This window comes from Dermacentor andersoni, chromosome 5 (genome assembly GCF_023375885.2).
Source record: "Dermacentor andersoni chromosome 5, qqDerAnde1_hic_scaffold, whole genome shotgun sequence".
In the NCBI taxonomy this organism is placed as follows: domain Eukaryota; kingdom Metazoa; phylum Arthropoda; class Arachnida; order Ixodida; family Ixodidae; genus Dermacentor; species Dermacentor andersoni.
The window spans coordinates 1,066,134-1,334,533 of record NC_092818.1 but is presented as its reverse complement, the minus strand read 5'-3'; the positions used below and the strand labels follow the sequence as shown (position 1 = coordinate 1,334,533).

The 268,400-nt window shown below is 46.1% G+C and overlaps 3 protein-coding genes and 2 long non-coding RNA genes across 7 annotated transcripts; 1 reads left to right on the top strand and 4 right to left on the bottom strand.

The window, feature by feature from the left end:
* Nucleotides 1–78,354: 78,354 nt before the first annotated feature.
* Nucleotides 78,355–83,296, bottom strand: LOC129384510 (uncharacterized). Its single transcript, XM_055070046.2, has 2 exons — nt 82,769–83,296; nt 78,355–78,753 (listed from the first exon to the last, which is right to left on the bottom strand). Exons 1-2 carry the CDS (start codon nt 83,160–83,162, stop codon nt 78,737–78,739), a joined length of 411 nt encoding a protein of 136 aa, XP_054926021.1. The 5' UTR covers nt 83,163–83,296; the 3' UTR covers nt 78,355–78,736.
* Nucleotides 83,297–87,262: 3,966 nt separating this feature from the next.
* Nucleotides 87,263–94,126, bottom strand: LOC129384571 (uncharacterized). The gene is made up of 2 exons (XR_008612273.2): nt 93,169–94,126; nt 87,263–89,370 (listed from the first exon to the last, which is right to left on the bottom strand). It is a non-coding gene; the product is annotated as an uncharacterized lncRNA (long non-coding RNA).
* Nucleotides 94,127–103,785: 9,659 nt separating this feature from the next.
* LOC140218438 (NADH dehydrogenase [ubiquinone] 1 alpha subcomplex assembly factor 8-like) lies at nt 103,786–268,061 on the top strand. Of its 2 annotated transcripts, none has more exons than XM_072288141.1 (3): nt 103,786–104,094; nt 128,164–128,262; nt 240,531–240,734. In XM_072288141.1, exons 1-3 carry the CDS (start codon nt 104,023–104,025, stop codon nt 240,585–240,587), a joined length of 228 nt encoding a protein of 75 aa, XP_072144242.1. In that variant the 5' UTR covers nt 103,786–104,022; the 3' UTR covers nt 240,588–240,734. The 2 variants fall into 2 exon arrangements, 1 of the variants encoding a protein (XP_072144242.1); XR_011894688.1 differs by lacking the exon at nt 240,531–240,734 and adding an exon at nt 267,977–268,061 and having other exon boundaries at nt 103,799–104,094.
* Nucleotides 170,710–241,164, bottom strand: LOC140218439 (uncharacterized). Of its 2 annotated transcripts, none has more exons than XR_011894690.1 (5): nt 240,829–241,164; nt 235,955–236,044; nt 233,204–233,319; nt 225,698–225,972; nt 170,710–170,845 (listed from the first exon to the last, which is right to left on the bottom strand). It is a non-coding gene; the product is annotated as an uncharacterized lncRNA (long non-coding RNA). The 2 variants fall into 2 exon arrangements; XR_011894689.1 differs by having other exon boundaries at nt 235,955–236,011; nt 240,829–241,163.
* LOC140218376 (uncharacterized) lies at nt 221,251–223,669 on the bottom strand. Its single transcript, XM_072288102.1, has 2 exons — nt 223,563–223,669; nt 221,251–222,880 (listed from the first exon to the last, which is right to left on the bottom strand). The coding sequence occupies exons 1-2, from the start codon at nt 223,667–223,669 to the stop codon at nt 221,959–221,961; spliced, it is 1,029 nt and encodes a 342-aa protein (XP_072144203.1). The 3' UTR covers nt 221,251–221,958.
* Nucleotides 268,062–268,400: the final 339 nt, after the last annotated feature.

Below are 268,400 nucleotides of genomic sequence, written 5' to 3'. Positions count from 1 at the left end.
TTAGTAAAGGCAGTCGTTTTTATAGTAACTTGTTTGCCCAGTGTAGAAGCCGCTGCAGGGTGTCAGGATCTCATACACATCTTCAGCTTTGCAGGCGACACAGCATCTGGCACATAGTTTGCCACAGGCCATGTATTCGGAGCAAGTTGAGTTCACTCACTAGCAAAGGGAGAACCAAGCTTGTCGGATATGAAGTAAACCGCCCGTATACTCAGTGGTCTTCTTCATTTCGTGTGACATATGTGGTTATAGCGACCCTTGTTTTAAGCACTTCTTGTCCAGCAGCGGTCATTTGCTTTTGAAACACTCAGGATAGCTTTCAGCAAGCTGGACAAGAATAACACTGAAAAACCAGCAGATGTTAATTCTCGCACTTATCATGCGAAGCTTCTTACAGTATGATGAGGGCGTAAATAAATGAGGGTGTTCCTCAAGGCCTTGTAGCACATGTCACGAGTTTGGAGCAAGATGACGTATAGCTCTTTTTTGATCGCATGCTATAGGTTTAGTAGGTGTGGCCATGGTTGCAGTGTAGTGCAAGGTCAAGAAAACAGATATCTATGACCAGCACCCTGGTAAAGGAGACTCTGGGAAAACTAGTGGGAAGCCTGTTGAACATCTGGTTGACCCACTTGCTGGCTCCATCAGGCAAAGTATGATAAAGAGAAGGAAGTCATCAACACATCAGAAGGTTTTTACATATAAACACTGTGCTAAGGTCATAACATGCCAACAAGTCTTGGTGCGCAGGCTATGCACGACCAACTACATATGCCTTCTGTTCGCACATTGCTTATTGTAACTAACAAGGATGGAGTGGACAAAAAAAGAACAGCAGCTCCATTAATTTGGTTTCACTGGTATCAACAGTGTTTTGTAAGTGTACATTGCCATACTCCCTAATGCCTTCTTGGGTGACATCAGCAAAGACCAGCTTGAGGCAAGGGGTAATAGACGTCTTTACAAGCTAAAAATGCATGAATGCATGGAGAGCACATTGTGTCCAAAAAGTAGGCACTTCACAGGGGCACTGGAGAAGGAACGGGTTATTAACAGTGGGCAAAGACAAGCTACTAAACACCCAACACTGTTGCCATGTAACGACCTCTGAAACAATCCCTCTTAAAGAGGAAATCATCTTTGTGTATCCATAAAGAGCGCAGATGGGCAAAGCCCCTTCAGTAATGCTGCCAGCTTCAAAAGCCTATTTTGCACATCCTGAATGCTTCCTTCTTAAGACTTTGCTGGGTGCAAGCATTCTACTGTCCAAAAGCTGTCATTGAGAGCACTGTTGGTTTGGTGGCAATAAAGTTCAGAAGCAATTGCAACAAACCTCCCTTCCTAGTTGGCCTGGATGCTCACGGTGCTTATGAAGCAGCACCATGAGGCAAGCAAGGTGAATGGATGCCTCCAAGCCCTTGTTCGTTTATCACACTGTTCTGTTAGTAACAACCATGAGACTTGAAACCAACAAGCTGAAGCTCAGCACTCGCATGGTTACTGCGGAGGATTCATAAAAAGCACAAAAACAGAGAACTCAAGGGAAAGGATAAAGCACCATTTAACACTTAGTATTGCTACAGCCCACCCCCTTCTTTTATTTTGTCTGGTCGTGCTACATCTTTTTACTATATATAGGCATGAACTTAGGTGATGTTCCCAATCAGTGTCCAATATTTATATACACTATGTGCTGGTTCAATGATGTTCAAAACACTGCAATGGAAGCTTCAAGTAGAAAAGGTGCCTGGAAGAAAGAAAAAAAGCTGTGCTGCAACCATCTTGGCAACATCTTGTCCCCTTAATAAAAGTTGTGCTTTCATATCAACTTGAGCCCTCCAGTTTAGAGTAAAGTACCAGTGCGCATATGAACAATGAATCAATTCTCAAAGAGCATATGCAGTCCAGGGGCAAGAATCCGCATTGTGCTCCTGCATTGAAGGTGAATAACACGTACCATAATGGTGAATGTGCTTTAGTAAACTTCATTGCAATATTAATTTGTAATGTACAAAGAATTGTCAATGAAGCTTACCACGAGCACAGATGCACTTGCAAATTATGTCACAATTGAAAGTAATGAGCACAGTGTAAACCTATGTGCCCTTTCCATTCTTAGTATGCTTTACTGCACGATGCTTATTTACACCCCTGTATTGCGGTGTAGCAAGCTACAAAAGAAACGTTGCATAATTAGGCTTTTTACGATTATCTTTCTCGCAATACACTATTATTTCGCAGTGAAGCCTAAGCAATGTACTGCAGTGAAGCATACTAAAAGTGAAAAGGGGCCACTGTCACTGGACATAATAAGACTTCTTCAATTATACACTTGCGCAGCCGCCGCCTCTCAGGTCACCTAAGTGGACATACTATGCTGGCTGATAGCGGCCCCCTCCCACTTTTAGTATGCTTCACCGCGTAACTAAAATGTACTGCGAAAATGTACTGCGGCGAAGAAGCCGTACATTTGTATTGAGTGAATAAACAAGTGGTTTTTACAACAGCAAGAACTAAACGCGCACCATGCGTCAGTCTACCACACGGAAGAGCGTCGCAATATACGGTAGCTAATTCACACAGGCCGTGTAGCCTACTTATCAGTTGTAAAGGGTATTATGGGTAATTCAAAATTTCAGACACACATATGTGTTTATGTTTACGTTCGCACTCCTTGCGTAATAAGACTCCCAGAACTTCCACAATAGAAAGTAATTTACAACACACAAACGCAAAGAACACTATATGTCTCGTTTTCAACTCGGCCGTCATGCAAATGACATATAGCGCGGAAAAACGTGAACATGCTGTGTGTTAGCGTCGTAAACTTCATACTAGGCAAGGAGCTAGCACACCACAATCCCGCGACAGCCGTTAATGAGACCAAGACGGGAGCACATGTCTGTGAACGTGCAAACCCTAAGCCACTCTGCTCCTCCGCCACCCCCGCTGCACGGCTGCATCAATCGTTTCAAGCACAGCACACCAAACACACATTCAGCGCTGAACAATGGGCGGTCGACGCAGTTGCATTTACATGACTTGCAGCGAGCAGCACATCCCTCGATGTCCGTTAAGCAAAGTCGGACACGGCGACGCCACATCGCGGTTCGCAGAACTTCGCTGCCGAGGCGCTAGGCCACTTCGATATGGTGGCTAGATAACTTCGATATTTCAATTGTCACGACCGCCGGGTTCTCAAGAAAGCACGGGTCACACAACGCAGATTCTGTAGTGCCAGAGCTCATCGAGGCCAAAGCCGCATTGCCGCACCGCCACTACTCACGGCTTTCCGCCAAGTAACACAGAACCTACAACCAACACACAAGCAACGCACGCACGATTACATGAGCAATGTTGAACAACGCGCGGTCCAGAGAACGATCACGCCGAGGACGAACATGCCACGGCGTCGCTCGGCGCCAGCATCGCGCCTTCTCAAAAATCCCTAAATGATGCTGTCCCTAGGCACCTAGGATCAGGTCACGTGAGGGATTTTTGTACGACAAATAGACGCACGCGGTGCCTAGGTACAGCATCGTTTAGGGGTTTTTGAGAAGGCGCGATGCTGGCGCCGAGCGACGCCGTGGCGTGTTCGTCCTCGGCCTGATCGTTTTCTGGACAGCGCGTTGTTCAACATTGCTCATGTGATTGCACGTGCGTTGCTTGTGTGTTGGTTGTAGGTTCTGTGTTACTTGGCGGAAAGCCGTGAGTAGTGGCGGTGCGGCAGTGCGGCTTTGGCCTCGGTGAGCTCTGGCAGTACAGAATCTGCGTTGTGTGACCCGCGCTTTCTTGAGAACCCGGCGGTGGTGACAATTGAAATATCGAAGTGGCCTAGCGCCTCGGCAGCGAAGTTCTGCGAACCGCGATGTGGCGTCGCCGTGTCCGACCCTACGTAACGGACATCGAGGGATGTGTTGCTCGCTGCAAGTCATGTAAATGCAACTGCGTCGACCGCCCACTGTTCAGCGCTGAATGTGTGTTTGGTGTGCTGTGCTTGAAACGAGTGGTGCAGCCGTGCAGCGGTGGTGGCGGAGGAGCAGAGTGGCTTAGGGTTTGCGCGTTCACAGACATGTGCTCCCGTCTTGGTCTCATTAGCGGCTGTCGCGGGATTGTGGTGTGCTAGCTCCTTGCCTAGTATGAAGTTTACGACGCTAACACACAGCATGTTCACGTTTTTCCGCGCTATATGTCATTTGCATGACGGCCGAGTTGAAAACGAGACATATGTCTGTGTTCTTTGCGTTTGTGTGTTGTAAATTACTTTCTATTGTGGAAGTTCTGGGATTCTTATTACGCAAGGAGTGCGAACGTAAACATAAACACATATGTGTGTATGAAATTTTGAATTACCCATAATAGCCTTTACGACTGATAAGTGGGCTACACGGCCTGTGTGAATCAGCTACCGTATGTTGCGACGCTCTTCCGTGTGGTAGACTGATGCATGGTGCGCATTTATTTGTGTACTGTTGTAAAAACCATTTGTTTATTCACTCAATAAAAATGTGCGGCTTCTTCGCCGCAGTAGATTTTAGTTACGCGGTGAAGCATACTAAAAGTGGGAGGGGGCCGCTATCAGCCAGCATAGTATGTCCACTTAGGCGACCTGAGAGGCGGCGGGTGCGCGAGTGTATAATTAAATAACTCTTATTATGTCCAGTGACAGTGGCCCCTTTTAACATTTAGTATGTTTCACCGCAGTACATTGCTTAGGCTTCACCGCGAAATATTAGTGTATTGCGAGAAAGATACTCGTAAAAAGCCTAATTATGCAACGTTTCTTTTGTAGCTTGCTACACCGCAATACAGGGGTGTAATAAGCATCGTGCAGTAAAGCATACCAAGAGTGGAAAGGGCACATAGGTTTACACTGTGCTCATTATATTCAATTGTGACATATTTTACAAGTGCATCTGTGCTCGTGGTAAGCTTCATTGACAATTCTTTGTACATTACAAATTCATATTGCAGGGAAGCTTACTAAAGCACATTCGCCCTTATGGTATGTGTTATTCACCTTCAATGCAGGAGCACAATGCGGATTCTTGCCCCTGCTTTTGGCTGGACTGCACATGCTCTTTGAGAATTGATTCATTGTTCATAAGTGCACTGGTACCTTACTCTAAAGTGGAGGGCTCAAGTTGATATGAAAGCACATATTTTATTAAGGGGACAAGATGACATGACGTCCAAATACTTAAGCTTGAAAGATATGGCATCAGGGGCCTTCCTCTTCAGTTACTGACATCTTACCTTAGAAATCGACAGCAATATGTGTCTATAAACACTAGCATACCATCTACACGAAAAGTACAAGCAGGTGTCCCTCAGGGAAGTATCCTTAGCCCATTTCTGCTTAAAATCTACATAAACGACATAGTTCTTATCCACCCAGAAGCAAAATTCATAAACTACGCAGATGATACGAGTGTTTTTTTATCAAACAACTCTTATACAGGCCTCATCGGTGCAGCGAACAACCTATTAACTCATCTCTCAAAATGGAGCCAGGACAACTTTTTAAAAGTAAACTCAAATAAAACACAAGCAGTCATCTTTAAAACAAGGGGTACATGTACTCCATTGACCCACAACATATTTTACAACTATGAGAAAATAGAGGTTGTTGACACGGTAAAAGTACTTGGCGTATATTTTACCGACACATTGCAATGGGACGCTCACGTGGATTTCGTACTCCAGAAACTGAGCCGCATAACAGGTATACTACATCGAAATCGCTACCTTTTACCAGCGTCAGCTAAATTGATCATTTATAATGCACTGTTTGCCTCGCATGTAAATTATTGCCATCTTGTATGGGGCACGACATCATCTTACAATCACTCTAATATACTATTGATGCAAAAAAAATAATACGCGCTATCGCAAATGTGCCATACAACTCGCACACTGAGAGTCTTTTCGCCAAGTGCAACATAACAAAAACTCATCATCTCTAAAACAAACCCTCCTACGCACCTACTACTTTCAGGTAAAAAATAGAAGCAACATAATAACAAATATAGCAAACTTAAAAGAGAATACACCCACATATGAGGCGCGCAGCCATAAAAAATGGCTCATACCCTTCTCGAGGACAAACTACGGCCATCAAATAGTCGCAAATACCCTGCCACGGCTACTAGATTCTTATGTAGAAACCGGCACTGACATCCATGCCTTGACACCATCGGAGTTCATCTGTCTGGTGAAAACTACGATTTAAATCGCCATGGTTCCGTAAAACCACTTGTACTCAATGAAAGAAATGTAATTTATTTCATGTAACCCACTGTTCTTTATGTTTTAGATTTCTGAAAGTGTTCTTTGCCACGGGTCTGCCAATATGTAAAGGGGGCCAGGGACCACTCAAGCTGCCAATAAGCAGCTTTTACCTTGGCCCCCTCCATTTGCTTGTAAATGGGCACAAATAAAATGAAATGAAATGAAAGATGTTGCGAAGGTGGTTGCAGCACAGCTTCTTTTTTTGCTTCCAGGCACCTTTTCTACTTGAAGATTCCATTGCAGTGTTTCGAGCCTCTTTGAACCAGCACATAGTGTATATGAAAATTGGACACTGATTGGGAACATCACCTAAGTTCATGCCTGTGTATAGATGTATATATGTATATGTATATATGTATATGTATAGATGTAGCACGACCAGACAAAATAAGAGAAGGGGGTGGGCTGTAGCAATACTAAGTCTTAAATGGTGCTTTATCCTTTCCCTTGAGTTGTCTGTTTTTGTGCTTTTTATGGATCTTCTGCAGTAACCAAGCGAGTGCCGAACTTGAGCTTGTTGGTTTCAAGTTTCGTGGTTGTTACTAACAGAACAGTGGGATAAACGAACAAGGGCTTGAAGGCATCCGTTCACCTTGCTTGCCTCATGGTGCTGCTTCATAAGCACCGTGAGCATCCAGGCCAACTAGGAAGGGAGGTTTGTTGCAATCGCTTATGAACTGTATTGCCACCAAACCAACAGTGCTCTCAATGACAGCTTTTGGACAGTAGATTGCTTGCAGCCAGCAAAGTTGTAATAAGGAAGCATTCAGGATGTGCAAAGTCGGCTTTTGAAGCTGGCAGAATTACTGAAGGGGCTTTGCCCATCTGCCCTCTTTATGGATGCACAAAGATGTTTTCCTCTTTAAGAGGGTTTGTTTCAGAGGGCGTTACATGGCAACAGTGTTGGGTCTTTAGTAGCTTGTCTTTGCCTACTGTTAATAATCTGTTCCTTCTCCAGTGCCCTTGTGAAGTGCCTACTTTTTGGACACAATGTGCTCTCCATGCATGCATGCATTTTTAGCTTGTAAAGACGTCTATTACCCCTTGCCTCAAGCTGGTCCTTGCTGATGTCACCCAAGAAGGCATTAGGGAGTATGGCAATGTACACTTACAAAACACTGTTGATACCAGTGAAACCAAATTAATGGAGCTGCTGTTCTTTTTTTGTCCACTCCATCCTTGTTAGTTACAATAAGCAATGTGCGAACAGAAGGCATATGTAGTTGGTCGTGCATAGCCTGCGCACCAAGACTTGTTGGCATGTTATGACCTTAGCACAGTGTTTATATGTAAAAACCTTCTGATGTGTTGATGACTTCCTTCTCTTTATCATACTTTGCCTGATGGAGCCAGCAAGTGGGTCAACCAGATGTTCAACAGGCTTCCCACTAGTTTTCCCAGAGTCTCCTTTACCAGGGTGCTGGTCATAGATATCTGTTTTCTTGACCTTGCACTACACTGCAACCATGGCCACACCTACTAAACCTATAGCATGCGATCAAAAAAGAGCTATACGTCATCTTGCTCCAAACTTGTGACATGTGCTACAAGGCCTTGAGGAACACCCTCATTTATTTACGCCCTCATCATACTGTAAGAAGCTTCGCATGATAAGTGCGAGAATTAACATCTGCTGGTTTTTCAGTGTTATTCTTGTCCAGCTTGCTGAAAGCTATCCTGAGTGTTTCAAAAGCAAATGACCGCTGCTGGACAAGAAGTGCTTAAAACAAGGGTCGCTATAACCACATATGTCACACGAAATGAAGAAGACCACTGAGTATACGGGCGGTTTACTTCATATCCGACAAGCTTGGTTCTCCCTTTGCTAGTGAGTGAACTCAACTTGCTCCGAATACATGGCCTGTGGCAAACTATGTGCCAGATGCTGTGTCGCCTGCAAAGCTGAAGATGTGTATGAGATCCTGACACCCTGCAGCGGCTTCTACACTGGGCAAACAAGTTACTATAAAAACGACTGCCTTTACTAATATGCTAATAACATAAAAATGGGCAGAAATTTGGCCATTCATTGGACCCAACTGCAGGTGCAAGCCACTTTTCCACCAGACGTGTGTTGTTCACAGAAACTGGAGCTGTACAAATGCAGATAAAAATAATGTTTGAAAGTAGTAGAGTTGAACTATATTCTGCACAAGCAGTGCTATCTGCAGCGCTGGTACCTTATAGCCACCATTCATGGCTGCACCACCATGCAAAGGCACTATTCTTGAATTATTAACTTCTATTATATTTATGGTGGCCATATATTGCAATTGCATATCATCCACATTGTGTGCAATATGGTTAAATGTCAATTATGATAGCCATTCCTAATCTGAAATGCAACAAAAGAGCAAATATAGGCAACAAATTGCAATTCAAAGAGACAAAAGACAACCAGTGCACAGGATAAATGACAGACCTCCTTTTATTGAAAACGAAATGTGACGTGTGTCATGCCATCAGCAGTGGGTAGCAATCTTTCAAGCTTGGGTGACAGATGCAAAACTTAGCAAAATACTACAATCATGCTGTAAAACGGCCTTGGACATAAAAAACCGACATCATATTGTACAGAATGAAAGGGCAAGACTGCATCTAAGAACAGTCTATGGCACCACATACTTGAAGTTGTGTAAAAAATGTTGACATGCCCTACCCATAAAGAAAAAGCAACAAACACAGAAAACACGCCTTAAAATGCAATGTGCAGAGTCTGAAACCAAGAAAAAACGACCCGGAAAAGGTTTAGCTAAGTCTTTCAAAGATTAAAATTTTCAAACTGTATCATCACTTCTTAATGACACAGCTGAAAAGGAAGGAAGGAAAGCCCAATAGCAGGGCTGCAGAAAATGTCACCGAATAAATATAGTTTGCTTAACAACGATACCTGTGGTTTAGTTGTGGTCTGTGTATAAACTAATTGTGTATAAACTTTTCTTGTTTAGAATGGTTTAGCGGATAGGGAAGAAATTACCATAAGAGCACCAGGTGTATGCATAGTCTACGCACAAAAAGCCACTGCTTCCTTACTTTTTTTTTCTCTACTACTATTCATGAGTGTTTAAGTGCCTTAATAGCACTGCTAACATCTTACTGCAAAACACAAAATTGGGCAAGTTGTGGCATAAAGAAAATTGCAGTTTCACTCACAATGTGAAACAATGATGCAGTAGCTGGTGAAATATGCACAGGAAGCTTACTTCATGCAGTGTTTGTTGAAGTGAACACTTGCCAATGCAAGTCGGTAATCTGCTTAAAAAAGTAAAATAAGTAAGAGTTGTATTTATTTGTGGGAGTTGTGCCTCACAGTGTTGAAGTGGAAAGACTCGGCTTTTCTTCCTCCTCTTTCATATCCGCACTTAGCCACTGATCTACACCAAAACAACCCTTTAGCTTCCTATTGCTGAATTCGTTTTGGTTTTCTCAAATCTATATTTGGGCTATCCATTGCTAGGTCTCGCACTTTGCTTGAAGAAAACAAGACACCAACAGCTCCATCCAGTAAATCTGAGAAGCCAAGCACTAGAAGAAGATTAATGATGCAGATGCACCCAATCATTGTCATCACATGCAAGAAGAAAATTTAACATAGGACTGCCTTCGCAAGTGGGAAGGTGATGTGTAAGAACTTGAAGGTGTGGATGCCAGCTCTATATACAGTACGCAGACATGGAGCAGGTGTTAGCCAATCATGGCACCTGTTGGCTAGATCACGCTCTCCGGGATCAGTATTCACCACGACTGTACGTTCAGCTGAGTGACTGAAATGTAGAATTGTGGACTGCCACCCTTTTGATCGTATGTTTGAATCCTCGCAGCACAATGAGAACTTTATTTGCAATATTCTGGCAAGAAATTCGGGAATTCTAGTGACAACACCAGTAGACATCAGAACAACCAGGGGAGTTAGACCATAGCAGCGATTGCTGTAAAAAAGAAGAGTGGCACAAGCACAAGAATTGAGATGGGCACACTACATGCCTTTGTTCTGGTAGTGGTCCAATACTTTAGTGCTACAGTTAATGATCTCCACTGTCACTGGACATAATAAGAGTTATTTAATTATACAATCGCGCACCCGCCGCCTCTCAGGTCGCCTAAGTGGACATACTATGCTGGCTGATAGCGGCCCCTTCCCACTTTTAGTATGCTTCACCGCGTAACTAAGCTGTATGGCGGCGAAGAAGCCGTACATTTGTAGTGAGTGAATAAACAAATGGTTTTTACAACAGTACAGAAATAAACGCGCACCATGCATCATTCTACCACACGAAAGAGCGTCGCAACATATGGTAACTGATTCACACAGGCCGTGTAGCCCACTTATCCGTCGTAAAGGGTATTATGGGTAATTCAAAATTTCATACACACATATGTGTTTATGTTTACGTTCGCACTCCTTGCGTAATAAGACTCCCAGAACTTCCACAATAGAAAGTAATTTACAACACACAAACGCAAAGAACACAGACATATGTCTCGTTTTCAACTCGGCCGTCATGCAAATGACATATAGCGCGGAAAAACGTGAACATGCTGTGTGTTAGCGTCGTAAACTTCATATTAGGCAAGGAGCTAGCACACCACAATCCCGCGACAGCCGCTAATGAGACCAAGACGGGAGCACATGTCTGTGAACGCGCAAACCCTAAGCCACTCTGCTCCTCCGCCACCACCGCTGCACAGCTGCACCACTCGTTTCAAGCACAGCACACCAAACACATATTCAGCGCTGAACAGTGGGCGGTCGACGCAGTTGCATTTACATGACATGCAGCGAGCAGCACATCCCTCGATGTCCGTTACGTAGGGTCGGACACGGCGACGCCACATCGCGGTTCGCAGAACTTCGCTGCCGAGGCGCTAGGCCGATATTTCAATTGTCACCACCGCCGGGTTCTCAAGGAAGCGCGGGTCACACAACGCAGATTCTGTAGTGCCAGAGCTCACCGAGGCCAAAGCCGCACTACCGCACCGTCACTACTCACGACTTTCCGCAAAGTAACATTGAACCTGCAGCCAACACGCAAGCACCGCACGCACGATCACATCAGCAATGTTGAACAACGCGCGGTCCAGAGAACGATCAGGCCGAGGACGAACACGCCACGGCGTCGCTCGGCGCCTGCATCGCGCCTTCTCAAAAATCCCTAAACGATGCTGTCCTGAGGCACCTAGGATCAGGTCACGTGAGGGATTTTTGTACGACAAATAGACGCACGCCAGTTTCCGTCCTCCAAGCTGAGCTCGGAGGGTGATCGAGCCAGCCGGAGCCGCTCGAGGAGCCAGGCGAGAGACCCAGCCAGGGACAGCTCCTTCCCACTACTGCAGCCTCCGCCCACGAGGGAGCAGCAGCAACACAAGGGACAACAACAACAGATTAAGAAGAGCCAAGACAACGCTAAGGTTAGCTGGGGGCCACCCAAAACACCACCTCCGCACTCGGGGAAAGATAATAATAATGGAGAGGAACTTAAAAATCTTAGAAAGGAAAACGAAGCATATCGCAAATGGATAGAACAGCTAGAAAGACTGTTGGAGGAGCTAATTAAAGCCCTGCAGGATCAAAGGACCGGTAGTCCCCCTAGACCGCTGACTCCACCACAACAACAACCACAGGAAGCAGAACCTTTCGAAGACCAAATGAGAAAATTTATGATGTTTATGCAAGAGAAAACAAATGCAATAGAACACAATATGGCAATAATGGATCAGGAGATCCGAAACCAACGCAAACAACAAATCTCACAACCAGCTAAAGACAAATTCAACCTAAGAAGACAGGGCCTTGAAAACTACAACGCGTCTAACACTGAGGACTATTCATGGCCAGACACGAAGCAATAGAAATTTGGCAATGGAATTGCAGGGGCTATCGCAAAAAACAAGGGCAACTCCTACAATACTTAAACGCACATCTCGCACCACCAGATATCATAGCACTACAGGAGAAAGGGAAAACCACACCAACGCTAAAAGGCTACACTTGCTATAAAAAAGAACGCACAGCAATACTAATCAGTAAATCCCTCACCGCCATAGCACACGACAGCATAGCCGACACAGACATAGACCACGGTATTGTCGAAATCATTCCAAAAAAGAAAAGAAAAGACAACAGTGTCTTTGTCATAAATCTCTATGGTCCTCCGAGCCAAAAAGAGGCGGACCTCCGCAAACTTCTTGCAGGAGCGAGCAAATTAGCCAAAACAAACCCCCTAGTGATTGTAGGAGATTTCAACGCCGAAGATCTGACCTGGGGTTACAAAAAATCAGACAAGAAATGCATACAAGTTAAGGAAGCAGCAGAAATGTACGGCTGCACCCTCATAACAGGTGACAGTACGCCAACCAGACTAGGTAACAGCATAAGTTCCGACACATGCCTCGACCTGACATACATCCGGGGAACAGACAAGGCGGTATGGGAAAACCTGCTGGAGAATTTGGGCAGCGATCACTACATCCTAAAAACGCAATTGGCAACCGGAAGAATAAAACGCAAAATTGGCACCACCAAGGTGACAGATTGGAATGCCTCCAGGAAGGAATTCAAAAATATAGAGGGAAACATGGAGTCCTTAGAAGGCTGGGGAAACAAGCTCAGGGAGGTGCTCGACAAGTACACCAAAGAAATAGAAAGAACAGAGGAAACACCTGAGGTGGACTCGTGACTACTCAAGCTATGGGAGGCAAGACACGGGCTCACTAAAAGATGGGAAAAACAAAGGCTAAACAGGAAGCTCAAAAAGAAAATCGCGGAGATAACCAAGGAGGCGGAGGAGTATGCGGCTCAGCTGACTAGGCAAAACTGGCAACAGTTTAGCAAGTCCCTAAACGGAACCCTTAGCACGGCAAAAACATGGCACATACTCAAGTCGCTCCTGGACCCAACAAAAACAATATCTGAAAACAATAAGGCCATACACCGCCTGGTACACCAATTCGAGGGACCGGACTCCGAACTGCTAGAGCAGGTCATAGTCAAATGTTTCGGACATGACAACCTGGCGGCCTACACACAACAATACAAAGGGAAAGAAAACGAGCTGCTGGACAGGCCAATCACAAAAGAAGAGGTGTACGCGGCCATAAGAAGCGTAAAAAAGAATACAGCAGCGGGCGCGGACAAAATCAGAAATTCAGTTATTCGAAACCTAGGGGACGAACTGGTGGAACAACTCACCACCTTCCTCAACCAACACTGGGCTGCAGAAACGGTACCAGAGGAATGGAAACACGCCGAGATTGTAATGATCCCCAAACCAGGCAGAAAGCTACAGGTAACAAACTTAAGACCAATCTCCCTCACATCGTGCTTAGGAAAATTATATGAGAGGATAGTAACAAAAAGACTACAGCATTATATGGAGGAAAACGAGCTTTCCGATGCAAGCTTTCGACACAGGATGTCCTTCTTGAAATTAGGATGGATAGTTGGGCGTGTTGGTTAAGCATGATCTGAAGTGAAGGCGCTAAAATGACGGAGGACAAAGAAGAAACACACACACAGGGAGCCCTGTGTGTGTGTGTGTGTTTCTTTTTTGTCCTCCGTCATTTTAGCGCCTTCACTTCAGATCATTCTCCAAATTAAACATGAGGTTCTCAGCAACATACCATACAACGGAGAACACGTTTTAATGGCACTAGACATAAAAGGAGCTTTTGACAATGTCAGCCACGCGGCAATCCTGGAAGGCCTTAACAGCGTAGACTGCGGGAAGAAAGTACACGGATACGTCAAAGCCTTCGTCTCCAATAGAACAGCAACAATAGGTTTGGGAGAGATCCGATCGCAAAAATTCCCCACACCAAACAAGGGGGCACCCCAAGGTTCAGTAATTTCCCCGATACTCTTTAACATCGCAATGATTGGCCTAGAGAATAAACTAAGCAACATCGAAGGCATACAACACGCCATGTATGCAGATGGCATCACCATCTGGGACACTAAAGGCTCGCTGTGCCAAAAAGAAAGCTATCTGCAAGAAGCAGCCACTTGCGTGGAAGAATACGTCGGGGAAAGAGGCCTTGAGTGCTCAACGGAGAAATCCGAGCTTCTGAGAATTACACGGGGCAATAAAAGCAAAAAAAACCTTAACATGCGGCTAAAGGGGCAGCCGATACCGGAAAGCCAACAAGATCCTTGGAATGTGGGTGCAATCCAACCGGCGCTGCACCCACACGCTGAAAACACTCAAGCAGTCAACAACCCAAATAGCACGCATGATCACGCGGGTGTCACAAAAGAGATATGGGATGAAAGAAGGAGACACACTTAAGCTGGTTGGCAACCTGGTGGTCAGCAGGGTCGCATACTAACTCCCGTACTTCAACTGCACCAAACAGGAAATACAAGAAGCGGACAGCGTTTTACGCAAAGCGTACAAAACAGCACTTCACCTGCCGAACAATACATCGACAGACAAACTAATGGCACTTGGTTTAGGCAACACCTTCGAAGAACTAAAAGAAGCCTAAAGTATCGCACAGCTCATGAGACTCCAGCAAAGAATCAAAGAAACCCAAAGAACGGAGGGGATTCCTGATGAATATCGGAAAACATACACTGTTAGCCCCCTACCCAAAAACATGGACCCAAACCTCCACACGGCGCGAAGGGACGCAAGGGCGAAATACGTCGAAAAGTACCTGGCCACAAAAAACACAACAGTATGCACAGATGCTGCAGTATACGCCAAGCAAAGAGGCACATAGTAAAGACAGCTGCGATAGTAATAAGCCAGGACTACAAAGAGATCTGCAGCGCGTCACTGAAGGACTGCTCGGTAACGGAAGTTGAGGAAATAGCCGTAGCTCTAGCGGTAGTGGAAGGCTACCGATCCGAAAGGCCTTTAACAATACTCACCGACTCGCAAGCTACGTGTCGGAATTGCATGAACGGCAGAATAGGACGCAGAGCGCTTCACACCCTCCGCTCCTGCAGGGCTAACAACAAAATCAGGCATACAATTTTCTGGGTACCGGGACACGCTGGAATAGAAGGGAACCTAAGGGCGGACAAGGCAGCTCGAGAGCACACAAACCGAGCGGCCACAAGCACCGACCCTGAGGAACCCATACCAGTCAACCCAAGCTACTCAGACATTCTGACTTACTATAAGGGGGTCCGAATCAAATACCCTCCACCCCACAACAGTCTAAATCAGCATAAAGCAACCTCTTGGAGGAGGCTGCAAACAGGAACATACCCAAATCTAAACACACTAAGCAAGATGTTTCTCACCCAGTATAGAGACATTTGCCTCTGGTGCGGCGCGAAGCCCACCTTATATCACATTACATGGGGATGCGTTCACAATCAACAATTCCTTCAAATAAAAGACCCGAGTGCGAAGGAGTGGGAGAGGGTGCTCTCCAGCAGCGACCCGAAAGTCCAGCATGGACTAGTAAGGCACGCTCACCGAGTAGCCACCCTCAGTGGTGCCCTGGAATAGGGGCGTCGACCCTGTGCAGATGGGGAAGACGACCGTGAAGACGGCCGACCACATCTGCCACCGCTAATTTCTAACCAATTAGAGCAAATAAAGTTTTTCCTCCTCGTCCTCATCCGTCAGGAAGTCGCACACCAGCTCTCTCTGGCGAATAGCGTACCCGAGCCGTCGACAACCTTGGCTCCTTCGCTTCGTCACATCATTGAGACGCAAGTTGCCGCGGCGTTACCATCTGCCCCTTCTCCGCAGCCTGCAGCTGGACCACTAACTTACGCTGACGTTGTCGCCCGGCCTTACGCTCCTCCGGCTCCTGATGCCTACCGGACCACCGGAACCTTCCATGTGCCGCCGCCACCTTCGCGTCAATTGCCGTCCCTTACTCGGCCGCTGGAACCCCTGTTGTCAACCCGTGGCGTACACCTGATAACCGGCCAATATGCTATTACTGCCATTTTCCAGGCCACGTAGCACGATTCTGCCGCCGTCGCTGCCACAGTTTACATGACGGTGGGGGCGCCTCAAGCTACAGGCCTGCTCGACTTCCGCGCCAGGACCCACCTAACCTTCCTCCGGACTCGTCCTGCAGTCGCCACCCCTTCGAGTCACGCCGGTCGCCTTCCCCACGTCGCCGATCCATTTCCCCGATGATTCGCCGACCCAGCCCAGCCCGAGAGGAAAACTAACAATCGCAGTTCCAGAGGCAAGAACTGTGTTTACGTCGAACATTTCAAGGCCTCATTCTGCCCCGGCGAACGAAATTGAACTGTCCGTAGACGGCGTCACCGTACACGCACTTATCGACACCGGAGCCGCCGTTTCTATTATTAGTCAAAAGCTTTGCCGCAATTTGAACAAAGTGACCATTCCCCTTACCTCTCTTTCTCTGCGTACGGCAACTTCGCATCGCATTCAGCCTTCAGCGTCGTGCACAGCTCGGGTCGTCATTGAAAGCGTTATGTATGTTATCGAATTTGTCGTCCTTCCTCGTTCCTCGCACGACGTTATCCTTGGTTGGAATTTCCTATCTGTCAATCAAGCTCTTATCGACTGCGCTCGTGCCGAACTTACGTTATCAGTACCGCCTTGACCCTGACGACCATTATTCTCCTAAAGTTGTTGCTGCGTCTGACATCAATATCGAACCTTTCTCCGCCGCTCCGGTCCCTGTGTTATGTAACTCTGCTGCGAACTCATCTGTTCTGTTTACGCCGTCGGCCACTTGTGCGCGCCGCCGGAACTTTCTGCTTCCGCTTGCTGTCGTCACTTTTTGCGAAAGTTCTGCTGCCCTTTACGTGTGCAATCTGTCCGCCTGCCCATCTTCCCTACACCGTGGCGAGTGCCTGGGTACCTCTGAACCTTTCGATTGCGTTCTCTCGGCCACCATGTTTGGTGATACGGAATCACTTCCGATTTGTGCCGTCACTCCTCCCGCCGCGACCGATGCCCCTGTAGACGTCTTCCCTCGTGCCGTCGACGCAGAACTCACACCTGCGCAGCACACAGAAATCATCAAGCTCCTCCAACGTTTTCGTGCCTCATTTGACATTGACCAGCCATCCTTGGGTCGAGCGTCCGCAGTCGTTCACCCTATCGACACCGGTCAACAAATACCATTGCGCCAGCGTCCATATCGTGTGTCGGCTGCTGAACGCCGTATCATCGACCAGCACGTTGACGACATGCTGGAGCGTGGCATCATCCAGCCCTCTAACAGTCCATGGGCATCTCCGGTTGTCCTCGTTAAAAAAGAAGATGGCTCCATTCGGTTCTGCGTCGACTATCGCCGCCTTAACAGAATAACACGCAAAGATGTCTATCCTCTGCCGCGCATCGACGATGCCTTGGACAGTCTGCAGGGAGCGGAATTCTTTTCCTCGCTGGATCTGCGATGCGGGTACTGGCAAGTGCCAATGGCCGAGGCCGATCGCCAAAAGACAGCCTTTGTAACACCTGATGAGCTATATGAATTTACCGTCGTGCCGTTCGGCCTCTGCAACGCGCCTGCCACTTTCGAGCGAATGATGGACACCGTTCTTCGAGGGCTGAAGTGGAAAACGTGCCTCTGCTACATGATTTTGGCTTCTAGCGCGAAGTGAAACTCGGACACAGAAAGGAGCAGACAGGACGAGCGCTAACTCTCAACTAAATTTTTATTAAAACGAAGAACATATATATAGGTGATTGCAAAAACCTTGATTGCAGGTGCATTAACATTAGACTAAAAGAACACAAACATTCACTAAACAACCCCAATGCATCACATTTAGCGGCACATTGTTTCGATTGTGGTTGCAAACCTTTCTTTGAAGACACGAAAATTCTTTCTAGACACAGATGCCAAACCACGCGGGAAATTATCGAGGCATTCCACTTAAAAAGATTAGGAGACACTTGCGTCAGTCATGCTTCGTTGTCTCCGTTAGATTGCGAATTTCAGTACCTTCGCAATACGTGTACTAATCTGAAGTAATTTTTGTTCTTTGACTTCGATACCCCCTGATATGTTAAACTGATGCCTTTTACCTTCTCATGTTCTTTTGCTACGGTTTTTGCAATCACCTATATATATGTTCTTCGTTTTAATAAAAATTTAGTTGCGAGTTAGCGCTCGTCCTGCCTGCTCCTTTCTGTGTCCGTGTTTCACTTCGCGTTAGAAGCCAAAATCATGTTACCGTACCAACTCGCCCAACTGTCTATCCTTTTGCGTGCCTCTGTTATTTAGATGACATTGTGGTTTTTTCCACCGACTTTGCGTCGTACCTCAGCCGCCTTGAGCAGGTCCTTGCGTGCCTCTCCACTGCACGCCTGCAACTAAATCTGAAGAAATGCCACTTCGGCGCTCGCACGCTTACTATTCTTGACCACGTAGTTTCAAAGGATGGTATCCTCCCGGACCCCATGAAACTTAGCGCCGTATCCGAGTTTCCTAAACCAACCACCATGAAAGAGCTTCGCAGCTTCATCGGCCTTTGCTCATATTTCCGACGCTTCGTCCGTAACTTTGCCTCTATCATCGCCCCCTTGACGCAGCTTCTCACCGGAAGTTCTGACCTGTCAGCCTGGACCCCGGCGTGCGATGACGAATTCCAAGAACTGCGACGCGCTCTCACCTCTCCTCCAGTACGGCGACACTTCGATCCCTCTGCTCCAACTGAGATCCATACAGACGCTAGCGGTGTCGGGCTCGACGCTGTTCTTGCACAACGCAAGGACGGCTTCGAAGAGTACGTCGTCGCGTATGCCAGCCGCACCCTTACCAAAGCCGAGGCGAACTACTCGGTTACTGAGGATGAATGTCTGGCCATCATTGTGCTATAGGAAAATTTCGTCCTTATGTGTACGGGCGTCCATTTGACATCGTGACCGACCATCATGCCCTATGCTGGTTATCTTCACTAAAAGATCCAACTGGTCGGCTCGCCCGTTGGGCATTGCGCCTACAAGATTACGACATCCGCGTTGTTTATCGCTCAGGCCGAAAGCATTCGGACGCAGACGCTCTATCCCGGTCACCCCTGCCCTCTGGTCCTGTCCAGTCGTCTATTTCCACCTGCGGTGCCTTCGCCCTCAATATTTCCGACATGCCATCAGAGCAGCGCAAGGACCCATGGATCTCTTCGCTTGTTGACTTCCTGTCTAGACAGTCGCCAGCGCCGATCACTCGGACTCTCCATCGTCAAGCCGCGCACTTCATCATCATCATCATCATCATCATCATCATCATTTATTATTCCCTTAAAGGCCCCATGTGGGGTATTACATAAGGGGCAGGCAAAAAAATAATACAAACATCGAAGGCATAGATGTACATGTACAAAGCAAAAAAAGGCAACAACTGAAAAGACACTAAAAAGAACAGGTTTTTGCATAATTAGTTGCAAATATAGGTGGTTAGTAAATCTCGAAATTTCGAAGGGTTTCGCTCTACAACAATGGATTCCGGGAGCGAGTTCCATTGTTCTATTGCAGAGGGAAAAAAGGTTTTGTTAAAAGCGTTTGTAGAACCATGAAGGCGTTGGATACATAAAGAATTGAATAGACGATGTGATGAGCGAATGGGTGGAAGTAAAAGTGAGGAACGAAGTTTAGGAAAGTAATACTACAATTTATGGAATAGGCAGAGTTGCGAAATTATGCGTCTTGATGCTAAAAGGGGTAGACCCATAGATAACTTTAAGTTAGTAACGCTGATAGTGTTGTCATAATTCGATAAGATAAAGCGGGAGGCACGATTTTGAGTAGCTTCTAAAGTGTCAATCAAGTACTTTTGATGTGAATTCCAAATTGTAGACGCGTATTCTAATTTGGTACGGATGAAAATTTCATATGCTAGTTTACGAATCGACGGAGGAGAGAACGATAGGGATCTTTTAATGTAGGTAAGGGATCTTGAAGCATCGGCTGTTATTTGTTGAATGCGGTTCGACCAATTTAGTTTGTTAGTGATGATAACGCCAAGGTAGCGGTAACTGTCGGCCTCAGATAAATTCACAGAGCCAAAGAGTATGGAAATTTGGATGTAGAGCGTTTACGTGATACATGCATTAACTTGCATTTGGAGACATTTAGTTCCATCATCCAGCGTGAGCACCACTTGTCAATAGAATTTAGGTCATTTTGCAGAATGGATTGGTCAGTGTTAGTAGTGACACGACGGTAAATAACGCAGTCATCGGCGAACAGGCGTATTGTGGATGATATGTCTGTTGGGAGGTCGTTAATGTATATTAGAAAAAGGAGTGGGCCGAGGACAGATCCCTGTGGCACACCGGATATTACTTTGGTAGTATCTGAACGCGACCGCAACACAGGTGAACTGGAGGCGATCTGTCAGGAAGCAAATGATCCATGATAGGATTAGTGGGCCGAGGTGAAGGCATGAAAGTTTGGACACTAGTCGGAGATGAGGAACGCGATCGAAAGCCTTTGAAAAATCTAAGTAAATTACGTCAGTCTGAAATGAAGAATCTAAGTTTAGGTGGAGATCTGTGGTGAATTCAAAAAGTTGTGTTTCGCATGACAAGCCTGGACGAAAGCCATGTTGTTTGCTAAAGAAAAAAAGAATTTCTGTCGAGGTGGGACGCTATTTGGGAATAAATGACGTGTTCTAAAAGTTTACAGGCAATACATGTAAGTGAGATCGGGTGATAGTTGGATGGGTCGGAGCGCTTACCAGATTTAAAAACGGGGGTTACTTTGCTTAGTTTCCAGTCTTTGGGAATAGTACCCTCGCTTATAGACTGGGTAAAAATGATTTGTAATATCTGGCTAGAAATGACGTTAGTGCCTTTTAGTATCTTCATCGGTATGTTGTCAGGTCCGGGGGAGCTAGATATTTTAAGTTTATTGATTAGGCTTGCGATACCTTCAGCAGTTACACCAATGGGAGGCATTTCAGTGCCGCAAAATCTTGGTAAAACAGGAATGTTGGTGGAAGATTCACAAGTGAAGACGGAAGAGAAGTATGAATTGAAGACGTCAGAACGCTTTTCAACTGGAACATGGGACCCATTAGGATTAGTTATGGTAATGTTATGCGACTGATTTCTAGTTGGTGCGAGTATTTTCCAAAATTTTTTCGGGTTTACACGGATGATATTGAGAAGATCCTGGTGATAAAAATTTTTCTTAGAAAGCTTCAGAAGGCTGTTGTACTCGCGCAGGCAGGTGAAATACTTCTTCCATTTAGGGGCAGAACCACATTTTTTTTGCCACTCTGAAAAGGCGCTTTTTCTTCTGTGCTAGTTTTTTAGTTGGTTTGTGTACCAAGGCTTTCCCGTGACACCACGAATGCACACAAGGAGTACGTGATTATTGATTAAGCTGAGTAGATTATGCTTCTACAACAGCCAGTTTGCATCAACAGACCTTCTGAAGGCAGTTTCCTTGAGGTATTCAAAAAAAGAATGTTCAGTTGACTGTTAATTATGGAAAAGTCAGCTTTTTTGTAGTCCCGAATTAGTTTTATTCAACGCTGTTTGACTGGAACTGGAATTTCCAAATTGAAAAGGACAATACTGTGATCACTCAGCCCATTGACACATGCTATAGACTGAATAACTTGCTGTACCGCCGCAACTACAATTCGAGCGGCCGCAAGTGGTTGCTTGTTATACCCCGAAATCTCCGCTTCGAGATCTGCGCCACGTTCCACGACGACCCACAATGCTGCCACGCTGGTGTATTAAAGACGTACTCTCGCCTCCAGTTTCGGTACTACTGGCGCGGTATGTACCGTTTGGTTCGCCAGTATGTCCGGTGATGCCTCATATGCCAACGACGAAAGACGCCAACTCAACATGCCTCCGGCCCCTTGCAACCCTTACCATGCCCCGCGCGCGCGTTCGACCGCGTCGGCATTGACTTATACGGTCCGCTTCCCAACACTCCAATCGGCAACCGCTGGGTTATTGTTGCTATCGACCACCTTACGCGGTACGCTGAAACTTCAGCCCTTGCATCTGCCACAGCAAAAGACGTCACCAGTTTTATCCTTCAACACCTGATTTTACGCCATGGAGCACCTCGAGAATTACTGAGCGACCGTGGTCGCGTATTCCTCTCCGACGTCATTTCAGCATTGCTAAAGGAGTGTCGCATCATTCACCGCACTACCACGGCATATCATCCTCAAACTAATGGAATGACAGAACGGTTCAACCGCACCCTTGGCGACATGTTGTCCATGTATATTTCATCTGACCACTCGAATTGTGATCGCATTCTGCCTTTCGTCACCTACGCTTACAATACCGCCACGCAAATCATCACTGGGTTCTCCCCTCTTTTTCTCCTGTACGGACACGAACCTTCATGTACTATGGACACGATTTTACCTTACCGGCCGGATGCTTCGGGGTGGACGACTGTTTCTAGAGCGGCTGCTTACGCCGAAGAATGTCGCCAGCTCGCTCGTTCGTTCACATCCCAGGACCAGTGGCGCCAAAAGCATCGCCACGATTCATCCACTACGGCTACATGCTTTGCTCCTGGCTCGCCGGTCTGGTTGTGGGTGCCCTCTACCCCTCCAGGCCTTTCCTCCAAGCTGCTCTCCAAGTACCACGGTCCTTATCGGGCACTGAAACAAACAACCGCAGTCAACTACATTATCGAGCCAATGGAAGCACCTTCCGACCAGCGTCGTCGCGGCCAGGAAATTGTCCACGTCTCCCGGCTTAAGCAGTGCCATGACCCCCCTGTGTTCTCCTACCCTTAGGTCGCCAGGATGGCTCCTCTTTCGGCGGGGAGTGATTGTACTGAAGGCACGGGGCAGTGGGCATAGTGCTTGTGAAAGTGAAGACGACGAGAATTGCTGGCTTCCCCGTTTCGCCATAGACCGACCTGTTTAAGCCTACCGCTACACCCTAGAACTATAGTGCTGCTAGGCAAACACCCCCGTTGTAGAACAATTAAACCTAGCTAAATTAAAGAGTCAGAGGTGAACTCACTCAAGCACACGTACGTAAAAAGCATTTATTTCTCGAAGAAAAAGTCTCTAATGTCCTTCTGCTTCTTTTTCTTTGTCAGGTCACTTAGCAGACTCGCGTCGGCGGTGGCAGCTGCACTGCCGCCAGTGTTGCCAGGTTTGGCTATATATAGCCAAATTGGGCTACAGAAAAAAAATTTTGGCGTCGACCTGGGCGACCTGGCTACGTGGCTATATTTGGGCTACTGAAAATCTGCGACTGGGCTTTGTTTGGGCTATAAGTGGCGCCCAAATCTACGCTCCAGAGGTGGCTCTCATCGAGTAGAAACAAATCTCGAAGGCTATGTTTAGCTGGCTGAGCCGGCAGCGTGGCGGAGCGTGTGTGCGTGCCCGAAATGGTCCCCGTCCCCTCAGTGCGCCCTCCTCTGAGCCGATGGTTCTGATCTTTGATGCACTTAAAATTTACACCGCACTTCACCATGCTAACATTTGCGCCAGCAACATCGTCTCATTTTATCCCGGTCAGCGGGAATTGGAATGAGCCTGGGAGTAGAGGGTGTTTCACAGTACACTATACTAACATGGCTATGCTCAGAAACGGTGGACAATAAAATAGGGTCGGGTGATCATGGCGCCGGCATGAAAGAAGGGAAGCACTGGTAGATGACACGCTCCAGTGTGTTCATGGCCAAGGCTTCTGGTTGAAGTAACACGCTGGGCACAGCTTTTGACCTACTCCACGTTTCTCACGGTAAGCTCTACTGCAGTTTTCCTTTACGTGCGAGATAAACTTTAACGCAGTAGAGCTAAGGGCCCCATGCTGCAGAAAATCCGGTGTCGGTGCCGTTAACCGTATCAGAAAAATGATCCCGAACCACGCAGGTCTTTCGGTTGGCGCATAGGCGTTACTGAACTAATTCAATTTCTCAAAGTAAAATGCGTCAGAAAATTTGTAAACTACGACTTACACACAACCTGCCGAGGTGATAGCGTCAGATTGTAATCTGAATATACGAGAAAACGTATTTTTTTAGGCAGAAACACGAACGCAAACCCCTTTTTCATTTGCCGTTTCAAGCCTGTCTCAGTGGGAGCGGCGCGCCCCGCTCGGTTCCTTGCAACACCATCCAGACGGCACTCGCATCCTCGGTAGGGGTGGCGCTCTCCGTGCGTTGGGAATGAAAAAGAAGAACCAGAATGCTCGCCTTTGCGCATAGCGTTTGCCGCCAGCGTTTGCAGATAAACATTATATTTACGTAAGCTGCAGCTGCCGGGAAGCGTGAGAAGCAGTCAGGGATTTTTTGTATGCTATTGCGTTCCACTGTTAAAGGCGAAGCTTAAAGGGACTGAGAACCGATTTTCATGGCACCTACATTTTGTAACGCAATAGAAAGCTTACCAGTCAGAGTAACTAATCATGACGTGGTAACGCGGAAAACGCGGTAGAACATTTTTATCAGAATTTTTCGATCTGCAGTGAGGATGTAGTAATTCACTGGAAGCATGCTGAAAGCGGTGATAGGTGAGCACGATAGCGACGTTGGCATGAGAACTGTGAAAATGTATCATTTTGTCTATCAAGTCGACGTTCCTGCGATTCATGTTTTCTAAATTGTTAAAGTATTCTTGCGATAGTAGCCACGTGTTTTCTTGGTTTTCTGTCCAAGTGCTTTGGTATTTAGATAGTCTAAACGAAACCAATCGGATCGAAAACGAAAAGGACAATTTTACACGTGATACGTAGTTCAACGTGTTGCCGTAGTCATGTGTGGGCTTTTGATTTCCGAAGCGTAGAATAAAGATCAAGTGTCGAATAATATAGCAGCTGTAATTTTAAGCAATAATTATATTGCATTTAATAACAACCGACTTACGTACAGTAGTCTCATCGACTACATCCGAAGTACCAAGGTTTACCTACAGGCCTCGCCACTTACTGGCTTTTGAGACTTTCTTTGCCCATTTAAAATTATAAACGCTACTTCAATCGCGAATATGGTGCTGCATTCTATCACTATAAATCATGGTCAGTTAATTTCCATCAACATCTCGAAACACATTCTGGTGAGTTATCAGCCCCTTTAAGCGTAAGCGTCCTCCAAGTTTTTTGTTCGTGCCTACAATCCAGATTCATTTTGATAGGTTCGCTCTCTGCAGCAATTCGCTGGAACTTGAGTTTCCGGCCCGAACCAAAAAGTGTTCTGTGTGCAAGGATAATATTGTCATGTTATTTATCTTTATCGGGCGACCACTTCTCACCACCTAACAGATGTTATCGCAGAGCGCAGGACGCGCCTGCATGTAAAAGAAGTTTCTCGAATGTTATCGATGGTTCCAACCGCTGTCTATAATCTGATCGCATGTGTTCGCGAAGTGAATAATGTAGAACTTAGTAGAAGGCACGAGGGTCCCAGCAATTACTCTGGAACATTCGATGACGGATGTATAAAAGCCGACGCGCTTGACCGGCAGATCGTCGATCAATGTCGTCTCCAACAGCTGGCCCCGGAGCACGGACTTCTACATGAGAAGAGCAAAAAGATTGTGGCCAAGACAACCACAATGGCAGCCCCAGTGTCACCTGTCGTACTTCAACAACCGAGAGAGCCCCCTGCCTTCCCTGGAGCTACGGAAATCTGGCTCGAAACCTTCGAAAGGGTCTCGACCTTTAACAACTGGAGATCTGAGGATAAGCTACGACATGTGTATTTCTCCTTGGAACATGCCGCGAGGACGTGGTTCGAGAACCGGGAGTCCACCATTGGAACATGGGACCTGTTCCGCAGTAACTCCTGAGGACGTTCACGAGCGTTGCCCGAAAAGAAAGGGCCGAAGTTCGGCTGGAAACCCGAGGCCAACTACCCAATGAGACCATCGCCATCTTCACAGAAGAGATGACCCGTCTTTTCCGGCACGCCGACCCGGAAATGTCCGAAGAGAAAAGTGTACGTTTCTTGATGTGAGGCGTAAAGCAAGAGCTTTTCGCCGGACTAATCCGAAACCCACCGAAGACCGGAGCTGAGTTCCTGACAGAGGCTACGACGATTGAGAAAACTTTAGAAATGCGCACTGGGCAATATAACCACCAAGTGCTCACGCCTCAGTGCGCCATCCAAGCGCTGGGCTCCGTTGATCTCCAAGAGACCATCAGGCGATCATGGATAAGGAAGTTCATTAGTAGTTACAAATTGGTACCGGTTAGTTAAAAATTTACTAATCCAATTCGTAGTCCTGTCAATTCGAAGTTTACTGTCGTTTGTGTATCTGACCAAGCCGATGTCCCCTGGCCTGGGTGGGCCCTGGCGCTCCATCTAGTGGTGGCCTTTGAAAATAGCAGTGAGGCACCAGTGGTTGCATCAGGATCTAGGCTCATGAAGATAGACAGCAACGTGCACAGGGCCAGGAGTTTGGTCGCCTGGTACTCTTCACAGTTGTGGAGAACACTATAGTTTTTGCGAGTTTTAGCCCCTACCTTGGGTACCAGTCTGTGCTGTGCACTGAGTGTATATATATATATATATATATAGGTTGTGCAGGATTGCTCGTTGGCAGCATGTGATCATGCGGCAGCTGACGGGCCTTCAATGCGTTTCGCCCTGGTAGTGCGGTCGTCTTTATGGTTCTAGCGCGCCGCTGGCATTGCCCAAAAACAGGATGTATCGGCATGGTGCAGGATTCCAGAATTGCTCCAATCTATTTCCACTCCATTCCTTCAGAGTTGTGCTTTATGTGATTCCAGTCCTTTTAACTCGTCGGAATTCTGACAGTTGGACCATTCCCACTCTTTGAGTGGTGGAACTAATCTACTCCAATCCTCCAATTACAGTAAATAAAACGCTTCCTGTATAATTACTTACTACTTGCGCCCCAATGCAGCGATAGCGTAGAGGTAGCGCATCCGCCTCACGTGCGAAAGGACTGTGGTTCAAATCCAGGTGCCACTCAATTTTCCACGGGATAAAAAAGATCCACATGTTGACACAGTTGTATAAACAGGCCTGGTGGCCTGACCCCGGTGACCAGAACCGGTAATGCAGTCCCTCACCAGAGCAGGATTGGCCACCTTGGTGCAGTACTTGGCCACAACCTCATATATGAATAGAACAATCAAACCCCGGCCCTCACTCCCCAGCAGCTGCGAAGCAACTGACCACGGCGGCGGTCAGACCTGTGACGCAGCAGAGGGTGCTAAGAATCCCTGGGTACAGATAGGCCGCCATTGGAATCTGAACCTGGCAACGTTTAACGCTAGAACGTTTTCTAGTGAGGTGAGTCTAGAAGTGCTATTGGAGGAATTAGCGGCCAGTAAATGCGATATAATATGGCTCAGTGAGAGGAGGACAAAAGAAGCATATACAGTGCTAACACGCGGGCACGTCCTGGGCTGCCGGGGCTTCGCGGAGAGACGAGAACTAGGAGTCGGATTCCTGATTAACAAAGATACAGCTGGTAACATACAGGAATTGTATAGCATTAACGAGAGGGTGGCAGGTCTTGTGAAACTTAATAAGAGGTACAAATTGAAGGCCGTACAGGTCTAGCCGCCTCCATCCAGTCATGATGACCACCAAGTCGAAAGCTTCTATGAAGACGTGGAATCGGCGATGGGTAAAGTCAAAACAAAATACACTATAGTGATGGGCGACTTCAATGCCAGGGTAGGCAAGAAGCAGGCTGGAGACAAGTTAGTGGGGGAATATGGCATAGGCTCTAGGAATAGCAGCGGAGAGTTACTAGTAGAGTTTGCAGGACGTAATAATTTGCGGACAATGCATACCTTGTTCCGCAAGCGGGATAACCGAAAGCGGACATGGAGGAGCCCGAATGGCGAGACTAGAAATGAAATAGACCTCGTACCCTGCGCTAATCCTGGCATCATACAAGATATGGACGTGCTCGGCAAGGTTCGCTGCATTTACCATAGGATGGTAAGATCACGAATTAGCCTAGACTTGAGTAGGGAATGGAAAAAACTGGTACATAAGAAGCCGATCAATGAGTTAGCGGTAAGAGGGAAAATGGAAGAATTTCGGATCAAGCTACAGGAGAGGTATTCGGCTTTAACTCGCGAAGAGAACCTTAGTGTTGAAGCAATGAACAAAAATCGTACGGGCATCATTAAGGAGTGTGCAATAGAAGTTGGTCGTAACTTTGTTAGACAGGATACCGGTAAGCTATCGCAGGAGACGAAAGATCTAATTAAGAAACCAACCCTTATACATAGCTTTCATTGATTACGAGAAAGGGCTTGATTCAGTCAAAACCTCAGCAGTCATGCAGGTATTATGGAATCGGGGTGTAGACGAGCCATGTGTAAAAATACTGAAAGATATCTACGGCGGCACCACAGCCACCGTAGTCCTCCATAAAGAAAGCAACAAAATCCCAATAAGAAAGGCGTCAGGCAGGAAGATACGAACTCTCCAATGCTATTCACAGCGTGTTTACAGGAGGTATTCAGAGACCTGGCTTGGGAAGAATTGGGGATAAGAGTTAATGGAGAATACCTTAGTAACTTTGATTCGCTAATGATATTCCCTTGCTTAGTAACTCAGGGGACCAATTCCAATGCATCTTCACTGACCTGGAGAGGCAAAGCAGAATGGTGGGTCTGAAAACTAATCTGCAAAAAACTAAAGTAATGTTTAACAGTCTCGGAAGAGAACAGCAGTTTACGATAGGTAGCGAGGCACTGGAAGTGGTAAGGGAATTTATCTACTTAGGGCAGGTAGTGAGCGCGGATCCGGATCATGAGGCTGAAATAATCAGACGACTAAGAATGCTGGGGTGCGTTTGGCAGGCATTCTCTCATCATGAACACCAGGTTGCCATTATCCATCTAGAGAAAAGTATATAAGTGGTGTGTCTTACCAGTACTCACCTACGGGGCAAAAACCTGGAGGCTTACGAAAAGGGTTCTACTTAAACTGAGGACGACACAACAAGCTATGGAAAGAAGAATGATGGGTGTAATGTTAAAGGGATAAGATGAGAGCAAATTGGGTGAGGGAACAAACACGAGTTAATGATATCTTAGTTGAAATCAAGAAAAATGAGCATGGGCAGGGCATGTAATGAGGAGGGAAGATAACCGATGGTCATTAAGGGTTATGGACTTGATTCCGAGAGAGGGGAAGCGTAGCAGGGGGCGGCAGAAAGTTAGGTGGGCGGATGAGATTAAGAAGTTTGCAGGGACAACATGGGCACAATTAGCACATGACCGGGGTAGTTGCTGTTTATACAAGCATATTGCAAATGCGGCTTGCTTTAAGCACCCCTTTTTATGTCTAAAAAAAGCAGAAATAAACATCCAGTATTCTTTTTTAACTTTTACTTAGCTTATCATATATCTCAGTGTTAACATACAGGTTAACATACAGTATTTACAGGTGAGGTTACAGAAAGCAGTAATAATTGACAGTCAACACTCCTTGGATGGTGAAAAACATGGGAATCCGGTCATTTTATTTTTGACAACCTTTTTTGGCATAGCAGACTAAGCAAATGGTGATGTAGCAACACTGTAAAGACTGAGTAAGATGGATGTGTAATGTCTTGATGACTTCTCTTTCTGTTTTTGATTTTGCCTTCGAAAGGAAGTTATTCTCTTCCAGATAAGGGAGGCAGCTTTTGCATCTGCAACAGAACATCGGTGGATGTTGTGTGAAGCACTTTTTCCATGCTCTTTCACTACCTGAGCAAGGTAACTTTCTTGGGGCTTCATCACACAATTTCTACAGTCAACTTCCATTAATTCTACCCTCACGAGACTGACGGGTCGAATTAAGATGCCAAGACCTGCTGAAACACCGTTGATTCATTTGGCAATATGTGCGTGAGTAACACGCCTCTGAAACAAACGTGCATCAACTTTCTATTTGTCCAAAGTATACAACTAAAGTAGAAATGACTTAACTCCAAACCAAAGTAGAAACCCACGCCTACCTGATTTTTTAGAATGGCATCCGATTTTCTAAGGTCAGCTTCGCCGTATTACAGCCTTGTTATGCGGTAAAGCATATGAATGCTACAACCACGGTTTTAGTTTCGCAATCGATTGCACAGCTAGGCAATTTACGGCTCAATGTCCTTTGAAAACAAGAAGTGTTCGTTAGAATGAGATACATACCACAATCGGACATTGTCAGCTACCGTTACTGCTTGAAAATCTTTCTCAGGCGTATCAAAAATAGGCATTTCAGAGAGGAGATGGCATTTGTTTAACGCTTTCACTGTCCCCTAAGCTCTGCTGAGACAGACGCTACCACTAAAAGGGGTCGTTACTGAGGTCTGGTCAAGTTCGCATTATCCGGCTAATGCCAGTTTTAGGATCGAAATAATGATTGTTTAGGCCCATAGAAATGCATGGGTGCCGTCCAGGACCTTCGGCCAGGATCGATTTAGCTGAAAATTTAAATTAACTTGAGTCAGATTATTGGAAGTTTACTGTATAACCTTTTCTGTTCTAGAAAAACTTGCCATTTTAATATGTAGTTTTTTTCTATAAGTGGGGCAGTGGTGCTAAATTTAGCATTTGTTCAAGTCATCCATTGTTCCAAGGACGAGTTACAAAGTATGGGCACACTTTGAAACTTGAAACGTTTGCACATATGAAGGCAGGACACGTTAGTAGCTGTCCAATTAACATAAGTTGGCTGTATTGTCTGCATTATAGCATGGGGTTGCTTTTTTGAAATGTCATTCTGTCAAATAAAGTTGCATGTGTTTCAAATAAATTGCTTAACTATTGCTTGTGTGTGTGGGGATGCGCGACTCTCGCGCGTCCCCTGATGTTTTTCCCGCATAGCGCATCCCCTGTTATGCTGTTTTCCCGCACGGCTCGCGTGGCCTGGCGCCCGCGGCGTGGTACAAGCGCGGTGCGAGAGATGGCGCGACTGTCGCGGCGGGGTTACTCGGGCGCCGAAAGGGAAGGCGCTTGGCCTCTTGGGGGGGAGACAGCAAGCAGCACGGACGTGCCGTGCCGCGGGTGGAGCGACCCTCTTTCCCGGCGGGTCGGCGCGCGGCGGAGGACGTCTCCCGCGAGCGCGCGGCGACCGATGCATCTGCGAGACCGCCTCGCGTGGCCGCCTTGGAACGCGCCACGATTCGCATGACTATACACGCGAACGACCAGGCGTTGGGATCCAGCATGGAGCGAACATATTCGCTCGCGAGGACGCGGTGAGTCGGACTTCTAGATTTGTCGCGCGCCTATCGGCATGTTTTGGGGATATGAACTCGGCTAGCAGGCATTGATCCATGAAAGGTGCAATAAATGCCCTTGTGATTGTTTGCACTACTGTGTACTGTCGTTCCTTTGTCCCAAGAGTACGGAGGAGAACCCCGTATCTCCCACATGTGCTAATTGCGCTTTTGAAAGTACAGTGAGCGACTGCAGATTGAAATTCACACGGCTTCACTTTATCATGCCAGGAAGCATTGTTTGGCTTGACAAAGGAGCCTTAACTCCTTCCATGCATACACTTTTTTTGTATAAACACATCAAATAAAAGAGAATGACCTCATGTATTTTAAAGCCTGGCAGTGTTAGACAGAGTGCAGTACAAATACAATTTGCTGTTAAGAGGGAGCTTTAGCTCGGGTCCAACTCCGACACAGCCTATTCAAATACATGTAAAACGCAAAAGCGTTTTTTCTGAGACAACCCCTGGACCGATTTTCATGAAAGTTGTTGCATTTGAGAGAGAAAGTTAAATTATAGTGGCTGTTGGAAGTGGAATTACGATTTAGGGCCTGAATTTTGTTAAAGAGATTTTCAAATATTCGACCGTGTGAAAAAAATAGAAGCACGAAGTTTACAAATTCATAGGTCTGCATCAAGAACAGATATCGCGCTTCTGTAAATGGCATCCATTAGACCATTCAAAGCGGACAAATTCGATATGCCATTTTACATCTTATGTGAATTTGTTTCGTTGGTTACAAGGGTCCTGCAAAAGTTGTGTTTCCATATTACTAAATTTGTTTATATTCATGTGTAACATATAAATTTTGTCCACTTTAGATGTACTATTAGATGCAATTCACAGAATTGTATTATCCTTCTTTGTTGAGTTAGGGTTGTAAACTTGATAGTTTCGTTTTGGAAAATTTTCGATTATTGCCAATATTTAATAAAAAAATTGACGACCTAAATCGAAAATTCGAAACCAGCATTCACTAGAATTTAAGCTTTCCTTTTAAATGCAACAAACCTCGTCAAATTCGGTGCAGTGGTTGCCGAGAAAAATCAATTCTCCTTTTACATGTATTTAGATAGGAGCACCCGATCTAAAGCTTCCTCTTACTTAAAAGGAAGCTTTAGCTCGGGTGCTCCTATCTAAATACATGTAAAAGGAGAATTCGTTTTTCTCGGCAACCACTGCACTAAATTTGACGGCATTTGCTGCATTTAAAAGAAAAGCTTAAAATCTAGTGACTGTTGGTTTCGAATTTTCGATTTAGGTCGTCAAATTTTTATAAAAATTTGGCAAAAATTGCAAATTTTCAGAAAACGAAACTATCAAGTTTACAACTCCGTAACTCAGGAAGAAAAAAATGATATCGCAATTCTGTGAATTGTACCTGATAGCACATCTAAAGCGGACAAAATTGATATGTTACACATGAACCTCAAAAAATGGAGTAATGTGTAATTACAACTTTTGCAGAACCTTCGTAAACAAAGTAACAAATTCACGTAAGATGTAAAATGACATATCAAATTTGTCCGCTTTGAATGGTCTAATGGATGCCGTTTACAGAATCGCGATATCTGTTCTTGATGCAGAGCTATTAGCTTGTAAACTTCGTGCTTCTATTTTTTTCAAACGTCTGAATTTTTGAAAATCCTTTTAGCAAACTTCGAGCCCTAAATCAAAATTCCGCTTCCAACAGTCACTAGAATTTAACTTTCTCTCTCACATGCAACAAATTTCATTAAAATCGGTCTAGGGGTTATCTCAGAAAAACGTTTTTGCGTTTTTACATGTATTTGAATAGGCCGCGCCGGAGTTGGGCCCGAGCTAAAGCTTCCTCTTAAGTATTGCTGCTAAAACCTCATGTTTGTGTATAGTATGCACATTCAGTGCTTGCTATGCCGTGGTAGAGCCCTGAAACAGCTTTCACCACGCTGCTTGCTATAGCATTGCTGTGTTCTGCAACCTGAGGGCAAAACTATAAATATCTAGGTGTTCAGCGCAATTGAGAGCTATTTCCATATTTTTGATGCACTCCTGGCCAGGGACTTTTCGTCCTGTAGGCAAAATAGATGGCCGCCTCAGACGCTGTTTTCGAAAGAGTGCAGCGTACCTCGAAAGCTTCCTCACAATGCTTCACCAGCAGCTTTTGCCAGCGAGAGTGGAGGGTGCCACAATAATTTGACTTTACATGGTGCAGCACAATACCCTAAAATGCTGCTGCTTCTGGCTTCCATTTACTACGACATGCTGGCGCACCTCAACATGGAGCAACCTGAATTCTGAATTCTTCTACCAACATGGTGTGGTGTGGCTATCTATGATCACTGTATAAAACCGGGGCAAACAGCGTTTCTAAAAAGGACAAAAGCTGGTATAACTAATGAATGACCTGCAGTCATCCGAAATGTGTAAAATCGCAAGGATTGGTCAAGCACAAACGCTACAGAGTTTAAGTAGTCCTGGCACAATTTTTTTCCTATGCGTGTGTAGCTGTCATTCAGTTAATTACACTACGAAACTTCAAATTCCTTCTATGCGCAACAAATATATCCTTAACGCAAACATTTAAACATGTGCCAAAGGCAGTGTGGCCCCATAATCTGGTGACAACATTGCATAGTAGGTCAAAACAAATGATGCATGCTGCAGTTGTTCATGAGTAAGCCATGCCATTATTAGGTCATTGAAAACTGAGCATGTTAGGACCGCTATGCAGCACAACATTGGTCTTTCCTTTCTGTCTTAGTGCACACTGTAGATTGGGTGCATGTTGAAAACCTCAGGCGATTAAAGTTAAGCCGGAGTCCGCAACTATGGCATGCCTCGTTATCGTATCGTGGTTGTGACTTATAGAACACTAGAATTAAATTAATTTTAATTTAGATGTTTGAGAAGAGTCAAAAGAAAATTTACTTAGTGAAGCAAGTCTTAGCACACATTAAAAATCGCTCAAAGCACACGCAGCTTTCAGTGGCATGGTGTGGTCATGAAAGCTGCCATGTGGAACCAGATTAATATAAAAAAATTCAGTCCAAAAGTTTAATGTCAGTGCTCCTTTACATGTAAGCATGAGGGACACATATTTAAAGGCATCATCTAAATCTTGTGTAAGTATTTATGGTTGAATGTCAAATGGCCCTACATCTAAGGAAGTTATAGGGTTTTATGATAACAGGAAGCCACAAGATTTTTGTTGTGCACTCTTCCTATATAGGAAGAGTGTACAATATAGGGCAACAACAAAATAGTTGGGCCTAGTGAAGAATTCATTCAAGACCCTAGCCAACTTGGCAGGTTCACTATTACTAGAGATAATGAAGGCCAAGCATATTGAAATGCATGCCCTAACCTCATTAGCATCGCATCACTTATTTCAAATAACTTTCAGTTTGTCATTTTGCCAGATTAAAAGTTCTCGAAAACCTGCTTGGCTGGTTTCAAGAACATTTCGAGAACGGTTTGGTTTCATTCGAGTGCAGCATTGTCAGTCTTTAGTGAAGTAGACCTATCTTTACTGATATGAAATTAAGTAGATCAAAGGAGATGCTGTCAAAGTGCAGGTGACAGAGTGTTAGGAGTGGGCATTCCTGGGTGATGTTGCCAAGAAGGGAGTTGTGAGCTGAATGCACACAGCAGCTATAGCCTATGAAAACCAGCACATTACTAATTTTTTACATACCGCAGGGCTTGCACTAATGCTGGTCATAGTCTACTATAATTTCCACCATATATGGCCCTTGTCATCACAAGTTATTTTTATTGTCCTACAATATATTCCCTCTGTGTACAATCAACACACAACAGCCAAGGACAACAGAAACAGTACGATTGGAAACTGCAGAATTCTCCATCTGCGGACTTCGCTAGCTGATTGCCCTATAAGACGTTTTGTGAGCTGGCATTGATTTCTATATCTCAACTCATCTGCAAGCGTACAAAATAGGCTTTGGGATACTTTTGCCACAAGAAGAGAGACTACAATGACTATTGTCAGTGACATATGGCACATACCCATGACGAGGCATCGGCTAGAATTCCCCCATGAATACACCATCAAATAGCTTTATATTGACACGTGTACTTATCTTTATCGGGTGACCACGTTTCGCCACCTAACAAATGTAATCGCACAGCGCGGGATGCGCCTGCATGTATCCGAAGTTTCTGGAAAGTTATCGATACTTCTACCCGGCTATCTGTTGTCGCCGAACGTTGTGTTATCTGATTTCATCGTGTGACGCGAATGGTGTAGAACTTTGTGGAAGGTACGCGGGTCCGAACGATTAGTCTAGAACATTCGACGACTGCTGTATAAAAGCCGACGCGCTTGACTCGCTGATCAGATTTCCGACGATCGCCGACCGTGTTCGCCGCTATCGTTGTGCTATAAGTGTAGTCTGTTTTTGTGGGCACAGGTTCGCCCAATAAAAGCTAGTTTTGTATTCCACCGTATTGCTGCTTTTCTTCACCGTCACTACCACGTGACATCTGGTGGAGGTGCTTGTGCGTTCATGTACCGAACGCCCCCGCAAAGCCGCGATTCAAGCCCGAAGCCCGAGGACAGAACCAACATCGCCCAAGACCAGCGTGCTAGCCGCAGACTGCAAGGACTGCCCCCAGAGCACGGACTTCTACCTGAGACGACAAAGAAGATCGTGGTCAAGACAACCCCAATGGCTGCCCCAGCGTCCCCCGTTATCCTACAACAACCTCGGCACCCACCAACCTTCCATGGAGCAGCGACTGAAGACCCGGAATCATGGCTGGAGACCTACGAACGAATCGCAACATTCAACAACTGGGACTCCGACGACAAGCTGCGGCATGTCTACTTCGCCTTAGAAGACACCGCCAGAACTTGGTTTGAGAACAGGGAATCGACCTTGACAACGTGGGACCTGTTCCGTAGCGGCTTCCTACGCACCTTTACAAGTGTCGTGCGCAAGGAAAGGGCTGAAGCTATGCTGGACGCCCGAGTGCAGCTACCAAACGAGAACGTTGCCATCTTCACGGAAGAAATGAGCCGTTTGTTCCGCCACGCCGACCCGGATATGGCCGAGGAGAAGAAAGTCCGCCTACTGATGCGTGGTGTAAAGGAGGAACTTTTCGCCGGGATGGTAAGAAGCCCACCGAAGACCGTCGAAGAGTTTCTTCGTGAAGCGACGAACATTGAGAAGACACTCGAGATCCGAAATGGGCAATTCGGTCGCCGCACGAACTCTACAAACTACGCCGGGGTTCAATCACTGGCTACCGACGATCTACGCGAGACTATCAGAGCAGTCGTACGAGAGGAGCTTCAGAAGATCTTCTCGTCGTCGCAGCCTCAAGTGGCCTCGATCGCTGCCATCGTCAAAGATGAGGTTCAGCGGCCGCTTGGAGTTCCGCAGGTGCAACCTCAATTACCGGAACCCCAGCCCGAAGCGATGACCTACGCCGCCGTCGTACGCAGTCAAGGTCCTCCTCCACGACCGCGCCAGCGCCCTGTAACGCCGCAATTCCGTCGTCCACCACCGCCGCCGCCAGCACGCCCACCCGTCGCCCAGCGCAGCTATGCGAGGAAGACGGACATTTGGCGAGCCCCCGACCACCGCCCGCTCTGCTACCACTGCGGCGAAGCCGGCCATGTATACCGCCGATGCCCATACCGCAACCTGGGATTGCGAGGGTTCGCCGTCGATGCGCCGCGCCCTCGGGAAGGTGAACGCCCTCGTGACATCGCCGACTACCTCGCCGCTACTCAGTGGAGCCCTCGACGACCGTCCCGTTCGCCGTCACCAGGCCGCTACCTGTCGCCGCAGCGCCGACCATACACTGGCCCAGCCCGGGGCCGGTCAGCGAGCCCATATCCGGAAAACTAAAAGCAGCAACCGATGGAGGTGCAGTTGCTGTTGGTCGAACTGACGAAGATCCTCCGCCGCCGACGAAGACGACGAAGAGACCATCTCGACGACATAATAACGACACGCCGCCGTCCCGACGAAGTCAGGAAGCCAAGACTACACCGACGAAAGACGACTTGACGACGCCACGTTCCAGCTTCAGTTCAACACGACGCAGCCGTGATCCGACGCCAAGACCCAACTGCAACGCAAGACAAAGAACCACCGACCTCGACGTGCTTCTAGACGGCCACGCAGGCACCGCCTTAGTCGACACAGGCGCCGATTACTCAGTCATGAGTGGACACATCGCCGTCCAGTTGAAGAAGGTTAAGACTGCATGGGAAGGCCCTCAAACTCGGACCGCTGGAGGACACCTGATTACGCCGACAGGAATGTGCACGGCAAGAAATACCATCCTCGACCGGACTTACCTTGTCACCTTCGTTATCCTCCAACAGTGTTCACGAGACGTCATTCTCGGCATGGACTTCCTCAACCAACACGGCGAAGTCATCGACCTGAAGTCGAAGTCAATAACTCTGTCGGAAGATCATGCGATACCGCCGAACAACCTGCTCGTGAACAAGAACTTCTCACCAGTCCGCGCCAGCTACCTTCTTGTTGTACCGTCAGCGCTGCGTCCAGAAATACTACACGCCCTACACGACGATCCAACCGCTGGGCACCTCGGGTTCTCTCGGACGCTGTCGCGAATACAGGAAAGGTATTACTGGCCGCGTCTGACCGCCGACGTCGCCCGTTACGTCAAGAGATGCCGAGACTGTCAACGACGCAAGACACCACCGACAAGGCCAGCAGGATTACTACAGCCGATCGAACCTCCTCGCCGACCATTCCAGCAGATTGGGATGGATTTGTTGGGGCCGTTTCCGATGTCAAGATCCGGGAATAAGTGGATCGTCGTGGCGAAGGACTATCTCACCCGATTTGCTGAAACTAAAGCTCTACCAAAAGGCAGCGCAGCCGAAGTGGCGAAATTTTTCGTCGAGAACATCCTGCTGCGACATGGTGCTCCAGAAGTCCTCATCACCGACAGAGGAACGGCTTTTACAGCAGAGCTCACCCAGGCCATTCTGCAGTACAGCCAGACAAGCCACAGGAGGACAACTGCCTACCATCCGCAGACGAATGGTCTCACGGAGCGCCTGAACAAGACCCTCGCCGACATGCTAGCAATGTACGTGGACGTCGAGCACAAGACGTGGGACGCGGTCCTGCCGTATGTAACCTTCGCTTATAACACGGCAGTGCAAGAAACAACACAGATCAAGCCGTTTAAGCTGGTTTACGGCAGGAACCCGACGACGACGCTCGACGCCATACTGCCCCACGTCACTGACGAAGAGAATGTTGACGTCGCTAGCTATCTCCAGCGCGCCGAAGAAGCCCGACAGCTCGCCCGCCTGCGGATCAAGAACCAACAAACGACCGACAGCCGACACTACAACCTCCGACGACGCTTCGTCGAGTACCAGCCCGGCGACCGTGTTTGGGTTTGGACACCGATACGCCGACGAGGACTGAGTGAGAAACTATTGCGCCGCTATTTCGGACCCTACAAGGTCATTTGACGTATTGGCGCGCTGGACTATGAGGTCGTGCCAGACGGAATTTCGCATTCACAGCGGCGCCGCGCACGATCTGAAGTGGTCCACGTGGTGCGTCTGAAACCCTTTTACGGACGCTGACGAACTTCCTTATTTTGTTGTTTTCTTCGCTACGGGTGTTTTTCCTCATTTCGTTTGTATGCAGCATCGGGTCGATGCTTTTTTTAAGAGGGGGGTATTGACACCTGTACTTATCTTTATCGGGCGACCACGTTTCGCCACCTAACAAATGTAATCGCACAGCGCGCGACGCGCCTGCATGTATCCGAAGTTTCTGGAAAGTTATCGATACTTCTACCCGGCTATCTGTTGTCGCCGAACGTTGTGTTATCTGATTTCATCGTGTGACGCGAATGGTGTAGAACTTTGTGGAAGGTACGCGGGTCCGAACGATTAGTCTGGAACATTCGACGACTGCTATAAAAAGCCGACGCGCTTGACTCGCTGATCAGATTTCCGACGATAGCCGACCGTGTTCGCCGCTATCGTTGTGCTATAAGTGTAGCCTGTTTTTGTGGGCACAGGTTCGCCCAATAAAAGGTAGTTTTGTATTCCACCGTATTGCTGCTTTTCTTCACCGTCACTACCACGTGACAATATTCCCACTAACTTGATAGTACATAATACTGATATGTAACAAAAATAAACAACAAAGTAACTGGAAAACGAAGACGTCTACTACGATTGAGCCACAAGGGCAAAGATGGAAACATTTGTGTTAATTGTATGAAAAAAATGTGCCTAAGATGTCATCTTCCCAGCAGCAATATGATTTTGCACAAACTAGCATTACTCTTCAGGCACACCCCAGGCTGCTCACACCATTTTCTACACGATTTGAAGACCAACAGGCAAAAGGGGTAGCTGTCAAATCTTTTTTTAGGCTGAATACCATCAGCATAAAAGAAGAAAGCTAATATATTCCATATTCTCACATGAAACACAGCAATATTGTTACAAGCCATTTTCACACATTAATGAAGGCGTCAGCAATGTGATGAAGACAATTGAAGAAGCACTCATGTTCTTATTTCCATTGCAATACAAACCTACACTTGGTCATATTGTCACGTGGTGGGGACGTTAAGAACACAGTAGCAATACTGTGAAAGGCAAAACTAGATTTTATTGGGTGAACCTGTGCCCACAAAACAGGCTACACTTATAGCACAACGAAAGCGGCGAACACAGTCGGCGATCGTCGGAAATCTGATCAGCGAGGAAAGCGCGTCGGCTTTTATACAGCAGTCGTCGAACGTTCCAGACTAATCGTTCGGACCCGCGTGCCTTCCACAATGTTCTACACCATTCGCGTCACGCGATGAAATCAGATAACACAACGTTCGGCGACAACAGACAGCCGGGTAGAAGCATCGACAACTTTCCAGAAACTTCGGATGCATGCAGGCGCGTCCCGCGCTGTGCGATTACATTTGTTAGGTGGCGAAACGTGGTCGCCCGATAAAGATAAGTACAGGTGTCAATACCCCCCTCTTAAAAAGCATCGACCCGATGCTGCATACAAACGAAAGTAATAAAGAAAAACACCCGTAGCAAAGAAAACAATAAAATAAGGAAGTTCGTCAGCGTCCGTAAAAGGGTTTGAGACGCACCACGTGGACCACTTCAGATCGTGCGCGGCGCCGCTGTGAATGCGAAATTCCGTCTGGCACGACCTCATAGTCCAGTGCGCCAATACGTCGAATGACCTTGTAGGGTCCGAAATAGCGGCGCAATAGTTTCTCACTCAGACCTCGTCGGCGTATCGGTGTCCAAACCCAAACACGGTCGCCGGGCTGGTACTCGACGAAGCGTCGTCGGAGGTTGTAGTGTCGGCTGCCGGTCCTCTGTTGGTTCCTGATCCGTAGGCGGGCGAGCTGTCGGGCTTCTTCGGCACGCTGCAGATAGCTAGCGACGTCAACATTCTCTTCGTCAGTGACGTGGGGCAGCATGGCGTCGAGCGTCGTTGTCGGGTTCCTGCCGTAAACCAGCTTAAACGGCGTGATCTGTGTTGTTTCTTGCACTGCCGTGTTGTAAGCGAAGGTTACATACGGCAGGACCGCGTCCCACGTCTTGTGCTCGACGTCGACGTACATTGCTAGCATGTCGGCGAGGGTCTTGTTCAGGCGCTCCGTGAGACCATTCGTCTGCGGATGGTAGGCAGTTGTCCTCCTGTGACTTGTCTGGCTGTACTGCAGAATGGCTTGGGTGAGCTCTGCTGTAAAAGCCGTTCCTTTGTCGGTGATGAGGACTTCTGGAGCACCATGTAGCAGCAGGATGTTCTCGACAAAAAATTTCGCCACTTCGGCTGCGCTGCCTTTTGGTAGAGCTTTAGTTTCAGCAAAGCGGGTGAGATAGTCCGTCGCCACGACGATCCACTTATTCCCGGATGTTGACATCGGAAACGGCCCCAACAAATCCATCCCAATCTGCTGGAATGGTCGGCGACAACAGACAGCCGGGTAGAAGCATCGATAACTTTCCAGAAACTTCGGATACATGCAGGCGCGTCCCGCGCTGTGCGATTACATTTGTTAGGTGGCGAAACGTGGTCGCCCGATAAAGATAAGTACAGGTGTCAATACAACGGAAGAAATGAGCCGTTTGTTCCGCCACGCCGACCCGGATATGGCCGAGGAGAAGAAAGTCCGCTTACTGATGCGTGGTGTAAAGGAGGAACTTTTCGCCGGGATGGTAAGAAGCCCACCAAAGACCGTCGAAGAGTTTCTTCGTGAGGCGACGAACATTGAGAAGACACTCGAGATCCGGAACCGGCAATTCGATCGCCGCACGAACTATACAAACTACGCCGGGGTTCAATCACTGGCCACCGACGACCTACGCGAGACTATCCGTGCTGTCGTGCGGGAGGAGCTACAAAAGCTGTTCGCATCATCACAGCCTCAAGTGGCTTCGATTGCCGACGCCGTGCGTGAGGAGCTCCAACAACAACTTGGAGTAGCCCCTGAATCGCCGCAGCCTGAGCCGCAAGCGATGACCTACGCCGCCGTCGCGCGCCGTCAAGGTCCCCCTCCGCGGCCGCGCCAGGGCCCTGTCACGCCGCAGTTCCGTCGTCCGCCGCCGCCGTACCCAGCACCTCCACCAGATGTGACGTGGTGGTGACGTTAAGAACACAGTAGCAATACTGTGAAAGGCAAAACTAGATTTTATTGGGTGAACCTGTGCCCACAAAACAGGCTACACTTATAGCACAACGAAAGCGGCGAACACAGGCGGCGATCGTCGGAAATCTGATCAGCGAGGCAAGCGCGTCGGCTTTTATACAGCAGTCGTCGAATGTTCCAGACTAATCGTTCGGACCCGCGTGCCTTCCACAATGTTCTACACCATTCGCGTCACGCGATGAAATCAGATAACACAACGTTCGGCGACAACAGACAGCCGGGTAGAAGCATCGATAACTTTCCAGAAACTTCGGATGCATGCAGGCGGGTCCCGCGCTGTGCGATTACATTTGTTAGGTGGCGAAACGTGGTCGCCCGATAAAGATAAGTACAGGTGTCAATATGAAGGTGCATGTGCCAAATTCAACCGTGTACTGTTATGAGGCACATGGAACAGACGTTCCAAGGAAGGGAAATATTTGTAATGCACTTACTGTTGGTGTCTAAAGAATTTGGCCAGTCAGAAGGGCAATGTGCTAAATACAACAAAACTCTACAGGCCAGGCCACTATGCAACGCTTTTGCCAAACTATCCAAAACTTCAATGTGTGCAAGTCCACAATGACCAGGAAAAGAAGTAAGCAAATTTCTTTAAGATGGAATGAACAAGAAATGTTGCGACAATTAAGAAATGAATTTTTGTTCGTTGTAGTGGCATACGGATTGACAGTCGGTGGGCACAATTTGAACTTGAACTCATGGCAGTGCTGCAGGGGCAAATACCACACTCATACTTCCGAGAAGCGTCGGTTACAATGCTGAGTTGGAAGGGAAACTTTGCAAATACTTCAGAAGTTCAAGCATCTGACCAGTAAGTAGTTGAGCATGACTAGGGGAAATATAATCAATTTCACAAATAGCACCATTCCAATAGAACTGGCACACTGCATTGATTTCTCAGGTGACAACTATATTTCTAAAAGCCTCTGTGCGAGTTAATACAACCTGAGGCAGCTTAAATAAATAGGTCGCATGACATCGAAAAATACAGCGGCGAGTGTAACTCTTAAATTTGCTATCTCGCGAACATGAGCGAAAACTTCAATTTGAAAAGGTTTGCTCGAAAGGAAATCTCACGACCGTAACCCTACTGCCCATCGCCAGTTGTGTGAATAAAAAAAAGAACATCTGCACGATGAATAGACCCTTCGTCGATATTTGAAGCAGATCGTTAGTGGATATCAAGAAATGTGCACTGGATAAGAGCGAGACATGTAGGCGACTGCCTGACGGAAGTAAGGCTCGCAGGATAAGTTTTCTCTATCTACACCGATAATGCAGCACGTATTGTGCAAATAAATCGCCCGTAATGCGCAGCAATTACCGCACTCGATTGAAGTCGCCATCGCAGCGACGCGCCATTTGTTTCAGGACCACGAAAAACAAGGTATTCACCTAAGTACAGCGGCGGTTTACCTGTCGGCAAGCGCTTAAGTCGCACATGACGAAAGCAAATGTCACGAGTCCAAGCCCACGATTGCTCAAGTCAAACTGCGCTCATACGAATATCGCGCGCGTTATAAAGCTTTCGACACGCACAAAAGCGCGCGCAGAACGTCTTGCGTACTGTACCTTTCGCAATGCAACGGAAATAAGAGTAGCGGTGGCGTTGTGAACTAAAGTATGCGACCGAGGGTGGCGCTGGCAAAATCAAAACTAATATCATCATCATTATGTAGTGAGCAATATGGCTGATATGGCCGCTACGGTAGCGGCTGGTAGGGTTCGTTGCGCTGCTCATTCGCTGGTTTTGGGCGCTTTGCTACCGCTTTCGGAGCGGTGTTCGTGTGTACGATACTATAAAATGACTACCGATGCCTTTATTATATGGCCAGGTGATCGAGAGGCCTCAACTGGCAAGAAAACACGTCAGACAAGTAAACTTTCATTGTTTATTGTCAATCGTGAATGAAGCAGTACATGCCCACAATTTTCGTCCAGGTCGGGTGGAGCTAATGCTGTCAGTCACTGCGTTTACAACACAGATAGCAATCTTTTTAACGGAATTGAAAGCTGAAATCGAGCGAAGTTTTCTCATCGTGTTTGGCGTACCGCTAAAGCAACGGCAACGATATTGTGCTGGGCTACACTCGTACTTGTGTTGCGTACAGTGCTGTTTGACGTGTGTCATACTATACGTATGTTGTCTGCATTCGACGATTTCACCTAGATTAAAAAAAAAAAGAAACATAAGAAGTCCTCGTCAAAGATGTACTGCCAGTAAGGTAAGCTCAAGCTGCAATATTACATTGTTTTCATAACATATTGGCGATAGGCACGAAGTGTAGAACGAAAAAGAAACATTATGCTAAATTTTAGATCACATATTGTGTGTTCTGGATATTTCTGCTGCACATTTAGTGTTCAGGCGCAGCAGTAAAGGCTTTGACACAAGTGGAGTACTCTTAGGAAGGCGAGGAACGTTACGGAGACGACAGCGCTTACAAGGTCCTCTGCAAATATTGTGTATAAACAAGGACACTAAATAAACATATAAGTATGCCCAATTAATGCTCACAGATCCTTGTAAAATGCAATTTATGATTTCATGTTGAAGAAACATCTCGGTTTGCATGTTCAAACAATACAGAAAGGTTACCAGGAGATGAACACTTCAGTTGAGTAACAGAGGTGAGCAAGGGAAGCATCAGCCTGCAGCCAACGTTTCAACAATCAAACATATTTGTGAGGGCCGTAACGGAGATAAGTTCCCATGCTGAGGCTTCCCTTGCTCGTCCACTGTTGATTGGATGAATGTTAAGCCAAACTTCAAGTATATTTCATGAACTTTTTTGTGAACACACTGTCGTCAGGTATGTCATCTGCTGTTTGAAGAGAAAGAAAATTCGATTTTATTGGTTTGTAATGTTTGAGAAGTGTGGAGTAGGCCAGCTGTGTGAAGTTGCCTGTTCTAGCCATCTCTTAGGGTGTAGGGCTAGCCTAGTTACTGATTTGATTCAAACTCTACATGAGCCTTTTGTAGTTAACAAATCAAAACTGCAATATCCAGATCTAATTCTAATCCTATCACTTACCATCTGTACAATGTTCCCTTAGATTTCATGTCCTATAAATATGTTGGTGTACACGTTACAAATAATTTAAGTTGCCCCAGTATGGAGTGTCATTAACAATGCTATTCAGCTGCTCGGGTACTTACAGTGCAACTTTTCCAAACACTGTCTACTTTAAAACTACACCTTTACAAGATGCTAATACGCTGAAAACTTGAATATGCATCTGCAGTATGGGATCCCAGTCACGTTAGTCTTGTTACTTCACTTGAACTAGTACAAACTTCCTCTGCTCGTTTCATTTTTTCTAATTATTACCATACAGCGAGTATAACCTTAATGAAACTAACCAGCACTTATTCCCCTAGCTAATCGCTGCAGTCGTCATGTTTCGCTATTTCATAAAGTTTTCCATCATACCACACTTCACGACGACTTCACACCGCGGCTTCAAGTACATTTCAAACTGCATCGATCATCGCAGTATCGCAGGGATTGATTCTTGCTACACGAAGTCTTTCTTTCAATCTTTCATCCCCCGCACATCTCTGGAATGGAACCACCTTCCCTCAAATATTGTAGCCATCACCGATAACAAACTAGAGGTTGGATTGCGCAACATTTTTACGAGACACACAGAAGAGACACACACCACAGAGCGCTACTTGCAACTATCGTTTTATTCCCTTGTCAGTGGAATAAATACAGGAAGATACTCAGGGGGGAGGGCGGTAGGGACCAAAAATTTAGTTTTGACGAACATTGCCATCTACCAATGCCAAGCCGGCTTTGTCACGTGATCGTTTTTGATGCACTCGACATCACACAAAAAAGACCAGGATACGAAATTTAAGATTAGCGCTTGAGGAAATCTAATTCCTGTGCACTAAGGGATACTGAAGGCGTGCTCACGCACATACTTCCCAAACGCGCAATCCCAGCGGCTTCGATTATCTCCCTTGTGATTTGGCTGACATCTTTGCTCACAATCTTACAACTCTGAAAGAGTGGCCGACATCCGCAATCCCTACAATGTATCCCAAGATGTCCGGTGACTGTCCTTGAAACGTTATAATCATGTTCCTTTAATCTTTCGTTTAAACATCGTCCAGTCTGTCCGATGTACTTTCTGCCGCACTGAAGTGGAATGGAATATACCACTCCCTCAGTGCAGTCGACGAACTTCTTTCTGTGTTGTGTTTCACAGCCTCGTTTCTGTGTGGCACCTGGGTTAACCTTTGCACAAATGCTCAGCAATTTATCTGGTGCGGAAAACACCACTTTTACCTCGCATCTTTTACCAATTTTCTTTACTCGGTGCGCGATCGAATGAATGTATGGCATCACCACTATTTTATCTCGTGTGCTTGGATCGCTAGGCTCCTTCCCAGATAACGGTGCACTGGTTCCGATGTTAAGCCAAACTTCAAGTATATTTCATGAGCTTTTTTGTGAACACACTGTCCTCAGGTATGTCATCTGCTGTCATCATCTGCTAGGAAATCGGAACCAGTGCACCGTTATCTGGGAAGGAGCCTAGCGATCCAAGCACACGAGATAAAATAGTGGTGATGCCATACATTCATTCGATCGCGCACCGAGTAAAGAAAATTGGTAAAATATGCGAGGTAAAAGTGGTGTTTTCCGCACCAGATAAATTGCTGAGCATTTGTGCAAAGGTTAACCCAGGTGCCACACAGAAACGAGGCTGTGAAACACAACACAGAAAGAAGTTCGTCGACTGCACTGAGGGAGTGGTATATTCCATTCCACTTCAGTGCGGCAGAAAGTACATCGGACAGACTGGACGATGTTTAAACGAAAGATTAAAGGAACATGATTATAACGTTTCAAGGACAGTCACCGGACATCTTGGGATACATTGTAGGGATTGCGGATGTCGGCCACTCTTTCAGAGTTGTAAGATTGTGAGCAAAGATGTCAGCCAAATCACAAGGGAGATAATCGAAGCCGCTGGGATTGCGCGTTTGGGAAGTATGTGCGTGAGCACGCCTTCAGTATCCCTTAGTGCACAGGAATTAGATTTCCTCAAGCGCTAATCTTAAATTTCGTATCCTGGTCTTTTTTGTGTGATGTCGAGTGCATCAAAAACGATCACGTGACAAAGCCGGCTTGGCATTGGTAGATGGCAATGTTCGTCAAAACTAAATTTTTGGTCCCTACCGCCCTCCCCCCTGAGTATCTTCCTGTATTTATTCCACTGACAAGGGAATAAAACGATAGTTGCAAGTAGCGCTCTGTGGTGTGTGTATCTTCTGTGTGTCTCGTAAAAATGTTGCGTAATCCAACCTCTAAATTGCGTACCAACACGCCCAGTCGTCAACCTTGGCGATAACAAACGTTTTTTGCAAAACATTAGCTAACATTGTATAATCAGGAGAATGATTGTATTTCCAGAACTCACTGCTATTGTTCCTTTGTTTTACTCTACTGCTTTGTACCCACTCCCCTCTTTAATGCATATGGCCCTGAGTGTACTTTAAATAAAAATAGAATAATAACGTGAAGAGTGACTGCCAGAGTTTCCGTGAACATGAAGCATCATTTTCTCAAAATTGCACTGAGCAGTTTTGAAGGCTTTAAAATTATTTGCAGTTTCATGTAACAAATTAAAGCTATGAGGGAGCATGTGATACTTGGTGGTAATGCCCGTCAATCTGATTTGCAAATAGCAGATGACAGAGTTTGTGCATTACCGAGTAGGTGCTTGCTACATGACGAGAAAAGAAGCAAGCTGGGACTCAACTTGTAACTTCTCCAATTTTCATAAGACGCCCTTAAAATCAAGCAAGCTTGTATGTCAAATTTTAGCATTCCCACTCGGTACGATACAAAACTGTAGACTGCTGCTTTCCTGATAGCGCTGACAGCCCTCTATCTGGTAAACTTGCAAACATTTCATGGTGAGGCACGTAGTTCAAGAGGACCTGTTGTCATTATGGTGACCGTTGAGCTTCTCATGGCTTGGCGTGGGTAGCTTGCGAACTAATAATCTCTCTTTCGTCGTTCCTGAAAAGAGAAATCATGAAGTCATGACAAACATGCAAGCAAAGAATGGTGAAACAAAAGTTTGTCCAATTAATGAGCAAATCACAGTTCTAGTTGAAGTGTTCAGAAACATACCTTGTGAGGATTCTGGCTCTGTGGTGACACATTCACGGTTGACTTGTACGTCCAGCGACAATAGAGTCCAAAGGGGTGACCAAATATGAGCAGCATTTGGAGGCTGGAGGCAAAAGAAGAAAGCCTCAATTACTATAGTGGAGGCATGGGTGAGTATGTGATTCATGTATGGCTAAGAGCAGTGCACAAAACGCTCCATGAAAGAAACACACACACACACACACACACACAGACACACACACACACACACACAATACTGTTTCGAGTGTGCATTTCTTTCAATGGTGTCCTTGTGCAGGCTGTGCTTAGTGAGACCTCGATTAATTTTTTTTGCCAGCTACTAGGTAATAAACACAGTAATTTTATTATGTATCAAATGATATTAATCAAACTGTATCACCGGAAATACACTTGCACGAATGTGCTGTTAATTTATCGCAGTGTATCATTCATGCAGACACAGCCAAAACTATTTTTGATACTGCACTCCGTGCTAGGAATTTTAGCAACGTGTCAAAATAGCATCAGCCTTGTTTGAATTGCCTTTGAAGAGCAAAAACTTTACTGTGATTTTTCACTTTAAAAATAAATTTCACTACAGGAATCTGTTTTATCCGCCTCGCCACCGAAGAAGTTTAAAGTGCGAAGCTGTGTTTTTTTACTCACCGGTGCACACACCCAGAGGCTGCAAGGTTAATCCGTTTCTTGAGTTGTTTCCAGACAGACTGCTCGGTTCCAGCGACGAGTTTTCACGCTAGCTAGTAAATTTTTTTCAAGCAACCCGTCATTGCGCGGCCAGAGGCGGCAGATCACCGACGACGGAAGCCGTGTATGGCTTACGCCAGTAAAACGCGGCAGCTGATAAAATTCACCGTCTTTAAACACGTTCGCCTGGTAGTGGCTATTGAATGCCGGACGCACAAACTGGCTGAGATGTTATTGTTGTCTAATTAAAACGAACCTGCGTGATGCTGCACAAAAAAACCAACCACCCAGTTCGCAAATAAAGCCGCCGTACAATTTGAATCGATAAACGGCACGGACTGCAATCGATACCAGTGGGCTGCTGCTTATCACACGTCAGTGAGATCTCAAAACCTTTATTCAAGTAATAAAACACAGGTTTTAATAACATAAATTTAATAAATACAATGGTGTGTTTATTTTGCAAAACATTGCACGTTAAATATGTTTGACAGTAATTATATGTACATTTATAGCGCATTTATGTACATTATAGTGCATTATATGTACATTTATAGTGCTAGGGCCGCGTTAAGCGCCCCTAGCAGGAAAAATACAAATTAAAGTATGCGACTAAATTACAGTAGCTCCACTTGCGCGCTTATGCTAGAACGTGCCGCAGTTGACTTTTCGCCCTCTGTGGCGATCGCTGGAACTTGAGAGTGTGCGTGGCCTGCCCATACTACAGTGTACTAGAATAGGCAGTGGAACGACCGCGCTCCTTGGGCGACTATCGCGGCGGCGCTGTGATCGGCGACTACGGGGAGGCGCGCGTCGAAGCCTATGCGGCATGTGGACTCTAAAGGCTACTTCCGCAACTTCTTTCATTCATTCGCACCCAGGACACGCCCGTTAAGCGAAACGAATTTGCTAGCGTTTGAAATTTACTCTTTCTCTATTTTGGCCAAAATCGCGATGCAAAGAGGCTTGCTTGCACCGATTGCAAATGATGGTACACGCCGTGCGCAGTGTTTACTGGTATGAATAGATGAGACGAAATAAATAAAATAACTGCAACAGATAATGATTATCTTCAAAGTCTTATTGCACACTTCCGTGGCATGAGGATGCCAAGAATTCACATACTATTAGAATGCGCAACACAAATACACAAAATGTTCCAGGTCAAGACAATGCAGAAGTTACTAACATACACAAACATACAGTGATATTAGAAATACATTAAGAGGTTTTCCATGGTATGACAAAATTGAGAACTTAATACAAAAATGCACAATAGAAATAAACATGTTTAGCAATGTCATGGTTAATAAGTACAAATATATAAAAAGCGACACCCACTGAAGTATTTAAAGAAATTCACAATACAGATAAGCAACTGTGCTGTACACGCAATACAAAGGTTAATTAAACTGCAGCTATCATTCAGGAATGCCAGCATACCAGTCAAATTAATGGTTTAATATGCAATCAATTCAGCCTTCTTAACTTCAAGTGCTTAGATGACTTCCGCTTGGAGGTGCTGGCTTTGTTCAGCCCCTTTACAAAAAAGTGGAGCCTGGTTGTGACATAAAAGCCGACAACACGGGGTGTCAAGCAATCTGCATGTGCTTTGCAACCAATACTCAAGGGCCTGGCAGAATGAATCATCTTCAGGATATCCATTACACTCTCACTGTGCACCTTATTAGTAGAGAAACAACTAGTGAAAACATCCTCTAGGCGTGTAATAAATGTAAAAAGTTCAACTGAAGGGTACAACAAACCACCCTGATGTTTGAACTGCACAAATGCAGAAGCAGCCAACAAGCGCCATTGCTCAGTTGACAGGAAAAGGCGGGCAATGCAATCAGGACATTTGTTCGGTAGCACGCACTTTTTTGCCACATAGCCTGAAATGTAATATATTAACCTTGACTCGCTTCTCTTCACATGATACACATGTTCATCAGTTTCTGCTGGCAAAGATGTAGTCAGAACCTCTGTATTTTCATCTGTGTACAACTTCACTGTTTACAAAAACTTTCCCTTAGTGGTACCCTCTCCTCTGTCGGTTGCCTCAAGAAGAGAGTTGATCACATCATCCTCCACATTGCTGCCCGTGATGCTTCGTGCCAAGTTGTAAAAAGAAAGACAATGAACAGTCAGTAGAACCTGCTGCAGCGTTGGATGACTGTTGCAGCCCGATGAAAGTCTCACTATACCGAAAAAGTTCTCAACTTTTTTTTAAAATTTTAATCCCACTTTTTTGTTCAAGTAGTCAAGAAGCTCGAGCGTACTTGTCAGTGTTACCCTTAGTCCTTCTGCAGTTGAGTCACTGAGAAAATGCCTCTTGTCAGTGTGACGCTCCCATGTGTTCAGAAATTCAAGCATATCTTGGATCTTTTGTACACTGTTAGAATTGGGTGCTAGAGCTTCTGCTGGATACCTAGAAGTCATTACAGCAATCAGCGACTTCATTCTTGAAAAGAATTTTGCGGTAGCTTCTATGCTGCCACAGCTTCTCTCCAGTTGTGTCTGATAAAGAAAGAATGCTTGCAGAGGTCCCTGTCCAAAGAGCTGAAAAGCATAACTCACTCTCATTTTTTCAAAGTTGTTCGGTGCAACATGAACACTTGATATACCAGGCATTGCCCTCAATGCAAGTGCACTGTTGTCAAGTGTGAGGGCTTCCTTAACAAACTGTATGGACACCTGTCCATCCGTTGTCTTGAAAGTCGTGCCTAGAAGCCGGTTGCGAATATTCTTGACAAGATGAGGGAAGTCAGAAAAAAAAAATAAAGGAACCGGCTACTGTCACGCAGTAGCCGGTTCCTTCCAAATATTTGCACGCAACGCACGGTATGCCATCCTTGGTCGTTCTACCAAGGCAATTTATGCTGAAAGCGGCTTTCCACTTGTTTTCTACTTGGTAACGCAAGAGGTCTGTAAGAATGCTCATCAAAAGGACCTCGTCGTTGGCAGCAGCACCCTTACACAGATACATCTCATTGGCTTGTTGCAAAGCATTTATTGCATCCTGCACTGTTGTCAGCGATGACTCTGCCACCAGCTTCCCACGCAAAAATGTCTTCACACGAAAACCACCAGAGCTATCCTCTGTGCAAAATACGGCCCTTTCAACTCTCACTTCACCTGTGACGGCGTTAAAGGTGCACGAAGTGAAACGAATTCCTTCCGCGTCATGCATCTCATGCAGAACCCAGCGCTTATTAGGCAGGGTTACATTCTTAAGCGCAGCGACAGTCACGACAGAATTTACATCACTTTCGTGCTCGTTCACACAAAATGTCTCACAAACATCGGTAGGCTCGTCTACAGTCTGACGCTCTGCAGCACTCGAGAACAGTACCTTTTTAGCTGATCTGTTGATCTCTTCAGCCTTGCGTTTTCTCTCGTTCCTTCTCGGCACCACGCGCTTGCTCAAATACGCCGGGGCATTTGGTAAGATTGTTGGCACTGCGTCTGACGAAAGCGTAGGCTTTCCTCGCGGTAGACGAACTTCTTCGCCGTTGATTACGTGCACATAGTCCCTGACAACACAGTGGGGCTCAAAGTGTCGATCGCAAACTGCACAATCCTCCGTAAGTTGTTTATCCGCTCTGTGCAAGTTCCGCTGCCATAGGCTCCGTCGTTCAGGGTCCGCAGGTGCCTTGAAAAGCGAGGGCTTCTTTGTACCGTCCGCTCGACTGTATCCAGTGCTACATCCAGGGGCGTAGCAATGGTTCAAACGTTGCTTACCCATTGCTGAAGCAAGGAGTCACCGTTCACACACGAACTGTGTCGAAAAACGTGCACTAAATGAAGAAGCACGTAGCCGAAATAGCGTGCCTACGCCAAACCTCGCGCACGTGTTGTCTAAAGCCCCTCCATCCACGCGCCACCGCCGCTTTCTTAAGTAGCGACAACCGCCTTTTCCCCTCACACGAAATCCGGTTCCGGCATTTCCGCTTCCGGCATTTCCGGTTCCGGCATGTCCGGTTTTAAGATTTCTGGTTCCGGCGTTTACGCTTCCTGGAGTTGCGCTGCGAGAATTTCCACTGTGACTGCAGACGATGGTGAGACGCCCGTGCTTAGCAACCGGTGCTAATTTGAGTAGCTCGCTCTAGCCATTCCACCAAGCGTCATTCGTGTGCATCTACGTGCTTGTTTGCGTACGCTGCGCCCGCACGCTTTGCCTGTCGTCCCCTTTCTCTGACAAAGTGCGGAGAGCCATGGGCTGGGGCACAACACACGAACACAATTCGCCGTACACATCTGCTCGCGTCACAACACTAACACAATTCGCGTACACCTTTGCACGCGTTACAACACGCGCGCACGCACCAATTCACTGCACACCTCCACTCATATCGCACAAGAAAAGCACACTTGTTTTCACCATGTCACTGAATGCCCTCCACGCAAATTTGAACTTGTTATATTTCATAGCTTCACGTCATTGCAGTTCTTCACGCAGTGCACGCACTTGGGACGTTCGTTACCTTCGATCTGCCGTACGAGACAAGTTCAACCTCAGAATCAACAGCATAAACTCTATGCGTCTGCCGTACAAATTGGCGTCGCGAACTCCTTCACTAAAGTCCCTCCATACGTGCTGGCTGGAGGGGATGTATGCTTCAAAACAAGAATAATTCAAAGGGGACAAGCTGTTGTATTCCGCTGAAGTAGTAGTTTGCGGTCGCTGTTTTCCAAATGCACGAAAAACGGGAGCGGTCTCCAAGCACCCAGGCACTACATTCCACTGTACGTTGTCTCTCGTGGCACAACTTGTCGCAGGTTGACGCGAAGCAGCGAACACGACCAGATCGCCGATTACAGTAGGCGGTGGTTCTTGGATGGAATCGCATTAACAGTTTCAACCGCAGCTGGTGCAATTAAAGCCTCTCCGTAGACGCGAAAGTAAACAACGCTAAAAAAACATAGGGTCACTTCCACTCGGAACAGGAAGCTGAAGCTACATAAGTTCCGCTTGACGCCGGAAGCTGAGGGGGTGAGTGGGAGAGGAGCGTGGAGGAGGAGGGCAGGTTGGCGGTACTTAACCTGGTCGGCGGTGACGCGTGGATGTAGGGGCTTTAGTGTTGTCAAGGGGAATAGCGTAGTCGACGACTGCAGCGCCGCCGCTACGTTCGCCACCTGCTGTGACAGCTCTGTCAAGGCGCAGTCCTGGTGGTGGCTTCACTGCCCCATTCTAGTACACTGTACCGATACGACGGCAATGGCTAACCTACGTTCGAGAGTAGCTCTTTCAAAAAAGGAAAAACAGGCAACAAAGTGAGGTCACATCCTGCAAAAAAAGAGTTTTCTCCTTTCTCATGTTCTCTCAGCTCACGCATGCGCAGCGACCACGGAGCCCTTGGGGGAGCGCGCCCAATCCTTCGCGGCATGGAGGAAGGCACGGAGGAAGGAAACTAAGGAAAGGCCCTACCCCCTCCGCGCGCTAGGAGAAAAGTGTGGCGGAAATGACGTAGTAGGTTCTCATTTTTTTGCTGCTTTCTTATTTTTTTTTGTTGTATGGCCACGCCTTTTGGGCCACAATGGCGGCGTTGTTATGGTTTTGAGCGCTCACACGTGTTGCTCTGGTAGGTTTCGGGCCGTGGCAAAGGCGCTGAGTGGGCGGGTTTGCGTTAGTCACCGTGTCTTGTTGCGCTGTGTTACCTGCACCGTGCTCTGCCAGATGTTGCGCGAGCGCGCGACCCCACGCGCAGCGCGGCGTGGTTTCGCGAAAGATGTAAACAAGAGAGGAGGGTGGCACAAAAGGCGGGGCATCGCCATGAGCAACGCCAAATTCCGGCTTCACTTTTGCTTCACAAAGAGTGACGTCAGGGCCTCTCCTTAGTTTCCTTCCTCCGTGGAGGAAGGAAACTGAGGAGAGGCCCCACCCCATGCAGGAAGGAAACTCAGGAGACGCCCTGACGTCACTCTTTGTGAAGCTAAAGTGAAGCCGGAAGTTGGCGTTACTCATGGCGTTGCTCCGCCTCTCGGGCCAGCTTTCCTTTCTTGTTTACCTTTCCCGCGAAACCACTCCACGCTGCGCGCAACCGGGCTGCTCGGACGCGCGCGCTCCGCAGCAATACTAAATAAAATCATGTAATCGCGATGTCTCATTGCATTACCGTTGCCGAAGTCATGTTGAAAGAAGTTTATTATGAACTTCGCAAATTGGGCCGTGAATTCGGATCGGCTGCTTTTACCGGCATTTATGAAAATAAACATGTGTAATGAAGCAGACGCGCCCCTGCGTATGTGCCGTCTGAAGAGGAAGACGAAGGGCCGTGCCGTGATCGCCGAAACTATGGATCATTTTTTTATTGAGCGTCGTAGGTTCAAAGTGCATAGAAAACGACTTCTAGAAGGTCCCTTCCGCCAACTTGGATTAGCCATCACGCTACCTATCATTCTATCTCTGGGGGCGTCGGCACTAGGACACTGTAATAGGAACGTATGTGATGCCATATATAATTTTTTAATGGAAACAAGGAGACTTCCATGCTAATTTTACTGTTTTATTTTCCAAAACAAGAAACCAAAAAAAATCTATTAACTTCTAATTTTAAGAAACTATAGCATGAAAATTATTATTAACGATTAGAATTAATTTAATATCACATTTTCAGTAAAGAAAAAATCCTATTTAGGCATTTATTCTTTTTGAACCCACTGCCCCATTCATGGCCAATCCCTCGTAGTGGGTTGTGCTATATCTACAGGCTCCAAACCAAACCAAGCGAGCGAGCCCCGTGCTACGGACAGCCCTTGCAGTGCTTTGATTGATCTAGCGTTCCACACCGTTGTGAACGACAATAAACCTCATCGCATTTGGTGGAGGTTGCTGAGATCCTTCGCCTCGTCCTGGAGCTCCGCACTCGAACCCTGCCAACAAGATCGCCCAGCACAATGCCTGATCCCGCCACCTCGTTGCCTGCACCCCCTGCTGCCACTGTCATCTGCGCCGGCGTCCCTCGTCAACGCGACCCACCCATTTTCAGCGGGACCGCCGAACACGACGTGGAATACTGGCTGTCATCGTACGAACGTGTAAGTGCCCATAACAGATGGGATGACCAGTCCAAGCTGACCCACGTGCCTTTCTACCTAGCCGACGTAGCCAAACTTTGGTTTTTCAACCACGAATCAGACTTTACGAGCTGGTCCGCGTTTAAGACTCTGTTTGCTGAAGTCTTTGATCGCCCAGCTGTGCGTAAGCTACGCGCTGAACAGCGTTTAAGCCAGCGCGCACAGCAGCCTGGAGAGACATTCGCCAGCTACATCGAGGATGTTCTCGATTTGTGCAAGCTGGTAAATCCCAGCATGTCAGAGGATGACAAGATTAAACACATCCTCAAGGGCATCGAGGACAGCGCATTCCAGATGTTGCTGGCCAAAAGCCCAACTAGCGTATCAGTCCTCATTAACCTCTGCCAGAGCTTTGACGAGCTGCGCCGCCAACGTTCCATCGCCCGCCAGAACATTCAGCACGCCGATTCCGTCTCGAGCATCGCGGTTTCTACCGAAACAACCAACTCGATTTTATTCGTGAAGAGGTGGCCAGGCAGCTCTCGCTGCTCCCTCACAGCGACGCACCTACGGCAGCTTTGCCTCCAACGCTGCAGCAAGCCATCCCAACTGAGATATCTGAAGCGCTTCCTGCAGCTCCTACAACACCACTACCCAATCCTGTGAGTGTGCCGCTGGCCCATACCAACTTTGCCATTCACCCTACGTCGCTACCGCTCACTTATGCAGCCGTGGTTGCGCGGCCACCTGCATAGACAGCTTCCTTTTCATCGCCCATGCATCCGGCTTCATTTCCAGTTGCCCGACCGTCACCACAGTTTTTGCGTCCCACCGAGACGTGGCGCACTCAAGACAACGGGCCTATCTGCTTCGCCTGCGGCATTGCTGGTCATGTAGCGCGCTTCTGTCGCCGCCGCGCCCCAACTGAGCGTACCAGCTTTGACACGCCCAGCTACGCGCCATAATACGCCGCCCCACCTCCATTTTCACCGCGACGTCTCGGCACTGATCGCCGGTCGGAAACTCGGCGCTCTCCTTCCCCTCGTCGGCGTTCGATTTCGCTCCTGCGTCGTCGAGTTCCCACTGAAGAGGGAAACTGACTGCTGCAGTTCCTGAGGCAAGAACTGCGAATACATCGACGTTCTCAAGACCTCAATCTTCGCCGCAAAATGTTATTAGCGTTTTTGTAGAGGGAGTACCCGCAGTCGCGCTAGTCGATACCGGAGCAGCCGTTTCCGCCATTCACGAGAGCCTTTGCCGCAAGCTACGAAAAGTGACTACAGTTCGCTCTGGCCTGGTGCTCGCCACTGCCAGCACGCAGCGAATTCACCCTTCAGCTGTATGCATGGCCCGTGTCGTCATAAACGACGTTCTGTACATTATCGAGTGTTTCGTGCTACCATCTTGCTCTCACGACCTCATCCTTGGTTGGGATTTCCTGTCACGCCATCATGCTGTCATTGACTGTTCGCGTGCAGAAGTGTCGCTTTTACCGCTATGTGAATCACTGCCGACCAGCTCTCCTCACTTTGCCGACAAACTCACTGTTGATGCCGACACAACCATACCTCCTGAGTCATCGATGGCTGTTGTCTTGTCGTCTGATGCCACATCTGACGCCACTGTGGTGTTCACGCTGTCCCATGTGTTTGCTCAACGCAAGGGCATTGTTCTTCCGTTTGCCGTGCTTACTGTAACATCTGGGTCAACTGTGATGCTGGTCACCAACTACTACCAGTACCCGATCAGCCTACTGCGTGGAGAGACCGTAGGATACTTCCAGGCGGTCGACTACGTCGACGACCTCGATGTTCGTACCGACACCCTCCGTCATGTTAACGCCATCGCTTCGGTGTCCGGCTTATCACCTTCAGTGGTTTTTGACAACGCCATCTACCCTGCTCTTTCCCCACCTCATCGCCGCCAACTTCTCGCTCTCCTTCACCAGTTTGTCAACTCCTTCGACTGTAATCAGACGTCACTGGGCCGTGCCACCGGTGTTTCTCACACCATCGAAACCGGTTCCCACTCCCCCTTGCGACAGCGCCCGTATCGTGTCTCCGCTGAAGAGCGCTGACTCATCACGGAGCAAGTGGACGACATGCTCAAACGTAGAGTCATCCGTCCCTCTCAAAGTCCTTGGTCTTCACCTGTCGTATTGGTGGGAAAAAAAGATGGCTCCATCCGCTTTTGTGTCGACTACAGACGCCTAAACAAGATAACGAGAAAAGACATTTATCCACTGCCTCGAATCGATGACGCTCTCGATTGTTTACAAGGCGCAGAATACTTCAGTTCCTTGGATCTGCGCTCCGGGTACTGGCAAGTTCCAATGGCCGAGCCTGACCGTCCGAAAACCGCATTCGTTACACCCGATGGCCTCTACGAGTTTAACGTCATGCCCTTCGGGTTGTGCAACGCACCTGCTACTTTTGAGCGTATGATCGACACCATCCTTCGCGGTCACAAATGGAAGACCTGTTTATGTTATCTAGACGACATCGTCGTTTTCTCAACCGATTTTCCGACACACCTCGCTCGCCTGCATGACATTCTGACTTGTCTCGCATCTGCCGGCCTACAGCTTAACTTCAAGAAGTGCCGTTTTGCTGCAAGAAAACTAACCATATTGGGTCACGTTATCTCAAAAGACGGCGTCCACCCGGACCCAGACAAGCTCCGCGCCGTTGCCGACTTTCCAACGCCCACGTCTATCAAAACCCTCAGAAGTTTTATTGGATTATGTTCCTATTTTCGTCGCTTCGTACGCAATTTCGCATCCATCATGGTACCTTTGACAAGTTTACTTTCCGCCAGTAACGGCATAGCAGCGTGGTCACCTGAATGTGATGCAGCGTTTCGGCAGTTACGCCACTTGTTGACCTCACCACCGATTCTTCGCCACTACGACCCTGATGCTCCCACGGAAGTCCATACTGACGCCAGCGGAGTTGGCCTTGGCGCGGTCTTAGCTCAACGGAAAGCTGGCTATGATGTATACGTCGTCGCTTATGCGAGCCGTACTCTAAAGAAAGCAGAATTAAATTACTTCGTCACAGAAAAGGAGTGTCTAGCGATCATCTGGGCTTTAAGCAAGTTTCGCCCATACCTTTACGGCCGTTCTTTCGCCGTTGTTACTGACCACCATGCCCTTTGTTGGCTTTCTTCCTTGAAAGACCCGACTGGACGCTTGGGACGCTGGGCGCTTCGCTTGCAAGAGTACGACATCCGCGTCATGTACTGCTAAGGTCGCAAGCACTCCGACGCTGATGCGCTCTTTCGCTCTCCACTGACGCCTGATTTGGCGTCTTTGTCAGCTTCCTCGTCCAACCTGTCACCGTTCACCATCACTGACATGCTCACAGAGCAGCGCAAGGATCCAACCCCTGCAAAGTTACTTGACCACCTTGCCGCTCCGTCTGACGTCCCTTCGACACGAGCACTGCGTCACCAATCAACCCACTTTTCCGTGCGGGACAGCATTCTATATCGTCGCAACTACATGCCCGACGGACGCAAATGGCTCCTCGCTATACCTCGTCATATGCGCTCTGACGTCTGCACGTCTTTTCACTCTGATCCCCTAAGCGCCCATGCCGGCGTCCTCAAAACTTACACAAGGTTGCGTCAGCGTTATTATTGGAGAGGCATGTACAACTTTGTGCAACTTTGTAGAGCTTTGTGTTCATTCAGTCTTGCACTACATGCCAACAAGGCAAGACACCTACACAGCGTTTCACAGGACCGTTGCAGCCGCTACCATGGCCGTCTCGTCCGTTCGACCGCGTCGGCATCGACCTCTACGGCCCGTTTCCATGCAGCGGGCGTGGAAATCGGTGGATTATTGTCGGCGTAGATCACCTTACTCGCACGCTGAGACTGCAGCTCTGCCAGCAGCGACCGCCCGTGACGTTGGTTTTTTCATTCTTCGCAATTTTGTTCTTCGCCACGGTGCTCCCCGAGAATTACTGAGTGATAGGGGCCGTGTCTTCCTGTCGGAGGGTATCCAAGCCCTTCTCGCTGAGTGCAGGATAATTCATCGCAAATCGACCGCGTACCATCCCCAGACCAACGGTCTGACCGAGCGCTTCAATCGCACACTTGGCGACATGTTGCGGATGTATATTTCATCCGACCACTCCAACTGGGACACCGTACTTCCCTTTGTTACTTTCGCGTACAACACCGCGACGCAAGCGACCACCGGCTTTCCCCCCTTTTTCCTTGTGTATGGCCGTGAGCCTTCATGCCCTTTGGACACCATACTGCCGTACCAACCTGACGCTACAGAGTATACTTCGCTTTCCGAAGTCGCCAAATATGCTGAAGATTGCCGTCAGCTGGCACGTACCCTGACTAGTGAGACTCAAGAACGTCAAAAGACAAGACATGACCGTGATCATCAACCACCGCACAACTTTGCTCCTGGTTCGCTTGTGTGGCTTTGGATACCAGCCCACATTCCTGGCCTTTCTTCCAAACTCCTGGCCCGTTATCACGGTCCGTACCGCATCATCGAGGCCACTTCACCGGTAAACTACATCGTCGAGCCGCTCACCGTGTCACCAGACCTGCGTCGTCATGGGCGCGAGACAGTATATGTCAACCGCCTGAAACCGTATCTTTTCCGCGCCCTGAGTCGCCAGGATGGCTACGCTTCGCTCCCGGGGCATTTAATGAAGCAGACGCGCCCCTGCGTATGTGCCGTCTGAAGAGGAAGACGAAGGGCCTTGCCGTGATCGCGAGCGAGCCCCGTGCTGCGGACAGCCCTTGCAGTGCTTTGATTAATCTAGCGTCCCACACCGTTGTGAACGACAATAAACCTCATCGCACATGCTTTATCAGGCCAGCCAAATGAGCTATTCTCGTCAACCGCGGGTACCGGCCGCTGCTCAGTTCTTGCGCGAAAAAAGGTCACCTTTATCGCTGGCTTCTATTTGCTTTTCTCTGCTTGGACTTCCTGTGGCGCTCGGACGATCTTGCGAGCTAGACGTCTGGCGACACGAAAAAAAAATGTACGCATTCTCACTGCACTGCAAGAACGCACTGGAGACACGTACGTACGACACACCGACCCATTTGCGATCCATTTGGAGTTTATGAGCACAAACACATTCTCGCTTGAGGAATCGTCATGCTTTATTCAACAAAGTTCAGGTGGCCGCGCATCACTACTACAGCGCGCCGGCGAAGAGGCAAAAATGTCATATCTGACTTCGCGTTTAAATTGATTGACTGTGGCCTGAGGTGCGTTCTTACCACGGTAAGTGAAGCATCACTAACCAAAGTTTTTCGGTAGCCGGCGCAAGGTGCAGAACAGTACGCGCGCAGAACCGGGCGACGTGCTACCATGGAACAGCGGTTTGATGTGTACGCAGGCGTAGGTTCTGTGGAGCCTTGCCAACTCTTGCAGCGCATCCGCTAACCTTCACTTCCTTGCACTTCTCGCGCGCACAGATAAGATACGCCTGCGGTAGGGAGGATTCGTTCCTCAAGTCAAAGCAGGCTCTTCTTTCCCATCTTCCAGGATGAAGCGTCGGCTGGCAGGCGGACGGTGCCGAGGGCAGCAAAATGCACGTATTCGGCGTAATGCTCTATCAGCACGTGTATTGAGGTACACCTGTGCAGGTGTGCATGAACCTCGAACGCGCTCTGCTTAAAATACTTCGTGCTGTCGCGAGTACTGCGAGGAACAAGCACCAGTTAAGCAAGGTGTGTTTTAATATGCACAAAAGCAAGTTGCTACTAAACACAAACTATGTATTCATAACGTACGTCTACGTGCCGCAAATGCGCCATATGCGCTGTCAAAAGCAGAAATCACTGACCTGCAAGGCGTTCATTGTACAGATTCTGAAACGCATCGGCTTCGGCCTTCGATGGCACGTCAGCATGATTCCGCCAAAAGAGCAATATTTCCCGCGGATATTCCTTCTTGCGTTGCGATTGCCGTGGCACGGTACATTGCGTACAGCTTTGCGTGCGCGTTCATTTCACGAACTTTAGTTTCTCCTACCCCACCTGGCCACAGCAACATATCCGGGAGAGCACGGTGCAGATAACGCAGTGCAACAAAACACAGAGACCTATGCAAACCTGCCCGCACGGCGCTTTTGCCACGGTACGAAACCTACGCAGCAAGACGTCTGAGCGCACAGAACCAAAACAAAGCCACGATTGTGGCCCGAAAGGCGTGGCCGCTACAACAAAGAAATAAAAAATGACAAAAAAGAGGAGAACCTACTACGTCATTACCTCCACACGTTTCTCATATCTCCTAGGCAAAGACTGGTGCAACGCGCGGCTCCCTAGACGATCCCACACAGAATCGACTCCTGCAACGCACGGAATTGACGTCACTAAATTACAGCGTCACATGCATGCGTATTTTCGGTTTTTCGAAGGCGCGTGGTTTGATTCCTTGTTCGCACGTGACATTCAGTACGCATCCCTTCAGCCGCGCTTTCGGGTCGTGCTTTTCTGCTGCCGCTGGTGCTGGTCCCAAGGCTGGTTCTGCTGCATCCACGTAAGCCTTTAACATCATCCTTTTATATGTGCGAAAGCTGCTTTGCAGGGTTATTTTATATTTGCTAGCGTTATTTATATCTATTCTAATAAGTATTTTGATGGTATTTTGATTGTGTTTGTCGCGTATTTGCCGAGCTTGCTGTCCTTGTTCTCGACCGCTTGCTTTGTTCAACCCTAGCGCGGATTTCTCGGATTCAACATATATAGTGCTGACTAGAAGGTAGCTTTCTTTCGTTTGTGAAAAAGCTCAGATTTATTTTCTCGCAGCCATTTTTTTTCTTCTAGGTATCATTTTAGATTGCACTGCTTGCAACTTGACAGGTGTTTTGGTTGCCGGCGACTCGATGGTGAAATACACGGACCAGTATTTCCCATCGCGTCGTAGTTTGTCAGTCAGTGTTGCCGCGCGTAGAGGAGTAATAATTGAGCACTTGCTGTCAATGACAAGCTAGCTGGTTTGGATGTTGTCATTGTGCACGTTGGCACTAATAACACTGTTGACAGTGTCAGCGTGTGCAAGGACAAGTATCGCCAGCTCACTCAGGGGATCATTGAAAGAAATCCTATGGTGCATGTAGCTTTTTCTGACATTCTTCCTCGGGGGCAGAATCAGTACAGCTCATGGGAAGCTCAGTCCTCTTGGTTGCATGACTTGAATGATAACTACATAAAGATTAACACTGCCCTGATGCAGTACTGCCACGAATGCGGCTACCCATTCCTGGGTGGTCTCGTTGACAACTGGCCCAGTTACCTGAGCAGAGATGATGTCCACCAGAGCGGCTTTGGTAACAAGGTGCTGGCAGACTTCCTGTACCAGGGGGCCTGCACCCTGTCCATCCATCTGGAGAGAAGCCGCATCCAGCAGTCCTACAAGGAGACCCAGGCACCTTCATGGACCAGTTGGACTCGGCAGGACAGCATCCCTGCCATCTCCGAGGCTGACTTTCCCCCGCTTGGTTTGCATATTTTCATTTATTCTCAAGCAGCAAGTGGACCTTCTACAGCACCAGCTCCTGTCTGGAAAGCCAGCACTGCTCTTTTGCAGAGGCACGGCACCAACCAGCCTACCAGAACCATTCAAGGTGCTGGATTTTCACTTGTTGGCGGTGTCCGTGTCCGTTGAAAGGGAAGCAAGGCTTGGTTCACCTGGGACAGCCTGCCTTCCCCCATTTTCCATGGCACGAGTGTACCAAATAGGGGAAAAGCCGAGGGGAGGTCTGCTGAGCCATTGATCCCTGGTCGAGGTGCAAGCACCACTTGTGTCAGGAAAACTAGGAAAGCCACACAAAAGCATGAGAGTGCTCCTGTTGTGTGCGAGAGGCCAGTGCTCGAGAAGCAGCTGTGCCAGAGGCTGTCTTCCACCGTGGCGACAGGCAGTGGAAACTGGTAGTATCGAGGAGCGGCGGAAGGCTGCAGCACTGCACAAGCAAGAATGGAGCTGTGACCCGGCTGCAGACAGGGGAAGCAAAGCTCTTGCTGTGACAGCTGCCAAGTTCTTGAAGTTCGCTTCACCTTTGAGAGCATTTGTAAGCCAGAAAGAGACATGCATTGACAGTATAAAGTCTGAGTCTGCTCCTTCTGCTGTCTCGGGTAGCAAGCTTGAAGGACAAGCCGGAGCCTCTTATGACGCCATTTGCGATAGTTTGGCAAAGTGCAGCATGTGGCTAAAAGGCAGAATAAACACTGCTTGGTAGTTGCTATGACTGAGTGCAGACCTGTCATAAATGGTGTTCCAAATGAGGTCATTGTCTGCAAATGCTGTAGGTCAGAAACAATGCAAGATGGAGGGCAGATGACGAGCAATCCTGGCACAGAGGCTGGTGACCTTAACAAAGCTGCGTGCATTGCTCCCACGCGATGTAGGTGTTGTGAGGCTGCCCTGACATCCAGCTGCAGGCCTGCCAGCCCTGATTCCCAGGCTGTTTGTGAAGGAGCTGGTGCTAACACAACCAGAGTTCCTAACACTGTCACTTTATTGCATGGTGGAGGCATCAAAGTTTATTTAAATGCAATATTTGATAATTTTATTTCTTTTAGGCAAAGCTTTGATGAAGGGTGCAGGGAGGGCAAGCACATAGTCACATTAAATAGGTCTCACAGAAGTCCATTTGCAACAGAACCTAGAGTTTGAGTATGTTAGGATTTCATATAGCTGTGTTCATAGTCGTGCTATAAAACCAAGAGCCACAGAAAAGCGACCCAGGCAAGCATACAATGGTACTGGTTGTGAAATGGTAGTTTCAGTAAGCCTGTGCAAATCACCTACTCTTCACTACAAAATAACCAAGCTGCAAAATAAGCATAATCACGCCACGAAGTATTATGACTTGTATCGTCAAAGCAGGCTTCTGAACGATGCAGAGAAGGTAGAATTCTTTGATTTTGCCAAATGTAATATTGGCCCAAAGTATTTTAAAAATTTGGTCGAACAGAAAACGGGCAAGAAATTAACTGCAAAAGATGTTAACAATTACAAGCAAAGGTTTTCTATTCCTATTCGCAACGAGCAGGCTCGCGGAGAAATGGTTTTAGAAAAAATAGACACCTTGTTAGCAAATAATCCAAACTGGGTCATTCACTATGAAAAGAATCAAAGTAATAACCTGCAATTTGGGCTACTTCAGACAACGCACATGCGTGAGCTTTTAGAAAAGTATCCAGATATTTTATTTATTGACGGAACATATAAACAGTGAAGGCTATATCTTGTACTCTATATTGGTTAAAGATGGTGGAGGTCGTGGGAGACCTATGTGTTATGCCTTTTTGCGAAATGAAACAACTGAAATTGTGCAGGCTATGTTCACCAAGTTTGCAGAGTTTAACCCGTTGATTGTGTCTGCTTGCAGAGTAGTCATTATAGATAAAGACATGAACGAGCTGCGCATCTTGACCAAGATTCTTCCTAATTCTGAAATTTTGTTGTGTACATGGCATGTGCTGCAATGCTTTCAGCAAAAAGTCAATGAAGAAGCTAGACTACAGCGTGATCAGTTACTTCCTCTCTTAAAGAGAAATTGTTTATTCCTTCACTGTGCAGGGCTACTTAGACAGGCTTGCTGAGCTCGAAGCTATGGCGTCTAAAGACTTCATTTCTTATTACATGCAGAACTGGGGCACTCCTGTAAAGAAGTGTGGGTACATGCATATCGGCAGAAAGTTCCTACATTTGGTAATAACACGGATAATCGCATTGATTGTCACAATCAAATAATTAAAAGTTATTTCACTTCAAGCATGCATTTGGTTGAAGCCATAGAAGCATTAGTAAGTTATATCGAGAAGGATTTCTTATCTCTAAAATTTTCTAAGTTTAAGGAAATGAAACTGAACCTAAATGTAAATGATGTCAGTGAGCCATTTCAACTAGACTTGGCCCGTAATTGCACTTCTGAGACCACAAGTAAAGTACGTGAGCAGTATAAACGGCTTAAAGAAGGAGGTTATCTGGTTACTTCCACTGCTAATTCTCATGTAGTGGCTTCAGCAAGTTCTGAGCACAGTGATTCATCATGCCTGACGCGTTGCATGTCTGCTTTTTATAATCAGTACAGTTTGCCTTGTGCACACATTATAGCAGCTCGCCATTTTGCCCAGCAAGACCTTTTTGACAAAGCATGCATACCGGACAGGTGGTGTAAAGATCATTTCCTGAGTGACAGCTGCATGACCTCAAGTGCCACACCAGTGGTGATAAGTAGCATTCAGCTGTTGCCATCTGTGAAGCTCGACACTGCTCAAGAAAAGTATTCTTACACCTACAAGAGGCTTTGTGAAATGTCCAAGACTGTGGCTAATGTATTATCTAATTGTGGTGAGAAGGAGCTAATGGAAAAACTTGCATCATGCGAGGCATTCTTCAGAAACTTAACCACCTTTCCTAGTAATCGAATTACACTTAGCTTACAAGGTACACCAGCTTCATTACTCCAAATGACTGCTACAAGCAGTTGCAGGCATTCGAATAGTACAAAACTTGTACCTTTGGTAAAAGCAAGAACAGGACGGCCAAAGAAAGTCAAAGCTGTTAAGCGCAAGTTTTTGCCATCGCAAAAGCAAATGGTAAGCCTTGCAATGGTGACAGCAGACATGTTAAATGTCTGCAAACGCTACTCTCTTTCAGATGCCGATTTAAATGCTTTAGTACAGGGCACCTCAATATCAGACGGCGTGATTAACGTAGCACAATACTTGATTCATGAAAAGTTTCCTCACTGGGATGGCTTTCAAGATGTGCTACTTGGCCATTGTTTACTATTTACTAAAGTAGAGAGCCCTTTTATTCAAAGCTTGCATGTCCGAAATCCCGATCACTGGCTTACGGTAACCAATGTTGACGCTGGTGAAAACACAGTCTTTGTATATGACTCAATTGACCAAGGTACCCCGTCTGATGCCATCAGGCAAATCTGTCACATGCTAAAATTGCAGTCACCAACGCTGACCATTTGCACTACAGGAGCACAAAACCAGTGCAACACGCTTGACTGTGGCTTGTTTGCAATTGCAAATATGTATTATTTAGCATCAGATAGGAGACCAGAAAATTTAAACCTTAGTCAGAGTATGCTGCACAGACATTTGCTGAAACGCATACAAAAAGGCAACATGGAAGATTTTCCACTCACAAGCTCCCCCCACTATTCGTGTGCAGCCAAAAGATTGTATTTATGAGTTGCATTGTGTATGCAGGCAACCGCTGTATGGCAGAAAAGTACTGGACATTCCTTGTGCATATTGTTCAAAAACCTTTCACAGGGCATGCCTTCGCCTTTTACCAGATGATATGGATAAAAAATTGTGTGCTCTAACTCACATTTGGCTAGTGGCAAGGAAAAAATCCACGCTTGTAGTACATAGAATTTTTCTCTTTGTACAGCTTTAGACAAACCTGACTATAACAAACCAGCATACAGTGAATTATCCTGTATATTGCACACACAAAACTTCCTGACTGATACTCATGCAAAAAACTCACTTGTAACACAGGCATTTCTTTCCGTACTTTTTTTTAAGTTGTGCCTAAATGTTAGAATACTCGGAAACATACCAGCAGTGTACTTCAAGCAAGCTCCTATTGAGTCTCTATTTTGAGTGACTGGCAAGCTCTTTAAGGCTAAAGTAAAGATTGCTGTCTACTATGCGTGGTTTTGTTTACAAAAATGCAGGTAACTCTGACTTAATTTTTCCACTGAGCACAACAAATTCGTGTAGGACAAACACAATACAAAAGTTTGTTTCCTTTCGTTATAGGCGCGTTTGGATTTAAAGAATTACCTGATGTAATGAGCCTATTTTTAGCGCATAGGCCAGTTTGTTATAATCGGGTTTCAGCGTATCTACAAGCTACCAGTAAACACTGACACAAACCGGTGATGTGAAACTTTTATTGTTCCAGAGCCCCGTTAGCTATAGGCCTGTATGCCTCAATGCTGTTAAGAGGTTTATTTGTTCATTATCAATGCACTAACTTAGATCCATTGGTAGCTGTGCAACTGCTTTATGGTTGCCTGCGGCATCGAGATTGCTAAGGCCCAACCACAAGGAACAAGTTTCCAACATATTTTTGGCCGGCTATTTGGTTTGACGTGGGCACAATTCAGCATCTAGGGCATCAACCCCAGCATCTCATCGTTCTTGACGATGGCAGCTGGCGTCAACAATCCGTCAGGAACGTGTTTCTTGTGGTTGAAGCTTTAATGTGGGCAGGTTCACTTTGTATTATTCAATTTGAAAACCTGATTAATCTGTTTCTAAGTAGTAGCAAGTATTTTGTATATTCAAGTGTGTTACAAAATTTGCTTGCCATCGGTCTGGTACTGCTTTAGCAACCGAAATCTGTACTGACATTGCCCCATTACCTTCCCGTTGCCGCAAGTCTCTCGACGGAGCCTGACCGCTACAGAGCGCGTTCTCGGGAGGCGGATAGAGAAAACTCTTGCCATGAAGCTGCGCTAAGCAGCTTCATGCAAGACGGGCACTTGTGCCCGCGGACCAACAGGCTAAGAAAATGTTCAACAGCGGCACTCAGGTTGTCACAGTGAGATGACCATCTCAGAGTGCAAGTTTCAGATTCTTTTTCATCCTTTGTATTTCACCTGCGTTTTTCCCCTCTCTTGTACAGGTCCACTAGATGTACCAGCTGCATGCATTCACACTACTATCAAGTCATCAGGAGCGTCTCTACCTCTATCTAAATATTACACTATTGTCTAAGATGGAAAATCAGACTTATATTTTGCTGTAATGGTTCTGCCAATAAAAGACTGACTATACATATTTATTTTCTTGCAAAGCTGGCATTGTGTATGTAACAGGCCAGTGTAGCATATAAGCTATAACTTTTTTTTTACTTTTTTGCAGATGCATAACACTCACCTGCTATGAAACCAACTTGCACTACATAGTTCATACGAAACACAGAAGATTGTGCACCACCTTGAGTGCCTTGGCATTTTTATTTAGGAGTATTTTGTATCAGCTATGCAGCACAACTTGGCTTCCATCTTCAAGAACAAACTAGCCTACACACAAGTTTATTTTTGCACTAACTACATTAAGTATGTGCCACTTAAGTCCTAGGCGAGTCTTTTTAAGTACTCCTTCATCAGGTGCTTGTCTCTGTCAAAATTGAGGCAAGGTATATGTGATGCCCAAATATGGGGACAAAGGTTCGTGTACTCAAAAGGTTCTGACGGTTCTCTTAGGCGGAGCTTCCGAGAACCCAATTGAGGACAAAGCCGTTCTTTTCGGTCACACACACAAACATTTAATGGAACAAAAAAGGCTTAAAAGAAATAGAAGAAAATAGAAAACATAAAAGAAACACTCAAATAGACATCATCGCAGAAAGAAACACACTTTGGGCTAGTATGGAGCTAACTAGTGCGCGAGTCCGGGCCTGCCACGACGGCAGGGACACAAACAGTCTCGACGCGGCGACGCGGCGACAAGCTGACGAGAGGAGTGGCGCCGGTCTCACCAAAGGTCTTGGTGTAAGTTGACTGACCGGGCGACCGGAGCTGGCCAGCTCTGGCTTGGAGAGGTAAAGCAGGCGGCTTGGTGGCACGAGCACACGGCGGCGGCGTTCGGGCCGGGCAGCTGGGTGTAGAACTCAGGCCCGTAGCCCGACTGCTCGTGTCCTGCCCACGGGCACAGAAGCTCGAACGCCGACCTCGGGCAGCTGGCGGCACGCTAGGGTAGACGAGCGACGCACAGGAACGGGCTGGCAGGAGGCTCCGGTCGGGTGAAGTCCTGGTGACTCGGGTCCGGAACCCGACGGCCCGTCTTCAACTTCCGGTCCGGCGGTTGACCTCCTCCTCGCGTCGCTTCCTGGAACTCTCCCGGCGTCTCCCCGGCGTCTCCACTGCGTCTCCTCCTTCTGCCAACGCGTCTCTCTGGCCGATTAGGCATTCTCCGATTGGCTGCCTGACGCCCCGTGGTATTTCCTAATTGGTTGGCTCTTCTTCTTTTAGTTGCTTTTCTTGCGCCGCGCGTTCACGTGCGGGACGCTCTTCGGCGTTGTCGTTTTTCACCTTCCAGCACGGAATTTGCCTCGGCGCGCGCACTCCTTGTCGTCTGCTCCTGACCGTCCCGATCACCGCATCATGTCGCGCACCACACATCACAGTATAGCTTTGTCTACAATTTTTATTGGTCATGAACTCAAATGAACAGAGACGACAGCATTAAAAAATTCATGCTAAAGGGCAGCACTCTATAACAAACCAACACTCAAGTCCAGATTACACTGTTTTGCAATGAACTCGCTTGAAAAGCACAACACACATTTACTGTTCGATTGTCTTTCACTGTTGCATGAGTGATGAAGTATTGGGCCCCTGTACCTAATGTGAGCATACTTTAAAGAATTGTAACACAGTTCAGTCATCCAGATCACATTTTTGCATGCACTATACGTCCTTTTCTTTTTTTTCTAGAACATTTTCTGGGTATCCCATAGACATTTCGCTGCAAGACTTGTGCATATTACATGGATGTTCAGTGAACGTCTAGAAAAGGGCATTTTGAATGTTACCTGAAAACACCCTCAATAGTAATTCAAAGTTATTCTTATTTTGTTTGACTGAAAGAATACAGCACATTTTATGGTGTATGACAGTGTAGTCCATCTAAATGTTACTTTAATGTAGCAGAGAAATCTGTATGCTCATTAAAAGAGCTATATAAAGGTAGCCTGCTTCACTACATAAAATGGGTATGAAAAGGTGACATATCTGAGGGATAAAAATAATTCCAAATTCACAACAATTGGTAAAACTTGGTGTAGAGCACCCACTTAAAGCACCTAAATAAACCTTTTCATGCTTTGTTCACCATACTGACTTCCTCTACACTATAACGCTGTTGAGCATGCAACAATTTTCAATTAAATAAGTAGCAACATGAAAGCTCATTTGTATTATTAAATATCTATATAATACTTGCTACTGGACATATCGATTTTATCTGCAGCATGACGTATAATATCCTATATATTGACAAGGAATAGATGATACTAGAAATTATCAGTTATCATATATAATATGCAAGACAGTTAACTGATAATCTATAAGAGTACCAAAATCGGTGCTAGAGGAAAGGAGGGCAGTAATATGCAGCAGAGGATTGGGAGGTGTAATTCGAGATAGCATAATTCACTGGCCTAGAATGGAGTCATCCAATGCAAGGCAAGGATATGACTGAAGCTTTCAATCCAGAAGCAGACATAAATTGGTTAATGAAGTTAATGATGGCCATGTATGCACCTTGGAAAACATGGGAGCTTGAATATAAAAACTAAATGTACCCAGCAGCGCAGATTGGATTCAGATTGTACTTAGGCACAGAGGATGGCCTGTCTCTCCTGCCAGATGGTGTCCGGCTTGTCTCCCCTCACAGCCACTAGTTGTGGACGGTAGTGGCAACTGATACAACCAATGCATGCAATAATGCAGAACATAATTTAGGTAATTTTTGAAACATGGAAGACTTTTGTCTACCAAAGCAGGTAACAAAAGTGGTACTCATATTTTTGAGTCTGCGAAGAATTAGTGTGCATGTAAATTGTTTTCATATTGGATCCTAGCTGTGCTTCAAACCACAGTGTGCCACATGGCTCTGTTCTGGCCCCCTTGCTGTTCATCATTAGTCCTGCATGGAGGCTTCAAGACATCACAAGCATTGAGTTCTTTATTTATGCTGATGACATGACGATTTGATCAACGTATGGGAATCTTGATATGCAATTTGACAGCTGCAAAATGCTCTTGACATACTCACTGAATATGCAGAGACTGTTGGTCCGGCCCCCAACTATATATAAGAAAGTCCTGCTACATTCATGTTACTAACAATTAAGATAAGGAAAAGTAAGGTCAGTCTTCAAAACTGACTTTGAGGTAGGAATCAACCCATCAGTTATGCTAGGAATGAATGAGCTACCTCTCCTTAGCCTTGGAATTCATCTTTCTGGTTCAGGCTCAAACTAGCCTAAGCCAGTCTGGAAGTCATCGACCTTGACTTTGGACTTAGTATACGGAATTCAACCAAGTGCTTGTAGAGCTCACACTGAGGTGACACACCAACTTGCAAGTTTTTTAAAATTTCACCGTGTATCACCTATCAAGCACAGTTTCGTTGACCGAGTGCTCAGCAGTGGGCTATACTAGATTTCACCATCTGAGAAGTGAGGGCAATAATGGTACTGAATCATGTCTTATCTCAATCCAAATGCTTAAATTGCATGCCCAGCTTAGCACAATTATGGAACTTGTCATTCTGTGCAAGCATGTAAGACAGCTACGATAACTGATCTCTCTATTAGTTGCAGCTCTCTCTTCTCATTTATACAGAGATCCTCCCATGATAATGACATTTTCTGACCTCCTGCTGTATGGCACTGTACTTATATTAGCACTAATACAAGAATAATGTTTAGGAGAAGTAATTATGCAGTTATTTCTTACGTGAGATATCAGGATGCCTAGAGGACACTGTGCGATTTACCCAGGCTATGATTTTCAGGGCAACATAGGATGGATCGCTGTCATCATCCCATTTACAGCATTAAAAATTATTTTTCTTTTATATGCACACACCTGTCCATTTGACACGAAGAAAAGGCTTATTGCAAGACTGTGAGACACTAATTATGCATGCTATCAGATCCTGCCACACTAAATCATCTAGGAAAGTTGGCGAAGATTCTAGACAGCATTGAAGAGAAGAAAAATTGAGGCCTGGAAACTACGGGCAGGCTAATGTGTACTTCTGTGCTCTCATTTATTACTATGAGGATACTCGAGGTTCATATGTGATGGCTTTGTGATGAGAAAAGAAAGAAGTTACGCAAGGATGTCAGCTGCAATGAGATGTGCTTTATTAGAAAGTATAGGCTGCATTAGTACCTGCGTGGATAAACCAGCATGTTTCCTGAACAAGTGAAGCTATTTTAGCCTACAAAAGCTGCCTTGAGGCTACTTGTTTTTCTTCAATTGTTGGCAAAAGGCATCTTGCTCTCTTAAAACAATTTTCACAGGAAAGTGTTGCATACTTATAAGATGCACATAATATCTAAGGCAATATGTAAAGCTTTATTTCGATAGCTAGTAAAGCCTTGGCCACCACTAATGTCTATGCTGTGTACTGATGTGGCAGCACCATGCTTACACATTTAGACATCTTTTGCAGTCAAGCATGCAGGAATGCAGACAATTTTGAAAACCTGTCTCACGTACTGATGTTTAAAATGTGTCAGTTTCCATCGTCTCCATGCTGGGTGATCACACGAGAGATCAACAAGGGTAAAAAAATTTATATTTTAGATTCGATAGAATATTTTATATTTTATACGCATATCACTCAGTAGCATGAAAGTGAACATGACTTCTATGCCAAATGAATATTTAGGAAGAAAAAGAAATTGGGAAATTCCTCAGTGTGGAGGCACCTATATCTTGCACAAGGCATTCTCGAAATTCGCAACAATGTGAAACACAATATATTACAGCTACAAAAAATATATTTTTGTTTGTAAAACATAGACATAAAGAAGGGCCAGCTAGCCGTGCAAAACGGAAGTGTTTTAGTATAACTGCTTAATTTGCTACAATTTTCAAAAGTTGCTATATCTACGATTTTTTATCAACTAAACCAATCCATGGAGCGTTTTGAAATTTGGCAGGCTGTGAGACCTTAATCTACTAAACAAATGTGCACAATGTTGTTGTTGTATCACAATTTATCAGTTTTACAATTCACTTCAAATTTGAAGTATTGATGAAAATGAATGCAATATAAAAATCAAAATAAAGAAAGAACATCATAAATTAAAGACAAGTTGCATTATTTTGTTTGTAAGGACAATATAGGTGGTAGAAATGAGAGCTTCGCCAGAACACAGCAGTGTGCTAAGAAAAAGGGACATCGGGTTAAAAATAACATGCACATGGCTCTGACTTGCCTAAACTTGACCATGATTGCGATAGAAAGGCAGTTTTGGCCTTATGGTTAATACATATACATAAAAGTGCGTTCATTACAATAATTATTTGTTTTAATGGGAATAAAGAAGCGTCAACATAACCTTTACATGGCTCTTTTATTTAACAGCATATGTGCGCAGCTTATGGCGTAGATAATTTTTAACTAAGGTTTGTATTTCTTTGTTTGCTACAGAATTCATGGTTAACTCTCTGTGAACGTACACAGGTAACAGAATGTACGGCAGGTGAATGCCTCCAAAAATGTCGCACTGGCCATGATATAAACGTCATCATATAACCTAAGATGCGGTGGTGGGAGTGGCAATGGTACTGGTTAGGGCAGTGTTAGCTGGCACATAATTCCAGCTGTCGGGTGCCTAAAACTGCCGAAACTACCTTTTTTTCAGTAGCAATCATGGTCAAGTTGAGGCAAGTCAGAGCCTTATGCATATTCTTTTTATGCCGATGTCCCTTTTTTGTCTGATTATGTCTGATGTTTAATAGTACAAGAGCCTGGAATGACTAAAGAAAGCCATGGATGTTGCATGATATATTTAACACTTAAAAATGGATTGCTATAGATAATAAATATTGGCTGTATACAAGCTTAAAATTACGAGCTGTATAGGAGTGTAAAATATATCTACTGTTAAATTTACAAGCCTATACGTGATGTTTGTCTTTACTAAAATGCACGCGGAGATGAGAAGATAAAGCATTTGAACTGGTGTGGTCTTTTACCAAGCACTCTGGGCCTTTCCATAGCTCTTACGCACAATGGTTTGGAAGCTGGCACTCCATGTGCACTGCAGCATTGCAGCGTAAGCCTTCAACTGGAGGCAATGCTATGATTTAAGACTTTCAAGACACTGTATATATCCAGCATACCTACATCACTGAGAAAAGTACCTCACAGTTTTGTTATTGAAAAGTAGATTGTTGCCAAGGAAAAGGGCTTTACTGAAAGGTAAACAGGTGCACATTATATCGCACTTCCTGTCACAGCCTATGCAAGGCTGATAGTATTTGCCAAATAAATAAATAAAAACAAAAATATAATGTAATAATAAATTGCTGTTATGCTGTTTTATGGATAACCTATTATATAGACATGTTTTATGGCTAGACTACCTGTTCTCCATAAAGACATGGAGAACAGGTGGACCCTCCAAACTTGTTGCATGTTGATGACTCACTGCTCATCAGAACGTAAGAATGTGTACATGCCATCCGTTTTTATTCTCCACATTCCAAATTCCAGCCACCTTGCTTGTCTTTCCATTGGGATCAGGCTGCACTAAGTGTAAAAAGGTAAAAACAAAAAAGCAAAATCTGATTGCCAAACAAAACATGCGTCCATGTTTGTATGCTGCTAACTAGACTTGGTATACCTGATCCCGTTACCTTGTGACGAGGTGTAACACGAGAGTGCAGAAGCATCACCATCCATTCACTTCGTCTCGACTGCCTTAATATTTGGCCAGTTACTGCCATTCATGTGGATGTAACCCCATGCTCAATCACACACTTATGCTTTCCCATCATTGTAACAAATTGACACATTAAGAGATAGCATGACATACTTACAGGTGGAACAGTAGCATGACATATTATGAACATGACACATTAAGGCATAATATAAACAGCTGCAAAGACCCACTAATGGTATTTTACTGGGACAATGTTAGTTTATTACTTTGAATGTGATAGCATTGTAGGTGAACTTCAACCGCTTTGAAGGATCTAGCAGAAAATGTAGCCTGATCCCAAAGGCAGTGCAGTCTAACACATCATCTCAAAACTCAAAATACCAGCTGTCAAGAGGGAAGCATGCGAGAAACTGGCACGTTTTGCACGCACCAGATGTTTCAAAGAGTGACTTTGGCACAAGAGAAGTATATGTGCAATTATGGGTTAACGGTTATTGGGCCGCTTTGCTAGAAGACGGATTCAATCCCACCAACAGTCACACACTGCTTTATAGCCTTATGGATGTACTTCACCCACTTTGGAGGTGGGTTGAGTGTGTACGATTGTGTCACAGTGTGCATGAAATCACAAGTTTGTGAGAGGTACAAGTTATAGGAATGTCACTTTGATAAATGAGTATGTGCAAGATTACACATGCATAGAAATGTCACAATCATCACAACCTATTGCATACTTAGACAGTTAGCAGTGCTATGTTTTAGTCTAGTTTTTTCTAAATTTACTTATGCTCAATGGCTGGAGAAACATTAGCACATGCAAAGAATCCTCGAAACAGAATTCTGTGACACTCTGCACATGACCTATGTGGTTAGGCACGGGGGAAAGGGGGTGGGTCAAGTGCATAGTTTCACCGCAGCATGATAGGATGTTTAGTGAGGCAGTCAACGAATAAATTTTTGCGCTACGTGTATGTTTAGTGTGCTCTACCAACTCTGAAATGCCAAGGAAAGAAGTGTGTAGTAACTTTCACATGATTATTTACATTTCTTTCTTGGTGCAGAGAAAAGGCACTTTAAGCCATACGGGTTCACTTTATGTGGAAGCCTTAGAGTACCTAGAACACCTACTCGTGACCTGAAGCATCCAAACAACAGGGTGATATGAATTTCAATGTGGCAAAGCATGCTGTGTAAGTCTTAGTCTTTATTGGTTAGCTTAGCCTGCAGCGAAATAATAAAAAGACATACATTTATAGTAGCTTAATCACGAAATGCTTAAGTTGTGCATGTTTACGTGTTTTCTCCACACCACATTAAATTTGTAGCTTTTCCTCTAGATGTTTAATACAAATGAGCTTTCACTTTGCTACTTAAGTAATTGAAAATTGTTGCATGCTCAACAGTGTTATAGTGTAGTGGAGGTCAGTATGTGAACAAAGCATGGAAAGGTTTATTTAGGTGAGTGCTCTACACCAAGTTTTACCAATTGTGAACTTGAAATTATTTTTATCCCTCAGATATGTCACCTTTTCATACCCGTTTCATGTAGTGAAGCAGGTTACCTTTATATAGCTCTTTTAATCAGCACGGATTTCTCTGCTACATTAAAGTAACATTTAGATGGGCTACACTGTCGTACACCATAAAAATGTGCTGTATTCTTTCAGTCAAACAAACTAAGAATAACTTTGAATTAATATTGAGGCTGTTTTCAGGTAACATTCAAAATGCCCTTTTCTAGACGTTCACTGAACATCCATGTAATACACACAAGTCTTGCAGCTAAATGTCTATGGGATACCCAGAAAATGTTCGAGAAAAAAAATGTATGCATAGTGCATGCAAAAATGTAATCTGGATGACTGAATTGTGTTACAATTCTTTAAAGTATGCTCAGATTAGGCACAGGGGCCCAATACTTGATCACCCATGCAACAGTGAAAGACAATCGAACAGTAAATGTGTGTTGTGCTTTTCAAGTGGGTTCATTGCAAAACAGTGTAATCTGGACTTGAGTGTTGGGTTGTTATAGAGTGCTGCCCTTTAGCATGAATTTTTTATATGCTGTCTCTGTTCATTTGTGTTCATGACCAATAAAAATTGGACAAAGCTATACCTTGCCTCAATTTTGACACTGACAAGCACCTGATCAAGGAGGAGTATTTAAAAAGACTCGCCTAGGAATTAATTGGCACATACTTAACGTAGTTAGTGCAAAAAGAAACTTGTGTGTAGGCTAGTTTGTTCTTGAACATGGAAGCCAAGTTGTGCTGCATAGCTGATGCAAAATACTCCTAAATAAGAATGCGAAGGCACTCAACATCGTGCACAATCATCTTCTGTGTCTCATATTAACTATGCAGTGCAAGTTGGTTTCATAGCAGGTGAGTTATGCATCTGCAAAAAAAAGTTATAGCTTATACGCTGCACTGGCCTGTTACATACACAATGCCAGCTTTGCAAGAAAATAAATATGTGTAATCAATCTTTTATTGGCAGAACCATTACAGCAAAATATACAAGTCTGATTTTCTATCTTAGACATTAGTGTAATATTAAGATAGAGGTACAGACGCGCCTGATGACTTGATGGTAGTGTGAATGCATGCAGCTGGTACATCAGTGGACCTGTACAAGAGGGAAAAAAACACAGGTGAAGTACAAAGGATGAGAAAGAATCTGCAACTTGCACTCTGAGATTAACATGTCACTGCGATAATACATTAGATAATACATTAGCCACAGCCTTGGACATTTCACAAAGCCTCTTGTAGTTGTAAGAATACTTTTCTTGAGCAGTGTCGAGCTTCACAGATGGCAGCGGCTGAATGCTGCTTGTCACCACTGGTGTGGCACTTGAGACCATGCAGCTGTCACTCAGGAAATGATCTTTACACCACCTGTCCGGTATGCATGCTTTGTCAAAAAGCACACATGCAACGCGTCAGGCATGATGAAACACTGTGCTCGGAACTTGCTGAAGCCACTACATAAGAATTAGCAATGGAAGTAACCAGATAACCTACTTCTTTAAACCGTTCATACTGCTCAACTACTTTACTTGTGGCCTCAGAAGTGCAATTACGGGCCAAGTCTAGTGAAATGGCTCACTGACATCATTTACATTTTGGTTCAGCTTCATTTCCTTAAACTTGGAAAATTTTAGAGATAAGGAATCCTTCTCGATATAACTTACTAATGCTTCTATGGCTTGAACCAAATGCATGCTTGAAGTGAGATAACTTTTAATCTTTTGATTGTGACACTCAATGCGATTATTCGTGTTATTACCAAATGTAGGAAGTTTCTGCCGATATGCATGTACCCACATTTCTTTACAGGAGTGCCAGTTCTGCATGCAATAAGAAATAAAATCTTTAGACGCCATAGCTTCGAGCTCAGCAAGCCTGTCTAAGTAGTCCTGCACAGTGAAGGAACAAACAATTTTTTTTAACAGAGGGAGTAACTGATCGCGCTGCAGTCTAGCTTTCTCATTAACTTTTTGCTGAAAGCATTGCAGCACATGCCATGTACACAACAAAATTTCAGAATTAGGAAGAATCTTGGTCAAAATGCGTAGCTCGTTCATGTCTTTATCTATCATGACTACTCTGCAAGCAGATACAATAAACGGGTTTAACTCTGCAAACTTGGCAAACATAGCCTGCACAATTTCAGTCGTTTCATTTTGCAAAAAGGCATAACACACAGGTCTCCCACGACCTCCACCATCTTCAACCAATATAGAGTACAAGATATAGCCTTCAATGTTTACTTTATATGGTCCATCAATAACTAAAATCTCTGGGTACTTTTCCAAAATCTCACGCATGTGCGTTGTCTGAAGTAGCACAAATTGCAGGTTATTACTTTGATTCTTTTCATAGTGAATGACCCAATTTGGATTATTTGCTAACAAGGTGTCTATTTTTCCTAAAACCATTTCTCCGTGAGCCTGCTCGTTGCGAATAGGAATAGAAAACCTTTGCTTGTAATTGTTAACATCTTTTGTAGTTAATTTCTTGCCCGTTTTCTGTTCGACCAAATTTTTAAAATACTTTGGGCCAATATTACATTTGGCAAAATCAAAGAATTCTACCTTCTCTGCATCGTTTAGAAGCCTGCTTTGAGGATACAAGTCATAATACTTCGTGGCGTGATTATGCTTAGCTTGCAGCTTGGTTATTTTGTAGTGAAGAGTAGGTGATTTGCACAGGCTTACTGAAACTGCCATTTCAAAACCAGTACTATTGTATGCTTGCCTGGGTCGCTTTCCTGTGCCTCTTGGTTTTATAGCACGACCATGAACACAGCTATATGAAATCCTAATATACTCAAACTCTTTAGATTCTGTTGCAAACGGACTTCTATGAGACCTATTTATTGTGATTATGTGCTTGCCCTCCCTGCACCATTCATCAAAGCTTTGCCTAAAAGAAATAAAATTATCAAATGTTGCATTTAAATAAACTTTGCTGCCTCGACCATGCAATAAAGTGACAGTGTTAGGAACTCTGGTTGTGTTAGCACCAGCTCCTTCGCAAACAGCCTGGGCATCAGAGCTAGCAGGCCTGCAGCTGGATGTCAAAGCAGCCTCACAACACCTACGTCGCGTGGGAGCAATCATCATCATCATCAGCCTGATTACGCCCACTGCAGGGCAAAGGCCTCTCCCATACTTCTCCAACTACCCCGGTCATGTACTAATCGTGGCCATGTTGACCCTCCAAACTTCCTAATCTCATCTGCCCACCTAACTTTCTGTCGCCCCCTGCTACGCTTCCCTTCCCTCGGAATCCAGTCCGTAACCCTTAATGACCATCGGTTATCTTCCCTCCTCATTACATGTCCTGCCCATGCCCATTTCTTTTTCTTGATTTCAACTAAGATGTCATTAACGCGCGTTTGTTCCCTCACCCAATCTGCTCTTTTCTTATCCCTTAACGTTACACCTATCATTTTTCTTTCCATAGCTCGTTGCGTCGTCCTCAATTTAAGTAGAACCCTTTTCGTAAGCCTCCAGGTTTCTGCCCCGTACGTGAGTACTGGTAAGACACAGCTGTTATACACTTTTCTCTTGAGGGATAATGGCAACCTGCTGTTCATGATCTGCGAATGCCTGCCAAACGCACCCCAGCCCATTCTTATTCTTCTGATTATTTCACTCTCATGATCTGGATCAGCAGTCACTACCTGTCCTAAGTAGATGTAGTCTCTTACCACTTCCAGTGCCTCGCTACCTATCGTAAACTGCTGTTCCCTTCCGAGACTGTTAAACATTACTTTAGTTTTCTGCAGATTCATTTTTAGTCCCACCCTTCTGCTCTGCCTCTCCAGATCAGTGAGCATGCATTGCAGTTGGTCCCCTGAGTTACTAAGCAAGGCAATATCATCAGCGAAGCGCAAGTTACTAAGGTATTCTCCATTTACTCTTATCCCCAATTCTTCCCAATCCAGGTCTCTGAATACCTCCTGTAAACACGCTGTGAATAGCATTGGAGAGATCGTATCTCCCTGCCTGACGCCTTTCTTTATTGGGATTTTGTTGCTTTCTTTATGGAGGAGTACAGTGGCTGTGGAACCGCTATAGATATCTTTCAGGATTTTTACATACGGCTCGTCTACACCCTGATTCCGCAATGCCTCCATGACTGCTGAGGTTTCGACTGAATCAAACGCTTTCTCGTAATCAATGAAAGCTATATATAATGGTTGGTTATATTCCGCACATTTCTCTATCACCTGATTGATAGTGTGAATATGATCTATTGTTGAGTAGCCTTTACGGAATCCTGCCTGGTCCTTTGGTTGACGGAAGTCTAAGGTGTTCCGGATTCTATTTGCAATTACCTTAGTAAATACTTTGTAGGCAACGGACAGTAAGCTGATCGGTCTATAATTTTTCAAGTCTTTGGCGTCGCCTTTCTTATGGATTAGGATTATGTTAGCGTTCTTCCAAGATTCCGGTACGCTCGAGGTCTTGAGGCATTGCGTATAGAGGCTGGCCAGTTTTTCTAGAACAATCTGCCCACCATCCTTCAGCAAATCTGCTGTTACCTGATCCTCACCAGCTGCCTTCCCCCTTTGTATAGCTCCCAAGGCTTTCTTTACTTCTTCCGGCGTTACTTCTGGGATATCGAATTCCTCTAGATTATTCTCTCTTCCATTATCATCGTGGGTGCCACTCGTACTGTATAAATCTCTATAGAACTCCTCAGCCACTTGAACTATCTCATCCATATTAGTAATGATATTGCCGGCTTTGTCTCTTAGCGCATACATCTGATTCTTGCCAATTCCTAGTTTCTTCTTCACTGCTTTTAGGCTTCCTCCGTTCCTGAGAGCTTGTTCAATTCTATCCATGTTATACTTCCTTATGTCAGCTGTCTTACGCTTGTTGATTAACTTCGAAAGTTCTGCCAGTTCTATTCTAGCTGTAGGGTTAGCGGCTTTCATACATTGGCGTTTCTTGATCAGATCTTTCAATGCACGCAGCTTTGTCAAGGTCACCAGCCTCTGTGCCAGGATTTCTCGTCATCTGCCCTCCATGTTGCATTGTTTCTGACCTACAGCATTTGCAGACAATGACCTCATTTGGAACACCATTTATGACAGGTCTGCACTCAGTCATAGCAACTACCAAGCAGTCTTTATTCTGCCTGCTAGCCACATGCTGCACCTTGCCAAAACTATCACAAATGGCGTCATGAGGGGCACCGGCTTGTCCTTCAAGCTTGCTACCAGAGACAGCAGAAAGAGCAGACTCAGACTTTATACTGTCAATGCATGTCTGTTTCTGCCTTACAACTGCTCTCAAAGGTGAAGCGAACTTCAAGAACATGGCAGCTGTCACAGCAAGAACTTTGCCTTTCCTGTCTGCAGCCAGGTCACAGCTCCATTCTTGCTTGTGCAGTGCTGCAGCCTTCCGCCTCCTCCTCGATACTACCAGTTTCCACTCCCTGTCGTCACAGTGGGAGACAGCCTCTGGCACAGCTGCTTCTTGAGCACTGGCCTCTCCTTCCCCCACAGGTGAGCACACAACAGGAGCACTCTCATGCTTTTGTGTGGCTCTCCTAGTTTTCCAAACACAAGTGGTGCTTGCACCTCGACCAGGGATCATTGGCTCAGCAGACCTCCCCTCGGCTTTTCTCCTACTTGGTACACTTGTGCCATGGAAAGTGGGGGAAGGCAGGCTGTCCCAGGTGAACCAAGCCTTGTTTCCCTTGCAACGGACACGGACACTGCCAACAAGTGAAAAGGCTGGTTGGTGCCGTGCCTCTGCAAGGGAGCAGTGCTGGCTTTCCAGACAGGAGCTGGTGCTGTGGAAGGTCCACTTGCTGCTTGCGAAGAAATTAAAATATGCAAACCAAGCGGGGGAAAGTCAGCCTCGGAGATGGCAGGGATGCTGTCCTGCCGAGTCCAACTGGTCCATGAAGGTGCCTGGGTCTCCTTGTAGGACTGCTGGATGCGGCTTCTCTCCAGATGGATGGACAGGGTGCAGGCCCCCTGGTACAGGAAGTCTGCCAGCACCTTGTTACCAAAGCCGCTCTGGTGGACATCATCTCTGCTCAGGTAACTGGGCCAGTTGTCAACGAGACCACCCAGGAATGGGTAGCCGCATTCGTGGCAGTACTGCATCAGGGCAGTGTTAATCTTTATGTAGTTATCATTCAAGTCATGCAACCAAGAGGACTGAGCTTCCCATGAGCTGTACTGATTCTGCCCCCGAGGAAGAATGTCAGAAAAAGCTACATGCACCATAGGATTTCTTTCAATGATCCCCTGAGTGAGCTGGCGATACTTGTCCTTGCACACGCTGACACTGTCAACAGTGTTATTAGTGCCAACGTGCACAATGACAACATCCAAACCAGCTAGCTTGTCATTGACAGCAAGTGCTCAATTATTACTCCTCTACGCGCGGCAACACTGACTGACAAACTACGACGCGATGGGAAATACTGGTCCGTGTATTTCACCATCGAGTCGCCGGCAACCAAAACACCTGTCAAGTTGCAAGCAGTGCAATCTAAAATGACACCTAGAAGAAAAAAAATGGCTGCGAGAAAATAAATCTGAGCTTTTTCACAAACGAAAGGAGGCTACCTCCTAGTCAGCACTATATATACGTTGAATCCGAGAAATCCGCGCTAGGGTTGAACAAAGCAAGCGGTCGCGAACAAGGACAGCAAGATCGGGAAATACGCGACAAACAATCAAAATACCATCAAAATACTTATTAGAATAGATATAAATAACGCTAGCAAATATTATAAAATAACCCTGCAAAGCAGCTTTCGCGTATATAAAAGGATGATGTCAAAGGCTTGCGAGGATGCAGCAGAACCAGGCCTTGGGTCCAGCACCAGCGGCAGCAGAAAAGCATGACCCGCAAGCGCGGCTGACGGGATGCGTACTGAATGTCACGTGCGAACAAGCAATCAAACCACGCGCCCTCGTAAAGACGGAAATACGCGTGCATGTGACGTTGACATTTAGTGACGTCACTTCCGTGCGTTGCAGGAGTCGATTCTGTGTGGAGTCGTCTGGGGAGCACGGCGTTGCACCAGTCTTTGCCTTTTTTATTTCTTTGTCGTAGCGGCCACGTGGCCACGCCTTTCGGGCCACAATGGCGGCTTTGTTTTAGTTCTGTGCGCTCACACGTGTTGCTCCGTAGGTTTCGTACCGTGGCAAAGGCGCCGTGCGGGCAGGTTCGCGTTGGTCTCCGTGTTTCGTTGCGCTGCGTTAACTGGACCGTGCTCTCCCGGATTTTGCTGTGGCCAGGTGGAACACGAGGAACTAAAGTTCGTGAAATGAACACGCATGCAACGCTGTACGCAATGTACCGCACCACGGCAATGGCAACGGACGAAGTAATATCCGCGGGAAATATTGCCCTCTTTGGCGGAATCATGCTAACGTGCTAACGATTGTTTAGTATTGCTGCGGAGCGCACGCGTCCAAGCACCACGGTTGCGCGCAGCGCGGCGTGGTTTTGCGAGAAATGTAAACAAGAGAGGAGAGCTGGCCCGATAGGCGGAGCAACGCCATGAGCAACGCCAACTTCCGGCTTCACTTTAGCTTCACGAAGAGTGACGTCAGGGCCTCTCCTGAGTTTCCTTCCTCCGTGTTCGTAGCTAAGTACTCTTTTGTCTTTTTATTAGCTGATGTTCTTGAATTGTTTTCTTTTGCATGGAGCAGGAGCGCAAATTTTGAATTCGTGGTAAGAGTGGTAAACGTACCGGCTCTGTCTAGGTCTGGCGGTTTCCCTCGTTAGGCCTAGGTGCTAGGCGGGACCTATTTGATAGACTTATTTAACTATCTCAGCTAGCTCTTCGAAGTGATTTGGCGGACTTCCTCGTTGAGCCTAAGGACGTAGGCCTAGCGATGAAACCAAAGAAAGGGAAAGCCGCGGGGGACGCGGAGCAAGTGCAGTGCGACGAGTGCCTGCGCTGGTGCTCCCTCGACGAGACCAGTTTCCAGAGCTTAGCAGACGTGGAGGGGTCTAACTTTACGTGCAGGCTGTGCGAGGGGGTCAGTGAAGCAGTCCAAAAACTGGAAGGAAATTGGACAGCCAAGTTCGAAGAGCTGAAAGCAGACCTGAGGGAGGAGCGGGACAAGCGGGTAGCACTGCAGGCGAAAGTCGCCGAGTTGGTCAAGGTGGAAGCGGTCCAGGCCGCGCAATTAGTAAGAACCGTGGCCGAGTTTGGAGAAGAGAGGGAAAGGAGAGCAGAACTGCATAGGCGGCTCGATGCGCTTGAGACGCGGGCAGCGGAAAATGATGGGTCGGAACACCAAGCCGGTGGCAAAAGCACAGAAAGTAGGGTAGACCCTACAGGCGAAGTGGGAGGCAGGGAGCCAGAGCAAGCGGTAGTCGGCTCACCGCCGGTGAATCGGCATAGTTATAGTGAAGCAGCGCAACACGCCCCGAGTGAGGCGACGCTGCAGCCACAGGGGCGCCAGCGAGCGCGAGGAGAGGAGGGGAACAAGCTAACCCCAAGGAATGAGCTCATAGCCAATGATAAGAGGCAGCATAGCCTGGAAGATAGGAGGGAGGGAAAGAATGCCCTAGTACTTATCGGTGGTGATTCAAATATGAGGAGGTGCAAAAGAGCTATAATGGAGCGTGCAAAGGGTGATAAGCGGGTAGCAGTCGGGACGTCCCAGGCAGGACAATGGACGCAGTACTGAGAGAAACAAATTTCCGAGAATGTTGCAGAGCGCAATTTGGTAGTGGTAGCGGCGGGGCTAAATGATGTCTTGAATGATAAAGCCGTAAAAGTAGTGGAAAGATTAGCGGAGGGAGTTGACGATTTAAGGGCGATAGCACAGCAAGTCCAGATCGTGGTATGCACAGTGCCGGAGGTGCAAGGAAGGAACGGAGAAATTGCCAAGGACGTTGTGGCTGTTAATCGTGAGATAAGAAAGCTAAGCCTGGAGAAAGGATTTGAAGTGGCAGACATAAACAGAGAAGTGCATAGAGCAGGCTTTGGCGGAGGCTTTACACGAGGTGGCATCCACTTTAATGGAAGACTAGGAGCCGAGATCGGCTGGCGCCTGGCAGGTCGGGCAGTAGCTTTTTTAGGGGGTCCACTGCGCCTCAGGGCGTAGGGGTAGGTAGAAACAGTGTAGAAAGTGCAACAATAGAGGCTGACGCCAATAAAATGGCCACTAGGAGGTGCAGGAAGAAAACTACAAAGAAATTTAACACCAGGATCAGGTGCATAAACATGCAAGGCGGTAGAAAGAGAGCGAGCTGGTTAGAAATAGAACAGCAGTTAAAGGACGAAGTAGGTGTATACACGCTATGCGAAACAAATCTCAGCGATCTAGAAGACCCACCGTTTATTGAAGGCTACGTCTGGGAAGGGAGCAATAGAACAACTGAGAGGAAGGGAGGAGGAGTAGGTATGCTCATACACCAACCCATTGGACCACAAATCTCCAGTGAACGTCCAAAGGACGTCCTACAAAGGATATTTTGATATCCGTCGGACATCCCTAGAAGTCCCGATGATGTACTACGGATGTCCATAGGATCGTCCGACGCAAGAGAATTGCACATCCCACGAACGTCCATCGTACATCAAAATCAAATATCCGGACGTCCGCAGGACCTTTGAAGATAATCCCATTGGAGCACCAGCGTCCTACAGATGTCCAGCGGAGATCAAAAACGGGACATTCGGACGTCCCTGGGATTGACGTTCATAGAAACGTCCCCCGAACGTCATAATGGGATATTCGGACGTCCAAGAGATGTCTAAATACGGATTATTCTTATTGCATAACCCCGAGCACATCCTAAGGACATTTTTGTCAGGATATAGGACGCTTCTGGGACATTTTACCAATCGTCCTAAGGACGTTTGTGGGACATTTGGTTGGGGATTGAGGATATCCACAGGGCGTCCATATTGATTATAAATTACCATAATTGGGACGTTCCTCAGTATGGACCCTACAGTGCAGCAAGCCTGCTGCAATTTACATACCATTAACAAAGTAAGCTGGTTTTGTGATGACTTGTGGGCAATGATGAAAAGGAACTGCACAGCTCTTGAAGATCCATCCCAGCAGTCCAATAAGGCGACCAAATATTTTCGTCATGCAAAAGCTGAAGTACCAGTAGACAAGCCAGGAATGCAGCCCACCACATCTCAAAGCACGTTAAATGAAGACTGCAGTGCAACTAAGCATTGTGCACATGGTTCCCTGCTACGCTAAGCAAATACATTACATACAACTTGATAAAAATGCATTAATTCACAACATATAGACATGCAACCTATACTTTTTTGTGCTAACAGGGACGAAGCTACAGAACGAAGTTCTGCAGACTGCTGAATCGTTTGACAATCTCATCAAAAATACAGCATTTATTTCAATAAAACAGTTGCAGGAAGATCACTCGTTGAACTCTAAAATGCACTCAGCAGTTTTCAGTAAAACCCAGGAATGCAAACAAATAAAAGTCGATAATTTCTTCATACAAGCTCAGCTATTGGAGTTATTTATACCGCACCATGGTTAGTAAAAGTGTACATTAATCAAACTCTTTACAAATGCACTTTGGGTCGCAAGAAAATTTCAGAATTCGCAGTGGGCCCACTATGGAACTTATCACGAGGCTTGCAGTGGGCTCACTTCCGTGGTAGCAGGCACATCAATGCAATATTTGCTGAAAAGTTTAGATATGTTAACCCCTTTAAGTTGCCACAGCCTTTCCCTAGGCCATATTCAGTAGTTACATACACGAACACGAGTTATGCTAAATTAAGATGTCACAACTACATTAGGCATTAACAAAATTACTCGAGGCTAGTTCGGTGGTCATATATAGACAAACAGCTGCTGTATAATCATCCATTTACACTCTAAAAATAGTTGCACCCTTCGGGGTGTATATTTGCCACAGAACAATAATTGTCATCCGTCTTGCCCACATTTCCTTTCTTTAACGCTGCAAGCCTGGTACTTCCATGTCACGAATGGCATGCGCATTATCAGCATGACAGAGCATTCTCGACAGGAAAGTAACGAGCGCAGGGTTTTCAAGAAAAGAAACACAAGCAAGACAGATGACGATTATCGTTCTGTGGCAAAATTACACCCCAAAGGGTGCAACTGTTCTTAGAGTGTAGAGCAAATGCACTGTGCATCCATAACAAGTTCTGGCAAAGGTCACCAGAGCAAACATCGACACTTTCGTGTGTAGTGATAAGACCATTTCAGTTGAGCTAATAATACGCAGATGCACCTCGACCAGTAAAAGAACTTTAAAAGCCCTATGCAAGGGTGGGGGGGGGGGGGGGTAGGGGGGTACAAAGGAAGTTAGTAGGAGGGCTACTGTGGGCTGGCTCACTTCAACGGTCGCGGGCACATAAATGCAATATTTGCTGGAAAGTTCAGAGGTGTCTTAGCCATGACGGAAGCTACTCCACTTTCTGCAGGCCTCCTTCAGCGTTTGCACACAGTAAAAGTACTAAATATTTTATAGACACACTGGGCATAAAAAAATTACTAAAGGATCACTTAAGTAGTTGCAAACACGAACATTACTGGAGAGTTCAGATACAAAGGCAGTTACAAGACACTTGCTTCAACAGAATACCAAACTGATGTCACAAGTACTAGAGTTACAAGACACTCGCTGCACTTGAGTGGTCACAAACACAAATTCACCATAAGTGTTCATAGGCTTGAAGGCCTCTAAGCAAGTCAACAGAAGCAGAATGCGACCTTTCCGTGATCACAGCCAAATATTGCTGAACCGTCACAGGTACCTTGGCGACTACACAATTAACTAAAAGCTTGCAGCATGCTCGCTTCAGCAGTCATAGACAGAAAAATGCATTATATGAGTTCACCCATATGAAAAGCTAATAGAGGATTTGTGTGGGCTTGCTTCAGCAGCCACACATAAACACAATTTCATCCTAAAAATTCACGGGAATCAGACAGCCTCAATGGAAGTTACCAGAGGCAGCATGACTGTTCTTCAATGGCAGCAGTTACAAATACTTCTGAAAATATCACAGGTATCTTGGCGACTAAACATTTCACTAAGGCTCACTGCAGGCTGGCTCAGCGGTCGAAGACGACTACAATTGCAGTTCACGTGTACTACGAAATTTAGTGGGGCATTTCTGTGGACTTGCTTGAACAGTCCCAGAGACCAAAATTAACCGAGTTCACAGGTACATCGGCCCATAAGGAAGTCGCCACACGCTGGGTGAAGCCTTTCGTCCATAGTTTCAGATGGAGAACAGAAGAGGTCACGGGTACGCTACACAATTTACTAGTCATCCTGAAGGATCGGTTCCAGTGGTCGCAGACACGAAATACACTGTTGAGATCAGAGGTACTAAGAAAGCAGATTTCCGCGGGCTTGTTTCTGTGCTGATCCTCAACAAAGAAGGATGTCGACCCAAAGTGACACCAGGCTGATGGCAGGAACACAGCATGACTGTAAAGTATGCAATAAAAATGTGTTAGAAATGTTTATGAAAATTGCTATCGTAACAACGTGCACATTTAACAGCAATCTGCAGGTTCTGACAGGAACTTTGCTTCTTTGTGGCTTAATACAAACTCGTTGAGCGAACAGTTATCAGAAAAGAAGTAATGATTTCATCTCTTTACAAAGATAAAAGGAATTCTCCTAGTTACTACGTCAGCATAGCATAGTTTCGTCCGAAAAGCGAAGCAGCGATTGGGAGAGCAAATTACCAAACGGCTATATTTAAGCAGCTGTACGTGTTATCGCCACTTTAAATTACAGTAAACCTTCGCTTCCTTGTTAAATTAACAAACAGTGTCATGCGCAAAGCCAAACATGAACACACCTCCCTGACGGTAAATACGCTACGCTGGCGTGAAGCGGGGCAGCAGCGACACGCGATCGCTTCTTGTTGCTTCCAGCCACAATGCCTTTCCAGAGCCAAATTTACGCGAACTTCGACACTAAGCTGCGCGGGAACGGCGCCCACGAAGCCACTACCCACCGCGGCGCACGTCCGCGTCAGCGGAATTTCATCAGGAGTGTCCGTACAATTTCTATCGCAATATAATACAAAAGTTAGGCGATTGTCGACTATATAACTCCAGTAAATATACAATGACAATATGGGGATGCAACAGTCGCGTAATTTTGTCCAGCGCGTCGCGCACACATGTCAGCACATACGCTGGCCCAAATGATAGCAAATGCGAGAAAACTGAAGCAGCACGGTTGGTCAACCGCCCTGTGTGCGAGGTGCTGCCATTGGAATACAAATGCCTATAATATAGTTCCGTTATTTGGAACTTCCGCGATTGTATTGGTCTTGCAAATGGGATTACGCAAAGAAAACTCAAAGGGTAGACAAAACTTAGGCGACACGGTAAATCACCTGACAGAGCGAGTGAGTGAATAAACCTTTATTGGGTCCAGCAAAACGCGATAAAACGCGCACCCGACATAAATTTAGTTAACAGTCAAATTAAATTATGGGGTTTTTACGTGCCAAAACCACTTTCTGATTATGAGGCACGCAGTAGTGGAGGACTCCGGAAATTTCGACCACCTGGGGTTCTTTAACGTGCACCTAAATCTAAATACACGGATGTTTCAGCATTTCGCCCCCATCGAAATGCGACCGCCGTGGCCGGGATTCGATCCCGCGACGTCGTGCTCAGCAGCCCAACACCATAGCCACTGAGCTACCACGGCGGGTAATTAACAGTCAAGAGAGACAAACGTTCACCATTACTAAAAAAATAAATTATTGGGTTTTTAAGTGCCAAAACCACGATCTGATTATGAAGCACGCCATAGTGGGGGACTCCGGAATAATTTGGACCCCCTGGGGTTCTTAACATACACTTAAATCTAAGTACACGGGTGTTTTCGCGTATCGCCCTCATCAAAATGCAGGCGCCGTGGCCGAGACTCTATTACTAAAAATACGACAACGTGCGAATTCGGAGCGATAGTCTAATAGGCGCAAACGATTCGATCGTTACAGACATCTGAGACGTAAGCTTGACCTCACCAACATACTAGCATGCACCTGAGAACGTGTAAATGAGCAGCAGTTCACAAGATGTCGCCCGAAATTTCGTTATTCCCAGAAACGAACGTGTAGGGTATTGTATGACAGAAACGCGTGGGAAAATTCCGCAGCGCGGCAGGCCAACCATCACGTGCAACAAGTGCTGCGATCGCGGTACAAATGCCCACAAATGTTTAGTTATTTCAACCGCATGCCATTTTACGATCGCTCTCGCAGTCGCGGTTACGCAAAGAAAACTCAAACGGCAGACGAAGCTCAACTGGCGACACGGTTAATCATGAGGGCGGGAGCGTGACGCAAATTTAGCAGTCAACGAAGATCGACAAACGTTCCCCATTATTAATACGAAACAATACGACCACGTGCGAGCGAGCTATAGTATAAGTAGCGTAAATGTGTCGATCGTTACAGGAAGCTGAGGCCTAAGCTTGATCTTATTACCCTCATAAGAGCATGCATCCGCCCACATGCAAACAGGCAGCAGCCTAACAAGTCGTCCAAAAGTTTCGTTATTTAGAAAAATATGCCTGTCACTGTTTGGCACATATATGTATGCTGTACGTAATGGTTAAGGGGCCGGCCGCAGTGCTGAACTTTACCACGCTTGTCTTTACGGCTGATACCAGCCGTAAAGACGAACGTGGTAATGTTCAGCAGTACGGCCGACCAATTAGCCATCACGCGCAGCAAGTGCTTCGATCGTGATACAGATGCCTACATCTGTATTCTACGTCCCAAGTTCACGTACAAACGTGCACGGTTATTCCTTGTTCTAAGGTCAGCGACAACCTGTCCCATCATACTTCAAAACCCCGATTTCCACTTATTGTACAGAATCCCACCCTCCTTGTAACGCTCTGCGTGACATTAAGAGTATCGAAATGAGTAAATTCAGTTAATCCATCCTTACGCAGTTTTTATTATTGCTATCGCGATTGTTAAGCAAACAAAACAGCAATGGCAGACGAAGCTTAAGCGACACGGTTACTCACTACGAGCGTGTGATGGAGTCAACCCTCACAAACTCTTATAATGAAAAAATTGCTACCACGTGCGAACGAGCTCATCAGCGCGCACGTTTCGTCGTTACAGAGCTGAGACGTGAATTTGACCTTAACACCATACTAGCATGCATCCGTTCACGTGTAAATATGCAGAAACCTAACAAGTCGCCCAGATGTCTTGTTATTACGACAACGTGCACGGCACTGTTAGCCAAAAACAATACCAGCCGTAAATACACGATCTGTTTAATTCAGCAGCGCGACCGGCCATCACGGACAGCAAATTCTCAAATCGCGATACAAACGCTAACAAAGTTCTATTATTCCGAACGTACGCAGTTTTACGATTACTTTGGCAATCGCTGTTACGCAAACAAAACGCCAACAGCACACGTAGCGAAGTTTAAACGGTTATCAGTACGAGCACGCGAAAGAATCAGTCAAGTGAGAAAAAGTTTCATGTTACGTACTAAAAAATACGACCACGTGCGAACGGGCAATTAAGTAGGCGCAAACGTTTCGTTCGTCACAGGGAGCCGAGTAGTAAATTTGTCTTGAAGTCTAACAAGTCGCCCTAAATTTCAGTTATTCCAAGAAACGTGCATGCACTGTTAGTAAGAATATATCAGCCCTAAAGACAGGTGTATTAAAGTTCAGCAGCGTTGCCGGCCATAACGTGCAGCAAGTGCCCCGACCGCGATACAAATGCACACAAAGTTTCAGCTATTTCAACCTTACAGTTGTACGATTGATTGCTCTCGCAATCACGGTTACGCAAAGAAAACGCAAACGAAGCTGAAGCAAGGCTATTCTGGACAGTGTGTGTCGGGTAGCTATTATAGTTAATATTCATTTTCTTATTATTCGCCACTGTTCAGTAAAGAAAACGATAACTCGATCTTGCGGACTCATCCTGTGGGCAACGTGCGAGTTAACGGTTCTAAAGTTACGAATTCAGATTTTTTTTTTTTTTTTTTGCGGATCTCAGCGCTGCGCAGAGATATAGGACAGAGTAAGCTCAGAAGTTTGCAAAAAAGTAGTACGATGCGACCAAACGCAACACAACGCATGGTCAATCGCCGATTGATGTTGCCGTCGCTGCAAAAGATGGGGATGTACTACAATGCCCGTCATTCGATTAAGCGCAGACACGACACTTGCAGGGCTGCTAATAGAAAAACATTGATTTCATGAACTGTCACTTACCTCTTGATAGGCGTAAGACGTACAGGTGCCGCAGAAATGGAGCTCCAAAACGCATGACAAAAACGTTCACCTGGAGCTGACCAACACTCACCCTGGAACTCATGAGCATATGGCACAACAATTCAACCACCACGTTCAGAGAAAGCGCGCGAACTGAGCGTGTGAGAGTGCTGCTGCAGAGCACACCAACCCAGCAACCTTCAGGCGTTGGCATTCCGAGCTTACGCAGAAGGGCGAAGAGATCCAATAAGACGGCGTCGTTACGTCATGTGACTGACTACGCGCAAATCAGCACAAAGCGTGCGTGTGAATGCAACAGCCAGTGGTGATTCGACTGGATAAAGGCAGTCACTGCTCTGTACAACGGCAGGGGTTGCAGGTGTTGTAGAGGTTGCCGTACTCTTCTTTCTCGACATGTTCGGAGAGCGTAGGAGCATAGAGCACGATTGATTCGGTTACGCCTTGCAGTAGGTGGTAATGCGCAGTTGTTCCGGCGTTCTGCCTGTTTCTTTGTGACGTTTCCTCCCAATATGCTTGTGCAGTTTCGGTCGTTCATTTCAACTTCTCCGTTTATCGTCTGCATTGGAAGTTTGATTATGAGTGCAGAAACTTCACATTGCTGGCAGACATGTCTTTACGGAGGAGCGTGCGCTGAAGGCAGCCGTGGTAGAGATTTAATATGCCGCGATATGATCACGTAGTACGTGTAGGACTGTGTGTGTTGGTCCCACATATGGCCGGTATGGGACATCCCGTTGAAAACATCCTTCGGACATCCATAGGATTAAAGTTTTGGGATTTTGTTTAGATCCAAGAAGTTCAATCGTGTGGATGTCTGAAGGATGTCTTAAATAGGACATCCCGAATTTAATGTCCACATGGTACCCTCTGGACGTACTGAGCGGGACTTGGACGTTCGGATCTAATCGGGATGTCCAGAGGATATTCGTGGTCCAATGGGAAGGAACAAATTGACAAAGAATAAAGTTAACTTGCAAAGAACATGTCTGGGTATCAGGTACAATCGCCGGTAAAAAGGCATTGCTAGGAGTAGTTTATTTAGGGACAGGGGACAAATGCAAGCAAGAGAACAAAGATCTAGTGAAGTGTCTCGATGACGATATAAAGCAGTTTGGAGAAGGTGCCGATATTTGTCTGCTGGGTGACATGAATGGGTACATCGAGGATCTGGATGGATACACATATTGTAATGGGAAGTTGATGCTAGACTTCTGTGAGCGACACAACCTAGTTATAGTAAATAGAGAAACTAAGTGTGAGGGACAAATCACGTGGGAGTCCCGTAACAGGCAAACGACCATTGACTACTGCTTAATGTCGCAGGGGTTGTATAGCAGGCTCGCAATAATGGAAATAGACGAAGAGGGGAAGTACAGCGTCGGAAGTGATCATAAGCGTATTAGTCTACAGTTGGGAGCCCTACTCAAAAGACAAATGCAAGGAAGTCAAAAAGAGTACGCAAAATTAAATGACGAACAAATCGCGGCTGGCATAGAAGAAGAAATAGAGAAACATCTCATGGAAAGGTGGGATTATAATCAGTTAGAACTACTCATTAGTACAAAAATAAAGGAATTAAAGGAGTAAACTGCTGGAGAGGAAAGAGGAAGCCACGAAGTTGGTGGAATAATGAAATTAGAGAGGCCATCGAACAACGACGGTGGGCATCTTGGGAACACAGAGAAGCAAAGAGGGCGCAGTTATCTGAAGAGGAAATAGGCCAAAAATGGGAATATTATCGGCAAAAGAAACAAAAAGTGCAGGTCCTCGTCCAGGCTAAAATAAAGCAGTCCGAGGCTCTGATCGCTGGCTGGCTGAAGTTCGCGATGCAACTAAAGGGGGGTCAAGAAAATTCTGGAACCATATAAGCTGGCTGGGTAAAGCGAATCACAGACAACAGGAACAGATTCACGACGCCGAAGGAAATTGTTTAGAGGGGGATGACGCTGTGAACTACATCGGTTCAGTTATAGCAGAGTCATTTAGGAAAGACGATAGGGTAATCGCCCCAAATGAGGGAGCAACACAGAATAGCATAGTAGAAAACAACTTAGAACTGACCAATCTTAACTGGAAAGCAAATGTTCAAAAATGCACGTCCGTGGGGATAGACGAAATTCCAATCAAGTTAATTAATGAACTTGCCCCAAGAAGCAAGGAAACGCTGATAAAAGCATTGGAGGCAGTCACAACAAATAAGCAAATTCCGCACAGCTGGAAACAGAGTAAAATGAATTTGATTTATAAAGGGAAAGGTGATAAGAAGAACATAAAATCCGCCCGACCAATTACGATAACATCAGTTATATATAGGCTGGCGATGCAGCGGTGAAATTAAAAATGCAGTCATGGGTAGAAAGTAATAGAATACTCGGAGAACTTCAGAACGGGTTCAGAAGTGGTAGGCGCTTAGATGATAGCCTATTCGTGCTTACCCAGTGCATAGAAATAGCTAAGGCGGAAAATGGACCTCTGTATTTAGCCTTCCTGGGCATAAGTGGTGCATACGACAACGTGAACAGGGAACTCCTGTGGAACATATTAAAAGCCGAAGGTATCGGTCATGAGGTAATTGATTTTCTACAGGAAATATATCGAGAAAATAATGTTGAAATAACATGGGAAGGAATTAAGAGTACGACAACTGCCGAGGTTCACAAAGGATTAAGGCAAGGTTGTCCTCTATCACCGCTGCTGTTCATGCTTTATATGATAAGCATGGAAAGAAGGTTACAACGAAGCAATCTAGGGTATAATCTGTCGTACAGATTAGGCGAAAAGGTTGTTGAGCAACGACTACCGGGTTTAATGTATGCGGCCGATATTGTACTGTTAGCAGATAGCCAGGAAGATTTGCAAACTCTGGTTAATTACTGTGGAGACGAAGGAGAGAGTTTAGGTTTCCGTTTTAGTGCAGCTAAGTCCCGGGGGGACGTTTTTCAACGATACAACTGATCAGGAGCTTACTATACAAGGCCATGAAATACCCCGAGTGGCCGAATACAAATATCTCGGGGTATGGATAAACAAAGGGCAGATGTACACGGAAAAGCACGAACAGTCTCGCAAAAGGGCGAAGAGATGCCGGGATAATGAAACATAGGACATTGTGGGGGTACAACAGGTATGAGGTACTGAGAGGTATTTGGAAGGGAGTAATGGTGCCGGGCTTACTTTCGGGAATGCGGTCCTGTGTTTAAGCGCAGAGGTTCAGTCGAGACTAGAAGTAAATCAGAGAGCTGTGGGAAGGTTAACACTAGGTGCCCACGGGAAAACCACAAACGAAGCACTACAGGGAGGTATGGGCTGGGCATCGTTCGAAGCACTGGAAGCTTAGAGTAAAGTCCTATACGAAAAACGTCTGAGGACATTGGACGATAACAGCTGGGCAGCTAAGGTATTTAAATACCTATACAGAAAGAGCGTTGACTCACAATGGCGGAAAAGAACTAGGAAGCTAACCAGTAAGTATGCCAGGCACGAGGACGAAGAAAGACAGAGCATTAAACGACAGGTTAAAAACGCGGAAGGTAAAAATTGGATAAATTCAATGGAAAAGAAGCATAGTGTGGAACTATATCGATACTGGAAACAGCAGATCAGGAAGGAAGCGTTTTATGATAACTCAAGAGGCAGTGTCCTACTCTTTGAAGCTAGATCAGGATGTCTTAGAACGCGGAGCTATAAAAAGAAATTTAACGAAGAAGAAGACACATGTACTGTGTGTGGTAAATATGTAGAAACAATGGAACACCTCATACTAAAATGTGATGGTATCAAGCCCGATGTCGATGCCGCCACAGTCACCCTTCCTGAGGCCCTAGGGTTCAGAGATAATAATAGTCATGTAAATAAATATGCGGTGGAAATTAGCAAAAGGCGATTGGAGGATTGGTGGCTCACAAGCAGAGAGGTGACATAAGGTTAAAAGGGTAGGAAGACGTATTTAAAGAAAATCGAGAAATTCAATAACACACAACACAGATAAAAATAAAAGGCAAAATAAAAATCTGAGCATGGTCGCAACTGCCATCACCCCGTTTCAAAGGGGACGCTCCTACCTTCCATCCATCCATCCATACGTCTGCTACATGGTGGGCGGCGGTGCGGCGTTGTAATTAGTACGGCAGCTGTTGTGTTGGGACAAACTGCTTGTCTAGTTGATTATTTTTGCTAACACAGTGACAGTGATGTCACAAGGCTTTGATCGGTCACTTCGCTCCAACAGTTGACTGCCCGAACCCGAAAAATGTCGGAGCGTGTAGTCCGCTGCTCTCTAAAATAGCGTTAAATAGCCGCTCCTATTGCCTTTTTCAAGCAGAATATTATAAATCACATTGTGTATAGAGTTCGCAACGTACACAACAGTTTCATTGTACACGTTGTAAAATTCGCTTCTGCGCTCTTTAGAAACTTGAAACCACTGTAATGTCCGACGACAGAACGATTACCACTCATTTTAACTCTTAAAAGTTGTCCGTGAATGGGTCGTGAGTTCAAAAAGTGAATTACACACACAGCTTCACTGCGTACGTATCTTAAGCACCACCGTTATGCTGCCGCCGTACCACGCAGAAAAGCTAGCTTTACAGTTTGAAAAGAGTTCCGTGACACGATTTAAGGCCTGCAGTGCAGCACGTTTTAAAGCACTGGGATCGCTTAATTTTTTGCAAGCTTTCTACTGAGCTAGACATCCAACGACATTATAAACAAGATATGCTCACCTTCCCTTGAAACAGAATCGATCAGCCTATTGCACATATCGGGCGGAGGACTTACTCGTGAATACTTTCACTATACTTTTACCAGATCATCTGCCTTTCACTACGGCGTACAGCAGTAAATCCTAATGTCATCTACGACATTAGGCTATCTGTAATCAACTAAAAAAAGCTAGATTATCCTATGAATCTTTTTAAACAATTTTTCCATTCTCTTACGGAGGCTAGAAAAGGGAAATTTATGCCGTCGATCTAGCATTGCAGCTGCCACCTATGCTCGTTGTTTACATTTCTTGCTCCGCTCCTCCTCTTCTAGTTTCGCTATTTAAACGCAAAACATTCACAAATATGTTTTCTTTTGTATATTTGTGAATTTATTCATTTATTATCAATACAAGCGCTTTGTGCCTGCCGAAGTGGCAAGACAAGCGCTGAACAGATCACAGAAGCAGACGACAGCGAACAGGTTATAACTAGCGCCACTATGTCGTACACTGTTTCCCTAGCGGCAAAAGGGGCGAACTAGACCAGGCGTGCTGGAGCACGAGGTACTGGAACTCCTGTCCTGCACAGATGTTCGGTTTCTATGGGAGCAGCTTGCGCCCACTTTCGTTCAACCGACGGACGTAGGTGACGCTTTTATAACCTGTTCGTCTGCTACGCGGTGGACGGCTGTGCGGCGTTGTAACTAGTACGGCAGCTGTTGTGTTGTGACGAACTGCTTGTCTAGTTGATGATTTTTGCTAACACAGTGACAGTGATGTCACAAGGCTTTGATCGGTCACTTGGCTCCAAAAGTTGACTGCCCGAACCTAAAACATGTCGGAGCGTGTAGCCCGCTGCTCTCTAAAATAGCGTTAAATAGCCGCTCCTATTGCCTTTTTCAAGCAGAATATTATAAATCACATTGTGTATAGAGTTCGCAACGTACACAACAGTTTCATTGTACACGTTGTAAAATTCGCTTCTGCGCTCTTTAGAAACTTGAAACCACCGTAATGTCCGACGACAGAACGATTACCACTCATTTTAACTCTTAAAAGTTGTCCGTGAATGGGTCGTGAGTTCAAAAAGTGAATTACACACACAGCTTCACTGCGTACGTATCTTAAGCACCACCGTTATGCTGCCGCCGTACCACGCAGAAAAGCTAGCTTTACAGTTTGAAAAGAGTTCCGTGACACGATTTAAGGCCTGCAGTGCAGCACGTTTTAAGCACTGGGATCGCTTAATTTTTTGCAAGCTTTCTACTGAGCTAGACATCCAACGACATTAAAAACAAGATATGCTCACCTTCCCTTGAAACAGAGTCGATCAGCCTATTGCACATATCGAGCGGAGGACATAGTCGTGAATACTTTTACTATACTTTTATCAGATCATCTGCCTTTCACTACGGCGTACAGCAGTAAATCCTAACGTCATCTACGACATTAGGCTATCTGTAATCAACTAAAAAAAGCTAGATTATCCTATGAATCTTTTTAAACAATTTTTCCATTCTCTTACGGAGGCTAGGAAAGGGTAATTTATGCCGTCGATCTAGCATTGCAGCTGCCACCTATGCTCGTTGTTTACATTTCTTGCTCCGCTCCTCCTCTTCTAGTTTCGCTATTTAAACGCAAAACATTCACAAATATGTTTTCTTTCGTATATTTGTGAATTTATTCATTTATTATCAATACAAGCGCTTTGTGCCTGCCGAAGTGGCAAAACAAGCGCTGAACAGATCACAGAAGCAGACGACAGCGAACAGGTTATAACTAGCGCCACTATGTCGTACACTCTTTCCCTAGCGACAAAAGGGGCGAACTAGACCAGGCGTGCTGGAGCACGACCTACTGGAACTCCAGACCTGCACAGATATTCGGTTTCTATGGGAGCAGCTTGCGCCCCCTTTCGTTCAACCGACGGACGTAGGTGACGCTTTTATAACCTGTTCGTCTGCTACGCGGTGGACGGCTGTGCGGCGTTGTAACTAGTACGGCAGCTGTTGTGTTGTGACGAACTGCTTGTCTAGTTGATGATTTTTGCTAACACAGTGACAGTGATGTCACAAGGCTTTGATCGGTCACTTGGCTCCAAAAGTTGACTGCCCGAACCTAAAACATGTCGGAGCGTGTAGCCCGCTGCTCTCTAAAATAGCGTTAAATAGCCGCTCCTATTGCCTTTTTCAAGCAGAATATTATAAATCACATTGTGTATAGAGTTCGCAACGTACACAACAGTTTCATTGTACACGTTGTAAAATTCGCTTCTGCGCTCTTTAGAAACTTGAAACCACCGTAATGTCCGACGACAGAACGATTACCACTCATTTTAACTCTTAAAAGTTGTCCGTGAATGGGTCGTGAGTTCAAAAAGTGAATTACACACACAGCTTCACTGCGTACGTATCTTAAGCACCACCGTTATGCTGCCGCCGTACCACGCAGAAAAGCTAGCTTTACAGTTTGAAAAGAGTTCCGTGACACGATTTAAGGCCTGCCCAGGTGAAAATATTCAACTGGAATCCAACTGGTTCCAACTGGTATTGACTGGGACCAACTGGTTCCAGTAGGAAACCAACTGGTCCCAGTTACAGGTCAACTGGTCCCAGTTAGAAACCAACTGGGATGCAACTGGTTCCAGTTGGGATCCAACTGGAATCATCTCCAGTTGTACTGGAAGCAAATGGTCCCAGTTGGGATGCAACTGGAACGCAACTGGAACCATTACCAGTTGTACTGGAAGCAAATGGTCCCAGTTGGGATCCGACTGGAACCTGAACCAGCTGTACTGGAAGCAAGTGGTTCCATTTGGATTCCAACTGGAACTTTGACCAGTTGTATAGTAGCAACTGCTAGTAGTTGGGATCTGTACTCGTACAACTGTTAACATAAAAAAGTTAAGCGATATAATGCTGCAACGAGGGGTACATTAGAGATGGATTTTAACCGACACACGATTTATATATATGGATAACTGAATCGTGCAGGATCCTGTTGCGTAAATGTGGAGCACATTGCCTTGACACGTACGCGTGCTTTAGTTTCAGCGCACTAAATTTGTGAATGTTGGCCCTAATCTTTAGTTGTCCACAGAGGCATATTGGTTCGTCTCATGACGTTACCGCTGCGTGCCTGACCGACACCGCGGTGCTATTGTAGTGTTGCACCAACTTTGTGCCACTGACGTTGTTGCCTAGCTAAGCGCTAGTGAGCTGTATGGCATTTGGTGGAAACAACTGGTGTTTGCAGCACGGCGGTTACTTCCCTACGAGAAAAGAAAAAAAAAAAAAAGAAAATGCTCCGCAGCGCATAGAGCTACACAAAGCACGCTTACTACGCGTCCCATGGTTAGACTAGTACACTCTTCCACACGGTGAAAGAATATTATCATATTATGATGCTTACACCAACCGTGCTCTACCATGACCACAACAACCGCCATGTTGAAAAGAAAAACATTTTAGTTGCGTATCTTCTCATGATCGGCTGAAACCTCTATGGCTCAAACAATAATAATCATATAGCAAGAAATTTAAATTATGTCAAATAAAAGTGAAATAAAATTGTTACCTCACATAGAGAGCGTATTATTTATTAATAGCGAGAAACTTCACAAATACGAAACTGTGGAAACGTGACGGCGTAGTTCGGCAGCCATATTAACAGCGAGCTGTTCGAGCGAGGCATGGAGCGAAGCGTGCGCGGTTGTGAAGATTTTTCTAGAGGAACCGTGGTGTCATTGCCTGCGTAACCTCATTTAAGTAGTATTAGTGTTGGACATTTTCACCCTTGGAAGACGGCATGATTACAGGCCAATGGATGGCACCTGCTTTTAACACCGACTACGCGGCTTTGTGGACCCATCGTGTGTGGAATGACGTGCGCACTTTTCCCTGCTCTTGATTCTGCCATTTGGAGGTAATTATATATTGAACTTATTTATGTTTCTAGTGCAAGTGGTTCTTTATCACAAAGGTGTCAATACTGCAGTACATTGTCGTTGACTCGAGTGTTCTACTACGTGACGTTTGCATGACACATCAATGCTTGCGAGCTTGGTGCTTGTTTCTGAGCCCGAGTCAAACGCGTAGGGTTTTTTGTTTTTTTCATATAACTTGTCGAAGGTTCTGGCGTAAACGATGGTGCCCGCATTACTTCCAGAAAGTACTACACAATTCGTGTCGCGCATACAATCTGATTACCCTAGGTTAGGCGATAACATATATACAGTACAACAAATAGAATCAACGATAACATTCGAGTAAGTTACAGCCATGCAGGTGCGCCTTGCGCAGAGCGATAAACTTAAGTGGTCAGTGGGTGAGTGCAGTTACCGAGAAAAGTTAACGTGTCAATACGAACCAGTGTCGTGCAAGGCTTGTGCTTTGAATAGCACATAGAAGTATTAAGCGTATACTGGCGCGCACCTGTAGCTCAGCCTAACGTGTAAAAGAAGCGCATACACTACTGATACACGTCTGTATGATGTATAAGTAGAATTGCTTGTATGAAGTGGTTGCCTTTTTACTGAATGCATATAAATATTTCTTTCAGATGGTGATGTGCAAGAGTTACGAAATGTGTAAACGTGTGCAAGGTCATCAAGGGAGCATTCAAGACGTTTCATCGCTAAACACAAGCTCAAGTGTTCTAATAAGTGTCAAATTTCAACACCAAGCTGCTTTGGCTGCGTAAAGTTCACTGAACCGGCTGGTTCTTTGCGACACACGATGGCAACCACAAAAAGCAAACAAGCTATGGCCAGCTTGAATCCCAGTATGTAAACGTTTACCAGTGGTTCCTGCTGGCCATGGCTCACTATCCCTGTTGCACAATCGATGCCAGTTGCAATAGGAACTGGAACCTGCTCCGATGTGGACCAACTGGGACCAGTTGCAAAGGGGCCAACTGGGACCAGTTGCAATGGGAACCAACTGGGACCAGTTGCAATGGGGACCAACTGGGACCAGTTGCAATGGGGATCAACTGGGACCAGTTGCAACGGGGATCAACTGGGACCAGTTGCAATGGGGACCAACTGGGAATTGTTCCATAATCCAGTTGAACTGGAACCAGTTGCATTCCCAGTTGGAAATTTTCACCTGGGAGTGCAGCACGTTTTAAGCACTGGGATCGCTTAATTTTTTGCAAGCTTTCTACTGAGCTAGACATCCAACGACATTAAAAACAAGATATGCTCACCTTCCCTTGAAACAGAGTCGATCAGCCTATTGCACATATCGAGCGGAGGACATAGTCGTGAATACTTTTACTATACTTTTATCAGATCATCTGCCTTTCACTACGGCGCACAGCGGTAAATCCTAACGTCATCTACGACATTAGGCTATCTGTAATCAACTAAAAAAAGCTAGATTATCCTATGAATCTTTTTAAACAATTTTTCCATTCTCTTACGGAGGCTAGAAAAGGGAAATTTATGCCGTCGATCTAGCATTGCAGCTGCCACCTATGCTCGTTGTTTACATTTCTTGCACCGCTCCTCCTCTTCTAGTTTCACTATTCAAACGCAAAGCATTCGCAAATATGTGTTCTTTTGTTTATTTGCGAATTTATTCATTTACCGCCAATACAAACGCTTTGTGCTTGCCAAAATCGCAAGACAAGCGCTGAACAGATCGCAGAAGCAGACGACAGAGAACAGGTTATAACTAGCGCCACTCTGCTTGTACGTTCTTTCCCTAGCGGCGAAACGGGAGAACTAGACCAGGCGTGCTGGAGGAGAGAGATCTGTGCGGGTCTGGAGTTCAGTAGGTCGTGCTCGTGACATTCTACCTCTGCACCACGCCGCGTGAGTGCCATAGAGTTTCCTACAAAAGTAATTTTGTAGGAAACTCTATGGTGAGTGCTACCGATCGCAGCGCCCCCAACGGCGTTACGGTCTTTTGGCTTCACCATGGTTCTTCATTCTATGGCTTCACTTTGAATGCATTGAAAGAGCGGCCTTTCCGGGCACTCTCCATGTTCTAGTACACTCTACTTTCGCGGAAGGCGAACGAAGTTTGTATAGGTGTTCTGTGGCGAACGTTTCAGAATACGACCCGGAGGTGTCTGCATTCTTTCTGTTGGTGCGTGGAGGAACAGCGCTGCAAGCTGCCGCAATGAACGCCGTGCAGAAAGCAAAACGTCGGTTGAGTTCCTATCCAGATGCGTTTCTGAGGTGTTCCAAGCAGGTAATAACAGTGTATGTGAAGTCGATCGCTGCTCTGTGCTAAATAGGTAATAGAAAGAAGCGCAAGGATGTGCTTGCTTGGGGGAAATCTGGTAAATTTGACACCCTGACGCTGCTGCGACAACGACCGGTGAGCCCCATCAAGCCAGCTTTCTTACTGTTGTTGATTAACTTCTGTAGTGTCCATGCTCCGGCAGAGGTGGTGTTAACGTCCTTCAATTGATTGTGGAGCGGCTGATGGCAAGTGAGCATTTGCATGTGCTTGTGTTGACTAGTGTAATATCACGGTTGAGAGTTTTTGACGCTCGCTTGTTTGTTGTTGCGATAAGAATTTTAGGTGCACACAAAATGCGTTAGCGCTTTCATTATTGAGCAAAATCATGAAGCAAATTTTGAAAAATGCAGACGGTGAAGTCCCATTAGGCGTCGCAGATATTCTCATGAGCGAGCATGGAAGTAAGAAGCATTGCCTGCTTTACTATATGTCTGCGGCTTAGCAAAAAAATAATAAAAATAAAAATAATAAAAAAAAGCTGCCAAATTCTTTCCCTTTCCTCTTCACTGGATGGATGGATGAATGTTATGAGCGTCCCCTTTGGAACGGGGCGGTGGGTAGCACCACCAAGCTCTTGCTACTATACTGCCTAATGGCCTACCTAGGAAAAAAACACGAGAACTCCCACAACCAATTTTTCGAACTCCCTATTGTGAACTTTGCTTTTGTACGTCTCTGTTTTTTTTTGTCATTTCCCTATTTTCTCTTCCACCAATCTTCCAATCGCCTCTTACTAATCTATATTGCGGACATGTTTACTTTTCCCCTGCTCTCACTGGACCCAAGGGCTTCAAGGAGGCCAGCGGTGCCTAAATAGACTGCTGGGCAGATGTCTTCACATTCTAATAAAACATGCTCCATCGTTTCCCTAGCTTTACCGCAGCAAGCACATGCTTGATCTCGCTTCGAAAAGTATTGAGCTTCCCTTTGAGCTATCATAAATTGTTCCTTTCCTGATTTCGTCTTTCCCTCTTAAGTAGTTACTCATGGAAGGTTTCTTTTCTATTGCCGCCACCCATGAGATTATTTCAGTCTCACTGACTTCCTGCTTGACATTCTTTGTTGCTTTGTCGCTCACTCTACAGGCCGCATACTTGCTGGTAAGCTTCCTAGTTCTTTTCCTCCACTGTGAATCAATGTTCTTCCTGTACAACACTCTCCCACCCCATTTACTTTCTTCCATATTCCTCAGTCATTATTCATAATCAATCAGACTGTGAGCTTCCCTCACTTAAAAACTAGTCAAGCCCATATCACCCTGCACAGCTTCATTTGTAGTCTTCCCATGAGTGCCCAATGTGAGGCTTCCCACTGACCTTTGGTTCCCATTGAGTCCTGCTTGTACCACTGATTTCAAGCAAAGAACCGCATTTCCAAAAGTACGTCCTGGAACCATTACACCTTTCCACATACCCCGGAGCACTTTGTACCTATTGTATCCCCATAGCGCTCTGTTCTTCATTATGGCTGCATTTGTATTCCCCTTTACTGTTATTGTTTTTTTTCCTGTGTTTCCATATATTTATTGCCTTTGTTTATCCATATACCAAGGTATTTATATTGTAAGCATTTAGGCGGACTTCATCTGTACAAAGTCATCATCAGTCATCGGTTCGTTTTTGCGTCGGCGTCATTTTTCCTTTTTGTAATAAAGCATCTTCTTGACCGTGGTCCTTCAAGTGGTGGAAGCGCTTTAAGATCCCTTCGACCTCACTCCTCTTTAAGATCTCTCCTGGGGCTACGTTCAGGATGCTGTTTGAGCCAAGAGGCCACCATGTCGCAAGACCAGCCCGCAGCGTCCATCAGCTCGGTTCAAGTGCCAGCCACCCCCACTCCCAGCCCTGCCAACAACTGGTATCGCGATCCTGAAATCTTCTATGGCTTGCCTGGTGAGGACGTTGAAGACTGGCTCGACAACTATGATCGTGTCAGTGAGTACAACAACTGGAAGGAGACATTGAAGTTAAAAAACGTATAATTTTATGTCTCTCAAGTAGCCAAAACATGGTTCCTGAATCATGAGAGAGACTTCTGTGATTGGTCGCCTTTCAAGGAGCAGCTACAGCGGATTTTTGGCACACCCATGGTCCGTTTCAAAGTTGCCCGTGGGATTGTCTTCGCTTCCTGCCTGGTGCGGTTCAAAGAAAGCTCTACATTAATCACCACTTCAAACACGACCACTGAGCGAATCCTCCTACCTCAAGGCTCTGCAGTGACCTGTTATGTGGACACCCAACCAGTCTCCCTGCTCCCTCTTGCCGCCTCGCAAGCTCTTCCTCAACAGGGTAAATCTGCTTTATCTGCCCTTGCTTCCGTGATAAGTCCTGACCTTGCTGCTGCGCAGGGTGAAGCGTTGCTAAAATTGCTCACAAAGCATCAGGCCTCCTTTGATACGAATGCTTCGTCACTCGGACAGACCTCTGCTGCCTCCCATCGTATCGACACCGATGGCCAGACTATTTATTGTGCGCCGTCGTCCCTACCGAGTCTCTTTGACCGAATGCAAAATCATCGAGGAGGATGTCGCCGATATGTTGAAAACAAACGTCATACGTCCCTCCACCAGTTCTTGGTCATCACCCGTCGTTTTAGCGCAGAAGGATGGATCGGTATGATTTTGTGTTAACTACCGTGTGCTAAACAAGATCACCTGTAAGGATGTAAGGACGTAGATTTTCATGTGATCATGATAACAGAAACTTGGTACGTTTCTGATATGGACGTGTTGCATTTACCTGGTTTTAACACATTCTTTTTAAATAGAAAGCACCGTCGAGGTGGGGGCATAGCGCAACTTGTATCCACTAAACTCTCATGTTCAATTATTAGTGACTTTTCTAACATTACCGATGATTATGAAAAACTAGCCGTGCAATGCGGAAAACATCTTTTTGCAGTTGTCTACCGCCCTCCTGATGGAAATATTGGGAGGTTTCTTGGTTTCCTAGAAAAACTGTTCGACTTTTCCTCTTCTAATAAGCTAGACTTGGTAATAGGTGGTGATTGTAATATCAATATTCTACAGTCCACATCTCATTCCCGTGAGTTACAACTGTTACTTGCCTCGTTTGACTGCATGTACGTCATATCAGAACCCACACGCATTAGTTGCGTTTCTGAAACCCTTTTGGACTTGTTTATAACCAATTGCACAGACAGCAACATTGCGTCCGGCGTCATTGCCGCATATGTGAGTGATCACTTGCCCATTATTATGTTTTGCAAACAAAATGAGTTACAAAGAAACAGAACAGATAATCCCGATACATTTATTATTCAAGATATTAACACAAGAACGCTGGATATGTTTCGTCATAAAATAGAAAACATAGATTGGACACCAGTATTTCAATGCACAGATGCTGATGAGGCGTATGTAATATTTATGGAAATTTTTAAAATAGCGTATGACAACTCGTTTAGACCTAGAACGATAAGTAAGCCTAAGAAAATCAGGAAGCCATGGCTTACACTTGAATGTATGGACGTAATACAAAAAAAGAATGCAATGTACTCAAAGTTCATGCACACACGGGATCCTACTGACCTAGCCTCATTTAAAAAATTTAGAAATTATGTAACAAAACGTTTGCGCAGTACGAAAAATTTGTATTACGAAAACTTGTTCTTGCGATGTACCGGCCGAGGGGAAGCTTTATGGCGCGAACTTAACAAGCTCTTGAATCGTAGTAGTCAGTTCAGTGAACTACAGCTTACATCCAATAATAGGCTTATGAAGGGCCGAGAGCTAGCTGACCAATTTAATACATACTTTACTAATTTAGTGTCAGGCGTCCACAACAATGCAGCTATGAGCTTTTTAAATGAATCTAACATTCACTCCGCATTTTTTTCTCCGACTACACCCGAGGAAATTTATTCCATATTCTTAAACCTAAAGAACAGTAAAGCTCGAGATATTGGTGGTCTTCAAATACGGCCAATAAAGTATGTACTTGACTTTCTTGTGCACGTGCTTAACCACATATATAAAATTTCTCTTTCTACAGGCATTTTTCCTGAAAAAATGCAGCACGCGAAAGTAACAGTTTTATACAAGAGCGGGGACAAAAACTACTTTTCAAATTATCGACCCGTTTCTGTTCTCCCAGTTTTTTCCAAGGGTTTGGAAAAAGTAATTGGTAAAAGAATCGCCTCGTTCTGCGAAAAACACTCTCTTATATCACTGCAACAGTTCGGCTTCCGCCAGCGCATGTCCACAGAACTCGCTTTGCTAACAGAGAAAGAAGTAATATTACAGGGTTTTGAAGAGAAAAAATTAACGCTAGGCATCTTTGTGGACTTCTCCAAGGCTTTCGATAGAATAAGTCATCGAACCTTGTTTGCTAAATTAGAATACTATCGGTTTCGTGGCCTACCTCTTTCTCTTTTACAATCATACTTAAAGCATAGGAAACAAGCAGTAGCAATAACAAATCACCTTTCCTCTTTAGAAGATATTGTTGCAGGGGTACCCCAGGGGAGCATATTAGGGCCGATCTTATTTAACCTATACATAAATGATATCGTAAAAGTTAGTAACAATGCGCAGTTCATTATTTTTGCCGATGACTCAACCATATTCATCCAAGCATACGATGTTCAGGAGCTCTCTTGCTTAGCAAACTCAACACTTCAAAAAATGCACACCTGGAGTACGGCAAATTCACTTGAAATTAATACCAAAAAAACAAAATCAGTTTTATTCACACCTTCTCAAAAACCAGTTAACCATTCACTTGATCTGTACCTAGGGAGTGAAAAAATAGCTGTTGTGAGTGAGGTTAAAACACTAGGAGTTATCTTCACCGAACACTTAAGCTGGGATGCTCATGTACATCGTGTATGTGCAAGTCTGTCACGAGCGTCTAGGCTTCGTCATGTACTGACGGACAAGATTAAATTATTGCTTTATAACGCTCTCTTTGCAACTCACATTAACTACTGTACTCTTATATGGGGAACTACTTCATGGAGGAACATTCAGAAAATGTGTACTCTACAGAAAAGGGCACTGCGTCATATAGCGAATGTAGTACACGATGCGCATACAAAGGATCCGTTTCTAAAATATGGCATACTTCCATTTCAGCTATTGTATGACTTTACTCTACTATTAAAATACAAAAACAGTCTTAAGCAAAGCGAAACCACCTTTCTTACTTTATGCACTTTAACAAAACCATCCGACATACCCTATACGCTCAGAAATAGAAGCACTTGGCTGACTCCTTTTTCAAGAACATGTCATGGAAGAAACAGGTTAAAATCGCGCATAGCTACCCTTTTAGGTGACCTGGAAAAAGACAATATCGACATAGATAACTTAACCCGCAAAAAAATGGAAAACTTTTCTTCTAAATCGCTGGTGCTCTTAAAAGATATAGACCGTTCGTTGACTGTATGATTAGACTACTACATCGAATTGAAATATTTATGTTGTACTTTTGTTCAATTTTCTTGTAGAGAGGTTTCTAATTATTTTACGTCATGTGTTTAGCGTTTTCTGTAGACTGCTGTTCTGTGCGCTACTGTTCATTATATATTTTTCAATGATATACTATAACAGAGCAGTCACTACAGATTTTTGAGTATTCTGTATGATGTACTTTGTGTTTTTTTTCCCATGCTTTTACATGACCATTTGAAATCTGTAAATATTTTTTTTTTCACTCAAATGTATTTTCTGTCTCTTGTTTCTGCCAAGTGATGGGGCAGGCACCAAGTCAAGCTGCAACTTAGCAGCTTTTTGTGCTTGTCCTAGCATTCTTCTGTTTGTACAAAAGAAATACTGAAATAAATTGACTTGACTTGATATCCGATGCCCCGTATTGATGACGCCCTTGATTCTTTGCAAGGCGCACAATACTTTTCCAGCCTTGATCTTCACTACGGATATTGGCAAATTCCAATGCACGAAACGGACTAAGAAAAGATTGCCTTTTCTTCTCCGGACGGTCTTTACGAGTTTAACATAGTAAAAATGCTCCTGCCACATTTTAGAGAGTGATCGACACTGTTCTTCATGGCCTCAAGTGGAAAACTTGTCAATGTTACCTCAATGACATTGTGTTTTCCTCGACTTTCACTGACCATCTGCAACGCTTAGATGAAGTGCTCACATGCCTTTCTAATGCCGGACTTCAACTAAACATGAGGGAGTGCCGTTTCGCTAGCACAACGAATAAAGTCCTGGGTCATCTCGTTAGCAAAGATGGCATCCAGCCCGATCCAGATGAAATTTTCGCAGTGCTCAACTTTCCACACCCACTTTGTGCAAAAGAACTGCGCAGCTTCCTTGGACTCGCCTTATACTTCCGTCATTTTATCAGGAACTTCGCCAGCATTGCCTTGCCCCTCCACAAGCTCCTTGCTAGTTCCAGTTCCTTCGATTGGAACGATCAGTGTGAAGCCGCGTTCCAAGAACTCAAGCGTGCATTTACATCCCCACCTGTTGTTTGTCATTTTGATGATAAGACACCCACATTACTGCATACTGACGCTAGTGGTCAAGGAATTGGTGCCGTTCAGCTGTAGCATGACCACGAATTTTGCGAAAAGGTTGTTGCATATGCAAACCGTGTTCTGACTTCCACAGAAAAGAAGTTCTCAATAACCGAACAAGAGTGTTTGGCTGTTGTATGGTCCATTCAGAAATTTCGTCCATACCTGCACGGTCGTCATTTTACGGTCATAAAATGATGACCGGTCGAGGTCATAGAGCAGACCTCACCGGTGGACTATTGCATTACACCTGTTGATGCCCCAACTGTGACCGATGCTGCCGCGGAACAGAGATTGTGCACGTTTTCCGTCTGAAGCCCTTTCATCTCTGTTCCACTGTCTAATGTGCGGCCAGGCTGGCTGCTTCTGTCCACGGGGAAAATTGGTTTAGAACAACAGAAAGCTGAGCTAGTTGGTGAGGATTTATTATGCAAAAAAGAAGTGAGGCGTGCCGACAAGACACAAGAGTAGGAAAATTAGTGTAAGCATTCATGCGGACTTCATCTTCATATGCACAAAGCCATCATCAATCATCGGCTCGTGCTCGTTTTTGCATCGGTGCCATTTTTCCTTCTTGGAATAAAGCGTAGTCTCGACCGTGGTCTTTCAATATTTTACCTCGGGTATTTCCTGGCCTTGTATTGCCACTGTCTCTTCACTGTTTTTATTGAATACCATAACACCTGATTTTCTAACACTAAATTTCAAACCCACATTTTCACCTTCCTGTCCACAGATATTAGCCAGACGTTGCAAATCACTCCTTGTTAGCTAGCAACACAGTGTCGTCCGGATAAAATAAATCTGGAAGCTGCTGCTCTACTGCTGTACCCGCCTGTTTGTATGAGAGATTAAACCCAATATTACTTTTTTCAAGCGCCCTCTCCATCCTCACCATGTCATCATAAACATCAGTGGGGATAAAGGGCACCCCGGCCTCAGTCCCTTATTGATATCAACTTTCTCCTCGCTCCTCATCCCCTCCCATCCAACGCAAACAGTATTTTGTAGGTAAATCTATCTCAAAAGCTCTACACAAACGTCACCGAAGCCTTCCCCTTCCAGAATATCCCACAAAATATTGCAGTCTACGTTGTCATATGCTCCTGTAATGTCTAAAAAGGCCACATATAACGGTCGGCTTTCTACTCTTGATATTTCAATACACTGAGTAAGAACAAATAAGTTATCATCCAAATGCCTACCTATTCTGAAGCCATTCTGAAGTTCTCCCAAAATGCCATTGTTCTCTGCCCATGTTTGCAGCTTTAAGTGTCGGTCGCGAGTGCCACGTGTGGCTGGCGGAACCCCACTGGCCGCTACCCCACGTGGCTTCCAACGTCTTCGTTAAGCGTGCATGCCAATCTCAAAGGCCATTAACTTCAATCATAGCTCAGCGTATGTTTGCTGGTATGACAGGCGAAACCTATTCTGCTGCCAGACAACAACCTTTAAAATGCACACTCAAAGTATTGTGCCGACTGCACCATACAATAAAGAACCAGCTTTAGAGAAGGGAAACTGTACTTTCCATAGTCGTACAAAAGTAAGCAGTGGAAGCGCACGGAACTTACGTAGATGGACGCCAGATGGCATTGCTCAACCAGGAAGTAAGCAAGGAAGTGAGAAGGTGTGGTGGTTTTGAACGAGACGGGATCCATTTCAATTACAGGCTTGGACGAGAAGTGGGCAGGTGGCTTGCTGGTCACGCTGTTGCTTTTTTCTAGGGGGCCCACGGGTGCTCGGGAGGCCAGAGTAAGTAGTAATGAAGGAGGTCACCTAGGGGAACATCTGAATAGCATCGCCGTCAATAACAGAAAAAGGAGAAAAACGAGAAAGACAGCTCGCCATGCAATTTGCTACATCAACATGCAGGGCGGCAGAAGAAAAGAAAAGTGGGTAGAAATTAAGGAGCAGTTAAATAGAGAACAAATAGGGGTTTATGCGCTTACAGAAATGCACCTTAGAGACTCTGAAGAGCCGCCAGTGATTGAAAATTATGCTTGGGAAGGGTGCAACAGAACTAAGTCTGAAAGAAAGGGAGGGGGAGTCGGAATGCTCATCCATCAGGGAGCCAAATGGAAAAGCGTAAATTCAACATGTCAAGAGCATCTTTGGTTATCAGGCACAATGAGCGGGAAAAAAACTTGGCTGGGCATTACGTACTTGCGGACCGGAAATAATTGCACAGAGAAGAATAAAGAGTTAGTGGAATGCGTAAGCGCTGATATTAAGGGTTTCGGGAATGGTGCTGAAATTATCCTATTAGGTTAGGTTAGGTTAGGTTAGGTGAATCCCACATACAGGATTCAGATGGCTATACCGACAACAACGGGAAGTCAATGCTAGACCTTTGTGAGCAACATAACTTCATTATTGTGAATACAGGGCCTAAGTGTGAAGGGCAGACCACGTGGGAAGTGGGAAACCGGAAATCAACCATTGATTACTGTCTGATGACAGAAGGAATTCATTTTAAGTTGAGAGAAATGGTCATTGATGAGGAAGGGTATAGCAGCATAGGGAGTGACCTTAAACGCATCATTTTGAAAATGGGATATGTAGTTGGGAAAGAGAGCAAGGAGTGCAAAATGGCCAGTCCAAATTTGAATGCTGAACAAATAACAAATATAGTCACTAGAGTCGAGGAAGAACTTGGCAAATGGGCAAGTAAAAAGTGGGAACATAGTGAGCTTCTAAGTTTAGTAATGACAGATATATGAAAAACGAAACAACATGTTCGGTGGAAAGGAAAAAAGAAACCGAAAAGCTGGTGGAACAGGGAGATACGAGAAGTGATCGTTGAATGGCAGAAAGCATCCCAAGAGCACAGGCAGGCAAAGAAGGTGCAGTTGCCACAGGATGAAGTGGTGGCCAGTAAATGGGAAATATACCGAGAGAAAAACTCTATGGTTCAAATACTGGTGCAAGCAAAATTAAAAGGTGAAAGTGAACGTTGGTTGTCAGAAATACGCGAGAAAAAGAAGGCCGCACCTAGAATATTTTGGAATCACATAAAATTATTAGGCAGGAACTCAACAACAATACAACAACATATCCTAAATCAAGATGAAAACAGACTGGAAGGAGAAGCGGCAATAAATTACATCCGAAAAATAACAGCCGAATCTTTCCAAGGCAATGATGAGGTTGTATTTGAAGAAAAAAAAAGAGCATGAAAGAGAACCAAATAGAAAAGGAGCTGGTGCTGACAAATTTCAACTGGAAGAAAGCCGAAGAGAAAATGAATAAGCGCACCGCCACAGGGCTAGACAAGGTTCCCGTTAGGCTGATTAATGAACTAGGACCAAAAAGTTAGGAAGCTCTGGTGAAAGAAGTAGAAAAAACTTTAAAAGATAGGAGAATACGGGACAGTTGGTGACAAAGTAGAATGAATTTAATTTATAAAGGTAAGGATGAGAAGGGTAGAATTCACTAGTATAGACCCTTGTTCATTACATTAGTAATATACATGTTAGCAATGCAGGCAATCAAATTAAAGCTGCAAGCATGGGCAGAGAATAATGGCGTTTGGATGATGACTTATTTGTTCTTAGTCAATGCATCGAAATATCAAGAGTAGAAAGCAGACCGTTATAGGTGGTCTTTTTAGATATACAGGAGCAGATGACAACATAAACCGCAACATTTTGTGGGATATATTGCAAGTTGAACGCTTGGGCAACGATTGTAACAGCTTTTGAGAGAGATTTACCTAGACTATACTGTTTGCATTGAAAGGAAAGGGATGGGGAGCTAGGAAAAAGTTGATATCAACAAGGAACTGAAGCAGGGGTGCCCTTTATCTCCAGTGCTATTTATGATGTATGTGGCAAGGATGGAAAGCGCGCTAGAGGGAAGTAATATCGGGTTTAATCTCATAAATAATAAATACAAACATGTGTGTACAGTGGTAGAGCAGCTTTCAGGTTTGTTTTATGTGGACGACATTGTGGTGCTAGCAAACTAAGCAAGGTGATACACAATGTGTGGCTAGTAACTGTGGACAGGGAGGCGAGAATATAGGTCTGAAATTTAGCTTTGAGAAATCAGGTGTCATGGTATTCAATGAAAACAGTAAACAGACAGTGTCAGTACAGGGCCAGGAAATACATCAGGTAAAAGAATATAAATGCCTTGGTATATGGATGAACGAAGGCAATAGATATATGGAAACGCAGGAAAAAAACAATAGCAAAGAGGAAGAGAAATGCGGCCATAATGAAACACAGAACACTATGGGGATACAATAGGTATAAGGTGCTCCGGGGTATGTGGAAAGGTGTAATGATTCCAGGACTTCTGGCAGTGAAACACGTTGTGGGGCTAGTTGGTGCATAGCTTTCAATAGGTGATGCACCAATAGTGACGGCACACAAGAACAAGCGCCTTGTCCTGTCTCTATTTCTTGCGTGTCGTCACTATTGGTGCATCACCTATTGAAATCCAGGACTTATATTTGGAAATGGGGTTGTTTACTTGAAAGGGTACAATCAGGACTGAATGGCAACCAAAGGTGTGTGGGACGCCTCGCATTGGGTGCTCACAGGAAGACTGCAAATGAAGCTGTGCAGGGTGACATGGGCTGGACAAGTTTTGAAGTGAGGGAAGCTCACAGTAAAATTGATTATGAAGAATGACTGAGGAATATGGAAGAAAGTAAATGGGCTGTAAGAGTGTCGAGGTATCTGTACAGGAAAAACATTGATTCACAGTGGAGGAAAAGAACTAGGAAGCTTACTAGCAAGTGTACAGCCTGTAAGGTGAGCAACACAGCAACAAAGAATGTCAGGCGGAAAGTCGGAGAGGCTGAAATAATCTCATGGGTGGCAGCAATGGAAGAGAAACCTGCCACGAGTAACTACTTAAGAGGGAAAGATGAAATCGGGAAACAAACAATTTATGATAACTCAAAGGGAAGCTCGTTACTTTTCAAAGCAAGATCAGGATGCCTAAGTGCACGCACCTATAAAGCGGAATATAAGAATGAAGGAGAATGCATGTGCTTTTTAAAGCTAGGTAAATGATGGAGCATGTTTTATTAGAACGGGAAGACATCTGCCCAGCAGTCGATTTAGGCACCACTGGCCTCCTTGAAGCCCTTAGGTTCAGCGAGAGCAGGGGAAAAGTATACATGTCCGCAATAGAGATTAGTGTGAGGCGATTGGAAGATCGGTGGAAGAAAAGTAGGGAAATGACAAAAAAGAGACATACAAAAGCAAAATTGACATTAGGGGGGTCTGAAAATGTCGTTATGGGAATTCATTGTGCGTTTTTTTCTTCCTTTTCATCTTTAACCTAGGTAGGACATTAGGCAGTACAATAGGAAGACCTTGGTGGTGGAACCCGCCACCCCATTCCAAAGGGGACTCTCATAACACCCATCCAGCAGAATTTCTTTTTTTTGTTTAGAGCAAAATCCAATATCGCCGCTTTTCACCTGTCGCGTACGCTGGTACGCGCCGTGCTGGCTCATGCCTCAATGCCTTGGCTGCCGCATAGCTAGTGCATTCTAATTTAGTGCGTTCTAAGACGACACACCAAGCGCAAAACCTGTGCTTGGTGTGTCATCTTCTCTCACGTCCTTGTCGTTTTTTGTTGCGCAATATCATTTGAGTAATGGATTACCAACTTGCCCGGAACGCTGCTCTCATTAAGTTCATTTCTAGTTCAACGGGCCCTTTTCTAAATGTTCTTCGTGATCCCTGTGCCACTGTTTCCCTCATTGCCACTATCGTTTGCAAAGCACGGACACTCTCCTATTGTTTACTTGCGCTTGGTGTGTTGTCTTCTCTCACTCCGTGTCGTTTTTTGTTGCGCAATATCATTTGCGTTATAATTGCCAGGAGACCAAAGAACCTTCACTGACAGCCATACAAACAAGCCACAAGTGGGCTAACAGAATGTGCGACTTTATTGGCAGAAAACAAGCAGTGTATATTCTCGTGCAAAAGCAGAAATAAAATTTGCATGTCGAGATATGCTGAAATCATTGACCCGAGCCCGTAAATGGCTTACCATCGTCGTCGCACATGCCTATGTGGTAACGAGCGACAACCAGCAGCCCAAGCAGATTGGACAGTGTCCCACCTGTTTGCAGTGACAGTCGCCATTAAAAGATGATTAACTTGCATTGCGAAGCAATCGGGTGACGCAGGCACCTGCTGCCGCAGCCGACACAGTGACATGGACTATCTCGCATTTTAGCGTTAACTCCAACCTGCAGGTTCCTTTCCTTTTGGGGGCCGCTAATGTGTGGCTCGCATTTGGCGCAGCACTTTGTCTCAATATGGACAAATCGGTTTCGTGGGCATTACTTTCGGCAGACATCCATATGGCTATCAACTTCATACACATTGGACCATGTAAGCACGTATGCTGGTCTCCGTTCATGCCTAATCACAGCCGAGAAAGGCCACAGGCACAATTTGCCCATGGCTGCAGCAGGAAAGGACGAACAGGGATCACGAATCACGGTGCATGTAAATTGGAAGTTCTGTCGCTGTGCAGATTGCAGAGCAAATGCTTACTTAGAGAGACTGCTTCTCAATACAACTGACCAGGCCGCCACATCCGAGAAGCATAACACGGCAACTGTAACCAAGTGAGATAACGGTGAAATGAAATGGCAATCAATCACCGCATAAGGTTCAGTCAATACATTATACGTTGGCTACGAACCATATGGCAACAGTGAGCATTCACCGTACACAAGTCTCTTACGCTACATTCAGCCACTTACGTAGTACAAGCATTCATCGCATGTAGTGGTCTGGTAACCAGAGACAACCAGCAGTGCTAACAGATTGGACAGAGCATTTCACCTGTTTGAATCAACAATTGCTATTGAAGATAATTTAAGTTTCTTCTTCACTGCTATTAAAAGCAGTGAAGAAGTAATTAGGAGTAGGCAAGAATCAGATGTATGCATTAAGAGACAAAGCCGGCAATATCATACTGATATGGATGAGATAGTTCAGGTGGCTGAGGAGTTCTATAGAGATTTATACAGTACCAGTAACACCCACGACGATAATGGAAGAGAGAATAGTCTAGAGGAATTTGAAATCCCACAAGTAACGCTGGAAGAAGTAAAGAAAGCCTTTGGAGCTATGCAAAGGGGGAAGGCAGCTGGGGAGGATCAGGTAACAGCAGATTTGTTGAAGGACGGTGGGCAGATTGTGCTAGAAAAACTGGCCACCCTGTATACACAATGCCTCATGACCTCGAGCGTACCGGAATCTTGGAAGAACGCTAACATAATCCTAATCCATAAGAAAGGGGACGCCAAAGACTTGGAAAATTATAGACCGATCAGCTTACTGTCCGTTGCTTACAAAGTATTTACTAAGGTAATCGCAATCGGTAAACAGTACAAGCGGCAAATGGCATTGAGAAGTTTAGCAAAATGCCTTTCAACCGCGTGCTGCACTGCAGACGAACTTCGTCGCTTACTCGTCTAAATATGATCAAGTGGAAAAAACGACGGGACAAAGGAAAGGATGAGAACAAGAAATTTTCTGCCGAACGGTGGTGATCCATTGTTACCGTATTCCCTGCATGTTTCTGCCGTTATATCAGCCCCCCACCATGCAGCAATTCTTCTTCAGCATTCCATGAAGCTTTCGCCACCCCACACATGCGATGGGTATTGGTTATTTTTCTCTGAAAACGTGAATAAGACAGAAAATCACTATCAACGACGGAGCAAACTACGGCGTGCGGCTGGCTCCATTCCCGAGTGTTTTTGGCAAGGCCGCCACCATTGGCGCGTCCATAGATGCGAATAGCGAGCATCTAGTTACAGCTTACACAGACCATGGAATTGTGCCCCATTTGTGAAATGCTGTACCCATATCCCCAGTGACAGGAATTGCGTCGTATAGATATCTGCTAGGACATCAATATCCTAGGGAAGTGTCGAATACGTCCTGCGAACGCCCCTCACATGAACATTTGGTAGCACTTTCCGTGTCCTGCGGACATTCGTTGCATGTACACGAGGGACATTATGTGCACATGCTGCGTACATTTTACGGACATATGCCAAGGCCTTTTGCATAGTGTTCACCATAATGCTAATTACGGTTGCAACACATTCTGTCTGTAGATGCAACGGGCAGAGCGCCCGCGCTTCAAGAACAGATGCATTGTGTGCACACGTTATGTGTGCGCGCACTTGTGCGGGAGTGTAGCATACTCCTCATTCTTCTAGGCCTTGCGCCAAGAACAATTGCCTTATTGAACTACTTGAAGTTTTAAAAGTCAATTGCAACAGAAATTTCGTAGTATGACGTAAACACAAGCTGCATGCGTGATAGCTTCAGATTGTAATTTGAACATGCGAGAAAACATAATTCTGTTAGGAGGAAACTCATGAGGCATAGCTTCAATCGGAGGACAAATATTTGACCACGTGCATCTCAAAAGAAAAGGTCCATGTGGGATCACCTTGGGACATTTGCGATAGGATATCCGAGACCGACGTCCAGCAAATGTCCTATTTGTATTCGAAATGGTGCATGGGCATTGGGACATGATTCGGATGTCCTATGGACGAAGCCTGGGTTGTCAAACTACTCGCCAAAGAATGGGAAGACACAAGGAAAGCGGTAGATAGAAATTCAAGGCGATGAGCAAAACGAGAACAAGGTAAAAGCGGGAGGCAATGTTTCGACAAGTGAACCTTGCTCGTTTTGCTCATCGCCAAAGCATGGTCACCATAAACACAAAAATGAGCTGCTTTTCCGTGTCAGCGAAGCTACCGCTTGGCTTCTGGCATCATTGTTGTGCTGGTACTCTCCTTCTGCTTATTCGTGTTTACTGTGCGGGCGCGACATGATTTTTACAGTTGCATTTCAGTGACTTTTCAGAGTAAATGGCCTCTGTTTATGTTTGCCACTTTAATCCGTGCATGCAAGTTTTCTGTGCTGCTTTTGAATTCGTGAGCATTTCTGTTCGCATCAGGAGCAAGACGTCCGGCTGTTCGACGTTATTCATTAGCGCAGTCTCTGTTTTCATCTAAGGTATCGCCTATAATGTGCTGTTGAAAGGTGTGCCAAGGAGGGAACGAACGTGCAACCCAACAGCTTGATTTTCACTTTCGATGTTGCATGTATGCGAGGGACATTATGTGGACATTTCATTCATTCATTTTATTTTGGCATTATGGTACATTATAGCATGTACAAAATGCTGGGGGCACAGACTAAAAGCCAAAAGCTTGATGGGGTCTGTACCTGATAATTGCACTTTGACAGGGGCAACAGGAAATGTTTGTATGCAGCAAGCTTACAATACCAAAACTATACATCTGAAAAATAAAACGAAAAGTTTTGAAATTAACAATAAAAAGGAAATACTTTACTTTTATGCACGACATCAAAATGTATCAAAACTTGGAGGAAACTTCCAGTACAATATCAAAGCTTAACAGCAGCAGCATTACAGAAAACAATGCTGGTTGTTTAAAAGAGCAGGCAATGCATATGTGATCATTTGTTGGCCATAGTTTGTACGGGTCCATGGCATAAACCAAAAGCTGATTCCGCGCGTGTCATAAACGTGCACTCTTTCAGTCAAATTAGCAAGTTCTTTCAAGCACAGATTGTTTCTTTTAATGCCTTGTTTGTAGTGTGTCGTTAGTAAAGAATCGTACAAGTCAACAACAGGATTACGTTTAGGTTTTTACGGATGGGCCCCGTGTGTGCGTTATACGGAGCATTGACAATCAATTAGACAGCCCTTGTAATCTAGAAAGCCTCAGAATGTTGGAAATTGTGGTGGTTCCCCACACAAGGAAGCTATAGCACAGTTTTGAAAGGAAAAGTGAATTATACAGCAACAGTTTTACTTTCTCAGGCAGAAGAAAACGTGTGCTCGATAATATACCAACCGTGCAAGAAAGGCAGGAACAAACAGAATCAGACTGCAAATCCCAGGACGTTTTCATTAAAGAGTACACCAAGACATTTCACAGCAGGAACCACTGCAATTTTTGATGTACCAAGAAAAAGCGCTAAATGAAAGTTGACTTTCTTGTTTTTAGTAAAACCGCTTTTGTTTTTAACGTATCTATATTTAGCGAGTTATTCAAGCTCCAGGTATACAGTTTTGAGAGTATGTTATTTGCTCTGGTTTGAATTTCCAATAAATCTGATCCTAAAAAAGACAAGCTAGTATCGTCAGCATAAACTATAAATTGGGTATTTTCATCTATTCTTACTACATCACTAATATATACATTAAAAAGTAGAGGCCCTAGGATGCTTCCCTGCGGTACTCCGCTGTTTAGGGATTGAACGCTTGGTGTATAGTTATTCAGTTGTACCTGCTGCTGGCGATCACTCAAGTAGCTTTGCATAAGTGTATAAAAAGCTCCACAGAATCTGTAATGCTCTAGCTTTTCTTAAAGTATGGTATGATTAATCCGATCAAAGGCTTTCGAATAGTCGATAAATATTCCAACTATGTCAAGTTGACGCTCGAAACCTTTTAATATGATCTCTTTTTGAAGGAGTAACGCAGATTCCGTGGAACGTTTTCTAACAAAACCAAATTGAAACAGCATTATGCTGTTATGGCGACTCAAAAATAGAACTATTCATTCTTATGTGCATCAACTTTTCAATAGCTTTGGAAGAAATGGGCAGTATGGAAATAGGCCTGCAGTTTGATACATTATTTTTGTCACTGCCTATGAAAATAGCAGTAACTTTAGCAACTTGTAGCTGTCTCGGGAAATTGCCAGAAGAAAAGATTAGATTGATCAGATGCGTTAGGGCTGGTGCAATGACGTCAAGCACGTACTTGATCGGTCGAATTCGTAAATCACCAGGGTCGGCGTAGTAGCTATTTTTGAGGGATAAGAACACTTTCACAACTTCTGGCTGGGAGACGGGAAACAAATACGCAGATTCACGTGTTATCGAAAGTGTAAATTCCGTGCAGGAAGTATTATGCACACTGCTTACGACAGAGGCAAAAAAAAAAAAAAAAAATATTGTTAGAAAGGTCAGCTAGCTTACGGCCAGTGAAAGTGTTATGTTGCTGCGTGGGTCATATCGCGAGGCACCATCGCAACAAGGCGTATCGGCAATAACCTTTTATTGCCGTCACTAAACAAACACAGAACAGGGGAACTTGATAACCACTGGAATATATACATTCTTGAGGCCGGAAGAGGGCGCTCTTCAACACCACGGTTGACTGACGAAGGTACGTCATCCGCTGAACTCAGTGGGCAGAATCGGTACACAACACTCCTTCCCCCTTAGTTCGGACTCAACAGTCAGCCAATAGCCAATGCCAGCACAAAGTCCCGCAGATGTTGGGGTGTCTTCCGGGAACACTGCGAACGGCGTGGGCCTGGCAATTTTACAGTTTGCTCTGTTGGTGCTGGCTGAGGTGCTGCTATGTCGTCCGAAGGGAGCACGACTGTTGGCTGCTCCTCGGGTGGTAGCATGACTGTTCACCATACCTTGCTGGTGAAGCAGCGCACTGACATGGACACAGTGAAGACACACAAGAAAAGACGACACTCGCTGCTCCAACTATGATTCTTGTGTGTCTTCACTGTGTCCGTGTCAGTGTGCTGCTTCACCAGCAAGATATGATGATTACTCACCAACTAGCCCAACTTTCCACTTTACTGAGCATGACTGTTGGTTGCTCCTCGTGTTCACTGTGATCTGGTGTCTTGCTGCTGCTCACTCCGCCAGGTGAAGGGCTTGATGCAGGTCGGACCTCAGGCTGTCCTCCTTCAGGTACAGTTTCGGCTAACCTCATGGGAATGCTGCTCTGCCGACGAAGCTGGTCCATGTGCCAGCAACTCGCACAGCCGTCCGGAAGAGCAACCTCATAAGAGATCAGGCCAGTTGCTCTGGAAATCACAGCAGATACCCATGGTGGGCCCTGGCTGTAATTTGGATTATCCGAGATAATGCCTCTTTGGTGGTCCGTACCATCCTTTCGGCCTTCCTGTTCATGGATGGATGGAACGGTGCAGATGTCACTTGGCAGATGAGGTCTGCATCCAGGAACCTTCGAAATTCTGTGGATGTGAATTGTGGGCCATTGTCTGAGACAAGGGTATCTGGCAGGCCATGAGTTGCGAACAATCTTCGTAAGGTAGTGATTACAGCACTTGATGTCATTGACAACATTGGTATGACCTCCAGCTATTTGGAATAAGAATCCACCACAATCAAGAAGGTCTGTCCTTGGAATGGACCAGCGAAATCAATGTGCAGGCATGACTATGGAGTCCGGGTCGTCTCCCATGGCTGCACAGGTGCCCGAGGCATCTCGGGCCGTGTTTCCTGACAAGGAAAGCATCGCCAGACCCATTCCTCAATGGCCGCATCCATGCCGGGCCACCGTGCATAACTGCTGGCAAGCGCTGTCATTCTGATGATGCCGGGGTGTCCGACATGCAGAGCTTCGAGGATCCGGAACCGCAACTTCTGTGGAATCACCACATGGTCACCCCACAGTAAGCATCCCTTGTGGGCGGACAGCTCATGTTGCCTGGACACGAATGGTGTGAACTCGGAACTCGGAGTTCACTTTGGCCACCCCTTCCACACCCAGTTGAGGACATGGGAGAGGATAGCATCCTCGGTGGAGTACTTAGCCACATCGTCTGCATGGACTGGAGATTCTGGAAGTACGTCCAGAAGCATGATGACCTCTTCTGGCAAAGGGTCATCCTGGCACTGGTCTGCTTGAGGCAGTCTGCTGAGACCATCTGCGTGGCCTAACTGTTTTCCTGGTCGGTGGTGGAGAGTATGCTGGTATCCATTCAGAAAAATGGACCAACGCAACATTCGTGGTGAAAGCATCTGTGGCGTTTGCTGGTCTGATGTGAAGAGTCCCAGGAGTGGCTTGTGGTCTGTATGGATCTGAAATGGGCGACCAAATAGTCATAGAACTTCTTTACTCTGGCAACCACAGCAAGTGCCTCCTTATCAATCTCGGCGTAATTACACTTCGTAGAGGACAAGGTTCTTGAATAAAAAGCGATTGGTGCTTCCATGTCATCCGGCATTCTGTGACTCAACACCGCTCGTACTCCATGCGGGGACGCGTCGCAGGCAAAGATTACCGGCTTCTTCTCGTCGAAATGTGTCAGCACCTGGTTGGGTGCCAGTAGCTTCTTGACATTGTCGAACGCAGTTTGTTGTAGGTTTCCCCACAGCCAGGGGACCTTGTCCAAAAAACGGTGCAGGGGTTCAGCGACAGTGGCCTTGTGTAGAAGGAATGCATGATAGAAATTGAGAAGACCCAGGAAGGCCTGCAGCTCGGCTCTGTTGAACAGCCGCGGTGCATTAAGGATGGCTTGTGTCTTGGCCAGTGTGGGGTGGATTCCCTCAGCATCGACTCGGAAACCCAAAAATTCGACTTGAGTCACCCGTAGCTGGCATTTCTCCTTCTTAACCTTAATCCCTGCATCTTGGAACCGCTGAAGGACCTCTCGAAGGCGGCTAAGTAATTCCTGGTGTGATGCACCTGAAATGAGGACATCATCAATATATGGAATGACGTCTGGTAGTCCGCGCAGTAGGTTCTCCATTAAACTCTGGAAGATGCCAGGTGCGACACTGATACCGAATTGTAATCGTCGAACGTGGAAAGCACCCCCGATGCGTCACAATGGTCTGCGTCTCTGCAGATTCATCAGTCACTGGGAGCTGTTGGTAGGCCTGTGCTAAGTCTAGCTTCGCAAAGACAGTTTCACTAGAGAGTGATGCCAGCAGGTGGTTGACAGCTGGTACCAGATACGAGTGGTGCTGCAAGGCCTTGTTGATGGTGCACTTGTCTGCACAGATGTGGACGTCCCCATTTGCCTTCAGTGGCTTAACAATAGGGGTTTCCCAATGAGCATGGTCAACTGGCTCTAGGTTTCCTTGTTGTATCAGTTTGACCAGTTCGGCGTCGATTTTTGGTCGTAGTGCGAAAGGATCCCTTCTTGCTTTCAGGCGGATAGGCACAACCTCAGGGTTAAGTGCAAACTGCACGGGCGGTCCCTTGTAGCAGCCCAGCATCCTGTCGAACACAGAGGCAAAGTCCCGGAATATGTTATCAAGTTTTGTCACGCAGAACGGCGAGGTCGAACGGTGGGCAGAGTTCTGACTATAGTGTGTTACTCTAGTACACTATAGTTCTGACTGGTGTGGTTTAAACCTGTTGCCAGCTTTGTGGGTCAACGTTGCCAGACTGCCTGCCAAATTTGACTGGGGAAAACACCGTCAAATGTAGTGAATGCAACGACGCCGTTTTCGAAGCGCACAGAGTTACCAGATCACACGCGCGCAGGCTCCCAGCTCCCCACGGAGTGCAGCTCCCGATAGTACCGGAAAGCTGCTGCATAACCCGCGCGCTTTCAAATCGCTTGCTTGTTGTGGGCCCTGTTCTCCGATGGGCTTTCTTTCGCTGCACATGCTGTGGCTGGTCCGCGCGGGACGAGGCTTTCGCTGGATCTGAAACTGAGACGCGTCGCATAACACTTGGGGCGCGATATATCGCTGCGCGCTCTCGCTGCAGCGCTAAAGGGGTTCCGTCCAAAGGGGTTCCTAACATGTGGTGGTGGTGGAGAACATTTATTCAAGGCTGTTAACAGCAGATGAGTAATTCTAGGAGGGGTCCCTAGTCCGGGACCCCTTCCGCGGCAGCTCGGGCTCTAGCCGCGAGAGCTCTTTGGCTCTCTAAGGTAGAGCAGCCGAACAGCTCAGGGCAGCCTCCCAGCTCTCTCGGGTGGGTGAAGGGAAAGTGGGGTTAGAGGGGCATGCCCACACCATGTGGTACACATCCGAAAACGCGTACCCACAATGCGGGCACTCGCCGTTAAAAGCCCGATTGAAATATTGCAGCACTGCCGGGCAGAGTACCGTGCTAGTGTATAAGCGAAGGAGCCAACGCTCGTTTTTGGTTAGCCCTTTCGCAGGGGGATGAAAGCAGCTATACTGGGTTTGATACAAAATGTCTTTGTAAGTGATAGCAGGGTTAGGTTCTGGCACCTCAGGCGGCGGGTGTCGAGGCGATACCGGGTGGTTGAGCGCGCGGGCTGAGGCGTCTGCAGCCTCGTTTCCCTGCAGTCTCGCATGTGCTGAGGTCCAAATGATGACACGCATGTCAGGGCGATCCCGGTACTCGCGTTATGTAAAATTTCGGCGGCGCGTCGAGATATGCGTCCTTGTTCTAGATTTCGGCAGGCTCCCCGGGATTCGGTTATGATAACCCGGGAATAGGGGTCTGCAGCGGCGAATGTTATGGTGACCTCCTCCGCGTGTGTGCTGTTTGGGGCACGGAAAGTGAGTCCCTGAACGTACGTGATTTGATGGATTACTGCAGCCGTATATCATCCCCCGTGGTATTGTGCCAGCAGCATCCGTGTAGAGGACTCCGTAGCGAGAGCCATAGCGGTCGTTAAGAGGCGTCGCGCGCACGGCCCCCCTGAGTCTCCTTTGTCGTGTTTTGCGGCAGAGGTTGGACGTGTAGCGCGTGGCGCCAGTCCTCTGGAACCTTGGTTCTTTCCTCTGTTTGTGCTTTGTATCCAATGTGCAGATGGTCTAGGAGGCGTTTGCGTGCTGACGATTTATTCAACCGCAAGTATTGATTGTTTAAGTGCGCCTCGCGTAACTCCCTAAAGGTGTTGGTCCTCCGGAGATCGATGAGCCGTTGATTGTACGTCGTTATGGGGAGGTCAAGGGCGCGCTTATAGATTTTGCAAAGGATGACCTCTAGAGCGTTCTCGTCGCATTTCCGCAAGTGCAGATAGGGTGCCAAATAGAGTATCTGGCTGGTTACGAATGGATTCGCCAGCCTGAATGCGTCTTTAAATCGTAACGCCGCCTCCTCCCCCCGTTTGTTAGATACCTGGCGACCATACGGCTCACCTGGTCTCCAGTCTTGCGTAGCTTCTGCAGGGTTGTATCGATCTCGCGGTCGGGGTGGATAAAGAGTCCCAACACTCTAACCTCATCGTGTTCAGGGATGGGGCCGCTGGCGAGGGTCAAGTCTATGTTGGCAGTACACTTCGGGTTGGGCCGACGGTGTGTGAATTCTGATTGGGTCGGGGAGCATTCCAGGCCACAGCGGCGAGCGTATCCGTACATGATAGTTGCCACTTATTGCAGTGTGGCCTCGATCTGTCCCAACGACCCATGTGTTGCCCAGACCGTGATGTCATCGGCATACAGGGCATGCCTGATGCCTGGGACATCATTAAGCAGTGGGCGGAGATGAGCCATGGGGAGATTAAAGAAGAGGGGAGAGGACTGCTCCCTGTGGGGCTCCTCTTGTACTACCCAGGGCCGTGCTCCTGGACGTATACAGGTTTGCCCAAAGCCCCTCCATCCACGCTCCACCGTCGGTGGAAACGTGGATGGAGGGGCTTTAGGTTTGCCGATCAGTGGGAAATCGTTGCATGTACCTGAACGTGTTGTGGCCATAATTGATCTGTGACAAATATGCGAGGATGATGTCGTGAGTCGCGTTGTTTAACGCCCCCTTGAGGTCTAAGGCGAGGGCCACCTTGTAGTCACTGGGGTGGTCGACCGGATCCAAGACGCCCTTGTTTAGTTGGAGCAGGACACTTGCCCGGCGGGCTTCATCTGCGCGGAGGGAAATGTGACGCTCTTACATGCATAGTGGGTTCACGCCTCAACAAACAGTATGCGGGGACACCGAAGAGTGGTGAACGAAGAAGACGACGAGTGGCTGGCTAGCTGAATCTCGACAGGCGCTCAGCTGATCAAGGCCATCGCATCTAATGCTACCCGGCTTCAAAGTGACGCCTTTTGTGGGCGTAACAATATATTTTAGACAATCTCAAATATATTCACGCACAAGTCAACTTCGCTGCGGCGACACTGCAGAGGGAAGCGCGAGTGAAGGAAGCCCGGCTGCGTACGCGCTTCATGCATGACGTGTTTCGACAGTTACAGTGAGCGGTGTGTCGATACATTGCATCAGTACTAGCATTAACATTTATCGTGAGACATGTTTTACCGGATTTTATCTTGCAACCTGTAAGGGTTTCCTTTCTTTTACAGCTTCGTGCCACACTTCTCATATGGTTTATGCACTAAAACCCTTTCATGGCCATAATTCTTGTGCATAAACCACAAACACAATTGCCTGTTCATTGCATAAGTGTCGTTCGCAGTGATGCAAAAAATCTACAATTTGCGAAATGGAACGGTGATAGCATCCGTCTAGGACAAAATGACGCAGAAATGTTTCGCCCTATCCAGGACGTGATAGAGGTACAGTTACTGGTCATGTGTGGCCTGACGTAATGATTACTGGGTCGTTTGCCTTGGAATATAGGTAGCAATAAAATCTGTAAAAAAATGTCGCAGCTTTTACACACTGTTCCGGATAAAAGCATAAACCGTTCGTTCTTTTTTAGGAATCATACTATGACAAACGTAATCGTGACAGTGCTATTGGTGGCGCCTAAGAAGAGGCCGCATTGCAGGTTGTACACTACCGTGGCTTTTGTTGCAGGCTGCGCAGTATGGGAAGTGCGTCGCCACAGCTGACGACCTGAAGGTGCATGATTGCACGAGGCAGTTCCAGCAGCTGAAGATTTGCATCCAGAAGCATGTGAGCATTTCAACTTGGTATTGTGTTCCTCTGATTTGCGTTCCAATCGTGGCACCAGAAGGCTGAGAACCTTATTAGTACTTCTTGTTCGGATACAGTTGGTGAAATGAATTAGGCAGGTCTCATCTTCGTCTGCGTTGATGGTGATGATTTGGGATTTTAATGGCGCAGCAGCTGTGCAGGCTATGATGCGCCAAGCACATGTTTTTAGAAGTAGCTTATTTGTTCAAATGTGGTAAAATAATGTAAATGGCCGAGTAAAGTATAAGAGCATGAAATGTGCTACAGTCCCTGTAGAGTTCCTATAGCTTTTAAATAGTACAAAGTATCTTGATATGAGACAAGTGGTTCATCGCTCAATATAGAGCATGGGATGGAAAGGGATTCTTTTTAGTAAAAAATGTAAATATACCGTTGTCTCCATTTTTCTAAGCCGGGACATGTTATTAAATGTGTAGCACGCCTAAACATTCACCGCAGCGTTGGAATGGTGGTTGTGGTTTGTAATTTATTAGGTAACTAGTCTGTGTTAATTTGTGACCTTTTATATCGAGAACCTGTTTAGCATTCAAAAGGGCCGTTGATATTTTCCTTCTTGTTCGATATGGTCGGCACAGAAACGTTTGTTTTTCCACGTGTTGCCTTGCCGTACTTGACAATTGAGCAGTTTATCGCAATTGTACGATTTTTTTTATTTTAATGTAAACAATGACATTGTTCAGGTAGCCATCTTTGTACAGCTCAGAGAACATTGCATGATTTGTTGTATACACTCTAAAGGAGCATCTTTAAATAAACAGAAATTACACTTGTAATGCGAAAACGTGTATTTTGTGTAGTCATAACCAGATGACGTTTCGGTACATTTCTTGTGACATTGTGCGAATCATGTGCAGCATAAACAGGAGGCTATGATCTGAGCACAATATGCTGTTTACTTCGTTGGTACTAAGTTGTGCGGGTATAAGCAGCATGTCGTTGAAATGACATGGTGTTAGATCGCTTTCCTGAGAAATGCCTTATTAGTTCTTTAGTCGTACTGCTCTAGACATTATACACGCCGTGGCAGAAGAACTTGACAGGCATGCAGAACATGCAGAATAACTTGACAGACATGAATAGGAAGTCGATGCTTAACATATATAGAAAGGCAAGCACGCAAAGTACTAAATGGAATTTCATCTGAGAGTAAATGTGAGTGCCCGAAAAAAGTTGGTTTCTCGTTCTTTTCGACGAATTGATCATAACACGAGAGTGAAACGTATTCTATGAAATAGTTGCAATTTGGATCCACATTAACAAATATTTCCAGGAGTGCAGATTTTTGAGTTAGTTGGTTCGGTCGTTCGCACGTCCTATCGTCTTGTCCGTGTCAATCCAGCGCTACGACTTCAAATGATGCACAAATATTTGTCCGTAAATGTGCTCAGTATTTTATTAATCAGGGTTTCGCTCGACGTAATGGCAGCAATCGCAAGCGCGTGAGGCTGCTGTGCTCCTGAACAGCACTCCGACGTCACAGCTTTATCAGGTGCGACGGTGAGTGTGGTGATAATGTGTCATAACTGCGAGTCGGCCTAGTTGGAACAGATTCATCTTAAAACTTTTCGTACGCAAACAAACAGGGACGAAGAATAGAAGAAACACAAGGACGAGCGCTTTCTAACAACTGGTTTTATTTTTGAAGAACCACCTGCTTAAATGACCACAGATCTGCGCGATCTAGTCAACAAAGCACGCCTATAGCGCATATAATACATACAGATCTGCGCTGTCAAGTCAAGAGAGCACGTCTATAGTACATATAACACTTGTGATAAAAAGACGTGGACCAAAGCCACCCGGTCAACATAAAAACAGCAAGGTGCATGAAACAACTACTTACGATAAAATGCGCTAAAGATGTGATGATAGAAGTAAATTTTCTTTATCCAGCAATGAAACAGAAGGATGGCTGATGCATTTTTCTTTTTGTTTTTCAACCCAGTGTGCTTCCACAATTTCCCTCGTGGTTTGATTTCTATGCCCTGTGGAAATTGTGGAAGCACACTGAAAACAAGTCTTGAATCTTTTAATAAGAAGATGAAGAAGTGTCGGTTCAGTGCTCGCGGCTTGAAAAAGAAAATGGTGAGCTAAAGGCTCAAAGTGACTTTCTCAAAAGTGAATGCGATCAAATGAAGAAGCTTGTTCTCAACAGTGTACATAGAACTACCGCCCTAGAGCAGTATTCACGAAATCTAAATATTGAGGTGAAAAACGTGCCTGTTGTGGAGGGTGAAAGTTGACCAACAGCATTCACAAAATAGGTGAAGCTGTCGGTGAATTCGTGAGGGAAGGTGGCATTAAAATTTGCCATCGCGTTACTACTAAAGACTGCTCTGGCCACCAGATCGTTGTGCAATTCAACAGCCGGTCAAAGTGTGAAGCAGTATTAGAGAAGGCAAAGAAGATGCGTTTAAAGACAGCTGATATTGATTGCCCAGAAAAAGCTTTTCTCTACGTAAATGAACTATGGCCGCAGTTAAAAAAGCTACTTGGACAAATTGTTCCGTGCAAGAAGGAAGCCGAATAGAGGTTTGCGCGCTCAAAGGGCGGCAAAATTTGTGCGAAAGGCTGAGAAGAAGCGGGTTCTTCAGACAAAAAATGAAAGTGATCTAGAAAAGATCGCCTAAACCCGTTGAGTTTCATCTAAAGAACTATAAATATGGCTGCAGATTTTCTAATTCCACGCGAGTTGAGTCTGTGACTGTCCGGAAGAAATGCCACGTTTCTTTCCTTCATGTAAATGCACAATCAGCTAGAAACAAGGCAGAAGAAATAATGATACTGCTTGAATCGTTTGAATTTTCTTTCGACATCATGGTTACCGAAACCTGGTATCACCACAAGTCTGAAGTTCTTCGTTTACTAGTTATGCTACCTATTGTTGAAGCATGGTGATAAGATGGGTGGTGGGGTTATGCTTTTAGTAAAGGATGTGTTTGAGTGTAAAATAGTTGAGGCTTTTGCTATCATTACTGACGATTATGAGATGTTGACTGTGAAATGTAGTTCAGGAATTTTTCTGTGACATAAACCTATTGAAAAAAATGTGAACGGGAATCTGAGAGAAATGTTGTACGCTATTACTGCCCCATAGACTGTACGATTTCTCATCGACTGAATGACTTCTCAACTGTATGATTTCCCGTCGACGGAAGGATTTTTCGTAATACACGTGTGTATGAGATTGCGTTCTTGCCAATGAACGCGATTCTCATACATCATGAACGAGTTTGTACGAGCTGAGTGCACACAAGATGAACGAAATAGTACGACCTGCAAGAGTATGAAGCCTAAAAAATATTGGCACTTCCTTTACATATTTGCTATAATAGTGCAAATACAATTCTTGTAAGTGGTACCACATGCATGATCACTTGTGCTGACCTTGGCAGTGGTGTCTTGCTGTAATGGTTTGTTCACAATTCTACGGTAAAGAGTAATTTTGATGTGAAAATGTCAGATGAAGTAATGGCTTGTATTTGTAAATAGAAGAGTATACTTTACACAGGTTCTATTGCACAGTCATTAAAGTTTTCATTTATAGTGATGTCCTCTGAATTTAAGCAACAGCATGTCATACATCTCCCAAGTGTTGTTTATTGGACCTTCCAAGGGTACTTTGATACACCGAATCTGCTGACAGATGACCATTGGAATGCGTTCCTTGGTTGAGAGCTTGCAGGGCAAGGCAGGCGTGTGTCCCCCTTCACTGTGTCCTTCTCGATTGTGTGAGCAAAATATTTCACTACGAATTCGTACCAACTCGCCCAACTATCAGTTCTGTTGCAGGGCACCTGAAAAAGTAAAAAGCCAAAAATTTATTTTCACTTATGCAATAAGATTACGCATAGGGAAAAGTACTTTTGCCTTCATTCACACGGGTAAGAGTGCTCCAGCGTACAGAACATATAAGTTACCGACGGGTAAGAGTGCTCCAGCGTACAGAACATATAAGTTACCGAACAAAGTTTAGTAGAAGTGGTTTTCTGCAATGCTTATGACGTCTAAAGGAACATGCATTACTGTGGTAGAATAATCTGTCACATTAGCAGGCCACTGGAACAAGTTGTCACCGTAAAAAAAGAAAGACACTGGTTGATCAACAATTACTAGTATTGAAGCAACAGAATAACAAGCCTAAAATGTAAATTTAAAAAGCAGCACAAATAGGTTGAGCGAACTAAATTACTTGGGATCTACCCCTTTGCCAGCAACATAAAAGCCGTGGTGGCGTAGTGGCTTTGACATTGCACTACTGAGCCAAATGGCGCAGGGTAAAATCCTGGCCACAATGCACGCATTTCGATGGTGGCAAAATCCAGAAACATAAGGTACATTGGGCGCACATTAAAGAACCCCGAGCGTCCAACATTAATCCGGAGTCCCCACTAAAGCATCCCTCATAATCATATTGTGGTTTTGGCAAATAACACTCCGCAATTTAATTTAATTAATGCAAATAGTATATGCATAAGGGCAAATGCTTAAACAGAATCATCTGACAGCAGCTACATTCAAGAAAATTTCATACTTCCTAAAAAAAGAAATTGTCAGATAATTTGAGCAAACATCTATTTATGCGAAAATTATTACCATTAGTTCTATATGGCCAATTGTGCCTTACTTTCTTTTTATCTAAATTATATGTGCAGTGCAAGTGCCCACTTCACCTAAAAATTTGGCACCACTCTTTAAAATGCATGGTACTGTTTCAATCGACAGCGCAAGTTTGTTTTACGATTGTTAACCTTTGCAAATGATTTTCACACTTCTTGACATCACAGACTCCTGGGCAGGATCACTAGTCATGCTGGGCCTTTTTTCGTCTGTTGTTCACAAAATGATGCCGTTGAAGACATTAACCTGAGTTTGCAATTGGTAATGCATCCTGTTTCAAAATGATGAATGTAGGGCCACTGACCCAAGTCAAGCCAACAGATCTCCTGTTATGGCAGGTTAAGTTCGTGGTCTTGCCTCAGAAAGAGCTTACTGTTTGCACGTTCCGTGGTAAAAGTCACTGTAGCAAGTAGGTGACGCCCCCTCGGACATAATCTTGGTTCGCCCGCCAAGCTCGGCGGCCTGCTATAGCTCGGCAGGCAACAGTGGTCACCCGCACCACAATAAACACCGACGAGCACGGCAGCTCGCCGGTCAGTAATCCATGAGTAATCTTTCAGCACCCCCACGCTGAGAAGCCCTCCCTTGTTCACGACCCGGGGTGGATTGTGACACTGGCGACGAGGGTGGGACCCGTGTGACTCTAGCGACGAAGCTGGCGACGAGGATGGGATCCTCGTGACTCTGGCGAAGAAGCTGGCGACGAGTACCTACGGAGCGTTCCACGCCGCCGCGAGCGGCGAAACACCGCCCCCCGTTGCTGTCGCCATGCCGCTGTACGGAAGGCTCGAGCCGTTCGAGGGAGATGGGTCCGCCTGGCAAATTTACGAGGAGCAAGTCCACGTGTTCTTCCGGGCAAACGACACACCCGAGGCCAAACAGCGGGACATTTTCCTGGCCAGCTGCGGGACCCGCGTCTTCAGCCTCTTGCTCGACCTTCTGAAGCCAGCCACGCCGCACGTTAAGACGCTGGGTGAGCTGCTTGCCATACTGCGCTCGCATTTTAACCCAGCACCGTCCACACTCATGGAGCGTTTCCGCTTCAACAACCGGAGCCGCCGGGAAGGAGAGACCCTCGGGCAATTCGTTGCTGCGCTACGAGGGTTAGCGAGTGCCTGCGCCTTCGGGGACCAACTGGACTCGCTGCTCCGGGACCGTTTTGTCTGCGGAATCAACAACCCCGCCATGCAGACGCGACCCCTGGAGCTTCCCGACCCGTCGCTGGACGACGCCGTGAAGGCAGCGCTGGCAATGGAAGCTGCCGCCAAGGACGCCGGCGAGATTTCCCGTGCGACTGGCTCACCGTCGGCGGAAGCGGCGGTCAACAAATTCGCGACAAAGGGCAGTACCTGCGGTCGCTGTGGTGGTGCCCACTCCCCTTCACAGTGCCAGTTCTCTCAAGCACAATGCTTTACGTGCGGGAAAACTGGGCACCTGGCACGTGTATGCCGAAGTGGGAGGACGAACAGCAAGCAGCAGCCTGATTCAAGCCCAGGTACAACACAAGCCCGCGTCCAGGGTAGCCGTCGCAAGAGTACGCGGCGGAGGCATGCGGCAGCAAGCTCAAGTTCTTCCGCGGCCAGGCTCCACGTCGTGGCCGAGGACCCGCCGATTTTCGACATGTGGCACACAGGCTTTGTACCGTCGTCTGTGCCGCCATGCATGCTGACCAAGGGTGCCGTCCCGGGCATTTGCCAGAGCCGGGAGCTCCAGTTGTCGCCAGGAACTTCCGTCCTGGCCCACCCTGGTCTGCCGGACAGGTGGTGTCTCCTGCCAGCGCCTCATCGCTGCTCGTCCGCATGCCAGATGGGGCCATGTGGCATAGACACGCCCACCATGTCAGACCTCGCCTCGGGACCTGGCCAGCACCCTCGACTGCCACTGAGTTCCAGCCCGCAGGAGGACTAGCGGCAGCACCAGTCGCTTCTAGCGGAGTACCACCTACCTCGGAGGCGGCAACCGTAGCCAGTGGTGCGGCACCCGTTGGACCGGTGTCTAGCTCGGCACCACTCGCAAGGCCGACCACTACGGACCCCCCGGATGGAGCAAGGCTGGCTCGGGCAGCACCCGGCGTTGCCACACCCGACCCGTCAACACCGGTGCCCAGGCGGAGTACTCGACGGCGGAGGCCACCAGACCGTTACTCGCCTGGGTAGCAGGCACTGTCGACCCAGCTAGGGTGGAGGCAGAGCCTCATAGTGTGAACTTGGACGTTTGTTTCACGAGTTTAACTTGAACTTGGACGTTGTTGAACTTGGACATTTGTTTGAACTTGGAGGTTTGTGTTTTTTATTTTAACAAACAAACTGGGGGTGAGGGGTTGTAGCAAGTAGGTGACGCCCCCTCGGACATAATCTTGGTTCGCCCGCCAAGCTCGGCGGCCTGCTATAGCTCGGCAGGCAACAGTGGTCACCCGCACCACAATAAACACCGACGAGCACGGCAGCTCGCCGGTCAGTAATCTTTCAGCACCCCCACGCTGAGAAGCCCTCCCTTGTTCACGACCCGGGGTGGATTGTGACAGTCACTTTCGTCAGGGTTGGGTGAATTGCCAGTGTTGGTTCCTTTGTGCAGAATGACAGTTGCAGGTTTAGTGGCCGTGTAGGAAGACAACCTGAAGAGAACTTTGTGGTTTCAGCGGGCTCTTTTGGTTTCAATACATAGTTTTCCTGAGACTGCACAAGTAATCATTTAGTGTCGCCGTGAAGTTGGCTGTATGTCCCAGAAGACACAAATAATAATCTACTATAGTTGGCTCCTTGCAGAGAACGGCCAAGTTTCCAAGCCTTGATTTGCTGTCAGCACTGAGCTCTTGCTCGCAGTAATTTCTTCCCAGCTAGCCGAATTATCTTGAGACACCACGCTGACACTACCGATGCTTTCATATGCATACTTTTTGGATGAAGATTCTTTGCTTTGTAAGTCTGTTTGAAGGAAAGGTGGCATTTATATATTTTTATTCTGGATGCGAGTGAGACAAACCAGTAAGTCTCGGTTATAATGTTCTGTCAATAAGTTCGGTAGAAAGTGTTGTCAAGGGTTCGACGAAAATTCATTTGCTCACATAACATGATTTGTGAAGTTGCGGTCACTGACCAAGTAAGTGATTATCATCGCGTTAGAAACGAGACGAATTTTTGTCAAACATTTACCTCCTACAAAACTAAACACAACATGTACCCAAAATTTGCCAGTACATTTCACTCACATCTAGAATAGCAACCTGTGAGTGCCGCCTTTTCTTCAGCCACACTTGCAAAGCCTGAAAAGTCTGCATTTGAAGACATCAGTAGCGTCAGCTTCGGGCCTCAAAATAATTCAGCAAGCTGAGAAGAAATTACTGACAGCACAAGCATGGCAACAGAAAATGAAGGGCATCAGAGCTGATCATTTCTTCGCAACGTGCCAACTAAACACTCATTGCTCACGACTTTCGGTAGGCACAATTTCATGGCAACTTGATACCAATGCTACGGAAGCACTAGTGCAGACAGATGCAAGAAAAAAAACTTCATGCCCTAAAACAAATGCACCCACTCAAAGCATAGAAGTTATGTTTAACGTGTCTTCCTACAACTACACTGAACCTAAACCTGCTGTATTGGGCAAGGGAACAAACATTAATACTGGTGCCTTGCCTGACTCAATGAGAGTCATTTGCGCTGTGAATGGTGCCATTAGTGCACTTCCTTCCGAAGATGAGGCCCACATCTGCTACTGTACAAATTGCAGAAGCACATCCCACAAGCTTGTCTGCCTTAGTGTGACCAAAAAACTCGTATGGGGCTCTAAAAACCATCCAACCAATGAACACAAACGCAAACCAAGAAACCTAGCTTGTTCAGTGCTGAGAAAAGTAGCCTCACGTCGGCTTTTCCTGCAATTCTTTCTCGGCATGGCAGAAGCTCTCTTTGCTGTGTAGGCATGCATCACTACCAGTGAAATAAAACATGCAATAAAAGATTACGCAGAGCACAGAGGTGTTGATGGATATTAAATACCACTATCATGCAGTAGACACTACGTCGGAAAAACAGGCCAATGTATAAATTACTGGATTCGTTAACTTGATGCTCAGGTCATTTGGCGGCCAATTGGTAGTGCACAGCTCACTTGTAATATTTTTTTTGAAAACTGTGCAACTGTGGCAATGTATAAGGACGATAGGGCTGGCGAAATTTGAGGCTTTCCTTATATGTGTGACAGGGTATCTGCGAAGTTGGCTTCCCCTCCAGAGGATTATCAAGATAGCAAGACTGCCTATCTATCATTGTAAAACAAGTGTCACAGTAGCCATGCTATGCGTCATATTCGCGTTGTGCGAGCAACATGCATTGCCGATTTATCTCTTCTTGCCCTTTCTCCTCTCGCTTGATATTGCTGTGCAAGCAGCGAAATTGGATGGTTGTTAGACTGTGTTATTTATGTCCTGTCACCTCATTACCTTACTTATGAATTATGCGTTAAGTAAGGCTTTCCTTTGGTGAAAGAGTGCTGCTTTAAGGCATGAACAAGCTCCATGGCAGTTTGCAATTAAAGAGTGTAAGCATCCTTTGAAAACATGTCCATGAGGAAGAGTGCAAAAATAGCACTTTAAAAAAGAACATGAGTGTATTTATCGCTAAGGTGAACCCTTGTGTCTTCTTAACATATTTCTCAAAACTAATGCTGATTTTCAAGGTGTCCATATCATATTACCTTGTCAATGAAGCAAGGCACAGTGGTGCCTGGATGTTCTAGAACCAACTCTGACGTAGAGATCAGCACTGATTAGCAACACAGCAGTCTGCTTACACTTTTTCTGTAGGCGCAGCCATACCTGCTTCAAGACAAGTGAGCTTAGTGTCACAAGAGTATAATATAAAAAGTGACTGTGAACAAAGCAATTCTTATTAGGTATAAATAGGAATGAAATGCTGATATTCGCCCATAGAAAGCATTGAGTAACAAAGCCTGCCAGATAAGAAAAATGCAATTTATGAGCCATCTGTGCAAAAACATTAATCGAAGGTCCTTTTGTTTGCCTCCGTCCTCCTCCTCGTGCATAGTCGGCGACCAGGTTAAGTAAACTGGACCAGACTGCCACATAGTGTAAGCAAAGGTGGTCACTTCATGGGCCAAATATGATAGCATAGCACGACATGCATCCTTACAGTTGTTTTAATGTGTTTTGTAATGCTAGCCATCCTGTAAGCCCTACTGTGTAAAATCACTCATAACCCTAACATCATTACCCAGTATTGCTAGCCAATAGGCATCCATAGCAGCACAAATCAGCATATCTATTAGGATAAATTTCAGCATTGCCATTTGTTGGGCGTGGTTGGCTTTCATTACACCTGGTGGTTGGCTTTCATTACAACTCTCCTCCTATGGCTTCAGCCAAATTTTTGTCAAGACATACAAGCTTGAAGCACTTGCACAAGCTGAATACACCAGGGCACCGTACAAAATACCACAACAGCTTCCTACCCAATTCCACGTTTAATATAAGACTGGCAAGTTCAGTATCATGTGTAGAACAAATCAAATTGTTCTGGAATCAAGTAATCCTCTCTTTCATAGATGCATATATCACCGCCACTACTACTGACATATGGGCATTTTGTCACTGCCATTTGTTGGGCGTCTTGGTAAACTGAAAGCATATTTAGCGCCAGCAAACAAGGACGGAAAGGAGACGACACCACAATGTGCTAACTTCAACAACTTCATTTTCAGGAAATACACCTATATACACCGTACCTTGTCAGAGCACAGGGTGGTTAAAGTTGTCAGATACGTTGACGACTATCTCGTTCTTTTCGAACCAGACGCACGTTTTACAGTAGGCAAGCTTTACGAAGTTTTTTCTGCAGGCCTTAGCCCACTTACTCTCACGATTGAAGAGCCCACCAATAACGTGCTGCGTTTCCTAGATATTCAGCTCGAGTTCATGGAACGGCACACGTGTTGGGAGTATAAACCTAGAGCTAATAAGCCCCTGTTATCGTATCGGTCAGCCCACTCGAAGCTCGCCAAGAGGAGCATTGCCAACTTATGCTTTGGAAATGCTCTAAAGAAGTCTTGCCACCATAACATCTATACGAGTCTTATGGATCAATCGGGAAGGTTATCAGCAGCAGGGTTTCCGGAATCAGTGCAAGTTTCAGTCGTCGAGGGGCTGCTAAAAAGGTGCAGGTCAGATAGCGCAACTCGGGACACGGCAAATCAAGGGACGGAACGTAGAAGAAAGGTAGCGGTAGTGCCCTACCTGCATAGAACGGCGCATAAAGTTATGAAAATGGCTAGCCGGGTGGACACAAAAGTGATCTTTCCCGCACCAGAAAAGCTGGCAAAAATATGTCGATTAACGGACCTGTACCGTAAGCCAGCTGCCGGATGCTCTACGAATCATTGAAAAACGCCAGTGGGATGCGTAGAAGCAGTTGTATATGAGCTTCCGCTGCCCTGTGGGAAAAAACACATTGGACAGACAGGGAGATGTCTGAATGACCGATTACGGGAACATTGTCAAAATGTGAAAAATAAGCAATACGGTCATCTGTCAACCCACTGTCAGGAATGCGGCTGTGCGCTGGTGTATGGATCCTGCCGGGTTTTTGCGAAGCAGAAAGATAAAGACGTGCGAGAGATTATTGAGGCTCAGGCTATCTGGCGGAATAGTGACACGTGTGTTAGTGCCCCTTCAGTCGACTTGTTAGATAAGGAGACGGCTTTTTTGGATGGGTAAGAATTGGATAAGGTGGCGCCACTGTGCATGGGTTATATATGGGCATTTTGTGGACAAAAACACCAATCACAAGAGCTGCAGTTTGGTTAAGTTGGTAACAGCTCACTCTCATGGTGTTCATAGCGCACACACACACTAAAAATAAGCAACAAACAGAGTGATAAAACGCTGTCCCCTTTAGCACACTGCTTGTCCCTTATTGAATTTTGCATGCTGCACATTCCCTCACCTGTCTGTCCCTCATTGCTTTAGTATGTGTGTACTGTGAGTAGCATGGAAAGGAACACTGAGAGCATATAATGCTAAATTGGATACAAAGAGCAATAATCGTGCCCTCCGATGCGGCACACCTTTAAGCGAATTAATTTTTAACTAACATCCTAAGCCTGCCACTGTGCTGAAGAAAGCTTACTCAAGTTGCTGTGCAAGACAGTAGTTTGTTTTTAGAGAAAATATAGTTACGTTAATTCTATTATTTCGGCAAACTGGTCGTTCTGGAGTATGTGAAAAGGTGGCATCATCGAAAACTGGCTTAATTTTTTAGTAATATATAAGTATACAGTCAGCTAGACAGATCAGGCTTGATATTGTCACGTGGTCGTGACGGCAAAGAACACAGTAGCAATACTGTGAGAGGCAAAACTAGCTTTTATTGGGCGAACCTGTGCCCACAAAACAGGCTACACTTAAAGCACAACGAGAGTGGCGAACACAGTCGGCGATCGTCGAAAATCTGATCAGCGGGTCCGGCGCGTCAGCTTTTATACAGCAGTCATCGAATATTCCAGACTAATCGTTGGGACCCGCATGCCTTCCACAAAGTTCTACACCATTCGCGTCACGCGATGAAATCAGATAACACAAGGTTCGGCGACAACATACAGCGGATAGAAGCATCGATAACTTTCCAGAAACTTCGGATACATGCAGGCGCGTCCCGCGCTGTGCGATAAGATTTGTTAGGCGGCAAAACGTGGTCGCCCGATAAATATAAGTACACGTGTCAATACCCCCCTGTTAAGAAGCATCGTCCCGATGCTACAAATATAAGAGAGCGAAACACAAAAGGACAGTTATTAAACATAAGTAACAAATTAACGAAAAGAAACAAAGTCCAAAGGTCAGTTACGCGAAGCCCCAAAGTTCATTGACGCTGGTAGTACGGCTTCAGTCGCACAACGTGGACTATTTCAGGTCGTGAGCGGCGCCGCTGTGATAGCGAAATGCCGTCTGGCACGACCTCATAGTCCAGTGCGCCAATACGTCGGATGATCTTGTACGGTCCGAAATAGCGACGCAAAAGCTTCTCGCTCAGTCCTCGTCGGCGTATAGGGGTCCAAACCCAAACGCGGTCACCGGGCTGGTACTCGAAGCGTCATCGGAGGTTGTAGTGTCGGCTGTCGGTCCTCTGCTGGTTCTTGATCCGTAAGCGAGCGAGCTGTCGAGCTTCTTCGGCGCGCTGGAGATAGGAAGCGACGTCAAGATTTTCCTCGTCAGTGACGTGCGGCAGCATAGCGTCGAGCGTCGTCGTTGGGTTCCTGCCATAAACCAGCTTAAATGGCGTGATCTGTGTTGTTTCTTGTACCGCCGTGTTATAAGCGAATGTTACGTACGGCAGGACCGCATCCCACGTTTTGTGCTCGACGTCGACGTACATTGCTAGCATGTCGGCGAGGGTCTTGTTCAGGTGCTCCGTGAGACCATTCGTCTGCGGATGGTAGGCAGTTGTCCTCCTGTGACTCGTCTGGCTGTATTGCAGAATGGCTTGCGTGAGCTCTGCTGTAAAAGCCGTTCCTCTGTCGGTGATGAGGACTTCTGGAGCACCAGGTCGCAGCAGGATGTTCTCGACGAAAAATTTCGCCACTTCGGCTGCGCTGCCTTTCGGTAGAGCTTTAGTTTCAGCGAAGCGGGTGAGATAGTCCGTCGCTACGACGATCCACTTATTTCCGGAAGTTGATGTCGGAAACGGTCCCAACAAGTCCATCCCGATCTGCTGAAAAGGTCGGTGAGGAGGCTTGATCGGCTGTAGTAATCCCGCTGGCCTTGTCGGTGGTGTCTTGCGTCGCTGACAGTCTCGGCATGTGTTGACGTAACGGGCGACATCGGCGGTTAGGTGCGGCCAGTAATACTTTTCTTGTATCCTCGATAGCGTTCGGGAGAAACCGAGGTGCCCAGCAGTCGGATCGTCATGTAGGGCGTGCAGTACTTCTGGACGCAGCGCCGACGGAACAACAAGAAGGTAGTTGGCGCGGACTGGTGAGAAGTTCTTCTTCACGAGTAGGTTGTTTTGAAGCGGGAACGAAGATAATCCACGCTTAAATGCCCTAGGGACAACGTCGGTGTGCCCTTCCAAATACTCGACTAGGGCTTTTAGCTCCGGGTCCCCTCGTTGTTGTTCGGCGAAATCTTCCGCGCTTATTATTCCAAGGAAGGCGTCGTCATCCTCGTCATATTGCGGCGGGTCAATGGGGGCGGGTGATAGGCAATCGGCATCTGAGTGTTTTCGTCCGGACTTGTATGTTACAGTGATGTCATATTCTTGTAATCTGAGGCTCCACCGTGCCAGCCGTCCTGAAGGGTCCTTTAAGTTAGCTAGCCAACACAACGCGTGATGGTCGCTGACCACTTTGAATGGCCTGCCATATAGGTAAGGGCGGAATTTCGCTGTAGCCCAAACGATGGCGAGGCATTCCTTTTCGGTTGTAGAATAATTGCCTTCCGCTTTTGACAACGACCGGCTAGCGTAAGCTATCACGTGTTCATGTCCATCTTTTTTCTGGACTAGGACGGCACCGAGGCCTAGGCTACTGGCGTCAGTGTGAATTTCGGTATCGGCGTGCTCGTCGAAGTGCGCAAGTACGGGCGGCGACTGCATGCGTCGTTTGAGTTCTTGAAATGCGTCGGCCTGCGGCGTTTCCCACTTGAACTCGACATCACATTTGGTTAGATGGGTTAGTGGCTCCGTGATGCGTGAAAAGTCCTTCACAAAGCGCCTGTAGTAGGCACACATGCCAAGGAATCTACGCACTGCCTTCTTGTCGATGGGCTGCGGGAACTTTGCGATGGCAGCTGTCTTCTGCGGGTCGGGGCGGACTCCAGATATGCTGATGACGTGGCCTAAAAATAGAAGCTCCTGGTAAGCGAAGTGGCACTTTTCCGGCTTCAGAGTAAGTCCTGATGACATGATTGCCTCTAGTACTGTTGCAAGCCGCCTAAGGTGATCGTCGAAATTGCCGGCGAAGACAACGACGTCATCCAAGTAAACGAGACAGGTCTGCCACTTCAATCCTGCTAAAACCGTATCCATCACCCGTTGGAACGTTGCGGGCGCCGAGCACAGTCCAAATGGCATAACCTTGAACTCGTAGAGGCCGTCCGGGGTGATGAAGGCGGTCTTTTCGCGATCTCTTTCGTCGACTTCTATTTGCCAATAGCCAGACTTGAGGTCCATCGATGAGAAGTATTTAGCGTTGCAGAGCCGATCCAATGCGTCGTCTATCCGTGGGAGGGGGTATACGTCCTTCTTCGTGATCTTGTTCAGACGACGATAATCGACGCAGAAACGTAGGGTTCCGTCCTTTTTCTTCACCAGGACAACAGGGGACGCCCACGGGCTTTTCGACGGCTGGATGATGTCGTCGCGCAGCATTTCGTCGACTTGTTCTCTTATAGCTTCACGTTCTCGCGGCGAAACTCGGTAAGGGCTCTGGCGGAGTGGTCGAGTGCACTCCTCGGTGATTATGCGATGCTTGGCGACTGGTATTTGTCGAATCCTCGATGATGTCGAAAAGCAGGCTTTGTATCGTCGGAGCAGACTTCTGAGCTGTTGCTGCTTGCCCATGGGGAGACTTGGATTAATGTCGTAGTTCGGTTCGGGAACCATGGTCGTCGGGGCAGATGCGGCGGAATCCGAGAGGACAAACGCATTACTGGTTTCCAGAATTTCCTCAATGTACCCGATCGTCATGCCCTTGTTGATGTGCTTGAACTCCTGGCTGAAGTTTGTCAGCAACACTTCAGTTTTCCCTCCATGCACTCGAGCGATCCCTCTTGCGACGCAAATTTCACGGTCTAGCAATAGACGTTGGTCGCCTTCGATGACGCCTTCTACGTCAGCGGGTGTTTCTGTGCTGACCGAAATAACAATGCTGGAGCGAGGCGGGATGCTCACTTGATCTTCGAGCACACTCAAGGCGTGGCGACTACGAGGGCTCTCCGGCGGTGTCGCTTTATCTTCGGACAGCGTTATAGACTTCGACTGCAGGTCGATGATTGCGCCGTGTTGGTTCAGGAAGTCCATACCGAGAATGACGTCTCGTGAACACTGTTGGAGGATAACGAAGGTGGCAGGGTAAGTCCGGTTATGAATGGTTATTCTTGCCGTGCATATTCCAGTCGGCGTGATGAGGTGTCCTCCAGCGGTCCGAATTTGAGGGCGTTCCCATGCGGTCTTAACCTTCTTCAACTGGGCGGCGATGTGTCCACTCATTACGGAGTAATCGGCCCCTGTGTCCACTAAGGCGGTAACTGCGTGGCCGTTGAGAAGCACGTCGAGGTCGGTGATTCTTTGTCTGGCGTTGCAGTTAGGTCTTGGCGTCGGATCACCGCTGCGTCGCGTTAAACTGAAGCTGGAACGTTCCCATGCGGTCTTAACCTTCTTCAACTAGGCGGCGATGTGTCCACTCATTACGGAGTAATCGGCCCCTGTGTCCACTAAGGCGGTAACTGCGTGGCCGTTGAGAAGCACGTCGAGGTCGGTGATTCTTTGTCTGGCGTTGCAGTTAGGTCTTGGCGTCGGATCACCGCTGCGTCGCGTTAAACTGAAGCTGGAACGTCGCGTCGTCACGTAGTCTTTTGTCGGTGTAGTCTTGGCTTTCTGACTTCGTCGGGAGGGCGGCGTGTCATTATTATGTCGTGGAGATGGTCTCTTCGGCGTCTCCGTCGGCGTCGGAGGATCTTCGTCAGTTCGACGAACAGCAACCGCACCTCCATCGGTTGCTGCTTTTAGTTTTCCGGATATGGGCTCGCAGACCGGCCCCGGGCTGGGCCAGTGTATGGTCGGCGCTGCGGCGACAGGTAACGGCCTGGTGACGGCGAACGGGAAGGTCGTCGAGGGCTCCACTGAGTGGCGGCGAGGTAGTCAGCGATATCGCGAGGTCGTTCGCCAATCTGTGGTCGCGGCGCGTTCACGGCGAACCCTCGGAGTCCCATCTCCCGGTATGGGCATCGGCGGTAGATGTGCCCGGCTTCTCCGCAGTGATAGCAAAGCGGGCGATGGTCAAGGGGCGCGCCAAACGTCAGTCTTCCTTGGAATGCCGCGTGGGGTGACGGGTTGGCGTGCTGGCGGCGGGGTTGGTGGTGGACGACGGAACTGTGTCGTCACTGGGCCCTGCCATGGGCGCGGAGGGGGAACGTGATGGCGGGCTACAGCGGCGTATGTCATCGCTTCCGGCTGAGGCTGCGGCGATTCAGGGGCTACTCCGAGTTGTTGTTGGAGCTCCTCACGTACGGCGTCGGCAATCGAAGCCACTTGAGGCTGCGGTGACAGGAACAGCTTTTGTAGTTCCTCCCGCACGACCGCTCGGATAGTCTCGCGCAGGTCGTCGGTGGCCAGTGACTGAATTCCTGTGTAGTTGGTAGAGTTCGTGCGGCGGTTGAATTGCCGGTTCCGCATTTCGAGTGTCTTCTCGATGCTGGTGGCCTCGTGAAGAAACTCTTCTACGGTCTTCGGTGGACTTCGTATCATTGCGCCGAAAAGTTCTTCCTTCACGCCACGCATGAGAAGGCGGACTTTCTTCTCTTCGGGCATATCCGGGTCGGCGTGGCGGAACAGGCGGTTCATTTCTTCCGTGAATATGGCGACGTTCTCGTTAGGTAGCTGCACTCGGGCGTCCAGCATAGCTTCGGCCCTTTCCTTGCGCACGACGCTTGTAAAGGTGCGCAGGAAGCCGGTACGGAACAGGTCCCATGTTGTCAATGTCGACTCCCTGTTCTCGAACCACGTTCTCGCGGCGGCTTCTAGGGCGAAGTATACATGCCGCAACATGTCGTCGGAGTCCCAGTTGTTGAAAGTCGCGATTCGCTCGTACGTCTCCAGCCAGGATTCCGGGTCTTCACTTGCTGCTCCATGGAAGGTCGGTGGGTCCCGAGGTTGTTGCAGGACAACGGGGGTCGCTGGGGCAGCCATTGGGGTTGTCTTGGCCACGATCTTCTTGGTCTTCTCAGGTAGAAGTCCGTGTTCTGGGGCCAGCTGTTGTAGATGACGGCTTACTCGATGGTCCGTGACTACGTTGGTGCTCTCTTTACGGTCCGGGCTTGGATCACGGCTTGTCGGGGGCGTCCGGTACATGGACCCAAAAGCACCTCCACCAGATGTCACGTGGTCGTGACGGCAAAGAACACAGTAGCAATACTGTGTAAGGCAAAACTAGCTTTTATTGGGCGAACCTGTGCCCACAAAACAGGCTACACTTAAAGCACAACGAGAGCGGCGAACACAGTCGGCGATCGTCGAAAATCTGATCAGCGGGTCCAGCGCGTCAGCTTTTATGCAGCAGTCATCGAATGTTCCAGTTCCAGACTAATCGTTGGTACCCGCGTGCCTTCCACAAAGTTCTACACCATTCGCGTCACGCGATGAAATCAGATAACACAAGGTTCGGCGACAACATACAGCGGATAGAAGCATCGATAACTTTCCAGAAACTTCGGATACATGCAGGCGCGTCCCGCACTGTGCGATAAGATTTGTTAGGCGGTGAAACGTGGTCGCCCGATAAATATAAGTACACGTGTCAATATATATGTGCCACAGTCAACACGGCAAATCAATCTTTCCATGATTGTTGAGGTAAAAAAATCACCAACACATTCCTGACATACTGTAAATGCTTTAAAGAGGACGGTGCTTTTCTGTTGCAACCGTCTACCAGAGCACCAGCAAGTTAACTGCAGGATGTTGCAAATAGAGGCTCTTTATGGCTTCTTAGTGACTTCGGAAATGAGGAACAAGTGCAGCGACATCTTTGAGCACATCAGACAGTACTGGTGATTACATGGCAACACAAACCGCTGTCATGCAAAATAATTTTCAGGCAACGTTGTCTCACACCACATCATTCAGGCAAATCTTTAAGGGGACGCTGCAGAGAAAAATAATTATCTGAGCTGCATTATTAAATTACTCTTCCGCAACACCAGAAGAAGGCTGCAGTTACCAAACTTGGTAACTGCAGAAAAGTAAACCAGAAAACCAGAAACCAGAACCAGAAAACCAGAAAACCAGAAAACTTTTCTGGTAAACCAGAAAAGAGGCAAGAATGAAAAAGAGGTGGTGAAACCACAATAAAGCTGCCGCACTTTCTCGCCGTCTGCTAAGGCCCAATTAATTTATTTTTGGCAAATATTGACTATATAGCCTTCCAAAAAAAGCCAAACACTGTACTTTACCATTTTTTGAGCAAATGTACTGAGCCGCTGCAGCCAAAATGCAGTAAAATACTCTGGAATGAATAATGTCCCCTTGACATACCGGCAGTGATGTTTCGTTGCAAAATCTGGCAGAAAATGAAGCTTTGACATTCACACTCTTCTATAAATAACCACCCATCAGAAAATAAGCGCAACATGAAAGAGTACTTGGTGCATCTGAACTGATTTAGTGTTTCTCTTTAGTGTTCGTTTAAGGCCAAGTGCATAAGTTTATTCAGTGAGGTATTTGTCCCAACTCAAATTGCACAAATTCAAACCACTTAACTTCGGCCATGCTTAAAGTGCCTTTGTATGCCAAACAACATGAAAGAGAATAACAGGAGTCACTGTAAAGAGAGAAATGAGTGGGATTCCCCTAATGTGAAGCAACTGCACATGTTAAAAGAAACGTGGCTTCATGGCCTAAATGGAAAAATAAAAACAAAATTAAGCTTTGGGTGGGGACCCATGTTATGGCACTACCTCAATATCTTAACACATGCTATTCAGTCTGTACTTATCCCAAAGGCTTGTTAATGAGATACGCCTCCCTATGCACTAATGCTGTCTACGCCAGAGGGGGCTAAGGGTAAACCTTAGCTAGCCACAACGTTTTAACCGTGAAATTAAAATCCGTTACGACCTTTGTTAGCCGCTTTAAATAGCGTGTAGCTGTTGACATAGCAGCTATAATTCTTGTAGGATAGCATGGCTTGAGCATAACGTGCATGAAACACTTTTGTTCAGTGAGAAAATATATTCTGGTACTCTTCCGGGGAGCAGCCTATAGGCTGCTCCCCGGAAGAGAACCAGAATATATTGTTTCTCTGAGAATGCCACAGTCAATTACATATTTCAAATTGACCATATTAAAATGCATGCAAATTACACTACGTCTTTGAGGTTACCACAAACTACTGAAATTCACATAAGCCATGCTCAGCAGTCAACACCATAATCAAGCCTCTAGAAGTGCATATTAGCAAGTTGACAGAATAATGAGGAGCAGAAGGTGAGGGAGATGGTGCCACTCTAGCATAGTTCAAGCGCTATCCCACATCATGTGCAGAAGGGCAATGAATGCCCAGCTTTCGGTCATACTCTCACCTGCGACCAGTGACTGACACCAGCTTGACTGACATGCGTAACAAGTAGTTTGTGATACCACGTTATTACAACCTGCAACTGATGTGTCATCAGAGATCAGCTTTCAAGCTTGACGCTAAGCTGTACTAGGGACACATTATGAACTGGCTACATTAAAATCTAAAGCACTTCATATTTTGCAAAAATTCTAGATAGAAATCCTGTGTTGGAATGACAGCACGCACTTTCTTAAAGCTTTCTCTCAGCGCACACATTTTTCTATGCCTAAATTATTAACCATTATTTACCTTGACACGCTGCACACAAATAGCACACGTGGAACAGCAGAAACTGACAACATGTTTCTGGATCAGAAAGTTTTTCTCACTGCTTTTGTTGCTGCCAATTTAGCCTGCTTCAGAACGTGTATTAATAAACTTACCTAAAGCAAGTGCCCCTCTGGTATTTTCGTTAGGGATTTTTCATTGCTAATAATTAAAGAAGCAGCATAAGTGCCATGAGAACTTATTTTTATGTGCATTTTCGAAATCTCATGCCAGCCCCAGGGTGTCTACAAAGTCGACATTTCCAAATTCCCCGAGTTTTCCAGGTTTTCCCTGAGTGCCTTTGCGAAATTCCCTGTGTGACACAGAACTTTGTTTTATGTCACGACCGCCCGGGGACACCATGTTGCTCGATGCTGTCACTTCCTAGTAATCATGCTAAAAAAACAAAGAAAATAACCTAATCCAGTTTGAATAGTTAGGAGTAGTGTTTATTTTATTCAAAAAGAAATTGGAGGGAGGGATTGGCAAAATGCACATTGAATAACATATCTTTGAAAAAAATGGTTAAACCCATTGCAAATCGAGTCGAACATTTTCAAATACGAATAAGAAGGAGATGTCTAAAGAAACAAATATTTTCGAACATCCCTTTCAGTCACGAATCATGATCGACTGTCGATACGTGCATGAAACATAGATGGTGCTTGGGACTCCACTGAAAGTAAATCAAGACAGTATAATGACTCTTGGAGCATTTTATGATGTGACATCATAATTATAGAGTAACTAAATATTTGAATATTGTAAAGTCAGTTGTGCTACGTTTCTTCATAAAAAGCATTAAATCCCCCGCTCGAATTACATACAAAAATTATTCATTGGCCTCTAGCATTCCAAGAAAGAAAAATAATATTCCGAGGTTGCTACCGACATTCCCCATGTCAAACGTCACGTAATACACGGTAATGCCTTCACCAAAACTGTACTCTGTAACGATACACATCTCTCAGAAGTGAATTGAAAGTAATTTAGGTTATCAGAATGTTCAATTTAGCCTATGCTTAATGTTTGTGTTCTATTCCTTGCTATCACTGCACGGACATGGCAAAAATAAGTTCCGCCCACAAATGTGTATGCTGTGACTGAAGGTTATATGAGCTCATTATGCAAAAAAAATAAAATAAAAGAGGTGAGGCGTGCAGACAGAACACAAGAGTAGAGAAGTGGACTACACGAACGCCACTATTTCTGTCAACTATTTCTGTCAACTGATAGCAAGCTCATTGGTATGAGGCCTGAACTTTGTCACATGTGAGATTCTTTCTCAACAGCTGGTAAGTCAACCTCAACTGTCCTGACATTCAGCCCGCGCACAACGCCTCAGTGTTGCATTTCACTGCTTTAAAAAGTTTATTTTGGTTTGGATAAGGGTCACCTGCATCTCGGCGTCAGCCAATACTTTGCTTGTTGAGCTCAAGCTCCTTTACAGTTTCTTTCCCTATGATTCCTCCATGCGACGGTACATTGTTCTTGTCCTCGTTCTGCCGCGTGTTCGCCCTACAGACCATTTGAATCATCCTCTTGGTCAGTTGCACAGTCAACGCCCGATTTTTAGGACTCCCTAGGGGCAGCGAAAATATCCGAAAAATCGGGTAGTTCTAAAAAATGAATGCATGTCTTTTACTACCCTTAAGGGCTCAAATCGGCACAGGCGCATCCGAAGAGGCCTGCCAGTACACATATTAGGCATATCGGTACTCGTACTGTGACAGGAGATGGCGGGTACACGCGTGTATAATTAAGAGAAAGCTTTAGCTCGAGTGTTCCTATCTGTGGCACATCAGTGCTCTTTAAAAGTGTTCACTTGTGTTTACCGCTGTATACTCCGATGTATTTTCTGTACCTTTTCTTAACCCACTCCTGCTATAGCGCAAATTGCGCTGCAGTATGTATAAATAAATAAATAAATAAATAAATAAATAAATAAATAAATACATGTAAAAGGAGAATTAGTTTTTCTTGGCAACCACTGCACCAAATTTGACGAGGTTTGCTGCATATAAAAGAAAAAAAAACTTATGATCTAGTGACTGTCGGTTTCGAATTTTTTAGTTAGGTCGTTAATCTTTTAAATATCGACAAAAATCCAAAATTTTCAAGAAACACAACACCATCAAGTTTACAACTCTGTAACTCAACAAAGACAAAGGATAATACAATTCTGTGAATTGCTTCTAATAGTACATCTAAAGCGGACAAAATTCATATCTCATACATGAATCTCAAGAAATCTAGTGATATGGGAATGGACTTTTGCAGAACCCTTGTACCCAACGTAACAAATTCACGTAAGATATAAAATGACTTATTGAATTTGTCTGCTTTGAATGATCTAATAGATGCCGTTTACAGAACCTCGATATCTGTTCTTAATGCAGAGCCATTAATTTATAAAGCTCGTGCTTGTACTTTTTTCAAACTTCCGAATTTTCGGAAATCTTCTATTAAACAAAATTTAGGCCATAAATCGAAATTCCGCTTCCAACCGTCACTAGAATTTAGCTTTTTCTCTGAAATGCAACAAACTTCATTAAAACCGGTCCAAGGGTTACCCCACAAAAACGTGTTTGCGTTATACATGTATTTGAATTGGCCGCGTCGGAGTTGGGCCCGAGCTAAAGCTTCCTCTTAAGGAATACGCACTGCGTCCCGTGGCGATTGGCCCTTCCCATTCTTGTTATGCATCACCGCCTAACAACGCTACATTGAGGCGAAGCTGACTTTCGGGAACCGGCATTATGCAACGCACCGTGCCTTACGAGTTTCGAAGCCAATCGCGAGGACCACAGAGGCGGAGTCGGTGCCATTGGTGACAGCGGCGAATTCTTTCAATGAAAAACACGGCGCCGAACGGCAAGAAGCTTAATAGCGAACATTGAAGCAGCTAGGCCTAGCGTTTGCCACGGTGGCGGCTACGGCTGCCAGCGGATCTGCGTGCGAGAGCGCCGTTTCGAGGCAGCGAGGTAATCAACACGGCGGCGGTGCTGGCTTTGCTTAATGCCGTTCGGACCTGCGGTCACGGCAAATCAGACGGTGAAGAGTTCTTGCCTCTGAAATTTCAGACCTTATACACCGACTCTATGGGGTACTGGTGGTGCCGCGAAGCCGTGCCAATGATCGGGCGTACGGAAAGTCGGTCGTTGACTGTATGTACACTGGCAACTCCTCCATCAGACGACACGGCGTCAAAGACGATCCGTTACGATCCCTCTCTGTTACTCGAGCAAGCATTACCGCGACTTTCGTTCCCTTTAATAAAATTACAGCTAATTTTCCCTGACAGAAGCATAAATTCCCTGAGTTGTCCCTGAGCGTTCCCAGACTATTCAAAATCCCTGAAAATTTCCGGTTTTTCCGGTTCGTAGACACCCTACACCGCATCTCTCAACAGCTTTAAAACATCTTCCCCAATAGAACTTCATTCTAATTACTTAATGGAACATTAGTAAAATTGTAGAATGAGCAAGAATTTGTAAATTGCACGAGAGATTCAGGAAAGTTGGCAGGTACCAAATACACGAACAGAACCTAGAACATATAAGTGGCCGTGGTCGTTTTGTACGCACCTTGTCAAAGCAAGCAGATCAGATGCTTTGTCGTGCTGTTCAGGCTGCATTAATGCCGCAGAGATGCTTCCGTCTCAGGAAATTGTGACATCCCTAAACAATAAAAAATGTTCAGCTTATTATAATCACTGCTCAAACTGCAAACTTGTGATTTAACAACATCGTAAATTGTGAAAATCTCTCGTACAGCCGCTTAGACATATATCTCATTCTTACATCACATGCGGTTATTCATCGTTTCAAAGGCACGAAAACACACATCGTTTGTGTTGTCCACTTCTCTATTAGCAAGATCAGTGCGTCTCACGGTAACTTTTGTGAAACTTTTCGCCAAATGTGCACTACGACATGAAGAACGAACATAAGGAAATCACTTTTATTGTTTATGTAGCTGTACTAATCACCTTCTGCTCCGCATGACAAGGCACACTACATTAACCATAAGAATGCGCGGCAGAGTTCGCGGCAGAGTTCTGACTGGTGTGGTTTAAACCCGTTGCCAGCTCTCGGGTCAATGTTGCCAGACTGCCTGCCAAATTTGACGGGAAAAAGCACCGTCAAATGTAGCGAATGCAACACGCCGTTTTCGAAGCGCACAGAGTTACCAGATCACACGCGCGCAGGCTCCCAGCTCCCGACAGTACCGGAAAGCTGCTGCATAACCCGCGCGCTTTCGAATCGCTTGCTTGTTGTGGGCCCTGTTCTCCGACGGTACGAAGCGCTTTCTTTCGCTGCACACGCTTTGGCTGGTCCGCGCGGGACGAGGCTTTCGCTGGATCTAAAACTGAAACGCGTCGCATAACGATATATCGCTGCGCGCTCTCGCTACAACGTTAGAAAAGGGTTGCATCGCCTTGATTTGCACAGGCAGTCTCCTGACGGTTACGCTGCTCGCAATAAAGACTTTTCTGGAACTGACACGCGTCGCATAACACTTGGGGCGCGATATATCGCTGCGCGCTCTCGCTACAACGTTAGAAAAGGGTTGGATCGCCTTGATTTGCAACAGGCAGTCTTCTGACGATTACGCTGCTCGCAATACACTGTTCGGAAGCGGAGACGCGTCGCATAACTCTTGGTGCACGATATATCGCTGCGCGCTCTCGCTACGTTACAACAGGGTTGGATCGCCTTGATTTGCAACAGGCAGTCTCCTGACGATTACGCTGCTCGCAATACACTGTTCGGAAGCGGAGACGCGTCGCATAACTCTTGGCGCACGATATATCGCTGCGCGCTCTCGCTACAACGTTAGAAAACGGTTGGATCGCCCTGATTTGCAACAGGCAGTCTCCTGACGATTACGCTGCTCGCAATACACTGTTCGGAAGCGGAGACGCGTCGCATAACTCTTGGTGCACGATATATCGCTGCGCGCTCTCGCTACAACGTTAGAAAACGGTTGGATCGCCCTGATTTGCAACAGGCAGTCTCCTGACGATTACGCTGCTCGCAATACACTGTTCGGAAGCGGAGACGCGTCGCATAACTCTTGGTGCACGATATATCGCTGCGCGCTCTCGCTACAACGTTAGAAAACGGTTGGATCGCCCTGATTTGCAACAGGCAGTCTCCTGACGATTACGCTGCTCGCAATACACTGTTCGGAAGCGGAGACGCGTCGCATAACTCTTGGTGCACGATATATCGCTGCGCGCTCTCGCTACAACGTTAGAAAACGGTTGGATCGCCCTGATTTGCAACAGGCAGTCTCCTGACGATTACGCTGCTCGCAATACACTGTTCGGAAGCGGAGACGCGTCGCATAACTCTTGGTGCACGATATATCGCTGCGCGCTCTCGCTACAACGTTAGAAAACGGTTGGATCGCCCTGATTTGCAACAGGCAGTCTCCTGACGATTACGCTGCTCGCAATACACTGTTCGGAAGCGGAGACGCGTCGCATAACTCTTGGTGCACGATATATCGCTGCGCGCTCTCGCTACAACGTTAGAAAACGGTTGGATCGCCCTGATTTGCAACAGGCAGTCTCCTGACGATTACGCTGCTCGCAATACACTGTTCGGAAGCGGAGACGCGTCGCATAACTCTTGGTGCACGATATATCGCTGCGCGCTCTCGCTACAACGTTAGAAAACGGTTGGATCGCCCTGATTTGCAACAGGCAGTCTCCTGACGATTACGCTGCTCGCAATACACTGTTCGGAAGCGGAGACGCGTCGCATAACTCTTGGTGCACGATATATCGCTGCGCGCTCTCGCTACAACGTTAGAAAACGGTTGGATCGCCTTGATTTGCAACAGGCAGTCTTCTGACGATTACGCTGCTCGCAATACACTGTTCGGAAGCGGAGACGCGTCGCATAACTCTTGGTGCACGATATATCGCTGCGCGCTCTCGCTACGTTACAACAGGGTTGGATCGCCTTGATTTGCAACAGGCAGTCTCCTGACGATTACGCTGCTCGCAATACACTGTTCGGAAGCGGAGACGCGTCGCATAACTCTTGGCGCACGATATATCGCTGCGCGCTCTCGCTACAACGTTAGAAAACGGTTGGATCGCCCTGATTTGCAACAGGCAGTCTCCTGACGATTACGCTGCTCGCAATACACTGTTCGGAAGCGGAGACGCGTCGCATAACTCTTGGTGCACGATATATCGCTGCGCGCTCTCGCTACAACGTTAGAAAACGGTTGGATCGCCTTGATTTGCAACAGGCAGTCTTCTGACGATTACGCTGCTCGCAATACACTGTTCGGAAGCGGAGACGCGTCGCATAACTCTTGGTGCACGATATATCGCTGCGCGCTCTCGCTACGTTACAACAGGGTTGGATCGCCTTGATTTGCAACAGGCAGTCTCCTGACGATTACGCTGCTCGCAATACACTGTTCGGAAGCGGAGACGCGTCGCATAACTCTTGGCGCACGATATATCGCTGCGCGCTCTCGCTACAACGTTAGAAAACGGTTGGATCGCCCTGATTTGCAACAGGCAGTCTCCTGACGATTACGCTGCTCGCAATACACTGTTCGGAAGCGGAGACGCGTCGCATAACTCTTGGTGCACGATATATCGCTGCGCGCTCTCGCTAAAACGTTAGAAAACGGTTGGATCGCCCTGATTTGCAACAGGCAGTCTCCTGACGATTACGCTGCTCGCAATACACTGTTCGGAAGCGGAGACGCGTCGCATAACTCTTGGTGCACGATATATCGCTGCGCGCTCTCGCTACAACGTTACAAAACGGTTGGATCGCCCTGATTTGCAACAGGCAGTCTCCTGACGATTACGCTGCTCGCAATACACTGTTCGGAAGCGGAGACGCGTCGCATAACTCTTGGTGCACGATATATCGCTGCGCGCTCTCGCTACAACGTTACAAAACGGTTGGATCGCCCTGATTTGCAACAGGCAGTCTCCTGACGATTACGCTGCTCGCAATACACTGTTCGGAAGCGGAGACGCGTCGCATAACTCTTGGTGCACGATATATCGCTGCGCGCTCTCGCTACAACGTTAGAAAACGGTTGGATCGCCCTGATTTGCAACAGGCAGTCTCCTGACGATTACGCTGCTCGCAATACACTGTTCGGAAGCGGAGACGCGTCGCATAACTCTTGGTGCACGATATATCGCTGCGCGCTCTCGCTACAACGTTAGAAAACGGTTGGATCGCCCTGATTTGCAACAGGCAGTCTCCTGACGATTACGCTGCTCGCAATGGACAAGAACGGCACCGAGAGCGGCGCTGCTGCGCCGGCGTTGAGAGCGCCGCATGCGAAGCAAAATTCTTTTAGCGGGTGGTACCCCTCTCCCATCTCTCGTTCGCGCCGCCTTGATTGCCTCCTGCACTGCGCGTGTTTGGGCACGTTTCGCGCCGCGCGCGGTGTGTGCCTACGTGTGTGCGCGTGAAGGGCGGTGTACTGTCTGTTTCACATTTAGGGGAAAACTTGGAGCGCATTGCATCGCGATGCGGCGAGCGCTTGAGTCAGGCGGCAGCAGCAGCTCGCGCAGGTGCTCGAGGGGCGGGATCTTGAACGGCGTCGTCTGCTACGGCGGCGCGCGCTGGCCGCATTGTCGGTAAACGTTCTACTATCAGTTGCAGGGCGCCGATCTCATCGTTACGGCGTGAAATGAGCCGGTATTCTTTACTATGCGTTGTGCGACGCCAACTGATACGCCTCGAAGGTAAGTTCATCGCTGCAGGGCAGTCATAGACGACGTACTGGTTCCATACATTCTTGACGGCCCGTTTCTGGAAGGCGACTATATATTCTAACGCGATAGGTCGCCGATCCACACTGCTCGTGTGGTGCAACAACTGCTAGAAGAGCGCACAGTCACTCTCTTGGAGTGGCCGCCTCAATCCCCGGGCGCCAACATCATTTAAAATGTCTGGGGCTCGTTGAAAGTATCGCTGGCGCACCATCCCCTCTATCAGTCGCCCGAGGATAGGCTTCGATCCACCATCGTCAGCGACTGAGACGTGCTGCGAATGAACACATCCCTGATCAAGTCATTCTGCACTTCACTGCCTTCCAGGATGAGCGCTGTCATCGCTGCCGCTGGGGACATGACGAGATACTAACTGAAGTTCCGAGCGTGACGTGTCCATTTCCCCGCCGGCGGGTGGAGTCTGTCTGGTGTAGCGAATGATTGTCGAGAAAAATCATTTCCAGCTCATTGTCTGAACCTAAAACATTCATTTAATCGTATCCGTTTGTTTCATCGTGTTCGACTCCCATAGTTATCATTGTTGAGTGCTTTGTTTTCCTTTCGAGTCAAACAAAGACTGAACACGTTGCGCGCACATCTTGGTGCGTCTTGTCGCTGCTTATTACAGTAGCACACACAGTGAAGAAATATACGTGCACTGCCCCTGACAGTAGCACGCTTCCCGACAATGCGGCCAGCGCGCGCCGCCGTAGCAGACGACAGATCACGACTACGCCCCTCGAGCGTCTGCGCCTGCTCGAGCTGCTGCCACCGCACGACTCCATTGCTTGCCGCATCGCGATGCAATACGTTCCGAGTTTTCCCCTAAGTGTGAAACAGACTGTACACGCTTCTATTTGCCTTTAAGAAGATCAGTACGCTTGACGATTATTTTTATGGCTGCAATGCGGCGAAATGGCAGCGTCTGCTTAACCATGTAAGTGACGCTGAGCAGGTGATTGGAAACGACATCGTATGTACCGCCGGAAAAATCGTCAGCACATACGATGCGGCACATACATACGGCACATACGAGCTAAAGTCATTTTTGCAGTTTCTCACAATATGTTTGCTACAAATCCGTGTTGTCTCTGATGGCGACAACGGTCTTCCATTGACACTGTGCGGAAATAAACAAAATATATCGATTACTTAAATGATATTGCGCTACAAAAAACGACACGGACGTGAGAGACGACACACCAAGCGCTTGGTGTGTCGTCTCTCACGTCCGTGTCGTTTTTTGTCGCGCAATATCATTTAAGTAATGGATTACCAACTTGCCCGGAATGCTGCTCTCAAAAATATATCGCTGCATAGCACAAGTACGACATGCGCAGACAACTTTAACTAGTGCGTCCCCTACAATATGGAATAGAAGCAGCAATGTAGACAGCTTGGCCATTTTTTAACAGTGCTCAAGAGACGGAAGTTGAAAGTATTAGTAATCATTCCTGCTTCAGCAATGCCGGCGCGACCAAGACGCGGGCGTGTATCGTCCAGCAACTCGATCGATCGGTGCAGTGGGGAAGCGGGAATGAACTCCGGTCATGTTCAATGCATCGTGCACATATTCAATTTCTCGGCACGCGTGAACTTCGGCCACTGCTAGCGCATACAACAGAAGTGGTTTCCATTCTTGGGCAGCGCACACATAAACGAAACACGAGAAAGAAGACAGGACAAGCGCTCGTCGAACAACTTAAAGTCTTTATATGAATAAAAGGATTATGTGCCGAGTAAATATTAAATTCATGTGGGTTACATATAAAAACCGTCATACACTCAGGAGTGATCAATGAACGAGCTCGCTTCGTTTGCCAGTTGTTTACTTCGCTCGGCGCACCGCAGTAATCCATGTGTGTCGTCTGCTTATTTCGTACCATTTTCTTGTGAATCGGCAGAATTTCACTGGTGGCATCAACCATTTCGTGTTTACATTGCTGTCGTGACAGTTAACAACACAATCATAATTTCCGGTCATCCGAAGAGGCGCCGTCGCAAACAAGAGACGTTTCGCGCGCAGCGCGAACTGAACGCGGTCGCGACCACGGAAGCGGCGGCGGAAACCTACACCCGTTGGAGATGAAATCGTTCCGCCAGGGGAGAAACGAGCGCTGGCGTCTAGGATGAAACTTGGCGTGCGGTCGTCCATACACTGTTCGGAAGCGGAGACGCGTCGCATAACTCTTGGTGCACGATATATCGCTGCGCGCTCTCGCTACAACGTTAGAAAACGGTTGGATCGCCCTGATTTGCAACAGGCAGTCTCCTGACGATTACGCTGCTCGCAATACACTGTTCGGAAGCGGAGACGCGTCGCATAACTCTTGGTGCACGATATATCGCTGCGCGCTCTCGCTACAACGTTAGAAAACGGTTGGATCGCCCTGATTTGCAACAGGCAGTCTCCTGACGATTACGCTGCTCGCAATACACTGTTCGGAAGCGGAGACGCGTCGCATAACTCTTGGTGCACGATATATCGCTGCGCGCTCTCGCTACAACGTTAGAAAAGGGTTGGATCGCCTTGATTTGCAACAGGCAGTCTCCTGACGATTACGCTGCTCGCAATACTCTGTGCCGCTAGCTTGTTGCTAAGCAACGCAAGAAAAATAAGTTGCAAAGTATAAGTTAATTTACACGCAGATCTTTTTTAGTTTTAGTGGGAAAGAATTAAAAAAATAAGACGGTGTCTGTAAGTGCATTTCACATTCTATTTTTCTGATGCTCGCGTCATAGAGCTTCTCACTACATTACCTAGAGGAAAATCTGGCGCTGCTGCGCTGTGGTATGCATGGGAATGCCGGTATGTTGTGGATTCGGATTGGCATCGTTCTCGTAGAGACAGGACGCCTTGACGGCACGGTGCCCCCTTCAGAAACTCCCGTAGACGGTGGCGCCAGATTACCCTCTAGGTGTTATAGTGAGAAACTCTATGGCTCGCTTCAACACACGGATGGAGTTGAAACTAGGCGTGACATGTTTCCTGTTGCCAATTTTTGAAGGGTGTCCCCTCTTGTTGAATTTCTTTCTCTATGCGTTTGCTATCGCATCGGTCGGCGGGCCGTCGCGACGACGTTTAGAAGCTTTAGCTGAATTATTGCTCCGATTTGAATTTTTTTGTTGAACAGATGGCGCAGCCTACGCTACTAAATCGAGGCACATCCTAGCTGTTTTAAGAACTCTATGCAGACCGCGTAGCAATTTATGCCGCTCGAGAAAGTAGTGCACACTATGAAGACCGCGTACAGGGAAAATACAAAATTTCGTATAACAGAGCCTTACAAGGAAGACGTGAATTGTGCTACAAAGCATCTTGACGTCGCTTAAATTGCCAAAAACTTTGTATGCTTTTTCAAGAGTCGCCCATTGAAAATGCACAACAAAATGGCGGCCGATCAGCTGTTTAGATTCTGTGGTAGGTGCGTTTGTGAAAGCGGTCTTTCTGGAATAAACAACGCGTTGTGTGAAAGGTTTGTACAATATTTTGCATTGTCGCTGGTATTCTGTTTCCAACGAATGTGTGCCATCACAAAAGAAGCCCGTTTCTTCCGAGGAGGCGCTTGAAAGTGGTCGAGTACGCGCTGGTGTCTTTGTGCGGTTCTTGTGCACATGTAGTTTATTTGTTGCTTATATTTAATGCAGGGCGTACGACTGCATAGCTTATCGGATTTTAGACAGTTATGAGATAGCGTAGCAGTACAGGTGTGTACCGTTGCGTCGTTGAGTATCATTCCGTTCGTTCATAGTACGTAGCGGTAGGCCTAATCTCGCCCAGCGGCTGCCGAGTCCGTCACCTTATCGTGCTGTCGCTAAGTTTTGCAAAATTCGTTGGGCCCCTAGGAGCAGGTGGGTTGTCGTTGTATACAATATCACAACGGCTCGCATGGGGGCAGTTTACACCTAACTTTACGACGTCCGCGAGCAGCGTGCATGGTCGTGGAACGAAGAATTTGTCGTGCATTCGGCAATGTATAACGCGTACCTCGCGAGGTAAAGACTATTATTCTCAAATAAAAGTGGATACAATGCCAACGTTGTCCTGCCTTTTTGCTACACTGTGCTGGCAGTGGCTTGTGCCAATGGGAAATAGATTCGCCTCGCTCGTGCAATCACAAGGCGCAAACGAGGAACTTGACGTACGCGACAGGCAGCGTAGTGTCTCGTGTGGCAATTCTGGGGTTTTACGTGCCAACACCACGATCTCGTTATGAGGCACAACGTAGTGAGGGACCCCAGATCAGTTGTGACCGTCCCAACGCACGGGGCACGGACGTTATCGCATTTCACCCCCATCGAAATGCATCCGGGCTCGCACTTAGCAGTGCACCACCACAGCCGCTAAGCCACCGCGGCGGGGATCTCTTACGAGGTACCTTCGCAGTTTTGCGCGGTGTCTCTACGAACTTATGTCTCATAGCCTTGCCACTGAAGATCCAGCGGTTGTAAAAATTGCTCTACACAATAAGATATTGTCACGTGGTGGTGACGTTCAAGAACACAGTAGCAATACTGTGAAGAACAAAACTAACTTTTATTGGGCGAACCTGTGCCCACAAAAACAGGCTACACTTATAGCACAACCATAGCGGCGAACACTGTCGGCGATCGTCGAAAATCTGATCAGCGGGTCAAGCGCGTCGGCTTTTATACAGCAGTCATCGAATGTTCCAGACTAATCGTTGGGACCCGCATGCCTTCTACAAAGTTCTACACAATTCGCGTCAAGCGATGAAATCAGATAACGCGAGGTTCGGCGACAACAGACAGCCGGGTAGAAGCATCGATAACTTTCCAGAAACGTCGGATACATGCAGGCGCGTCCCGCGCTGTGCGATTACAGATTGTTAAGCGGCGAAACGTGGTCGCCCGATAAAGATAAGTACACGTGTCAACACCCCCCTCTTAAAAAGCATCGACCCGATGCTGCAAACAAACGAAAGTATTAAACAAAAGCACTCGTAGCAAAGAAAAGAACAAAAATGAAGTTCGTCAGCGTCCGTAAAAGGGTTTAAGCCGCACCACGTGGACCACTTCAGATCGTGCGCGGCGCCGCTGTGAATGCGAAATGCCGTCTGGCACGACCTCATAGTCCAGAGAGCCAATACGTCGGATGACCTTGTAGGGTCCGAAATAGCGTCGGAGTAGTTTCTCACTGAGTCCTCGTCGGCGTATCGGGGTCCAGATCCAAACACGGTCGCCAGGCTGGTACTCGACGAAGCGTCGTCGGAGGTTGTAGTGTCGGCTGTCGGTCCTCTGCTGGCTCTTGATTCGCAGGCGGGCGAACTGTCGGGCTTCTTCGGCGCGCTGGAGATAGCTAGCGACGTCAACATTCTCTTCGTCAGTTACGTGTGGCAGCATGGCGTCAAGCGTCGTCGTCGGGTTCCTGCCGTAAACCAGCTTAAACGGCGTGATCTGTGTTGTTTCTTGCACCGCCGTGTTGTACGCAAAGGTTACGTACGGCAGGACCGCGTCCCACGTCTTGTGCTCGACGTCGACGTACATTGCTAGCATGTCGGCGAGGGTCTTGTTCAGGCGCTCCGTGAGACCATTCGTCTGCGGATGGTAGGCAGTTGTCCTCCTGTGGCTTGTCTGGCTGTACTGCAGAATGGCTTGGGTGAGCTCTGCTGTAAAAGCCGTTTCTCTGTCGGTGATGAGGACTTCTGGGGCACCATGTCGCAGCAGGATGTTCTCGACGAAAAATTTCGCCACTTTGGCTGCGCTGCCTTTTGGTAGAGCTTTAGTTTCAGCAAAGCGGGTGAGATAGTCCGTCGCCACGACGATCCACTTATTCCCGGATGTTGATATCGGAAACGGCCCCAACAAATCCATCCCAATCTGCTGGAATGGTCGGCGAGGAGGTTCGATCGGCTGTAGTAATCCTGCTGGCCTTGTGGTGGTGTCTTGCGTCGTTGGCAGTCTCGGCATGTCTTGACGTAACGGGCGACGTCGGCGGTCAGACGCGGCCAGTAATACCTTTCCTGTATTCTCGACAGCGTCCGGGAGAATCCGAGGTGCCCAGCGGTTGGATCGTCGTGTAGGGCGTGCAGTATTTCTGGACGCAGCGCTGACGGTACAACAAGAAGGTAGCTGGCGCGGATTGGCGAGAAGTTCTTCTTCACGAGCAGGTTGTTTTGTAGCGTGAACGAAGACAACCCGCGCATAAATGCCCTAGGGACAACGTCGGTGTTGCCTTCCAAGTACTCGACGAGGCCTTTTAGCTCCGGGTCTGCTCGCTGCTGTTTAGTGAAGTCTTCCGCGCTTATTACTCCAAGGAAGGCGTCGTCGTCCTCGTCGTCTTGCGGCGGGGGATCGATGGGGGCGCGTGGTAAGCAGTCGGCGTCAGAGTGTTTTCTTCCGGACTTGTATATTACGGTGACGTCATATTCTTGTAATCTGAGGCTCCACCGCGCCAGCCGTCCTGAAGGGTCCTTTAAGTTAGCTAGCCAACACAATGCGTGATGGTCACTGACGACTTTGAATGGCCTGCCATAGAGGTAAGGGCGGAATTTAGCTGTAGCCCAAATGATGGCGAGGCATTCCTTTTCAGTCGTAGAATAGTTGCTTTCCGCTTTTGACAGTGACCGGCTAGCATACGATATCACCCTTTCAAGTCCTTCTTTCCTCTGGACTAGGACGGCACCGAGGCCTAGGCTACTAGCGTCAGTGTGGATTTCGGTATCGGCGTCATCGTCGAAGTGTGCAAGTACCGGCGGCGACTGCATGCGTCGTTTGAGTTCTTGAAATGCCTTGGCCTGCGGCGTTTCCCACTTGAACGCGACATCACATTTGGTTAGATGTGTTAGCGGCTCCGCGATGCGTGAAAAGGCCTTGACAAAGCGCCTATAGTAGGCACACATGCCAAGGAATCTGCGCACTGCCTTCTTGTCGGTTGGCTGCGGGAACTTTGCGATGGCAGCTGTCTTCTGTGGGTCGGGGCGTACTCCTGATTTGCTAATCACGTGGCCTAGGAACAAAAGCTCATCGTAAGCGAAGCGGTACTTTTCCGGCTTCAGAGTGAGCCCTGATGACTTGATGGCTTCTAACACTGTCGCAAGGCGCCTAAGGTGATCGTCGAAATTTCCGGCGAAGACAACGACGTCATCCAGGTAAACAAGGCACGTCTGCCACTTCAGTCCGGCTAACACCGTGTCCATGACGCGCTGAAACGTTGCAGGCGCCGAGCACAGTCCGAATGGCATGACCTTGAACTCGTAGAGGCCGTCTGGCGTGATGAAGGCAGTCTTTTCGCGATCTCTCTCGTCGACTTCTAGTCGCCAGTAGCCAGACTTGAGGTCCATCGACGAGAAGTATTTAGCGTTGCAGAGACGATCCAATGCGTCGTCTATCCGTGGAAGGGGGTACACATCCTTCTTCGTGATCTTGTTCAATCGACGATAATCGACGCAGAAGCGTAGGGTTCCGTCCTTTTTCTTCACCAGGACTACAGGAGAGGCCCACGGGCTTTTCGACGGCTGGATGATGTCGTCGCGCAGCATTTCGTCGACTTGTTGCCTAATAGCTTCACGTTCTCGCGTCGAAACTCGGTAAGGGCTCTGGCGGAGTGGTCGAGCGCTCTCTTTGGTTATTATGCGATGCTTTGCAACTGGTGTTTGTCGAATCCTCGATGACGTCGAAAAGCAGTCTTTGTATCGTCGGAGAAGACTTCTGATCTGTTGCTGCTTACTCATAGGAAGACTTGGATTCACGTCGAAGTCTGGCTCGGGGACAATGCTCATCGGGGTAGATGCGGCTGAATCCGAGAGGACAAAGGCATTGCTGGTTTCCACAATTTCCTCGATGTATGCGATTGTCGTGCCCTTGTTGATGTGCTTGAACTCTTGGCTGAAGTTGGTTAGCATAACTTCCACTTGCCCTCCGTGGAGTCGAGCGATCCCTCTTGCGACGCAAATTTCACGGTCGAGCAGTAGATGTTGGTCGCCCTCGATGACGCCTTCTACGTCAGCGGGTGTTTCAGTGCCGACGGAAATAATAATGCTGGCGCGCGGCGGGATGCTCACTTGATCTTCGAGCACACTCAAGGCGTGGTGACTACGACAGCTCTCCGGCGGTATCGCTTGATCTTGTGACAGCGTTATCGATTTCGACTTCAGGTCGATGACTGCGCCATGTTGATTCAGGAAGTCCATGCCGAGAATGACGTCTCGTGAACACTGTTGGAGGACAACGAAGGTGGCAGGGTAAGTCCGGTCATGAACGGTAATTCTTGCCGTGCAGATCCCAGTCGGCGTAATCAGGTGTCCTCCAGCGGTGCGAATTTGAGGGCCTTCCCATGCAGTCTTAACTTTCCTCAACTGGGCGGCGATGGGTCCACTCATGACGGAGTAATCGGCTCCTGTGTCTACTAAGGCGGTGACTGCGTGGCCGTCGAGAAGCACATCGAGGTCGGTGGTTCTTTGTCTTGCGTTACAGTTAGGCCTCGGCGTCGGATCACGGCTGCGTCGCGTTGACCTGTGGTTGGTACGTGGCGTCGTCAGGTGGTCATTCGTCAGCGTGTTCTTTCCTGCCAGACTTCGTCGGGACGGCGGTGTGTCGTCGTTGTTATGTCGTCGAGATAGGCTTTTGGGCGTCTTCGTCGGCGGCGGAGGATCTTCGTCAGTTCGACGAACAGCAACCGCACCTCCATCGGTTGCTGCTTTTAGTTTTCCGGATATGGGCTGACGGACCGGCCCCAGGCTGGGCCAGTGTATGGTCGGCGCTGTGGCGACAGGTAGCGGCCTGGTGACGGCGAACGGGACGGTCGTCGAGGGCTCCACTGAGTAGCGGCGAGGTAGTCGGCGATGTCACGAGGGCGTTCACCTTCCCTCGGGCGCTGTGCGTTGACGGCGAAGCCTCGCAATCCCAGCTCGCGGTATGGGCATCGGCGGTAAACATGGCCGGCTTCGCCGCAGTGGTAGCAGAGCGGGCGGTGGTCGGGGGCTCGCCAAATGTCCGTCTTCCTCGCGTAGGTACGCTGGGTGACGGGTGGGCGTGCTGGCGGCGGCGGCGGCGGCGGCGGACGACGGAATTGCGTCGTTGCAGGGCCCTGGCGTGGTCGCGGAGGGGGACCCTGACGGCGTGCGACGGCGGCGTATGTCATCGCTTCTGGCCGGGGCTGCGGTAATTGTGGTTGCAGCTCGGGAACTCCAAGCGATCGGTGCACCTCTTCTTTGACGATGTCGGCGATCGAAGCCACTTGGGGCTGCGACGAAGGCAGGACCTTGCGCACAATGGCCCTGATGGTCTCCTGAAGGTCGCCGGAATCCAGTCCTTGGATGGCGTACTGCGGCGTGAGCCCCTGGCGGTTATATTGCCGGGTGCGCATCTCCAGAGTTTTCTCGATCGTCGATGCCTCTGCCGAAAACTCAGCTACGGTCTTCGGCGGGTTACGAATAAGTCCTGCGAAAAGTTCTTGCTTGACGCCCCGCATCAGGAAGCGGACTTTTTTCTCTTCTGACATTTCCGGGTCGGCGTGCCGGAAAAGACGGGCCATCTCTTCCGTGAAGATCGCGATCGTCTCGTTTGGCAGCTGCACTCTGGTTTCTAGTAGTGCTTGGGCTCGCTCTTTTCGCACGACGCTTGTAAACGTTTGCAAGAAGCCGCTTCGGAACAGGTCCCACGTCGTTAAGGTGGCTTCTCGATTCTCGAACCAGGTCCTGGCGGCGTCTTCCAGTGCGAAATAGACATGCCGCAGCTTGTCGTCGCTGTCCCAACTGTTAAACGTAGCGACCCTCTCATACGTCTCTAGCCAGGTTTCCGGGTCCTCAAATGTTGATCCGCGGAACGTCGGAGGTTCCCTGGGCTGCTGCAGCACGATGGGGGACGCTGGGGCTGCCATTGGGGTTGCCTTGTCCACAATCTTCTTGGTCTTCTCAGGTAGAAGTCCGTGCTCCGGGGGCAGCTGTTGAAGACGGCGGCTTGCTCGATGCTCCGGGACTACGTTGGTGTTCTCTTTGCGGCCCGGGCTTGGATCACGGCTTGTCGGGGGCGTCCGGTACATGAACGAAAAGCACCTCCACCAGATGTCACGTGGTGGTGACGTTCAAGAACACAGTAGCAATACTGTGAAGAACAAAACTAACTTTTATTGGGCGAACCTGTGCCCACAAAAACAGGCTACACTTATAGCACAACGATAGCGGCGAACACTGTCGGCGATCGGCGAAAATCTGATCAGCGGGTCAAGCGCGTCGGCTTTTATACAGCAGTCATCGAATGTTCCAGACTAATCGTTGGGACCCGCATGCCTTCTACAAAGTTCTACACAATTCGCGTCAAGCGATGAAATCAGATAACGCGAGGTTCGGCGACAACAGACAGCCGGGTAGAAGCATCGATAACTTTCCAGAAACGTCGGATACATGCAGGCGCGTCCCGCGCTGTGCGATTACAGATTGTTAAGCGGCAAAACGTGGTCGCCCGATAAAGATAAGTACACGTGTCAATATTATAAGAGAAACTAGCGTCTCCGCTACGATGGCAGATCTCTTGCAGACTTTTGAGGCTCTTTCCATAAATGACAACAGCCCTGAGCAGATTATGTCAAGCATGCGCCCCCACAAAGCATGCGCCAGACATGTTGGCCGGTGCTCACTCAAATCTTCAATGTTTTCCTGGAAAGGGAATTAAGATACCATCCGTCACAACCCCCATGCAAAGGGAATATGCCTAAATTGTACTAACTATACTAATTTCCACGACGCCAATTGGCAACCACACAATGGAGACCTGAAATGTGCTAAGAGCTACCAATACGGTTCTCAACCTGGAAGGAGCTGTGATGTTGTTTTTGTCATGTTCGCTGCAGAACGTTCTTGCATGGTTGCGAGACATTCTCTTGCAGAAAAGTCAGCACATCGCTTTGCCTCTGCTCATTGTGCTAGTTACCTTGAGGAACAGTGTAAGGACATACACTGTTAATGTTTTCAAGCGTTACATTTGGCGTTTGGTGCGTTCCAAATGTATGGGTTGGTCGCCTACACTTGTGGCTTTCATTTCCTTAGCAGCAGCACGACCATTAACCCTGGAGTGTGTAGGAATGGCCCCTTTTCTGTCTTTAACATTATCATTGACCATCATCTCGGCTGCTGACAGTACACTCATGCAATATTCTTGAATGCATGGGGACTATAAGACGGCACCTATAGGACGTCAAGAAAAGTTGGTGCCGACATTGTTAAAATGCCCCCCAAAGCAACAGTCCTGCCGATACTCAAATACTGCAGCTGAAAGTGCGGTCCCTCATCCACCCATGCAACTCACCTCATCACTCAGGTTGGTGCAATGTCAAGTTGCGTACACCGCTGTCTGGTGCCGTCTTGTATGGAACACATGTCCCTACCATGAGCGGCGATGTTTGGTTGGTTGCGAATTGCTGAATTTCTGCCACTAGGTAGCCACAGTATGCTTCCTAGCGAGATTATTAGGGTCTAGATGCTGTCACTCTCTTGTGCTGAACTGCCATCAATAGAGTGCATTCCATTTTTAGAACCACAAATGCAATCGTTGCTCACACCCTGTGCTTTTTTTGGGGGGGAGGGGGGGATTTGCCTGCCACTGTTGCATCAGCTTTGACTGATGCAAGCATTCTGCATTGAATGTACCATGAAGTGACCACACAATTCTAGAAATTAACCTTAGACATGCAGAAGATTCGGAGAGTTTATGAGACATGTTGAAACAACTGTGCAGTACTGAAGAATGAGACCAAACGGAAACAACACATAGGATGAGCGCAGACTTTAAGTGAAGTTTGTAGTCGCTGCTTGCCATGCGTATTCTTTTTTAAGCGTCCTCATTGTTCAACGCTAGAGGTAATTCAACATTAGCAGAACTACCCATCGCAAGGGCTGTACATGAACGCTCTATAGATGTTCCCTTTTGTCTCTTTCATTTCCATTTGGGGTCATTACGGTCACCCTTGGCAAGCTTCGCAGTGGCAGTCCGTAGCTGGCCAGCTTTCTTGAGGTGAATAAATGCAACTACTAGTAGGAGCTATAAACGACCCAGTACCAATTTGTGCAGTAGCTCACGTGGTCAACATACTTGCAGGAGCTCAGGTGACCGCAGTTATGCCACACGTGAGCACAGGTTGGCGTGGTCGCCTGTGCAGTATTTGCAGACGTTTACCCGACTGACAAGGGTCAGATGGGGTGGCCCAGCAATATTACTTCTACGAAATGGTATTGGCACGGCGTGGAAGGAAATTGTTGAAAGCAGGTGAAGATGTCTAGCAGGAAGTACATGAGAAATGTACAGGGAAGGCATACGATAGACTCATGCTTTCAGTTGCAATGTGAGAAAGGAAGGCAAGCAATGGTTCATAAAAGCACTCATTCACTATGCAGCCGTCACATATTGTATATTAGATTCAGTTATTTGTATGTGATCCCTGCATTACACATGATAATGCTACATGCAAGACCAGAATTTATGCGAAAAAAGTTATGATTGTGGGAAATAGAGATTATGTTTTTTTAAGAAAACGTATATTATTATGCGCAGACAGTATTTATTTATTTATTTATTTATTATTACCCTCAGGGCTTACAAGAAGCATTGATACCATTGATAAGCCCCCTTTCACTAGGAAAGAGGGCTTATGGCAACATATGCAGAAAGTGCACTGGAGTTGTCGAAGTATGTGTTGCCATACCCTCAAATTTCAGTTTGGGTACCCCGAAATTTTAGTAAGGCCACCCGTAAATTTCAAGTAGGACTCCCCGCAAACTTAGGGTTGGCTCACACTGAAATGTCATGTTGTGCAATTTCTAAATTTAAGCTGGCCTGCCCCCAAACTTCAGTTGGGCCACCCATACATTTAAAGTTATCCGACCCTTGAATTTATGCTGGCTTACAACGAAACCTCAAGTTAGCCCACCCGCAAAATCATGTTGGCCCATCTTCAACTTTCTATTTGGCCCACCCATAAACTTGCACTTGGCGTGTTCTCAAATTAGTTGGCTTACGGCGAAATGTCAAGTTGGCCCACCCCCAAATTTCAACTTGGCCGATTGCCAAATCGCAATTGTTCTGCCTGCAAATTTCACTTGGCTAACTTTTACTATAGGATTCCCCACGGAATTCCTACGCAGCCCTATTTATCCCAATGGGTTCGCATAAATGTGATCTCGGGGATTTCTCGGAGCAATTTAGTTTTTTGTTTCAATTGTTTCTTATCCCATTTTAAGATACCAATCATCAACATGTGCATTATTGATTAAATGTGTTAAATTCGCGAATTAATTTTTTTTTGACATATGCAAAGCATATTACACTTTGCGTGTGACACAAGCACTTTGCTGAGGTACTTGGCAAAGCGTACATACATATTGAGATGGAAAAAGCTGAACAGGGTTTCTGAAGGCACAGCATAATGAATTTATGAAAACACCATAGATGTAAAACCCTAACATACACCAATAACATAAAGAATGTGGGGGAAATGTTCAGTAAATTCTTGTTTGTTATGGCGATGGTACCTAAGAGGAAAGGATGTGAGATCATGAAATAAGCAAAAAAATTCTACCTTGCACAGCTCTGCAATGTGGCATTGCCGAAAGGCATTGCGTGGATTGAGTACATGTACGTAGGCTGTAGCAATTGATTTTAACCGGCATGCCGGGGCTGCATCATTCATCTGCATACTTGTGGTTGCCACTGTACATGACCATTTAGTAAGCTCAGTTACGAAAATGTTTTATTGATGCGAGTGGACACTAACAATCATAAACGTGTTTGTCAGACAGACTTAAATCGGCTCACGATACAATGCAGCAAAACATCTCTGAGATGATACAACATTGTTTGCTTTCTATTTGTTATTAATATTCATGCAAAGACACAAAAAAGTCCAATAACTACCTTTGATTACCACTTATGCGCAGACTGGTAGTGTTTAGATTATATCGTAACTCAGCCTGGTGACATAAGTCGTCTAGAAGTGAAACTGTAGCCTACTAAGAAAATGCAGTCTTGTGAAAGTGATTAGCCCTAAAAAAAGCGATAAAATATGTTACGTGTCAAGTACAAGTTATTTCAGTGATGATATATTGCTGAATTGACACAAACACGGTGACCATGGAAGAGACACATACCTAATTTTTAAAACATTAGGTGTGGCTGCTGTATGTACAGTTTATCTAGTTTGTCATGCCCATACTAATGCCTCATTTTTTACACATGCCGTGTGTACCATCTTTGAAATGTCAGCTATACAGAGCCCTACCATTCCTCGCATAGAAGAAGTTGTGGCACGAAATACTGTGAACAGCGCAGTGCCACAGATAATTAGGAGTGCTGACAATGAAAGTAAACGTGCCATACATGACACAGATATGGTCACGGCAGCAGAATTTACATCAACTTTCTCTCATTACGTTATGAGCTTAGGCAAGTCGAAATGTAATGGCATATTTATTCAGTATTCTTGTCGTGGCACTTGTGTGATCCTTGTATATAGCGATGTGATGGTACAGGAATAGAGAACTCAGGTGCTGTCCCAAAGTTGAAAGGCAGTCTTTCCATATTTGCCTGAAAAAAAGAAAAAATGAAGGAGCATAAACAACTTGCACTTGCTTCGATACGATTATGGAAGGCTGCAACAGAAGCAAGAAACGTGACAGCTGAGGATGGTAACTTCTAACAATGGTTTGTGATGAACGGTTCGTCATTCATCAAGTGTCAACATGGCGATTAGAAAGTGCACAACTGAGGTGTATGAAAGTACGTAAAGTAAACTTTAACTTAGAACACCATTTCAATTTACACATTGAATGAATTTAATCAGACAGTGTAGGTAAACTTAGCATTAAATAGATATACAGTTACACCTTCACATAAGAGATTGTCAGTGTTACAGATTCAGCAATGCAACAAAATATTTAACTTTCTAGGAGTTGTCCCTCGAACATGTGTTTAAAATTTCAATATACTGAAGTGTGTTTATACTCGATTTCAATGTAAGGAAATGTCACTTTCACCGCATAGGTATACCTAGACAACATACCAAGCTTGTGCAGATGAAGATGGTTGAATGGTTGAATTATATCCAGCTGCTTACGCATGCACCTCTAAAATTGTGCGCTGCACGACCACTGAGCTGAAGCATTGTCATTAACAATGTAATGTGCGAGTGCAATTCTTGTGCCTCACATGATGTAATGTTTGGTTGCGAGTGAGTAATGGGAGACGATGGTGAGTGGAGGAGGACGGTGGTTTGATAGCACCGTTTTCCTGTGCAATCACGGGGAAAGGGATGGGGTGTGGTTACACTATCAAGAACGCGGGAGGGGGGAGTTGGCACATGTCTTTTAGAAATATGGTTGTCTGGGCTAGTTGGCTAGATACAGCAATGGCAGTCGTAGCAAGGATTTGTTGAAGCTGATGTGACAGTAAGGACCAATGATAACTGCACCAGTTCACCCTTCAGTTGCTCCGACTACAAGTGAATTTGTTTTCCTGGAAGCGGCTGGTTTTCATGTGCGGCCTGTTCGGTGTGTGGGCCTACAAATACGTTTTTTTTTAATAAACACTCAGTTGAAAGTTGGCGCTCGCCATCTTGTCTCGCTCTGCCCCGTGTTGTTTAGCACGAAGACCCCACTGTTTGTATATTTTAAGCACGCTCGCAGTCGTAGGTGCATGTGGCTGAGCACATGTGCCGCCTGTGCACCGTTTAATCTGCATTGAGTGCAAAAAGTGGGTGCGCTGAGATGGTGTGGCATCATGTGCACTGTTTTCTGGTGCCTTAAGGTTTGGAGACTGAGTAATCTCCGAGTTTTTGAGACACTTCGATGCGAGAGCCAGACAAAGCACTCGCTCCCCACCGCCGGCACTTTCAATGCCAGTGTAGTCCCAATTCAGGTGACACTGTCAGCAGCAGGGCCAAAGCCATGGGGCCAAACCAAGCATGGCTGCCACTGGTTCGCAGTGCCAATGTGAAGAACTTGGCAACACTGCACGAAAGCGTCTGCTGTCACCGACTTTCATATTCAATAACATTTTTATCTTTTTCTCATACAAATTTGCTTATTCCAATTGCGTGATATTTCCGAAAATGTTGTGGCCTCTTCCATGCGAAACTCATGCGCTACTGCACTTATATGCATAGTAACTGAAACTTCAATATAAGAAAGTTTCGATATAATGCACATTGGAGATTTCACCAAAATGTCGAAATTCACCTGCAGTTTGAGCGTTCTATAGAACAGTTAGCACCATTACACCAGTTCTAGAGTGAATATTTTTGTAAGAGCAAGTTCATGCCTAGACGTCCAACTATTTACTGCTAGCTGCTGCCTGATTCCCACTGTCATAGCTGCAAAATATGGGGTGTCTGAATGAGGAATCGACAAATTGTTGATAAATGTTGGGAGGATCACCTCGAATTGTATTACTGACATCGCGTTCCTTGTATAGTGCAATGGTGTTTGTGTTAAATGAGTTAGTACTTGAGGTACTACTATGCTGCACTACAGGAAACTGAACAGTCTGCTCAATAAACAACTTCTTTCAACTCCACGTAATGCTGCATGTATGACGCTCCTGCGATGTATTTCCTGGAATTTTCATTCAAGCTGTGAGACACAAGTGTAGTCCACAAGAGGTCCTGTGCACTGTATTGTGAGAAATACGGTTCAAAATTGAACTGGAACACATGGTGCACAATAAAATGATAATGCGTTCCACATCGCAGTTTCATCACTTCTAAAAAGTGTGCCTGATGAGAACAGTACTTTCAGGTTGTGCATAGACTACCGACATGCAAACCTACAGACATATGTGTTTCCATTTGCTATGCCACGAATGTATGAAAGTGGAGAATGTGAGTGCTTCTTTCACCTAAATACTATGCGCAAAGGGTAATGCCAAAGTATTACCCAAGTAGAAAAAAGAATTGTGTTTAGCTTTGATAAGACTTTTCATGCATACGAACATAATGGTTTCTCATTTGGCTGGAATAGTTCGTGTGCCTGGTTAAAAAAAAATTAGGAACAATGTTCTAACTTTTGCTGGTCACTTTTACGTCTACATGGACAATATTCTGTCATAGAAACCCTACAACCAGCATGTAAGTCATGTATCACACCTTTTCAAAGCAGTGAGGTATGCCAAATTGACGATAAGCACACAAAATCTCCGGGCGAAATGTTCGAATGACCACACGAAAAGTAGCAAAGCAAAGGCCAAACCATCACAATTTGCATTCCTTGCGACTCTTTCTAAGTCCATCTGGACACTTTCCAGCCTTCATGCCATGCAATGCCAACATGAGGAAGTGCTTGACATCTGTAAGACAGGTGCACCTTTTGCTTGCAGTCTACATTCCTAACGAAAATATCAAGACCGTCATAAAATCACATCTTCAGGTGCTTGCTGCCTTGATAGTCATGGGCTTCGAATAGCTCAGCATGGATGCATACCTTAATGTAACTGTGATTGTCCTCTACCTACGGGAGATGACTCACGGCCATCAGGGTGCCAAGTCAAGGTCACATGTTATTACTCATACATATATACGAAATCCCACGAAAAGTACCCGAGTACAGAAAAGTAACTACCGTACTTATTCGAATCTAGGCCGATAGTTTTTTTTCAAATAATCATATTGTCACGTGGTGGTGACGTTGAAGAACACAGTAGCAATACTGTGAAATACAAAACTAACTTTATTGGGCAAACCTGTGCCCACAAAAACAGGCTACACTTATAGCACAGCGATAGCGGTGAACACGGTCGGCGATCGTCGAAAATATCATCAGCGGGTCAAGCGCATTGGCTTTTATAAATCAGTCGTCGAATGTTCCAGAGTAATCGCTGGGACCCGGTGCCTTCCACAAAGTTCTACATTATTTGCGTCGTGCACACATGCAATCAGATTACACAAGGTTCGGCCACAGACAGCGGATGGAAGCATCAATAACATTTCAGAAACTTCCGATATATGCAGGCGCGTCCTGCGCTGTGCGATAACATTTGTTAGGCAGTGAAATGTGTCGCTTGATAAAGGGTAACAAGTACACGTGTCAATAATCAAAACTCTAGGGTCGGCTTAGAATCGAGGATCCTTAAAAAATGCGCCAGTTTTTCATTGAAACTGCTAAATATGGTGCATAGCTAGGGCCATCTAAAAAAGTCAGTATTGCAGCCACTACTAGCCGTGCCAGTAGCCAACCGTACACAAGCAAGCTCACCATTTTGACCTGTGTCGTGTCAGCCATATTGGTGTGCGGCGTGGTGGTATCGCGATGGCACCAAGCAGGAGATGCCACTACAGTGCCCCTTTCAAGCGAAAAGTTGTGATAGCCGCAGAGGCATTGTCGAACCTTCAAGCTGGGTGGGACCTCGGCGTCGACAAGAAAAACGTCCGTCGTTGTAGGGGACAACGACAGCAGCTTTTTGCGTGCGCCGCAACGAGGATGGCATTTAGCGGACTAAAGAAAGGCCGTCACCACGAAGTGGAGACAGTTTTGGCCGACTTTGTTTGGATGCAGAGAGCAGCTGCCCTTTCAGTGACAACAGAAGTGCTCCAAGCGAAGGCTAGGGAACTTTCGAGGGAGCGAGGCCTAACGCCAAAGGATTTCAAAGCCAGTCGGGGCTGGCTTCAGAAATTCATGAAGCGCTTCAGCTTCAGCCTCCGACATCGCACTTGAATCACCTAGAAGCTGCCAAGCTATTTTGAAGAAAAGGTGATAGCTTTAGCTGCTATTGGAGGAATTAGAGGGCAGTAAATGGGATATAATAGGGCTCAGTGAGGTTAGGAGGCCAAAAGAAGCATATACAGTGCTAAAAAGCGGGCACGTCCTGTGCTACCGCGGCCTAGAGGAAAGAAGAGAACTAGGAGTCGGATTCCTGATTAATAAGAATATAGCTGGTAACATACAGGAATTCTATAGCATTAACGAGAGGGTGGCAGGTCTTGTTGTTAAACTTAATAAGAGGTACAAAATGAAGATTGTACAGGTCTACGCCCCTACATCCAGTCATGATGACCAGGAAGTCGAATGCTTCTATGAAGACGTGGAATCGGCGATGGGTAGAGTGAAAACCAAATACACTATACTAATGGGCGACTTTAATGCCAAGGTAGGCAAGAAGCAGGCTGGAGACAAGGCAGTGGGGGAATATGGCATAGGCACTCGGAATAGCAGGGGGGAGTTATTAGTCGAGTTTGCGGAACAGAATAATATGAGGATAATGAATACTTTCTTCCGCAAGCGGGATAGCCGAAAGTGGACGTGGAGGAGCCCGAACGGCGAGACTAGAAATGAAATAGACTTCATACTCTGCGCTAACCCTGGCATCATACAAGATGTGGACGTGCTCGGCAAGGTGCGCTGCAGTGACCACAGGATGGTAAGAACTCGAATTAGCCTAGACCTGAGGAGGGAACGGAAGAAACTGGTACATAAGAAGCCGATCAATGAGTTAGCGGTAAGAGGGAAAATAGAGGAATTCCAGATCAAGCTACAGAACAGGTATTCGGCTTTAACTCAGGAAGAGGACCTTAGTGTTGAAGCAATGAACGACAATCTTGTGGGCATCATTAAGAAGTGTGCAATGGAAGTCGGTGGTAACTCGATTAGGCAGGATACCAGTAAACTATCACAGGCGACGAAAGATCTGATCAAGAAACGCCAATGTATGAAAGCCTCTAACCCTACAGCTAGAATAGAACTGGCAGAACTTTCGAAGTTAATCAACAAGCGTAAGACAGCTGACATAAGGAAGTATAATATGGATAGAATTGAACATGCTCTCAGGAACGGCGGAAGCCTAAAAACAGTGAAGAAGAAACTAGGAATTGGCAAGAATCAGATGTATGCGTTAAGAGACAAAGCCGGCAATATCATTACTAATATGGATGAGATAGTTCAAGTGGCTGAGGAGTTCTATAGAGATTTATACAGTACCAGTGGCACCCACGACGATAATGGAAGAGAAAATAGTCTAGACGAATTCGAAGTACCAAAGGTAACGCCGGAAGAAGTAAAGAAAGCCTTGGGAGAAATGCAAAGGGGGAAGGCAGCTGGGGAGGATCAGGTAACAGCAGATTTGTTGAAGGATGGTGGGCAGATTGTTCTAGAGAAACTGGCCACTCTGTATACGCAATGCCTCATGACGTCGAGCGTACCGGAATCTTGGAAGAACGCTAACATAATCCTAATCCATAAGAAAGGGGACGCCAAAGACTTGAAAAATTATAGACCGATCAGCTTACTGTCCGTTGCCTACAAAATATTTACTAAGGTAATCGCAAATAGAATCAGGAACACCTTAGACTTCTGTCAAGCAAAGGACCAGGCAGGATTCCGTAAAGGCTACTCAACAATAGATCATATTCACACTATCAATCAGGTGATAGAGAAATGTGCGGAATATAACCAACCCTTATATATAGCTTTCATTGATTATGAGAAAGCGTTTGATTTTGTCGAAACCTCAGCAGTCATGGAGGCATTAAGGAATCAGGGTGTAGACGAGCCGTATGTAAAAATACTGAAAAATATCTATAGCGGCTCCACAGCCACCGTAGTCCTCCATAAAGAAAGCAACAAAATCCCAATAAAGAAAGGCGTCAGGCAGGGAGATACGATCTCTCCAATGCTATTCACAGCGTGTTTACAGGAGGTATTCAGAGACCTGGATTGGGAAGAATTGGGGATAAAAATTAATGGAGAATACCTTAGTAACCTGCGATTCGCTGATGATATTGCCTTGCTTAGTAACTCAGGGGACCAATTGCAATGCATGCTCACTGACCTGGAGAGGCAAAGCAGAAGAGTGGGTCTAAAAAATTAATCTGCAGAAAACTAAAGTAATGTTTAACAGTCTCGGAAGAGAACAGCAATTTACAATAGGCAGCGAGGCACTGGAAGTCGTAAGGGAATACATCTACTTAGGGCAGGTAGTGACGGCGGATCCGGATCATGAGACGGAAATAATCAGAAGAATAAGAATGGGCTGGGGTGCGTTTGGCAGGCATTCTCAGATCATGAACAGCAGGTTGCCATTATCCCTCAAGAGAAAAGTGTATAATAGCTGTGTCTTACCAGTACTCACCTACGGGGCAGAAACCTGGAGGCTTACGAAAAGGGTTCTACTCAAATTGAGGACGACGCAACGAGCTATGGAAAGAAGAATGATAGGTGTAACGTTAAGGGATAAGAAAAGAGCAGATTGGGTGAGGGAACAAACGCGAGTTAATGACATCTTAGTTGAAATCAAGAAAAAGAAATGGGCATGGGCAGGACATGTAATGAGGAGGGAAGATAACCGATGGTCATTAAGGGTTACGGACTGGATCCCAAGAGAAGGGAAGCGTAGCAGGGGGCGGCAGAAAGTTAGGTGGGCGGATGAGATTAAGAAGTTTGCAGGGACGGCATGGCCGCAATTAATACATGACCGGGGTTGTTGGAGAAGTATGGGAGAGGCCTTTGCCCTGCAGTGGGCGTAACCAGGCTGATGATGATGATGATGATGATGATGCTGTGGGATTTGTTTACCTGGAGTTGAAAAAATTACTGCTTTGGTCTTATTGCGATTAACGTGTGCACAATTCTTGTTTGGCCAAAAAGAAAGCCTATCAAGAAGTTCATTTGCCATTCTCAGTAATTCTGTGTAGCTTTGAGACGATAAGAAAATACTAGTGTCATTGCGAGACATTACAAATTTTGCTTGTTGGTAAATAGGTATTAGATCATTGACATAAATGTTGAAAAGTAGCGGCCCGAGAATACTTCCATGTGGTAACCTGAAATTATTTGTTTGAGTTGAGATTTGAATTCATTTATTGAGACAAATTGATGTCTGTTATTTAGATAGGAGAATAATAATGCGAGTGGTGTGCCCCTTACCCCATACCATTATAGCTTACTGAGGAGAATATTGTGATTGATGTAGTGAAAAGCCTGCATGTAATCAACAAATACAGTAAAAGCTCGTTAATTCACTACTCGTTAATTCGAAATTTCGGATAATTCGAATTAGTTGCCGCGGTCCGTCCCACAATGTATTGAAAGCAATATGTAACACATCCCGCTAATTCACACTGAAATCCGCACCGCCACCGATAATTCGAACTCCGCATCATCGTGGATGGGGAGAGTGCGCGGGAGCACGCTGGCGTCGCCGCGCGGGTCGCGCAGCTTTGCTTTTTCGATCAGCGGCAAGGATAACACCCTCGCCGCGCGCCATGTTCTTTGCGTGCGAGGGTGAGCCGGCGAACGCGGCTCAATTAGAGTCACTAGAAAAAATTTCAGAGTACCGCATTCGTTTTCCCCGCGCCGCCGGCGCGTTCATTGGCCCAACCGTGCCACGTGACCTCTGGGGCGCCATACACCTTCCAAGCGCCGGGCGGGCCGACTGAGTTAGAGCGCAGGCAGCGCAGGTTCCCTACGTTTTTTTGTGTTCCGATTGTCCCGCTCGCCTTTGGTTGCAAGGAAATCGTGCCTGGCTGCTGCGCCTTCGGATGCAGCAACCGAACTGGGTCTGGAAAGACTTCTTTTTCTAGATTCCGGCCGGGAAAAATGACCGAGAGCGTCGTTCTGCGTGGTGACACAGAACCAGCCGGGAGAATTTCAAGCCTACAACAAACACCCGCGTGTGCGAGGTATAAGTATACCTTGCTTGTGCTTTTCGGCACTGTTTTAGAAGATACTTAAGCGAAGTGCACGCGGTGTTAGCGATGCTACGAAAATAGGAGTTCATTGTAGGGATCGTTCGCGTATTGCACGCTTGACGCGGGTACACGTGTACGCGTTTGTTGCTCAACACACGCGGTTATTCCGTGCTCGTGGCACGCGAAGGCACACTTGTCGCGCGAGAATTCCACGTCCTCACGTGCACCAGGTACTCGCATGATTTCTCCGCGCGCTCTCGCCTCGAGTCACTCGACCCATATCGCACTTGTTTTTCGCAGATCGTGACGATCGCAGTCAATAAAAACCTGGTCAATACGAGGCCCATGATACTTCCTTCTTTCCACTTATCCTTTGGTCATTTATACATACGCATTTCGAGCTTGAGCTTGAATTCTGAGCTTGTAAGCCGAGCACATGCAATAACTGAAGTCAGCATACATATTATGTTTTATGTTGAAATGCTACGGTACATACCCATATACTGTTGTGCTTGATGCATAACAAGAAATACAAAACAACAGAACACCCAGTAGCTTTAGTTTCACTCTGTCACTATGCATGTTACATAAACCGCTCTGAAAGCACAAGAATTTTATACATCGCCCATGTAATTTAAAAAAAAAAAGTGCTGCGTCACCAGCCGGCGTTCCTGCTTTCTTTTTACACAGGCAGCATATCTTGGCAGTCTAAGAAAACAGTCATAAATAAGTTAGGAGTAGCCGCTCATGGACGCACTAGACAGCCGCGTTCATAAATTGCAATGTAACAAACTCTCGCGCATTATCAGTGTACAGAAGTACATATACGTTGCTGTAATAACGCAAATGGCTCATATTGGCCTTCCACAAGATTTAGTGCGCAAAATGGTAATCGAAGTTGGTTTTTACGCCTGCTGCGCTCATATCGTCTTATGATCACGGCCAAACACCGGTGCGCACACGGCAGTCGCAGTGTGTCGTGTGTATACGGCGGACGAAGTCGCCGGGCAGAGTCGAGAACGCGCGGTAACCGATTACAAACTAAATAAATGTATCCGATTTAGCTTGTGAAATTATACAATGAACGTACGTGCCGATGACACTGTCAGGTGTTAGTTTCGTCCTGCTTGGAAACATTCAATAGAAGCCGACAGCGGTCCACGATGTTCATGCCCAAAAGCACAAGCTTGCCTCATTCCGGCTCGAAGTGACGAAATGTCTCCTACGTAGCTCGCTCCGCGGAAGGGAAAAGAAACGCGTGCATAAGCTCCCGATAGCAGCGCTAAGCTGCTGCCCACAATCGTAGCATAGTTCCAGCAGTAAACACGATCGGAGTGCAAAACAACCGCCGGCTGCATTACTTCGCACAAAATGACGTTTTCTTTTCGTTCTTAGCAACTATTATCTCCGGGCACAAAGTATTTGTACTTCATTAAACACTCAACCCGATGTGTCACTGAATATCAAGCTTTTCCAACACGGCGGCCTCCACGCGACGCAGTCGGCTTGGAAGGTATATGGCGGTGGCCGCTCAGTGTTGCCAGTCAAATCCCGACCTTTGCGGTACTCTGAAATTTTTTCCAGTGACTCTAGGCTCAATCTCGCGTGCGCGCCCTCTCCTGTCGAGGGAGGGACCGGGGGACGATCTTCGGCGGCTGAGGCGGCCAAAGTGCGCGCCCGCGTGGGCCTCGTCTTCAAAGCGATCTGCGATGTTTGCAGAGTGCGCGTATTGCCGCTAGCTTCATATGCGATGTGCTTTCTACGTTTCGTTCGCGTTAAAGCGAGGGCTGTACGAACGTCAATTCGCTCGCTGCTACTGCTGCGTGCCCTCACTCCAGCGTTTTTCAGCGAGTTTCCGCGGTCATCGAGCGAGATGCGTTCATGCTCACCTGTGCGCGCGTGACACAGTGCTTGTTAATTTAGTTAGTAAGCAAATGCTTACAAGTTTATACGGCCGATAAAACTATTATCCTTACTTCGTATAGCTATCTACTAATTTTCTATCGCAATCGATGCTTCGCTTTTCGCGCGAGACGGAGCCTTTTTTTTTTTCTCCGCCCCAGTCAGCGCGACAAACGCGCGGATGGAGCAAGAGCCATCTCGACGTCGGGCGCGTCGGACCGCGCTGGCCGCGTCTGGTTACGTTGGCTGCGCCAGAGCTTCGAAGTATAGACGTTGTTCACGCCAACGTGACGTAGCGTGTGCGCGTGTGTGCGCGCGTGCTCACGCCACGTCAGACTATATACGCGCCTTAACCGAGCGATTTTTTTCTCTGACTTTCATTAGTTCGAATTTTGTATAATTCGAATTTTCATAGCATCCCCGCGGAATTCGAATTAACGAGCTTTTACTGTATACGGATTGCTAATAACCTGTTTTCAAAGTTTCTTAACGAGTACTCTTTCTGATCTAATAGCGCTAGTTCTGTGGATGTGTGCTTCAGAAATCCCTCACTGTAAACGGAAATGAGCCGAAAAAGGCATTTTAAGGGATGTGACCTCCCTTGAGACTACGTGCCTGAAAACCGTGCTCCCTTAGAGTGGTGTAGAAATGCTCAGCGTCCTCCATTTCTCTCCCTCGCAAAATGCGGATGAAAGAAGGAGACAGAACCTCAATTCTACATCCTTTTTAAGAGGGAGTTTAGAAGATACAGGCCTCCCTTTAGCGTAAACGGAGTTCTGTTTCTTATTTTATGCGTTATTTTCTTTTCTTTTACACATCTGTGAAAAGGAAACGAGAAAGGAGAGATATATTGTCCAAGTGGTTCTTTTTCTTTTCTTTCTGCAAGTTTATACATTTCCGGAGTGCAAGCCAACTTATTTAGGGCGATATAATAGACGCTTTGTTCGCCTCGTCGACCACAACGTCCTGTCGCGCTGCGAGAACCCCCGGTCGGCATCTGACGAGCTGTCTTCGGAAGCGAGACCATGCAAAACTTCGACGGCTTAGGCCGCAGAATGTCCTCGCCTCTGTTCGTCTTCCAATCAACTAAAAGTGAAACTGAAGGCAAAGCCCGCAAAGCGCCACTGTCGTCGGCGCCGGTGACGGCACCTGTTTTGCTCATCGTAGTTCTGCGTGTGTGTCTATATGCGTGCTTACGAGGTGATTTTGGCGGCCGTCGGAGAGTGTTTCGTGTAGTGTGGAACCTCACAAGAAAGCTACCTGCCCCACTGCGCAGCACGGCGGTGATCGGCCACCGCGTAGTCATCGCTTTGACGTGATCTGTGTACTACAATACACTTTTGTGGTTCGCGCGGCCGTGCTCGGGTATTCCCTCCTGCGCCACGATATGACAGCGGCTAGTGAAACCTCACCCACAGTCCTCACAAAATCGGACCGCGTACGGTGTCGACTGCTTTGGAAACGGCGCGTTTCGGATTACCGCTTGCCCAGTTGCCTCATGACGCGGCCTTTTCAAGCTGCGGTGGTGAGTACGGCGCGGAAGCATTGCGCTATGCGCATAATGCTCACACCTTTTATGTCGCGGTGTTGAGACTTACCGGTCCTCTCAATAAAACTCAAGAAGCCAGTGCCGCACAAGAAAGAGACGTTTCAACTTTTTTCTTTCTCTTTTTCAATTTAGTTGTCGTGTTTTACGTGTCAGAACCATGATCTGTTCCTGTGACCTCGTGCTTAATACTAAGCACAACTCCAAGGACGCTTATAGCAACCACGGCGGGTCAAAGAGTATTGGAGTTTCGTCATCAGGTGTGTTTGATAACCACTTCGCCTTAAGTGTCGATATAGGTTGTGGCAGCCCACTTGAAAAACACAACAGGAAATTTTAGTCTGTCGTTCTGTTGTCCGTAGTGTGACGTCCTGTAGTTCTTGATCAATATTCAATTAAAAATTGACAGAGACCTCTTTAAGGCTATCTAAATTTGCTTGTAGAAAAAGAAAAAAAAAAAACATCTTTCTTAGGGGATTCGAACTTCGGACCGAGGCATCCTGAGCCCAGCATCTTACCACCACGCTACGCCGAATACGCTTGTTCGTGTATATTTCAGCTATACAAACACTTTGCGGTTATGTTTATATTTGCATTTTAAGAGTTTACATGCGCTTTCATTCCACCGCGTCAACTGCCGCATCTCTAGAAAAGTAAACGTGTTCTTACCATCGACAGGTACATTGTGTAGTGCTAGAACATCGATTTTGCTGTAGGATATCCATATTAAATAAGAAATACAGAAATAGACAACGGTGACCGGAGACACTGTTAGGTTGCTACTGCTAATTTCGACAGTTGTCTCTCGCTCTGCACATTTGAGCGTGCATATAATTCTGTGTTCAATGCAAGATAGCTACATAAACATTCGTGAATGATTGTTCATTCTGACAGCATACTGGCATCTCTCGGCAGCGCTGTACCGGAATAATGAGACCCGAGCGAGACAGCTTTTCACGCAACTTCGTGGAACAACCCAAAACTTCTTTTTCGCTTTGTGAAATCTTATGCAATATTTCTGGGAAGTTCACTGTGTCAGTGTAACGGCACATGTAAGTCCACAGGCCTGTGTGCCACATCTTACCAAATAACACAAAACGGATACGCAGCCATTCCCGCAGATGATATGATTTTCATCAGCGGCCGATTTTGAGGAGGCCGGTAGGACATTTATGGTGCTTCGTCGTCACGGCACAATTATAACAATTGGCCACGTCGACTTTAATACCGGTGTCTGTGCTATCAGCATTGCCGGCTTCAGAGAAGCACGATTGAATACCGCGCAAGAGAAAAGTACAGGGTACACCACCGATGCGAAATTGACATACAATTTTAAAGCGTCGCGACTGAAAGCGCTTCTGTCGCGGCGTCAGAAATTATGTCGCTGCGACAGAAAGTGGCACATTTCTAACGCCACGACCGAAAATGTGTAGTCCCGACAGAGAGTTCCTGTTGCGACGTCAGAATCGCTGTTGCGATAGAAAGTTGTTGTTGCGACTTAAGAACTCTTGGTCTTCACGACAGGATGATTCTGTTGGGACATCAGAATTTCTGTCGTAATGTCAGAAATGTCTGTCGCAACTACAGAAACATCAGGAACTTTTGTCGTACACCAGAAATTTCCGTAGTTGCGACAGGAATTCCTGTTGTCTTTTTCAACTGGGAGCGATTTGCGTCACAGCAACATTATTTTTAAGGCGGCAAATTACTGTTATGCAGCATGAACAGTGCGAACAGCCAGCCTGTTTCTGTGTTAAATGGAGGCACGCAGTGTGTGCACACAATTATGTTCATTTTGTCAGTTTTGTGAAATAAGCTTCAAACTGCATGCATTTTCACTGGGAAATCTGTACCAGCACTTCCTTGTATCAAGTTGTCTATGCACAAAGGTTTGTGCATTAGAAATCACAGTTTCAGGCAGTTACAGCCTACAATTTCTTTTTTTTGTATACAGACACTAACTGTGTTTTCATAGTCATGTATGTATTGCACGTTTGACCAGTGCTGAAAAGGACAAATGGAATAAATTCAAATAGGCCTGCGAATTTGTTTGCTTGGTCAGGCTTTGATGTATTTTAGTAACGTGTTCATGTGCAGATGTCGTGTGAATGCATACTTGGACTTTAGTTACGTTTCACTGCATCAAAAGAAACCACCCAGCCAATCTCAATTTCCTTCCTTGTTTCTTGCCCTTGGTGTCCACATACCTGAATGTATTCTGAGTTTTTGTACCAAGACAACAGCAGGGCATCACACATGCTAGAAACATTAAGACAAAGAACAAGGAATGTGGCACAAATGATCCACAGAGTCACAAAACAAAAAAGAGGCTTCAAAGAAGCGGAGGCAGTCAGACTTGTGCGAGCATTAATTATTAGCAGGCCCCTCCTTTCAAAAACTAAATAAGGCTGAAATGTCTAAAGTGAGCTCCATCATCAGGGCAGCTAGGGCTCCCAAAAACACATGCGCCAAAAAGCTGGAGGCTCTTGGTATTCACAACACATATGAAGAACATGACACGGCATGTGGTCATGCCTCAGAGAGAACATCTGAATTCTACAAAACAAGGAAAGGCTCTGTTACAAAAGGCGGGATATCCCCTGATAGCGCAGCATGGCTGAGAAAAAACAGTTTTGCTACCCAGACAAACAAGAGAGGAAATTCTAGTTTCACGAATCCCAAAGAATATGAGCACGGAACACCACCAAAGCAGAAGAAAAGCGCAATCAAAGGCTTTACAAAAGAAATGTGAAAGAAATCCAGACGTATACTACACAGATGCATGTAGAGTGGCAACAGACAAATTCAAAATAGTGGCCTTCAATTGGTCCACAGGGATAACAACTTCCATTCGGAACCCTTTAACCTGCACCGTGGAGGCAGCAGCCATAGCGCTGGCCTTTCGAGATGCAGAAGCAAAAGAAACAATCTGCATTGGCCATGATGGACTCTAAGGCAGCATGCTGTTCGTGCATGACGGGTACCGTCCCATACAAAATTCACAGAATTGCACCAGGTGGTAATTTGGTGCCCCGCGCACTCTGGACTCGAGGAAAATGAGAGGGTGGACCGAACTGCTTGAGCAATAAGCATCCGAGCACTAGTCAGTCCTTTCAAGGAACTCCCATTGACCCACACGACACCTTCGAAAACCAGGAAAAAGAGAGACAAAAATACAGCCGCCCGCACTCCAACCTTATGGAAAAACAGGCCAGGGATTCGTGCTGTGTACAGACTAACACATATCTACACCTACAAATACTCACTAAGGTACACCCTGCATTCTATGAAAGTATGTGTTCTTGGTGCGAGGAGCTGCCAACTCTTGCCCACGTAACATGAACATATAAACTACAGCCTCCAAATTCCAATTCGCCCCTTACGGCGTAAGTGCCAAGTAACAGGCACTGGGATGTTTGGCTTGCTAGTGAAGATGTAGAGAGCCAGAGAGCTCTTCTCGATCAAGCCCAGCAAACCACAGAGATCAGTGGAGCCCTGGACTGAGGGACGCACCGACCGCCCAAACCACTAAGAGAAATAAACTTTATACTACTATTACTTGCCCTTAGTGCTATCAGCCATCAAGTTTACCTACAACTACAAATGAGCCACATGTCACTTGATTCACTCAGTTTCCATTTCACTCTTTGTAGGAGGGCATGCATGACTGATTGCGTATGTGCAGCATTTTGTTGCCACAGGGGGGTATGTAATATGGAAACCGACATAAACATTAATACACTCTGTAGTAACTTGTTCTGAATTGAACTTTTAAAAATAAAGAGCAATTTCAATAAATGACAACATGTGTTTGTTTCTTTAACTGGGTGAGTAGTGTGCTACCATCTGGGATTTTTTTTATTCCACGTGGTAGAGGTGTGTGGCTGTCACTGTACTGCTTTCAAGCTTCTGCATCAAGTGTGCTTGTGGCACCTGGGACTAATTCTCAAAGCAAATATGCTTCAGGTAATTGTGAATTCTCGTCAAACATGACACGCATATTGCTGTATTTGTCTTGGAAAATTTATTCAGAAAAGCAGCTTTTATAGCTTCAGTAAATTATTCATGGTGGCCAATTCAGGTGACCCTTTCCGAGATTGACCATTAATTTTACAGCAGTGGCTTTCTATCATTCAAGTATTCAGTGTGTATACTGCTTCTTTTCAGATATGTTAACATCATACAAGTCTGCATTCCTAAGAACATAAACAGCCAGAGGCCACATTGCAAATACAGGGATCTGAGTATCAAGAAAAGAAATCAGTAATAAAGGTAGCAAGAAGTACTCACAAGCAAATGTTTGTTGTCAGAGGGATGCAAGAATAATACAGCCCATCCAGGGGGTGCGCAAAAGCCAGATAATGGCCACAAAAAACAAAGCCTACTCATATGTCACAGCCATTTCAATCAAAAATGACATTTAACTCCAGGGTATGCATATTGAAGCCTTGCTAATTATGTAAATTTACTAGCACTACCGTCCAGTACTGCTGTGCTCCTGAATGGTGGCTCACATTTGCAGGCAGCAATAGGTGCAGCGACATCCATCATTCGTGCATCACTCATTTTGGACAATACACACCTTGCTGCAAGGAAAAGTAGCCACAATATAGCTTTCTAACAATTATTGGCAATTAGTTTGAGAAAGGCGTTTCCAACCACACCAGGCTAGACCGGCATTGCTTTGCAGCATGCTCTACACCGGGAACGTAACTCCTTGCCCCCGAACCCAACATGTCTGTTTACCTGGCATAGGACAATGTGCAGACAATGCTCACCCCCCCGCCCCCCCCAACACATGCACCAATATATTCCTGGCTACCGGCACTGGTCCTTGTTACAAGAAATAGAAGTACGGATCCTTGGTCTCGATGTTCGCCAATCCGGAACAAGATCAAATTGGCTAGGCAAAATAAAGAAGACACCAATGTCAGCAAATCCACCTGATATGAAGGATTGCATCTAAATGTGGAGAAGATTGTACCGAAATAGCCAGTAATGCTGTTTGGTCTGTACTCCAGCCACATATTATTTATCAGGCTCAGTTTTACTGGCCCTCACTGAAGCAGAGGGACCAGATTGAGATCATTATTCAGAACGTGATGAGGGCAATAGCTGCTCTCCCTCTGTTCGCTCAAGAACATGCCCAGGTGAACACCACGGCAGCATTGCTAATTCAATGTGAATGAGCATTTGAATTAAAGAGGTTGCATGTTGCAGTCACTTCTGATTGCTTGGGTGCAAGAACAGACTTAAGGCCATGGCACGGCTGTACACTGATGTTCCTTTGGACCAATGTATTTTGTACAGACGCTGCTATTACAAGAGATGGAAGCATAGTATCAGTCAGCCTTAAGTACTTCCCTCTTTATAAAAATAAGGAATCTACAATGGATGTCTGCAACTCTACTTGAGCTTCATACCATACATGACAAGAGTCTGCAGAACGGGGCTGGTACACGGTAAAGTCACACATGACACCAATGAGGCAGCCTCATTTTTATCAAACTTCACCCAAATACAGACACACCAATTCCTTGAGTGCCATTTAGCAGCTGAAGCAAGACAGTAAAGCCACATAGCTTTGTCAGAAGATACACAAGCTTCACAACTACTCACTTTTAATGCTTGCTTACACTAGGTACAGGGACACATCTCTGGCCTTTTCAATGCCATGGCAGATAACAAAGAACACAACAACATCAAGAACATGTATCTACCCACACCTCTTGTGCCAGGCTCACTTACCGTCTTTCTACCCCGAAAAGTTTGCTCTGATGCGACACATGCTTTTACGCTCAAGTTTGACAGCCATTGCTGCATCAATTTTGCAAGCACTGTCAAGGACGCAGTATTCTTAACTGCAATTTATTATCAGGAAATACGTAATTTTAATAATGTGAGCACAGGCATCTTGACTCACTTATTATGAATGGAAAGAAATGTCACTGCTGCCTGAATGAAAAGAGTAATCTTCTGCAGTTGTAGAGAGTCAGTGTAGCTTCATGCAATACTGTTTCACAGCAAGTTTGTACAAAGTATCATAACAGGCAGGGAATTATAGGCCTAATTGTGCTTTTCACTTGCTCTGAATGTGACCTTAAACAAAGCATTGTGTGTAAAAAGGGCAAATGTTCTTTGATATGAAGCATCTATCAGCGAGTAGCATTTTGCCTTTTGAGACTTTTTAGCATCCATGGGGGAGAGATTAAATTGCCAGTGTATCTCTATAAGTCATGCCTCTAAAGATGCACATGGTGTTTAGGAAGGTAAATTTTTTTGAACCAGGGAGGGACGTATGGAAATAACTTTAATGAGAAAAGGATCTGCAAGGTTTCCAGCCCAGGCTCAGGCCACCCGGGCATTATGTGTAGTGAGGCATAGCCTTTCCACTGCTGCCCGAGCCCACTGGATAGCCCATAGTTGGTCGTGTAGTTCCGAGCTAGTCAGAGCGCTTAGCTATCGCTCCTCGAGACGGTCCTGTTCTATCTTGTCCTCTAGATATATCGATCTGATCTGTGTGCACTTCCATGAGATCTGTGCATTGTCTGCGGGTTCGTGCTTGCAGAGCTTGCAGCTCGCGTCTGGGTATTGTGTTGAATTTACTCTGTCTAAATGTACTGGGTTTCGGAATGTTCTGGTTTGCAACCTCCTCCAATCTGTTTCTTGAAACCTGTCGAGTTGTTTGCGGGGTTGTGGGTATGTTTCTCCTCGTTTCGTATAGTGTGTCAGTATGTCGTGGTACGTGACCAGTCTGTCCCTGTTGTCTCGTATCGCTACTTCGTTGTCGTTGCCTCCCCGCAGTCCTTCCCCTTTCCCCGGGGGTTGCGGGGTGTTGTGCCGTCACTGTCCGAGACGCGGTGGGTTAGTTCTCGCGCGGCTCGGTCGGCCTTCTCATTGAGGTTGAGAGGGCCATTCATGGTTACTTCTCCCATATGTACTGGGATCCATTTGAGGTATTTGGGTCATGTCAGAGAAACACAAATGTATTGTTCCAAAATGGTACAGTGTTACTCCGCTGCTAGAAAGGTGATTTAGAAGAGTTCTCTAACTCCATTGACTAAATTTTCAGAGGTGATTGCAATGGGTGATTCCCCTGTTACTCTGGTATTGCGTCTGGTGTTTACTGTCAGTGATATACACAGCATGCCAGTCTTGGAGCTCAACTTTCAAGAGCCAATTAAGAGGCATGTCATGGGTGATTTAATAAGCTTATTAGGCTTCTTTTTAAACAAACAATTAATTTATTCTTTATTTTTGCTGTCATTTTGATGGCCTGTCTATGCTTTTTGTTTTCAAAGGCCATATTATTTTCATAATTATGGCCTTCAATGTTTAATTGTAATATCCCTTATAATCCACAGTGATTACTCGTAAAAGAGAAATCAATATAGAACAAACAGTAGATGTGGGTAAATGTATGTGCATTGACTTGAACAGTCACCTGCAAAAGTTTAAAGTCAGGTTGCTCAATGGTTTGAATAATCTCAGTTGGAAAGCAGCACTAAGTGTGTTCATATGCCCCTCACTCATCCAGTATACGTAAATGTAACCAATGTAGTATATGTAACCAACACACTCTCAGACTTTAGCGCAATAAGTTAATATGTTGTGTTATGCTGTTGAGTTGAGACTGTGAATGGAACGATTATTAAAATGAGCAAGCTAGAGACAACTATTGCAGTGTTTATAATTTGTGGTAATTGCAGCATGATATTGCAAAAGAACAATAAATAATGCTCCTCTCAATGTTTCTATCTATGCCTTTCGTTCATCTCTTAGTCTCTCTGAAATTAAGCAGCAGGGCATGGCACAAGCACTGCTGCTTACGTTTATAATGGAGTCATCAGTGGGTTTCAGACAGAGACAACTCCTGTCCCTTATGCACATATGTTTTGGTATTTTCAAGACTGTTCCTGTCATACCAAAGCCAAGGCTCACTAGCCCCTCATGGTATTGAAGCTTGCTCACCAATTACTCGGAGTGGATGATACATTTTCTGGATTTTGTCAGGTGCCATCTGTCTTGCCCTAATCATGGTATGAAAGGTAGGTCCTGCTGGTCCAATGCAGCTATCTTAATAAAAAAATATTATAATTTGCATGTTTCTTCTCTTGGCCACCGAAGTGCATCATCCAAACCAAACACAAACACTTTTCTTCCTAGGCGCACTCTTGAAAACAAAGGCTTGCAGCCACATGCAGAAGAAAGTACAAAACAAATTATGCAAATTAATGCTCTGCAGTGTGCAGATTATGCAATGTGTACAGAAACTAAGGCTGCACCTCTAATGCATTAACTGTATTCAAGATTATGAAAGCTTTTTGCTAATTAAGCCATGTTCTAAAATTGGATTGCATACCCTAGCTGCATATGTGACTAAAAATGTGGTAGCTCAGTTGAAAAAGCTACAAGTGGCATTCCTGTGGGGTATGTTTGTTCACTTGAAAAGCAGATTTTACTCAGTTGGTCATATGACAAGAAATTTTGTTGTTGTGTTCTTAATACTTCATTCCTACATTGCATATTACACTACACCCTAAAAGTCCACACAGCCCACATATATTATCATTAAATTAATAAAATGCGAATACCATGTGCACATTTGTAATGTTCCTCTTCAGGCGAATATGTACGGTACTGTACCTATATGCCGCCCTCATCATTCGTCTACACGCTAATAGGAAGTTCGTTTACATAGTTGTGTGCGAGAAAAATACTAAACAGCACTTCATCGGCATGTCGTCGGCGAGTATATCTCATGAGAGCCTCCCAACTGTACGTGCCAATTCGACCGAGTCATACATACATACATACATACGGTGCGATTCGGCAAACATGAACAGGGCCAGTATGTCAATGGATTCCTTTCTCGGGGTTATCGTTATTATTATTACCTACCGTCCATATAAACGACCTATCGGTGATAGTGTACACGCAGCACGGCAAGGAAAGGCCCTAGCGAGTACGGCATCTCGATCCGGCCTGCCTGCTCTATCATAACATAGCATAACCGTCGGAATAAAGTGATCGCAATCGCACCTATTGTGTAACACAATAAGAAAAAAAAGCTAATGCCAACAGAGCTGCGATACTGAAGCGATCGACGTTTCACGTACCGTCAACACGCTAACTTAATTGTTGACAAAACACGATTTTACTACTAGCGCTGGCCAGACAGAAAGCGTTGTCGGCCGCATATGCCAAACTCGGTCCAAGGATGCTCGGGGCGGCCAAGCAATTGCTGACTCGGGCCCGGGCCGGGCTTGGACCTAGGAGCGTCTGGCCGGGGAACATTCATTGGCGACAGACGGGAAGTCAGCGAGTCGTAGAAAGTTCTTGCGCGAGCGAAACGCAAGCGAAATTAAAATATGTTACAATGTCCACCGTCTACAATCGGGCAGCGCGAAGCATTGGGCCGCGCAACAGCTATGCAGTTAATCTGAACCCTCGGGCTAATCACAGGTCACATACCGAACCCCGCGTCGTAAGAATGGGCTATTTTCCCATGCCCTTCACCTGCGGGGTGCCCTCACGCAGCGAGCGTACTACCATCCAAAAGTCAATCTATTATTGCCCGGCTGGCACCGCGTACGGCGGACGTGAGGTGGCACACAACGACGGGAGCTTTGCCCAAGCCGGATTAGCAAACGTTAAGAAACTGCCGTATTGTAATAAGCCGTGGTTATCAGCGCGTGAAATGACAAGGAAGAGCTCAATCATAACCTACGCTTATCCATGCCGGCCTGGTCGCTGTGGACGCGGATATAACACATAGCGTTACAGAAAAGTGTTCACAAACCATTAACAGCCCTGCTCGTGTATTCAATAACGTTTTCTACTCATCGTACCTTTGCGCTAGCTGTTACCAAAACTAAGATAAATCCTAACCAATTCGCCCACCTTGCTGTCTTGCTGACATAATATGACTGGTGAAAGTTATTCTAGTGCATGCACATATATCATATTCACATGTGCATATATTGATTGTTTACTTCAGCATAAAAAAAAAAGGATGCTCCATCTGTATAATTTCACATAATTACATTTTCCTTCCTTTCTTTCCTTTTTTTTACTGTTGCAGTGGGTTGAGTACAATATGTACAAATAAAATATGTCACTTTCGCACTACTCCATCACAGGAACAGCAAATCAGCAATAAGGATGACAGATATATTTATTTTCTTATTAATTTTTTAAAATTTGTAGTCAGTATGAGACAGCTCGCACTGAGCTTGCTTGGTTTTTAACAAGCTCTTGGTCAACAACGACACATATGTTTGGGACTCGGAAATAAACTGTGCAGTGCGTCTGTCTCAGCATGCTTTGGAATGACAAGCCAAACCTTCATCTTATGCAAGTGTGGAAACTGACAGCTTATGCAACCACACACCCATAACACGTCTACAAACCTGTCATTCTTATGCACTAGAGGTTGAAGTGTGATGTCAAAATATATGTCACTTCCATCACTCATTGATTCATGCGTGACATCTCTTCTTGTACTAATCAAGACGTGGCTAAACGATACCATCTCCTATAAAATTTTTCTTTTCACATCTGCATGCAACACTTTTTGTTGTGAATGATGCAACTGCATAGAAGGTGGCATGCTCATAGCCTTAAAAAAATAAATTCTTGCAGTTCCAACTGGCATTCGTTCATTCCTAGAGCACATTTTCATTTCACTTCAATGCTCAAGCAGAATGTTCTCATAAGTGCATACTACTGCCCTCCGGATGTAAATTGTGCATTTTCAAGCGAGTTTCAAAACATTCTAAATGAAGTGCATATGCTATTTTGGCATTCTACTGTGATCATTTATGGCAATTTTAATTTCTCCATTATTAACTGGACAACAGAATTTGTCACAGCTGCTCACGCTCAATGGCATATTTTCCTTCATTCCTGTCTACACTTCATGTTACCTCAACTCATTACTCTCCCAGCCTGTTCATCATGTACACTGGCCAATATTCTAGATCTCATCAGAGGTAGAAAAAAATTAACATTCAAATATGCAAAGCCATCAAAACTGCCCTGGGCCTACCATCTACGGCTTTGACTACGAGACTTCTCGAGACGGGCATACACAACACCTGGCAAGAATTAGCCGAAGCTCATAAAGCCAGTCAGTTAGAATGACTTAAGCTCATGCCCACCGGGAGATCAGTGCTGCAACGGCTGAGCTACAGTGAAACCTTTATAGGCCACCACGGACCGAAAAGAAAGAATTCCTCCAAACATCTGCAAATCCCTGTGCATAGCACCAATTGTACCACAAGGAAAGAAGACAAGCCCAAGTGGATGCCCTACGGCAAAGACACAGGCAAGGTCCGGATGCCAGATACACCGACACAGTCAAATACCCGCAAAGAAATGCTTACGCCCTGAACGTCACAGATTCTAAGGGCAGAGAGCTAGCGTTTGCCACAGTCCGTGCACAAAACTCTGAGACTGCAGAAGAGACGGCGATCGCCCTAGCAACTACCACGTGCAGACGCAACTGTAGTTTTTTCCGATTCTGAAGCAGCTTTCAGGAACTATGCTAAGGGTCTAGTGTCGACAGAAGCACTAAAGATATTGAAGCACGACAGCGCTCCGATCCGCTACACCTGCGTGACCTGGGTTCCTGGGCATGACGGGCTGGAGGGGAACGAATCAGCACACGCCGTGGCCCGAGGCCACACCTGCCGGGCCAACCCTTCCTACTCTCAAGATGCTGGTCTGCGTCAGCAAGGGCAGAGACCGTACCCATCACCTACTCAGCGATCCTTCAATATCACAGGCTGGAACGCAGGGTGCACCCACCACCTCACCCAAAGCTCACCGAAGAAGAAAGTACCACACTCAGAAGACTACAGAGTAACACTTACACCCACGGAATACTCATGCACAGACTATACCAAATGCTACAAGGAAATACTCATGCACAGACTATGCCCAATGCTACAAGGATACCACTGCCCAATGTGCGGCTTACCATACACCTTGGCGTACCTGATCCTCGAGTGTCCATGGCATCTAGATACAGACGCATCGCCTTCACCGAAAGAATATAACGCCAGGCAAGAAAGCGAAGACCTCATTGAAACGTGAGAGGCCAAGCTCGTCTCCGAGGGCCTGGAGCAACAATGACACCTCGTCGCCAGGGCCAAGGAGGCAGCGAAGGCCAGAGGGTTCCTGTAATGAGGAGACCTCCCACCTAGAGTAGAACTGGGGCTTAACCCGGGATACTGTTTCAAAAATAAATGTTTATTCCTCCTCCTCCTCATCTCGACCAGCGATCCTCTAATCTGTTTCGGCATTACTCACCTGGACGGGCTGTCTGATCATGCAGTTATAGTAGGTCTGCTTAACTTCTCTTTAACAAAAAAGAAAACACTACTAAACACATTAGGTGCTACAATAGGGCCAACATTACTCGGCATAATCGTTAATTAGCCACCTTTGCAGACACAGTCGAGCTATTGAAGAGAACTAGGTTATGTTTAGAGCCACCTTTGCAAATCTTATCAAAATGTTCGTCCTTTTTCTCAGCATTAGATGCAACAAAACATTCAATAAACGCCTGCAGCACCTCATAAATAAAATGAAGCGCTGTATAGAATGGCAAATAAAAAAAAAATCCAAGACATGGCAAAGATACATATTATGTGACAAAGAATGCCAGATGCTACTAAAATCCACACGTCAACAGGTTTACAGCTATGATTTATTATGAATAACAGTGATTATGGCACGTAATAAACCCCTATTCACAGCCTGACATAATCCTAATTCTGGTGGTGATGTAGTTCTTGAGTTATAGTGTGTGCAGTTACTAAATGACATGTTTTGTTGAGTGCCCAAATGTGAAGACATCACTGCATGCCCTGACTTCCCCATGCAATCTGACGTGTCTGAAATTGTTATTAGTGGGTCGGGCATTTTTACCTTACTAAACAGATTAAAAACTTCATCTACAACAGGTCACAGCAAATTTAATAACAAGCTACTCAAGAATGTGTCCCAGCTAGTGTTGCAACATACCCCCTGGGTTCATTCTTAAGACTGGTGAGTGGCTAAAGTCATCCCATTCTACAAATCCAGCGAGTGTTTATCACCTCTTAACTACCAATGAATATCATTAACCAGTACAATTTGCAAACTTATGGAACACATTATTAATTCACAAGTCATCGACTATTTCGAAGATCCCAGTTTAACATTCAACTACCAGCACAGGTTTTCATTTACATTACGACTTAGCATGAAACCACCACATTTACTCCATCTTTGCAGCAGCTCACCACTCTCTTGGCATCATCAAATTAAACCTAAAGCATGCTTTTGTCAACATACATAAACTTGCTTACACTACACTAATCCACACAAAGCTTGAATACACATCGCTAATATAGCACTCTGGCAGGTAAACATTGTTGACGAGATTGCATTTGTTCAAAACTGGGCTGCTCACCTTCATATTTTCCGACTATTCATCTTACACTTCCGTGTCATCATTAAAAGCATGTACTGATTTACAAGCACTATCCCTTCGCCACAAATCAGGGCGTCTTTGCCTGCTTGACAAACGTTAAAATCGTACTTCTCTTCACAATGATTTCTTTCAGTCACCACCTGTCGTATTTTCATGCCGGGATCACCACCTCATATTCAAGCGTACACCATCTCGCACGTTACAATATGCATGCTCCTTTATACCCTGCACCATCACTGAAGGGAACTGCTTTCCCTCTGATATTGCCACAGAATCTGACATTAAAATTTTACGATGTGCTACGCACTGTTAATTAGTTGCCTTTTTTATTACATTCTTGTTTAGTTGTTTTTGTGAGTTACTAATAAATACCTGTATTAATACCGTAGTTTATGTGTGCATGCATATTTTCAACATTTGATTTTGCTGTGTGCATAACTTTTGTTTTGCAATTCTTATGATTTCTTACATTCTGTTTCTTAATACCTAAACAATGTTAGCATACCTTTGTTCTGTACTTTGTCCTATTATTTGTTGTAACTATTTCTTTGTAATCTCATTTATGTTTGTACTCCCCCTGCCCCTGTTATGTGATGGGCGCAACTGATGCCTTTAAGGGCACCGTTGAGCGCTGCAACACTGCTACTTTGATTTAGGAGTGTTGTGAGGCATTTTGCTACCCTAGGTAATGGCAAACTACTGCACTCCTCTCCACTCTAGCACCAAATTTAGGTGCACCATATGAAGAATTTTAAGACACATTGTAAGGCATTATAGTAACTAATATGGGAAGAAAGTTGGTACACAGGTTTCCAGGCATCACTTCATTGTTCTTTCAAAAGTCAGTCATCCATAGTGCATTTGAAATTGGATATTTTACGGAATCCAACATTGTCCTTTGCCATTGGTGAAATGTAAATGCTAAAGTGGGGTGAGGAACGACTAGATGCGATGTGCCCATCTAGAGCTGCCAGATCTAAGTGGCCACTTGTTTTGCCTACAGCACAATATACCTCTGCTTGGTTGTGTTGCTGGTCAGAAATATACATACAAAATAACAGAAGGTGCTGCTGTGCCAATATATTCACAAAAGTCTTACATGATTATACAGGTGCCATCCATTAGCATCAAAACATGGCCTGCACAACAAGCACAGTATCTTCAGCGGAAATTGTAGTGTTATATCTTGCATACAGAAATGCAGAAAAGTGTAAAGAAGGTGCACTGTGCTAAAATTTGTCTTGTGAATTCCTACTGTGCCAACTGTGCAGATTGATGACATATAGTTTGATCTGGGAGCTAGCCCAATGCACATGTACACAAAGGAAAATGATTCACCTCTTAAATATGTGAAATGACGCCCAGGTAGGCACAGTAAATTTTCAACTTTGTATGCTTCAGTGTTATGCTCGAAGAAAACGTTTTTTTAGTGTGTTGCTGATTCACAATTATATACCAACTATGCATATAGGAGAAGAATCTGCAATCTTTTAGGCTGCGTGTTAAAATACCATGTATACAAACCCAGGGAAAACATGGGGAAGGCGGGAAATGGAAATTCAAGACGATGAGCAAACCGAGAACAAGATGAAAGCAGGAGCCAACGTTTCAACAAGTGGACTTGTCTTCTTCAAGGCGACATATGCTTTCCTCGCCACAGTTACAGATATTAAGAATCAGTTTGGTTGATGCCCAGCCTGATACTCCGTGATTATACTGATAGATATGCATACAATTGTTTATCCTTTTTCTGTGGATTGCATTTCACCTACTAACAATTGAAAGATATCAGTCAACGTGAGATGCAAATAGTGTTGTACTTTGCGGAAGGTATGTATATATATATATATATATATATATATATATATATATATATATATATATATATATATATATATAGCACCAGCACTTATGTTACGACCTTTGACGAGTCATGTGACGCGCTTGACACACCATGCTCGCCGCTGGGTTGTTGTGCTTTGAGTGCCACATGTTTTTCTGAGCACAGGTTTGACCGATAAAGATTTAATGCTGTGAAGAGATGTTTCCAGTGCCTTATTCTACACTGTCACGACAACGCAACAATGCTCTGAAGTATATATTTATTGATTTGACAGCAAGAATTCCATAGACATCTTCTGTGGCATGAAGGAAGGAGATGCAGATATGGTAGCAGATCTGAATCATTATTATTATTATTATTATTATTATTATTATTATTATATACATATTATTACTGTATTAATCATTAATATACATCATTGTACTGTGTGGTAGTACAATATATAGTATACCGCTCAACACAGTCAGTGCTCAAAGTTAGCCAGGGCTCGAGAGAGTTCGGCCTCTCTTCCATTTTCTAAGCAGGGGTTCGGCCCCGTCTTTGCAGGTCAACTGTAGCACTGCGGCACCCATTCGACAAGCACTGTAGGTGATTTTATTGCCAATAGTGCCTTGTGAGGGGAAATTCCAACTCTCCAATTTTTGGAATAATGACTTAAATAAACAACAAATCGGTTTACTACCTCTGTCCAAGCGGCGTGATTATGAATGTCTTAAATAGATGCATAATTCAAATAACACCCCACACTACTCATTAAAAACAACTATCTGTCTCCTGATAATTTGAAACCTACTAGGAATAGCCACAAACTTAACCTTGCACCATTTCAACTGCATACTAACCTGTTTAAGTATAGCTTTCCTCATACAATTGAAAAATGGAACTTACTCCCAAGTGAAACTAGGTAAATTAGAAAAATCTTTGTATTTACTTGATTCATGCTGCGTTTATTATACTGATTGTATCTTTTATATTGAAGTTATCATGTTTTTTAAGGCATTGAAGTTGATTTGTGCAGAAAAATATTTTGTTATATGCAATGTACAAACCCACTCCTGCGATAGCCCAATTGGACTACAGTATGTGAAAATAAAAATAAATAAATAAATAAGTGATTAATCAGTTGATAGGGCATGAGCAAAGACAGAGCAACAGCTATTGTCCTACTTCTGCATGCATTTCCCCAAGGCATTGAACATGACAGTCACCACCCTTAATTGCTCGACTAATTAAGATTCTTGGCACAGCTAGCATACTGTTTCATGAGTCAGTTGAGTGTGAACTTACCTGTTCGTGAATTATTGAAGGTTCACCTTGGTTTCTTAGTTTACAAATTAATTTTAATTCGTTTATTTTTGCATTACGAGTACAGTGCTATACCATGCATGTACTTTGTACACTTTTGCAGTAAGCAGGTGTGAAACCATGAAATATATTCTTGTAGTGCCCTGAGGTTCTAGGTCCTTTCGGCTCCCCTTATTACCACCGGTACCACTATAGCCGTTACCACCAGTGGTGCGGCCGGTATGTCGATCGATACCGCCGGAATGCTTTATTGAGCGATATATGTGTGAACGTGACACGCGCGGCTTGCCCGTAAATCCGTTTCACTTGCGCGTGCCGCGTCATCAGAAACACGCCGCTTTTCTTTCTTTCTTTTTCTGGTGGAAATGGGGCACAACATCGAATAAATGAAGCTTTGCACAACACGTTTACAAACGGACAAGCACGAAATAACAACCACTCTGACTCATCATTAACATGTCTAATTGACCAACGATTTGGCGGCTGTCCATTGTATTTGTTAGGTTGTTAATTATGCTGTTTCTCACTGGTCAACCAAGCGAGACTGTACTAGTAATGCAAGCCGTTCGTTTTCTTGCATTTCGTGACTTGCTCGTCCGGCTCCTTTTGCCGACGAGAAGCAGCCTATTTCTCGCTTTATCCCCAGCAGCAATACTCTACAAAACGAAATATTGTTCCTCCATTTAAACCCCATTCAACCAGGTTTAATGTCCTCGACATTGAGCCACAATATGTAAGGAATATCGTTTAAAGGCCGCAGGCCAGCTGACAATGAACATAAATCGGAGGGGCCGAGGGGCCAAAGAAACTAAACTAAAACATTGTTTGCCGTGAGTATTTTCTAAACAGCATGTGCCTTATATCTTAAATAAATAAATATAAAATAATTTAGACGGACATATGTTAGAACTTTGTTTCGTTTTGTTCATATTCAAACTCTTCTAGGTGGCGCCCCAACAGCTCATCGAAATGCACGCAGCGCGAATTCGAATCCACAGCGAGATTTGAGCGCGGGAAGCTGTTATGTGCCAGTATGCTGGGGTAGGCTTGACAACTCAAAATTTTCTATTTGTACTTACGAAGCAGCAGTATTTGACAGAAAAGAATAATACTTTGATGCTCTTCTCACGCCTACAAGCGAGGGCGGCGTGATTAACAACACAGCGTAATGCGCAACGGTGAACGCCAACGAACTGCGTGCCGCCACCAACCTGGACGAAGCATTTTGGTAAGCTCGTATTTTATTTCTTGTTTGCAAAGTTTGTCGCAGGCAAACAATTTCTTTGTTTCTAGAAGGATCGCATTTGACTTCGCTATCGTGAGTCTCACGCCGTGAGCAACGGCTTCTGCGATATCCAGAACGTATTGATGTGCTCAGTGCGCATGCATGATGTAAGACGATAGAATAAGCAGAACTGTGTAACCTCTATATCGTACAAGGGGGAGATGGCGCGAAGATAATATGTCAGTTGAATAAAAAGGACACATCTCGTTTGTACGCGTCCTTTTGTTTTAGTTACTGTATATTTTGGTAATGTATCGTCATATGGGTTTACCAGCCATGGCCGGACTTGGTGCTCTCGTTCTCGCGTGCAAATGTCCCAGTTGGCTGAGGTGGCACTGTGAACAGCGCCAGACAGGGCGCGATTCCGCCGGTTCTTGAGCCCCTGGCCAAAAACTTATTTCTGGTATAGGAAAAATTCTCACAGCTGTGCACTGTACCCACCGTGGTTGCTTAGGGGTTATGGTGTTGGGCTGCTAAGCACGAGGTCGTGGGATCGATTCCCGGCCACGGCGGCCGCATTTTGATGGGGGCAGAATGCGGAAACACCCGTGTACTTTGATTTAGGTGCACGTTAAAGAACCTCAGGTGGTCAAAATTATTTCGGAGTCCCCCCACTATGGCGTGCCTCATAATCAGATTGTAGTTTTGGCAAGTAAAACTCCATGATCTATTTTTTTACCTCCGCACTATGTGTTTTGAAATGTTCCCTTGTTTAAGCGTGTTGGTACAAGCCTTTACCGTAGTTTTAGCTTTAAGATTTGACCATATTCTCTCGGTGCGTAATGCCTTTATATACAACAACCGCGGATAGAAGTTGCGACTGTTTGAGATCGTAGCGCCTTTCCTCTAAGTTGTAGTGATTAGATGTCATTGGAAATGTGTAAGGTTGGAAATGCTTGTTTTCATCCTTCACATTCTAGGATACAAATTTATACTAGGGTAATTAAAACTTGCAAAATGCAGTGTGAAACTTCATACTAAACTTTATTTATTCAAAGAAAATAAACAATATTTTCAATGTCCCTTTATAATAGCATCATTGTGCACTGTGGAGGTGAACTGGTTCGAAGGCACAAACTGACTGAATGGATTCTTGTCTTGCTTTAGCATTACTCAGTTTGAGTATGGAAGAAAAAGTACAGGTGACAGGATGAGCACTAACTTCTAACTGGTCTTATTCCACGACCCTACTGCACATTATATGCGCCGCTCATAGCACACATGAGAAAAACAACTGAAACAACAACCTTACAAGAAGCAGACGGCTGCAGTTCACTGAAAACGTGCCGACCAACTTAGAAAGTAATGTTCCTTGCCTGATAAAGATAAGGAGGGTGTACTCACGCACACCCTAACGTATTTGGCAATGGCATTAGCCTGATCAGTAATCTCGCGCATCAGTTGAATGTTACTGCATCCTATGATGACACATTCTTTAAAAAAACTAGCTTGCGTCCACAAGTCTTGCAATGCATGGCAAGGGGCCTACTTCGTTAACTTTTATGAAGGTTGTAACTATGGTCGCCCAAGCAATCGTCGATACTGCATCAGAACGGCAAGTTGGGCCAGTTGGTTGGGATTCATACTAAGGTTTGTTACAGCGCAATCTAAGACAAGGACAACAGAAGGTACAAAACAGCGCCGTGTCGTCATTTTGTACCTTCTGTTGTCCTTGTCTTAGGTTGCGCTGTAACGAACCTTATTATGAATCATTGATACCCCTTCCCGTCTGTCTAATGTAGACGCCCTTGCACAACAAGGGAAACTTGTATACCATAGCTCAAGTGCAATGAACATGCCCGTTCATGTCTTTTTTTCAACCAGTGTGTCAAAACAGAGATAATATACTCGCAAACATGTAATGACCACTACGTCACTTCACATTTATTCTGCGATATTCTGCTATCTCAACTGCAGGTTGCCAAGAATGAAAAATTACCAGAGTGCACTACTCGAATGGTGTTCACTGTATCTGATGAGTGTCTTGATTTACCTAATCGATGAGATGTCAGTGAAAAGCTTTGTATGATGGTTACAAATGGCCGGTAACAGCATTTAAGACAGCCTAGGATTTGTGAAGGCACGAGAATGAAAGCCCGTGAAATAAATAAAAGGTGAAAATAAACTGCCCTTACCATGACAATGCTTCTGCGCACTATTGCATCAATCTTTACAAAAACTTTGTCAAATAGGGGCACTGGGAAAGAGCAGCTGCAGTTTTTTCTCGACATGTCAGCAGTTTTTGGCGTGCAAGTACAGTCCCTACCAAATGCGAAGTAGCGCAATCTTGGTAACAGTTCGCCTTGCGAACCTTTACAAGACTGCCCCAGGTTTGCACATTCATAATATATGCAGTGCACTGATGACACTTTCCGTCTGAGACTACTTATATTACTGATGCGGAGCGCATTGTCACGTGAATTTCTAAAGAAAAATTCGCTTGTCTGTTTTTTTTTTTTTTTTTTGTTGGAAAAAAAAAAAAGACCACACATGAACTAGGTCGTTGTAACGCTGTTATCGGTCATTTCTCGGCGTATTCCACAACCTTTGCATTGGCACCATATTCGATAAGTAAGGAAATAAACATTCATTACAAGTACATATTAATTGCTTGTTCACAATGGAAAAAAAAAACTTGAGTAGCACAAACATAAACCTATCAACATAGAGTGGGTGATGTTCACGGAAAGCACTCATTAATTTTTTTCTTGGCCACAGTTAGTTGTCACATCCAGTATGTAATTTAATGGTGGTTTCCGAGAAACCTGTACAGGTCTCCTTCGTAGCTTCATGCTAAAGTAGGGTGGGTGAAAATTTTTCCTGTCATGAATTTTACTTGCCTTGCAGGCTTCCACAGAACTGATCTGCCATAATCAAATAGTGCTCTGTAAAGTAAAATAAGGAACATCTTTTCTTCATATACCTGTATTTCACTCATTGACCTTTACCAAGCTACTCATGTAAACATGTATTTACTGCTCGAAAACGGGCAATTCATGCTCCAGTGTGTCAAATTTGCCACCTCCCAGAGCTGCTCCAAAACTTCTTTGACTGCTTCCATCCCTGTATGAGTGGCCCATATAATGTTTAATGAAATTATCACTGGCATCCCAGAAACTTCAACATTTAACATCCGCCTGCCAAAGTGCCTACATCTCAACATTTTGGTTAGAACTGATCACTTTATTTGCTGCAGGACTGAAGCTGTCTTGATATCTACAATACATTGGACACTACACGCAGGATTATGAATGGATACCTGAACACTGCTTGAAGGAGCAAGCTCTATAGCATCACTTATGCTCCTTTCCATGGGTTGGCAAGAGGAACCGTGGCACGCAACTCTACAGGCACCTGTGCTCTTCACTACCTTCGGAGGAGAGAGGCATTGGTATGCTGTACATTATTTGACTGTGGGTTCCAGCTGCATCTCTTGCATTGTCATTCGATGTGCAGGTAGAGGAGTTACCTATTGGGCGCCCATGTTGGTTAACGATACAAAAAGGAAGGTGCTTCTTTGAACACCGATGACCCTGTCCTCCACTTATTTATTTTAATTTTCTTGTAACCTTATTTTTGCTGATTATATAAAGGTTGCAGGCAATTAAGCCAAGAAAAGTGTTGGTGTAATTAGCTGTGGTTGAAATTGAAATGTAGAAAATATTGAAAGAAAGTCATGAAAGCACACGAAAGGACCTTGTCTCTGGTGGTCACTGAACCCACAACCTTTGCAACACACACGCGATGCACTACCAATTGTGCTAACTTGGGTATTTATGGTATTTATGCCCTGGGAGTGTTAGCCAGCGCCATTTAGAGCCATGGTGGGCAGATGTGGAACATCTTTTTTTGCACGATGGTGTCGCGTAACACCTGAACTGAAGAGAGCAGGCATGTGGCTAATAAACCCATGCATGCTACCTAAAGGCATCAAGGCTATGAGGTTTCAAACCATCGCATGAATGAATGAGAAGGAAAACGGGCTTCATTTTTTAAAAATCACGACCATATAAAGCCAGCAGGCAATAAAGCCAAGAAAAGCATAAGGGTAACTAGCTGTGGTTGAAACTGAAATGTTGAATTGGCTCTGCGGCCATCTATCAAATTTCACCACAATGCATTATCATAACTCAATGGGTAGCACGTTTAAAAATTATAATTCAGAAGACTGCCAGAATTTCAACAAATGAGCAGTTAGCAAGAATGATAGTGTATGCCCTTCTAATATTCTTCGTATTTATGGCACTTATTCATAACTTTTCCGCTGTGTTATATCAGTGTTTTAATTTGGACCAAAACTGTGCTATAATGTAGCAAAGAGGTTATGGTCTAGTGGCATAAATGTGCATGTTAATAAGAGGGCAAATCGCCTTAACGTTAACTGAGAGTTGTTTAAACTTGGGCAGCCTTCCGAAATATACTTTCTTCGAAGTTGCTGTCCATTGAGTTACACTGGTGCACCGTGTCATGCGAGCTACCGCAACGAGATGGCGCTATGTACACGGTCATGTAAGATGCGGAACAACGCCTCTGGGAGAGCGGATCAGACCGTGTAAGCCGAGCCGGCATGTAGCCGTGCTTGTTTTGCATACACAACCTAGTAAACAGTTCCAGTTAACACTTACGTTTTGTCAATCACGTATGCTCGTCACCCGACCATGACATGGAGGCAACGGTGGGATACTCGACAACGCTGTGAGAAATGCACCACGCAAGTAGAAGTCTACACCTACAGCGCACTGCGGTGAATACGAAACTTTGCTACCCATGGCTTCACCTACAGTGTCCACAGCCCAGCACGCAGCTCCACTAAACTCGTTCGTCGTCAAACTGCCGGAAAAACTTGATTTTCGGCAGCCCGAGGAGTAGAAACGGTGGCTCACGAGAAGGGAGTGCTATAGAGCTATCTCCAGGCTAAAGACGACGACGAGACGCAGGTGAACACACTCATTTATGCCATGGGTCGTGAAGCCAAAGACGTCCTAGCCTTGCTCAGGCTCTGTGATGCTGAGAAACTCGACTACAACACAGTAATGCAACTGTTCATAAAAAATTTCCTGACACGGATGAACATGATATACGAGTGTGCAAAGTTCAACAGCCAGAAGCAAGACGTGCATGAGACAGCCGATATGTTCATCACCGAACTCTTCAGGCTAGCTGAAGCCTCTGAGTACAGCGCTCTGAAAGAGGAACTGATCTGTGATAGACTCGTGGTCGGTCCCACAGACACGTAGGTAAGTGAGAAGCTGCAACTTAATGCTGAGCTTACTCTGGAAGCCGCTGTCAACGCTGCTCGCAACATGGCAACAATCAAACAGCAGCAAAAGGACCTTCGGCCACAGCTACAATCACTTGAAGCTGTAGACACCATGCACAGCTTCTCGAAGAGCAAAGGAAAGTCAAATAATTCTCGTAAAAACCAGCGTGACCAAACTGCGCTGACATGCAAGTGGTATGGCTCAACAAGACACCTATGGTTCACCATCACACACTATGTGCACAGCGAATGGCAAAACATGCAGTGCCTGCAGTAAAAAGGAACACAGCTGCCATATGCTTTTCCGCTTCCAAAAAGCAGAACAAAATGCACATACCAAGCTGTTTTGGAAGAGGTTTACTTGGACAATTAACTGACCAACAGGATCTTGGGCCATGAAAAATCAATGTGATGGTCAATGGCTTCAAGGTAGACACTGGTGCAGATGTGACTGCCATGCCAACAAGCCTCTACGACGAACAAGTCACGGGAAACCTGAAGCAAGCAAAAGAACAGCTGCTCGGACCCGGCAGGACCAAAAAAAGCAACGGTTAGACTGCTACCGTGTGCTGAAATGGCTGGTTGTGTCAAGAACAAATTTATGTAATAGACAAGCTGCATGACACACTTTTTGACGTCCCCCCGCAATCAAATCCTTCAATGTCCAACCAAGTCTCCTAGATGTAGCGGAGTCAAAAGGCAAGGTCAGCGACCCAGCCAACATTTTATGCCACTACCTCTACCTGGCTACAGACCTGGGCCTGCCTTCTCAGGACCGATTACAATATATCGCTACTCCCTGATGCCAAGCGGTGTGCTATTATGTACTCGGGGCAAGTACCTCTGCCCATGTTGCCGAGTGTCCAAATGTGAGTTGGAGAGAACGGAGAGCCTGGGTGTCATCATAAAGGTAGAAGAAACCACAGAGTGGCATGCACCTATGGTAGTGGCTAAAAATAAACGAGGCGAGCTTCAAATCTGCAGTGACTTTGGAGGGTTAAAATAGAACATTCTGTGAGAATGAGTCTTAGTGCCCACCATCAATGATTGCCTGGCCAAACTCACCGGAGCTGCCTGGTTTAGCAAACTTGATGCTATAGCCGGATATTGGTTACTGGTTACCCGAGACCCAGAGGTACAACACTTTCCTGACGCCAATTGGCCATCTAAGTTCCTCCGATTGTCCTTCAGAATTTCCACAGCAACTGAATTTTTCCACGGGGAAATGCTAAGACTGCTAGAAGGCCTGGACGGCCAAGCATGTCTGCAAGACGACATAATAGTGTTTGGCCGCACGAAGGCAGAACATGATGCACGACTGCACAAAGTACTTCAGCACCTGCAAGAAGCTGGCATCACCCTAAACGCAGGAAAGTGTGTACTACACCAGCGGTAAAAAATCGGGCCCCTTGGTTAACCCTCTTCTCGTTCATTACATAACGAGGGTCTCGAATCTGGCAACATTGGTGCCTTCAGGTACTACGTGTGGGTTTATTGACCAGTTGCCTTCACCCAAAAAGATCATACTCGTGATGCCTGCGACAGAAAGGATGCTCTACATCTATTGCCAAGGTTTGTGAGTGGTGGCACTGGCTAACAATCCCAGGGTTAGTTCTAGTAGTAACATAAATACCCCAGAAAATAGGTGGGAAGACGGTGCTGTGTTAGCTCGATCGGTAGAGCATCACACACGTAATGCATAGATGTGGAATCGTTCCCCACCTGCGGGAAGTTGTTTCTTCATCCACTTTCATTTCCATTAAGTTATAATTTCTTTATTTCAATTAGTAAGTACAAGTAATTTTCCCTCTGTTGTCCTTGGTGCCTTTGTTTGTTGGCGTCTTATGATTAATAAAAATCGGGCCCCTCGGTTAACCTGCTTTCTTCTCGTTCATTACATAACAAGGGTCTCGATTCCGGCAACATTGATGCCTTCAGTTGGCATGTGGGGCTTTATTGACCAGTTGCCTTCACCCAAAAAGATCACGTACTTGTGATGCCTGCAGCAGAAAGGATGTTCCACATCCACCGCGTGTGTGCCATGTTTTCTAAGAAAGCAGGAACTATTCATATAATCTCTCTGGAAGTTCATAAAAGAGGGGGAGGGAGGAAAGATTGCAAAGAAGGGAACAGGGTCAAACAAATTGAGGTGTAGCAGCCTGTGTAAACCGAAAGCAAAAAACATTCATACACATACTTGTGAGAAATAGAAAAAAAAAGAATAATTACACAGTCATTCTTTGATATTAAAAGAGCTTCTGATATCAGTTGTGAATTCATGTTTCTACTTCTGCCAAGAATATATTTCAAGTTGTGGATGACAAGTGCATGCGTTACAATGCTCACCTACATTGGTCTTACTTTGTTTTTATATTCTGCAAATGTTCTCTTGCCCTTTCATCAGTGCAGCGTCCAATTTGGCTTGTGTAGAGCTTACCAGAAGTAAGAGGTTATTTGGTAAACCATTCCAATGGCACAATTCATGAACGGTGTTGCATGCCTTTTGTTAAAAGCAGCTGTATCTAAGCTGTAAAAAGCTTAGATGGCTTCTTCGGAACCAGCAGCACAAATGGGGCCCCATATTTGTCATTAACCTTCTTCAGTGAGTGCAACTGCTGTGCTCATGAGGCAGTGCCTCTGGCTGCTTCAAACTGCGCACTGCTACCTTTGCTGCTTTCCACTCCTGAAGTTTTCGCAGTAGGGATTCTGAGATTCCGATGATGAGTGTGAGGGAGGCCAGCTGTTATGAACATGCCAACGTGAGCACAAAATCTATTGCGCCTTGTGTTAATACACATTTTTAGAGCCTATTCAAGGCACATTGGGCAATTGTGGGCTTAACATGGATTTAGGCTGGTTCATACAGTAGCTAACCTTTCTTTGCTCTTAGTTGGTAACTTCAGGAAACATGCGTTAGGGTGAGCATCAAATGTTTACCTAAGATATGCAGCATATTGTCAATGGGTTAATGAAGTTGAGTCTGACGAAGTCTTGTCCGGTTAGGAAGAGTCAAGGGAAAAAACAGAACTGACACCGACCAAAGTGAAAAATTATTTAGACACGTGGGAGCCTTGCTTACAATGCTTTCACCATGCGTGTCTCATGTGTAAAGGTTAGTCCTTTTCCGTGCCCATTAAAGACATTTCAAATGTTATCTACCGTATTCTCATGTGTCATATTAGAGTTAGGTTGTAAAAGAATTAAGATATCGATGTATGTAAAAACACTTAGAACCACAGCGTTGTCAAATATCTAGTGATGTAATGTCACAAAGCACAGGAGCATTGCGATTATCACATCTCAAAACCCCTACTGCAAAAGCTTAAATTCCAAATGCAATGAAATTTCACTTTGGCTATATTGGTAATAAATTAGTAGTAAATACTACTGTAGTGATCATGGCAAAGCTGCGGGGCTGGTATCTAATTTTCTTTTTGATATTCTTTTAATACTGTATTAGCAGACGACACATGAACCTGGTGGTTAGTGGCTATGACGACTATGACGAGAGTCCACATCGCCTCCAGGTTTTTATCACTGCAGGCAGCTGCAGGTGGTCCCTTATCTCGTAGGCCACATTAAGGTGCCCTGCAATCTGAGTCATGCCTCACTGCCAGTTACTGGTAATTGTGGCATTCATTTCAGTCTCGGTATCAAGATTGCTAGAATGCTGTTTTGTATTTACACTGTTTGAATCATTTTTTTATGCAGCCCTAACTTTTGTTGTAGTTGGGCTTTAAGGGCTGTAAAACATCAAAAGCCAGCAGTGCGCACACTTTAAAGCAGCTGAAGCAGCTGGAAGTACTGCCTCATGAGCACCAAGTGATGCACTCACTGCAGAAGGTTGCTGACAAGCATGGGCTCTGAGTTGGGCTGTTTGGTGTTGCGCTGCCAAGCCTGATGGTGGATAATCAAATTGTAGCTGTGGCAGATGCATTTTGATAGGTGTGAAATGCAAAAATGCATGTGTGTTTTGCACTGTATGCACAGTAGAGTAACCAAGGGGGTCAAAATTATTCCAGAATCCCTCGTACTTAATGCCTCATAATCATATTGTGGTTTTGGCAAATAAAACTACAGAATTTGGTTCAATATATTAGTTGGTGCCCTTTGATGTTCAAGTTCTCTAATTTTCTTGCTTATAAAAGCTCTGTTCTTGGTATAAATGATGAATTTGTTATTACAAAAGGCTAACCTTTTTTCTAACTTAACTCATTAATTTCCTTTAGTGTCCCTTTTCCATGCATTAAAAGCATGGAACACTAATACATTTGCATTAATTTTTATTTGACTCGTGCTCAACAGCTAGATGCCATAGAAGAGAACTACTACGGTGGGTTTCAAGTTGATAGGTTGCCGTATAAAAGCTTGTCTTTTCTTTTAGAGATAAAAACACCTGAGCCTAGTTTTCTGTCTTTATATAGACTATTGAGATAGGCAAACACCACTTGCATGATAGATCAGTGATTAGTTATGTGTTCAGTTTTTGCCCCCGCCCCAAAAAAAGAAAGTGAACTTGTGGGATCGTTCTCCACCTGTGGCAAGTTGTTTTTTCATCCACTTTCATTTCGATTAATTTATCATTTCGTTATTTCTTTTATTAAGCTCAAGTAATTTCCCCTATGTTGTCCTTGGTGTTTGTTGGCTTCTTATGATATTACTAGTAAAAATTGGGCCCTCGGTTAACCCTCTTTCCTCTCATTTATTACATAACGAGTGTCTCGAATCAGGCAACATTGATGCCTTCAGGTAGCATGTGTGGGTTTATTGACCGGTTGCCTTCACTAAAAAAAGATCACATTCTCGTGACGCCTGCGGCAGAAAGGATGTTCCATGTCCGCCGCCAAGGTCTGTGAGTGGTAACGCTGGCTAACACTCCCAGGGTTCTACAAGGAAACATAAATACCCAAGAAAGTGGATCGGTAAACGGCGCCGCGGTGCTCAATTGGTAGAGCATCACATGCGAAATGCGAAGGTTGTGGGATCGTTCCCCACCTGTGGCAGGTTGTTTTTTCATCCACTTTCATTTCCATTAATTTATCGTTTCATTATTTCATTTATTAAGCTCAAGTAATTTCCCCTATGTTGTCCTTGGTGTCAGTGTTTGTTGGCTTCTTATGATATGACTAATAAAAATAGGGGCCCTCGGTTAACCACCTTTCTTCCTGCAATAACATGTTTCATGGAGGATAACAAAAGCACGCTTGACTTTCTTTAAAAAAATATGCTTCATGTAGACAGTTTCTGCGTCCTTGTCTGTTTGCAACCTAAAAACATGAAAAACAGCTAGTAAAAGGCAGCAGAAAATTTTAAACGAACTGTTGATATTGCAGTAATAAAAACTCTTCACAAAGAATAGCTAATAAAAATATTTTAGAAATTTCAGTGGTTTTCTGAAAATAAAATTGGCATGGAAAAGGTTAATCTTGTATGGGGCACTAAGAACAGTAGTAAAACAAATTAGTCACCTAACGCAATCTGTGTAATGAATTGAGGATAAGTGCTCTATAAAAAAATTACATGTTTTCGATGAGAGATGGTGATTATTTTCCGACACATGTCGATCTTTATTTGCTAATGTGGAAAACCACAATCACTTCCCTCTCAGCTCTGTCAGGGCTCTGCAACTAACCTCATGTGCTGGAAGATAGGGAAACACCCACGGCTCATATGTTCAGCCATGTGGCTACTGTAGTTATTCGTGCAAGTTCTGGGTTCACCCACTCCCTCTTTGAAACATTGATAATGATTACGGTTACTAATACTCGTTTCCATCCAGGAGCCAAATCAGCTTGTAGTTGATGCTAGTCCTGTTGACAGGTCTTTATCCTTGTTTGTTCCTGCTATCATACTTCTAAGAATAAATAATCTTGCATACTATTGCTGAAAGCTGGGAGAGTTGGTTACTGGCATTAGGAAACATAGTTACTACACTATAAGATGAAACACATGAAATGCACAGGATGAGCACTACACATGAACTTGTTTTAGTACATGAGTGCGATTATATGCATGCATGAAATGCTCAAATTTGCAGCAAAATTTGACTATACGTGACATATAACATACATCACTCATTCTATTTTGCATGTACCGTACATCTTTTTCAAGTAATCAATTTTTATATTCGAGATTTCAATAGAAGGTGTGCTATTGCATTTATCGATTTGTCTGGGAAGGCCCTTATATATCAGTCTGCAATTTTAGCCTTACATTTTCTGAGTATGTTGTGCTGTTGTATTTTGCCATGTATTGACATCTTTTACAATGTCCTGCAAGTGTTTCAGGCCTTGCTAACACGCTAATCTGCGCAGAATGCTCAGCCTGTCTTTGAGGCACCTTTGAGTGCCTTTAATGCCTTCAGCAGCAAGTGTTATACCCGTCACACGAGCATGCCAAAGGTCCTTTGAAGTTAAGAAGCATTGAGCTTTCAAAGACATTAGTTCAACGGATATATGTTGGTGCTACATGGTCTCCAGGTAGTCTCCGTTGAAGCTTTTAACAGAAACCGCAATGTATCCTTAGCGCTACCATCACCTTGAAAGTAATAAAAAAATATGGCCCAATGCATCTTATAATAAATTTGTCACATTTTTTTCAGCAACATTTATTTTTCCTAATAAATAGAAACATCAAAACAAAATGCACACGTAGTAAAGGCATTACTTTATCACAAACAGATGTATTTATTGTAATGATGGCCACCATGTGTACCGCTTCGTACACCGCACATTGGCGTCGATTATTCATTGTTGCCTTTGCTTCAGCTGCTTTGTTTCGTTCGTTGTGGCTAGGTAGCGGTAGGTACACATAAACGCTGTAAAAACTAAAAAACAAAAGTTACAAGGAAAGATGTGCAGAAAAAAGCCACGGAGACTGGGATGCCTAGCAGCCACTAACCAAAGAACCAAATCGCACATGGCAACCGTGTTGTGTCGAGGTTGTTGCTGACGACAGGCCGTGCCGGTGTTGCTGTACCGGCGCTTTCATGATGGAGATTGCGGGTGTCCCGAAAGTGTTTAGTACTTTAGTAACAGTATTCAGTACTTATAAGCTCGTTCTGAAGAGGTAAAAATTGAACTTCCATATCTTTAGATTATTTTTTCTACTGTCAGACGCCCTCTAGGCTTGGGAGTATTCCCTTGAGGTTTCAAAGGACGAACGTGCACTCCTTTGACTCAAAGCCCCCTTCCAGTAGGGCTCCTTTGCTGTGCCTGTGTGACAGTGCACATTCTCCCTTGAAGTAAAGGATCTTTGGTTCAAAGGACTTTGAAAGTGCCTGTGTGACTGGGGTATTATGTAGGATAGACCAGGATTTGTGGTAATGGCAGGCTGCAGGAGCATTGTGCACAGATGTAGGTGGTAACAGCATCTGGATATCTCACAAAACATTGCAAAACATGCCAAACTGTGCCAAACTGTGACTGTACACATGCAGTTTGCAAATATAAGGCAGGGAAGTGCAGATTTGTATACTAGGTCTTTTCCATCCCAGAAACCAATAACTGCATTAACAAACCTTCTACAGGGGTCTTGAATAAAGAAGTTGGTTACTTGAACAATATGATGTATGACATGGGTGCATCATGAATCACATAGTTTATATGTCGTGTATTGTGAAATTTCCTGCGAATGTGTCGTTTTTATGTATGTAATCATTGTTTAGTGAGGTTGCTTGATGTCCAGCACCCATTCTCTGCATATCATGTTGGTATTTTGTTTTGTCTTAGAACTGTAATTATGTTTCATAAAACCTTACATTGCTAAAATTAGACTTTGGGGCAGTTTGGTCTTTTCATCCACATTCTTGTTTTTGTCATTTCCCTTACCATGCAAGCATTTTTCTGGAGCACTTGCAGTATTTCGTCATGCTCTTGCGTTTACAAGCCAGATGTCTGTCTCTGAACAGCTCAAACCACTTGTAGCATGCAAATCTGATGCATCTTCAATAGAACTCCATAGTGAATGTATTGCTAAAAATATTTTTCAGGGGATGAAGCACTTCTATAACTACAGAGTTTTGCAGCAATAAAGAAGCAGAATGCTTGCATCTGTGTAATCTATATATAATATTTTCTTTGATCATCTTTTATCTGACTGTCTGTCAGCATGGTAACATTGCATATTATCTTCTTAACATTCATGAGTTCCAAATAGCTACTATAATCTTTTTCTCCTCACATTTTCTGCAATATCCTTCACCGGAAGGACAACTAGCAGTTCACTTGATTTAACACTTACAGGCAACAAATTAACCATAATAGTAGTGTCATGCCTATTGCTTAAAAGCTCCTAAACGATTTTGCACATCTGAAAGTTCCTTGAATTCATGCAAGCAGGTGCTGCTTATATGATGGCTGAATGCTCATGTGATTGGTTTTTAGGCCAATGTGAAAGAAAAACGCCAGTACCAATGTGTTGCTTTATGATGTTGACCTGTATTTATTATTAAGTTGGTGAACTGTGTGTGCACTCTGAAGATATGCACATTACTGCTGGTGTTTTGTATAATCTGTGTATAATACAACAACATATATTATCAAGAACGCATTCATTTTATTAGTTTTTGTAATATGTTGTCATGATTTCCTTTCATTGTCAGTGCTGCAAGGCGTCCTAATACCTAATTATAGAGCTTCTGCAGATATAAAGAGTTGATTCAGAATTTGAGAAACTTTTAATCACTGCAGCTATAGGTTTTTTTTAATATAAGCTTTCTTCACTACAAAATGGGGGTTCCTAAATTGGTTATTTGCGCCTATAAACCACCCGAGCTGGATGAAAATACTTTTCAGAAATTGCTCGAAGGTCTATTATACTTAAGTCAGAATAAGAAGATACTCTTTGCAGATAAAAAACATTAATGGTCTATCTCACATAATGAAACATTCTGGAAGGCCTTGTGGTCATTCGTAGAAACACTTGTTTGTAGCTTTGTCAGTGCCGTGATGTTTCAACCTTAGCCTACAAGATAACGATACTCACACCATGTGAAATTTTCGCGAAGTATTCTGTTTGTGCATTCTGCGACTTAAAAGGAAGAGGTCCAGACACTGACCAAAATGGTTTAAAGTACTTATTTGAATTTGAAAACGTAAAAAACTATTTTAAACATTTTGGTCGGTGTCTGGACCTCTTCCTTTTAGTATGCATCATCCCGACCAGACGGGCTTTCGTCATACTCTCCACTTCATCCAGTCTGCAACTGTACAATGGGCTGTAATTTTTCCTAAAACCTGAGGTGGCCAAAATGCACTTGGAGTGGTAGCATTGAATGGCCCAGCACTGTTGATTAATTGGTGATGCTATGTTTAAATATTCATGCGGTGTCTGTTTGCAATACAATAGTACATAATCTATTTACGTTTGGTTTTCCAGAATGCTCCCTATCATGCACTGCCATCTCAACAGTACCATGGCTTTTTGTGTGGATTCCTTCCCTTTTGAAGGCCACCACTGTTTGCACAGCATCACAGCCTGCCTGCCTTGATCTTGCGGAAGAAGAAAATACAAAATGCCTATTTTTTGAAATGCATGCATGGCTCCATGCAACACCACCTGTCGTCGGGGTGTTAAGGCTTTTTGCAAAGAAAATGTAATGACGCCTTATGTGTGCCCTGGTGGCAAAGTGTTTGCCTCTTTGCCTGTGTAAAAATTTCACACTTATGGATACTGTTAAGGGTTCCTGTATCATATTTTCTTTCACATCCTAAGAAATTTTTGTTTCATTATAAAACTAAAAATTATAGTTGAATTGCTGCTTTGTGTGATATGCAATATTCAACTGAAGGTGATCAGCAGAGGTCGAACAAGTGTTATATCAGGTGGAGAAATCTTTTTGAGAAGTGGACTTCTTCGTTAGGGTAACAACCGTTTTCCTTGGCAGTATTTATATAGTTCACTTTTCTCCACTCCATGGATATCCAGCAAAATGAGTGAGTGCATAGAGAAGGTGAGGTAAGTTTAAATGCTCACCATGGGCGTTTAGTTGGGGTAGCAAGGTGTGTAGAAGTATGGGAGTTTGGCAGGTTGCTGGCACCAATTTCTATAAGTGATCTTGTTGTTTGTGTCTATGTCAGTTATATAATGCGAGGCGTCTTCCGAGGCCAGAAATTTTGAAAAAGAAAAACTCCTTATATTTGTGGAAATTCAGTATGTGCTTCTGGGGCTATATGAGCACTTGGGGCCACTGGGTAGATGCAGCTCTCCAATGAACTTTTTTGACACAAACTTGTGTATGTACTCTGGGTGTGTGCCACTGCATATGTGCCACTCTTAAATGAACCTCTTTGATGCCGACTTAGGTCATGGGGCATCACAACACAAACCTATGTAGCGACATGTGTGTATGCAAGTAAGTGTGAGCTGGAATTGTCTGCTTGGATTTTCTTTCCCTGACGACGACTAGTCCCCTTGTTGAATTAACTTCAGCCTGAGATATCACCTGTTTGTCTACTGTTATCACATTATGCCCATTTTGCTGTGAACTTGTCATGTTCTCTAGCTGGCAAGCTTGAATTTCAGGTACTGCACGCTAAGGAAATTGATTCAGAGTGGGTGGTACCACCTCTGATTTTTCTTTGCAGCTGTGTGTTACATGAGAGAATAAGTTGTACGTAGATGTCTATTAGAAATAGCATAGGTATTCAAAGGTACTTTCATTATGTTCTAGGTCATTGGTGCTGTCTGGCCTCCTTTGCATCATTTTTTGTAGCATGCTTTTTACATGCAAAAAGAAATGTGGCCTGTTCTAATGCATGCAAGGACTGCCCAATAGCTCATGATGTTTTGAGCCGCTGAATTTCAGTTTTGGCTGCACTTGTGGATTTTCAACTGTACTGAAGCTTGCAATATGCTTGATTTTCCTGTCAAACTGGTTTGCTTGTTTGTATCCAATTTATTGAATTATTTCACTTTCATTATGCTAATAGTCATTGATTGTACTATCATGCTGGCACATTTAATTCTGGAACTGCAATAAATTTCCAGACATTTTATTGCTTTGTCATGGTTTTTGCACTCGTCAGACACAATCTACTAAACACACAAAAAAAAAACTCCCTTCAACCTCGTAAAATCCCCAAAAAGTGCATAATAAACTCCCAGACCTACCTGTAAAAGCTCTAATAAGGAGCTAAAATGCACTCCCAAAACATCTGTTTAAAACTCCCTTAGTAAAACAGCTCCCTAAAGCTGTAAAAATTCACTCCCAAGCATTCTCCTATATGTTCCCATAAAAAGCAAAAATCGAACTCAAAACTATCCATAAGTGCTCCCTTAAGCAGAGCTCCCAAAATATGGGAACGGTTGCTCCCAGGTTTACACCTAAGCACTCCTACAAGGAGGTAAAATAATTTCCCAAAGGTATCCTTCAAAACGCCCTTAAGAAGCCAAACGTTCCCGAAAATATGTACGTAAGAACTCTCATCGCTTCTATAAATTCCCATAAGAAGCAAAATAAAATACCCATGTCAACTTGTAAAAGCTCCCAAAGCTCCTCATAAGAACTTCCATAGTTCTGGTGTTCGAAAGAGGAATGAAAAACTCCCAACGTTCCCCCATATAGACTCCTGCAACCACTCGGGGGTTGGTGTTCAAAGGAGAATTAAAAACCTCCCATAATTCTCCATATAGACTCCTGCAACCACTCAGGGGTTGGTGTTCAAAGGAGAATTAAAAAACTCCCATAATTCTCTATATAGACTCCTGCAACCACTCAGGGGTTGGTGTTCAAAGGAGAATTAAAAAACTCCCATAATTCCCCATAACACCACCAAACACAAGGGTGTGAAAAAAAACTCCGTTCGAATGGAGGATATTGTCCTCCCTTAAGGGCTGAAGTTATGCAACGAGGCCAAAACTCCCTAAAAGGGTCAAACCTGTTTACAGTGTATACTGAGCTTCAGTTATAAGGTGGTATCTGCTACAAAATGATGGCAACCGATTCTGCATAATTTTCTCCAAGCCCTTTGAGAAAATTGGGAGGATCGATGTTGGGTGATAGTTTTGTACATTTTGTTTGTCACCTTTTTTAGAAATGGTGGTTACTTTGGCAGTTTTCATTCTGTCAAGAAAAGTACAAGAAGTACACAAGTTGTAAATATACACTAAAATTGGGGCGATATCATAAATGACATATATAATGACATATATGACATATATAGGCCGTATGTGCAGGTCGTCTATGTCAGAGCTACGTGAACTTTTGAGGTTCAAATAAACATCACACACCTCAGCAGAGTCGGTGTTAGAAAAACGGAATTTTTGTTTCTAGGTGTTGTGATATCATTAGTGGGGCAATAATTTGGGCCAACATTCTTGGCTGCGAAGTATTGGTTAAATACATCACCAAGTTCCTGGTCTTAGACTAGGTGTCCGTTTAACTAAATTTCTTGTGGTGACTCTCTCTTCTGCTTCTGTCTCGTAAGAGTGTTTATCTTGTTCCATAGTTTATCAGTTTGTCCTGTGCAAGATTCAAACTCCCGAATATAATATGCGTCTCTTGCCGTTCATAATTCTTTTGTTAATTTATTTCTGGAGGTCTTAAACACTGTAACATAAAGGTTCGAGAGTTTCTAAAAAGTTCGCCTACAACCTACCCTGTTTTCTAATTTTCCTTCAAAGCTCTTCGTTTACCCAAGGCTTTCGAATCTTTGTACTGATTTTTCGCTCTTTCGTGACAAAGTGTTTCCTCTGTACTGCCACGAAGTTACTAATGAAGATATCGTAAGCCTTTTCTGCCGAGTTGTCTAGAAAAACTTTATCCCAGCAGGTCCCTCGTATCTCGATCTGAAATACTTCCAGAGAGTTTTTTTGATGCTTTGCAAGGCTACACACATTTTCTTCATTTTCTTTGTGCTTTTGGGAGTGTTAACGGACATACATATTGGCATATGGTCACCTATACAGCAGCTTAGAACGTCATTTGAGACACTGGTGGGGTCATAGTTTGTGATGACAAGGTCAAGCAGTGCAGCTGATGTGGAGGTTGATCTTGTTTCACACTTTATAACACTCGCGTACCCATACGATGCAAGTAGTCTTTCAAAGTCTATTGTTTTGCGAGTAGCACCTTTCAGGGCAAGATATACTCCGGCGTAACGCGCGCGCGCGGCCACGCGCGGCGCGGTCAAGCGACGTCGGTGAAATGCGAGCACTCTACAGTCCGGCGTCACTCAACGCCGCCGGCGCGGACATAGAGCATGTTCTATTTCACGCGGCTGCCGCTAGACCAGAATGCACTGCGCGCTGCAGCGGCAGCGAGCAGAAGGCAAAATGGCGGCCAGCGGTGCGCGTACTGACAGTGCGGCTGTTTTTTCAACATCCGCGAGTGATGACAGCGCAAGTGAGGATGCACTTATTGAGCGCCTGCTTGAAGGGATTCGAAGTCATCCATGTGTGTACGATGTGAAACGAATGGACTACCGCGACACAGAGCGCAAAAACAACGCGTGGGAAACCATACGCAAGCAGTGTGGTCTCGCCACAGGTAAGCTGCTTTCATATTCATATTTAGGTGCAGTGCACAGTTGTCGCAATGTAGGTGGTCCCATTTTGTCTCCCTTTTTTTTTCTGCATCAGTTGACCAGTGCCTCAAACTCTGGAAGAGGTTGCGTGACCGCTACAACAGAGAGCGAAAATTAATAGAACAGGCCAAGAGGAGCGGGTCCGGGTATATAGCCAGACGCACGTGGGAATTCCTCTCCGCAATGGAATTCTACAAAGAGTGTGGCCGTATGAGACCGTGAGTATTTTAGTGAATACTTTAGAAGTACTCCAGCCACGTTTCTCTTTCGCTGCGCGGACGTTGCATACGATCAAGAGTACCTCGCCGCTTTCGCTGCCTTATCACTAGACTGAAACGATTTCGGTTGTATTTTCGACAAAATTCACTGGACGTGTTTCGTTTGTTTACTTACAAAAATTAGTTGTTTACCCGCTGTTATTTTTTCCAATGATCTCATATACGGAGTTTACTTCAGATGTTTCTTTATGCTACTTACTTGCCGATAACTTTGGTAATTCGCATTTGTCTGCTTTTGTGTAAGCAGACTGTTGGCAAGAGCGGTCAAAACTCTTTTCTATTGACAATTCCGCCATTCTGGCCCGAATTTTCTTTGTTTAGAACCGTATCGAACGTGCACGGTTCACAAGCAGCGACCAGCCAGGACAGCACGGCGGAGGAGCTGTTGCGCACCATGTGCGGCACTACCAGTGTGTCTCCCTCCCAGGACGACCAGGAAGAACAACAAGCAGGCCAAGCGGAGCAGTACTGCATGGAGCAAGCTCCCCTACAGGCTGATGAAGGCACTTGTGTTGGGACGGCGCCTTCTGATGCTCAGAGAAAACGAAAAAAAAATGATGATTTTGATCAGCAGCTTCTGAGCCACCTCAAGAAAAAAATGACGGAAAATGAGGCATTTGGTCTCTCCATTGGTATGACACTAGACAGGCTCGCCAGACAAGCAGCAGCCAAGTGCAAAGCACGGTTAATGGAGGTAATTGCTGAGTATGACATTTAAGCGCTTGAGAAAACTATGCAGCATCTACCTTCATTTATCTTGTTCACTCTTGTTAGAGAAGGAGACAGCAGTATGCTGTTTCTTTTTGTTACACAATGAGTCTGCAGAAGAACTGTACCTGAATTCTTACGCCATCTTTTTTTTATCAAGTTCCCGCAGGTAGTGTGCAGCTTGAGTTAGGGAGAGTACCTTTGTATACTCACATGTGCGAATAGCCCAATATAATGCATACTTTCTTTATATTTGGTTGCAACATTGTTTTACATTTCAAATGAATACATTTATCTGACTTGGAATTGTGACAGCCATCATAGGCAGGTCTTTTTATACATTTCCTTTGTAAGTTTGTGCTTTGAACTAACCTGAGTGTGATTACACTACTTATTCTTGTGTTCAGACAGGTTGTATTCTCATTATACTAAACGCTACAACATGATGTTGGATTTAAAACAGTGTATTATGTGCCTTCAAGTGCCATATTTGTGATAGCACATTTTTTATATATTTGTACTGATGTGTACCTGCTAGGGTAGTTGACATTGCATTCACACACTCGCATCTACAAGTGTAGTTCCTACTTTATTTGCATTTGGCTGCAACCTTATGCTGTATTTGAATGACTGCAATGCAGTACATTTCTCATTGTGCCTTGAAGTGACAAACATATAGGTCTTTTTATACACCTCATTTACACTTGTTTTGAACTGAATTAATGCAATTCAGATTCCTTTTATGTATTCGTAAGTGCATATTCGTTCCCTTGCATTTTTCTATATAAGGCTGCATGCAGCCTCGTGTGTTCCAAAGAGGGTAATATGTGCATGGCTCTTTGTGTCTTGAAGTGACAAAGCTATTCTAGTCACGATTTTCAAAGATTTCATTTTTACATGTGTTCTATGGTAGGAACATGATAGATATTGTTTACATACTCATGTGCACAGCTTTCTAGTGTTTTCTTATTTTTTATGTGTAACAGTGCAGTGTCATGTTAGATTTGAAAGATAACAATATGCTTAGAATGACAGAATGTTAAGCTAGTTAGTAGAGATGCATCGTAGCAAAAGGTAAGGGGTGCACACATGAACAGAAGAGAAGGTTAAATGACAGAACACTGTAGATGTCTTTTCATGGCGTTTAACCTGTCGTTTTCTCTTGTGTTTGCGTCTCCACGCCTAATCTTTTATTTAATGAGGTCAGTATGTTGCTTTTTCAGCCTTGGAGTGAAAAGACTATCCTATAGTCAGGTTATCTTGTTCAGTTGTGTTAAACGTGTTCTGCGACGTGAGCCCAGCTTAGATGACGTTTGCGCTCGCAGTTTCTATGTTATTACCTATAGCTTTATGACTACCTACCTCTTTGAAAAGAAGCTACTAGCCTTGCGCTAGTGCTGTATGTGGTAACTAAACCTTGTCATGTGCTGTGCACGCCATCACTCTTTCATTCCACTGTTTTAACATTTAAAAATCAATAAAGATGGTGCTTACAGACTTCAAAGCTTATTTATTGTGAAGATACTTTATGTATTTCAAGAAGTAAACCAAGCAGCTGGTGTTACAGAAGAGTGCAGAGTTGCATTGTACATATGTTTACACAGCAGCAGTGTGTACTAACACAAAGGAACACAAGATCAGCCAAATTATTATAGTGATTTAGCAGCACTGAAACAGAAGTAAAAATGACTAAAGCACACAATACAGATAAAAGTTAACAATGTCAAACGCTATGATTGTAGCTGCTAACAGCCCAACGCGAGATTTATACCAAAAAAGAGGCAAGAAAATCAGTGCACGTGCAGAAATGAATTTCGTGAAAATTAACATTCGTGTGATGCAATGAATATATACAAGCGCTGTACACCATCGTGAAATTTCGCGGTGTTGCTCAGGTTCGCCTAATTACGTTAACCTGCCATGGCACGGAGCCTGCTGCAGACAAGAAGTAATTGGAAATTTCGTCTCTGAGTGCCATGGCTGCAGGAGCAGATCGATTACTGCTAGACACTGCAATTGCTCCAACCGGTGTGATCGATTGCCGCCAATACCCATCTTGTATTTCCCCGCCACACACAGCGTCACCATAGCCTGCAGGACAATACACCGAATCGACCATTAAAAAGTTGTGCAGGCACACTGCCGCATTCACCATGTCAGTGAGCAGCTCGGGCTGTCCCGTGGCAGTGCCTAGAAAAGCCCTCCACCGTGAAACGAGGATTCCAAATGCGTTCTCTACGCATCTTCTAGCCCTTGATAGACGATAATTAAATATTCTTTTCCTGTCGTCCAACTGCCTTCCTGGATACGGACGCATTAAATATGTGCGCAAGGGAAATGCTGCGTCGCCTACCATAAAAACAGGCCACCCATTGACTGCTGTCGTGGGTAGCTCCACACCTCCACGCTCAAAAACATCCCTAATGGAGCTTTCATTAAAGAAAGCACCATCTGAAATCCTTCCTTGGGCCCCGACCTCGACGAGAGTAAAACGGTAGTCGGCATCAACCACGGCAAGCAGAACGATAGAATAGAAACCTTTATAGTTATAATAATCTGACCCACTCATATCAGGGCACTGAATCGCAAAATGCTTGCCGTCTATGCTTCCGACTACATTTGGAAAATTCCACTTTAAGCTGTATCCTTTGCGAATTTTATCCCAATGAGCAGTTGTTGTGGGCTTGAGGACGAGCGGTGATAGACAGTCCCATATCGCCGGGAGCGTTTCTTTTAAAATCCCAGCAACCGTTGTTGCATGCATGCAGTAGCTCATTGCGATGTCTTGCATTGAGGCGCCTGTTGCCAGAAACCTGGAAAATCACCAGTAGTAAAATTAGTTCACATGACATGTGATGCAAAATTTATCGAACAACAACTTAATATACCCACTTCAACGCGTTAAGCACTAATATTTATAAAACTGCAATAAAAGGGAACACTGCGCAATAAACAGAATGACAAATTGGAATTGCTATGCTCATGGGGCGTCAGAACATTGAACTCACCTTAACGTCACTGCCAGCCTTTCGGCAGGGCGTATCGGTCTCCTGTGTTTAGGTGCATGCAGTATTCTCTCGTACACAAGGCTCAACAGGTGATCGAACTTCCCCTTTGTCATTCTGCGAAAACAAGAGTGTCTTGTGTCAGATGATGCTTGACTACATTTATAGTCCCCAAATTTCCACTGCGGGATATAAAGCTAGCCGTAGTGGAGGGGGCCGCATTAATTTCCACGACAGGAATTACAATGCGTGCATTAAAACGCAGGCACACGTGTTTTTTTCTTTTTAATTCACCTGCACCGAATTGTGGCCACCACGGCAGGGAGCAGAACGCAACTGAGTGATCTGCAAACCGGCTGACAGGATTTTTTTTTTTAACCATTTCCCTTGTTTTAAAAATGGCGCTTTTTAACATAAACGCAGGTCACGAAGAAAGGCCCATTGCGAAGAATGCAGACTTAGGTATAAAAGGAACAGCATTATCCCTTACCTGAAATACTTAAAGTGGTACTCAGGGTCCACTTGGCGCAGCTCCTGTACGAGCTGGTGGTAGTCGCCGAGTTGAGGGCGCTTGTCGAATAGCTCTCGTATGTACATGGTCCGCTTCCGTTTCTGACGTAGTCTACGTACTAGCAATACGAGTGCGATGTTCTGGCTGTCGGAACAAGTTAACGCCATGCCGCAAAAGTTTTCGTTTTAGGCGCACAAAAAGCGCGCGGAACGAGAAAAAGCGCGCGCGCTACCCGAACGGCGCGGGTATATGCAAGACGCGCATGCGCCATGGAAACAGCTGGTCGTGGTCGTGAAGTTGCGCTCCCGGACGCACAGATGGCGCCAGCCTCGCCCGGCGCGCGCGCGCCGAACTGTAGAGGAAGCAAATTTCTTGCACCCCTGGCGTCGCTGGCGCAGCGTATCCGACTTCGCCTGCCGCGGCTACGCGCGCCGCGAACGTCGGAGTATATCTTGCCCTTAAAAGTCACCGCCAATCATAACTGTCTGCCTATTCTAACTTGTAAAAATAAAAAATTTCTCAAGTGAAAAACGTGCAATAGTCTTCATCAGGGGTACGATAACATGTGGCAAGAAGCAAGCACTTGCTTTCAACACAAAGCATTTCGTAGTCATTGGTAATACAACAGAAATCAGTTAACAAATCAGTTTTCACACAGTCATCTATAAATAACGAGAGACCTCTGCCACGTCTTGATGTCCTGTTCGAGTAAAATGTGTTTTTGTTAGGCAATTTAAATACCTCAGTATCTTCATTACACCATGTTTCACTAAACATAACATCACAGTGTCTGTTTGTATCAATATTCTCCACTTTGCGCCTAGGATGTTTCTCTCTTTCTTGGTGGTCCTGGCGCTGCTGTATGACATCAAAGCGATCTTCTGAGAGTAGCAAGCTTCCAATTCCGGAATTTCATTATTCAGCGACTGACCATTCATATGTACACAGCTCAGTTGTTTTCCACCGAGGCCTCGAGGAGGGAAGCCTTTTTCTTTTCGTATATGTTGAAAACTCTGCATGAGGAAACGGGGTTTCAGAAAGCAACCAAACGAACAGCACGCCTACAAATGTAGAGCCTTCAAGTCATCTTCATGTTTAATCACCGCAGCAATTTCACCTGGTGCCCTACGCACGAGAATCTTACCACCTGTGTGCCATACGAACTGATAGCCTGATCCCTTCACACATTTTTTGGCGGATGTAAGTTCTTTCCTAGACCAAGATGTCACATTTTCGCAGATGTACCGCTTATCGTTGGGGCCGTTCAGAGCCATTCTTTTAGCCATGAAAGCATTCTTAAGTTCATGGCGAGCACAGCACATGATAATCCCTGGTGTCTATCCAGGCTTTGACGGCAATCTGTGGAGTGCTACTACGTCTTCTCTAGTTATCACAGTTGGCTCTAGCTCTCTCGCCAAGTCATTCACCTTCTCAAGAAGATCTTCCCCCTTCGTTTCGGCAATACCGTGGATTGCGACGTTGAGGCTTGTACTAGGCCACTCAAGAGCCTCGATGTCAGCCTGAAGGTGTTCTACCTCTTTTGTGGCGCTGCATTTCTCCATATTCTCCACTTTGCCCCTAAGATCTTTAAGTTCTCTATCTTGGCGGTCCTGGCACTGCCGTATGACATCAAAGCGATCTGAGAGTAGCTAGATGGCTTCTTCACTGCCGTTAACCTTAGTCAGCAATTCGAGCAGCATGTTTAGCTTGCGGTCCATATCTACAAGCCTAGTGACCACTTCACTGTTGTATGTTCTTGCAACTGTGTTCATGCCGTCTTCTGTCTTACACCTTTCACGCTTCCAGTGCTTGTTTGCAAACTTTTTCACCTTAAACTGTTGCTCAGTGACGTGAGACCATGCTCCTACGTGAAATAAAAATTCACACTGTACAGGTCACTGCAAGATCATCATCACTCAGCACACATTGCCATAAGTTACACTGCTCCATGATAACAAGAACACAAAAGATGACAGGATTATTGCCTCGACCTAGAACACTTTCAACCGCGCATGTCATGTTTACATCATCAGTAACCCATCACACTGGCAGCAAAGAGCAAACGGCGGAGTGTCTATGAACAGTGCGAATAATACCAAAGAATAGTAACCAACCTGCGACGGTAGATAAAACAAGGATTCAGCAAGCTGCATGCGATGCGCTCCGCTGCTGCTGCCAAAGTGTGGGGCACTGCCCCAGCTGTGGCCGTGGCCTGCATGTGATAACAACAGCGCTTGCGTAGAATCTTTGAGGTGATGTGGCCGGCAGCAATGTGGCGCGGATTCAAAAGGTCGGACCGCCAGGTCCAGGAAAAGCACAGGGCAACGAAATTTACGGCACCTTCGAAGCTTGCCGTTCGCAGCCTCCAATTCCGTGACAGGGGTATAGCCTGTGACAGTAGAGAAAAGAATTCAGCGGGCTGCATGCAATGCGCTCCACTGCTGCTGCCAAAAAAGTAATATAGTAAAAAAAGTCAATTTGACCACAGGGCGAGAAGCATTATGTGCCAGAGACCGTGCGGCCAAGCATCTTGCATGTTTACTATGACAGCGCCCTATCAGTTGGCCACGACAGATTCTGAAAGCTGTTCATGAAAGATCGACCAGCATTCCACCTCGAAAGCATAAAAGATGTGTACACTGTCCACGTTTGGCACCTGTGCCAAGTGGCTAGAGCGAAATGCAAAACCCGAAGATACAAAATGTTCACGCCCACGTAATGAAGCGTACCCTTTCAACTTGTACAATACATTTTATTGGATTTGAAACAATAGCATAAGTTGAGTGCAGATTAAAAAAATACTACATTGCGCAAATTCTAAAATACCATTCTGTCATTTGAAACGGCCAGTGCCATTGTCCTATGGCCACTAAGAAAGAGTGCACCATATGTGGAACATGCTGCATGGAATATTGCTACGGCACAATATGCGCGATCACGAAAGGCCAGCAGTGTGAAGACGACGACGACGATTAGAAGCTAGCGCGGGCTGTTGCCTCTTGGCCAAGCGCAGCGTATTTTCCTTGTAAATATATTTGTACATAGCTTTTCGTCTGCGTCTTCCTGCGTAACATATCTGGTGGAGGTGGACGTTCCCTGTACCTCGTCACGGAGCTTCGCAGTGGACGGTACGTCGAGCCTTCCTTCATGGCTCCCGGCGACGACAACCCGACTCCGCCGGCTCCGACACCTGCTGCCACTTCGACGACCTACATCACTCTCCCCGCTCCCCGTGATCCTGGCGTATTCTCGGGCCAAGATGGGGAAGACGTCGATGACTGGATCAGCCTGTATGAACATGTCAGCCGCAATAACCGGTGGGACCCTACTATTATGCTCGCCAACGTAGTCTTTTACCTCGGTGGCACACCTCGAGTTTGGTATCGCACGCACGAAGATGAGCTCACCAGTTGGGATTCACTTAAGACACAGCTTCGAGACTTGTTCGGCAACCCCTACGGTCAACAACTTGCCGCGCAGAAGGCGCTTTCCGGCCGTGTGCAGACGTCAACAGAGCCCTATGTCACGTACATTCAGGACGTCTTGGCTCTGTGCCGCAAAGTTGACACCCACATGACTGAGTCAGACAAGGTTTCCCACATCCTCAAAGGCATTGCCGATGACGCCTTCAACTTGCTCGTTTGCAACAACGTAGCGACGGTGGATGCTGTTATAAGAGAGTGCCGCCGCCTGGAACTCGCCAAAAGCCGACGTATTGACCAGCAGTTTGCCCGTCTGCCCAACACCCCAGCGACATCTTCCTGTGCCGACGCTCCTCGTCCCAACAACACTGCCGATGTTACCAGGATCGTCCGGCGTGAGATCGAGGCCGCCTATCCGGCTGCCTTCGACTCCAGTCCCACCAACACATCTGCAGTCACGGTCTCACTGATCCAGGCAGTTGTCCGCCAGGAGTTTGAAAACATGGGTCTTCACACCATCTGCTCGGCCCATCGCCCTAATACCCGCCCGGCTTCTTCGATTTCGCCCCGTCCCGCATCTTCTTACCCACCACGTTTCCGCAACCCATCTGAATGGCGCACTGCTGACGACAAGCCTATTTGTTTCCACTGCCATCGAATCGGGCACATTTCTCGGCACTGTCGTAGTCGCTGGAGTTCCCCGAGCCGGCCTACTTATACTGCCTACTCTCGCCCCTCAGGTGGCCCTTCTCGTCCCTATGCCGCACGCTCCGATAATGCCGCCACTGATTCTCCTGCAACGAACCGCCCCTATTCTCGTTCGCCTTCGCCCCAACGACGACAATCTCGCTCTCCCCAGCCCCGTCGCTCCTATTCGCCGACTCCCTTCGGACGCCGCTCCCAGCCGGAAAACTAGACGATGCAGCGCCTCGAGGTGACGCTGCATTGCTCCCTACGCCGCCAAATCCTCTACTGACTTTGCCCACTCATCTGAACCTTCTTGACGTGCAAGTCGACGGTGTTTCTGTGTCTGCTCTCATAGACACTGGGGCGCATTTGTCCGTAATGAGCGCTGACCTTCGTAACCGGCTCAAGAAAATTATCACGCCCGCCACGACGCCTGTTGTCCGTGTCGCCGATGGCGGAACAGCCCCCGTAATTGGTATGTGTACCGCCCGCGTCTCCTTCGCCGATCGCTCAACAATCGTGCTATTCACAGTCATCGCCCACTGTCCCCACGACATCATCCTCGGCTTAGACTTCCTTTCCGCACATTCTGCTCTCATCGATTGTTCCGCCAGTACTCTCCGCCTTGACCTGCCTGTTCTGGATCCTGCTGAACCACACCCCAGTCGCCTCAGTTCCGCCGACTTCGTTCGCTTGCCACCTTCGGCACTGACCTACGTTGACCTAGTGTCATCCCCACCAGTCCCCGACGGTCACTACATCGCGGCTCCTATGCAAGACGTCCTCCTTACACATGGGATCACAGTACCCCATACAGTTTTATCTATTACGGCGAATTGCGTCTGCCTGCCAGTGGTCAACTTTGGCTTGACGACACAAGTGCTGCCACGTGGGATGTCTTTGGCCCAGCTTTGTTCATTCGAGGATCACTCAGTAGCATCCATTGCAGTAGACGACACTTCATCCGATACTCCTCTACCATCGCAGTCGGCAAATTGTACCATCGCTGACTTACGGAAAATGATTGCCCCCGACTTGCCCTCCGAGCACGCTCGTGAACTCTACCGCGTTCTGTTTTCCTACCACGATATTTTTGACTTTAACGATCGTCCTTTAGCCCAAACTACAGCTGTCAAACATCGCATTAATACCGGCGATGCCCCTCCTATTCATCGCCGCCCGTATCGAGTGTCACCAGCTGAGCGTCAAGTTATTCACGCAGAAGTTCGCAAAATGCTTTCCAAGAACATTATTGAACCATCATATAGTCCATGGGCGTCACCTGTAGTACTGGTCAAAAAGAAGGATGGCTCATGGCGCTTTTGCGTGGATTATCGGCACCTTAACAGGGTTACCAAAAAGGACGTGTATCCCCTACCTCGGATTGATGACGCCCTTGACTGCCTCCACGGTGCTCGCTATTTCTCTTCTATTGACCTTCGCTCCGGCTACTGGCAGATTGCCGTGGACGATCTCGACCGCGAGAAGACTGCTTTTGTCACACCCGACGGTCTTTATCAATTCAAAGTGATGCCGTTCGGTCTATGTAACGCCCCTGCCACTTTTGAACGCATGATGGACTCCCTTCTTCACGGTTTCAAATGGTCCACGTGCCTGTGCTACTTGGACGACGTTATCGTATTCTCCCCAACGTTCGCTACGCACCTCGAGCGCCTCTCAGCAGTCCTGGACGTTTTTCGGCGAGCCGGTCTGCAACTCAACGCATCGAAGTGCCAATTCGGCCGCCGCCAGATTACCGTCCTTGGACATCTCGTTGACGCGAACGGAGTGCAACCGGACCCAGGCAAGATCCATGCTGTTACGCACTTCCCTGTTCCGAAGTGTGTCAAGGATGTGCGCAGCTTCATCGGCCTTTGTTCGTACTTCCGCCGTTTCGTGAGAAATTTCGCCGCCATAGCACGACCACTAACCGACCTTTTGAAAAAAGACGCTCCTTTCCAGTGGGGCGATAACGAGGCCTCTGCATTCTCTCATCTAATCGACATTCTCACAACGCCTCCCGTTTTGGCCCATTTCGATCCTTCTGCGCCTACCGAAGTCCGTACTGATGCCAGCGGTCACGGAATTGGAGCAGTACTGGCACAACGCCAGCGTGGCCACGACCGTGTTATCGCTTACGCCAGCAGGCTCCTCTCACCCGCGGAGCGCAACTATTCCATCACTGAGCGTGAGTGTCTGGCCCTAGTTTGGGCGGTTGCGAAATTCCGCCCATACTTATATGGCCGATCCTTTTCCGTTGTCACAGACCATCACGCGCTTTGCTGGTTATGCTCACTGAAAGATCCTACAGGAAGACTTGGTCGCTGGGCCTTACGCCTCCAAGAATATTCGTATACTGTCACCTATAAATCTGGCCGACTACACAAGGACGCTGACTGCCTGTCTCGCTACCCGGTCGACGAGCCTGACGACGCCGACAGTAGTAGCGCCAACGGCATTTTCTCTGTCTCTGCCTTCGGTAACATCGCCGATGAGCAGTACCGAGACCTATCGCTGCGAGCACTTATCGAGCGTCTGCGCTCTACACCTACCGACGCATCCGTTCGCCGATATGTCCTCCAGGGTGGCATTCTGTATCGAAGGAACTTCCTCCCTGACGGCTCTGACCTTCTTCTTGTCGTGCCAAAACAGCTACGACAGACTGTGCTCTTTGAGATGCATGACGCGCCCACTTCAGGACATCTTGGGGTAACTCGCACGTACGACCGCGTCCGCCGCCGCTTCTATTGGCCTGGTCTCGCTCGCTCCGTTCGACGCTATGTTGCTGCCTGTGATCCCTGCCAGCGTCGGAAGACACCTCAGGTGCTACCTGCCGGTCATCTCCAGCCGATCACCGTCCCTGTGGAACCGTTCTTTCGTGTTGGATTAGACCTGCTCGGTCCCTTTCCCACGTCATCTTCTGGGAACAAATGGGTAGCCGTCGCGACTGATTACGCCACCCGATACGCTATCACTCGGGCTCTCCCTACCAGCTGCGCCACTGACGTCGCGGACTTTCTCTTGCGTGACATTATCTTGCTTCATGGCGCCCCGCGACAGCTGCTTACTGACCGTGGTCGAAACTTCCTCTCGAAAGTTATCGCTGACATTGTGCGTTCCTGCTCCATTCAACACAAACTGACTACTTCATACCATCCTCAAACCAATGGCCTGACAGAGCGGTTAAACCGTACTCTTACCGATATGCTGGCCAAGTACGTTTCCAAGGACCACCACGACTGGGACATTGCCCTTCCTTACGTAACATTTGCGTACAATTCTTCCCGGCACGACACCGCCGGATTTTCTCCCTTTTATCTACTGTACGGTCGCGAACCTACCTTGCCCCTAGACACGGCACTTCCTCCTGCTGCGGTCTCAACAAGCGAGTATGCGCGCGACGCCATCGCCCTCGCTGACCATGCACGCCAGCTTGCCCGTGCTCGACTGACGGCCTCACAGACCACTCAGCAGTGTCAGTACAACGCCCGCCATCGTGACGTACAGTTTTCACCTGGTGCGCTCGTGCTCCTGTGGTCGCCCTCTCGTCACGTCGGACTTTCAGAGAAGCTCCTTTCGCGATACACAGGGCCCTACCGCGTGCTGCGCCAGGTGACGCCTGTGACTTACGAAATTGCTCCTGTGGCCTCAACCTCGTCCTCCCCTGTGGCATCTAGTGATGTCGTACACGTCAGTAGGCTCAAGGCCTACTACACTGCTTCCGAGTCCGATCTTTAGTCGCTCCGGGACGGCGCTTTTGCAGCCGGGGGTAGTGCTACGGCACAATATGCGCGATCACGAAAGGCCAGCAGTGTGAAGACGACGACGACGATTAGAAGCTAGCGCGGGCTGTTGCCTCTTGGCCAAGCGCAGCGTATTTTCCTTGTAAATATATTTGTACATAGCTTTTCGTCTGCGTCTTCCTGCGTAACAATATTGTGAAAGTTTATACATAGTAACCAGAGCTTACCACTTTCATTACGTGACCGTTCGACATGACATAACAGTGTATGTATTACGCATACACCTTCCTTGAGATGGTCAGATGCATGAAAAGCAGAGGCAGTGGCCTAACATGTTACAGCAACTCAGACAAGCTCGTTAGTTGATTTTGGGCACCGCTGCAAAAACAAGGTCCCATTTCTTGATGGTTAGTGGAATTGGTGACTGTGCTCATAGGTGGCATGTGTTTCTAATAGCAGTATGAGTGTTTTCCTTAATTAGCCATGTTGATTTTTTTACGTCAAGTCACTGTACTAGATGAGCTCCTAAAGCAAAGTTTTCTTAGCGTCTTGAACGTTATAACTTTCTCAATTAGCTGCTAGCACACGGTACAGGTGCGCTATGACACCAAGTGAAAGTGCACACTGAGTAAAGGTGTTGCTAAATTAAAGGTTGGTTTTAACACAGTATTTGCAGCACCAAGCTTGCTGCTTTAACCATTACGCCAAGAATGCATTCCCGAAAGAGGCAAAGGAAAACATCCTTGTAATGTTTCGTCATGCAAGCCAGCGCTTAATGACGTTCGGCATTGTAGTCATGTCAAATAGCTATGATGACAAAGAGTGAGTGCATGATTCTTTCAGCTCACGATGAATAGAGACGATACGGGATTCAATTTCCGCTGAAATTCGCTATCACATGTCAGTTTAGTGTGGGTCTAAAGGCTAAACACATGGTGTGTTGCAATTCACGTCGCAGTTCACTCAGTGATAAAAATTATGCATGCTCTGCAATGTCCACATTGGTGACGGAGGGATTTTTCATCACATAAATCTTCAGAGAGTGTTTTGATTCAACACACCATTTACCTTTGCAGGCTCATGAAAGCTTCTCATACACCTATTCCCACAGTGTGAGATGTCTGCATAATTTTTCTCCCATAAATGCAATCAATGCACTACTCTTTCCTAGACCTCTTGTATCTTAGATGTTCCTTGATAGTGCCCTGCCATGCCTTCAATGGCCGACATGACTATTACCTCAAGAAAATGAAACTCCCTTGTCATATAGCTAGATTGCACTGCTATTGTTGTTTCTTTTGAGCTAACGAAAGAGAGAAATGACTATGAATTGTGCTTTCGTTGCATAGAGCGTGAACATACGCTATGCAACGTTGTTGCAGTTATTTGGCATTATGGCACATTTCATCTCTCGACACGTACTTCCTCTGATGACCAGGATAATAGCAAGGTATTTGGAAGGATTTATAATTGTAAATTACGTTTTGTCCAATGCAGGGTCCTGACAAGTGTGACTTCCTGCATTTGAAAGTCATATTGACAGAAGTGATACTGTTCCTCGTAACTGCTGTCATGTACATGCTCAATCTGATCTGTAGGTCGAACTGGGTAATGAAGGCAATGTTCAATACATTTTACAAAGGGCATTTGGAGGATACGTCAAACCTGTGTAGCTGCCATAATAAATAATAAGTGGAAGATCACATAAGCAGATCATGTAGTGTGCTATACAAATAGCAGTGGTATGTAACTGTAATGAAATACATACAAAATGAAAGGGGAAGTGCTGTAAAGCTTGAGTGTCAAGCTCAGATGGGGTAGTGATGATGTAGTCAGCTCGCACACGACAGGGGTGACTGGAGATTGCAGAGATGGCCCTTTACCCTGCAGTTGGAACAAACAATTCCTGCCAATGGGAAACCACAGACGTAGTAGAACATTTGCAAGTATGTAGTAACAAGTTTGCATGTGAGTGTCTATGACAGCCGGGTAACCTCAAGAAAACTTAAATACTTCAAAATTATGGTTATAGGTGCCCATAAGAGGCACTAAGGCTGCAATTTGAGGCATATATAAGAATCAAAGACTGTCCTTTAGGCTGCTCCCCCACCCCCAATACAGGCTCAAATAATAAGCTCTCCCCCACCCCCCATACAGGCCCAAATAATAAGCTCTAACGCTGTGCATTTGAGGATAAAGTATGATTTCCTTCGGGACTCAACCTACTGACTCTCCCTTTATTGTGAAATTCAGATTGTTTTCACAATAAAATGGCTTGAGGCAGGTTGCATAGATGAACAGCCAGCAATTAGCCCACTCAGTTGCTCATAAGTTAGTAAGGTATGATAACGACATCACTTACATGAAATGGCACATTTCTAAGGTCTCAGTCTCTGGTAATCTCGCAATGTTAGCAGAGTGATGAGAAGAAGGCTTGGTTGGGGAAGTAAACAATGTGGCCATCAAGGTTTAAGAAGTGGAGAATAAATATCTCAAGAAACGTGACACACGCTTTTTTGTTAGGCAGTCTGTAAGTAGCAAAGCAGCTGTATATAGTTCCTCTTTCTGTTATTTCAACGACGTCGATTTGTGTAGAGTGACAGAAAATTCTAAGGCATGTGTGTTAGCTCATCAACTTAACAAATTTGTAAGAGTGTTATGCAAAAATTTTTTTGCCAGTGCACTAATTGCAGCTGCTACATTACAGCGCAAACTTTCATGAACAGCCTTACGACCTCAACACATAGAAATTGTGCTCATTGTTGGAATCCGTCAGCCAAAAAAAAATATGTGGAGGAAGTTCTTGAAATGCCACAGCATCTTGGAAAGAAAGTGGAGATAGTTTAGCGCCAAGCATGTGATAGTGTGCATCAGGTGACCCTTCAGGAAGAATAAAAACTTGCCAGGTGTGACAGGTCACATGATTTGCCTTGAGGGACACAAGAAAACGTGGAAGCAAACAAACATGCCGAGCCACTATCAGCTCCATAAGGTTATCTCCACATATAAGCAAACGCATCATAAACTCGCACTCACGCTGCGATGTTTTATTCACATATTCATCAGCTCACTCCCAGGTCTGTTCCTCCTTGGTGCAAATGACACTTGGGAGAACTTACTGAAAGCTCGTACTCGTCTGCTCTGATGCTCTGGGCAGCACGAACCCACTTGTGATAACAATATCCGTCCATACTTACTGACACAAGTTTAAAAACACAGTTATTTCCATTCGCCCATAATTATGGTAGCAATAATTTCCACTAGCTTGCAACAACATACACTGCCACAAACACTGGAGTTTACAATGTGCTCATAGGCACACTGCCTTTCACTCACACTTATCTTCAATCATGCATCTTGCTATTACTTGCTCTTTGCACTTCTTGCATGCCACGGTGGTGCAGTTGGTTCTACAATGTATGTTTAGAGGGGATAACTGAGGTGTGATAATGGACGAGGTGTGTCTTTCATTGAAACCATCAGTGAGCTTTAATGAAATGTATGTGTTACTCCGTCTGGGTGACGTGGACATTGTTACCTGGTAGGCAATGAAGCAATGATGTGCAGCAACAGTCTGTGATGGTACCCATATATATATGTGCATGTGTGTGTGTGTGTGTGTGTGTGTGTGTGCGTGTGAAATTCCTGTAAGAGGATCTGCTGTAATAAGAACAAATGTCATGCATTTGTCGTAATGTCAAATAGTTTTCATATATAAGGCTAGTAAGGTACAGGAGCACAGTTCTTCCATAAATCACTTGATGAAAAGTTTTTCCAGCAGACATTGTATGTTGTTGCTTTTTCACAATAACTACACAACTAATGCCGCTACATTAAAACGCATAATTGTGTCTATCATCACGAACACCCTAAAGGCTATGAATGCGAGCTAGTTGGTACAAATTCATGGGTGAAAAACAGTGCAAACACGGATAATCGAAGAACACGTGTCCTGTGTTCCTCCTTTGTCCGTGTTTACTTTGCGTTTTCTTCGCACACGGACCACGACGGAATTCAAGTCCAAGCAACAAATTAGAAGCCAAATAATGTATACAACTGCCACAACAAGAGTCACCCTAACAGAAAACTGACAGTGAAATGCGAAGCTGAATTCAGCAGTTTACAAATAAGATTGCGCTGCTATTACCGGCCAATAAAAGTATGAGGCCGACAGGGAGTATGCGCACAGTCAGTCTCGCACTCACTGGGGATTTCACTGCAATTCACACAATTTTGTTAATCCACAGTTGCTTATATCCCTACTGACGTGTGAAATGTAGGTAGATGTGGATGAATGGGTGCAGTTAAGCAAGTGCAATAACTTTTGCAGTGTCTACACATTCCCAACACCTTGAGAAAATACACAGGTTACACAGAGTAAGCACATAGGTTTGTAATCATTTCTGTTAGCACAGATTAAAAGCTATGCGAAATCCCGCCACATTACTTCAACTACACTGTACTGATTCTACAAATAGCTGCACAAAATGGAATTAAAAATTAAATAGAAGTCACTCACTGCTTATATACCTGCCTTACTGGTCTCCCCGAGCTTGGCGCGCATACACGTAAGGTCCTGGAAGGAGAGAACGTGTGAAGGTACGTGGTGCTGCAAGCAAACGATGTGTCAAATGGCGCAACTGGTAGGCAAAAATGCACAGAGAAAAAGAGTATAATAAAGTTTAATTTGGCATTTTAAAATCACATATTGGCATTGCTCATAGGTGGACATTTATTTAAACAAGTAAACAGTGCCTGCGTTAGCACTGCAGCACCAACATTAACTAGAAAAAGACATAACATAGTGGCACCTTCTTCAAAGAAAATGAGTGCGAATAATGCACTTGTTTTACAGTATCTTCCTCTTTATCAATCAAGCCAAAAGCGTGCCTATTATTAACAGTACCAAGCCATACTCCATCTTTGTGCATGTCACCACATATGAAAGAAGGCATAAGGGCTCTTCTATGTTCACAAACCGATAGGGGTATTCAACAATCCATATGAACTGGCATACATGTTGAAGCGCAGTGAATAAACGTGAGTACAACACCTGTAGCACAACAATATGTAGTTTTCTATCAGTGTCATATTGCTTCCCTAACAGAGAACAGTACATGATTGCAGTAGCTGTCATGCCCCTCATGTTCGTTCAATTCATTACTTGAAATCTTCTTCCATTACATGTGCATGTGCTGATTAACAAGCAGTGCGATGTTTGGTAAAGGTGCCGTTTAACGTAAAATGCCTGCCGAAATGCGCTGTTGCAGGAATCTTGATGCGTGGTGTTTGCTTGGTAATGGTTCAGGGTTGCATATATATCGGGAATATTGCATTACATATATTGGGAATATGTGATGTAGAAGATCAGTACTATGCGGCACTGTTCTGACTGAGTCAGCCAGCATTACGAGTCTGCAATTACTTTGTGACACAGTAAGGTCGTCATGCCCACAGTGCTCGATTGAACTTAGTCATAAGTGTAGTGACCAGCGTTACTCCCACACATAGCAGTTACCATTGCTAGAGTTACCTCCAAGTACGCACATCATATCTGTACTGTCTAGAGAACCCCGTGACATTCAGTACTAGCAATGGAGTGCAACGGTGAAAACTAACAGTTTTGAGCATGCTCAGAGGATGAAGTGCAAATGAATTATTAACATGTGCACAAGACCTCACATCATATTGAGCTCATCCTCTGCTATGCCGAGCTGTTGCAAACAACGAATTGAGTATTACCCTATGCGGAACGCACATTGGGGTGTATGACAGAGCCCTAGTGAAACAGCTATTTATTCTATCACTGCACAGTAGCGATGAGCACCTGTTTGTGAAGAGTGGTGATTGTGAGAGTAGACTCTTAGATGCTGCTTTGTTCTTTGTGCTGTCTCATGTGCTCCCTCAGAATGTAACACATGTATGATTAGTATTGTTCCCATGGTCTGAAGTGTTTAACCTTTTAAGAGTGTGCAATCTTCTATTTTATAATGATTATCTGTCTGCCTTACTGTAATGCCCAATGGGCGAAGTAGGTATGTAAATAAAAAAAAAGTTCGTGCGTGTTGTGTACAATTTACTACCAAGCAGAATCACCTAACGTTAAAAAAGCCCAAGGCAGTGTACTGTAATCCATCTCAAGATGCTGGCGGAGCGCGAAGTAAAAAAAATATTACGGGTTTTTTACGTGCCAAACCTCCGAAATGATTATGCGGCACGCCGTAGTGAGAGACTTGGGAATAATTTGAACCACCAGGGATTCTTCAACGTGCACTAAAATCTAAATACGCGGATCTTATCGCATTTCGCCCCACCCGAAAGGCGGCCGTCGTGGCCGGAATTCGATCCGGCGACTTCGTGTTTAGCAGCCCAACACCACAGCCACTAAGTAGCCATGTTAGGGTGCCTCGATGTCCTCCTCGCCCGCCGCTCCGTTCAGGGTGGAGACAAGTGCGTCGTCTGCTACGGCGTCCGCCATGTTCTTGCCCGCTGCGAGCGGCGCATTCTTGGCGCGCTTGTGGATGAGCGGTTTGACGGAAGCAATGCGCTTTTTTTTTATTACTTTGATTACTTCGATGACGAATTTCTCTACTATTAAGAAATATTTTTGCACCGAAAAAATATGTGCGCATTCCCTAAGGCCCCTCTTTTATGCCAGCTCAACTTCGTGTTTCTATTTAATGTCGTTTTAAAGTAGTTGTTTGGAAGTACCCTCGTAAAACGCGTTGCAACCAGTGAGCAGCGGCCTGGCGTGTATTTTTTACGAACTGTAAATACAGAAATTAAGTTGCGCGGCAATAACTTTGTTTCACAGTGAGAAATGATGCGTTTAACACAAGCGATCATAGAGGAATGCAAAAATTGCTATGCTGCCAGCATATTTCTGTTCTTCGCGAACAGTTACGCCGTGAACCTGTGTTACTTGTGAGCATGTTGGTATGCAGCTCTGGAAATTCCTATTGCATAAGAAGATGCCGGTGGTAAAGAAAAGAGGTCAATAAGTGACGAGTAGATACGTGATTTCAGTCACAACGTTTGTGTCGCTATGCAGGTTTTTATTATGTCAGCTGTCAGGAGGTGTCAATTGTCACAGGTCTTTCGTAGATCTCAGACCAACGACCAGAAACTACAAAGAAGCCTTGAATTAACTTGAACAAAATAAATTAGAATGTCAGATTGCTGCTCAGCTCGATAAGTTGAAAAAAAAGCGGAAAACTTGTACAGACACAAGGTGAAAAATCAGCACGCACAGCAAAGTAAGAATAAACACATGAATGAAAACTATATTAAAAGAGTAACCCAAATGAAACGAAAGTTTTTTTAATTCTGGCGATATGCATTAAAATTTAATTTCAGTATTCACTGTAGGCTCACTCCTGCACACGTCTTGCTTGCATGCCCGTCAAGTCCCGTTGCCGCGGCTTGACGCAGGTGCACACGCAGCCCCAGTCTCGCGTAGTTTGACACAAAGAGCTTTTCCACTGTTTCTTTGTGTTCCTGACAGGCGCCCGTTACGCCGCACCGCAACATATTTGTCAAGTATGCGGTTACAGCCTTCAAAGGAGATTTCATGGTGAAAATGCTTTCCGTCCAGGTGGTGATACCATTAAAATGTTTCTCGCAAGATTTGAGAACTAGCATGACTGCATCGCTTGGGTAATGAAGGTTGCTGCCTTCAGAGACGTATTCCTTGAGGGACGTCAAGTACGCATGCTCACTGCTGCTTGAGCCTAACAATGCAGGTTTGCACTTCTCGCAGTGGTCAATAGGTTTGAGGATCCCTTTGATAAGAAACCCACCGATATGAAACAAAATCTCGCACTCAGCTGATGTTAGCTCTTCGACAAACGGGATCTCCGCGTCGTCGATAGCTTCAATATCGGCTGCCGCTTCTTCTTGCATACCTGCCGACAGCAGGTCGATCAGGTACTGTGCGTCATCGACATCGTAGCTAGTCGTTGACGGTGTGTGGAAGAATTGGCTGACACAAACACCTTGAGTGATTACTGCACAACGGCACGCAGCAGCCGGGCATTTTGTGCCGACAACACCCAGCGAACTCGTCGCAGCAACGTCCTATAGCACCTGCACCGTGCAGCGCGCGCGGCGGGCATGAACATGGCGGCGGTGGCTAGAACGAACCGGTTCTGGCGGCACCGGCGCCGTCAAAGAATGTCTCCACCCTGAACGGAGCGGCGGGCGAGGAGGACATCGAGGCACCCTAGCCATGTCGGGTCGGAGCGTGACCTCGTGGGGTAATGTGGAACAAAATTGTCGCAGCTACAAATTGGTAGTCAGCCAAACGAAGTATAGATAGGCAGCAGTTTTATCGGCTGTATAAGCTTGTGAGCATGCGCTTACTTAACAGACACGGTGTCACGCGCGCTCCGGAATGTCCGCGGTGTCTGAAGTATGGTTTGAGGAAGAGCGGTAGTAGCGACCCTCGTATTGCCCGTCGCTTCAACGCGAACAGCGAGAACGCAGCGCACACGAACCCTCGCTGAGCGTAGCCTATCGTAGACCGGCATCAAGAGAGGACCTGCGCGGCCGCGCATTCGCAGTCCCCGGTGGATGCGGCCACGATGTTATCGCACTTGCACTCTACACGGAACATCGCGCGGCGATGCCGACGGCGGAAATCCGCCAGAATTGTTCATATATGTGCTATCGCAACACCGAAAAAAAAAATGAGGGGGGACGTTCGGTAACGGTTATGTCATAGACGGTTAACACCACGGAGGAAGTGGAGGTGTGCGGGGCGGAAGATGAACATGAAAACGAACCAGATGCAGCGAATCCTAGGGAATGAGGGGCGGGACAAGATAGTCATTTAATAATGTTCGAAGTTATGCTCCCTTCTAGTGGCAAAAAAAATGTTATGAATATTTAGATGAACCATTATATTAACAATGAAAGGTAATTACACCAGAACTGACCGTACAAATGAGTGAAATTCACTTATGCTAAAAATGGGTCCAGTCATTTGTACGTTTAGTACATTTGTTTATGGAGCTGTTGTTACAGTCTCCAATCTGATTGCACGTTTCCGAGAATCGATGGTCTTTTTCTTTTTTTTTTTTTTTCCATACGCGCAGCCGGAGGCGACGGGCGAGAGCGCTTGTCGCCTGCAGAGCATCAATGGCGCACTGTGAAGCGGCAAACCTGATGTTACGTGGCCCCAAGCGACACAAGCCCACGTAACACGACAAAGGACTAGCAATCGTTACAGCTACGTCTGGAAGTAAAGTGAAGTGAAACCTAGCAAGCGGCTCCAAAAACGCGCCGCCGCTGAGATACAAGAGAACCTTTTGTTGCAAGCTGAATGCATGTGCACTTTTTTTCAAGCGCGCCTAGACTTGCTTCTTCGACAATGCTGCTATCCCATACGCATACCTTTCCCGGACGTTTTCGTTGCAATGCTTCCACACCTTGCGTTGTTGACTTGCTGCGGATTTCGCCGGAACGCAGGGCGCGCGAAATAGCGTGTGACGAAACAGTAGGCATTTCCATCTGCCTCGCCGAAATAATTATTGGACGTAGTTGCGAAACGGAACAGCACGTAGTATCTGGTCAACAATCAATACGTGTCCGGCGTACGCGTGGTCTGGTGAGGCAATGATTCGCAGAAAGAATCACCTGTACCACAACATGACTGGTCTCATGCCACACGCACCACGACACACAACACGCCAGCGCGCAATAAATGGCAGCCACGTGAATGCAACAATACTTTGGCTGCGGCTATTACCGCCATTGGCTTACAGCACGCCCCAAGGCACTTTCGAGTTTCGGTTTCGAATGACCGCGTATGATATAATGTAGTGATTCCATACGTTATTGACAGCCCGTTCCCGGAAGGCGACTATATATTCCAACACGATAGGCCGCCGATTCACATTTCTCGTGTGTTGCAAGAAACGCTCAAGGAGCGTGCCGTCGCTCTCCTGAAGTGGCCGCCCCAATCCCCGGGCGTCAACATCATTTAACATGTCTAGGGAGTATTGAAAGCATCGCTGACTCACCACCCTCTCTATAATTTGCCCGAGGGATAGGCTTTGGGCCACCATCGTCAGCGGGTGAGACGTGCTGCGAATGAACACATCGCTGTCCAAGTCACTCTACGCTTCACTGCCTTCCAGGAAGAGCGCTGTCATCGTGGCCGCTGGGGACATGACGAGATACTAAGTCAAGTTCGGAACATGACGCGTCTAACTCTCCGCCGGCGAGCAGCGCCTGTCTGGTTTAGGGAATGATTGTCGAGAAAAATCACTTCCAGCTCATTGTCGTAACCTTTAAAAGATTCCTTTATTCGTATCCGTTTCTTTCATCGTGTATGACCCCCAAAAGTTATCTCTATTGAGTGCCTCGTTTTCCTTTCGAGGCAAAGACAGCACGTTGCGCGCATATCTTGGTGCGTCTTGTCGCTGCATATTACGCAGCACACGTACTGAACAAATGTACACGCACGCACTCGGTACCCCGGCCTTTTGAAAGAACAAACGAAGCATGCCGCCAAAGTAAGTTTGTGGAACTCCATTATCGCCAATGAAGGCGCAGAGTTTGGCGTCGCACAACGTTCAGTAAAGAATGTCAGCTCAGTTGCCGCAGTAACGATGAAATCGGTGCCCCGCCCCTCACAGTAGCAATGCTAAAGCAATGCGGCCAGCGCGCCCGCCGTGGCAGACGACGCAGAACACGACTCCGCCCCTCCTGTATATGGTCTACGGGGCCGCTGTGCGGCCGCCGGCCGCTTCGATCTTCCAGCGCTCGCCGCATCGCGATAGTTCCGAGTTTTCCCCTGAGTGAGAAACAGACTTCATTGGTGCATGTGTGTTTGTTGACACGTGTGTGTATGTTGACGTGTGTGTAGACAAGATGACATTCTTTGTTTCGATGTTATTTACACCATGCAGTGAGATAACAGAGCCCAAGTTATTACGTGTCACGCACTGCAATCGCTTGTGGTCCTGAAACGCAGACGCTGCGCGTCTAGTTTATCGGTTTGCTTTTGCCATAGCTTTTGTTCTTGCCATACGGTCATCTCCTCTCTGTGTGCCTCTTTCGCACATGCTTTATTTATCGTCCAAGTGTTCGTCCCGCTTTTCCTCTTTCATTAGCCACATCTCTGTCGGCGCCCATGCGACGAAGAGCGGCTTGTTTCAGTGTGAGCAATATGCCCCAACCTCGGTCCCTATAACCGGTCCCACTGCGATGCTTGCGCGTCACTGTACAGTATACTGCCTGGACATGTCCCAACGCACCGATACTCTCCTCATACTCAACCACACATCCGAACAGTGGGAGGCCGTACTGTCCAATTCGAACCCGCTTGACCAGCAACAACTTCTATATGGTGGACCCGACAGGCAGCCAGAGCCACCGCAATCTCTTCTGGCTTGTATCCGACGTGTGAAAGTTCTACTAAAAGGAATCCTGTTATTACACAATTTGTACTGTCTTCTGAACTGAAGTGTCGGTCGGCTGCAAACGTCTCTCCGCTTCCCGCAGCAGACGCAGGGTACGCGCCGAGCAGACGACAGAGCAGAGGCGCAAGTGGACTCGGGCGTATTCCATCCGGTAGCATGGCCCAGCCGCTATGGTCGCTATAGTAACGGCGCAGAGAACCGAGCGCGCGTCCTGGATTTTTTCGTGGCAGCAGCAGAGCAACACTACTATACGACCTAATGCGCCTAATAGAGGGGCTCAATAAGATGTGCGTTCTTTCCTGTGCTATGCTCGCAGCACCATTGCCAGCAATGTGCTACATGCTACAGCAATGTGCAGCCCAGAGCTGAATTAGGGCCAAGGAGGTCTTTTACAATCTCTTTGCTAATGTCTTATTCCTGTGCGGCACGAGTGTCACATCCGGGGCGTATGAACGTGACGGAAAACATTTCCGGCGCATGAATACGGGGAGGGGGGGTGTTCTTTGGAGCAGGCTATTTCAAGCTGACGGCATCTGCTCCGCGATGTTTATTTGCGTAGTTTTATGGAAACGCCACATGTATTGCTGCCTCACTTGCGGATACAAAAAAAAAAAAAATCGCATACGCATCAGCGATGCACCCGGACCTTGTGCTACGTGTCCTCGGTGTAGTAGCATAACAATAAATGTTCCTGCATTTCAGAAACCAAGCCTGCAGTGGCTATCTGAGGTTATCTCATTTTTACGCATCTGGGGCGCGATCGGAGATATTCTGTTCTATACGCGTTCTGCTCAGTTGCTGCAACGTCACAAAGTTGCAGCATGCAAAATTTGTGACAGCGGGGCGGAGAGAGCAGCCAATCAGGAAGCGGTGACCTCCCCGGAAGTTTACTTCCGTCGTTTGTCGTCTGCTTGCAAACGGTATACTACAAAACCAAATGTTTCTCGTCTTCCAAATGAATTAAATCTTTATCTAAAGAAATGTATTTTTTCTTCTCAAGCCCAAACACGTTTTCAAATAGTAGTACGTGTGACTACTGCAATTTATAACTATTAGGTTCTTAGCGTCGTCCCTAGGTGGTGTCGCGCACAGCGAGAAGAAAAAAGAAAAAGAAAACGACTGGAGGAGTGGCGCACTTTTCAAGGGGCAGCGACAACATTCCAGTGGCTCGCTGGCACCAATGATGTTGTCGATTTATCTGTACAACCAACGAATTATTTGTTTCGAGAAACAAAAACGACGCCGGAATTCACTTTCTGCCATTTCTTCAAACGCGTTTCGCACCGCCACCCGCTCTCCTCCTTCCTCTAGAAACGCCAGTGCAACAACCTAAGTTCCCAACGGAAGCGCCATTTTCTCGAATTAAACTATGGATTGGATTCAAACGTGCTATTCCGCAGCCGAAAAGGCCGCCTGTTGGATCCAATCCAATCCACCAGACGCGCCATGCGAAGCCGTATGATCGCTCCAAACTTCTCAACTCCCGTCGCGTTCGGACGAAATGCTCGGTGGGCGGATGATTGACAGGAGCGTGTCGTCATTTTGACGTCACCGAAAACGGGGCGGCGCCCCGCGGCGGGCGACGTCGGCGCGGAGTAGGCCAATCGCGCGCGCCGGTAACCGAACGAACGCGCCGAACAACCATCTCCGATCGCACCCCTGTATGACAGGCAGTGTCATCTGCAGTCGTGACGCTGAGAGCACACGCATGTACGTACACGCGTAGCGTGTTGGTCTTTACCGCTTAGCTGCTACAGACGTCGGGTGCTGGCTTTTTTCTCTCAATGAGAGAAAAACGCTTTCGAATGAAAACTTCCTCCGGGAATAGGTGGTTATGCTCAGACCGAAGTGCCTGTTTGCGACCTTTTCCGACTTCGGTGGTTGATCCTGACCATAGGCGCCCACTACGTGCGCGAGCCCCCTCCGGAGTTTTCCGGGAGAGTCTGAGCCACGTCCCCCCCCCCCCCCCCCCCCCCCGTACCAGAAGTTCCAATACCAGAGCTTTGTCACCCACATTATTTGACGTTTCCTTTAACTTTCCTCGACGTTTTCACTTGAAATTCTACTGGGGCAACCTTGTTGGCGCGGATGAGAGCGGCTTCGAATTCATACTTTCGCTTTCATTCTTCAAAAAGAAAAATTAAATAATGGGGTTTCGCTGCCCAACCACGATCTGATCATGAGGCACGCCGTGGTAGGGTACTCCAGAAGTTTGGACCACTTGGGGTCCTTCAACGAGCACCTAAATCTAAGTACACGGGAGTTTTCGCAATTCGCCCCAATCGAAATACGGTCGCCCTGGCCGGAATTCTATCCCGTGATCTCGTGCTTTGTAGCCCAACACCATTGTCACGAAGCAACCACGGCGGGTCGCTTTATTTCTGCAAATCCCTGACAATATGTAGGAGGACACGCGCATTAGAAGCACTAGCGGCTTCTGCGTCATCCGTATCTTCTCACTTCAACATTGTTTTACATTTACACTGTAAACACCATGAACGTATACAATGCATTTAAGTATACGTGCAGCACAAAGTTTATTTCATTTTTTGAAACAGAAGGATTTACCCAATTATCAATAATTTCTAAAGGTATGGATATAGCCCGTACCTAGATAATTAATATGTAGCTGCACATTCGCCTCGCTTTGAATTGCTTGCGGGCTTTGTTGGCTTGCGGGCTTTTTTGACCATGAAAGAAAACTAGACTTCAGTGACCCCTTCGGCAGAGTCTTTTATCAATGGCGTGCGAAATGCAAGTGAATGTTGTGTCTGTTAGTAATGCTTCTCTTTCCAGTAAGCAATGGTAACGGCTCAGAGAAAAAGGAAACTCTAGTAATCTACAACATTTTATAGAGATGGAAACCTCGCTACTTGCATGGAAAGGTCATAAATATACACGGTGTCCAACATAACGTGAGCCAAGAATATAGATATGAAAGGCGCATCGGAAGCGACATTGAACCGAACGCATACTATTCGCACTACACTATATAGTAACTCATACAATTTTTTCTTGTTTTCCCCACAACTGAGTAATTAATTAAATTTCATTATCCAACTGTTTAAATTGTTGGCTGAGAACCCCGTGTATGATACGCAGATTTGTACAGCCCCTCCAGAAGCCACCGATCGATTTGTTTCCTGTGCGATACTGCTCATGTAGTCCTTGTCTCCGTGTAGCAAAGAAGGCCCGCAAAATATGAAAATAAAAGCCACGTGATAGCGCTTGCTCAGTGATATTATGCTGCTTGCTCTCAAGCTGGGTCTTTATTCTCGGTCTACCTCCATGACTTTCGGAGGCAGGTTCACCTACGCGAGATTTCGCAAACGCGTCCAAGTATACTGCCGACAAAGCTTGGCACAGCGCCAGAAATGAGGACGCCCTTGGCGAGTGCAACTTGAAAGCGAAACTATCTGATCCGCCCCTTTCTCGTGTTCCCTGCTTGGATTGCCCGGCTCGAGCTGGTTTCACGCGCTCTCGCAGGGCACGCCTAGCTGCATCAGCACAGAGCTGCGGGCCGCACTGAGGCAGAGAAGGGAAGGCAATATCTTTTTTTTTTAGGATGCTGCGCGTAAGCGTAATCACTTATACACTGTGTGGCGCAGCTCAGGTAGGCGCGCCCTCCGACATCGACATTTTGAGAAATTCGCTTAGCTTCGCCCGCCACGCGCCGTAGCTACAGGGAGGTGCGACAAGCAAAAAAAAAAAATAAAAAAAAGCCTGCTTGCGCGCCGCGGTCACGTGCCGTGGTGCGAAAAAGCACTGCTGCTCGACGTCCTATTCGAAGGCGGGATTTTTTAAATGCCGCGCCAGAGAAGTGCGGAACCCGGTGGGGCTCACGTGGCGCAATTCGGTCGGTATTTTTGGTTCCGGGGCCGAATCCAGTTCATCATAACCATTGGCAGCACAATTTTACTACGTGAAATTGAGGTGTCGAATAGGTGTATATCTATATGGTTTTCAAGGGGAGTTGCACTTCGTTTTATTCATTACTTCGTTATAAGCCGTCTTCTTACAACCAGGTTCAAGATTATTCATTTTGACCTAGTTACGTCACGCTATCTTGGTATATCTATGAATGTACGCCTTACGTTATTGTTAGACATGTTTTGCAGGATTCATTTGCGGGATTTATGGCGATAACAATGGCGCGGACGCTCGAGGCCCGTTTGCGCCGTCGGTGTGCGCCTCGTTGTCATCGTGCAGTCCGGCTATCGGCGGCGCATGCGCGGCCACCGTCTGTAGTATCATATTCATTTCCCTACTATCCTGATTTATTTCTTGTTGATTTTGTAATAAGCGTGCCTTTTTCTTTCGATCCTTTTTATCCAATAAATGCCGTCTCTGCTTCTCTAGCTTCCTTTTTTATTATTCATGTTTGTCTATACACACTCTCAATTGTGCTGCACCTCGTTGCCTACTTTTTTGATATCTTCCTCTATTCTGTGTGCACGCTTTTCAGGTGAACATATGTGTGCACAAACTCCGGCCATTTCTTTCCATCCATGTACATTGCAGTCTCTTCAAAACTAGTCTTGCCCTGCATGCGCTTCTCCAACATCAACAGAAGCCCAAGCCCAATGCATTGCCTCATTTGTGTTTTTACCATGGCCTCTCAAAGCCAGTTGGCCCACCGCCCTCTGACATACAAGCTCGGTGACATTTCTCGTTTATAGCGCAGATTTATTTTTGCGACCGCTAGCGCTGGCACCATTAAACTTTTCCCAATTCCTCGCGCGACCTGGAATTTATCCTAGCCCCAAATTCCTGTATTAGTCTGTATTCCTGCATTCCTGCACGAGCTCGAGATTCCTGTATTAGTCTGCAGGAGCTGGTGTTGTTGTTGTCTTCTTTCCCCGAATAGATAATGCTGTTCTTGCTTTCATGCCTCTCAAACATAATTTCCTTTATTTTAATCATTCCGGCCAAGACCTTAATCAGCAGCATTTTTCTCCTTGGACCCGGCTGTTTGGTTACAGGTATCGGAATGTCATTGGGTCCTGCGACCACATTGGTAGAAAGATTTCCTTCTGCTATCTGCCAATAGCACTATTGTTACTACTGTAGGGTAATTTTATTTCTCTCGGGCTTCTGCGTTGCTGGATCTGCTTGAGTCAGGACTCTTGAGCCGTATTGATGTGGAGCTTGGGGCTCCCAATCAAGACGCGGCAGCGACACATACAGGTGGTAATCTAAAGCGGCCTTGTTCGTGTTTGTGTGCACGTTAAACAATAATCCAGAATTCCCACTACTAAGCACGTCATTATCAGATGTAGGGTTTGGCGCTGAAAACGCAAGGCTTTATTCAAACTGCCAGTGCACGCTTTCAGGGCAATTTGCATACAAGCCCATAGGTAACCTCCGCAAGTACGAGCATGCGGACTTCGCGGCATTCCTGCTTACCGATAAGGTATGTGCAGCGCTGACAGAGGCATCCGAAACGGCTGAAGGAAGACACGAAAAAAAGCAGACGAAACAGTTTATTTACAGGGTGCAGAGTTACCTCATTAAAAACTCGCAAAAAAAAACGCGCATTTCCAGATTTCGCTCCATCTCGCACAATCCGAAATCAAAGAACCGCAAGGAGAGACATACACGATGTAACACATGTACACGTGCAAAAGAACCGCGTGCAAAAGTTCCCCAGCCCCCTCACCTCTCGTGATTATCACCATGAGCTGCTGCTCATGGTGATAATCACTTCCCGGCGCAGACGCAATTCTTTGTTGCTGAGGTTCTGTGTGCCTGCGCGTGAACAATTTCCTCGAAAAGAAGCGACGGCTCTGTTGCGGCGACACTGTGGTTCAAAACCTGTCACTTTTTCTTTATCAAACGGAAGGGCAACAGAAATGGTGGTAGATCATAATTCCACGAATGCGCGAAACTCCATCTCTCCTTGGCTGTATATGTATGGGCAGGAGTGCTGTTCACCCAACTCGCTTGACTACGCGTTTGCCTCCTCACCACGTTGCCGAGCGCCGGGCGAAACCTCTCTTGGGAAGAAAAAGGGGCTTGCCCACCAGGAACTTTGGTTTAACAGAACGTTTACACTAGTCTAACAATTAATACATTAAACGGGCACAACTTTCTGATCGAAAACCACACATATCGAGAGGGGTTTCATGGGACTGGCAAGTAACACCCACTGATTCCAACCAGGACAGCGCTCGTCACACTCTATCTATAGAGGCTGCACTGCGAGCGCATGATCCGCACTGCATGTGGCACGCTGGCCCCCGAGCAGTGCTTCCGAGCTGGTTAACTTCGCCTTGTACAAACAGCAGAACGTAAGACAATAACTAAGTTTCAGCTCACACAGGCGGTACGAAGTCATCGATGTAAGGCTTATGGTTATAAGCTTCCACCTTATATAACAATGGCTTTCGCAGGTTGCCATATAAGCATGGTCCGCTGTCATGTTGTGTCCACAGTGGCGCTCTTTTGTGGAAACTCGATACAGCCTCTTCGTCTTTCGCACTTCCGAGAAGCTCTGTCAGGTTACACATTTGAGCTCACACCAACCGGTGTCATATATACTCTCACGAAAAGTGGTCTTTGCAACTTCATTCATCACGTTTTTTATTTATTTATTTTATTTCGGATAACAATACATTGTGTCCGCGGGGAGAGGCTAAAGGAGGCTAAGATGTCTCCTGACGAGGCCTAACACCCGCATTACACGTCGGTGCAGATGGTGCGGAGTAACATATCAGGGAGAACAGTGGTACATCAAACACAGCGAGAAAGGAATTCAACATAAGCAATTATACAAGCACTGGTCAGGCAGAAAATAATAGTGAAGAAGTCATCAACAGTGAGCGATAGTAAGTGGTGCAGAAAGGAAAAAAAAAAACACATTGACGTGCTTTATCGGCGCATTTTAAACCGCGAGATTGGAGTGATTCACAGCGTCAACTCGCCAATTCAGGGAAAAAAATAGAATTTGTACAACTTTCCTCAACAAGCTGTGCACAGTAGCCGTTTGAACAGGCGATCGAGTACAAAATGCGGACAGCCTCATCGCGGCAAAGTTCTCCATGCACTGCGCATACAATCAACACTGCCGTAAAGATGGCGCGGAAGTTTTCTCTCTCTCTTTGTTATTTTTCGCTCGCTGTTCTTACGTGTTGTAACGTCTCAACTCCAACAAGGGTGTTCATTGAACGTATGCCACATGTCAAACCACAGCAGCTCCTATCTGCTTTCTGCAGATTCCCACCTAGTTTCTTCGAGGCGGAGTTACAGCGGGTTATGGATAGCATGGGAGTAGCATCGTAACGGAGTCGACGATGGTGATTTGCTGCTGGATAGTCTTCAGATTCCCTAGCCGACTCACCTAGAGAACACGAGGGGATTAAAAGCAGACACTTTCCGAGAGTGAGGACAGAGGGTGCTGGGGCCCTATAACGTAAAACTATTCCAATATGTTTTTATTCCGATCTCCTGACGTCAAATTTGCGTAACCACCAACGCAACCACCGGACGGTCACCCGCAGCGTTGTGTGAACAGAGCAATCAAACGCTCTCCTCGTTTATAAGAGGTAACTATTGTTTGCTTGAAAAATGAATAACATTGCCTACACTTAGCGGCTTGTCGTATCTAATTGGCTGACAAGAGGCGAGGAGAACGCTCAAGTGGAGAGGGATTCGATGGGACCGAGCCACTGCACTGAAAGTCGATAACCGGATGAAGAGGGTGGTGCCGGCGTCTACGATTGGTCGGCTTTGCGTTACTGAGCTTGCGGTTGCTGGTCGAAAATCGCGGCGGCATGCAACGGAAGCTCAAGAATGACGCTAAAACGGACCCTCAGCTAAGAAGATTTGGCAGAATGAGGGGGTAAACGTGCCCAAAGTGCTTGAAAACGTTGCACGGCCACGCAAGAAGATTTATTATACGCAAATATACCCATGCTATCCGGCAGGTGCGAGTAGCCAGTGTCTGAGCGATCGGCGGCAGCCATCTTTTATTCCTTCCGGAACGGGGCAGCTTGCGGCTATACCGAAGAAAATTCAGTTTTGTTCGGCATAATAACGCTTCTTTAACGCGTGCACGTGACTTTGACGCGGTGAGTTTTTGTGGTTCTGTGATGTCGCGTAACAGGCAGGTGAAGTGGGTTCAGTGCGAAAACTCTTGACCTATAGCCGAGGGCTAATGGCGAAAAGGCGTCGAATCAGAAGTAACTATATTTGTTTTGTTCGGTCAAGTCATGCATAATCAGTGTGTACACGTTATATCGGTTGGGGAGGTATCGCGGTTTTCGTGACGTCGCGTGACAGACAGGTGAAGTCGGGGTGGTTGAAAAAAGTTTTTGACCAATCGTGGAGGGCTGATAGCAGAATTGGAATAGAAAAGTTTGGAATAGTTTTACGTTATAGCGCCCCTGATGTGAACTGAGACGGTCAAATTGCTCCTGCATGGAGTACGGGTAAAGTACCTCCGAATTCGCGGTTTCGTTCGTGCTTGCTTGAATGACCAACTCTGTACATTTTACTTCGCGCGCGGAAATTCAAAAGCACGTTTAGGCGCGTTTATGAGATCCGCGCTGCATGTAACGCAGCTTTAACCGTGCTGCCTGTGCATGCAAACGTATGCTATCTACACTGCTAATGTTGCGTGCTTTGAGATGCCAGGCTTATCCTAATCTAGCTTTCCCACACTGCGTGGAAGAATTGTAATGACACACTATTAATGATCCTAAGCACCCTTGTTACCTAATGGCCTCCACGCAAAGTAATATAGAAGATTAACTTTAGAAATTGTTGTAGGCGCGAAAAAAAAAAGTGGGCCTGTCTGTGTCTTTTATTCTGTTGTCCGTGCCTTATTTCTTGCGTCTAAGATCATTTCTAAAAGCCATGTACGAATATCTCGGCAGTAGACGTTACTAAGAAAAAAGAATCTTAGTTGTTATGGAAGCGCATGATAGGTAAGTTGGTATCGGAATCCACCTTTTACCGCGGTGTCTCATTGCTTACGACGGTTTTCATCAACAGGAAATATATGAGAACTTTTGCTTGTTGCGTCTTTCGGATTAACGCAGCTCGTGGGCAAGCTGCGTTTCTTTCTGTGGAGCACCACAGAATAAGGACCACGCACCCGGCTAGGCCTGGAGGCTCGACGACGGTATGCGTATGGGCGGTATGCGTATTGGATATGCGTATACCTTGCGAAAACCAGTCCCGGCGACAGCATCTTCTTGACGTAGCGCCGGGACCATGGCGCTGCGTCGCGAAATTGCGGTGGCTGTTTTGTCGGGATCCACTTTCGCACGGTAGAAACCCTGGTAGGGCGTCTCAAAGCGCACCCCGACCAGGAGCTGGTCCCACGAGGAGTGGTACGTTGCCGGTCCCACTAGCCATCCGATGGGATCGCTTCTATCGCCACTCACGGCAACATTCTAATCGGCCAGATTGTTTTTCCATGGAATAGTACTTAATCGAACAAAATTGTCTGAAATGTGCGACTGTTTCGCGAAGCCGCTCCCAGTATTAAACCACTGCCGTGATCGCGAGCAACCATCCGACATGCTATCTCTCAGAAGGAAACTAAACGCCCACCGTCTCAGTGAGGCGGCTCGGTTGGCTTGCAATTAGTATTTTATTTGTTTCATACTGCAGACCAAGAATTGGTCCAAGCAGGACAGGTACATAGGGCAAGATAAAAGCACAGACATAAAAGATAAGATAGGAAAACATTACGCAAAATGGAAACAAAGCACCAAATGCAGTAGGTATTACCCATAAACAGTACGTACCTTGGGAAAATATTACGTAAAATAAAATATAACACGACTTAACAGTACGTATTAAGGCTCTAGGTCAATGAAAATTGGCTAATGTCAGTCAGACGTTTCCATTCGAATACGGTATGCGGAAAAAATGAAAACTGAAAAGCATTAATTTTAGCAAAATATGGAGTTAAAGAAAGGGCGCGATGATATCTTGTATGTCTAGTGGACTGAGGAGATAAATATGCGTGCCGGTCAAGGGCTAACTTATGATTAAAGAAGTAGGCAAATAACGTTGACGTTGTTCTTTTGTAGTCGTAGTTCAAGTTTTTCAGTGTTAGCAGCGATGAGTTCAGACGGTGTGTCTGTAATTTCAAATTTTAGATTTAAAAGCCTGACAGGCTTTCTTTGTAGAGCTTCGAGTTTCTTTATGTTAGCTTTAGTGAAGGGGTCCCATACAACACAAGAGTATTCTAGTTTAGGTCTTATATGCGTAAACTAACTGAATAGCTTAATGTTAGAAGGAGAATTTATATGCATTATGCAAAAAAGAGGTGACGCGTGCAGACAGGACACAAGAGTAGAGAAGTGGACAACACGAACGCCGACTATCAGCTGAAGGGAGCACTGAGGCAAAAAAAGGAAGAAGACACAAAACTCATCTGCGCAAGCTCAGGAATGCCACGTGTCAGTCGGGTACATGTGCCGGTCTACGTGAGAGTTAACTGTTCAGGCACTTAATCTTTCTTATGTAAGGTAATCGAAGGCTGACTCATCGCACGCACTTCCACCGTTATAGATATGCCATGCCTCTACCATAAGACGCGTATCTTCATTCTTATGCCTGTACAATACTGCGCATTCATCTAACTCTGGCGTGCAGTTACAATCTTGGCAATGTAGGGAAATATTAGAAGGCGATCCACCAGTTAACGACCTTTTATGCTCCATTAGCCTTTGATTGATACACCGCCCCGTTTGCCCTACGTAGAACTGGCCACAGCTAAGGGGAATTTTATAAACCAGACCCATACGACAGTCAGTAAACCTGTTGTTCTTATTGTGCTTCAATGGACAAATATCTGTTCGTTTTTTGCCTTTTACCTGCTCCTTCTCCCTCTGTACGGCGGCGCATATCTTACCTACCTTATTGGGAGCAGTGAAAGAAACGTTAGCAACATATCTACTTGCAACGTTTTTAAACCTGTGCGACACTGAATGAATGTACGGCATAGCCACTACTCTTTTTTTGCTATTACTGCTTTCCTTAATCACGTCCGTCCCCTCCAAACCGACTTCTTTAGGCGCTCAGCCACAGTGGCCACTGCTTCACTAGGATAACCTGCTTCTAATAGGCGCCGGACCTGCACATTAAAACTGGCGCTCATTTTGTGCATGCAGGATCTGGTGAGAGAAGAGTTAAGGCACGACATGGCAATTCCGTTTTTTACTACTTTGGAATGCTTGGATTGAATGTTTAGCAACGGCTTAGAATATCTTGGGGAGTACTGCCAACAAACGTGATTTTGTTCGAAGACCAAGGAAATGTCAAGAAACTGAATTACGCGTCGCTGAGGAAATTCCTTGGTAAACTTTAATCCTCCTCCATAAAGTTCAAATTGCTTGCTTACTGAGGTAGCAGCGGAATCGAATTCTTCCCTATTGCAGAAAATCAGGTAATCATCAACGTAACGAAATATCTTGATAACGCTATCACCTATGGCTTTCTCTAAGCAGCTGTCAACCTTATACTCAGCTAAATATTGCTAAAGATAGGGGCAACTTTTGAGCCAGTACAAATGCCCGATTTCTGAAGAAAAACGCCATCTCTCCACCCAATCAGCGTCGACTTCAAGTACATTGAAAGAATTTCTAGAAAAGCTCCCGTGGAAACACCTCATCTGTCAATAAAAGCCGACTCTTGCACTTGTTCTTTAATGCACTCATTTACGGAATTTAGCAACCCGTCATGCGGCAAGTTTTGTCGATGTTTTTGTGTCTTCTTTCTTTTTTCGCCTCAGTGCCCCCTTCAGTTCAGTTGATATTGGGCGTTCGTGTTATCCACTTGTCTACTCTTGTGTCCTGTCTGCACGCCTCACTTCTATTTTGCATAATGAATCCTTACCAACTAGCTCAGCTTTCTGTCGTTCTAAGCTTGAATTTCTATGCTTATGTTTTAGAAAACACAATTTACGGAAGGTGGCAGAACATATGTTGTCTATGTGTAGGTTCCAAGACAAGTAACTAGTTATTGTTACGCCGAGATATTTGTAGTTGGTTACTTGATGTATTGATGTTGAGCCAAGGTTATAGGTAAAGTGAAGAGGTGTCTTTGTACGATTTACGCAAAGATAAACAGTCTTTTCTGCATTTAGAGCCATACCGTGTTCATGACACCAATTTAATATGCTGGTAAGACTTAAACTCCAATTCTGTTAATCGTTAGTACAAGTAACTTGACGAAAGAGCACGCGATCATCCGCGAACAGTCTGAATTGAGTTCCTGGTAGTACTGCGCTAACAATGTCATTCCTATAAAGTAAAAACAACAGTGGCCCCAGAACATTGCCCTGGGGCACGTCTGATGTTACTGGAAGAAGGCTGGAAGTGTTTTCATCAACTGAAACAAACTGGACATGGTCTGTCAAGTAGTCTTCAATCTATGCAATAAATATATCTGGCAGATTTATGTCCTTACGTTTCGTAATTAGATTGTGATGAATAAATTTGTGAAATGTCTTGCTAAAATGAAGGAATATGACGTCCATTTAACCATTCTTATCCAGAGCTTCTGCAAATGAATGAATCACTGTGACTAACTGAGTTACGGTTGAATAACCCTTTCTAAAGCCATGCTGAAAGTTAGTATAGAGTTTTGTTGCAAGAAATTCCGCAATGCGTTTAGCTATTACATGTTCAAGCATTTTAGAAGTTAGTGATGTTAATTACATAGGGCGGTAATTTTCGAAGAGTGAATGGTTGCCTTTCTTAAAGATGGGAACAACACAGCCTTCTTCCAATCACTAGGTAGTCTTGCAGTTAATAGTGAAAATCAAAACAGCGCAATGACAAAATGGGCGATGATTTCTGCATAACAGTGATGAAATACATTAGGTATGTTGTTGGACCACAAGATGATTTTGTCTTCAAGTTCAGAAGTATTGAAGCTACACCAGGGATATGGAGTCAACGTCAGTGGGTCGAAACATTCTTTTATGAGGTGTAATAAGACTTGTCTTACCAAAGACGCTATGAAAAAAGCAGTTAAAGTGCTCCGCAATAACTTTTACATCTCTAACTGTTTTTCCAATAACTATGACCTGTGATGCTTGCCTCTTAGAGTCGTTTCGTTTGCATGTATGTATGCTTCGTTTGCAATTCGCACCGAGGACACTAGGAAAACCTGTTTATTTAAGCCCACGTTAATCGTGTTGTAAAAAATAAGCAAACTGACGGGCTGTGGCCAGATCGTAAGTACCGTTGGCCCTGATTGCGGCTGTCAGCGAGCTAAGCCTACCGTCTCGTTCGGAAGTGGTACGACATGTAGCAGTTGCATCGTATGGTGCCACCGGTCAAGGGATGTGACATGTGCGCCGCGTACTCTCGATACCTGTGTTCACTCTTCGGTACGCAATATGCACCTCCCCGCAATATACGTACCGTTGCTGAGGAAGCATTGCCTGTCTGCAACCAGGAAACGTCGGGCTTAGCAGACTGTTGTGCAGAGAGCGGCACAAGACACAGCTCGCCGTTGGCGTCATGCGGACATATCAATTTGTTCTGGTGAAAACTACAAAAAGAGACTTTGCCGCGAAGACCCTCTAGTGTGTGGTAATCGAATATTTAATGGGAATGCTAATGATATATACTGAAAAGATTTTGCGCCAAAATACAACACACACAAGAAAGACGACGACGACGTCTTTCTTGCGTGTGTTGTTTTTTTGGCGCAAAATCTTTTCAGTATGCAAGATCACCAACTAGCCCAGCAGTTAACTCTGCTGAAGTTAATAATATACAACACAATTTTTCGTTTACTTCTTTTGAACGTCCCTGGTGGCGCTTGTTCTCGCGCATGCGTAAGGTTTGAACTTTTTTTCGCTTTTCCTGAAGTAGATCAGTTGTTAGTGAGTGCTTGTGCTGTTCTCGTTTTAGTCCGTGTTTTCTAACCTTCTTTTTAAATTGCATTTACCTCTGAATACTTCTCCCCGGAGAAAAGTGTAAAACAGCTGTGTCTTACCAGTACTCACGTACGGGGCAGAAACCTGGAGGCTTACGAAAAGGGTTCTACTTAAATTGAGGACGACGCAACGAGCTATGGAAAGAAGAATGATAGGTGTAACGTTAAGGGATAAGAAAAGAGCAGATTGGGTGAGGGAACAAACGCGCGTTAATGACATCTTAAATGAAATCAAGAAAAAGAAATGGGCATGGGCAGGACATGTAATGAGGAGGGAAGATAACCGATGGTCATTAAGGGTTACGGACTGGATTCCGAGGGAAGGGAAGCGTAGCAGGGGGCGACAGAAAGTTAGGTGGGCAGATGAGATTAGGAAGTTTGGAGGGTCAACATGGCCACAATTAGTACATGACCGGGGTAGTTGGAGAAGTATGGGAGAGGCCATTGCCCTGCAGTGGGCGTAATCAGGCTGATGATGATGATGATGACTTCTCCCCGGCCTAACACTCTGGAACACTCAAACATCAGAGTTGATCCATATTGCCTTATATGAATATAACTTGAAGTAGCGCGTAACAGGCGAGGACAGGAACCGAATACAAACAACTGGACAAGCGCTGATCCGTTAATTGATCATCGTCCTGTCGCTGATCAACTAACGAGTGCGTATGGTCAGCGCTTGTCCTATTGTAGGTTCTCGCCTTCTTCGCGCTGCTTCGAGTTATGCTCAACATGGACCAGCCCGCCCAAATCATTTTGTTGCTGCTTACACGCTTCGACAAGTGCACACTCTCGGTTGTCAATAGGGAGGCTGTATGTTCTCTAATGAGATAACCGATACATCGGTCAGTTTGGGTGATGTATAGCTTTCTGCATGACAAGGGCTCACGGCAGTGTGGTCGATACCATAGAGTTTCATACAGGAATTACTGGAAGAAACTCTCGCGCTATTGTCTGCGGGAGCTGCAATGGGAATTATGGCAAGTACATTACCCAGAACCTATACCAGAGGACATTCAAGTTGTCACTGTCAAGCTGTCATTTATGACAGCTTTTATTGCTGGCCTCCAGTGTCTTGTACCCTACGTGTGACACAAATAAAGACATTATTATTATTATTATTATTATTATTATTATTATTATTATTATTATTATACAATCACCGAAGACGGCACAGTCCTGCGGCACAATCGGCTGCATTTGCTACCTACAAGAGAGGCTTTTCGTCAGAGAAGCCTATACGAGTCCGAGGAGGACTGCAGCCAAGTAGCAGATCAAAGTGCTTCAGCATACAGCAGCAACGGTGTTGCGGAGTCACTGGCCACAACCGTCAGCATTCCTGCCCCATTCAACGCTCCTGCATCCGCGCAGCAGCACCAAGAACCTGTATTCAGAAGGTCAACCCGAGAACGAAGGCCACTGCAGAGGCTTCGCTATGATCGAAACTTTGTGCACCCGCCGTGGTTGCTCAGTGGCTATGGTGTTAGGCTGCTGAGCACGAGGTCGCGGGATCTAATCCCGGCCATGGCGGCCGCATTTCGATGGGGGCGAAATGCGAAAACACCCGTGTAGTTAGATTTAGGTACACGTTAAAGCACCCCAGGTGGTCGAAATTTCCGGAGTCCTCCACTACGGCGTGCCTCATAATCAGAAAGTGGTTTTGGCACGTATAACCCCATAACTTAATTTTTTTAAGCTTTGTGCGGGTTCCCCAAATTTTATTCTAAACGTTCAGTTCTATCAATGTTCTTTATTTTGTTTGTTTTTTCGAAAAAAAAAGGGATTTATCGTATCTCTTAATCGTCTCTGGCGCAGCGCGAGCTTCGCATTTGCGGCACATGTGACGTGACCGATATCTTTTCCACACATGCAACTTGGCGGTGAGGCAACGCATCTTGTCCCAATTTAGTGTATATATTCACGGCTGTTCAATAAACGGGGATTCACTTCTTCTCCCCTTTCTTGGAGCCTCGGGTGATGTCTCGTCTGCGGCGCAACACTATACAGGGGCCTGCATCAAGTTCTGTGCTACCAAATCGAGGATGAGAGGTACCTTCTGCAGCGTACCCCACACTAGGTCAGAGAAAAGCTACACGTAAGTACCATACCCAGAAAAATGCGTCCAGAGTACGACAGGGAACGGAGACAGGCGAGAGTACAAGCGATCAAGCAAACACTCGAATGCACCAGCAATAAAGAAAACGTGAGGTACACAAACGCGGTTGCGTACACAACAAACGACTGATTTGCAATCAGTGTGATCGACGAGAAGGGCGAAGAACTTGCAGCCACGTCCATACGTGCCATGGACTCCAGCACAGCGGAAGAGCTGGGCATAGCCCTAGCCATCGCAACATGCAAGAAGACCCTGGTTATCGTGACGCACTCGCAAGTAGCGCACAGGAGGTATATGGATGGAAGGACCGGAAAAGCAGCACTTCAGCTCTTAAGAAACACCGATATAGAAGTAGTAAACATCCTCTGTATGCCAGGACACGAATCTCTCGCGGGAAACCCGGCGGCGTCCGCCGCGGCTCGAGATCATGCACGCCATCTCCGACACGCAGAGAACACGGACCAACGGCTGTCACAAAGAGGATGAACGGATATCCAAGTACTCCGAGATCTTGGCACACTAAAGGAAGCAGAGGAGTTGCTACCGGCCCGCACATAAGAGGAGTAGGGAACAAGCGGTGACCTCGAGAAGACTCTAGGCTGAAACCTACCCGTATGGAATACTGTTGCACGTCATGTATGCGGAGACCTACGGGTAGGACTGCAAGTTCTGCTCGCCGGACACGCCCAACACCCTGCACCACATGGTGATGAGCTGCAGGAATAATCCAAACGTACCACCACCATTATCACCACCACCAGGCGATAACGAGCAGGAAGAAGCGAAACCAGAAGAATCGAAAGACGACTGGTAGGCTCTGCTGGTGACGCAAGACCCCGAAAACCAGCTATGGTAGCTGAACAGAGCGCGGGCGGCGGCAGCGAGCCATGACTACCTGGACTAAAGAGGCCTTTGGGCTCATGTCTAAGGAGCCTGATCAAAGAAAAAAAGTTTATCTCTATCGACTATAATAGGAATCGCATGTATTTCTGGTTACGACGCTCTTGTAAATCATGTCTGAAGTACTTCGAATTGCTGTTATAAATAATAATTGCGTATTTGCTGGTCATATGTCGCATTAGGTTTGTTGCAACTCAATCTTTGCTGTATTGATTTTGTTTTTAGGCTTAGTTGTGTATGTAAAGAAGTTACGCTACCCTGTTTTATTCATGGTCGTGCGTGTCCCCCCCCCCCCCCCCCCCGTCGCTCCTATGTAATGTCTTTCGGGCTTTTAGGGTACTTGACTAATTAAAAGAATACATGTTATTGTTTTTTGCCATAGAGAGAAAAAGAACAGGCAGACTCATATTCAGTTGACATCTGCGTAAAGCGAAGGATTCTTGGTGGGATTGCTTCATCAACCATTTGTGTGTGACATGAATAGTTCTTTTCGAGGTAATAATGTTTGTATTAAAGAGCAGCATGGTTATACGAAAAATGCTTTTAGTTGCAGTTAATTTAGACAGGCTGGATATTATATTGACACGTGTACTTATCTTTATCGGGCGACCACGTTTCCCCGCCTAACAAATGTTATCGCACAGCGCGGGACGCGCCTGCATGTATCCGAAGTTTCTGGAAAGTTATCGATGCTTCTATCCGCTGTCTGTTGTCGCCGAACCTTAAGTTATCTGATTTCATCGCCTGACGCGAATGGTGTAGAACTCTGCGGAAGGCACGCTGGTCCCAACGATTAGTCTGGAACATTCGACGATTGATGTATAAAAGCCGACGCGCTTGACTCGTAGATCAAATTTTCGATGATTGCCGACCGTGTTCGCCGCTATCGTTGTGCTATAAGTGTAGCCTGTTTTTGTGGGCACAGGTTCGCCCAATAAAAGTTAGTTTTGTCTTTCACAGTATTGCTACTCTGTTCTTCAACGTCACCACCACGTGACATCTGGGGGAGGTGCTTTTCGTTCATGTACCGGACGCCCCCGACAAGCCGTGGTCCAAGCCCGGACCGCAAAGAGAACACCAACGTAGTCCCGGACCATCGAGCAAGCCGCCGTCTTCAACAACTGCCCCCGGAGCACGCACTTCTACCTGAGAAGACTAAGAAGATTGTGGCCAAGGCAACCGCAATGGCAGCCCCAGCGTCCCCTATCGTGCTGCAGCAGCCCAGGGAACCACCGACGTTCCGCGGTTCCACATTTGAGGACCCGGAAAGCTGGCTGGAAACGTATGAGAGGGTCACTACGTTTAACAGCTGGGCAAGCGAGGACAAGCAGCGTCATGTCTATTTCGCATTGGAGGACGCCGCCAGGACGTGGTTCGAGAATCGAGAAGCCACCTTGACGACGTGGCACCTGTTCCGCAGCGGCTTCCTGCAAACATTTACAAGCATCGTGCGAAAAGAGCGAGCCCAAGCTCTACTGGAGACCAGAGCGCAGCTGCCGAATAAGACGATTGCGATCTTCACTGAGGAAATGACCCGTCTGTTCCGCCACGCCGACCCGGAAATGTCAGAGGAGAAGAAAGTCCGTCTACTGATGCGTGGTGTAGAGGAACTTTTCGCCGGAATGGTGAGAAGCGCACCGAACACCGTCGACGAGTTTCTTCGTGAGGCGACGAGTATCGAGAAGGCACTGGAATTGCGGAACCGGCAATTCGACCGACGCACCAAGCCAACAAGCTACGCCGGAGCTCAATCAATGGCCACCGACGACCTGCGCGAGACCATCCGGGCAGTCGTACGAGAGGAGCTTCAAAGAATATTCCCTTCATCGCAACCTCAAGTGGCCTCAATCGCCGAAATTGTTAAAGAAGTCCAGCGATCGCTCGGAGTTCCCGAGGTACAACCACAATCATCGCAACCCCAGCCAGAAGCGATGACCTACGCCGCCGTCGCCCGCCCCTCTGTGTCCCCCTGCACGACCGCGCCAGGGCCCTGTAACGCCGCAATTCCGTCGACCACCGCAGCCGCCGCCAGAACGCCCACCCGTCGCCCAGCGCAGCTACCCGAGGAAGACAGACATTTGGCGCGCTCTTGACCATCGCCCGCTCTGCTACCACTGCGGGGAAGCCGGCCATGTGTACCGCCGATGCCCATACCGCGACCTCAGAGTGCGAGGGTTCGCCGTCAACGCACCGCTAGGGTGGCTATATAAAAAAGGCTATATAAAAGGCCCTCAAGGTACCACTCTTTGGATGCCTCTGGTGGAAACTCTCTGGGGATATTGCCTTAATTATTATGGTGCTTCGCAGTCTTCACAATGTCTGGGCAAAACACGCCTTCTCGCCACATAACCTGCAATGTAATAACCTAGCCGTGCGTCGCTGCGGTGCTCAACATAACTTTAGTGGTCCACAGCATGTCGCCCTCGAATGACGGAATGTCGAAAGGAACACTCCAAACCAGGCGACGCGACCAACTGACAGCGGAGGGCGCATGCCAGCGCGGAAGTACCACGCCGTAATACCACGCCGCGAGCAGCAGCGCCACGTTCCCCCTGGTGGCATCGGTGCGCAAGGGGGTCATGCGCACCCGAAGGAAAGCGCCGCCGGTATTCACACCTCCCCTTCTAGCCACACTAGCACCGCGCCTTCGGGAAGGTGAACGCCCTCGTGACATCGCCGCCTACCTCACCGCTACTCAGTGGACCCCTCGACGGCCATCCCGGTCGCCGTCACCAGGCCGCTACCTGTCGCCGCAGCGCCGTCCATACACTGGCCCAGCACGGGGCCGTTCTGCGAGCCCATATCCGGAAAACTAAAAGCAGCAACCGAAGGAGGTGCGATTGCTGTTCGTCGAACTGATGAAGATCCTCCGCCGCCGACGAAGACGCCGAGGAAACTACCTCGACGACATAACGACACGCCGCCATCCCGACGAAGTGTGGAAGCAAAGAATACGATGACGAAAGACGACCTGACGACATCCCATACCAGCCACAGGTCAACGCGACACAGCCGTGATCCGACGCCAAGACCTAACTGTAACGCAAGAAAAAGAACCACCGACCTCGACGTGCTTCTCGACGGAGACGCACTCACCGCCTTAGTCGACACAGGGGTCGATTACTCCGTCATGAGTGGACACGTCGCCGCCCAGTTGAAGACGGTTAACACTGCATGGGAGGGCCCCCAAATTCGCACCGCTGGAGGACACCTCATTACGCCGACTGGAATCTGCACGGCAAGAATTACCGTTCATGACAGGACTTACCCAGCCACCTTCGTTATCCTCCAACATTGTTCACGAGACGTCATTCTTGGCATGGGCTTCCTGAACCAACACTTCGCAATCATCGACCTGAAGGCGAAATCGATAACGCTGTCGCAAGATCAAGCAATACTGCCGGAGAGCTCTCGTAGTCACCATGCCTGAAGCGTGCTCGAAAGTGAAGTCAGCATCCCGCCTCGCTCCAGCATTGTCATTTCCGTCGGCACCAAAACACCTGCCGACGTAGAAGGCGTCATCGAAGGTGACCAACGTATACTGCTAGACCGTGAAATTTGCGTCGCAAGAGGCATTGCTCGACTGCATGGAGGGAAAACTGAAGTGTTGCTTACAAACTTCAGCCAGGAGTTCAAGCACATCAACAAGGGCACGACGATCGCGTACATCGAGGAAATTCTAGAAACCAGTAATGCGTTTGTCCTCTCGGATTCCGCCGCATCTACCCCGACGACCATGTTTCCCGAACCAGACTACGACATTAATCCAAGTCTCCCCGTGAATAAGCAACAGCAGCTCAGAAGTCTGCTCCGACGATACAAAGGCTGCTTTTCGACGTCATTGAGGATTGGACAAACACCAGTCGCCAAGCATCGCTTAATCGCCGAGGAGTGCGCTCGACCACTCCGCCAGAGCCCTTACCGAGTTTCGCCGCGAAAACGTGAAGCTATAAGAGAACAAGTCGATGAAATGCTGCGCGACGACATCATCCAGCCGTCGAAAAGCCCGTGGGCATCCCCTGTTGTCCTGGTGAAGAAAAAGGATGGAACCCTACGTTTCTGCGTCGATTATCGTCGTCTGAACAAGGTCACGAAGAAGGACGTATACCCCCTTCCACGGATAGACGACACATTGGATCGGCTCTTAAACGCTAAATACTTCTCGTCGATGGACCTCAAGTCTGACTATTGGCAAATAGAAGTCGACGAAAGAGATCGCGAAAAGACCGCCTGCATCACCCCAGACGGCCTCTACGAGTTCAATTTTATGCCATTTGGACTGTGCTCAGCGCCTGTAACGTTCCAGCGCGTGATGGACACGGTTTTAGCGGGATTGAAGTGACAGACCTGTCTCGTTTGCTTGGATGACGTCGTTGTCTTCGCCGGAAATTTCGACGATCACCTTAGGCGGCTTGCAACAGTACTAGAGGCCGTCAAGTCATCAGGGCTCACTTTGAAGACAGAAAAGTGCCGCTTCGCTTACGATGAGCTTCTGTTCCTAGGTGCTACGAAGACGAGGACGAAAGAACTACATGTACGACAGACAAGGCGCTTGTCTGTCGTACATGTAGTTCTTTCGTCCTCGTCTTCGTAGCGCTTTTTTTTTCAAGTATGCTCAACCAACTCGCCCACATCAAGCTTCTGCTGCTTCTGTTCCTAGGCCACGTCATCAGCAAGTCTGCAGACCGCCCCGACCCGCAGAAGACAGCTGCCATCGCAAAGATCCCGCAGCCCATCGACAAGAAGGCAGTGCGTAGATTTCTTGGTATGTGTGCCTACTACTGGCGATTTCTCAAGAACTTTTCACGCATCGCTGAGCCGCTAACACAGTTAACTAAATGTGACCTTCGAGTTCAAGTGGGAAACGCAGCAGGCCGATGCATTTCAAGAACTCACGACGCATGCAGTCGCCGCCCATACTTGCGCACTTCGACGAGCACGCCGATACCGAGATTCACACTGACGCTAGTAGCCTAGGCCTCGGTGCCGTCCTAGTTCAGAGAAAAGATGGACATGAACACGTGATAGCTTACGCTAGCCGGTGGTTGTCAAGACGGAAGGCAATTATTCTACAACCGAAAAAGAATGCCTCGCCATCGTTTGGGCTACAGTGAAATTTCGCCCCTTACCTATTTGGCAGGCCATTCAAAGTGGTCAGCGACCATCACGCGTTGTGTTGGCTAGCTAACTTAAAGGACCCTTCAGGACGGCTGGCACAGTGGAGCCTCAGACTACAAGAATACGACATCACTGTAACATACAAGTCCGGACGAAAACACTCAGATGCCGATTGCCTATCACGCGCCCCCATTGACCCGCCGCCGCAAGATGACGAGGATGACGACGCCTTCCTTGGAATAATAAGCGGGGAAACTTCCCCGAACAGCAACGAGGAGACCCCGAGCTAAAAGGCCTAGTCGAGTATTTGGAAGGGCACACCGACGTTGTCCCTAGGGCATTTAAGCGTGGATTGTCTTCCTTCACGCTTCAAAACAACCTACTCATGAAGAAGAACTTCTCACCAGTCCGCGCCAACTACCTTCTCGTTGTTCAGTCGGCGCTGCGTCCAGAAGTACTGCACGCCCTACATCACGATCCGACCGCTGGGCACCTCGGTTTCTCCCGGACGCTATCGAGGATACAAGAAAGGTATTACTGGTTGCACCTAACCGCCGATGTCGCTCGTTACGTCAAGGCATGTCGAGACTGTCAGCGACGCAAGACACCACTGACAAGGCCAGCAGGATTACTACAGCCGATCGAATCTCCTCACCGACCATTCCAGCAGATTGGGATGGATTTGTTGGGGCCGTTTCCGACGTCAACATCCGGGAATAAGTGGATTGTCGTGGCGACGGACTATCTGACCCGCTTCGCTGAAACTAAAGCTTTACCGAAAGGCAGCGCCGCCGCAGTGGCGAAATTTTTCGGCGAGAACATCCTGCTGCGACATGGTGCTCCAGAAGTCCTCATCACCGACAGAGGAATGGCTTTTACAGCAGAGCTCACGCAAGCCATTCTACAATACAGCCAGACAAGTCACAGCAGGACAAGTGCTTACCATCCGCAGACGAATGGTCTCACAGAGCGCCTAAACAAGACCCTCGCCGACATGTTAGCAATGTACGTCGCCGTGGAGCACAAGACGTGGTATGCGGTCCTGCCGTACGTAACATTCGCTTACAACACGGCGGTGCAAGAAACAACACAGATCACGCTATTTAAGCTGGTTTACGGCAGGAACCAGACGACGACGCTTGACGCCATGCTGCCGCACGTCACTGACGAGGAAAATCTTGACGTCGCTACCTATCTCCAGCGCGCCGAAGAAGCCCGACAGCTCGCCCGCCTGCGGATCAAGAACCAGCAGAGTACCGACAGCCGACACTACAACCTGCGACGACGCTTCGTCGAGTACCAGCCCGGCGACCGTGTTTGGTTATGGACCCCGATACGCCGACGAGGACTCAGTGAGAAACTACTGCGACGCTATTTCGGACCCTACAAGGTCATCCGACGTATTGGCGCACTGGACTCTGAGGTCGTGCCAGACGGCATTTCGCATTCACAGCGGCGCCGCGCACGATCTGAAGTGACCCACGTGGTGCGTCTTAAACCATTTTACGGACGCTGACGAACTTCCTTATTTTGTTGTTTTCTTTGCTACGAGTGCTTTTCTTTATTACTTTCGTTCGTTTGCAGCATCGGGTCGATGCTTTTTTTTTTTTAAGAGGTGGGAGGGGGGGGGGGGGTAATGACACGTGTACTTATTTTTATCGGGCGACCACGTTTCGCCGCCTAACAAATGCACAGCGCCGGACGCGCCTGCATGTATTCGAAGTTTCTGGAAAGTTATCGATGCTTCTATCCGCTGTCTGTTGTCGCCGAACCTTATGTTATCTGATTTGTGGAAGGCACGCGGGTCCCAACGATTAGTCTGGAATATTCGACGATTGATGTATAAAATCCGACGCGCTTGACCCGTAGATCACATTTTCGACGATCGCCGACCGTGTTCGCCGCTATCGTTGTGCTATAAGTGTAGCCTGTCTTTGAGGGCACAGGTTCGCGCAATTAAAGTTAGTTTTGTCTTTCACAGTATTGCTACTGTGTTCTTCAATGCCACCACCATGTGACAATATGCACACATTTACATGCAGCACATCATTATATGCTCATACATCATTATCATGAGCACATACATTATATGCTGAAATATTCAGTGGTGGATCCATACTGTGTTCCACTCATTTCCACTTGTTCCACTGTGTTCCACTTGTTTCTGATGCGTCGGTTCCTTCTAGTGCAACTGTGGATCGAAATGCGCTGGCTTGCTCGTCTTACGTTTCCATACGGCGATAAACACTCTTTTGACGATTACCATGAGGTAACACCCCCCCCCCCCCCCCCCCCCCCCCCCACACTCATCAGCTCCCATGCAGAAGTCGAGGCACCGTTGACGCCGACTGTTGACGGGTCAACAGAAGACCCCTCTGCCTGGTAACCTGAACCTGGTAACCTGAACTAATTCATGAAAAGGGCCAACGTCGTATGCTACCGTGGGAACGGCTTTAACTTCGGATTGCGAGATTGCTGCGCCCTTGCGTCTTATGGCGGTGCAACCTCGGAGACGGAGCGCAGCGGAACGGTGCGATATCATGGGCGTGATGTTGCGACCCATTCGACGATTGTGATGGGCAGCTATAGTCACCGGATTCCCTAGTCTGGTCACCTAGGGAAGACGATGGTGTTAATAGCGGAAACTTGTGGTGCAGTGAGGGTGGTGCTGACGTGTCCTGATGTGAACTCAGCTGTTTAATATGCTCCTACATGGAGGGGGATTCCATACCTGTAGCCAGCGTAAATAATGTAAAATAAACACTTTTCTTTTTCATTGCAACTACCGGACGCACTCGTCGATCGGCTGGTGCATTACTGGACCAAACTCCACCTCGAGCAACACCCACCAAAAAGGGTGTTCTTGCTGCTTGTCGATTCATGCGTCCATGGCTTTCGGCGTTAGAATCCAGATACGTACGAAAACGCGCCTCGAAGTGGGCAACTAAGCATCACTTTAGATTAAAACTACGAATTCGTGCTGCTCGTACGAAGGAAATATGTGTATACAATTTAGAAAGCATGCCAGCCTGTTTCTGCGCTCTAACATCGTCGTCGTTGCTCTTATTCGCAGGTGAAACGGCCAGGAATGCTGTGACATCTCGGAGCGCTTACAAAGGTCTCTGTACGGCGAAACAATAAAGTATAATTTCTGAAAATTGGTTATTTGTACTCTCCAGTGTTGTTGGGCTGTCTCAGACCACCGATGTTGCTGATCAACGCAGTAGCATGTAGGAAATAACAGCTTGGCAAAGAGGAAGAAATAATAGACACGCACAGAAGCTGAGTAAAACTACAGTATGTGTTGCGACAGCAATTATTTGACATTCCAGGCGAAATTTCGCCGTGATATTCCGTATAAGACAGTGCGATAAGATAGCGCCTCGTGCGCGATATACTGTAGGAGCAAGGGAAAGCGCGAGTGAGAGCCGAAAATGATTGTCTCTTCATGCGTGTAAAATGTGTGGCCATGTTCAAACGCTCTTAAGGGAGTGTCC

What these genes read in the sequence shown, in the direction of transcription:
- LOC140218438 (XM_072288141.1), top strand. Translation starts at nt 104,023, where the DNA reads ATGAACGCCGTGCAGAAAGCAAAACGTCGGTTGAGTTCCTATCCAGAT. An exon ending in TTCTGAGGTGTTCCAAGCAG is followed by an intron (nt 104,095 to 128,163) that starts GTAATAACAGTG and finishes CTTTTGTTGCAG; the next exon opens with GCTGCGCAGTATGGGAAGTG. An exon ending in AGATTTGCATCCAGAAGCAT is followed by an intron (nt 128,263 to 240,530) that starts GTGAGCATTTCA and finishes CCATACGCGCAG; the next exon opens with CCGGAGGCGACGGGCGAGAG.
- LOC129384510 (XM_055070046.2), bottom strand. Translation starts at nt 83,162, where the DNA reads ATGGTGCATGTAGCTTTTTCTGACATTCTTCCTCGGGGGCAGAATCAG.
- LOC140218376 (XM_072288102.1), bottom strand. Translation starts at nt 223,669, where the DNA reads ATGTACATACGAGAGCTATTCGACAAGCGCCCTCAACTCGGCGACTAC. An exon ending in TACCACTTTAAGTATTTCAG is followed by an intron (nt 222,881 to 223,562) that starts GTAAGGGATAAT and finishes GTGATTTTCCAG; the next exon opens with GTTTCTGGCAACAGGCGCCT.